Source organism: Urocitellus parryii, chromosome 3, assembly GCF_045843805.1.
Source record: "Urocitellus parryii isolate mUroPar1 chromosome 3, mUroPar1.hap1, whole genome shotgun sequence".
In the NCBI taxonomy this organism is placed as follows: Eukaryota; Metazoa; Chordata; class Mammalia; order Rodentia; family Sciuridae; genus Urocitellus; species Urocitellus parryii.
The window spans coordinates 214,177,874-214,466,231 of record NC_135533.1 but is presented as its reverse complement, the minus strand read 5'-3'; the positions used below and the strand labels follow the sequence as shown (position 1 = coordinate 214,466,231).

Genomic DNA, 288,358 nt, shown 5'->3' with positions numbered 1-288,358 from the left:
ACTGAGCCTAGGGCTGGCCACATAATAGCTGCTCAGAGAACTTTTGTCAAACCGGAAGAAGCTGGGGACGGGGGAGAGGGCGAGAACTCCTAGAAGCAGGTGACTATCAATAAAAGGCAGACAGTGGGCACAGACTCGCGGAGGCAGGAATAAGTTCCCGTGTTTGACGTTCTCCCTGCAAAGAAATGGTCAGTGTTGGAGGTGACGGGTCTGCGAGGTCCTCAGCTGCAGTCATCCCACGTCACATCCAGGTATCAGCGCTTCACAGGGTGCTCTACGATGTTGGATGTCCCCGAAGGGCCTGGGTTTCAAAGGCTTGGACTCCAGGGTGGTGCTCTGGGAGGGTGGTGTCACTTTAGGAGTTGGGGTCTACGGGAGGTCTTTAGGTCACTGGGGATGTGCCCTTGAAGAGGTTGTGGGACTCTGTCCACTTCCTCTTTCCTTTCTGGCCATGATGGGAGTCATTCTGCTCTTCTCCCATCTGCCCCTGACAGGCTGCACTGTCACAGGCCCAGACAACGGAGACAAGGACAAGCACCTCCAAACTGTCAGTCAAAATGAACCTTTTCTAAGCTGATTATCTCCGGTATTGTGTTATAGTGATGAAATCTGACTCACACAAACATCTCTGATTATCACGTATCAGTTAAAAATAACAATGTGGTGATAGAGGCCAGAGAAAGGTGGTGTCTCTGGTGGGGTGGGGGTGGGGGTGGGGGTGGGAGGGGAACCGCAGGTAATACCAGGAAGGCCGAAACCCAGGCTTTCCTGAGAGGCGGAGGCTGCTCTAAACTTGGCCTCCAGGTTTAGACTCTCACCTATTTTGATCCTATATATGATTGTGGAGGAAGGAAGGAAGGAAAATGTTGGTAAATATGCACAGGCCACCAGGAAACTGGATGCTCATGGTGTGGAGTGATAACCATCACAGATATTTCTTAAGCCCTGACGCTGCTCTGTGTGCTGTTAGATATTCTATCAGAAACAGCGGGTTCAACTTTCCTAACAAGCCCATGAAGAATGAGCTGCAGTTGTTCCTTCAGGAAGAAGAAAACTGAGTCTCAGAGAGGTCAACCAGTTCCTCCTAGGGCGGCACAGCTTGTGAGTGGCAGAGTTGGAGCTGGCGTTCAAATCAGTTCTGGTGTTGTACCTCCAGCCCTGAAATATTTTTGCATTTTGGTTCCTGTCTCGGTGGGTGGGATGACCCTGGGACCAAAGTCAACTGCGCTTCTTAAGAAAAGTTCTCTTGGAAAATCTCCATGGAATAGTCCTGGGAGAAGCTGGAGGAGGACCAGACGGGGTGGAAGAAAGACAGGTCATTGTGGGAACCAGGGGAGGAGAGGACTTCCCTGGAGGGACTGGGGGAAGGTAGTGGTCACTTCGTGGAAGAGTTTGAGGGACAGGGGAATCATGTGGCCAGGGAGGCCCTCGGGCCTGAGCTCTTTCTCACTGGAGTCCTGCCGTCCCTGCCTGTGGGGCCAAAGACGGGGAGCAAGCCTGAGCCCTGGGGTGGATCAGAAGACAGCGGGAGCTCTGCAGGTGTTCACGAGGGGACTGGAGCTCTTCCTGCCAGGGTGAGTGCCCAGAACCTTCCAGAAGCCCCCACCATCAGGTGCTCACTTTTTACTTCCAATTGACCCTATCTCACTTCCCTTGTGTCTTCCCGACGGGGAGACTGAGGCTCCCAGGGGCCGAACAAGAACTTGCCCAAGCTCACCAGGCCGTGATCCAGATGACGGTGCAGACGGAAGCTGCGCTCCAGCCTCGGGCCAGCTTCCCCGGGCTCCGACACGGGTGGAGCCCAGGTTCTCGGACACGGTCCTGCCCCCTGCACAGCTCTGCACAGGCAGCGCCCCCATGAGGAAGCCCTGGCCCCTGCAGGGTACAAGGCTGGAGCCGAGGGCTGGGTCTGGTCGTCTCTCTACCTGGGTACCTTTGCGAGTGCCGGGTGCCGCAGGTCCCCTTCCTGATCCCGCCCCCTGGATCTCCTGGGTGTGGATTCTGTCTTTACCGTGGGTCTCCTTGCAGCTTCTGTGCACTTGTGCATGGCTCCACAGTGGGGACCTGTTCTAGAAGTGTGTCATCGGGCGAGTCTGGTATTTGTGTGAACATAGTCGAGTGTTTGCACACATGGCTGGATGGTGTGGCTGCTGCCACACACCTGTGCTTCAGCTCTGACACCGTAGGCAACGTTAGCCCAAGTAACATTGGAGCCTGTGACAGTGAAAAGCTACAGCACCCACACCAAGGGACAGCAATGGTCCAGCTCCGTTACAACCCAGGGGACCCCTCCTCATGCAGTCCCCTGTTGGCTGAAAGGTCAGTAGGTGATGGCCACACACAGAGACCTCTGATGGTTTGATCCCTACACCCATCACGAGATCTCCACTCCGCGTGGTAAAGCCGGGTCCCACGGACTCCCTGACTGAGCCCCACCCTCACACATGGCTTGGGCAGAACGTGGACCGTCAGTCAGTATCAGTTGCTGATGGGGAGACGTGGGTCCAAGGGTACGGAACTTCAGATAATACTAGAGGACAAAGCTCAAGAGATCTACTGCCCATCATGGTGACTCTCATTACCAAAAACCACACGGCCTACTTGAAAATTGCTCCGAGAATAGATTTTAAGTGTTTTTACTATAAAAAAAATCCAAGTATGTGAGATAATGCCTGTGTTCATCAGCCAGTCCACAGAGCACACATATTTCCAAAATACCATGATGTGCAACATAAATATGTTCAACTTTATGTGTCATTTTAAATACATAAAGGAATAGGTGAATCTGGTTGCAGATATTTGCTGTGGGACACAAATGGCTGTCCTGTCCACCATTCAGCAGAAAAGATGCAAAGTACTTTCAGGGTCACTTAGTGCTAAAAACGGCTCCATGAAGCCAGGCCCTAGAGCGGTGCCGGCCATCAGCCCATGTGGCCGTGGAACACCTGAAATATGGGCTGGGGTAGCCGAAGTGACTGAACGCTAAATTAATTTAATCAACTTAAAAAAAAAAAACCAATACTCAGTCCATTATTAGAGAACTCTTAAGTTCGTTTGGGACAACTTGAGTGTGAAAGCTACTCTTTCACATTAAGATCAAATATTTACAAGTGAAATTCACAAGTAGAATTCAAGATGCAATGTATCTCGAGGTATGAAATACACACCTCAGTTTGAACTCTTAATATGGAAAAAAGAATGTGTATAAAGGGTCTCACCAACAACTTTTTTTATTTTGATGACAAGCTGAAGTGACAATATTTTAGAGATATTTAAATAAAATATATCATTAAAATTAATTTCACTTGGGCTGGGCACCATGGTGCACACCTGTAATCCCAGTGGCTCGGGAGGCTGAGGCAGGAGGATCATGAGTTCAAAGCCAGCCTCAGCAATTTAGCAAGGCCCTAAGCAACTCAGCGAGACCCTGTCTCTAAATAAAATATGAAAAAGGGCTAGGGATGTGGTCTAATCCCTAGTGCCAAATAATAATAATAATAATTTCACCTGTTTATTTATTTATTTATGGTATTGGGGATTAAACCCAGGGGCACCCTACCACTGAGCTGCATCCCCACTCCTTTTAATTAATTAATTTATTTTTTAAAATTTTTTGAGCCAAGATCTTGTTAATTTTCCCAGCCTGGTCTCAAACTCGGGATCTTCCTGACTCGGCTGCCCAAGTGGCTAGGGTTCAGGTGTGTCCAGTGCTACCCAGCTTCCCCTGTTTCTTTTTAATCTTTTCTTAAAATGTAGTAATAGGGCATTATGTAAAATTGTGGATGTGTAACCGACGTGATTCTGCAATCTGCATTTGGGGTAAGATTGGGAGTTCATAACCCACTTCAATCTAATGTATGAAATATGATATGTCAAGAGCTTTGTAATGTTGTGAACAACCAATAAAAAAAATTAAAAAAAATGTAGCTATTAGAAAAATTGCAATTAGACCTGTGGCTCCCGTGACATTTCCACCGGATGGTGCTATACTATGTTTTCCATCATTTTACAGAGGAGGAAACTGAGGCACAGAGAGGCCAAGTAAATTCACAGTGGAACACAGCTGGTAAGTGGAGCTGAGATTGGAATCCAGAAGACAGGGCTCCAGAGCCAGTCCCCTTCAACACCTGGCTACACTGTTGTGTCATGGCCCCTTCCATCCCTCACGGATCAGTGAGGGGAGTTTGTGTAGAGGTCGCTGAGGACCAGAGGCACAAACACAGCCCAGAAGGGCACCGGCACCTGAGCCGTCTGCTCTGGGTGAGAGTCAGCGACGTGTTCGGACCTGCCTGTGTGTCCTGAGCAGATTCCCATCCGGGGTGGATTCCTGGCTTCCTCATGTGCAGCCCCGTCACACGAGCAAGAGGGAAATATTTGTGAGCATCAAGTGAAAGAAAGAAAGAGAAAAAAAAAGCAAGGTGTGGAACAAAACATGATTGTGTTCTGGATGGTTGGGTTTCAAGTAAACGAAACTCATTCTCTCTCTCTCTGAGTGTAGCTCTAGGGACAAAAGCCAGGCCACCTCCCAGCTGCTGGGAACGCCTGCTGGTAGCTGCAGGGCTCTCGGCCAGTTCTGGTGACGGGACTCACGTCTGGCCATTTCTGGGGGACGCCAGGGGCCAGCCCCTGGGGGAGAAGATGGAAGGGCCCCACTCCTCTGTCAGTGAAGCCAGCTGACCCCTGGCCAGGCGGTCACACACAGGTCCCCGGAGAGGCAGCCACTCACAAGGCCTCCCCCTTGGTGCTCCCCAGAACCCAACCCAAACGGGATGGACGCACCAAGCACGGGTCACCCGAGCAGAAACACACCCCAGGCCTCGACCCAAGAATACACCACCCAAACCAGACTCCAATCTACCCCCGTCCCCCTCGTCCCCCACCATCTGTGACAGAATCAAGAAACCAACCACCAAATCCAGGACCCTTGTGTTCTAAGAATCAGAGAGGCCAACTGCAAGGAAGGCTCTGGGGACAGCCAGCAGCTGTGGGTGACATGGGGAGGTTTTGCTGGTTTTATGAAGGGTGACCATGGGTAGGTGATCTGGGCTCAGCAAGGTCTTGACCCTTCCTTGCACCAAGGAGTGGATCTATTTTCCCCTCTCCTTGAATCTGGGCCCAGCCCCAGGACTTCCACGGACCCATTTAGAACCTGGCAGAGTGGTTTTGTAGATACTGGAGGTTGTTTTGCTTAAAGTAATAAACGACGTCGCCCACATCGTTTCTGTTGGGTCAGGCGGTGAATTCAAGAGCGTCACGAGGGTGCCCACCCAACCACTGCCTGTGTGACCTTGGACGGATGCCTCCCCTTTCACTGGGATCATGGGCCCAAAATAACCTCTGTGGTCCTCCCCACTTTGCCTTGAAAAGCCTCCCCCGGCCTCGACCTCCCATATTTTTTATTGTTGTTTGGTACCTGGGACTGAACTCAGGGTCACTCAACCACTGAGCCAATCCCCACTGAGCCACCTCCCCAGCCCTATTTTGTATTTTACTTAGAGACAGGGTCTCGCTGAGTTGCTCAGGGCCTCACCATTGCTGAGGCTGGCTTTGAACTTGTGATCCTCCTATCTTAGCCTCCTGAGCTGCTGGGATGACAGGCATGAACCACTGCACCTGGCTTTGACCTTCATGGTGTCCCCTGCCGGGCATGGTCCCCGGGCACCGCTAAACTCCCGAGGAACATATTCATCTTTGCAGCATCTGAAATTTAGGTTTATGCTCTTGACCACATCTCACCCCACCTCAGGATGCTGTGGCTGCTGACCATCCCCAAAGAAACTCAGAGATCTCCCTGGGGCTCCCTGGACTTTCCTGCTTAACCACCAGAGCCCCCTGCGTCCCTGGGGCTTGGTGCCCCAACCCCTTTGCCCACCATCAGCAAACCCTTCGAGGTCCCTGGGACCTGGGGGCCAGTGGCCTACTTCTCACCATCTCCCTTCTTCGGTCACCATCACTGTCCACTGCCGCAGTCTGGCTGGGCACAATTCAGGAGCCACTTGTCAAAAGAAACTAACTTTATTTTTAGAACTACAAACGCCAAGCAAAACAGCTCCTCAGGAAAAACCCTCAGAGCCCAACTGCCACCACCAGCTTCCACAAGCCTCTCACCCCCACACCAGCCTCTCCACCTCCCACAATCCTCCTGCTCTTGAGGCTGATTGGCTGGGTCGCATGGGCGGAGCCAAAGAAGTCCCCCAATGAGCAGCTCCCTGGAGGAGCCAATCAGCTAGATGTTGCTGGGGCCGCTGTGAGCCAATCATCAGCTGGCAGTCTGAAGGGCAGGGAAACAGCCCAATGAACATCACCGCAGAGGAGCTAATCAGCTAGATGTTGCTGGGGCCGCTGTGAGCCAATCATCAGCCGGCAGCTGGAAGTTTGCTGGGGCCCCTTTGGCTGTGGCTCACAACAGTCCACCAGGGTTACCTTTTCACAGTGGCCCTGTCCTGGTCTCTGCTTCTCCCTCTGTCCCCCCAGAAGTCTGTTCTCCCGGCAGAAGTCAGAAAGAGGTTGAGAAAAATAAGAATCATCGCACAATGGACCAGAGCCTCAAGTCCTTCTGGGCCCCCGCATTCAGGACAGAGTCAAAGGTCGATTCTTCACTGGGACCTACCGGTGCCATGGCCTCCTTCCCAGCCTCCCGGGCCTCCCCAAGTCCTTCTCTCCCTCCCTCGCTCTGTCTCCCCCCACTCTGGTCTCTCATTCCTGCCTCGGGGCCCACGCACTTGCTGTTCCCACTGCCTGGAACACCCTTCCCCTAAATATCTGCACGCTCCAAGGACTGCCCCAGCCCACCCAGAACCTGCATCAGGCACTTCCTCTTTTGTCCTAGTAGGTGCTCCATCAATGCTCTTCTCTCTCCCCCTCTCCCCAGATCCACCCTGCCTCCAGGTGTCAGCTCCACTCCTCTCTCCTTCCACGGAAACCTCCCATCAGCCATCAGCCTTCAGCCATCAGCCATCAGCCTTCAGCCATCAGCCTTCAGCCATCAGCCATCAGCCATCAGCCTTCAGCCATCAGCCATCAGCCAGGCACGGTGGCGCACACCAGTTGTCCCTGTCCCAGGGACTTGAGAGGCTGAGGCAGGAGGTTGGCAAGTGCGAGGCCAGCCCGGGTGACTTGACGAGACCCCATCTCAAAATTTAAAAAGGGCCTGGGGGTGTGGCAGCCTGTTAGAGCACCCTGGGTTCGATGGCCACAGCCTGTCCCCCCAAGCCCCACCCTAACCTCCGCCAGTCACCTACTGGCTATGTTTTCCTGGGCCAGTTGCTTAATGCTTCTGGCCTCCTTGGTTTCCTCCACAAACAGACATAAATGGGAACACACACAAATAGAAACGCTGATCTCACAGGGATGTTGGAGGATTAAGAGGGATTATGCATGTACGACTCAGAGCCTTGTGAGGTCACAGAGCAAACACCTAGCGGCCCCGAATGAACCGTTGCCATGAGTCTTGTCTAAATATGACCATGAATTACCAGGCTTCCTACCATCATTAACCACCGTGGCCGGAGGGATCCTCTCGCGGGCCTCCGGGCCTCCGGGCCTCTCCTGACCACATGGTGATGAACAGACATTCTCTGAGTGAGTGAAAGGTCACTGGACCTCTGTGGGGGGAGATCTTGGAGGCTTCACAAGAACCAGAAAAACTCTACTTCCCTTTTCCTTAAAAATTGCAAACAAACGCACAAGATCACACATGCTTCAGACCTTGAGCTTCTTTTCATCATCTTCTCTTTACACAAAACCCTTTGCCCTGTACTTTTTTTTTGTCCCACCGTGAGAAGCTGATTCTACTTTCTTAACCACCACAGATTTTTTTTTTGTATCAGTGATTAAACACATGGGTGCTTCATCACGGACCTACACCCCCAGCCCTTCTTATTTATTTATTTTTATTTTTTTGAGTCTGGCCTCTAACTTGCGATCCTCCTGCCTCAGCCTCCTGAGTCCCTAGAGTTACAGTTTCGGGCCACCGTGCCCAGCACATCGCAGGGTATCTTAGGAACTCGGGCCCACGCTCCCTTCAAAGGCTTTATATCCCACCTTCTTTATAACACAAGATATTCTTGACTACTGTCTCCTTCCTCAGTCTTCTGAAGTCAGGGTTGGCTTCATTACTTCTCTGAGGACAGAAATCTTAATAGTCACAGTACGGTTGTCATCACCAGCAATGGTGACCCTTGTTAACTATGAGACAGCCAGGATCTAAGTACTTCCACACATACCCGAGTGAATTCCTAAGCTACCTCCCAGAATGTCTCTAAGTGAGAGGTTTGGGAGGCAGGGGAGGAAGAGACCACTCCACTCTGGGCTGTAATTGGACTTTGTGGTGTCACACATCTCTGGAAGCTTCAGAAATTCAAAGCACCTCCATGTCTGCTGAAGAATCTCCACAGGTGCATGTGGTAAAGGCTTGGTCTCTATCAGGAGGTGACCGGGCCTTTCAGAGCTGGGATCTATCAGGAGGTCTGTAAGTCACTGGAGGCATAAAGTCTCTCTCTCTCTCTCTCTCTCTCTCTCTCTCTCTCTCTCTCTCTCTCTCTCTCTCTCTTTTCTCAGTCATTAGGTGACTGCTTGGCCACATGCTCCTGCCATGATGTACCACCTCTGGCCCTAAGCAACAGTCCAACTGGTCCTAGACTGAAACCTCTAAAAAGGTGAGACTAAAAAAACCTTTCCTCTTTATAAATTGGTCATTGCAGGTATTTGTTATAGTGATGGAAAACGGACTCGCACAACATCCTTGTTTGGCAAATGTTTCTAGAGAAAACTGCTGTGGCCAATACCAAAATTTGCCACCAACATAAGATCTTCCCCTAAAAGTGTCTTCCTGGGTTAGTAGACTAAACAGTTCCCTGGCACCAAAATGCAAGTCCTGATTCTACCATTAACGAGCTAGCCGTGTGGGCTTCTCGGAGGCTCTGTTTCCTCCCATCTGTAAAATGGGAATAACAATAACAAAATCTCAAAAATTTCTCGTGGGGACCCCATGAGAAGAGCCACAGGCACAGGTCTCAGCAAATCATTTGTACTCCATAGATGAGGGCTGTTACTTTTACTACATGAGCTAAGGGACAAGCTATTGCAGAGCACATACCGCTTCCCCCTCTGATAATGGGCTTGAACGCGGGACACTCTATCACTGAGCTCTACCACTGAGCCCTTTTTATTTTATTTTGAGACGGGGTCTCACTAAGTTGCTCAGGATGGCCTCCAACTGATGATCCTCCTTTCCTGCCTCCCAAGTAGGGTGTCACAAGCTCTCCAGGGTACTCCACTGATCCTTAAATAAAGGACCAAATTCAAACTACCCTCAGGTGGTTTTTACAACATTTCTCCCTTCACATAGCCTGCATTCCAGCAAGTCTGGCCAGTGTATCACAGGCCAGACACACCCCATGAGGTCTGCCTTTGCTTATGCTTCTACCGCCAGAGAGCTCAGGACTGAGTGGACAGGGTATTAACAACCTTGGACCATGTTCCAGTTTCACTTCTTGAATGATATTGGCCTGTAACAAGTGACAAAACTGTGAGGTTCAGTTCCCCCCATGTAGTATGAATGGATGACGTGCATCTTACAGATACTGAATGAAGATGGAGGGGGAGGGAAGCTCCTCTGACCCAGGGAGGTAGGCTAATAACAATAACTACAAAGTTCCTCTTATTTGTAGTTTCACTTTCCGCAGCTTTGGTTACCCATGGTTGATTGTAACCATAAAACGCCAAGTGAAAACCCCCAGAAATAAATAATTCAAAAGTTTTAAATTAAGCGCTCTTCTGAGAAGCATGATAAAATCTCACACTGTCCCACTCCATCCCCAGGATGTGAATCATCTCTTTCTCCAGCGTATCCTTGTTGTATATGCTACCCACACATTAGTCTCTCAGTAACCATCCTATGGATGGACTTTCATGGTATTGCAGTGTGTGTGTTTAAATAACCTTATTTTACTTAATTATGAGCCCAAAGTGCAAGGATGGTCATTAAAAGGGGGCACCAGGACATCAAACCTGGAAGGACAGATTAGCTCTACTACTATACGGCAATGCGCAGAGCATATAGGAAAACATAGTTGCTGCAGGCTGCTCGGCCCGGGCACGCGGGCTCCTGCCACTGCTGGCTGCTGTCGCCGAGCACCGCCTGCTGCACTCCTGCTGGGCGCTTCCCTGCTGGGCTGTCAGTGCACGCTGGCTTGCAATCTTGCAACCCGGTTGGGCACAAAAACACAAGCCAGTCAAACTGAAACAAAGTTTTATTTTGTGAGAGGCCGTGTGCGTCCCCTAACAAGTGGGTCCACCCACGTGTGTCTCTACCGGCGCCGGGGGGGTTCCATTTCCCCCGGAACACCCTCCTACCATCCTTTCCCAACCAATGGGAACTCTCCCATTACAAGAGTGACATGAGTAACCTGAGTCCCGTAACGGGCCCAGGTAAACAGCAGGAGTCCAATTACCATATGAATGTAACTTAACATAATCATAATCTCAATGGCTGGCTGGCAGTCACTAAACCCAAAGGTGCCTGTATCAATATTTTTGCTGTGGCTCCTAGCACATAGTATTGTAGGTTCCATAGTATCTGTGGTTTCAGGCCTTCACGGAGGTCTTAGAAAATATCCCTTCAGATGAAGGGGAACTGGGTCTTATAGTAAAATAAATCACAATGTTAATGGTAGACGTTAATGCTATTATGTTAATAACATAATCGTATCAATAGGATTGCATTAATAATGCAATGTAAACAATAAAGTCATTATAATGCTGGACGTTAATGCTCTATGGTATTGTTGATGATACTATATTAATACATAATGGCCTTAATAATCCAAGACAACATTGAGGGCTAACTATCATGTCAATAAGCATTCCTCACGTGCCCGCCCCTGTTCCACATGCAGGACACATGCCTTGCAGGTATCGGTCACTGTCAGTCAGTACTGTTGACAAACCCATTTTGCAGCTGAAGTGAGGAGACATAGAACAACTGTCCAAGGTCATGCAGCTGTGACTGGCAGGGCAGGCTCATCAGCCTGGAGGTCTCTCTGTAGAGCCCCAGTGCCCAGTGCCCAGCGGATAACTGGACATTTCTGCTGCTAAGGACACGTTTCGTGCCATCCAACACCGTAGCCATCAGCCCCCCATCGGCTGAGCTTTGGAAGGTGACAAAAAACAGCTGCTGTCTTGGTGCCTAGGGTCACTGTGGCGGGGAACTGAATTTTATTTCATTCTTACTAATTTAAATGTGAACAGCCTGCCACCAGGCTAGTGTCTCTCGAGCAGCACAGTTTGGGATCCTTCTCGTAATTGCCACGCTTGGCCCTCTGACCTGCAGCGATGCCCACGATGCCCACGTGGGAGCAGGCTGCGAGGAAGACACGCGTTCTTCACAGAAGAGATGCAGAGGCAGAATCTTGATTCCACAAACAACACGCAACCGCCCCTCGGAAGCCAGGGGGCAGTGGCCCAGTACCACGGTCAACACCAAAACCCAGGGGTGTTCAAGTTCCTTATGAGAAATGGCCACAGTTCAGCCAGACGCGGTGGCACGTGCCACTAATCCTAGCTACTTGGGAGGTGGGGGCAGGAGGATGGCAAATTTGAGGCCAGCCTGGGCAACTATAAAATAATAATGATCTTTTTAAAACAATACTTTTATTATCATCTCATTAGTACATTTTTTTATGTTCTGTTATTATTTATTAGTATTATTTTATAGTTTTATTATCATATGATTAATTAGTATTATGATTTAATTATTAAATCATAATACCAATGTCAAAAGTAGCTGGGGGTGTACTTCAGTGGGCTCCATCCCCAGTACCTGGGGGGAGGCACAGGATTTGCAGAGACTACCCATGGCCTTAGGTGTACTTTAGCTCCCCTCTAGGTGACTTGGAAGACCCGATACAGTCTAGACATCAGGTAAATAGCTGTTCTGTTATTTGTGTTATTTTTATTGTCATAAAGTATTTTTTTAGACTATTTTTTTCTGCATGCGGTTGGATGTGCAGAGCCGAGGACACACTGTGCTTGTTCTGTGCTCTAGAGATGCCTCTTTCTTGTCTCTCCATCTGACATGGAGAATTGGAATATTTGACTTTCCCCTGTGTGTGAGGACAGGGGTGGTGGGTGCTCTGACCGCCTCGAGGCAGCAGGGCGCAGTGGAGACTGGGGCGGACAGGAGGGTCCAGGTGCAGGACCAGCAGTTGCTGCTTGGCCTCTGCTGGAGTGTGGGCAGAGGGCGGCCAGAGCTTCTAGGTCCTTATTAGAAGCTGGAAACCTGGATATTCATGAACAACAGGATTTTTAAATCCCACAAAGGATGCCCCGTACTTCTAAAAACCACCACAAAGCCACACATCTGTGGGCTTGCATGGCCCCTGGGGTTGGGAACTTTAGACTACAGTGAAGGGTTCTCAGGCCTGGCTTTCTAATCAAACACCGAGTCCTGGTGTAGTGTGTGGGGGGCTGGTTTGGAGCCCAGGCCTCCTGCACACAGTGAGCCCTCTGCACTGACCGTCTGCAGCCGGATGCTGCCAGGTCTTGAGAGGGCAGCCAGGCTGGGGAACCCTGGTAACCTGGGCTGCTGGTCAGTGAGCATTCATTTTGGGTCTGTTTTGTAAAAGGCATAAAGTGGGATGAAGATCCAGGACAACAGCCACCTCGCCGTGCCTCTCCCTGTCCCTGTTCACTTTTCCTCTCCTTTCTCTTCTGTCTTTGTCCTTCTAAGTCCTTTTCTGTCCTTTTCTGAATCTCTCTCTCCTCTTCCTGGTCCCCTTTTCCTTTCCTTCCCATTAAACCTCTTCATAGTGGCATCGGTCAGTGTTTTTATTCTCCCCGCCTCCGTCCTCCCTCTCTGCCCCCTTCTCTCTTCCTGGTCACTTCTCACGGCTGCCCTGGGAGCGGGAGCAGGGCGGCCAAGGTCCTGGGGCGGTGTTTGCTTTCCCTCCTTCTCGCTGACACTCGGCCTGGGGCGCTGGACGCTGCACGGACGGACAGCTGGCCCCGCCAATCCTGACCCAGCAGGGGTCGGTGGCGCGGCGGGTGGTGCCGGCAGCCTGCAGATCCCTTCCCGCCCGGGGAGGCGCCACCGCGGAGCCGGAGCTTTGGGGCGGCGGGCTGGTGGGGAGGGGGCTTTGCACTGCGTGGGAAACCCTCGCCCCCCAACTCAAGGGGAGCAAGACTGTGAGTGAGAGCCAACAGACAGCAGGTTTGGAGATGGCCGTGTTCTGGCTCCGAGCCCAGAGCTGTGCTCCCCCCAGGGGCGCTGCGCAGAGCTGAGTCACCTGGGGCCAGTGCAAACAGGGCTGTCAGGATTCCAGCTCCTCACAGAGGCGGGGCGCTGAGGAGCCTCTCTTCTCTCTGCTTCCTCTGACATTTGAGCTCTGAAGTCTGCAGACTTGGAAGCTGCGGGTAAAAATTTGGACACAGCAGACAGTTGTCTTCCGCAGCCAGGCTCCCTGGGTTTGACACAAACTGGGAGAGGGCTCTGGACCTCTCTGCTGAAAACGGAATGCCGCTGCCCACCCATCTAATAAATGTCCACTGAGTATCTAACCCAGGCCAAATTCTATGCTGGAAACCAAGAATTATAGTGATATTCTTGTTATTACTATTATTATCACCACAGTGGAAACAGCAAACGTATAACCCTGTTCTGGGCTGCTTGCTTATTCTAGGAGTTGTTTATTTTATTTTATTTTTTATAGAAATCCTTCTATTTCCCCTATCTCACAGAGGAGGAATAGAGGGTCAGAGTGGCCCTAAGTCATTCAGCTGAGTTAGGATTGGAACCTGTGCTGTCTGGCATCTCTCCACCCTCATGGAACATACAGCATAATGGGGGGACACGTAATAATTACTTAAACAAGGTCATTTCAGGTATTTAAATACTCCAAAGATTCTGAAACAGGGCATTTCCTGTATTATTTTTTTCTGAGGGGGGCTGGTCGCACCTGGAATGCCAAAAAAGAGACAGCTTTGGGGAGAGCTGCAGAGAGAACACGCAGCTAGAATCAAAGCAAGGGCAAAGGCCCCGTGGCATAAACCAGCTTGAAAAGATTCAGAAACGGCAAAGGCCGGGGAGCTAGAGAAGGGGTAAAAGGCAGCAGAGTGGAATGCAGAGGTCGTAGGTCATGCGGGGTGTTGGGATTTTATTCTGAGGACAGGAGCCTAAAAGCACCAATGGAAGAATGGGAAGCCGTAACGTAAGCAGGCTAGAATCTAGCTTCATGCTCCTACACTAAAGCATCGCAAAACTGTCCCCTCTGTTTGCTTCAGCTAAAAGCACTTGGAGAAACTTAAGAGGGACCTGCCGTGGTCACCCAGTCACTCTAGGCCACCTAGGGTAAAGCTAGCTCCTTCCAGTATTGAACTGAGCATGCTCAGATGCCTTCCTGTCCACCGTCTCTCTGTTTTGACCAGGTTCTTTACAACCTGGAACTGAGCCTGCTCAGAAATGTGCCGACCCCTGCATGCGCTTGCCTGTATAAGTGTGGACAGGTCCCCCAGTAAAATCCAGTCCTTCCTTTGTTCTGGGAGAGCTGCCTGCGGTGGATTCCAGGGCTCTCCTTACTATCATTGGGCAAAAATCTGTCTCTGCTCTTTTATCTTCGGGTTCTGCTCACTGGCTTTGCAAGAGGAGAGCCTACCGCATTCAGAGGCACCAGGGCCAAGCTCCTTCCTCCCCTTCCTCCTGCCAGAACCAACCCTGTGAATCCTTGCTGCCCCCAAAGACGACAAACAAAGCCAACCACCCACAGTCCCCCTCCCTGCTCCTATACTACTCTCTTCCCACTTTGGCTTTCCGTTGGGGAAATAAAATGTAGAGTCAGAGCCCAAGTTCCCTGTGCGTCCTGGTTTCTGAGGGAGGGCAAGAGCTGATTTCAGGGGCGGCCTTGGTCAAATTGCAAAACTACCTCCTGTCATAATGAAAAATTTGTTTTCCTCTGGATCAAGCCAGTTAGCTCACATGGTCCGTCCCTGGCCAGGCTGATCTGGGTGGACTTTGTGTGACAAATGGTGCCGTCAAGCCCTCTCACCGAGGGCTGGTGCCTGTTTATCTCAGCATGAATGCAAAGGGCCTTTGGCTTGGCTGTGGCCGGTGTGGGAGAGTTTCCTGTCTTTGAACCTCTCTGTGGCTGGCTCTGATGTGCTCCACATTCTTGTCTGATGCTTATTCGGTAACAAAATAGTCCTTCCCCTGTCTTCCTTTCATGGTGAGATTTCCTCCATTAGAAGATTTTTGTTTTAGAATATATTTCCTTAACCTCTACAGGTTCCTACTTCTCTCTGAATCTATACAGCCAGCCTGAGTTTTGGGAGACCCCATGGTCCAGTTTGTTATCATAATTTTAATAGGCTCTGTTGACAGTCCTGGGTTCAAATCCTGTGTGGCCCTAGATAAGTCACTCAATCTCTCTGTGCCTGAGTTTTCCTTTTGGAAAGGTAGGGTGACGAGTGTCAGCACCTATTTGGGAAACTCATTGACAGGACAAACGGAGGATAGGCTTAGCACAGATCCCAGCAGTGGGCTAATTTCTTTTACTTTTTATGAAATTTGTAGTAAAGTATGTGTAACATGAAATTTACCATTTAGCCATTGTTTCCATGCAACCGTGGCCACCACCCACCTCCATAGCTTTCATCTTCCCCAACTGAAACTCTGTCCCTACGGCATGCTGACTCCCACTCCTCCCACCCAGGCCCCCACCACGATCCTCTGTCTGTGAATCTGAGGCAGAGTTCCCACACTGAGTACGAGTGACTCATCCAAATGGAATCAGACCCTATTTGTGCTCTTGCAACTGGTTGATTTCACAGAGCACAACTCCTCTGGGTTTATCCCTGCACAGCAGGTCAGAATCTCTTTCCTTTTCAAGGCTGAATGATGTTTCACAGTATAGATGGAGCACATGGTGTTAACCATTCATCCATCAAAAGACACCTGTTCCAGCCCGCAGGGTGGCGAATGCCTGTCAAGAGAGCAACTTGGAGGCGGAGGCAGGAGGGTCTCAAGTTTGAGGCCAGCCTCAGCAACTTAGCAAGGCCCTGAGCCACTTAGTGAGGCCCTGTCTCAAAATTTAAAAAGGGCTGGGGACGGGGCTCAGGTGAGGTGAGGCTCACTCATCTTGCCTAGCGCCATTTTTTTTCCCCCCTGGGGAGCTGCTGGGTGGAACTATCAGTAAAAAAACCAAAACAAAACAAATCAAAAACTTCTTTTTCTCAGAATCCCTGAGGGATGCTTGCAAAGCGCTAAGAGGTGTGCGGGCCAGGCATCGCTCCCTCAGCCTTCCTGAGCCTCAGCTCACAGTTCCCAAGAAAGTCCTAGACCCCCCACATCACCCTGTGGGAAATGCACCGCACCCCTCCCCCTCGCTTGAATAAGGAACTAGAGGCTGGGCCAGCCTGTGTGTGTTAAAAAGCCCCCACCACCCCACTGTGTTCCCTACAGTGAGGGCCACTGTCTGGGTTAACCCTCATCCAACCCTGACCCTCTTCCACAAGCCCATTGTACTGGTGAGGAGACTGAGGCACAGAGAGAGGGCAGGGGACTGGACCAAGGTCAGTAAGTGGGACTCAGGGCTCTGACTGTCAACACCTCCAACCCCACTCCTGCCCCACCCCGCAGGGGACTCTCAGGCTGGGGGGACCGGGAAGCTGAAGGAGGGATCCTCTGGGCTTTCAGGCTGACCGGGACACAGGGGGGGATTCTTTTCATTTTCCATTTTTGGTTGCAGAGCTGAGGTCATTCTTGTTTATAAAGTGAAAAGAAATGGAAGCCATAAAACTGCTTTTCAAATGAGTGGGGTCCTCAGAACCCGCCGGATCAGCATCCCCCGGGAACCTGTTAGAAGGCAGACTGAAGCCCTTGGTGGCCCAAGCCTGTAATCCCGGCAGGAGGATTGCAAATTCAAGGCCACCCTCAGCAATTCAGTGAGGCCCTAAGCAATTTATTTGAGACTTTGTCAAAAAAAAAAAAAAAAAAAAAAAAGGCTGGGGATGTGGCTCAGTGGTTAGGTGCCCCTGGGTTCAATCCCCACTGCAACCAAGCAACCAACAAACATATGCAGATTTGTGACTGGGGACATAATTCAGTGGTAGAGCTCTTGCCAAGCATTGGTGAGGCCCTGGGTTCCATCCCTAGTAAGGCCAAAAATAAATAAATAAATAAATCCACAAATATGATTATTTCATATTTGAATAATTTAACAATTTTTTAATTTAAAGAAATAAAAAACTAAGAGGAAAGAAAAGCAAAGCATACAGGTTTCTAAATAAGTAAAATATGATAAAAAATTTAAAATTAAAAACCAATTTAAAAGTGCATATTTGTAAAAAAAAATAAATTTATTTAGAATTAAAAAACAATGCCAATTCCGGAACCCGCTCCGGATTTACTGTCTGTTATGGTTTGGATCTGCGGTGGCCCCCAGAAGCTCATGGGGGAAACGGTGCCAGAAAGTTCAGAACTGAAGTGATTAACTCGTGAGAGGTGGAGCCTAATCAGTGGCTGAATCCAGTGACAGGGATTAACTGGAGAGTCACCCAGGTCCCTGGGGCACGTTGTCGTGGGAGTTTACATTTTGTCCCTGGTGAGCAGAGCTCTCTCTGCTTCCTGGTGCTCCCCTCCGCCAAGCCTCACCTTGGGCCCCCGAGCTATGGAGATGGCCATCTGTGGTCCTCATGCTGTGACACAGCCCTTGCCGGCTCCTTTTTAAAAGGACAAGCTTTCCTTTCCTCTCCGCCCTCTCCTCCTCCCTGACCTGGGGCCAGGAACAGGGTCATCTTTTTCCCATCCTAGGCTGAGTTTTGTGCCCAGGAACGCTCGGCCACCACAGGGACCAAGTAATGACTTCAGGGAAGGCAGGATCTAAGCAATGGCTGACTCCCAAATTAATGCGAATCCCCTCCCCCTCCACCCCCCACAGGGAACACCTGGAAGGAATGGCTTCTTTAAGGACCCTCTTTTCTCCCTGATGGGCAGAACCGCAGCGCTTCTCCTTGGCTGGCCCAGCAATAAACCTTCTTTTTCCTTTTTTTGTCAAAACCACATCCTCATTACTGCATGGGCCTAGGGCTCAAGGACCGAGCTTTCAGTAACAAGACCGCTGAACCATGAGCCAAAATAAACTTTTCCTCCTCTAATTGTTCTTGTCAGGTCTTTTCGTCACAGTGATTTAAAAAAAGAAAAAAAAAAAACTAATTAAAACACTGGCCTCTGCACCAACTGGGTTTTAACCACTCAAACCAGCATTTGGGGTGGACGGTCTATCTCAGCGGTACTGAGACGGTTAAAGGCCACCTTGGAGACAAAGAGCAAATGCGCTCCCAGGCCTTAAATCATGGCCTGACAGCCATTAAAAGACGGTGCAGGTTTTTTCCTTAACTCCTAGTCAGCTAGGAAGCCTGGTACCTGCCTGGCCCAGCCCCTTCGCCAACCTGGTCAGCCTCAGACACCAGGTGCAACCTTAGGACCAGGCGGCTCTTGCCAGGACTCTCGGAGGACCAACCAGAGAAAGGACAGCAACTGCAGAGGAGCCATCAGGACAGCCAGTGCCCGGCCCTCCCCTTGTCACGGCCGTGCTTTGTGTTTCCTTCTGTTCCTGCCTGTGACTTCTTTGAACAGCTACAGCAGAGAGGCCCAGGGAGAGGCCACCAGAGCTGCGAGGCCACAGGGTGGAGCTGCACAAGCCCTTTGGAGAGGCTGACACGTGTCCCGTGTCCCGGATGCAGCTCATGGAATCTCGGGGCAGAGACCCTTCTCCTGGACGCAGCCTCCACATGCAGATCTAACTTTGGCTCCAGAATGACCTACTGACCTGGCCGGCCTCAGAGTTAAGGCACCCCCAGAGGAAAAGAAAAACACACCTCAGTTAGTAAAACTGACTAGTTGGTAAAATTAGCTCTCCCTTTTGTTCTGGGGGCCCGACACGCTCCCCAGCGCTGCCCCCCTTCTCAAGTGAAGCTCATGAAAGCTCATCTGCTCCCTGACCTGTGTTCACCCTGCCACCGCCAAGTCCAAGTTCCCAAGTTCAGCACAGCTACAGCGCGGTACTGAGCTCGCGCAGGCGTGGGTCTCCGTCAAACCCGAGGGATGAGCTCTGGAGGTCCGCTGTTCCACATCACACCCTCAATGGCCTCGGCCCTCAAAAAGAGCCAAGTGAAATCCACCGTCATGGGTGGTGCGGTCAGGAGTCTGTTCATAGGGTACATCTTGTAGAAAGTGTTCTTCCCAAAGTGAAATTGAAACAACAACAACAACAACAAAACAGTTCCAATAGACAGGGACACCTTCCCCTAGACAAAACTGAGGAACCAGCGGCCATGTTTCTGCAGGTCCTCTAGGACAGGCTGGTGTGTCCCGGCCCAGCCCTGTCCCTCCAGCAGCCTCCTTCCTGTCTCCCCTGAAGCTCCCGCTCCTGGGAAGGCCTTATCCTATCCACTTCTGGGCCGAATCCAGGCAGCCCCTGTGCTTCCCCTTCCCCTCTGTGAACCGGCATCTCCCCTCATCAGACTCAGGTGCCAAAGTCCCCCTCTCTAGCAGCTCTCAAGGGGACACCTTGTTTGGAAATGGCATCTGGACCATGGAACCGAGGCCTTTCTGAAGGGAGGGGGGCTAATCCCATTTTATTGGTATCTTATGAATAAAAGAGATTGCAACACAGATGTGTACACAGAGAGAACGCTTTGTGAAGGTTATGGTGGACAGCGAGAAGCCAGGGCATGCCACAGATGGCCAGCAAACCCATCTAAACCAACCTTGCCGCCGCCGACGCTGGATCTCTAGCCCTGAGCTCCAGAAGGACAGGCGACAGACTCCCATTGTTGAAGCCCTCAGTCTAGAGCAGGTTGTTACAGCAGGAAGTGAACACAAAATCTAATTCCTTCTCTTCTCCTGGAGTCCCTGTGTTCCCTTTAAGTTCTCAAAACCTGCAGAACTTCTCTGCCAGAGACTCCGTAAAACGTCTATTGTGCGACTGAGGAGCCCTCCCAAGGGTGTCTAGAAGAACGTTCCCCTGAATTAGGGGAATCCACCTTTCCTGCTGCATCACCCAAGGAAAAACCCTGAGACCCTGGAGCCTCGTTTGATTCCCCTGCAAAATGGGCCATCAGACCGGCCAATATTTCTAAGATCCCCATGGGGATCCTGCATCCTACATGACCCCTTCCTCTGAGTCTGCAAGGAAAACGAGGCTTCTTCTAGTGTCACGCAAAGAAGGTCCCTTCCTTGCCTCTCAAGGCTCCCGTGCCCTTCCCACCTCCTGCAAATTAATTACATTTGGCTTGAACCTGCTTCCAGCACAGAGTGAACTGCAACCAAGTTTGGTACCTGAAGGAACGCCACCTGACTTCAGTACAGCCCTGTAGCAAAGGGAGCCTCCACCCCAGGGGCCAAGCTTCAGCCAATCACAGGCTGCTGCCGGCTGATGCCTTCATTTGCATATTAGGCTAATACGGCGCTGTGGCCAATCAGGTTGTTTCTCTGCGGCGCCTCCCGTTGGCGGCTATAAATACTGCCTCTCCGCGTGCTGGGTTCTGAGCGCTGCCCTCGGTCCACCTTTGATTCCAGGGCACTCTGCCAGATTGGTCTCACTTTTTCCTTCTTTAGCAACCGCAAGGTTCCTTCTCCTTGAGCCTTTTAAAGTGCCGAGCATGATCCGCAGGGTCCCACGGACTCCACCCAACATGCTCTACCAGTGTATGACCGTCCTTTCCCTTTGACAGATGAGGAAAATTGAGGCTCATCAGATTGGCCACGTCCGTGGTTTAGGGGCTCACAGCCAATGAAGGGTGAAGATGAGATTCAGCCCCCCAAAGTCAGCCCTGGGCCTCCCGCTGCCCTCCCCAGCCAGCCGACTGGATGGAGTAGCCAGTGCGGGTTGAGAGTGATCCGAGCAAGCACTGCAGCCCCCGGAGTAAGCCAACCACGGCCAGGAGCTCACAGGGCAAAGGGAGGGACGGACAGACAGTCACTGTGGAACTGGTGAGGTTAAAGGGGAAGGAGTGGGAGAGTGGGACGCCTCGGGAGAGGTCTTTGGGGACATGGGAGAAGTGACAGCTGGAAAGAGCGACCCCGTGGGGTAGTCAGTTAAGCCAGCCAGAGATGAGCCTGGGCCCGGGTGCACCGGCGAGCCGCCCCCCCGCAGAGGACCAGGACCTGAAGGTGTCCCTTACCTGCCGGCAGCGCGCAGCTCAGCATCAGCAGCACCAGGAGCCTCTGCTGGCCTCCAGGGGGGCCCTGCCGTGGGCAGGCCATTCACGGCAGGCATCAGGAAGACACGGGCCACCCCTCACCCTCAGCCCAGCCCCCTGGCTGAGCCCACAGACGTGCCTGTCACCCCCTCCCTAGAGCCAGGCAGCCGAGTGGCTGAGATGGGGCAGGCGGGTATAGAGGGTATCGAATGTGCACCACCCGCCTAATCCCTGAGTCGGGCGGGCCGGGAAGGGTCCCCTTGCCGGTTCCCAGGCCCCGCTGGGCTCTTCCTTGAGGCAGTCTTCCTGGATTCCCAGGAAGGCAGGTATCCTGGGCACGGGGGTGGGCTGCCAGGCGCAGCGGCAGGACGCCTCCCCACCCGGTTTTCCAGGTGGCCTTGTGACTTGGGTAGGCCATAGTCACTTGCTTTTTTCCACGTTGCAACCGTACTGGTATACTAGTAAAGGAACTCAGGCCGAATTATGTTCCTTTCCCCCTGATTTGGAAAGAAATTAATACATTTTCACGAGGCCTTAAAAGTATTGTGGGCTGGACATAGTGACCAGTGGCACAGGCCTGTAATCCCAGCAGTTTGGGAGCCTGAGGCACGAGGGAGGATCGAGAGTTCAAAGCCAGCCTCAGCAAAAAGCGAGGAGCCAAGCAACTCAGTGAATTTACTCCCCAGTACCAAAAAAAAAAAAAAAAAAAAAGGAATGTGGGTAGATACTTGGACCTTCTTAACCCAGACCATGTTGCCTCAGAGGAAAGAAGGGGAGAAAATCTCTGGGGAAGCCTGGGAGCCTCCTCTTAGAGGGCTGGAATGTGGGCTAAAACTGCACAAATATCTGGGGTGGAGTTCAGAGGCAGAGCACTTCCCTGGTGTGTGGGAGACCCTGAGTTCCATCCTCAGTGTGAAGCAGGGGGAAAAGAAAGAAAGACATGTCTCCACAAATGAGTGAGCAAACCCAGTGAACTCTGCATTTCTGAAACCTGTTTGATCAATAGCTGGTTTTAAGAACAGAGAGGTTAAACTGGGCATGGTGGGACGTGCCTGTAGTCCCAGCTACCTAGGAGGATGAGGCAGGAGGATTTCTTGTTGCTCTGAATGGAACTGGGGAACTTGCTTATGCCAGGCAAGCACTTTCCTCTGAGCTCCACCCCCCATCCCTACATTAAGTTTCTAAAATTAGCGTTATTATTAATAGTACTGTTTATTTTAGTACTGAGGACTGAACTTAGGGATGTTCTACCACTGATCTACCTCAGAGATTTTCTTTTTATTATTTTATGTATTTATTTATTTTTGTGGTTGGGAATTGAATCACATCCTCAGCCCTTTTTATTGTGAGACCAGGTCTCACTTAATTGCTGAGGGCCTTGCTAAATTGCTGAGGCTGGCCTTGAACTTGCAATCTTTCTGCTTGAGCCTCTTCAGTTGCTGGGATTATTGGTGTGCAACACTGTCTCTGGCACATATTAATATTGTTTTTAATTGGCAAATCACAATGGTACACATTTATAGGGCACAGTGTGATGTCTTCATATCTGCAACGATTAAATCAGGGTCATTAACCTATGTATCACATCTCTTCCCTATCTTTTTTTTTTTTTTTATATTGAGGCATTTGAAGTGTTTTTTCCTCTGTTATTTTAAATTTCATCTCTGTTGACTGTGGTCACTTTGTCATGCAATAGATTTCAAAGCTCCCTCCTGTTGCACTGAGACTTTGATCCCTTCCGTGGGTCCCTCCCCACTCCCTCCCTCCCAGCCCCAGGTCCCCACGGTTTCCCTCTCTGCTTCTCTGAGTTCAACTCTTAGATTCCAAGTATCAGTGAGAGCACGTGGGTTTGGTCCTTCTGTGCCTGGTTGATTTCACTGAGCATCACCCACCAGGTTCGTCTTTGTCATGCAACAAAGGTTTACTGAGCAGCCACCATGTACAGGGTGGGGGGGGGCGGTGATGACACACATTGTTCTAGGTACAAAGGTCATAGGCACCGCAAGACAAAAACACACCAACATCCCTTTATAGCCAGGAGCCCCCCCCCCCCCCCCAGAAAACACCCGGGAGCTCAGTAACTTCAGACACCAAAAAATATCAGAAAGAGTTGCAATGACGGATCTGTTGCTCTGAGTGGCGAACACAGTTATAATAATGTATCATATATTTTTAACTGCTAAAAAAAGAATAAATATTAAATGTTTTCACCATTAAAAAAAAAGAAGTAGGTAAGGTGATAGGCATGTTCGTTAGCTTGACGTAATTGTTCCACAGTGTGTACATATGTCCACGAATCTCATTGAAATATAAACATGTGCAATTATTTGTCAGTTAGAACAATTTTAAAAAGAAAGTTTAAAAAATCTATTGCTTTGAGATGTAGTGTTAGATCATTTATTGGTTGACTTTTTATTCTTTTCATGAATGTACTCAGTGCAATAAACTTTCCTCTGGGTACTGCTTTCCTAGTGTCCCAGAGATTTTGATGTGTTGTATCAGTGTTCTCATTTACCTCTAAGAATTTTTTTTTAATTCATCCTTGATTTCTTCTAGGATCCATTCATCATCCAATTGTGTATTATTTAGTCTCCATTTGTTACAGTAGCTTCTATTTTTTATTTTATCATTGATTTCTAATTTCATTCCATTGTGGATGTTCCAGTTTTTAGAGGGAATTGCTTTTAACTTTTCTCCATTTAGAATGATGCTGGCCTTGGCTTTGGCATAGATAGCTTTTACAATGTCGAGGTATGTTCCTACTACCCTAGTTTTTCTAGAGCTTTGAACAGGAAGGTGTGCTGTATTTTGTCCAGTGCTTTTTCTGCATCGATTGAGATGATCCTATGATTCTTGTTTTTAAGTCTATTAATACGGTGAATTACATTTATTGATTTCCATATGTTGAACCAACCCTGCATCCCTGGGATGAATCCCACTTGATTGTGGTGCCCTATCTTTTAAATATGTTTTTGTGCACGATTTGCCAGAATTTATTGAGAAGTTTTGCATCTATGTTCATCAGGGATATTAGTCTGAAGTTTACTTTCCTTGATGTGTCTTTGTCTGGTTTTGGTATCACGGTGATATTAGCCTCATAAAATGAGTTTGGAAGGGTTCCTTCCTTTTCTTTTCATGGAATACTTTGAGGATTATTGGTGTTAATTCTTCTTTGAAAGTCTTGTAGAACTCGGCTGAGAATCCATCTGGTCCTGGGCTTTTGATGGTGTTTTCTATTTCATTACTTGAACATTGATCTGTTTAAATCATGTCTGACCTCCTCATTCAGTTTGGGTAGGTCATATATCTCAAGAAATTTGTCGAAGTCTCCCATATTTTCTATTTTATTAGAGTATCAATTTTTAAAATAGTTTCTAATTATCTTCTGTATTTCAGATATATCTGTTGTGATATTTCCTTCTTCATCTTGTATTTTAGTAGTTTGAGTTTTCTCTCTTTTTTTTCTTCATTAGCATGGCCATGGGTTTATCTATTTTATTTATTTTTTCAAAGAACCAATTTTTTGTTTTGTCAGTTTTTTCATTGGTTTATTTTATATTGATTTCATTAATTCAACTCTGATTTTAATTATTTCCTGTCTCCTACTGTTTTTGGTGTTGATTTGTTTTTCTTTTTCTAGGTCTTTGAGATGTAGTGTCACCACTTCTATTCAACACCACCCTCAGAGCAATTAGACAAGAGAAAGAAATTAAAGGGATACAAATAGGTAAAGGAGAACTCAAACTATCACTATTTGCTGATAACATGACTCTATATCTAGAAGATCCAAAAAAATTCCACCAGAAAACTTCTAGAACTAATAAATGAATTCAGCAAAGTAACAGGATATAAAATCAATGCCCATAAATCAAATGCATTCCTATACATTAGCAATGAATCCACTGAAAGAGAAATTAGGAAAACTACTCCATTCACAATAGCCTCAACAGAAACAAAAACAAAAACACCTGGGAATCAAACTAACAAAAGAAGTGAAAGACCTTTACAGTGAAAACTACAGAACAGAAAAGAAAGAAGTTGAAGAAAACCTCAGAAGATGGAAAGATCTCCCATGCTCCTGGATAGGTAGAATTAATATTGTCAAAAAGACCATACTACCAAAAGTGTTATACAGATTTAATAAAATTCCTATTAAAATCTCAATGACATTCTTCAGAGAAATAGAAAAAGCAATTATGAAATTTATTTGGAGAAATAAGAGACCCAGAATAGCTAAAGCAATCATTAGCAAGAAAAGTGAAGCAGGAGGCATCACAATGCCAGACCTTAAACTATACTACACAGCTATCGTAACAAAAAACAGCAGGGTATCGGCACCAAAATAGACTTGTAGACCAATGATACAGAATAGAGGACACAGAGACAAACCCACATAAATACGGTTATCTCCTACTAGACAAAGGTGCCAAAAACAATCACTGGAGAAAAGAAAGCCTCTTCAACAAAGGGTATGGCAACACTGGAAATCCATATGTAGCAAAATGAAATTAAACCTCTCTTTCTCTCTCACCCTGCACAAAAATCAACTGAAAGTGGGTCAAAGACTTAAGCACTATAACAGAGACCCTGCGTCTAATAGAAGAAAAAATAGGCCTGAATCTTCACCATGTTGGCCTAGGATCTGACTTCCTTAACAAGACTCCTAAAGAGAAAGAAGTAAAATCAAGGATCAATAAATGAGATGGATTCAAATTAAAAAGCTTCTTTTCAGCAAAGGAAACAATCAATAACGTGAGGAGAGAGCCTGCAGACTGGGAGAAAATCTTTACCACATGCAACTTCAATAAAGCATTAATCTCTAGGATATATAAAGAACTCAAAAAGTTAACACCGAAAACAAACAAATAAACAAACAAACAAACAAAAAATAACCCAATCAATAAATGGGCTAAGAAACTGAACAGACACTTCACAGAAGAAGAAATACAATTGATCAACAAATATATGAAAAAGTGTTCAACATCTCTAGCAATTAGAGAAATGCAAATCAAAACTACTCTAAGATTTCATCTCCTGTCAGAATGGCAATCATCAAGAATACAGGCAACAATAAGTGTTGGTGAGGATGTGGGGGAAAAGGCCCACTGATACATTGCTGGTGGGACTGCAAATTAGTGCAACCATTACAGAAAGCAGTATGAAGATTCCTCAGAAAATTGGGAATGGAACCACCATTTGATCCAGCTATCTCACTCCTTGGTTTATACCCAAAGGACTTAAAATCAGCACACTATAGTGATACAGCCACATCCATGTTTATAGCAGTTCAATTCACAATAGCTAGACTATGGAACCAACCTAGGTGTCCCTCAATAGATGAATGGATAAAGAAAGTGTGGTTTATATACTCAATGGAATATTACTCAGCTTTAAAGAAGTGAAATTATGGCATTTGCTGGTAAATGGTTGGAGTTGGAGAATGTCACGCTAAGCAAAATAAACCAACCGCACAAAACCAAAGGCTGAATGTTTTCTCTAATATGTGGATGTTAATTCACAATAAGGGGGGGGCTCTAGGGGAGAACAGTGTCACCTTAGATTAGGTAGAGGGAGGTGATGGGAGGGGAGGGGAGGGGATGTGGGGATAGGAGAGATAGTAGGATGAAACAGACATCATTACTGTAGGTATATATGTGGCTGCATGACCAATGTGATTCTGCAACATGTACACTCAGAAAAATGAAATTATATCCCATCCATGTATGATATACAAAGTGCAAAAATGCATTCTACTGTCATGTGTAACTAATTAAAACACATAAAAAATTATTGCTAAGATCCTCGTTTCACATCTAATACAGCAGGGCAGGGGTGACCTTGTCCTTTGGGCTTGGATGTGCTTTCTTTCATTTTCTTCTTTCTCTTGCGGGGTGGGAGGCTGGACTCGGGTCTTGGGTGGGCTAGGCCAGCCCTCTACCTGGGGCGGGCTCACCACATCCAGTGGAGAGGGTCTGGGGAAAACCAGAGCCAGAGTCCAGAAGATCAGAGCAGAGATCCTGGCTCGGGTCCGCCCTCTGGGATCTGGTAGCTGCCCTGCCCGGTGGGGAATGCAGGACCCAGCCAAGGGCTGGCCTTAGTAACTGAGCTGCCCCATTGTCCTTAAGCTGCGGGTCCATTGTCCTCCTGGGAGGGCAGTGAGGTGCCTAGTGAGGTCAGTGCTGGCTGGGGCTGTTCCATGGGTCCCCAGGGTTCCGGCCTATCCCCCTAAAAATGTGAGGTTTTTGCCACACAGATGGGCCCCCGGGTCAGCAGGTGGCTAAGGGTAGGATTTCCTGGAGCTCCTTATGTTCAGAGCAATAACCAGACGCAGGAAGACAAATGCCATGCTCACTCCTAGGTGGAAGCTAAAAAGTTTGTCCCATAGAACCTAGCGGGAGGGGGATCACTAGAGATGGGGAGGGGCAGGCAGGCGGGAGTGGGAGGAAAAGAGACTAGTTACAGAGGAAACAGGATACTATTGTCTTCAGCCACCTGTGGTTCATTTCAAAATAACTACCGAGCAGAGTGCGAATTTCACAATGTATAGAAATGATTAATGTTTTGTGAGATGGAAATGTTTATTACCCATTGCTCATATATTGAGCTATCATGCTGTACCTCATAAATATATACAAATACCATCACTCAATCCGCACAGGCACACACATTCTGGTTCCTGAAGTCAGATGCTAAGGTTCCGATCTAACTTGGATCTCTGCCAGCTGTGTGACATTGGACAAGTTACCCGACTTCTCTGAGCCTCGGTCTCCTTACCTGCCAACGAGGATAAGGCTGACTCTGCCTCACACAGTGGGATAGAGTGGTAGTGTGTGGAGACCTTTCCAGTTGCCATTGACTCAAGGAAGAAGTGTTATTGGCATCAAGTGGGCAGAGGGCAGGATGTTGCTCACCATCCTAAAATGCACAGGACAGTCCCACCACAGAGCTGGCCAGCCTTAAATGTCAAGAACACCAGGGTGAACAACACACTGTGGAGTTAGAGTGCAAGCGTCTGTGGCTAATATTGACAGTCCGTGCTCCTGGTAAATATTTGCTCTGGTGTGTGGTACATCTTATATGCCCACGAGTCTCCTCTGAACACTCCTTAGAAAACAGATCAGAAACATCTCACCCAGTGCTGTCCAATAGGCATAAAATTGGAGATAAATAAAATTGGAAACAGGTAAATTTAATTTTAATTATGTATCTTATTTAACTTAAGATATTGAAAAATACTATCATTTTGTCAGAAAAATCAGTGTAATAAATTATTGTATAGGATTTGTTTTATCCACGGCTTTACTCTCTGCAGTTTTAGTTACCCATGGTCAAGGTTGGTACAAAATATTTAAAGGAAAATGCTAGAAGTCAACAATTTGTATGTTTTAAGTTGTGTGTTATTCTGGAAAACATAACGAGATTTTACCACATCCCAATCCATTCCATCTGAGACCTCGGTCATCCCTTTTGTCCACTGTATCCACGTGGTATATGCTACCCTACTGTTAGTCACTTTCTAGTCATCTCAGTTATGACAGTGCTTGTGTTTAAGTATGACAGTGCTTGTGTTTAAGTAACCTTGAGAGAAAAGGGAGGAAGAAGAGAAGGAGGGGGAGAGAGAGAGAGAGAGAGAGAGAGAGAGAGAGAGAGAGCGAGCACGCACAAAGGAAAGGGGAGGGAGACCACATGTACATCTTTTATTTTTGTACTTTTTATTTCCTTGCAATATTGGGCATTGGAACTAAGGGCAGTCTACCACCAAACTACATTCCCATACTTTTTTAATTTTTTAGTTTTTGAGACAAGAGTTCACTAAGTTGCTAAGGCTGGCCTCAAACTTGTGATCCTGCTGAATTGCCGGGATTGCAGGCATGTGCCACCAAGCCCAGTCTGTCATAATTTTAATTATAGTATATTGCTATAATTGTTCTGTTTTATTGTTATTGTTGTTAATCTCTCACTGTGACTGACTTATGTAGGCTTCAGTGCCATGTTGATTCAGACACCCACTGGGGTCTTGGAGCATACATGCTCCAAAGACGAGGGTGTTAATTAGATATTTTACATTTTTTTAAACTCAGCCTTCAAAATCCAGTGGGTTTTTTTTTACATTTGCAGCACATCTTAATTCAGATGCTAAATTTTTTATCAGTATTATTTCATGTGTATTTAAATTTCATGAAATTTACAGTCTAAAAAGTAGGTCCAAATAGCCAATTTCTTTTATGCTGTTTGTAAACATTTTTTTTTTCAATACTGCGGATTGAACTCAGGGGTGCTCTACTACCCGTCTCCACACCTACCTTATTATTATTATTATTTGAGACAGAGTCTTGCTGAATTACCCAAGCTGGCCTCTAACTTGTAGTCCTCCTGCCTCAGCCTCCTGAGTCCCTGGGATTACAGGTAGGCACCACCTCGCCCACTTGTTACCTAAATATTTTTCTGACTGTAGGATTGAATATCCCTTTTCAAATTAAAATGAATTACCATTGAACTCACCCCAGGCTACAAGCCGGCCTTCCAGCTGCCCTGGGTGCAGAGGGCCCTAACTCTCTGTGCAGAGCCCACTGTAACAAGTGTCCTCACGGAGATCCACCTGACATCAGCAGAAGGGAAATCCAGGTTCTAACCCAGGATGGAACCATTAGAGTTTCGACTCTTCACAATCGCCCTTGCTGGGCACTGAAACAGGACCCAGACAGGACCCGGACAGGTCCACGGACCCCTAGAAAGCCCCCAGATGGGGCTCAGCGACTGCTGTTGGCTGCACACCCCCCCATGCCCTCCGCCTGCCCAGGGTGCCATCAGCCCGTCTCCGGGTGAGGGGGTGAGAGCGAGTGCGGACAGCATCAGGCCCGTGGCACAGAGAACTCGGAGGCCCAGGGAGCTGACCGTCTAGTCCAAGGTGAGCTAATTAGCCGGGGATACGGAATTTCTGCCCAAGCACCCTGAGCCTGTGCGGGTGGCCCCAGAGACAACCGAAATCACCGGTGTGTCCCCAAGTGTGTGCGTGTCTAGCAGAGCAGCTGGGGCTCCTGAGACGCGCAGTAGGGTTGGGGACCCCAGGCAGGCAGAGCAGGCTGCCTCGGCTTACTGCTGAGGAAGCCCTCTGCTCTCCTTTGCCCCCAAAGACCTGAGGGACCCAGAGACCATGGCTGCACTCTCCCCTAGAGGACAGCTCCTGTCCCCCTCCCTTGTTGGAGGACCTTGACGGATCTGTGGAAACCCCATTCTCTCCCAATAGCACCAGCATTTTCTGGGACTCCCTGGGGCCGGGCGCGGGGGAAACCACAGCACCTTCCCTGCTTCCAAGGCACAGGCTTGCTGGGCCCTGAGGACACGGCCGTGAGCAGGACAGATCTCTGGTCCCTTCCTGAAGGACTTTCAGACCAGCTGGGAACCGGATACTCCACAAGTCCTCACGTAATTCATGAATGACGTTTGAGACCCATGCTCTGCCGAGGGGCAGGGCACGGCATGGCACAGTCTGGAAAGAGGGTTTTAGAAAGCCTTCTGTTTTTTCTTTTGATTGACACATACACATACATACGGCGTATGTCATGATAGTTCTAGATTGTGTGTGTGTGTGTGTGTGTGTGTGTGTGTGTGTGTGTGTTTGGAGCCTTCAACCTCCTCTTAGTACTTCATGAAATATACAACAGGCAGGTGGTTGGGGACTGTCCTGGGCCTGCTGGGCTGTAGAACATGAGCACTTAGTCCTTCTATTTAACTGCATCTTGGTCCCTACCGTCCAGCCTCCCTCTGTCCCCCCCTCCCCCTCCCTTTCCTAGTCTCTAATAATGACTGTCCTACTCTCTTCTTGGAGATTGGCTTTTTACGCTTCCACATGTCAGTGACGACGTGTGGCATTTGTCTTTCTGGGTCTGGTTCATTTCACTTCATGTGATCTTGAAGCTCAGGCCTGAGCTGCAGGAAGAGGCAGAGGAAGGGGAGGGGGTGGGCAGGATTCCAGCTCCCCAGGGGGCCTCAGCTGTGGCCACTGCCTCCCAGCCTGGCCTGGCCACTGCTCCCCGGTGGCACCTCCTCCTGGCCACTCACCATTCCTATTTGCCGGACGACTCCCTGCCGTCTGCTCTGCACCCATTTGTTCACCCCGGGCTCCCCCTCCCTCCTGAGGCTCTGGACTTGGCAAGGGGGGTCTCAGCCATTGCTGGGGATCGTTCCTATTTCCTCACACTGGTCATGGCTGAGCTGGAATGGCCCCATCTGCCTGCTCAGAGGGAGTCCTCCACCCAGCCAGCCTGCCCTGTGCCCACCTTCGCCTTGACTCAGACATGGCCTTCCTGGCGAGGTGTCCCCTAACCCCTTGATTTAAAGCTACGATCTTATGAAGGGATAAAAAGAATGTGGTCTGCCTACACAGTGGCACATTCTCCAGCCACAAAATGGAACGAAGCTGTGTCCTTTGCTACAGCCCCCGTGGAGCTGGGGGACACCATGAGGCAAAAACGTCAGGCACAGATATAAATGCACACCTGAGGTGTATCAGCCTGAAGCTGAAAATTCTGTCTCAGAGAAGCAGAGAGTAGAGGAGCACCGGGCAGGGTTCTGGAGAGGGGAGGGAGGCCAGGAGGAGGGTGAGTGGGGTGCTGTTGCAAGGGAGCAATGGCTGGCAATGTCCCCGAGCGAGCGAGGAGAGAGATTGTGGCTGACAAAGGTGTATTTCCAAGCCGCCAGCAAGAGGCCTGGAATGTACTCAGCACACAGAGGGGAGGTGGTATCAGGTCATCCATAGGTAATGTCAGTTCCCCTCATCGGGTCATTACAGACCATAAACAAGAAATGAGACCTGGCCAGGAAGTACAGTGGACCAGGTGGACTGGATAGTAGAATGCTAGTCAGGGGAATGGGCCCAACTAGGTTTCCCCACCCCCCCAAATGCAAAGAACACTCTCCATGAAGTTAACCCTTGGAGACATTCCAAACACCCAGCCGACTCCTCTGTCCTGCCGAGGAGGGAAGATGCAGGTGGGGATAGACCCAGATGGAAATGGCAAGTTCAGGTTCAAGGGCTAAAGGTCACACGGTCCATCAGAAGGTCACGCGCCACGTCAACAGCCTTCCTCCGTTTTCTGATACCTGTTTAACATGGGTTCTGAGTGAAGGGAGAGCGAGGAACAGAGACGGGTAAGTGAGAAATGAACGACGGAGACCGGGCGGAGATCCACAGAGTTTATTTGTCAGAGCTGAGAAATGAAGGCCGACGGTCGATAGGAGAGAGAGGCAGCTCAGGCCTGGGTTCGGGGACTCTGATGGGGCAGGCTCAGGAATCCGAGCCGGGGAGGGGGTCCTTGTGTCGGTGGTGGTGAGGGGTGGGTTGGTGTGAGGGAGTGGAAGCCTTTCTCAGAAAGGCCCTTGGACAGGGAAACTGAAACTTTTTCTTTAACAGGGTGGCTGTCCAGATGCTAAGCCAACCTTACGTTGGCCAGTGCTCCTACATGGGAAATCTAGACGCCCCTAGGTCAGCACCCCCAAACGGCCCTTGCTCTCAGGTGCCCTCCCACACCGTGGAAGCTCCGTCTCTTCTCCCTCAAACAAACAACACTCCTCTCCCTCTGGCCTTCCAGTGTTGTCTGTGGATTTTGTTCTTTGAATTTGTGGGACAAGAAGCCAGAAAGAAATTGGCGGTGAGCTACTGGGGTCTGCTGGGGGTCCTGGCCCACCATGAAGGGCTGTGACACAGACCAGAGACCATCCAGCTTTGGGACCCTGGGAGCTGACGACCTGCTGTCACGGAAACAGGCTTTCTGGGCTTTGGGGGACGTAGAAGCAGAGGATCTGGTCTCATGTTATGGAAACTCTGGTTTCATAGTTACTAGGTGTCAAATAAAATATATTTAAAATTAAAAGTGAAAACAACACTGTAATCCCATCTGCATAAAACGCTTACATGAAAATGGGCATAGTGATCTTCTTTGTGACAGCCCCAAGTAAGTTGAGTGTTCCTCCAGGGGTGAATGGACTACCATGCAGTGGATATTATGTAGCCACCAAAAGGAACAGAACACTGAGATAAGAAGCTACAGTGTAGATGAACTTGGACACATTATTCTCAGCGAGAGAAGCCCAGGCACAAAAGATCTCACGGCATGTGATTCCACTGCCACAGACTATCCACAATCACCAAAAGACAGAAAGCAGGTTGGCAACTGCCTATGGCTGGAGGATGGAGAGTTGGAATAGAATGTGACGATTACCCACGGGCTCTGGGCTATTCTGGGATGAGATTGTGTATGTGTGTGTGTGTGTGCGTGCACACGTGCGCGTGTGCAGGGGTGGGGAGGGGGGATTGAAGCCATGATCTCCTACATACTCGGCAAGTACTTTACCACTGAACTACATCCCTATAAATATATATATATATATATATATATATATATATATATATTTTTTTTTATTTTGAGAAGAGATCCTGCTAAATTGCCAAGGCTGGCCTTGAACTTGTGATCCTCCTGCTGTTGTTACCAAAGCTCAGTCCTTATCCCCAATGCCTATCAATAACAAGAACATCTGGAATGAAGCCTTTGAATAGCTTCTTTAAAAACCCTCTGTTCTCCCAAGATGGGCAGAATCACAGCCTCTCACAGTTATGCACGGATTGGAGAACAGCACAGTGTGTACCGGGTTCAGCGTGTTGGAAATTCCTAGGTGTCGCAAGGAATCAAACACGTGCTCGGAAGTGGGTGGGCAAGGCAAACTCTACTTCTGCCAGAAGGGTGTGCTACAGAACCTGGCTAGCAAGCGCACCTGGGTGGCCAGTCACCTAATTTTTATCCCTAAGGCAGTGATCACGCTTGCCCTGAGCTCAGAGTTATAATTTATGCAATTAGCTAATTTAAAATGTGTGTGTGTGTGTGTGGGGGGGGAATGGCTACAATTGGATCTTACATCCCAATTAGAGAGAAATACTATCTTCTGAAAAGGCACCACTGGAGTTCCTAATTCTCACAAGCATTACCCACAAAAGCTGGCAGCCACTGGTGGTCTTGGAATGTACCCCTAAAGTAAGGGGGGGACTAATGTACTCTCAGCCCCGGGAACCTGTCCAGTACACAGATCGTAGGGGAATGTTGAGTGATCTGAATTCCCAATTGTCCTGCCCTGGTGTCCACCTCTTGGATGAATGGACTCTATGTCCCACCTTTTCCCCTGGATGCCCCAGCATGGCCTTGACTATTAATGTGGGTGGCTGCTGTCACTTTATTTTTAGTTGTGTGATCTCTTTCTCCTCCTCCCTCTCCTCCCTATGGAAGCAGGCCACAGAAATGAGTATTTCTTCTCCCCAAGATGGGTCATACAAACTCATCTTCCTTGACCTTCCTGTCTTGGATCTCATCAAAGGAATTCTCTGTTCTACCTAATCGGATCATCAGCGCATTCCAGAGGGGTCCCATCCTGCACAGTGGAAGATGAAAGGCCGCCCAGAGAGGCCAAGAAGAATCTGCGGAGATAGATCGACTTGGATGTCCCCCTTCCTACCTTCAGCTAGCCTGTTAGGGTTAGGTCACATTCAGAGGTCCATGCTTCCTAGAACCTAGGCATGGAAATGGATAGTCCACTCTGGGTCTTTGGGTCTTCAATCTGAAGTCTCTGGTGTCAGGTAAAACTAGGATCAAATAAATTTGATGCTTTGTTTTTTTGGTAACCTGTTTTTTTTTTTTTTTTTGGTTTGGGGATGATGGGTAGGAAAATCTGCCCCTAAGGCAGAAAGACAGAAGGAGATTCAAAGAAACAGTGGGCTGGTGGGGAGGGGAAATTGAGCTGGGAAATGCAGGACATGTAAGGTCACTTTCCAAGTCCCAAGTTGGGAAGTCCCTGGACTTGTGGCTCCTGGGAACTGAAAAGGGCCGAGTGGGGTGGGCCGAGGGCCGAATTAAGCAGAAGGCACCTGGAGCTCAGATACTCAACTTCCTTCCAGAGAACTTGAAGGGTGAGAGCCAGCAATCCATGCATTCCTGCTGCCCTCGTGCGGCTCGGTTTGGAACTACAGGAAGTCCAAGTCCAGTCCCAGAGGACCTTTGAGGATGCCCTCACTGTCCAGTGACTCTCCTAAAGAGGTCAGCCAGGGGAATGTTGGCATGATGGGCAGCCTCTAGGACTGGCTAAGATCCCAGAGACCCTCACTTGCTGACACGGGCTTCCAGTGCGATCCCTCCTGAGTGTGGAGGGGTTATAGATACAGAAAAAAGGATGGGACGTCACCTTTGTTATTAGACTGCAAGGGGCCTGACCTTGGTTTTGTCTGTTCTCCTCCTCCTCCTCTTCCTAATCTTCCCTTTCTGTCCTCTTCTTCTCCTACTTCCTCCCCCCTCCTCTTTTTCTTCTACTTCTTCCCCTTCTTCCTCCTCCTCTCCTCCTCCCCCTCTCCCCCTCCCCCTCTCCTCCTCCTCCTCCTCCTCCTCCTCCTCCTCCACACCCGTGACTCTGGGTTTCTCCCATCAGGAGATCATACCTTTTTGATTCAATCATATTTCTACATGGTTGCCTGTGCTTCATCAAACCTGTTGGTCCAGTCTCGATGGACATGTCCAGACCAATGCCAAGGTCCAGCTTTGAGCATGCCCTCAACCTTCCTCTTCCTCCTCTGCTCCTCCCCCTCCTCCCTTTCCTCTTCCTTCTCCTTCTCTCCCTCTCTCCACTCCTCCTTTCTGCCTCTGCCTATATGTCTGGGAATTGCTGTCCTCCATCAGGGAGGAACAGGTCTGCTCAGGGAGGTTGGCCGTAGGTCCTCTAGCCTGGTGAAGACAGGCTGGCCACAGCCCTAGCTGAGACCTGGGCTGCAGCCATGGGAGAGGCCCGGGTAGCTGAGCCACTTGCAGTCTCCTGACCTACAGAAGCTGCGGCAGGTTAACTGTTGGCTGTTTAAAATTGAGTTGTAAGTTGGGCTCATGGTGCTAAGTGTGTGTGTCCTGAAAATGTGTTTAAATGCTAACTTGTTCCTTGCGGTGCACGTGCAGGTCCCTCTCTCTGGCATGTTGTCCCACCTCCTTCACAGGACTGTGTCCTGCTTCCCAGGTTCAGGTCTCAGCTCAGGAGTCTCCTTACTGAGGGGCCTTCAGCAACCCCAGCTTGAAGACCTCTCTGTTTGTTTCTGTGACTTCACCTGGGTCATGCCTTGGAAGTCCTGCTCTACACAGATAGGCAGTTTGCAGTTTATTGTCATTTTCCCCAGAGGAACCAGGAATAGTGGTTTTATTTTCACTTTTTTATTGGTCCTTTTTAGTTACATGTGACAGTAGAATCCATTTTGACATAATTGTACTAGCATGGGATATATCATATTCTAATTAGGACCTCCCCCTCCCCTTCTTGTGGTTTTGTTTTGTGTGGTTTAGCACAGACAGGTCCTGACTTATGGCTCAATGGTCCTGAGACATAATGACAGTGTGAAAGTGACCACACTCAGCCACACCATTCAGAAACCAGACTTTGAATGCGGAAGTTTGGTCTTCTCCCAGCCTGATGGTGAAGCTCCCTTATGACGCTGGGCAGCAGTTTGAACCACAGCTCCCAGTCGGCCACATGATCAAGAGGGGGAACACTGAACCCCAGCATTTGCTGCATTTAATAAGTTGCAGCAAGGAGTCAACACTTTATTAAAAGTTGGCTTTGCAGGATATAAAAGCAACACCACAAATCAAAGGCATTTCTGAACATCAGTGACGAATCCTCTGAAAGAGAAACTAGGAAAACTACCCCATTTACAATAGCCTCAAAAAAAAAAATACTAGGGAATCAACAAAAGAGGTGAAAGACCTCCACCATGAAAACTACAGAATGCTAAAGAAAGAAATTAAAGAAGACCTTAGAAGATGGAAAGATCTACCTTGCTCATAGATAGGGAGAATTAATATTGTCAAAATGACCATACAGACTTAATGCACTTTCAATCAAAATCCCAGTGGCATTCCTCAGAGAAATAGAAAAAGCAGTCATGAAATTTATCTGGAAAAATAAGAGACCCAGAATAGCCAAAGCAATCCTTCACAAGAAGAGTGAAGCAGGTGGCATCACAATACCAGACCTTAGACTATACTATGAGCAATAGTAACAAAAACGGTACAGTATTGACACAAGACTTGTATACCAATGGTACAGAATACACAGAGACAAACCCACATAAATACAGTTATCTCATAGTAGACAATGGTGTCAAAAACACAGAAGAAAAAGTAGGCCCAAATCTCCATTATGTTGGATTAGGCCCCGACTTCCTTAACAAGACTCCTATAGTGCAAGAAATAAAATCAAGAATCAATAAATGGGATGGATTCAAACGGAAAAGCTTCTTCTCAGCAAAAGGAACAATCAGTGAGGTGAAGAGAGAGCCTACAGAATGGGAGCAAATTTTTACCACATGTACATCAGATAGAGCACTAGCCTCCAGGATATATAAAGAACTGGAAAAACCCAACACCAAAAAACCAAATAACCTAATCAATCATGTGCTAAGGAACAGACACTTCTCAGAAGCTGATATATGAAAAAAAATGTTCAACATCTCTAGCTTTAGAGAAATGCAAATCAAAACTACTGTAAGATTTCATCTCACTCTAGTCAGAATAGCAGTTATTAAGAATAAAAGCAACAATAAGCATTGGCAAGGATGTGGGGAAAAGGCACACTCATACATATTTCTGGTGAGTCCACAAATTGCTGCAACCAGTCTGGAAAGCAGTATGCAGATTCCTTGGAAAACTTGGAATGGAACCACCATTTGGCCCAGCTATCCCACTCTTCAGTCTATACCCTAAAGACTTAAAAGCAGCATACTATAGGGACACAGCCACATCAATGTTCATAGCAGCTTGGTTCACAATAGCTAAACTGTGGAGCCAACCTAGATGCCTTTCAGTAGATGAATGGATAAAGAAACTGTGAGATACACACACACACACACACACACACACACACACACAATGGAATGTTACTCAGCATTAAAAGAGAATAAAATCATGGCATTTGCAGGTAAATGGATGGAGTTGGAGAATACAATGCTAAGTGAAGTTAGCCAATCCCCCCCAAACCAAAGATCAAATGTTTTCTCTGATAAGTGGATGCTGATCCATAATGGGGGACTGGGGGGAGCATGGGAGGACTGGAGGAACTTTGGATAGGGCAAAAGGGAGGGAGGGCAAGGGAAGGGGCATGGGGGTAGGAAAGATGGTGGACTTAGATGGACATCATTATCCTAGATCACGTATGAACACACGAATGATGTGACGCTACTTTGTGTATAACCAGAGACATGAAAAGTTGTGCTCCGTATGTATACTATGAATTGAAATGCATTCTGCTGCCGTGTATAACAAATCAGAACAAATTTAAAAAGTTGGCTTAGTGTTAAATGATCTCGTCCCACTGTAGGCTGATGTATGTGTCCTGGAGTATTAGGTAGGCTGGGCTGAGCTAGGATGTTTGGTGGGTTAGGTATAGCCAATGCATTTTCAGCTTAGAATAGTTTCAACTTCTGATTAGGTGTATTAGGAGGTAGCTCCATCACCAGTTGAGAGGCCTCTGTAATTTTATTTTTGCATTGCCATGGTGTCAAAAACATAGAAGAAAACATCCATAATCAAAGGCATTTCTGTACATCAGTGACACATCCTCTGAAAGAGAAACTAGGAAAACTACCTCATTTACAATAGTAGTAAATAGTAAATAGTAAAAATGACTTTCTTTATATGAGTGTACAGGTCTTGGAATCTTATCCTACATAGACATTTGTGGAATCTTGTTAACAAGCACGCCATTTAAAAATTTAAATGTTGCTGCTCAGCAATTAGGATATAGAACAGTCCCATCACCCTGCAAATTGCCATTAGAGTCGTAAGAAAGTGGTTTTACTCTCTCCTGCTGACCCTTTGTATCCAACGCCTACATGATAGCTTGCCCTTGGTGAATATTTGTTGATTGAATGAGGGAAACACATCAATGCCAACAAGCGATGAGAGTGGATATTGTAAGGGCCACCATTGCAGATCTCTGGTGGAGTGGTGGTCTTTTTTCTCCTCCTCCCCACTTTATTTTCTCTTTCTTTGCCGTGCTAAGGGTTGAACCCGGGGCCACATGCATGCTAGGCAAGAACTCTACTATTGAGCTACACCCCGACCCCTTGGCCTTTATTGCTTAATATCGAATGATACAGAGATGAGATGACAGAGAGGATTTAGCTGACAAATCCAGAGCAGTTTTATTGGCATCTGCAGCATCTCCCATTCCACAGGAGAGGGAGGGGGCAAAGGGGAAAAGATGCTTCAGCTCAAGCGGGCTACAAAGAGACAGATCTTCACAGGTTTCTAGGAACCCCCAGGTTGTAGTGGTGTCCCAAGTCTCTGGCAATTCTAAGCCTCTCCCAGCCAGCACTGTTACCACTTGCATGCACATGGCTAGAGAACAGAGGGAACTCCCGTGGTCTTTGGTCACTCCAAAAATGCCTCACCCAGACTCAGGGACTTCCCTTGGGAAACGACAGTCTTCTCAAATTCTCTGTTTTATTAACCGGCACATCCTCAAGTTGATTTGCTTTGCCTTCCCAACCTCTGTTCTTATAGAGATGTGCAGCTGAGTCTGGGGGCTCCTGGTTCACCTGTGAAATCCCAATTTATTTCCTTGGAATAAAAGCAGCCAAAGCAAATGTGATGCCCGATTACTCCAAGCCATTCTGCTTAGGATGATGTCAGCTTCACAGCACCGTTTGAAAAGAATGGTCCTTCCCAAGTCACCGTTCATTCCCCTTTAGCTGCCATGTCCGGATGAGCATGAGGATTACCGACCATAGACCTACGTGCCATTTCAGCCTTCGTGGGGACTGGAGCGTGATGTAGTGAGGCAATTCAAGGAAACGTGCGAGGAGGCGTTCGGAGCTCCGTTGCTGGCTTCCCCTGGGCGGGCAGGATCTGTGTCCACCAGGCAGTGATTCCTTGTCCTTCCAGGGCAAGGTCCCTGTCCTTTTCTTCCTGGGCCTTCCTCAAGCTTTCCCTAGTGCAGCCCGCCCCGTGCCCTTAGCTCAGGCGAAAGGGGGATGCTTTGCACCACAGGCTTCCTGATTTGGGCCCTTGGATGTCAAGTTCTTAGGAGAAAAGTCAGACTCTCAGGTCGGTTTCCAAAATCCACCCTGACCTGGCATTCCTCAGCGGCTTTGGCTACGACTGGATTTTTCACTTCTCAAATGTGTCTTTTGCTAATATTTTCTCACATGGTTGACCTCGTCTGAGACACTCTTTCTCCTTGTTTGTACGTGGACAATATTTCTTTTTTGGATCTGGGATCACCTCTCCCAAGGAACCTTCTCTTCCAGACTCTTACCTTTCCCTCGAGGTTTGGATTCCGCTTACTGTCACCACCTGGGCTCTGTCCTCCCCCACGCTTAATGATAAACTCCACACTCCAAGGATCCTGTCTCACCTGCTTGCCACCCTGTGGCCAGCACCTAACATCAAGCCCTCAGTGAGTCAGTACTCAACAAACAGAGTCACATGGCCCTAATGACATTCAGTCAATGCAGACTGCATGTATGACAGTGGTCCCCATGAGATCCAGCAATGCACGACTCTGCGTACTGAGTACTATCTGGACTATGAACCAGGGCACTTCCAATCGGGAAGGGCTAGACTCACCCTTCTGGGAAGATGGTGTGAGATATACTCGGCAGGATGCTCACTGGTTCCAGCATTTGGGGGAAATAGTTACAAAGTCTTTTTAAGATTTGCTTTTGAACTTCTGCAACTCAAAATCCAAAGTGGCCACTCTTCCATCCCATGCGATTCCAGACTTTGTTCCAAGCTCACTCATGTTTCGTTTCTCCTCTCTGGATATTCCCCAGTGTCACGGTGGTCAGGAAGACGAGCTGACCTTTCTGTTGATGAGCTTCCCCAGGGCCCCCTTCAGGTCCCTGTTCCTCAGGCTGTAGATAAAGGGGTTCAGCATGGGGGTGACCACACTGTACATCACAGCGGAAGCCTTCTCCTTCACAGCTGTGCGCACAGAAGAGGGACACAGATACACCCCAATGGTGGTCCCATAGAAGAGGGCCACCACAGAGAGGTGGGAACTGCAGGTGGAAAAGGCTTTCTTTCTTCCGCCCGCAGAGGGGACCTTCAGGATGGCCACAATGATGCGGGCATAGGAGGCCAGGATGCAGACGAAGGGCGTGGCTATCACCATCCCGGCCACAATGAGGACGAAGATCCTGTTCACCCATGTGTCCGTGCAAGAAAGCCGGAGAAGAGGAGTGAGGTCACAGAAGTAGTGGGGCAGCTCATTGTTGCCACAGAAGACAAGGCGGGCCATCAGGAGGATGTGGGTGAGGGAGAGGAAGCAGGAAGTCACCCATGGACCCCCGGTGAGCAGTCCACAGAGGCGGGGGCTCATGATGGTGGTGTAGTGTAAGGGGTGACAGATGGCCACGAACCGGTCGTAGGCCATCACGGCGATTAAGACGCTATCCATGATACCAAAGAAATGGAAAAAGTACATTTGGGTCAGGCAGCAAGGATAAGAGATGGACTTGCTCCTGGTTTGGATGTTCACCAACATCTTGGGGACAGTGTTGGTGGCCAGGCAGAGATCGACCAAGGAAAGGTTGGCCAGAAAGAAGTACATAGGCGTGTGGAGGTGGGAGTCGGAGCCAATGGCCAGGATGATCAACAGGTTCCCGATGACGGTGACCACGTACATGCAGAGGAACAGGGAAAAGAGAAGAGTCTCATGTTCTGGCTTCTCTGAAAGTCCCAGGAGGATGAATTCAGAGGCACTGGTTTGGTTCCATGGTTCCATGGGGGTGGTGCCGCTGGAAGTATTGAAAGGGAAGTTAATGGAGGTCAGGGAGATAATTTTAGAAGGTCAGATAGGATCACACCCTGGTTCTCATCTGGGATCATTACAACACCTGGAACTTTTGTCAAAGTGCTTACATTAACTCATCTTTCAAGGCTTAGTTCCTCTTCTGAATATTACCACTTCATACAGAGATCGAGAGAGTGGATCATGCATGGACCCTTGCGGCAGAATTAACCAAAGGGTGTTCTTCAGCTTAAACAAATTGAATCAAGAAAGACATGATGTCCAAGGAGCAGTGGTCAGCCAAAAAGCGGGTATATAGGTAGGAAATCTATGACCCAAACACGGAGTTGTCAATAGTAATATTATTGAGAATATGTATGTTTAAAAAGTGGATTGAAACATGAGGCAACCAATAAATTTATGAAAAATGCACCAAATCAGCCAGGTGCAGTGGCGCGTGTCTGTAATCCCAGTGGCTCTAGAGGCTGAGGTAGGAGGATCGCAAGTTCAAAGCCAGCCTCAGCAAAAAGTGAGGTGCTAAGCAACTCAGTGAGATCCTGTCTCTAAATAAAATATAAAATAGGCTGGGGATGGGGCTCAATAGTACAGTGTCCCTGAGTTCAGTCTCTGGAACAACAACAACAACAACAACAAAACAGGCGCAAAATCACTAGCTATCAGAGAAATGCAAATCCAAACTACAACCAGATATCATCTGATTCCAGTTGAAAGATCTATTAACAAAACTGTAAAAAGTAAGAAATGCTGGTGAGGATGTGGAGAAAAAGAAACCTTAATACACTGTTGGTAGGTACATAAATTAGTACATCCACCATGGAGAACAGCATGGAGGGTTCTCAGAAAAAGTGAAACCCAATTACCGTAGAATCCAGCTCTCCCTTTCCTGGGTATGTAGCCGAAGGAAATGAAATCATCCTACCTAAGAGGCACCTGCATACCCATGTTTATTGCAGCATAATATCAAATCCATCTAGATGCTCACCAAAAGGTGAGTGGAGATAGAAAATAGAGTATGAACACAAGAATATCATTCGGTGAGAAAATATATAAGATAAAAAAGTAAAGTTAGAATAGAATTTTAAGTTTAAGGTTCTCACATTGTAAAGAATAGACCTATTGAGTATGTTGGACTTTCTCCATCAGGCAGACGTGATTAAAACGTAAGGAGGACCACTGAACTAATGGATACTGACTGGGCGACTTCTAAGGTGGCAGTCGGGGTATCGCAGAAAGGCGTGGGCCAAGCCAAGCAGGAAAGGCGAAGCCCCCCACAGCTGCTGGCCCCACACCCACAGGGTCAGCCAACTGCAGGTGCGATGTACTTTTAGAAGGTGCATCTGAAACAAGCCAGGCCCAGAAGGACAGGTACAGCATGAGCCTTCTCACCTGGGGAGGCTAAAAACATCTCTCTGAATATGGAATACTGGTTTCTAGAGGTTGGGAAGGTCGGGAGGGTGGATCAAGGGAGGCAGGAGGTGGATTTAACAGAAGTGCCCCATAGGCGTGACCCCTCAATGCATGCAACTTACGTGTTAATCAAATCCCGGTTCAGGGGCGGCGCAGGTTAGAGTCTGTCTCCAGTGCCTATGGATTGCCGTCTTGGGAACCGCTCACTTCTCAAACTCAAATGCTTTCCAAGATCCTGGATTTTGTTTTTTTTTTTTTTTGTGCCACGGTTGTCCCCTGATCCTTGAGGGAATCTGATAAAAGTCACAGGCTCTCCTGTCAAGAAAAAGAAACACGGGGGTGTAATTTTGCGTATCCTTTCAGGGTCGATGGTATGAATTCCAAGATACGAGTTGCTTTGAGAAGCTTCGCTCCTGCACCTTTTTTCCAAGACTTCTTCCCCAACCTACGACTCCAGGCTGAAACCCACACCTGTGTTGCTTCCACAAACTCAACATCCTCGTGGGGACAGTCTTCAGGCAGAGGGAACATTGGGAAGCAGACCTAAGTGGGTCAGATGGACCAGGACTTGGACCCTGGCTCTGTTACTTACTACTTAGCTCTCCCAGCGTCACCTTCCTATGTTGACAGTCGGGAAAAGCCCCTGAGGTTTCCTAGAGGACAAAATGGGGTGGCACAGGAAGGGCTATCTTAGGGCCAGGCAGTGTCACCTCAAGTCTAAAGAAAGAGGTGTGAAGCTGGGGAGCCGTGGTGCATGCCTCTGATCCCTGTGGCTTGGGAGGCTGAGGCAGGAGGATTGTGAGTTCAAAGCCAGCCACAGCAAAAGTGAGGCCCTAAGCAACTCAGTGAGCCCCTGTCTCCAAAATAAAATACAAAAAGGGCTGGGATGTGGCTCAGTGGTTAAGCACCTCTGGGTTCAACCCCTAGCACCAAAAACAAACAAACAAACAGATAAATAAATAAACAGATAAACAAATAAAAGAAATAGGTGTGAAAGAGACAGACCTGGCCACCAATGGATGTATGGATACAGAATTCACGTCCATATAGACAACAGAACATCATTTGATCTTGAGAAAGAATAAAATTCTATGATTAGTGGCAGCATGGGTGAGCTTAGGTGACATTATGGGAAGAGATATAAACAGTCACAGAAAAACACATACATCCTCTTCCTAGATGTGGAGGCTAAAAGGTAGATTCCACAGATGCAGAGAAGGAAACAGCAGTTGCCAGGCTAGAAAGGGTTTGGGGGAGGGGTCAGAATGACATTGTTGATTGAGAATAAAAAGAGCGCTGGGTGCGAGGAATAAGTTCTGTTTTTTTTTTTTTCTGCAGCACAGTTGGGTAACTGGACAAATAAGTCGTTGTATGTTTTTAAATGGCTAGAAAGGATTTGAAGGTGCCCAGTACAAAGATGATAATGTCCTAGGTGGTGTGGATGTGAATTACCCTGATCTGGTCATTATAAGCTGCATACTCCTACTGATACGTCACACTATAACCTACAAATAGGCACACTTCTTATGTGTCCATTAAACTTGATGAAAAATAGAGACACTCCTGGGTTTGGCTCAAGGAGTCACCGTTTATGAGTGTTCTTGAGAATTGCCTAGAATCTTACTTTGTCAAAGGGGATGATATCTGTATAATTTTTAGGGTTGTTTTGAGGACTAAACTTGTGGAGAATTCTCTGCATAGATTCTAACATTAAATAATATTGTTAGGATGAGCAGTCTCTTCCCTTTTTACTTTTTCCTGGCATGGCAAGCTCAATATGTAAAAAGTAAAGCCTACTTTCCTCTGGAGCCTCTTCTTTCCACAAATGGAATCCCCATCCTTCCGACACCCACACTGGAAACTGCAGCTTTTCTTCCCTCCTTACCTCCTCGGCCAAAGTCGATGAGTTGCTCTGTTCTCCACAAGTTGGACGATCTATATAGTTGTTCCCACCCACTCCTCTTCCATTTCTGAATTCACAGGTCTTTAGCAAGTGCTTACAGACCCTTTCTCTTTCCTCCACTAGTTTCATCTTCTTGAAGGATAGTTTGTAGCACATTGTTCTCATTCAGTGACTCATTAGCTCCTGTACACCATGAACACCTACTGATGACTACCCCAGAACAGGACCTGGGCTTAGTAGTGGGGACAATGATGTGAAAACATGCAGAGAATCGAAATCAGGGGTCATTTGTGTCTGCTCATGTTTGTGGCCAGTGTCTTATCTGGGATGTAATGACACACACAGTTTTTCAATGCATGCATGAAAAAACAATGGTTCTCTTTTTCCTACCTGCCTCCTCCAGTGCCAGACACTGTTCTTAATTCTTTGCTAACTTGCTACTCACAGTCACCCAATGAGGTTGGTGCTGCTTCACATGAGAAGACATGGAGGCACCATGAGATTCATAAAACCAAATGACACTTCCAATACGGTAGGTGACAAAATTCATCAAAGGAGTCCGAATCCAGAGCATGCATTCCTCACCTGTGTATTTCATGAATCATGAATGAATGAATCCATTTGTGGTCTAGGGAGGGAGATGAACTCTAAGGGTCATTTCTTTAATTATGCAGACATGGTCTTAATAAAGAATCACCCTGAGGATTACAGAATCACTCAGGAAACACAGTCAGGCACTGATTTTCAGAAATTCTGGGGTCTACATGATATCCTTGAGTTGTTCCCTATTTCCCCCTGATCAAGGTCCAAATATTGAACTTTATGTTCAAAAGTCTCCTGGATCTTTGGCAAGTCTATACTTGGCGACTACCCTTCCCCTCTCAGTGTTCCTCCAGCTGCTTGGGAGCAGATGCTGATCCTCCTCAGGGTCCATTCTTTTCTGCTATTTCCACCTTCCATGCTTCTTCACCTTCTATAATATTTAATAATGTCCTAACGTGTGCCAATCACTCCAGTTGGCACTTTACACATATGGCATATCATCCTAACAACAAATTGTGATCCCTGATTTGCAGATGAGGTGCCTGGGGCTTTAAGAGGAGACAGGGATGTGTCTGAGCTCCCACAGATTTTTCAGTGGTTGAGTGTGGATCCTAATGCACGTCTGCCTGGGTCGACAGCCCACAGCCTTTCCCCTGAAACATGCAGCCGCCTCGTGGTCTCTCTCCTGGAATTCCTGTCTCGGACCCCTCTCCCTCAAATCCTTCTACAGGTCCATGTCCAAGGGAGTTGCTTACTCTGTGTTCTGACGTCACATTAGAAGTTTATGTCATTCTATGGTAACCTGATGTGAAAACATCCTTTTGACCAAAAGAAAGTTTTAATATCCCAAGATGTTTTTAATAACCAAAGAAGAGCTAGTAAATACCCTTTTATTAAATTACTAACTGAACCAATCAGCTGATCTGACATCCTCCCTCCCTGACACTGAGTTTTTGCCCGCTCACTCTGTCCCTCCTCCTTCTTTCAGAGCTCTGAGGAAAAGCCGGGGAGCTGGAAGATGCAGGTGTTGCCTTAGTCTTCTCAGTGAGCCTGCACTCAAGGAAGCACCACTCCAATCCCACCTGGTGCCTTAGGCTCTAAGGGCACTCAGCCTGGAGAGGTCAGGAATCTCCAAGACTTTCAACCTCTGTCCCATCCCATCACTTAAAGAGAAAGTTGGGAAGAGCCCAACTTCGGTCTTGGGAGCTATGGTTGACAGAACCCTTCTGTTCTCTGCATGGAAAAGATGGCCCAGTTACTAAAAAGCACAATGTGACAAAGCATGTTTTTTGGAAAAGGTTTGGTAGCATCGCCGCTGGAGGAGGCCAGGCTGAATGGATGAGTGGCCCCTGGGATAGAATCTTGTGGCCTCTCTGAGATCAGGAGGCCTGCCCTTCGAAAATTCTGTGAACCCCTCTCCAGTCTCCCTCCCTGACTACTTACTGGGCTCTCTCCTTTCCTCCAGACACCACCACTCAGGCATTCGTTCAACTGCCTGGGTTTCCTCTCTTGTGAGGGATGGCAAAGAGGCTGACTCTTTGGGCCAGAAGGATGCCTCGTGGGTGCACGAATTGGTATCCTCCTGGCCCAAAGAAGAGAAGCAAAGGTGGGGAATAAATTGTAGGAACTGAGGGAATATTTACAATTTCTGAGCCAGCAAAAGTCAATTCCCGAGACGCCTTGTTAGACAAATTGTCCAATTTCACCTCCAGTCCCTGAGTAGTTGCTTCCTGAGGGGCTGAAACGGCAGCCAAAAGACTACATGGACCATCTTAGGACTTCAGGAGGTGACTTATGGACAAGTTGCCAACTTTCTCTGCACCCTCTCCTCGGGGAACAAAGTCTGCTCCATTCCTAAACTCCCTTTCTAAGGCTCAGTCCTGTCATCCGAAAAACTCCTTTCTTATTTGCAACCTCTGCCCCATCCCATCACTTAAAGATCCAGGAAGCAATCCGCACATCTCCCAGCGGCCTGTCACCTAGCAACCAGGCTGCCTCCATCCTCACTGGCCTCTGCAGTGGCCGCTCTGTGAAGGCATCAGGGCTTCCTTGCAGTTCTGCTGAAGCAGGAAGTAGGTTCTACCTGATGGGATCCCACAGAGGGGCCTGGGTGCCTGAGTGCAGCCGGATGCTCCCTGGGCATTGCTACCATGGGACGTTCTGGGCGTCTCTGCTTTTGCAGGTTTAGGAACTCAGATTTACGAAGTCACCCAGGAATCATAGGGTTGAGTGTGCTCACTCAATGAACACTCTTAGAAGTAGTCAACACATGAATCACCAGTTTTTAAAAGGCTTTAGTTACGTAAATACCCCAATATAGATAGAAAGAAAGCACAGTGCTAGTTTGAGCCCTATGAAATTGCCATATTCTACCAATTTTTGGCCAATAAAATTCACAATTTTTCACATACTCCACTTAATATAATGAAACTCCACATACTCCTCACTCAGTTTTAATGCACAGCGCTTATGGATTTCTCTGGAATTCTCTCACACTTTATATTCGCCCGTCACATTTGTCTGCGTGACTCTTTCTAGAACCTCCTGTTCTTAACATTCCAGTGCATCTCCTTCCAGATCCTCGCTTTCCCTGACAAGGCATCCACCCAGCCTGTAAGTCCACATTTATTCTCACCTAGGACACCTCATTTGTCACAGTCCCTGGCCCATCAGATGCATCATGCCTGTAATCGTGGAGAATGAGGATCTTTTTAATCCTATCTTTGTTTATTAGCTAGAATATTTCTACCCAAAGAAACTTCCTAATTTTCTTGTAGTGCTGGGGATTGAACCCAGGGCCCTCTGCATGCTGGAAAGGTAGTCTACCGCTGAGCCACACAACCAGCCCGTTCTGCCTGCTCTGAGGGACTGTTTATATGGGACAGCAGTGGTAAAGTAAAAAGTTATAAAATGCCATTTAAAAAGATTTTGAGGAAACTAAACTTACTTTAAAAGCTTGAGAAAGGAAGAAAGAAGAAAAAAGGTATTTGTACATGGCAGATTGAGACAAAGCGTCTTAATGGAGTAAAAAAGAGCCTTTGGTTGAAGGGCAGCCATGTAAACTAACATTAAAGCGATTTATACAGAATCTAAGCCTCGTTTAAAAGAGTGAAGCTGTAGGTGGTGAAAAAGTACATTTAAAAGTACAGTATAGATGATAATTGGAAGGCTTTAAAAGGTTAAATTGAAGGTGGTTGAGATACCTTCATGGCAGAAAAATGAAAAAAGAGATATAAAAAGATTCAAGATGTGGAAATATATTTTAATATGGAAGGTTAAAAGAAAAAGAAATGTTTCTAGATGAGATAATCTTTGTGTGGTAAAGTAAAAAGTTGTAAAATGTCTAAGTAAGTTGCAAAAGGCTTTAAAAGGTTAAATTGAAGGTGGTTAAGATGCCTTCATGATGGAGGAAAAAAAACCCATGAAAATGGGAAGATAATAGGATAAAAGATATTTAGATAAAGATGATTAAAAATTTGAAGTGAAAAACTTTAAAGACAGAAGTATAGAAAGTTAAAAACAAAAAAGATAAAGAAGAATGTAAGAAGATAAAAAAGATATAGGAAGACAAGAATTTTAAACCCACAAAATAGGAGGAAAAAAAAACTAGGAGGAAAAAAAAAGCAACTAAGGGTGATGTACAAACCTTTGAAAAAAACTAGAAGATAGAAATAAGATAAAAAATGATTAAAAATGTCAAATAAAGGTATTTCAGATAAAAAATACAAAAGCTAAGACAGCTATTAGATACAGACATTCAAGATAGAAAAAGGTAAAAGAGAGAAGTTTAAAGTCAAATATTGGATAAAATAAAAGAACAAGGAGATTATTAGTAATTTTTTTCAAAAGCCCATCAACTTTAATTTCTGATGGTGCAGAAATTAGAAGTCTTAGATGAGGGTGTTAAAATTTATAGACAAGAGCCAATTTAGAAAACACTAAAATAGAAGAAAATTGGTTTAAAACCACATCTAAAAATTAAAAGGACTAAAATAATTCTAAAAACTAAGGCAGAATGCTTTCGAAAGACTTAAATTTAAAAGAATCTTTAAGGGGTATATATCCCCCAAAGATAAACTTAAAATAACCCTTTTTACTCTAAACTTTTAAAATTTGGATTCATCAGGACTTAGTGCTGCGGAAAGGCATATGTATCCAAAAAATGTACATAAGCCTAAGGTACTTTGGAAAGATATTCTAACAGGACAATGGAAAGGTCCTGACCCAGTGATTGTCTGGAGTCGGGGTTCTGTTTGTGTTTTTCCACAGGGAGAACAGCAGCCGATTTGGATTCCAGCGAGATTAACTAAAGCAATTTCTACAGACCAAAAAGAAGATGATTTGACTCAAATCTATAACAGCTGATATCCAGAACTCCAGCTTAGCTATTCTTACATCTGCGACAGTGATTAACCAGGATGCTTTTTTCAATATCTATTTTATTATCACCTTTTCACACATCATAAAGTTCTATTTTATTTTGTGAGCTCATACAGACCTAGGTTAATGTTTTTCTAATCAGTTTTATTTTTTGACTGTGGAGTTTTTAAACATTGCAATGGAGATTTCACCTAGGTAAAGCTACAAGGCCTTTACTATTGTCTTATGTATTGTACGTTTGTGTGCACTCTTGTGTTTTGTGTTGTATGTCTGTGTGTGTGTATGTCCATATATCATGTATGAGGAGCGCTCATGAAAAAATGGATCTGAATTTTTTTTATTCACGTGATTTAAATGATTTAATTTAAATTAGGTAAACAGCTGTTAAGGATTGTTTTTAAAGGAGGTTAACAGATCTGTTTGTTTACTTTCACCTTTCCTTTTCATTATATTTAATAATTCTGTTCAGGATAATGTCTCTTTAGCATCATTGCCAGAATTCCCATCTCCATCCCAGTGCCAGTGAAGACTAAGATAAAACCAAACTACAGCTTCTATGATAGCCATCACAGTAAACTGTATAAACTGATGCATCAATGAAGATAACTCAACAAGTAATGCTCAATCAAGGACTCGATTTACTTTGGGTGGAAATGGACATATTGATAGACTCTTCCGCTTTGAACTGCTTGCAGAACTTGCCTGGACTATATATCACTTGTATGCATTGTGAACTATCGTTTGGTGCAGCGAATTGTGGTAGTGCTGGCATATCTTTGCTGATGTGTCACCAGTGATGCAATTTTTCCAAAGGAGCCGTCAATTGGCTTGGTGTCTTGGCATTTCTGTATCCTCCTCCCTTCTGCTAGTGTTGGTCTAAAATTTGGGGGCCAACAGAGGTGAGGCAAAGAACCTCACCCCTCCACTGGCACCAAGGCCAAATTTGGGGGCCAACAGAGGTGAGGCAAAGAACCTCACCCCCCACTGGTGCATAGGCCTATCCACAAGTATGCCTGTATGCTGGACCGGTAGTCAGTGACGGGTATGATCCAATTGCAGTGGTATCAACCTAAGACAGGAGGCTGACGCCTAGAGGTCAGTTTTTCCCATGACGGGTAAGAACCATATGTTGAATTGGACAACCTACCAGGCACGGTCCTTAAGCCACATTGCTTGTTGTTTAATCAGAAGGGGGGAGATGCTGAGGGCCATTGCCAAGTAGGACATTGCATGAGAGATGACCTTGCTCAAGGACCAGGGAGGATCCAGGTTTAGGGAGTATCCTGCTGGGATTAGGGAGTATCCCGCTCCTTGAGTTTAGGGCAGTTCCAGGTTTAAGGTGTACCCTGCTGGGAATAGGGCGTATCCTGTTGCCTCAGGCATGCCCGATCCTTGAGTTCCCCTTGAGTTCTCCTGGGATTCAGAGAGTATTTGGGATAAAAAGCCAGGCAGAGCCCAGTGGATTTGGCCCAGAACGTGATTTCCCCAGAATGTGATTGTAGAGTGCCGGTGTGAGTTCGGGAATAAAGAATTGCTGTTTGAATCTGGTGGCTCCAGATTCTTTCCCTTTGCTTGATGGCTCTCAAAACAATGATTTGGTTCCCCAGCCTCTCTCAAGCACGACCAATGAGTGAGCCTCCTTTTCTCTTTTTTAAGCTATTATTATAAACTCATGATCTTAGTCTGGGTCACTTGTCCTGCTGGTTCTCATATTGTCTTATCGTTTTTCAGTAAGAGTCTTTCAAGCTGGCCTCCTGGAATTCTCTAAAGAGCTCCAGATCTAAAAAAAAAAAAAATCATATTTCAAAACCACAATGTAGCTTCCAGTTATGTTTCTTGCTTCTTGGTCGGTCATTATTTCTAGGCTTTAAAATAGACAAAGTCAGGAAATAGATGTTTGAAGACAAAATATATCAAGTGTTCAGGAGATCATTTTAATTCAAATTAGGGGCTAGAGGGCCTTTTTTTTTTGAGACAAGATTTTTTTCCATGCTGTCCAGGCCAGCTTCAAACTCTTGGGCTCAAGTGATCTTGCTGCTTCATCCTGCTGAGTAGCTGGGACAGCTGTGCCCAGCGTAACTACTTGGCCATATATATGTATTTTTTGCAGTGCTGGGAATTGAACCCAGGGTCTGGAGCCTGCATAAACACCTGCCATGACCTGCATCTCCAGTCCCTGGGATTATTGGTTTTTAATTTAAAAATCGCTTTTTTTATTCAATCTGGAAATCCTTTGGATGTTCTGAAATTCTTAGTTCCCAAGACAACAAATTAGCAGCATTATTTTATAATTTCCCTACGTTGACTGGAGCAAAACAACATCAGCATTCTCACCAAAAATAGACTATTAAAAATAGATTTATTTGGGAGGATTAAAGACATTCTAAAAAGAATGTATCCCACTAAGAATGTTCAGTCAAGTTATGATAGTGTTAAAGTATCTAAAGAAATTTTCTATTGTAAAGCCTCCAATGAAACATACAGGTTACTTGTTCATTTTGACTTTTATGTTTAAATGAATTGAATCTAATGAATGTATAAAAACCTAGCAGGTTTCCCAAATTAAATTCACAAAAAGAAGAATTCAGAGATGTCCGGATTTTTTTCTCTTCCATTCTATTCTATCCTCCTCCTCTGTTCAGTTCTTCATAAGTAACAATTTTTATTTTTTTGGTTTCTTCCATGATTGTATTCTCAATAAAAGCAAATTTGTAATATTGTTTGGATCCTTGATCCATTTAAAAATTAAGTGATTTTCTTATTGTTGAGTTTTAAAAGCTCTTTATATATTTTGGATAGCAGTTCTTTCATCAGGCATATATTTTTTGAAGATATTTTCTCTCAATCTGTGGGTAGTTTTCTCATTCTATTGCATTGAAATAATGAAATTCTCTGTGCTCTTCCTATATAGCATATGCTGATTGTATCCACCCATCCTTTTCTACCCTCTCATTCCTTCCCTATCTCACCCTCCTCTAAGCCCCATACCTGGGGTCTGATAATCCCTCTTCTACTTTCAGGTTGTCAAATTTTAAAAGTTCTTCGGTCCTGACACACAAGAGAGAACAGGCTACACCGCCTTTCGGGGTCTGGCTTATTTCACTTAACACGATGTCCTCCAGTTCTACCCACATTGCTGCAAATGACAAAATTGTTTCTTTATAGCTGAATGCTATTCCATTGTGTATCGATGCTGCATTTTCTTTATCCATTCCTCTTTTGATTAGCGCCTGAGCTGATTCCATATCTTGGCTGTTGTGAATAGTTTTGCAATACACGTGAGTAAGCAGGTATCCCTTTCACATGCTGATTTCATTTCTTCATTTCCTTCAGCTTTATTCCCAGCACTGGGACATTTGGATCAGAGAGTGGCTCTGTCTTCAGTCTTTTGAGACCTCTGTGCTGTTTTACACAGTGCCTGTATAATCTACACTCCTACCAACAGTGTAACACGGTTCTTTCTACACTTTACCAGCATTTGTTGCTATTACTATTTTTTGATAGTAGGGATTCTAACTGGGTTGGGATGGTATTTCATTGTGATTTTGATTTGCATTTCTCTGATGACTACAGATATTGAGCATTTTTTCATATTTTCATCTTTTTTTTGGAAAATGTCTATGCAGATCATTTGCATATTTTAAAAGTTGTTTTATGTGTATTTTTGTTGTTGAGATTTTTTTGAGTACCTTATATATTATGGTTATTAATCCTTTGTTAGAAGGATAATTAACAAATATTTCTCCCATTATGTAGTTTGTCTCTTAAGATTTTTTTTATTAGTACATTATATTTATCCAGGATATTGGGTTTCATTTTGACACACCTTTACCAGCACAGGATATAATTTGCTAAAATTCTGTTCCCAGTACTTCCTCTTTCCCTCTCCCCCTCCCTCCCCCATTACTTTTCCTCTACTATTCTGATATCTTTTTTATAGTTTTTTAAAATAAGTGTATTATGGGTATACATAAAAGTGAAATTCAATGTGATATATTCATATAGAGAATAGTATAGTTGGATTCATCTCATCATTCCTACCTTTTCTTGTCTCTCCTCCCTCCCCCTCAAACCCTGTACTTTGCTCCATTGATTTCTATTTTTATTCCTTCCTCTGTTGCACAGAAGCTTTTCAGTTTGATATAACCCCATTTGTCTCCTTTTGCTTTTGTTCCCAGTTCCCTTGGGTATCACATCCCAAAACCATTGCCTATACTAAAGTCTTGAAGTATCTCCCCTAAGTTTTCTTCTAGTGATTTCATGGCAGGTTATATGATTCTGTATATCGAAAACCAAATGCTTCACCAGAATGTGTAAGTGAATCCCATAGAGTTGCAGAATACAAATCAGCACACAAAGTAAATGCACTTTTGTACACCAATCACAGGATTGCCAAGGAAGACCTCAGGAAAGCCCTCCCTTTCACATTGGCTACAAAATTAAAATACTGAATAATAAATTTAACCAAGGAAGTAAAAGATCTCTACAAAGAAAATGACACAACACTGATGAAAGAAATCAGAGCTGTCATATGAGCCACAGTAACCAAAGCAGCACAGGGCTTGCATGAAAACAAGACACCTGGATAGAACAGAATAGAGATCCCAGAAATAAACCCGCACATGCACACCATCTTATTCTTGATAAAGATGTCAGTGACTTAATCTGGAGCAAGAACAGAGCTTTCAATACAGGATTCTGGGCCAATGATATCCATAGGTCAAAGGCTAGAAACGAACACTTCTCTTTTGCTGTACAAAAATCGGCACAACATTGATCAAAGACCAAAATGTAAGGCACAAATATCTGGAACTACAAGACAAAAACTTAGGGGTGTAGACAATAATAGTGTGGATACCACCCCTGCCATAGTTAATATGAATTTTCAACTTGATTGGATTAAGACATGGAGAAGATTAAGAGGCTTCATGTGTGTCATTGAGGGTGTGTCTAGAATGATTGGCATGTGGGATAGCCAACCGAAGTGGAGACCCTCCCTAAGTGTGGGCGGCACCATCCAATAGGCTGGAGGCTTGGATGGACAAGTAGAAAAACAAGGAAGCAGCAGCAGATACCAGCTCAACTCTTCCTGAGGGTTCTTGATTGCTGTTGCTGTCACCTGGGGACATCAGACTCTTGCTCCTTCACTCTTCCAGAAGACTCTGCCAGTGAGATTCCAGAAGCTTTCAGTCTCGCACTGGGGTAGAATTATTGATCTTACTCTGAAGCTTCAGCCTGTTGGACTGCTCAGCCACTGGTTCCTCCAGCTGTCCAGCCTGTAGACGGCTACTGTGGACTAGCCAGCTTCTGGTTGTGTCAGCCAATCTAAGAAATCCCCTTGTTATAATCAGATCTCGCACTGGTTCTGTTCCTCTAGAGAACCCTAATACAACCCCCCAAAGCACAGGAAACAGAAGTAAAAACAGACAACGGGATTGCATCAAACTAAAAAGTTTCTGGACGATGCCTGTGTATATATATTTTGAAGTCAGCAGCATTAAAGGAGCAGATTAGGATGTTCTGGGCAAAATGTAGAGAACAATAATTAAGATTCAACAAACAATCAATGACAATTTGGAAGAGACACCTTGAATGTTTGCAGTGTTCCATCCTAGCCATCTCTATCATTGTATTATGTATTCTCAAGTGCCTGAGCCTTATTTTCACCCCTAAATCGAATCAGTTTTTCTAATATCATGACATAGGTAGAGATGCTTTTGTTTATAGCCAAAAGGGAACACTGTCATTTCTGAGTGTAGTGCCATGTGTTACGTGTGCAAGGTCTCAGAAATTATGAGCATGAACCACGGAGAGAGCTGGGGGAGGTACTGGACATCTGGGGTCAGGAAATCCGTCCCTTGGAATTTTTTACTTTTATAGTCTGGGTCTTTAAGGAGGTGTCCTCCTGGGAAGAGAATGGTAATGAAATAGCTGCTCTAATGAGGAGCTCTGGATGTTGAACCCCAGGGATTCAGAACTGCAGGAGTCCTCCTGGGAAGCCAGGAAGCAGCACCTGCACCACCTCCTCCCAGAGATGAGCCTTCCTGACCGGGAGCCTGCTGCCTCCGTAGACCTGTCGACCTGGGCTGAGAACAGACCTTCCATCTTCAGCAGCCAGGTGAGAGGCTGAGAGTTATCAGCACTAAACACAACGTGGGAAAAAGTGTTGCTGTCCAGTAAAGAGCATGGGAACGCGAGTAGATATGAGCACTGAGGACAGGAGAGAAATAGGATGCAGAGGTGAGCACTGAATGTTGTCTTGGCCTCAGAGTATACAGAAAGGATAATTTTTCTTTTTTGTTTAAAGAGCTGGATCTTCATCTTTAGAGATATGAAATTATACTGCAATGTTTGTTCAGACACGTCTTGCTGGTCCACAGCTTCAGATCTTATCATCAGGAAGGTCTGGGTCATTCCAAGATTTTTCATTTCTACCAAGTCACCATCTGATACTCTTTTTGGTTGTACAGACACCATTCATCTTATTTTATTTTTGCCCCATATTTTTCATAAGATTCACCAGCAACATGGAACCCACAAACCACACAGCTGTTTCAGAATTCCTGCTCCTGGGACTGACAGAGGACCCAGCCCTGCAGCCCCTCATCTTCAGCCTGTTCCTGTGCATGTACCTGGTCACCATCCTGGGGAACCTGCTCATCATCCTGGCCGTCAGCTCTGACCCCCACCTCCACACCCCCATGTACTTCTTCCTCTCCAACCTGTCCTTCAATGACATCTGTATGGGTACAACCACGATCCCCAAGCTGCTGGTGAACATCCAAACTCAGGATCAGAGCATCTCATACACAGGTTGCCTCTCCCAGACCTGCTTTGTCTTGATTTTTGGTAGTTTAGAAAATTTTCTTCTTGCAGTGATGGCCTATGATCGCTTTGTGGCCATTTGTCACCCCCTGAGGTACACAGTCATCATGAGCCCCTGCCTGTGTGTCCTGCTGTGTCTCCTCTGCCTGCTCCTTAGCATTGTGCATGGCCTCCTCCACACTCTGACATTGCTGCGACTGTCCTTCTGCACAGCCCTGGAGATCCCCCACTTCTTCTGTGAACTTTCTCAGGTCATCAAGCTGGCCTGTTCTGACACCCTCGTCAATAACCTCCTGGTGTATTTAGTGACTATCGTATTTTTTGGTGTCCCTCTCTCTGGGATTATTTTCTCTTATATCCAAATTGTCTCCTCTATTTTAAGGATCCCATCAGTGGGTGCAAGGTATAAAGCCTTTTCCACCTGTGGGTCTCACCTCTCAGTTGTGTCCTTATTCTATGGGACAGGTTTTGGAGTGTACATGAGTTCTGCAGTGACTGAATCTTCCATGAAGAACGTAGTGGCTTCAATGATGTACATGGTGGTCCCTCAAATGCTGAACCCCTTCATCTACAGCTTGAGGAACAGGGAAATGAAGGGAGCTCTGAGACATCTCATCAGTGGGAAGCCTTCTCTGGGGTTGTGTCATAGCTTTAGGTTTGGGTCTCTGGAATGAGCTAAAGTGACAGGATGCCTGGCTCTTGCATCATCAAGTTCCTCCAAAATGACAAGATAATATGGTGTCTAAGTACATGGCAACGTGGATTTCAAACCTGACATTGGCATTTGTCCAGATCTGTGATATCTGTCTGGCAAATGATTTCAATCTCATCTCTAAACTACATTGTGTTGTTCTGACTCCATAGAAGGAGAGCCCAAGTTGGGTGTTCAATTTTTAGCAATTATTGATGGATCAGTTTTGGAAGAAGGAACACTGGAGGAGGAGAGTAGGGCAGGGAAGAGGTCTCAGGAAGGCTGTGTTACTATCTGAAGAACAGCTTATGCCTGATCCCATGGTTAGGGCCAGGTGGGTTGCCCCCCGACAGATGGACCTAATGTGAAGCAAACGTACTAAAATTTCACAATCTACTAAGAGGTTACTGAGACTCATCCTGGACAATGGTATCCACACGATGGAGAGATTCACAGGGGGACATTCATGTATGTACATAGGAACGTTATTTCAGATCCCTTTCACTGTCTTTCCGATTCCTACCCCCCCTCTTCCCTTCATTCCCCTTTGTCTGATCCACAGAACTTCTAATCTTCCCCCTGCCTTGTTGTGTTTAACAAATGTGTGTGTTGAAACTACTATTGTGAACTTGGGAAAACTAGGACATTTCTAAAAAAGACAATGAAACTTTCTTACAGAACACGCTTAGTCTCCCCTCTCAGTTGCATCCTTATTCTATGGGACAGGTTTAGGAGTGTACATGAGTTGTGCAGTGACCGACTCTTCCAGGGGGACTGCAGTGGCTTCAATGCTGTACATGGTGGTCCCTCAAATGCTGAACCCCTTCATCTATTTTAGAAACGTCTTAGTATGACCTTGACCTATACATAGAATTGAGACTTTAGTATCAAAGTATAGATACATTTGGGGGGTACATTCTCTTTGTTATCAGTTGTATTTATACATGATATGGACAAATAGATATCTTTAGAATTAAGTTGTATTTTTGAGTGAAATTGGTGTCATTCTCCCCCAGAATTTTTTTTTTCCATGGGGCACTCAGCCTCTGAGCCCCATTCCCAGCCCTATTTTATATTTTATTTAGAGGCAGGGTCTCACTGAGTTGCTTAGCACCTCACCGTTGCTGAGGCTGGCTTTGAACTCGTGATCCTCCTGTCTCAGCCTCCTGAGTTGCTGGGATGACAGGCGTGCACCACCGCGCCCAGTCTCCACAATGTGTGTTAGGATAACGGGACTCGTAAAGAAAGCACGATCCAGTACAGAGGAGAGGCATCTCCATTTGTGATTAGCACTTGAGACAGGTGTGAGCAGGAAGGGGTGGAGGGAGGACAGTGGCACACTTCCGAGTCTCAGGGAGAGGACATCATCCAGTACTAGTTGAAGGGAGTAAGGGACTTGTCCAATTCAAGGCCTTTTCCTCAACTCTCTATCCTGATAATCTTTCATAACAGGGACATCACACCCGCCAAGTGTGAGTTTGCTGCTAAGCCCTTTGTATTGACTCAGTGTGTTAAGCCTCTCCTCCAGTGTGACTGACATATGCAGGTGGACTTTGCTCAACCTCCTGCTCCTCTCTGCCATCTTCTTCATCCTTGTACTGCAGCTGCACCCTGAACCCGGGTGTCAGGGGCTTGTGTCTTGCTCATCCTAAGACCCATTTTAGGATATGCACTAACAAACTGTCATTTTTCCTTTAGTTCCCCCCCAAAAAAAAAACCCTGCATATTTTATCTTCTCATTTTTCTGTTTTGGAAAAAAAAATATGTGCAACACATCACCTTAAAACATAACGGTTTGCAGAAGCTAGAGAGGAAAACGGAAAAACAAAAACCTCCTAAAAATCAAAGGGAAATCGTTAGAGGAAAGGGAACAGGGAGTGGGAGGTGGGGAAGGAGGGGGAAGTGATGGGGAGTGATATTGGCTAAACTGTGTTGTTACATTGCGTGCACGTACAAATATGTAATGCCAACTGTCATCGGTATGTGCAACTATAATGCACCAACGAAAAGATGGAAAACATACACATAATTTTCACCACCGTGAAATGTTGAAAGTCAAATAAAAATGTCTTTTGTGAAATAAAAAAAGATAATGATTTAATCTTCAAGCAATATTTGAAATATTCAAAATAGTAGTCACACAGCAGCTTTGGCTTCAGGAGGTGAGTTCTCAGATCAGGAGCGTGGGTCCTGCTTCCACACTCCACCTGGCTTCATCCTACCCACGTGGCCACAGAACTGGACACCTTGGATGTTAAAGGAGGCTTAAAGGTGTTTCTTTCCAGGTGGGAGTTTTCAGAAGGCTCTTGATGGAGTCCTGTTGACACCTGAGTATTCCTGATCTGGCACTAGCATAGCTTACTTCAGAAGGCCACCGTAAGGTGTGATATCGTCGCTTCAAATGTCCATGAATCTTTCCTAAATGCAAAGCCCTTTCTCCACCCCTCATCCTGCTCTAGCTATAGTCTCAGAGAGATCTCTGTATTTGTTCTACCCATTCTTCTACCATATTTTTCTGAGGTCATTCCAATCGGGCTTTGGTCTAATTACTTAGGTGGCACGTCCTGGGTTGTCCTCACCCATCAGCAGTCAGCTCTGTGCTCCTTAATTCAGCGTACTGACATCCGGTGCTTCATATTATGGAAAGCATCACAAACCCATCTACCAACCCAACAGTGATCTTGGTTAAATTGTTTCTTTGGGACTTTCTTGAAACATTGAGGTGCTGTAAGTCCACAGTCCTGGTCTTGGCAGTGCTCAACTCTTGAGTTCACTCATATTTTTCAAGTAAAAAGCACTGTGCAGAAGAATAAAACTAGATGCTTACAGGTGATTGGTTATAAATACCCACTCAAAATGCGTTAGCCACTTAAGTGTAAGTCTCAAAGCTTATCAAATTATTAGCAGGAAATGTAGTAGAAATCCTTTAGGACGTTGGAAATAAAACCCCTATGTGTCATTGGTTGAAATATTCACTCAAAATGGATTAGGCACTTAAGTGTAAGACCCAAAGCTCTCAAATTATTAGAAGGAAACAGAGTAGAAACTCTACAGGACATTGGCCTGGGCAATAATATTTTTTTTAAGTCCCCAAATGTACAGGTTACAGAACAAAAATTGACAAATTCGACAAAGTGAACCACAGAGTGGGAGAAAATATTTGACAACTACATGTCTGGCAAGGTGTTAATATCCAGAATGCCTATGGAGCTCAAACAACTTAACAGTAAAGACACCAATAGCCCAATTAAACAGTGGTCCTATGTATATATCTGGCAGTCCGCATCAATCACATGGATTAAAATCTTCCGTGGAAAATATAAAAAGCAATCTTAAGGGTCAGTCGACATCAATCTTACATGAAAAGGCTGAGCATTTGCCTTTTTGCCTTACATTAGCTACTATTAATTATAGTATTTATATCCACATATGACACATATTTTCACTCCTAAAATAGCTACAAGTCTTCCCGATATCAGTAGCTATGTGGAGATGATTTCATTTGAAGTTTAAAAGGACCACTTTAGCGGCTGGGGAAGTGGCTCAAGCGGGAGAGCGCTCTCCTGGCATGCCCAGGGCACTGGGTTCTATCCTCAGCACCACATAAAAATAAGATAAAGATGTTGTGTCCACCAAAAACTAAAAATAAATATTTAAAAAGGAGCACTTTACTTATTAGAGGAGTGACATGTGTTATGTAAGCAAGGGCCAAGAAATGGAGATGAGCAGACACCATGGTGACAGCTGGGTGGCTGGATGCCTGGCCTCAGGGGTCAGGAAATCAGCCTGAACTCCTCACTGTATATTCTTGGTCTTTAAGGATGTGCACATCTGGGATCTGGAAGATAGTAACATAGCTGGTCTAATGAGGAGCTCTGGATATTGGGCCCCAGGGAAAGAGAGGCTGCAGGAGTCACCTATGACCGCCTCCCTCAAAAAGCCCTGCCCAGCCAGGAAGCAGCCTCTGAGCTCCTCCCAGAGATGAGCCTTCCACACCAGGACCTGTCGAGTTGGTCATGTTGTCTGCATTTCCTGTGGGCACATCCTCCATCTTCAATATCCCAGGTGCAATACTGATCACTATTGCTTTTTAAAATGTCTTTATGATGTGTTACAATCATACATAATAGTGAGGTCCATTTTGACATCATCATACTGAATGTCCCTTATTTTTGTCACCAAAAGCTTATCCTTGTCCCCGATGCCAAACCAATAACAAGGACAAGATTTTGAGAAAAAGGAGGAAGTTTTATTGCTTTGCTAGCAAAGGAGAAACAGGGCACTCTTGTCCCAGAGACTGTGTTTCTGCATCAGGGGGGACAGAGGGTTTTTAAAGACGCTATTCAAAGGCTGCATTTCAGCTGTTTCCTGTCCGGGGGTTTTTTACTTGTTAATTTGGCAGATAGTCATTTCTTTTTTGAATTTAATTTTATTTGTTCTTTTTAGATGTACATGACCAGGGAGCTAGTCATTTCTTAGATCTTCTGGTGCCATTCCTAGCGTCTGAATTCCTTGGTTCCTGTGTGTGTGTGTGTATGGCAGGGTGTGCTCAAGGACAGAGAACGGGGCCTAGGATGGGAAAAGGTGATCCTGCTTCCTGCGAGGGTAGGGAGGGGAAGAGGGAGAAGAGGAATAGAAAACACAACATCCATTTAAATAAAGCCTCCGGGGCAGAGCAGACAGGCAGGCAGGATGCTGCCGTTGGTGTTACTCTGTCACAGTCAGTGCTGGTGTCATTGATGTTTCCTTCTGATTATTCTCCATGACCAGCGTTTCCAGAGGTAGTTCCAGTGCGTGACATGCTTCCTGATGTTTTCATTGGTCGTATTGGGGATGTGTTCTTTCTCTCCTCTTCCCTCAACCTCCCCAACATGTTACTTCTTTTTGAGGAATAAATAGACATGCCATCATTTGTGACAGTCAGTGTGAGGGTGGCGAGGATGCGGCGAGCACTGCTTTTGTTCAATTCATTTCTTATCATGAAAAATCTCCAGGTTTTTTCCAGCTTCACTGAAATATAATTAAACATGGTTTTATCTGTTTGAGGTGCACAGTGTGATGCTGTACCAACCTTGCAAAGTCAGAGTCAAGACAATTAACATGTCCTGTTGGGTCATCCAGGTTCCTAGCTCAGCTGGAGACTCTTCCCCATGCACAGACACGAGCTGGAGCTTGGATCACACTCTGTGTCACCTCTAATGGTAAGTGCTGCTGCAGCCAGACACTTCGGTCTCCCCTAAAGGCCACGACTCTAAGTGACCCTCCTATTAGGGCTCTGATGATCTTCTAAGTCTCTTATAAAGGTAGGTTATCTTATAATCTGTGTTTTGAATACCAGCAGATGGCTATTAGTTTTATCTGTTTTCTTAGAAAATTATGCTTATCACTTTTTATTATTTAACTGACCCCCCCCCTTTTAAAAATGATACGCTACCTATTACCTCATGGGAAGAACTCTCTTAGGATGCGACAGGGTCTCATAGATAGAGTTGCTCAGCTTCTCCTAGAATTAATTGCTAAAAGAGGTGGCTTACATTTCTGAGGGGAAGTCTTAAGAGCAACACATCTAGAGGCAACTTTTTCTAATCCTTGTTCAGTTCCATTGGGCTGGATGCTATCTATCTACCTTTGTGTTTTGAATATGACCCTTGCTGCTTGGTCACTGCAATTTATTTTTAGAAGGGCATGCTTCTTTCTCTTCTCTCCCTGCTCCTCCCTAATCTCTCCCTTTCCCGAATCTCAGGGAAACAGGATGACCTTTCTTACCCATCCTAGGCACAGCTATCTGCCCTTGAGCACATACCCAACAACAGGAACAAAGTAATCCAGACTTTGGGGATATACCAGAAGATCTCAGAAATGACTATCTCCCAAATTAACAAGTGAATTACAACTCCAGTGAGAACAAGAACCTCTTTAAAAGTCCCCTCTTCCTGCAGATGGACAGAATCACAGCCTTTGGGACAGGAGTCTCCCCAGTTTCAATAAACTTTCTTTTTCCTTTTGCTCAAAACCATGTCCTCATTATTGGATTGGCATTGTGGATCAAGGACCAATCTTTCAACAATAGTGGTGGTCACACCTTTGCAATCCAAGGAAAGACTTAGAGGCTTTGGTCAGAAAGGAAATATGAAAATTGCAAAGGTAAATTATGAGATCGGAGTGATCATTTTAGTAATGCTAATTCTGTGCTATCCAGGGCATGAACAGGTTGATCAAGAAAATCACTTCATGGGGCTGGGAATGTGGCTCAGTCGGTAGCGCGCTCGTCTGGCATGCGTGCGGCCCGGGTTCGATCCTCAGCACCACATACCAACAAAGATGTTGTGTCCACCGAGAACTAAAAATAAATAAATAAATATTAAAAATTCTCTCTCTCTCTCTCTCTCTCTCTCTCTCTCTCTCTCTCTCTCTCCTCTCTCACTCTCTCTTAAAAAAAAAAAAGAAAGAAAATCACTTCATCAGTGAAGACATCTGAGTTCAAATCCTGTGTTCGCCAAGTACTCACTGTTAATTTCACATTCATGATGAAGCCTCACCTTGAGTGCCCTTGTGGGCAAATGGGGGTGATAGTAAGAAGTAACACACCTGCTCTTTGTTTGACATGAGCTTCAGAGATTCCGAAGGCAAGGCAAAGTGTGGGAACCACTGCTTTAGAAGATAGATTTTGTGATTTTATTCTCATCTTTTCATTTAGGGCAAAGAATAATTCTAATTGAAAAGCTACGTCTTATGTTTTGTTTAATTCTCAGTTCTTAGCACAATACATGAGACAGTTGATGTCAATAAACCTGTGCTTCAAGGGAGTGGAGGAAGAGGAGTGAGGGAAGGAGCATGGAAGAAGAATTAGAAAATAAAAATATTTGAATATTCACTTGGCATCCTAAGAAGGTTCTGCACTGAATGTATATATTCTCAAAAGTCAGCATATATCAAAACTACCAGAGGGGCTTTTTAAAGTGTAGAAGCGGGTCCTTATCCTCAGAGTTCATGAGGAGTCAGTCTGATTGGGGAATAAAAAACCTGTACTTTTAACATGTTCCCAAATGCTGCTGCTGCTGGTTCATACATTTTAATCCACTCAATATTTCCCTCCATCAGATCCATCAACAACATGGGGGCTAGAAATGAAACAGATGCTTCCAACTTCCTCCTCCTGGGGCTGACAGATGACCCAGCCCTGCAGTCCCTCATCTTCAGCCTGTTCCTGTCCATCTACCTGGTCACCATCCTGGGGAACCTGCTCATCATCCTGGCCATCAGCTCTGACCCCCACCTCCACACCCCCATGTACTTCTTCCTCTCCAACCTGTCCTTGGCTGATATCTGTTTAAGCACAAGCACGATTCCAAAGATGCTGGTGAACATCCAAGCACAGCAGCACAGCATCACCTATGCAGGGTGTCTCTCCCAGGCCTGCTTTGTTTTGGATTTTGCAGGCTTGGAAAACTGTCTTCTTGCAGCAATGGCCTATGACCGCTATGTAGCCATTTGTCACCCTCTGAGGTATACCGTCATCATGAATGCCGGCCTCTGTGGTCTGCTGATTGTATTTTCCCTGGTCATTAGCCTTGTGAATGCCCTGCTGCTCAGTCTGACGGTCCTACGGCTGACCTTCTGCACAGCCCTGGAGATCCCCCACTTCTTCTGTGAACTCGCCCAGGTCATCAGGCTGGCCTGTTCTGACACCCTCATCAATAACCTCCTGGTATATGTTGCAGCTGTCCTATTTGGTGGAATTCCTCTCTCTGGAATAATTTTCTCTTATATTCAAATTGTGTCTTCTGTTTTGAAAATCCCACCAGTAAGAGGAAGGTCTAAAGCCTTTTCCACCTGTGGGTCTCACCTATTTGTTGTCTCCCTGTTCTATGGGACAGGTTTGGGGGTATACATTAGCTCTGAGGTGACTGACTCCCCCAGGAAGACTGCAGTGGCTTCAGTGATGTACTCTGTGGTCCCTCAGATGCTGAATCCCTTTATCTACAGCCTGAGGAACAGAGACATGAAGGACGCCTTGAGGAAACTCTTTGGTAGGATCGGTTCTTTGCTATGATGTGCCATTTTCTTTGGATTTGGGTTTTAGAGTAAGGTCAAGTGACAGGAATCCTGGTGAGCCAGAATGCCTGACTCTTTTCTTTTGTCAAATGGCCAGAGGAAATAAAAGCTAAATATATTCCATCTTAGGTTTGTTACCTAACCCTGATTTTCTTTCTAGATCAGGGTGTTTGACAAATGTCTTGACTCTTTAAACTCCATTTCTTTGTTCAGGTCATAGAGTCAGAGGCTGAGCTAGGTGTTCCAGCTTTAGTGATTTTAATAGATACAAAAATATTTACTAACATATAATTTTTCTTGACAAATAGCAAAGACACAACTTATGGGCTTCACTGTGATGTATAATCAGAACAAGTCAACTGGGATATCAACCACATTCCTTTTGTTGGGGACATTCAGAATCTTCTCATTTTGAAATATCTATCCATCATTGTCAACCACAGTTGTTCTACTTTGCTATGGAACAGTAAAGAAGTCATTTCTCCTGTCCCACTGTGCCTCTGTACCTGTGAACCCTCCCTTTCTCCCACATCTTCTGAAACTCTGGTCACCACCAAACTCTGGTCATGAACATTAGCGCCCACATGTAAGTGAGAATGTGTGGTATTTTTCTTTCTGGGCCTGACTTCTGTTCACCCAATATCTTCTGGTTTCATTCATGGTGCTGCAAATGATAGAATTCTACCTTTTAATGTCAAAATAATAGTTCCACTCTGCATTCCACTAACTTTGTCCATTCACCCATTGAAGGGTGCCTGGTTTGATTTCCTCTCCAGTCTACTGTGAAGAGTGCTGTCATACATGGGGAGTGAGATGTCTCTTGTATGTACAGATAAAATCACCGCTGAATACATACCCAGTAACGGGATTGCTGAATCCAATGGAAGTTGTTTATACATTTTTTTAAGGAAGTTGCACACTGTATGCTATAAGGGGTGTAGCAATTGACAGTCCAACCAAGAGTGCATAAGAGTTCCCCTTTCTCTGCATCCTCACCAGCGTTTGTTATTTTTTTTGTCTTTTTAATAATAGTCATTCTGAGGTGAGATGATATCGCCTTGTGTTTTGATTTGGATTTCTCTGATGATTAGTGAAATGGAACTTTTTTTCCTCTTCCAGTTGTTGTTCATTTATATATCTTCTTTGAGAGATGCCTTGTCAGGTCATTTGTACATTTTTTAAATGGGATTTTTTTTTTTTGATGAAGAGGAGCTGCGGAGTTCATTCTATATTCTGGAGAGTCTTAGGGATGCTTTTATGGGTCAGTCTCAGAGGCAGGAATGTAGTAGAGGGAGGATAGGTCAGAAGAAGGCCAAAGAGGCTGTTGTCATATCTGGAGGCTGGCTTCTGTCTTTATTGCACGTCTGTGGTCTCATTGAACCCCAGGAGGCACCCATGGTGCACAGAAAGAGCTACATTCTGAACCCTGTCTCATAAATATTGGGACCAGTCACTAGTTGACGATATTCTTCTGAGGGTAATATCAGCCTCTCACATACTCAGTTAGATAATTAGATTATCTCAGCATTTGAGATAATGTTAAGAATCTGAATATATCACTGAGGACACTAAAGTTTCCAATAAAAAGGAAGCCTGACTCAAACACTATAGAGAGCTCATACTAAAGAGAGCTGACTGGTGATTGTTGACCACCGCCGATGACTGGCCACATGAGAACCTCATTATGAGAACCTCAGAGTGGGCATGTACCTGAAGAGTCGTTCAGTCTACCATAATGTGGGTCTTCCTAGGACTTGCTCTTCCAGGGTCACCTGGTGGTTGCAGCAGATGCTGGTGTCACACCTAGATGTGGCTGCCAGAGACAGAAACCTGAGTGTCCTTCCCTGGGTCAGTTGATCATAACATTTCCATTGTGTCAACCAGGTGACATCTCTTTTATGAATTGTTTTACGTCGCTCAAAATGATATGTTAGGTTCTAATTCCCTCACTTGTGGCAGTAACTTAAATGAGGAGAAGGTGAATGTCGCATACATAGGAGAAGTGTCTTGGGGAGTGGTGGCTTGTCCTTGACTATCTGGGTGGGCCTGGAACTCATTCCATTACAACCCTGCTGGGATCATTAGGTGCTGTTTATAGTCATTGGGTGATTCTCTGTGCTTTGCTTGGGAACTTGGGCCTTGACAGGGAACTCATGGCTTAGAGAACTGTGGCACAAGGTATTTCTCTTCTTTATAAATGAAATTTCTCTGTGGTATTCTGTTATAGCAGCACAGAATAGACAAAAAACACTGTTTCAGGATTTTTTCTCTTCTGTGTTTAAATTTTGATTTGCAGATCTTATGTGAGTGAGAATGAAGTTCTGTTCTTATTTCTGTCTGTGAGCTCACATTTTTCTAATATATAAGTGGTTTCCACCAATCATCAATCACCTCTCTTGTCCTTCATTAAGTTTAATGATTCCTTTTCTTGTAATTTTTTTTTCTGATACCAGGGATTGAACTCAGGAGCACTAGGCCTGAGCTACATTCCCAGCCCTATTTTGTATTTTATTTAGAGACAGGGTCTCACTGAGTTGCTTAGTGCCTCACTTTGCTGAGGATGGCTTTGAACTTGTGATCCCCCTGCTTCAGCCTCCAAGCCACTGGGATTAGGTGTGAGCCACTGCGCCCAGCATGATTTTAATAATAAAAAATCCAGCCAAGAGGCCGCAAGGTGGCATGGCTCACTTGCTTCCTAGTAGATTTCCTGAAATCTTTAGCTATTCTATTATAATCCAGACATTTTAATAATTTCTGTTTAGCCACATTTCCCCAATATGGAAGTTCCACTTTTGCTCCAGGCTTCAACCACCTAATCTCTTTGAGAATGTTTTGCCCTATTGCATGGAGGCAGTAACATTTTTTCCATAATTTGTTGAGCCCTTTGGTCATCCCAATCATTTTTTTGGTATGCAGAAAAATTTATAAGTTGTTTTATGGGAACCAGCTATATCTTTTAAAAATTTATCGATTATTTCATGTGTTTGAAATTAATGGTGGTAGTAAGGGGTGGACTGACATAATAATGCCATCTTGTCTCATGTCATTTTGAAATAACATATCAAAGCACCACTGATTAAAAAATCAGTTCAAATAGAAAGGGTTAACATGCAATGAAATGTATGATAAACTGAGAAACTGATGTGACTCCATTTTTGAAAACCCAGCTTCTACCTTAAGGCCTGTCCAAAGGGAGGGGGCATGGCCCTTGTCCTTGGAAAAACCCACAGAGCACTCCTACACACATAGCCATCCTGCTGAGTTGTTTGTCTGTAAATTGCAGGAGAGATCTGTGGCACCAGGTGTCACTGACTCAGTTACGCTAGATGGGGACCCATAGCATCCCCCTAACAACCACCAATCAGTGTAGACAGGGAAAATACCTGAAATTCCAGGTGACTCCCCCTGCCCAGTAGTCTCGGTGATTGATAACATGTTAGGAAACCGTGTAGATTAGTGCATACAAACCAATCAGTTCAAATGTATCCACCTCTTGAACTCACCAATTACCCTTACCCAACTTGTTCCCGCCAGTGAATGTGCTAATCAATGTTAGGAGTTGTTGTTTGATTGAAATGATTTGCTGTGTGATGTTGTGATGCATAGAGTATCCCCCCAAAACCTATAAATCCTCACTGAACTAAGGGCCTGGACTCACTCCCTGGGACTGCTGCATTGGAAACAGTTGTGAGTCCAGGCTCGAGCTTGCAATAAAGACTCTTGTGGTATTGCATCGGATTTGGCTCCTGGAGGTCTATTGGGGTCTCATGAATCTGGCATTACAAAACACGTGAAAATATTGAACTCTTTAAAGTGAAAACTTGTAATTAAGTTTCAGAATGGAGAAGTGTCTTCACCTAACTATGGTTGAAATATGACTGTGTTTACTGGGAGGTTGGATAAACTGTCTTGCCTGTGATGTAATTTCCCAAAACTTTATAAAAATCAATCATGAGTTCATGGGTTGAACTAATTTATTTCCTCTGATGTGAAATAAAATGTAAACTAGCACTATTGTGATGAAAATTAAAAACGTGACGTTCCAAAAAGGATTTACCCACATATCCACATTGGAATCTGATGAAGTAAATGCTCAGAATATAGATTAAGTCTCAGGAAACATTCAATGATACTTAAGAAAAAATGAATGTTTGCATATTTACTATATATATATATATATATATATATATATATATATATATATAACTATGTCTTAGCTATATTTACAAATGTATTGCACATACCCACACAGAAGAGCTATGCTTCTGTACATAAAACTAGAATCAGGATTCAGAGAGACCGTTGCTTCTACTGAGAATGAAAAACGGAGACTGGGATACAGACTAGGGTGGCATGTCTGAGACAGGCAGGCGGTGAGAAGTGGATGAGTCACTTGTTTTTGCAGAGCGAGGGACTCAACCATATTAAATTCTGTTTGTAGAGTCTTGGCCTTTAAGGATTTCCAGTGCCATAGGATTCAAAAACTAATAACAGCCTTCGTGTAATAAGGAGCTTTGGATATTAGGTCCCCAGGGATACAGAAACTGCAAATTCCCTGTGACCAGTCAGGAGACACGAGCTGGGAATCCCCTCAGAATTCATCTATTTGGCTTGAGCTCAGAGTCTCACTCTGCCCCTCTGCCTTCCTGAGGACAGATCTTCTGTGTCCATCCACCATCCAGGGGAGATGACCATGATCATTGCACAATGATGCCAGCCAGGTAACCTGAAGTCCCTTAGGCAATGGGAAAGAAGCAGGAATTGAGTACAGTTTGATCCTGGTGATGCCGCTGTGAGGAAAATACCTGAGGATGATCCAGACCAAGTCTCCCAGGGCACTCTTGTGCCTGGCTGTCTTTCACCACTGTGATATGCTCTTTGTTACCTTTGTAAACTCATTCAACACAGCTCTCAATCTGGTGGTCTTCTCTATGTACATAATGACAAGAACCATTTTCTTCTTGAGCATAAACCCTCCTTTTTCAAAATGGATGAATGTGACCAAATTCTTCACCATTTTCTTTGCTCTTTGGGTGATGGAGGGGAGATGTGTCGGTCAGCTTTACCTTGTCTCTATCACCTGTCCTACATCTTTTTGTGGAGGAACTTGGGTGTTATCTCTGTTTTTTGGCTGTGAGGACATGGAGTGGGGATGCAGAAACCGACCTAGGCAGACTCAGTAAGCTACTGCTCTTATCTACTTGTTTGTCATTTTAAAACCATAGACTATTTTTAATTGTAACAGCAACACAGAGTTTGTAATAATAATTTAAAATATAGCACCATTCACCCTTTCCCATAACTCATGGATGCTGATGTTCTACTAGTATCAATTTGATCATTTTTAATTAAAAATTATATGTACTGGGGTTGGGGTTGTGGCTCAGTGGAGGAGCACCTGCCTAGTATGTGTGAGGCACTAGGTTTGACTCTCAGCAACACATGTAAATAAATAAAATAAAGGTCCATTGACAACTAAAAAACAATTTAGAAAAAATAATATGTGCTGAAGGGCTCATTACACATTTCACCGTATTCATCGTCTCTTCTCAGAACCAAGATCAATGCAACAAATTTCCTTGTGCATTTTTTAAGATTTTATATGGGTCCATCCTTATAGGTAGGGTAAAAGGAAAACTGTATAACATCAATGAGGCAGAAAATGGAGAAATGAATTTAGATGTGAAAATAGAGCAGAACACCATGTGGTAGTTAAAGTTAATAAAATTATGAACATCAATTTTTAAAAATCACATAAGGAAGTCAATTGTAAAATGACATGAACAATAAGATGCTTATAATATAGACCTTTGTAAAATAAAATACTATAAAATTGCTTGTGGAAGAATAGTATGAAATACAATAAAAATATGAGGAAAACACATGTATGTGTTTGTTAAGTTATAACTCTTTACCCTGTGAACAAAAGGAAATATAATTGTATGAACACATTCCTCCACATACATGTTTTATTTATTGCAATGATAAACCCTAAAATGAAAATGGAAAAAGGTTTGAATTTGGTAATTGACTGGTGGATACTCAGACCTGTGTGTTATTTTGTGTACTTTTTGTTATGGTAACATTTTCTACAATGGACCAAAAGAAAAAAAAATCTCTGTAGAGGTTTGTTAAATATTTAAATATTATTTTCATGAAGGACTCTGTGTATCATCCAAGTTTTACTCTCTTGTAACTTTTCAATGTTTATATTGATCTACACATCTAATTTGTTTTCATCATTTAAATCATTTTATTTGTATTATGTCCATGCCAAATTAATAGTGATGCTATTAATACTGATATCCTTTCCTCTGGACATGACCAAGACTCCCATGAGGAAGTTAACACATGAAATATGCTGCCCTTCAAATTTGCAGTTTTAATTCCAGGGATGTTCTGTTTCTCTGTCCTTTTTTCTCATTTGTCCCAGGGACAACTTCCTTCCTAGGCAGGAAACATGCCAGGTGCATGTGTCATGGAACACAAAATGTCCCAATAGGAAGTGTCACGGTGAGGGCCCCAGGTGCAGTGTGAGTGCTGGCCCACTTGGGTCTGTCCATTTCTCATCACTGTAACAACTCTGTGAGTTTTGTGACAGGCCCTGTGATAGCAGCGAGAATATTGGGGCTATTTAAACAGCTGAAGAATTTTCTTCTATTTACAAAGCAAATGGTGGAGTATGGATTTCATTTAGAGTGTGTGAGTCCAAGAATTAACTGGGCTGAATTAATGTGTCCAAGGAAGCAGGTGAGGGACAGAGAGGATGAAAGGAGAGATAAGGAGAGGGAAGGATTTCGATATTCATCTAGGTTAAAAATACAGAAGAGAGTTTTTCCAGAGCCCCATTCTCCAATGTGGCCATGTGTGGGAGGGAGAGCTTGTTAAATGGCGGATTGCTGGACTTTGTCCCTCGAGCTTGTTGTCATAGGTATGGAATGGGGTACAAATATTTCTAACAAGTACCCAGATGATGCTCCTAATTCTGTGACCCTGCACTAAGGATTTTATTGTCCTATCACCCATCTTTTACATCAGATTCATCAGTGGCACCAAACCCAGAAACCAAACAGCTGTTTCAGAATTCCTGCTCCTGGAACTGACAGATGATCCGACACTGCAGCCACTTCTCTTCAGCCTCTTGCTGTCCATGTACCTGGTCACGGTGCTTGGGAACCTGCTCATCATCTTGGCCATCAGCTCTGACTCCCACCTCCACACCCCCATGTACTTCTTCCTCTCCAACCTGTCCTTGACTGACATCTGTATAAGCACAAGCACCATCCCTAAGATGCTGGTGAATATCCAAGCACAGAGTCGGAGCGTCTCCTACACAGGCTGCCTCTCCCAGATATTCTTTCTCATGGCTCTTCTTGTCTTGGAAAATTGTCTCCTCACAGCAATGGCCTATGACCGCTATGTGGCCATTTGTCACCCCCTGATGTACACCATCATCATGAATCCTTCCCTCTGTGTGATGTTCCTTCTGATCTCCCTCTTTATCAGCACTGTGAATAGCCTCCTCCACACTCTGATGGTGCTGCGACTGTCCTTCTGCACAGACCTGGAGATCCCTGACTTCTTCTGTGAACTTTCTCAAGTCATTAAACCTGCCTGTTCTGATACCCTCATCAATCATATTTTGATTTATTTTTCCTCTGTCATATTGGGTGGTAGTGCTCTCTTTGGGATCATTTTTTCTTATGCTCAAATTGTCTCTTGTCTTTTGAGAATGCCATCAGCTGGGAGAAAATATAAAGCCTTTTCCACCTGTGGGTCTCATCTCTTTGTTGTTTTCTTGTTCTATGGGACAGCTTTTGGGGTGTACATTAGCTCTGCAGTGACTGAGTCATCCAGGAAGACAGCAGTGGCTTCAATGATGTACTCTGTGGTCCCTCAAATGCTGAACCCCTTTATATACAGCCTGAGGAACAGGGACATGAAGGAAGCATTGGAAAAAATATTTAGTAGAATAAAGTTTTTAAGGTAATATTCATCATATTTAAACCTGGTTTATGAATGCATGTAAATGATCATTTAGCACTCTCATGTAAAACTTTAATTCTTTCCCTATGAGTTAAACCATTTTCATATGGAGAAAGGTTTCCATTTTTTTTGAGCACTATTAGGTTTGAAAAATAAAGACTGAGCAAGAGAAAATCGAAACAGGAAAGATTAATGGCCATCATTTTCTAAGGTTAAATGTTGTCTGAAAGTCAGAATGATCTCTCCATGTATAGAGTGTAAACAATGAATTCTTTTTTTTTGATTCTCTGAGTATTTATTATGGAAAATTTCAAACAAAACAATGGATGGGGGAGTACTGTTGACCATATTATATTGTTTTATTGTGTACATGTATGAATATGTAACAACAAATCCCACTACTATGTATAGTTATAATACACTAATAAAAATATGGAAAAATAGTGTAGAACCCCAGTTTTTTTTTACTAAGAACTCAGTTTATTGTTTTTTTTTAATGTTGGTTGTTCAAAACATTACATAGTTCTTGATATATCATATTTCACATTTTGATTCAAGCGGGTTATGAACTCCCATTTTACCCCGTATACAGCTTGCAGAATCACATCAGTTACACTTCATTGCTTTACATATTGATAAACTCATGTCTGTTGTATTCTGCTGCCTTTCCTATCCTCTACTATCCCCCCTCCCCTCCCCTCCCCTCTTCTCTCTCTACCCCCACTACTGTAATTCATTCCTCCCCCTTGTATAATTTTTCCCTTTCCCCTCACTTCCTCTTGTATGTAATTTTGTATAATCCTGAGGGTCTCTTTCCATTTCCATGCAATTTCCCTTCTCTCTCCCTTTCCCTCCCACCTCTCATCCTTGTTTAATGTTGGTTTTCTTCTCGTGCTCTTCTTCCCTAGTCTGTTCTTAGTTACTCTCCTTATATCAAAGGAGACATTTGGCATTTGTTTTTTAGGGCTTGGCTAGCTTCGCTTAGCATAATCTGCTCTAATGCCATCCATTTCCCACCAAATTCTATGATTTTGTCATTTTTTACTGCAGAGTAATACTCCATTGTGTATAAATGCCACATTTTTTTCTTTATCTATTCCTGTATTGAAGGGCATCTAGGTTGATTCCACAGTCTTGCTATTGTGAATTGTGCTGCTATGAACATCGATGTAGCAGTGTCCCTGTAGCATGCTCTTTTTAGGTCTTTAGGGAATAGACCGAGAAGGGGAATGGCTGGGTCAAATGGTGGTTCCATTCCCAGTTTTCCAAGAAATCTCCATACTGCTTTCCAAATTGGCTGCACCAATTTGCAGTCCCACCAGCAATGTACAAGTGTACCCTTTTCCCCACAACCTCGCCAGCACTTATTGTTGTTTGACTTCATAATGGCTGCCAATCTTACTGGAGTGAGATGGTATCTTAGGGTGGTTTTGATTTGCATTTCTCTGACTGCTAGAGATGGTGAGCATTTTTTCATGTACTTATTGATTGATTGTATGTCCTCCTCTGAGAAGTGTCTATTCAAGTCCTTGGCCCATTTGTTGATTGGGTTATTTGTTATCTTATTGTCTAATTTTCTGAGTTCTTTATATATTCTGGATATTAGGGCTCTATCTGAAGTGTGAGGAGTAAAGATTTGTTCCCATGATGTAGGCTCCCAATTTACCTCTCTTATTGTTTCTTTTGCTGAGAAAAAACTTTTTAGTTTGAGTAAGTCCCATTTGTTGATTCTAAATGTTAACTCTTGTGCTATGGGTGTCCTATTGAGGAATTTGGAGCCCGACCCCACAGCATGTAGGTCGTAGCCAACTTTTTCTTCTATCAGATGCCGTGTCTCTGATTTGATATCAAGCTCCTTGATCCATTTTGAGTTAACTTTTGTGCTTGGCGAGAGAAAGGGATTCAGATTCATTTTGTTGCATATGGATTTCCAGTTTTCCCAGCACCATTTGTTGAAGATGCTATCCTTCCTCCATTGCATGCTTTTAGCCCCTTTATCAAATATAAGGAAGTTGTAGCTTTGTGGGTTGGTTTCTGTGTCCTCTATTCTGTACCATTGGTCCACCCGCCTGTTTTGGTACCAGTACCATGCTGTTTTTGTTACTATTGCTCTGTAGTATAGTTTGAGATCTGGAATCGCTATACCACCTGATTCACACTTCCTGCTTAGTATTGTTTTTGCTATTCTGTGTCTTTTATTCTTCCATATGAATTTCATGATTGCTTTCTCCATTTCTACAAGAAATGCCGTTGGGATTTTGATTGGCATTGCATTAAACCTATAGAGAACTTTTGGTAATATCGCCATTTTGATGATGTTAGTTCTGCCTATCCATGAACAGGGTATGTTTTTCCATCTTCTAAGGTCTTCTTCAATTTCTCTTTTTAGGGTTCTGTAGTTTTCATTGTATAAGTCTTTCACCTCTTTTGTTAGGTTGATTCCCAAGTATTTTATTCTTTTTGAGGATATTGTGAACGGCGTGGTTGTCCTCGTTTCCATTTCAGAGGATTTGTCGCTGATATACAGGAATGCCTTTGATTTATGCGTGTTGATTTTATAACCTGCCACTTTGCTGAATTCATTTATTATCTCTAATAGTTTCTTTGTAGACCCTTTTGGGTCTGTTAGGTATAGAATCATGTCATCTGCAAATAGTGATAATTTAAGTTCTTCTTTTCCTATTTTTATGCCTTTAATTTCTTTCGTCTGTCTAATTGCTCTGGCCAGTGTTTCGAGAACTATGTTGAACAGAAGTGGGAAAGAGGGCATCCCTGTCTTGTTCCAGATCTTAGAGGGAATGCCTTCAATTTTTCTCCATTCAGAATGATGCTAGCCTGAGGCTTAGCATAAATTGCTTTTACAATGTTGAGGTATGATCCTGTTATCCCTAGTTTTTCAAGAGTTTCGAACATAAAGGGATGCTGTACTTTGTCGAATGCTTTTTCCGCATCTATCGAGATGATCATATGGTTCTTATTTTTAAGTCTATTGATGTGGTGAATAACATTTATTGATTTCCGTATATTGAACCAACCTTGCATACCAGGGATGAATCCTACTTGATCATGGTGCACAATTTTTTTGATATGTTTTTGAATCCGATTCGCCAGAATTTTATTGAGGATTTTTGCATCTAGGTTCATTAGAGATATTGGTCTGTAGTTTTCTTTCTTTGAAGTGTCTTTGTCTGGTTTCGGAATCAGGGTGATGTTAGCCTCGTAGAATGAATTTGGTAGTTCTCCCTCTTTTTCTATTTCCTGAAATAGCTTGAAAAGTATTGGTATTAGTTCCTCTTTAAAGGTTTTGTAAAACTCTGCTGTATACCCGTCCGGTCCTGGGCTTTTCTTAGATGGTAATCTTTTGATGGTTTCTTCTATTTCCTCAATTGATATTGGTCTGTTTAGGTTGTCTATATCCTCCTGACTCAATATGGGCAGATTATATGACTTAAGAAATTTATCAATGCCTTCACTATCCTCTATTTTATTGGAGTATAAGGATTCAAAATAATTTCTGATTATCTTCTGTATTTCTGAAGTGTCTGTTGTGATATTGCCTCTTTCATCCCGTATGCTGGTAATTTGAGTTCTCTCTCTTCTTCTCTTCGTTAGCATGGCTAAGGGTCTGTCAATTTTATTTATTTTTTCAAAGAACCAACTTTTAGTTTTGTCAATTTTTTTCAATTGTTTCTTTTGTTTCGATTTCATTAATTTCAGCTCTGATTTTAACTATTTCTTGCCTTCTACTTCTTTTGCTATTGTTTTGCTCTTCTTTTTCTAGGATTTTGAGATGAAGTATGAGATCATTTATTTGTTGGTTTTTTCTTTTTTTAAGGAATGCACTCCAAGCAATGAATTTTCCTCTTAGAACTGCTTTCAATGGTAAACAATGAATTCTTACAGGAGAACCTGAGAGCCTGGGGCAGAGCTGGTGTTTGGGCAAAGGAAAAGTGTTCAGCACCACCATCCTTGGACAGCTCCAAGCCTGGATTCCATGATATCTTCAAGTGTAGAGGTTTTCAGTCTACAGAGCACCTGTGGGGGAGAGTCACCTGAGGAGTACATGCACACTGCAGGTTCATAGGCATCCCCCCCCCCGCCCCCCGGCCCAAAGTACTAAGTTTGAATCTTTGGGGGATTGTTGCAAGTATGTGCTTTGTAAGTAAGTTTTCTGTGATATTCTGATACTGTTTCAAGTCGGAGCATATAGAAATTAATATTTCAAGAACAGGACAATGTATTCATAATATGCAACATAAAAGACCCTGGTTTCAATTTGCTTGTTCATACATTATATATTTGGTATGTAAAACTTATCAGTAGCTTAAAAATTGTTGTAGTATAATAAAAACATACATGCAAATCAATGGATTAAGAGGAATCATGGAGTATTTTTGGAGAGTTCTCCACTCATATTTCTTTGTGGTCTCTAATATTAATAGTTTTGCTGAATTTTCTTTTCATTATTTAAAAAATATTCTTTAGGAGAATAGTGGAAAAGAAGAGAAGAAGTTGGGGTCAGGGAAAGGAAGGAACGTATCAAAAGGGTATATACTTGGAAACAAAACTGAGCAAATTATATTAAGTTCTTCTAAAATATACTACCATGAATCCCAATATTATATATAATTATAATGCACCAATCAAACTGAATAAAAAGAGAAGTAAAGCATTGTTAAATTACTCTGAGTCTTATGAAATTGCCCATAGTTCATTGTGCATCATCCCTATCATTTTTGTGGGAGTCATTTGCTTGTTTTAAAAAGGTTTTTGTTAGTGGATTGTAGTTATACACCATGATGACATTCACTGGGACATATTTGTACACGAATATAATAGTTCTGATTGTTTTTCTCTCTCTTTCATTCTTTCTTTCCTTTGCGTGGGGTGCTGTGGATTGAATCCCAGGCCTCATGAATGCTGGGTCAGTGCTCTACCACTGAGCTGCACCCCAGCCCTCAATTGCACATATTTTTCATGCTTGCATGTAACCTTTCAACATTTATGAGATAGTTTTACTAAAGAAATTGCCTCACTTTGAACTAAAGACTTTAATCTTTGTGTATGAATTCTGTTTATGATTGTTTTTGTATCATTGTGTTTTGAGATTCAAACTTGTTGTTCATTGAGACACGAGTTAATTTCTTTGAATGGAATATAGTTTTACATTGTATATGTTAAAACATGTTCATCCTAAGCTGGGGTTGTGGCTCAGTGGTAGAGCACTTGCCTACCATGTCTGAGTCATTGGATTCAATTCTCAGCACCACATAAAAATACATTAAAAAAGCAGTATTGTGTCCATCTATAACTAAAAATATTTTTTAAATACAGTTATCTTGTTTGCTGTTGATGCAAATTTCAGTGGCTAGTTTTCTTCTCTTTGTGGATTTTGAAAATATGGTGCTGTGGATCAGACCCAGGGCCTTGTACATGCTCTACAAATACTACTACTGAGCTATAGTCCAAATTTTTGACTATTATGAATTAACATATTTGAATAATCTTGCACGTGTCCCCTGCTGGAAATAAGCAAGAGTCTTACTCTTGGAGTGGCGTTGTTTTGTATTTTGGAGACTTTCCTCTCTTTTGGGTAGTTCCAAAGTGCTTTCCTAAGAAATAGAACCAATTTATATTCCTAATAGAATGTTTTTGTGATTCAGATAATTACAAGCACACAAAGTTGCTGGTGAACATTCAAGTACATGATCAGAGATGCTGGAGAACAAAACTGACAAAATTATACTCTGTTCCTATAAAATATATCTCAATGAAGGCTGAGGATATAGCTCAGCTGGTAGAGTGCTTGCCTTGCATGCACAAGGCTCTGGGTTTAATCCCAGCACCACATACACAGAAAAATCACAATGAACCTCAATATTATGTATAATTATAATGCTCTAATAAAACTCAATAAAAAAGAAAAATAAAACATCATTCAATTATTCTGAATCCAATGAAATTGCCCGAAGTTGATTGTGCAACATCTCCATCTCTTTTGTAAGACTCTCTTGCTTGTTTTCAAAATGTTTTTACTTGTGTGTGTGTGTGTGTGTGTGTGTGTGTGTGTGTGTGTGTGTGTTGTGGGGAATGCTTGGGACTGAATCTCAGGCATGTGCTGTACTACTGAGCTACACCCACAGCCCAGATCAAGCATCACCTACCCAGGATGTCCCTCCTAGACCTCCTTTGTTTTCAATTTTGCAGGCTCGGAAAACTGTCTTCTTGCAGCAATGGCCTATTACCACTACATGGCCATTTGTCACCCTCTGAGCTATACAGTCATCATGAATGCCGGCCTCTGTGGTCTGCTGATTTTATTTTTCCTGGTCATTAGCCTTGTGAATGCCCTGCTGCTCAGTCTGATGGTCCTACGGCTGTCCTTCTGCACAGCCTTGGAGATCCCCCACTTCTTCTGTGAACTCGCCCAGGTCATCAGGCTGGCCTGTTCTGACACCCTCGCCAATAACCTCCTGGTATATGTTGCAGCTGTCCTATTTGGTGGAATTCCTCTCCCTGGAATAATTTTCTCTTGTATTCAAATTGTCTCCTTTGTTTTGAAAATCCCACCAGTAAGAGGTAGGTATAAAGCCTTTTCCACCTGTGGGTCTCACCTTTCTGTTGTCTCCCTGTTCTATGGGACAGGTTTTGGGGTGTACATTAGCTCTGTAGTGACTGGCTCCCCCAGGAAGAGTGCAGTGGCTTCAGTGATGTACTCTGTGGTCCCTCAGATGCTGAACCCCTTTATCTACAGCCTGAGGAACAGGGACATGAAGGAGGCCTTGAGGAAGCTCTTTGATAGGATGGATTTTTATTTTATTTTATTTTTATTATTGGTTGTTCAAAACATTACGTAGTTCTTGACATATCATATTTCACACATTTGATTCAAGTGGGTTATGAACTCCCATTTTCACAGAACACATCAGACACTAGTATGGCAATATGTAAAAAAGTGGATGTATAACCGATGTGATTCTGCAATCTGTATACGGGGTAAAGATAGGACGGATTTTAGAGTAAGATAAAGTGACAGGAAAACTGATGAGCCAGAATGCCTGATTCTTTTTTGTCAAATGACCAGATGAAATAAAAATTATATATGCCATCTTGGGTTAATTGCCTAACTTTGCTTTTCTTTCTAGATCTGTGAGGTTTGACAAATGGTTTCAACTCTTTAAACTCTATTTCTTTGTTCAGGTCATAGAGTTAGATAGAGGCTGAGCTAGGTGTTCTAGTTTTAGTGACTTTAGTGATATAAAGTATTTGTATATAATTTTTTCTTGACACATAGCAATCACACATTTTTATAGACTTTAGTGTGATTATAAACAGATTAGGTGAAATGGTATATCAACCACCTCAAATATTTTGTTTTCAAATATTTATTATTTCTTTTTGTTGGGAAAATTCAGAATCTTTCATTTTGAAATATCTATCAGTTGTTGTCAACCATAGTTATTCTACGTCACCATAGAACATCAGAAGTCATTTCTCTCATCCCACTGTACTCTGTACCTGTTGACCTTCCCCTTCCTTCCACATCTTCTGAAGCTCTGGTAACCACTCTCTGCTCTCTCCTCCTGTGAGACTAGCATTAGCACACACATGTAAGTGAGAATGTGTGGCATTTTCCTTCTGTGCCTGACTTCTTTTCACCTAGAATCTTCTGGTTCCATTCATGCTGCTGCAAATGACAGAAACCACTTTTTAATGTCTGAATAATACTGCACTCTGTATTCCACTTCCTTTCTCCACTCACCCATGACTGGCACCTCATTTGATTTCTGTCTTGGCTACTGTGAAGAGTGTTGCAATATTCAGGGAATGTGATGTCTCTTGTATGTACCGATAAAATCACCTCTGGATGCACAGCCAGTAGTGAGATTGCCGAATTGTGTGGATTTTCTATTTACAGTTTTTTAAGGAAGTTGCACACTGTATTCTATAATCGTTGTGATGGTGACAGTTCCCCCAACAGTGTATAAGAGTTCCTTGTTTTCTGCGTCCTCACAAACACTCGTTATTTATTGTCTGTGAAATCATAATCATTCTGGGGTAAAAATAACATCTCTATATGGTTTTGATTTGGGTTTCCCTGATGACTAGTGAAAAAGAACACGTTTTTCATGCAGTTGTTGTTTATATGTATATATTCTTTGAGAAATATCTAGTCATGTCTTTTGTACATTTTAAAATTGGATTTTTTTTTTGAGGGGGAGGATTTGTTCTATATTCTGGTAAGTCTTAGGGATGTTTTTATGGATCAGTCTCAGAGGAGGGAATGTAGTAGAGGGTGGATAGGTCAGAAGAAGGCCAAAGAGGCTGTTGTCATATCTGGAGGCTGGCTTCTGTACTCATTGCAGGTCTTGGGTCTCATCCATTGAACCCCAGGATAGGCTCAAAGTGCAGAACGGGAGCCACATTTTGTACAAAATTTAATAATTATTGGGACCAGTCACTAGTTGATCACATTCTTCTGAGGGTAATATTAGCATCTATCATACTGAGCTAATTAAGATATTTGAACTTTGTCAATGAGGACACTTCAGGTTCCAATAAAAAGGAAGCCTGATTCTAATGTGCTCAAACACTATAGAGAGTTTATACTGAAGAGACTGGTGATTGGTGAAAACCAAGGAGAACTTGCCACATGATAACCTCATTATGAGAATCTCAGAGTTAGGGCAAGTACCTGAATTGGGAGCAGAGTGTCATTCAGTCTACCATGATGTGGGTCTTCCTAGGACTTGCTCTTCCAGGGACACCAGGTGGTTGCAGCAGATTCAGGTGTCACCCTAGATTTGATTCTCAGAGAGAGAAACCTGAGCGTCCTTCACTGGGTCAGTTGATAATAAGATTTCCATTTAGTCAATCAGATGACATCTCTTTCATGAATTGAATTATGTCACTCAAAATGGGATGTCTGAGTTCTAATTCTCTCACTTGTGCCCTTAGCTTAAATGACAGAAGGGTAACTGTTGCATAGGTAAATCATCTTTGAGGAGGGGTAGCTTATCCTTGACAATCTGGGTGAGCCTGTAAATCATTCCATTAGAATACTGATGGGATGATTAGGTACTAATTAGTCATTTGGTGATTCTCTGTGCGGTACTTTGAAAGTTTGTCCTTTCAAAGGTCACATTGAAATGCAATTGTCATTGTAGTAGTTTTGAGAACTGGGGACCTTAGAGGTGCTTAGGCCAAGAGAGGTCTGCCCTCATCAAAAGATCAATGATGCCATACAAAGGGCTTTCGGGGTGGGGGTTTGTCTTCATGTGCTGTGTTTCCATGTGAGAACACATTGGTGTCTTCTGCAGGATGCCGTATTCAAGGCACCAGCTTGTAAGCAGAGACAGGACCCTTAGCCAGACTCTAAACTTCCTGTAGCCTTGAATTTAAACTCATGTCACCCAGAACTGTGAGACAAGATATTCCTGTTCTTCTTAAAAATTACCTGGTCTGTGCTATTCTGTAATAGCAGCATGGAATAGATTAAGATACTATTTCAGAATTACTTTCTTCTCTGCTTAAATTTTGATTTGCAGATCTTACGTGAGTGGGAATGAGTTCCCCCTTATTTCTGTCTGTGACTTTACTTTTTTCTAATAACAAAGGTTCTCAGAGATTTTCACCAATTATCAATTACTTCTCTTGCCCTATGTTAACTTTAATGATTCCTCTGCTTGCCATTTTAAATGTACAAAAATGGCCAGCCATGAAGGCAGCAGGTAGCACAGTTCACTTGCTTCTCGGTAGATTTTCTGAAATCTTCAGCTGTCTTAAGTCATGTTTATAACCCAAGACAGTTCAACAATTTCAGTTTGCCCACATTTTCCAAATATTGAAGTCCCACTTGAAGCCCCAGGCTTCAAGCACCTAATCTCTTCTAGAATGTTTAGCCCTGTTACATGGAGGCAGTAACATTTTATCCATATGGCTATAAATTCTTTGAGCCCCTTGATAATCGCAACCACTCTTTGTGTTTGAATTCATTTTTGGGGGGTATGGAGAAAAACTTATATGTTGTGATATGAGAACGAGCTATTTTATTTAAACTTCACTGATTATTTCATGTGTTTGAAATTAATGGGGATAAGAAGGTATAGACTGACATAATAATGCCATCTTGTCTTGGGCCTTTATCAAATAGTATAGTCAAGCACCATTGATTTAAAAAGAAGCTCATATAGAAAGATTTAACAAGGAGTGAAATGTATGATAAACCTGTGAAAATATTGAACTATTTAAAGATGAAATTTTGTAATTTAGTTTTAACATGGAGACGGGTCTTCTCCTAACCATGGTTGAAATCTGTGTTTACTTGGGGGAAGGATAAACTGCATTGCCCTTGATGTAATGTCCTATAACTCTATAAAAAACCAAGAGTCCCAATTTCATGGGTTGTACTTATTTATTTATCTTTATGTGAAATAAAATGTAACCAGGCACTTGGATTGTGATGAAAATTTTGATGAAAATTAAAAACACAGTTATGAAGTTCTAGAAAGCATCAACCCATATGTCTGTATCAATAACAGTCAAAATGAGCTACAGATTGCAGATGGAATCTGATGAATCTAATGTCCAGAATGAAGATTAAGGCTCAGGAAACATTCAGTGATTCTTAGAGAAAGTTTGAGTGCTTGCATTTTTACATTATCTTAGCTGTATTTAGAAATATGTTGTGTACTCCCACATATAAAATACTTCCATAATAAAACTACAATCAGGATTTAGAGAGGCCACTGCTTCTACTGAGGCAAAAAAAAAAAACCAAGACTGGGATAAAGTTAGAGAAGGGTGGTATGCGCATGTGTGTGAGTATGTGAAACGTGGCTGAGAGAGGCAGGCGGTGAGAAGTGGATGAGTCATTTGGTTTTGCAGAGCGAGGGACTCAGCCATAATGAATTCTGTTTGTAGAGTCTTGGCCTTTAAGGATTTACAGTGCCATAGGATCCAAATAACAATAATGGCTTTTGTCTAATAAGGAGCTTTGGACACTGAGTCCTCAGGGATGCAGAAACTGCAAATTCCCTGTGACCAGTCAGGAAACAAGAGCTGGGAATCCCCTCAGAATTCATCTATTTGGCTTGAGCTCAGAGTCTCACTCTGCCCCTCTGCCTTCCTGAGGACAGATCTTCTGTGTCCATCCACCATCCAGGGGAGATGACCATGATCACTGCACAATGATGCCAGCCAGGTAACCTGAAGTCCCTTAGGCAATGGGAAGGAAGCAGGAGTTGAGTACAGTTTGATCCTGATGATGCCGCTGTGAGGAAAATAACTGAGGATGATCCAGACCAAGTCTCCCAGGGGGTTCTGAGCCTGGCTGTCTGACACCATTGTGACGTGATCCTTGGTACCTTGTAAACTGATTCAACACAGCTCTCAATCTGGTGGTTTTCTCTGTCTATATAATGACAAGTACCATTTTCCTCTTCAGAATAAACCTTCCATTTTCAAAAAGGATGGATGTAACCAATTCTCCGGCATTTTCTTGTGTCCTTTGGGTGGAGGAGGGGAGGTGTGTCAGTCAACTTTACCTTATCTTTCTATCACCTGTCCCACATTGTTTTGCAGAACAACTTGGGTGTCATCTCTGTTTACTGGCTGTGAGGACTTTGGGGAAGGATGCAGAGACCTAGGCAGACCCAGTAAGCGATTTCCCTTCTCTACTTGACTATTTTTAATTGTGACAGCAATAGACTATTTTTAATTGTGACAGCAACAGAGAGTGTATAATCATAGTTTAAAATATACTGCATTCACCCTTTCCCAGAACTCACAAATAATAACTCCATTATTATCAGTTTAATCATTTTTAATTAAAAATGATATGTACTGAAGGTATCATTACATATTTCACCATATTTTGTCATCTCTTCTCAGAAGCAAGACCAACACATTTTTCCTTGTGCATTTTTTATTTTATATGCATCCATCTGTATATGTAGGGTAAAAGGAAACTGTATAACATCAGGCGGGCAGAAAACAGAAATAAGTTGAGATGTAATAACAGAGCAGAACACTCTGTGGTAGTTAAAGTTAATGAAATTATCAACAGTAATTTTTTAAAGAGAGAGAGAGAGAGAGAGAGAGAGAGAGAGAGAGAGAGAGAGATTTTTAATATTTATTTTTTAGTTTTCGGCGGACACAACATCTTTGTTTGTATGTGGTGCTGAGGATCGAACCTGGACCGCACACATGCCAGGCGAGCTCGCTACCACTTGAGCCACATCCCCAGCCCCTCAACAGTAATTTTTAAAAATCACACAAGAAAGTCAGTTGTAAATGACATGAACAATATGATGCTTGTAATATAGACCTTTGTGTGTGTACAATTGCTGTGGAAAAGTAGTATACAATACAATAAAAACCATAAGGGCATCACATATATGCACTAGTTAACTTATAACTGGTTACCCTGGGGAATGAAAAGAATATGATTGTATGAGCACATGCCTTTACATACACGGTACACATGTTTTCTTTCGTGCAATGATAAGGCCTAAAGGGAAAGTGGAGAAGGGTGTGAATTTGATAATGTTGACTGGTGGCTACTCAGTTCTTTGTTGTTATTTTTAATACTTTTTGTTGTGCTAGAAAAATCTACAATAGACAAAACATCCCCAAACAGGTTTGATAAGTAAATATTTTTTTTCATGAATCGCCCTATGTATCATGAAATGTTTACTCTCTTGTAACTTTTCAATGCTTATACTGATTCATAATCTAATGTGTTTTCTTCATTCAAATCATTTTAATTGTACCATGTCCATGCAGAATGAATCGTGAAGCGATGACTATTGACTTCCTTTCCTCTGAACATGACCAAGACTCCCATGAGGAAATTAACATCAAATATGCTGCCCTTCAAATTTGCAGTTATAATTCCAGGGATGTTTTGTCTGTCCTCTTGTCTCAATTTGTCCCACTGACAACTTCCCTCCTAGTCAGGAAACATGCCAGATGCGTGTGTTGTAACACAGAAAATGTGCCAATAGGAAATGTCATGGTGAGGGCCCCAGGTGCTGTGTGAGTGCTGGCCCACTTGGGTCTGTCCATCTCTCCTCATTGTAACAACTCTGTGAGTTGTATGACAGGCCCGGTGATAGCAACGAGAATATTGGGGCTATTTAAAGAGATGAAGAATTCATTTCTATTTACAAAGCAAGTGTTGGAGTCTTAATTTCATTCAGAGTGTGTGAGCCTAAGAATTACCCCAAGTGACTGATGTGCTGAAGGCCACTCGGTCAGATTCTCCAGTGACATTCCTGTTAGAATGTCTCATGCTAATGCTATTCGGAATGTCCCTACTTTCTAAGCATCAGATTCTTGCTACTTTCTATTCCTTTTTAAGAGCTTATATTTTTTTCATTCCTTTTTTTTCCTATTTAGTTATTTCTGTTTCTTTTAATCATTGGCCACCTACAACCTTAGTGGAAAAACTTCCCTAAGAAAGCTGATATGGGGCATACTTCATGATTGTATTTATGTATTTCTGTTTGTTTGAAGGCGCAACATTGTTCTGAATGAAAAGAGCCATCTCTATGTCATAGCACAGTGTAAATGGGTTTGTGCTCACTTAAATTTGGGGTGAATTAGTGTGTCCAATGACAAAGGTGAGGGAAGCAGGGAAGGAGGGATAAGCAGAAGAAAGGATTTCAATATTCACCTTGCTCATTGGGGTCCCCCACCTGGAGCTTGTTGTCAGTAAGAATGGAGTGTGTGCAGGCAATCAGATTTCTAACAAGTTCCTAGGTGATGCTCCTAATGCTGTGACCCTGCACTAAGGATTGTGTTGTCCTGTCACCCATCTTTTACATCAGATTCATCAGTGACACCAAACCCAGAAACCAAACAGCTGTTTCAGAATTCCTGCTCCTGGAACTGACAGATGATCCGACACTGCAGCTGCTTCTCTTCAGCCTCTTGCTGTCCATGTACCTGGTCACAGTGCTTGGGAACCTGCTCATCATCCTGGCCATCAGCTCTGACTCCCACCTCCACACCCCCATGTACTTCTTCCTCTCCAACCTGTCCTTGACTGACATCTGCTTGAGCACAATCACCATCCCCAAGATGCTGGTGAACATCCAAGCCCAGAGTCGGAGCGTCTCCTACACAGGCTGCCTCTCCCAGGTCTTCTTTTTCTTGGTTTTTCTTGTCTTGGAAAATTGTCTCCTCACAGCAATGGCCTATGACCGCTATGTGGCCATTTGTCACCCCCTGATGTACACCATCATCATGAATCCTTCCCTCTGTGTGATGCTGCTTCTGATCTCCCTCTTCCTCAGCACTGTGGATGCCCTGCTGCACACTCTGATGGTGCTGCGACTGTCCTTCTGCACAGACCTGGAGATCCCTGACTTCTTCTGTGAACTTTCTCAAGTCATTAAACCTGCCTGTTCTGATACCCTCATCAATCATATTTTGATTTATTTTTTCTCTGTCATATTGGGTGGTAGTGCTCTCTTTGGGATTATTTTTTCTTATGCTCAAATTGTCTCTTGTCTGTTGAGAATGCCATCAGCTGGAAGAAAATATAAAGCCTTTTCCACCTGTGGGTCTCACCTCTTAGTGGTCTCCCTGTTCTATGGCACAGGTTTTGGTGTATACCTTAGCTCGGTGACTGAGTCATCCAGGAAGACAGCAGTGGCTTCAATGATGTACTCTGTGGTCCCTCCTATGCTGAACCCCTTTATCTACAGCCTGAGGAACAGGGACATGAAGGAGGTTTGGGGAAAAATATTTTGTAGGACAACATTTTTAAGGTGTTTTTCACCATAATCAAACCAAGTTTCCAGGATGTATCTAAATATCTATTTAGCACTCTTCTGTAAAACTTTTAAGTATTTCCTTATGAGATAAAGCACTTTTAAAAAAAGAATTTAACCTTTATTTATTTGAAGTTGATTTGTTTTTATGTGGTGCTGAGGCTCCAACCCAGGGCCTCATCCATCTTAGGCAGGCGCTCTACCACAGAGCCACAACCCCAGCTCCTAAAGCACTTTTATGTGGAGAAATTTCACATTCTTGCTTAGATTTATTCCCAAGGGTTTTATATTTTTGAGAATACTGTGAATGGGATAGGTTTCCTGATTTCTTTTTCAGCAGTTTTTTTTTCTGAATCTCTTGAGATAATCATCGGGTTTTTATTCCAGATTCTACTTATAAATATATTATATATATTGGGGCTGAGGATGTGGCTAAAGCAGAAGCGCACTCGCCTGGCATGCGTGCAACCTGGGTTCGATCCTCAGTACCACATACAAATAAAGATGTGTGTCTGCTGAAAACTAAAATAAATATTAAAAATTCTCTCTCTCTGTCTCTCTCTCTTTTTAAAAAATATATATTATATATATTGATTTGCATATTTGAAATCAATCTTACATCCTTGGAATGAAACAAAATTGAGCACAGTGTATGATCTTCTTAATTAACGTGAGGTTGAATTCAATTAGCAATCATTTTATTGAGGGCTTTTATATCTATGTTCATTAAGTATTTGGGGCCATTTTTTTCTTTGTTGTATACTTAATGAGATTTTGGTAGCAGGGTAACACTGGATTCTTAATATGAATTTGGAAGACTTCATTTTCTTTCTATTTTATGGAATAGTGAAGCATTGATATTAGTTCTTCCTTTAAAATCTGGAGAAATTCTATAGTGAGTCTGTTCGGTCCTGGGCTTTTTTTGGTGGGGAAACATTATATTACTGGTTCAAGATCATTATATGTTATTCCCCTATTTATGCTTTTCTGTCCTCTTTGTTCCATCTGGTAGGTCATACATGTCCAAAAATTAATCAATTTCTTCAAGATTTTTCATCATGTCCAGGATTTGGAAAATTTTCTATTTTCTCACTGAGTAGGTATTCTATGTCATTAGCATGTAACTCAAATCCCTCATTTAATCCTATGATTCAGGCATTTTGTCTTCTAACGTTTTCCCAGAGATCCCCATATCATTTTATCAAAGTTGCTTTTCTGTGTTCAATACTGTCCGAAGTCATAGATCATTTACCTTTTCTTTAATCCCTGATATTCTCTCTTTCAATTTATCTAGCCCACTGGGAATACATTCGATTGAGGTTTGTTTGTTTGTTTGTTTATACTGGGGATTGAACTCAGGGGCACTCGACCACTGAGTCACATCCCCAGCCCTATTTCATATTTTATTAAGAGACAGATCTCACTGAGTCACTAAGTATTCTCTTTAAAATCAGGACTAAGACAAGGATGGCCATTCTCACCACCTCTAATCAATATAATTCTCAATACCCAGTTAGAATGGCAATCATCAAGAATTTAAATAATAAAAAATGCTCGTGAGAATGTGGAGGGAAAAGTACACTCACATATTGTTGGTGTGACTGCAAATTAGTTCAACCAATTTGGAAAGCAATATGGGAATTCCTTGAAAGACTAGGAATGGAACCACCATATGACCCAGCTATTGTAACCCACAGTATTTATCCAAAAAAACTAAGATCAACATACTATCATGATATAGACACATCAGTGCTTATAGATGTGTGATTCACAATAGCCGAATTATGGAATCAGGCCAATTTTGTCTGTCCACAGATTAATAGAGAAGAAAATGTGGTATATACACACAATGGTGTTTAAGTCATAAAAAGGAAGTAATGGCATTTGCTGATAAATTAATAGGAGAACCACAGGGTAAATAAAATAAGTGAGACCCAGAAAGTCAAGGGTCAAATGTTTTCTCTCATACGTGAAAGCTACAGAAAAATAAGGAGAAAAGTGTGGTGGGCAGTTACATGAAAATATAAGAGAGATCAGTGGAGTAGATAAAGAGAATTCAGGAGGCAGGAGGCAGGAGGAGGGATGGGGAAAGGGAGGGAACTGCAGAATAAAATTGATCAAGTTATGCTCTGTACATATATAACTATACCACAGGGAGTTCCACATGTATGTATATCTTCAAAGAACTAATTTAAAAACAATCAATAAATGCAAGATGGACCAAAAGAGTAGAGGGGAAGGAGGAAAGGAGAGGAGGTGGAAGTACTGGGAACTTAAATGCTGCAAATCTTGATCCATATATGTGTGATATGTGTGATTATGTAAAAATAAACCCTAATATTATGTGTAAGCATCATATACTAATAAAAATATTTTAAAAGACATTAAGGAATTCAACAAGTTCAAAATGACACAACTTATTTAATGAATTTATTTAATAAATTTTGCTTGCTTACCTAATAAGGGTGACAAAAATCATGCAGTTGAATCCTGTGAAAAAGCCAGTATGTTGGCACACATGACCCATGACTGTCCATTTCAAAGGATTCAGGGAAATCAAATAACATTGAAAAGAATAAATATAAATTTCAGTGGAGCTGTTTCCTGGAAGAGGAGCGGGGAAGATGGAACTGCAGGATTCTTTACACATATTCTATCTTTATTTTTAACCTGATTTTCTGTATGGTTTTTTGTTTTGTTTTGTTTTTTGTTTGGGTGGTGCTGGGGATTGAAGCAGGGCCTTGTGTTTGCTAGGTAAGCACTCTACCAACGGAGCTATAACCCCAGCCCCTGTACGTTTTTTATTACATTACAACACAGTTAAGCCTGCAGGTAAGTTTTATACACTAAGTGTCTAATACTTGACGGTATGTTGATTGAGGCACATAGAAATGCGTTCTCTTTTGTTCTGGAAACATTAACACCGGTTTTCCCACACTTGAGAGCCTCAGAACCTCACAAAGGGCTGATTTATGAATCACTACTTTAGACATCTCCACAAAGATTCAAACTCAACAGTTCTTGAGTGAGATCAGTATGAACATGGTCCTCAGGCGACACCCCTGAAGGTGCTCTGTGGTCACCAGGGGAGGAAGCTCTGCTCTGGAGGAGACCATAGGGATGGCAGGGAGCTGTCCACCAATGGTGGTGCTGAACACTCTTCCTGTGCCTCACCTCTTGCACCAGTGACAGGCTCTCATATTCTCCTGTGAGATTTCATTTCCACACCTGGAGAGATGGCTCTAAGTAGCCTTTTTTGTTTGTTGGGAAGTAATGATCTTTAATCCTACCTGCTTGTTTTCTCTTTCACTGCTTTTTTTTTTTTTTTAAAAAAAACAACCACCTAATATCTCCTCTAAAACGAACATCTTTCTCCACAGGGAAAAAAAATACAAATGCAACATTAAAAAGTTTTGTATGAGAGTCCTAAGTGTTCACTGGATGCACTTTGGAAAGCTGACTTAAATCTCATGACCATCACCTGAAGAATGTTAGTCTACTTAATTTTTTCCTCAAAGCTTCCCTCATATCCCTGTTTCTCAGGCTGTAGATAAAGGGGTTCAGCATTTGAGGGACCACAGTGTACATCATGGAAGCCACTGCAGTCTTCCTGGATGACTCTGTCACTGCAGAGCTAAAATACACACCAATACCTGTGCCATAGAACAGGGAGACCACTAAGAGGTGAGACCCACAGGTGGAAAAGGCTTTATATTTTCTTCCAGCTGATGGCATTCTCAACAGAGAAGAGACAATTTGAGCATATGAGAAAATGATTCCAAACAGAGAACTACCAGCCAAAATAATAGAGAAAAAATAAACCAAAATGTTATTAATGAGGGTATCAGAACAGGCAGGCTTGATGACCTGAGCAAGTTCACAGAAGAAGTGGGGGATCTCCAAGTCTGTGCAAAAGGACAGCCGCAGGACCATCAGTGTGTGCAGCAGGGCATCCACAGTGCTGATGAAGAGAGAGATCAGAACCAGCATCACACAGAGAGAAGGGTTCATGATGATGGTGTACATCAGAGGGTGACAAATGGCCACATAGCGGTCATAGGCCATTGCTGTGAGGAGACAATTCTCTAAGACAAGAAAACACAAGACAAAAAAGACCTGGGAGAGGCAGCCTGTGTAGGAGATGCTCGGACTCTGTGCTTGGATGTTCACCAGCATCTTGGGGATGGTGCTTGTGCTCAAGCAGATGTCAGTGAAGGACAGGTTGGACAGAAGGAAGTACATGGGGGTGTGGAGGTGAAGATCAGAGTTCACAGTCAGGATGATGAGCAGGTTTCCCAGGATGGTGACCAGGTACATGGCCAGGAACAGGCTGAAGAGGAGGGGCTGCAGGGCTGGGTCCTCTGTCAGTCCCAGGAGGAGGAATTCTGAAACAGCTGTTTGGTTTCTTGGTTCCATGCTAACAATGAATCTAAAGCAAAAGATGGGTGACATGACAGGTAAAGTTCTGAATCCTGGGCCCATGCAGCAATAGCATGACCTAGAGACTTGTTAGAAATGCTGATATGTGGACCCCACAGCAGGACTACAGATAATGAACTCTGGGGATGAGGATCAGCAGTACATGATTTAACAGACTCCCTCACGTGCTAATGTTTGAGGATTGCTGCTCAGGCTTCTCTCTTTTAAAGGAAAACCCAAATGAATACAGAAATCCTTCCCTTTTCATCTTCCTTACCTTCCTCCCTGTACACATTTATTCACCCTAGTTTTTATTGAGAATTAACTTTCTCAAACCTGGTGAAGAATGCTGAGAATGTAATAAATAGAGATGACTCTTCTGTTTCAGAACTATTGTTTGCTTTCAAAATATATGTATATATATATACACACACAAAATTATGAAGTCTGTCACATCCTTAGTGAATTTATTTCTGTATGGCGGTAGGTGGCAAATGATTGAAAGAAACAAAAATAACAAGGGAAGAACCTAAATGTGTGGGCTTGTAAAAATGCACAAAAAGCAACAATTTGTGTTCAGAAGACAATAACATAAAAGAGCTTTAGCTTTGGGTTTTCTTCTTTGGGTTCTACTTCCTGTAGAACGTGGATCTTCTTTGAGAGAGGAGTAGCCATCAGAGTGTAGATAATTAGGGGGGATTATTAGATTCACACATGCTGAATTATTTTTGTCCTCTATCATTTGTTTTGTAAGAGAAACAAACTCTTTAATTGGGGGTAGTGGACCTACAGCCTATGATTCAACAAACCCCCTGAATGTCTTTGATGTATGATGATTTTTTTTAAAAAATTTTTTGGTACCCGGGGTTGAACCCAGGAAGCTTAGCCACAGAGCCACATCTGAAGCCGTTTTTATTTTTTATTTAGAGACAGAGTCTTACTAAGTTGCTTAGGGCCCCTCTAAGTTGTTGAGGCTGGCTTTAAACTTGCAATCCTCCTGCCTCAGCCTCCCAATCCATTGGAATCAGAGTCATGCACCATCCAGGCAAGGTATGATGCATTTTAAGAACCACTTCCTTAAAAAGTAAAATAAATAAATAAATAAGTAAATAAATAAATAAACCCAAATCGTGGGTACTGTGTACTCAAGTGAATTTTATGATATTTTCCTCTGCTGTTTTCTCCCTCCATCCCTTTTCAATCATTCCTCTTTTCCCTCCACTCTTTTTATTAAAATAAATTTGATTGTTTGCCAACCCTCTTTAATGTGCAAAATGCTGAGAATGAAACAAAAGACAAGGTATAACTTTTCAATCAAAATTATTCAAAGATATTTTTAAAAGGCCAGAATGAAATTTTGAATTTTTTTCTATAGCATTTGTTCCCTTTGGCTTGCTTCAGACCATCTTGTCAGATTATACATGTGTTAGTTGGTATCGTCCTCAGTAATCCATGAGGACACTAAGTCAGGTGAGTTTACAGCTTGAATGTGAGATCCACAGAGACCAAGACTGGCTTGGGGTCAGACTATCGCATTGATTCTTGACTAAGTCCTATTCCATGCCTCTGAAGAGTTCAGAACTTACACTCTTAAATGATGACTCAGACCTCATCGTTTTCCTGTGCAACTTTAATATTTCCTTCCTGAACAAAACCCCTAGTCTTTCTCTTGCCTTAAAAATACGCCAATCTCTACTCATGACATTAATGGTAGCAGGTACATGACATTCATCCATGCGAATCTGAGGAAAGATTAGAAAACGGTGCCCCCATAGTTGAAGCTCATAAAACTACCCCATAGTGTCATAAGCCATCTCCGTCAACAGTTAATTCTAAGGAATTCAGGGAACTCATTATGGGATTTTCTGTCTCATCTTAAGGGAGTTCTTCTCTTAAGTTGATAAGTGGCATATCATTTTTTTCAAAAATCTGGAAAAATACATAAAATAGACATCTAAGAAAACAGATGGAAGTGTGATATTCAGAAAAGAAAATGTTATAAGATAAACACATTTATAAGTTAATCAGGGTCCAACTATGAGCATGCCTGCAGGGCAATGGTGCCTGTCTTAAAGGGGAAGATGCTATACAGCATGTACCATTTGGTGTCACATTGGTCTCACACACTCTGAAGGTAATCAAGACTCCCTCACATGCTTGTGAAGCGGAAAATCAATAACTCTATGAGAAGCCTGGATGTTGTATTTGTGCAAGGCAAACTATGTGGTGGATGTGTTAATTAACTTGACCGTGGCCACTAACTAACTAACTAACTAACTAACTATATATATCTCCAAACATCACTTTGTATACCTTGAATATATGCAAATTTGATTCAATTATGCTTAAATGAAACTGGAAAAAACTTTGGGGGATGTTTCAAGGTGAGAAATGGATAGAACAAAGTGCCTGGAGCAGTGCTTCACTTATCAGACTCTCACACTGACATTTTCTGTTGGGTTCTTTATGGAAAGTCATCAACAGGGGGCACTATTCATTCATCAGAAATGGGCCATGTGTCAGGGAAGTTGAAGAAAGAGCAAAGAAAGGGACCATCCTGAGCCTCATGAATGCAAATATCAGGGAAGCATTGAAAGTACTAAAACTACCTCTGGGAATGATGGTCAGGTAGGAAAAAAAATCAAGGAAGCATGATTGATACCAATATTCATTTAGTATGAACATATGATGAAATACATATGAATTGAAATTTATCAGACAGGTCTGGGGTTGTGGCTCAGTGGTAGAACACTTGCCTTGCACATGTAGGGCATTAGGTTCCATCCTCAGCACCACATAAAAATAAATAAACAAAAAAAAGGTATTCTATCTACAACTAAAAAAAAAATTTTAAAAAATTTTAAAAAATGTCAGATAAGATAGATACATGAAAAACATTTTCAAAATATTAATTAAAGGACTTTAGTTACATGATTGGCTTCAAGAAGAATGTGGTTCAACATCTCACCTGGTTATTAAAGATGGAAGATGGATCCTCAGTAAACGCAGGCAGACTGAAGGAGTCAAGTTACTGGGAAGAGCTCAGCTGTTGCCTCCTGGCTGGGGCAGGGCTGTTGAGTGAGGTGGTCCCAGGCTGACTTCTATAGTCTCTGTATCCCTGGGGATCAATATCCAAAGTTCCTCATTAGACCACATATTTTACTAAGCATCCTGATCCCAAGAGTGAATGTCCTTAAAGACCAACTCTGTGGAAGTGAGGGATCCAGGATGGCTGACTCTTGACTCCCGAGGCCATGTTCACACCACTCAATCCTCTCCACTGTGTCTGCTCAACTCCATCTTGCAGACTGTGCCCACCTAACATGGGGCATTCCTCTAATGAATTCAAGGTCTCCTTTTAGGTCAAAATCAAAGTTATCTCTATTTAATTAATGCTTTTAGGAATCTTGGCTCCATTTTAGCTGTGACTATGGCATTTATATGTGTGTATAAATAACATTTATAAATATTTGCTAATTTTTTTTGGGGTCACATTTCTGTTGCTGTGGCAAAAACACGAGGTAGATCATTGAAACAAGGAAAGGTTTATGTTTGCTCATGGTTTTGTGTTTGTTTCATGGTTGTTTTGGCTATTGTTTTGTGCCCATAACAGCTCTGTATATCATAGAATGAGAGTATGGTAGAGGAGGTGTTTGGTTTGGATTTGGAATGTCCCCCTCTAAACCTCCTGTGTTGAAATCCTCCTGCCTCAGCAAGGTTCAGAGGTGGCACTTTTAGACAATGGTTGGTAAATGAGGACTTTGACCTCATTAGTGGATACTCCATTTGACAGATTAATTTATTAATAACTGGCTGGATTACTGGGAAGCAGGATATAGCTGGAGGAAGTGAGTCACTATTGGCATTCCCTGGGAGGGATTATTCTCTCTCTGCCCTCCCTGCTGCCTGGATGCCATAAAGTGAGCAGTTTTCCTCTTTCAGGCCCTTCCAGCATGAAATGTTTGCTTTGGAGCCAGCTGACTATGTACTGAACCCCCTGACACTGTGAGGCCAAATAAACCTTTACTTGTCAAACTAGTTCATGTCAGGTATTTTGTCTACAACAATAACAATCTGACTAACACGGTTATTGGGGTCATTGCTGTGACTATACCTGACCCTGTTGTACACAAGCTTTTGGAACTCGTGAAAAGAGTTTGTAAAATGTTGGAGGTGCAGGATAGAGAAGCTGTAGACTGTAGTGAGCAGAGTTTAAAAGGAAATTCTGTGGGAGCTCAGAAGATGAGAGTCTCATTAGAAATGTGAACAGTGAAGAATATGGTCACAATGCTTCAGACGGAAATGAGGATTCTAAAGGGAATTGGACTGAAGTCCATTTATGTTACATTCTGTCAAAGAACTTGTCTACATTTTATATATGTCCTAAGACTTGAGGATACATGAGACTAAATTTAATTAATTGAGCGGAAGGAGGAAATGACAAGACATCACAGGATTCAGGCAGTTGCATGAGTATTGTTGGATGCTTTAGTCAAGTTTAACATTAGAAGCAGGAGTTAAAGAGAACAAAAAGATTTGAAAATTGCGTTTGAACCCAAAAGCATGTATAAAATTGGGGCTCAGGAATGTGATGCTGCTGAAGACATTACTGCCACTACAGAGAAGTTAAGTACTTTGCATCGTGACAATAGGTAAGATGTTTTTAGAGAATCTCAGAATCGACCACACACTGCTCATCTCAGGCTCAAGAGTATAACAATAAAACTCACTTGAAATTTTTGCTGAAAGAGGAGTCTGGCAGCAGCCTGTTCACACAGGGTCACCTAACAAGTTTTCCTCTCAGGATTTATTTCCCCATGCACTTGAGCTGCCCAGGCACTCAAGTCCACTGCAGCTGTGATCCAAGGTGGCTACTCCTCAAGCTGATGACAGAAGCCACATGGTGTCTTGAAGGAGACTTTGGATTTGGACTTTTTTTTAAAGCAATGTTGGAACTCTGAAGTCTTTGGGGACTCTGGGAGACAGAGTGAATGCATTTTATATTGTGAATTGGTCATGAACATTTGGGGACAAGAGGTAGAATATAAGGTTTTGGATTTCAAATGTCTTGTCTACAACCCACTTGTGCCAGGTCAGTGGGGTAGATTGAAGAAAGGCCAAAGACAGTGCATGGAGGTGGCATGGGAGACACATGATCTAGAAGACACAGAAGCACCTACAGTGCCTTACAGTGCTTACCAAGCAGCACCTCCTCTCCCTCGTTGGGAGGTTTCTGAGGAAGCAGCGGCTGGACAAGTGACACATTTCATCTCCACAGTGGCCCAAGTTCCACCCAGGTCCCCACTGTTAGTACAGAAGCAGCAATATCACTAGCATTTAGTTGATTGTGTGACCAGCAATCTGAGGAGCAAATGTCCCAGTTTACATGCAAGAAAGCAGCTTCTCCAAATAATACTCACTTCCTCTTGTTCCCAGTGTGCCTAAGAGAAACCCAGTGTCCTTCAAGATACAATGTGACTGGACATTCAAGCCCACTCTTGCTCTCATTGTTTCTTTATCTTGTCTAGGTTTTGGGGAAGAAAAAGGGAGCATACAGGAACATGGGGTTTTGTTGAGCCCATTTCTTTAGATATTATGCATACACAAAACTCAGGCATTGAAAGGCTGGTCCCCAATGCAACCACGTATAGAGATGGGACTTTTAGATAATAATGGATCATATGGGCTCTGACCTCATCTGTGCATTGATTGGTCCAATAGCCAGAAGAATCATAGCTGAGGATTACTGGGAGGTGGGACTGAGTTGGAGGAAGCAACTCACTAACAATAAAAATTTTTAAAAAGGGCTGAGGATGTAATTCTGTGACAGAGCACCCTCAGTTTCAATTCCTAGTACCATAGAAGAAAAAGGCAAGGGTGATGAATTGATTCTGCATCTTGGTTGTTATTTCTATCATTGCATTTATGAGAGTCCATGTTTCAAGGTTCAGCACCTGTATTTTATTTCCAGTGCTCTCTGAGTTTACATGATATGTGCTTACCATCAAAAACAGTTTTTCTGATGTGGATAAAATTTGGGTAGCTGTTTCTGCTATTGTGAATGACACTGAGTATGTGCTTCCTTATGCCCTGGTGAAAATGATGATTAGTTGTATCTTTGAGAGTAACTGATTAGCCATGAGGGTCTAACTTTCCTCATCTGAGTTAGAGGGATATAGAATTTTTCAAATTCAAGTTCATCTCCTCCATCCCATAGTGTGATGACCTTACATTCACTTGGTGACATCACCCTTACCAAGTATGAGCTGCTACCTGAGCCTTTTGTACTGATTAAATGTTTTAATTCCTGCAAGTGCAACAGCTTTTGACCTATTTAGACATATTTGCCGAGTGTCCTTCTATCTGTCTTTGCAATATTCCTTTTCTGCTGACTCCCATAGGTGCACAAGCAGGCTGGACACTGGTGTTGGAAATTTGTTTTTTTTTTTATCCTAATAGTTGGTTTAAGACACAATAGCAAGTTGTTATTATTTTTGTCAGTTTTTTCCAAATGTTTGCTTATTTTATGTTTCCTTTAATTCCCCTGTTTGAGTTTAAAAATGTGCAACATATGCTCAATATCATTAGCTCTTGGGAAAATGTTAAAAAACCCCACAATAGGATGCTCCAGGGAGAATAAAAATTGTGAAAAAAAGAGAGAGAGAGAGTGTTGGTGAGGAATGAAGAAAGAAGACTTGTATCCTGTTGAAGAGAATGTGAACTAATACAGTCATTATGGGGACCAGCAGGAGGCTCCTCAAAAAGCTAGAGATACAGCCAACATGCACTGGTGTATTTCCCCTGTGTTTTCCTCTAGCAGTTGTAAAAGTTTCTGGTCTAATTGCTTTGATCTATTTTAAGTTGACTTTTGTGCAGATTGAGAGACAGGAGCTGGGTTTATTCTTCTACAATTATCCATTCTCCCCACCACCATTTGTTTAGAAAGCTGTCTTTCACCAATGTATGTTTTTGACACCTTTGTCAAGAATCAGATAACTGTATCTGTGTTGGTTTGTCTCCTTGTCTTCTATTGTTTTCCGTTGGTCTGCATGTCTGTTTCTGTGCCTGTACCACGCTGTTTGCATTTCTATGAATCTGTATTATAATTCAAGGTTGGGTATTACGGTACTTCAGTATTGGTCTCATTGGTCAGAATTTCTTTGGCTACTCTGGGTCTTTAATTCTTTTTATTAATTTTAGAATTGATTTCCTAAGAAGGCTCTTGGCATTTTGCTGGGGATTGCATTGAATCTGAAGTTTGTTTTTGGTAGTATGGCATTTTGACAATATTAATTTTGCCTACTGAAACATCTTCTTGTGACCTCTTTAATTTTTTTCTAGTGTTCTGTAATTTTTCTTGTAGAGGTCTTTACCCTCTTTGGCTAGTTTTATTCCTAGGTATTTTTTTAAGGTCACCATGAATGTAATTCTTTCCCTTGTTTCTTTCTAAATGGGTTTATTGATTTGGGGTAGGAAAACAATTAATTTCCAATATAAAATTGTGTCCTGCTCCTTTGCCAAATTTGTTTATCAGATATAGAATTTTTCTGCTGGATTCTTTAGTGTCTTCTAAGTATAGGATGACCGCTGTAAATAGGGGTAATTTGACACCTTTCTGTCCTATTTGTGTCCATTTTATGACTTTCTCTTGCCTGGATAAAATTTCAAGTACTGTATTGAGTAGGTGTAGTGAGATTGGACATTGGTCTTCTTCCCAATTTTACAGGAAATGTTTGTAGTTCTTCTGCATTTAATATGATGCTGGGTTTGGGTTTGTTATATCAGCCTTTGTTATGTTGAGGTGAATCCCTTCTTTTCCTAGTTTTTTTGGGGGGGTTTTATCAACAGGGTGTTGAATTTTTAAATTAAATTATTTATTTATTCTAATTTGTTACATATGATGGAAGAATGCAATTCATTTCATATTACACATATATAGCACAAGTTTTCAAGTCACTGATTGTATAAAAGTGTTTTCACACCATTTGTGTCTTCATACATGTAGTTAGGGTAATGATGTCTAATTCATCCCACCATCATTTCTACTCCTCTACCACCTTTTTTCCCCTCCCTCCCCTTTGTCCTATCTGAAGTTCCTCCATTCCTCCCATGTTCCACACCCATCGCCATTATGAGTCAGCATCCTCATATCAAAGAAAACATTCGGCCTTTGGTTTTTTGTGATTGGCTGCTTTACTTAGTATTATATTCTCCAATTCATCCATTTATCTGCAAATGCCATGATTTTATTCTGTTTTAATGCTGAGAATGTTCCATTGTGTATATATACCAAAGTTTCCCTACTCATTCATCTACTGAAGGGCATCTAAGTTGGTTCCATAATTTAATTATTGTGAATTGTGCTTCTGTAAACATCACTCTTCTGAGAAGTGTCTGTTCAGTTCCTTGACCCATTTATTGATTGGGATATTTGTTTTTTTGGTGTTAAGATTTGTGAGTGCCTTATATATCCTAGAGATTAGTGCTCTATCTGATGTGCTTGTGGTAAAGATTTTCTCTCATTCTGTAGGCTCTCTATTCACCTCACTGATGATTTCTTTTGTTGAGAAGAAGCTTTTTAGTTTGAATCCATTCCATTTATTGATTCTTGGTTTTAATTCTTGCACTATAGGAGTCTTGTTAAGAAAGTTGGGTCCTAATCCAACATGATGAAGATTTGGGTCTACTTTTTCTTCCATTAGGCACAAGGTCTCTGGTTTAATTCATACGTCTTTGATCCACTTTTGAGTTGAGTTTTTAAAAAATATTTATTTTTTTTAGGTATATATGGACACAACACAAAGCCTTTATTTTTTTTAAACTTTTTTTTTAAAGAGAAAGAGAGAAAGAGAGAATTTTTTAATATTTATTTTTTAGTTTTTGGCGGACACAACATCTTTGTTTGTATGTGGTGCTGAGGATTGAACCCAGGCCGCATGCATGCCAGGTGAGCGCGCTACCGCTTGAGCCACATCCCCAGCCCCCAAATGCCTCTATTTTTATGTGGTGCTGAGAATAGAACCGGGGTCCCACCTGTGCGAGGCGAATGCTCTACTGCTGAGCCAGAAACCCAGCCCTTGAGTTGAGTTTTTTGCATGGTGAGAGATAGAGATTTAATTTTATTTTTTTACATGTGGATTTTCAGTTTTCCCAGCACCATTTGTTGAAGAAGCTATCTTTTCTTCAAAGTATGTTTTTGGCACCTTTGTCTAATATAAGATAACTGTAGTTATGTGGGTTAGACTGTGTCCTCTATTCTGTACCATTGGTCTACAGGCCTAATTTGGTGCCAATACCATGCTGTTCTTATTACTATTGCTCTGTAGCATAATTTAAGGTCTGGAACAGTAATGACACCTGCTTCACTCTTCCTGCTAAGGATTGCTTTGGCTATTCTGGGTCTCTTATTTTTCCAGATGAATTTCATGACTGCCTTTTCTGTTTCTATGAGGAATAGAATCTGTATAGTGCTTTTGGTAGTATGTCATTTTGACAATATTAATTCTGCCTATCCAAGAACAAGGTAGATCTTTTCATCTTCTAAGGCCTTCTATAATTTCTTTCTTTAGCATGTTGTAGTTTTCATCGTAAAGGTCTTTCACCTCTTTTGTTAAGTTTATTCCTAAGTGTTTTGTATCTTTTTGAGGCTATTGTAAATGGGGTGATTTTTCTAGTTTCTCTTTCAATGGATTTGTCACTGATGTACAGAAATGCCTTTGCTTTATGGATGTTGATTTTTATATCCAGCTACTTTGCTGAATTCATTTATTAGTTCTAGGAGATTTCTGGTGAAACGTTTTGGGTCTTCTTGGTACAGACTCATATCATCTGCAAATAGTGATAATTTGAGGTCTTCTTTTCCTATCCATATCCCTTTAATTTCTTTCATCTGTCTGATTGCTCTGGCTAGAGTTTCAAGAACTATGTTAAATGGAAGTGGTGACAGAGGGCATCTCTGTCTTGTTCCAGTTTTTAGAGGGAATGCTTTCAATTTTTCTCCTTTTAGAATGATGTTGGCCTGGGGCTTAGCAGAGATAGCCTTTACAATATTGAGGTATGTTCCTGTTATACCTAGTTTTTCTAGCGTTTTGAACATGAAGGATGCTGTATTTTATCAAATGCTTTCTCAGCATCTATTAAGATGATCATATGATTTTTATCTTTGTGTCTACTGGGTTGATGAATTACATTTAATGATTTCCATATGTTAAAACAACCTTGCATTCCTGGGATGAACCCTACTTGATCATGATGCACTATCTTTTTGATATGTTTTTGTATTCTATTTGACAGAATTTTACTGAGAACTTTTGCATCTATATTCCTTAGAGATATTCCTCTGAAGTTTTCTTTCTTTGATGTGTCTGGTTTTGGAATCAGGGTGATATTGGCCTCATAGAATGTGTTTGGAAGTGTTCCCTCTTTTTCTATTTCATGAAATAGTGTGAGAAGTATTGGTGTTAGCTCTTTTTTAAAAAGTCTTGTAGAACTCAGTTGTGTATCCATCTGGTCCTGGGCTTTTCTTGGTTGGTAGGCTTCTGATGGCATCCTCTATTTCCTTGCCAGAAATTGATCTGTTCAAATTATTTATACAATCCTGATTTAATTTGGGCATATCATATACCTCTAGAAGTTTGTTGATGCCTTCAATATTATCCATTTTATTGGAGTACAAATTTTCAAAATAATTTCTAATTATCTTCTGTGTTTCTGAAGTGTCTGTCACAATATTTCCTTTTTCATCACAGATGGTTGTAATTTGAGTTTTTTCTCTCCTACTCTTGTTAGCCTGGCTAAGGGTTATCAATTTTATTTATTTTCTCAAAGAACCAAATTTTTGTCTTGTCAGTTTTTTCAATTATTTCTTTTGTTTCGATTTCATTGATTTGAGTTCTGATTTTAATTATTTCCTGTCTCCTACTGCTTTTGGGGTTGATTTTTCTTCTCTTTCTAGGGCTTTGAGATGTAATGTTAGGTCATTTATTTGTTGACTTTTTCTTCTTTGAAGGAATGAACTCCATGCAATGAACTTTCCTCTTAGAACTGCCTTTATAGTGTCCCAGAGATTTTTGATATGTTCTATCAGAGTTCTCATTTACCTCTAAGAATTTTTAAATCTCCTCCTTGATAGCTTTTGCAACCCATTGTTCATTCAATAGCATATTATTTAGTCTCCAGGTGTTGGAGTAGCCTTATTTTTTAATTTTAATATTGATTTCTAATCTCATTCCGTTGTGGTCTGATAGAATTCAGGATAGTATCTTTACTTTTTTTGTATTTACTAATATTTGCTTTGTGGCATAAGATATGGTCTATTTTAGAGAAAGATCCATGTGCTGCTGAGAAGAAAGTGTATTCCCTCGTTGATGGATAATATACACTATATATGTCAGTTGAGTCTACATTATTGATCGTATTATTGAATTCTATAGTTTCTTTGTTTATCTTTTGTTTGGAAGATCTATCCAGTGGTGAAAGAGGGTGTTGAATTTCATTAAAAGTTTCTCTGCACCTATTGAGATGATCACATATTTTTTTCCTGATATTATTCATGGGGTGTATTCCATTTATTGATTTCCAACTTCCCGCATCCCTGGATGGAAATTGTGTTGATCATGATGTATAATCTTATTGATGTGCTTCTGAATTTGATTTTCAGATATTTTGTTAAGGATTTTTGCATCTATGTTTGTTAGCAGTGGTCTACTTTATGCTATTCTGCCACTGAACTGATTTTTAAAATGGACATGTATGTTTCCTTCATGTTCATCAAGGACATTGTTTCATAGTTTCTTTCTTTGATGACTCCTTTTGGTTTAGATATCAGTATGATACTGGCTTTGTAGTGTTAATTTCTATGGAATAAATTCAGGAATGCTGGTGTTCATTTTTCTTTAAATGATCTCGTAAAATTCAGCTGTGAATCCATCCGGTCTTCAGCTCTTCTATGATGGAAGTTTATTTTAATTACTGCTTCAATCTAATTGCTTGTTATTGGGCTTTTCAGAACAATATTTCCTTGATTTAATTTGGTAGGTCATATATGTTTCGAAATTTATTCATTTTGGGCAGATTTTTCCAATATTTTGGTATATAAGTTTTCAAAATAGTTCCTACAGATCTTCTGGATTTCTGTGTTGTCTGTTGTAATATCCCCTTTTTCATCTCTAATTTTATTAATTTGAGACTTCCCTCTCTTTCTTTTGGTTGGTTTGCCTAAGAGTTTATCAATCTTGTCCATCTTTCAAAAAGCTAACTCTTTATTACATTGATCCTCTGTACTGTTTCCTTCTTTTCTATTTAAATTTGTCCCTTATCTTTATTGTTTTGATCTTGATTTATCTCAATTATTTATCACAGCAGCTACAAATTAACTCACGCAACATCTTATCTAATATTTACAAATACATTATACCCACATGCAAAGGGAATATCTTTATAACTAAAATTTAATAAAGCTTTCTGAAATCATTAATTTAAAAGAGATTCTTTTGTTTGTAACCTAAAAGGAAGACTGGAAAAGTGCCCAGTCTTGCATGATCAGGGCCCGTGCAATGCAGCTGAGCAGAGACAGGGCAGACAGCTGAGTGGTGCAATCATGGCCCCAAGGGTCAGGATCCAGCCACCCTGAATCCCTCACTCCTGCAGAGTTGGTCTTCAAGGACCTGCACTCTTGGGATCAGATTGTTTGTAAAATAGCTATTTTAATGAGGAGCTCTGGATATTGATCTCCAGAGACACAGAGAATCTAGGAGTGATTGTGGGACCACCTCACTCAGCATCCCTGCCCAGTCGGGAAGCAGCACCTGGACTTCCTCCCACAGATGAGCCTTCCTGACCAGGGTTCCACTGCCTCATTCAGTCTGTCCTCATTTCCTGGAGACCCATCTTTCATCTTCAATATCCAGGTGAAGTCCTGGACAACATTCTTCTTGAATACAGCAAGGTAATGGTAGCTCCTTTAGTTAATGCTTTGGAAATGTGATTCATATATTTAATTAATTCACTTTCATTTTTTAAAATTGTTGCATTATAATTATTTCACATTCATATATGCACACAGTAGCAATTTTAATTTATTTATGATTTAGTTCATTTTGTTGATGCATATCCATTATACAGAATGGTGGATTCCATTGTTGTTCATTCACACATACATGAAAACACTATTTGATCAGTTTTCTATCCCAACACCTCCCCACACTCTCTCCTCCTCCCTCCCTGCGACACCCTTTTTCTACCTTAACGGCCACCCTTCTACTTTCGTGATATCATTCCTTTCTTCTCTCTACTTTATCCACACGAGAGAAAACATGACACTTTTTCTCTGAGTGTGATATTAAATCTGAATTGTCACCTTGATTGGATTGAGAGATGTGGGAAACGTCGAGGATGAGGGACTTTTGGGAGTGCCAATGGCATTTGTAGTAACAACCGACCTGTGGGCGGGCAAACTGAGGGGGGACACCAGTCCTGGAAGAGGGCAGCACTGTCCAGTAGGCTGGAAGCCCAGATGGAACACAAGAGGAAGAAGGAGGAAGCTGCGTGAATACAAGTTCCATCATTTGGGGACCTCAGACTCCATTCCTTCACTCTTCCAGCACAGACTCCCACCCGAGTTTCTCCAGGAATCCTCAGAGCTTCAGCCTGTCCCTGTGTCATTGGTCCCTCTTAATCTGAGGCTCGTGCTTCCTGGAATGAGTAGCTACTTTTCCCTCTGGCTCTCCAGCATGCTGATGGCCACTGTGGGCCTATCTCGCTTCTGTGTAAGCCCATCTGATGAATCCCCCTTTATGATTAAACATGTCCATATCTGGTTGGTTCTGTTCCTGACTAGAACACCCTGACTAATACCCTGTCTGGTTGATTTTGCTCAAAGTCACTTGATTTTAAATTTGTATGTATTTTGTCATTTGCCCACGCCAAATAAATATCGTAATCACTCATGTTTCCCTCCTATTTTTCTAAATGACCATTATGCCCGAGGGAATTTTGCCCATTAAGCACCTCCCTGATATTTGTGTTTATCGCGCTAGTTTTGTTTCCTTGCTTTCTGCCTTTCTCAGCTTCCCAGACACATTGTTTCTCTCTGGGAAACGGATACTTCCAAGGTCAATAGTTTATGACAGTCAAGAGAAACCAATAGAAGATATCAGTATGAGAGTCCCATGGTGGAGATCACTGTGCTGGGTACTTTTGTTCTAGGTGTTTCTCATCATGAAATATTCCCAGTTTTTTCCCCCACCTTCATAGAGCGAAATTGAATAAAATTTGTGTGTGTTCATGGTGTACAATGAGATGATCAGGTGCACATTGTGTATTTTGCAAAATGCTGACCACCGTCAAGTTGATTAGCATTTCCAACGTGCAGTTCCTATCACACAAACAGAACCTCAGGCTTCTCATAGAGTTGATGACTTTGCCCTTCACAAAGCATGTGATGAAGTCTGGATGGCATTCAAAGTGAGTAGGACCAAGATTGCACCACACGGTAAATGCTGTCATAGCATCTTTTGTCTCCCTCGGAGGACAGAGACCATGGCTCTGTAGTAAGCTCCTAGTTGGACCCTGATGTTCTTATAATTATATTTATCTTATCAGGTTCTTTTCTCTGAGTATCATAAAATCATTATATTTTGATCTGTTTTCTTAGATGTCCATTCTCACTTTTCTGTCCTTTAGTGTGTGTGTGTATTATATATATATATATATATTAATTTATATGTCACCTATCAGTTTAAGGGAATTCCCTTGGGATGAGATAGAGAATTTAAGAGATTAAGGAGCCTCTCTGCCCTTAGAATTAATGGCCCAAAACAATGACATTCAGTGCTGTGGAATAGTTCATCGAGCTCAAGAATAGAGACTGAATTTTCTGTCTTCCTCAGGTAACAGGGCCGGGTGCCATCTACCCCAGAGATGGACATACTTTGAAGAAAGGGAAAGACTAGAGAATTTGATCAGGAAGAAAATGTTAAAATTGCAAAGAAAAATTATTAGACCTGACTGAGCATGCAGGAATGCTAGCATTCTGTACTGTCCAAAGGCATTTACAGAGATTGATTCAGAGTCTACCCAGCATTTGGACTATCTATCGGAGCTTGGCCCCAGTCTGAGCTAAGCACCCAGTGTGGGTCTTACATCCATGATATAACCTCACCTTGCCTAAGGGTCTTCAGGGGTAAGTGGAAAAGATATGAAGGAATGAGACATCTACAACAAAAAACTCCTGAGACAATTCTGAAGCAAGCCACAGTCATGGAACCATTTCTTTAGAAGACAGATTTCAAAATTCCATTCTTTTTTATATGGCTTAGAAAAATCCTGAATGGAAACTATATATTTTTCTTGGCTTCATTCTCTATACTCAGGATGATGCATGAAGTGGTGTTGGTGGTCAATAAAAGTTTATTTAAATAAAGGGCATGGAGGGAAAAGGAGGGATGAGTGAAGAAGAGGAGATGGAGAAGCGGTAACTATCAGAAAGGTTTTGTTTTTAAGGTACTCGTTCTCAAAATTCAGTATACATCAGAGGGCTTGTTGAAATATATACTACCATTCTCCTTGTCAGCATGTATTATTAGTAAATCTGGAGTGGGGACAAAGTAGGGACAAAGAAAGTGCCTTCATTCCTATAATCTTTCCAAATACTGTTCCTGCTCTGCACACATTTTTTTTTTGTGTGTGTGTGCCTGTGCAAGTGAAAGATCTTCATTTTTTTGGTTCTAATTAGTTATACATGACAGTAGAATGCACTTTGACACATGATAAATAAATGGAATATAACTTCTAATTCTCCTGGTGGTAAATTTGAAGAATCACACTGGTCGTGTAATTATGTATGTCCATAGGATAATGTCCAGTTAACTCTACTATCCTTCCTACCTCCTCCCTTCATTCCCTTCTGCCTAATCCAAAGTACTTCTGTTTTTACCTCACCCCTCCCTACTGTTAATTGGCATCCACATATCAGAAAAAACATTCGGCCTTTGTTTTGGGGGGATTGGTTTATTTCACTTAGCATGATATTCTCCAACTCCATCCATTTACTGGCAATTGCCATAATTTCATTCTTCTTTAAAGATGAGTAGTATTCCAGTGTGCACATATACCACAGTTTCTTTATCCATTCATCTGTTGAAGGACGCCTAGGTTGGTTCCACAGTTGAGCTATTGTGAATTGAGCTCTGCACACTTTTTTTATCCTTCTGCTTCATTCTTCAGGTTCACCAGTGACATGGGACCCAGAAACCACACAGCTGTTTCAGAATTCCTTCTCCTGGGACTGACAGATGACCCAGCCCTGCAGCCCCTCATCTTCAGCCTGTTCCTGTCCATGTACCTGGTCACCATCCTGGGAAACTTGCTCATCATCCTGGCTGTCAGCTCTGACCCCCGCCTCCACACCCCCATGTACTTCTTCCTCTGTAATCTTTCCTTGAATGACATCTGCTTAAGCACCACCACAGTCCCCAAAATGCTGCAAAATATCCACACATAGGACCAGAGCGTCACTTACACAGGCTGTCTCTCCCAAGCCTGCTTTGTCATAATTTTTGCACTCATGGAAAATTGTCTGCTTGCGGTGATGGCTTATGACCGCTATGTGGCCATTTGTCACCCCCTGAGGTAGACAGTCATCATGAACCCCTGCCTCTGTGTCCTGCTGGTCCTGGTCTCTCTGCCCCTGAGCATGGTGGACGGCCTCCTGCAGAGTCTGATGGTGCTGCGGCTGTCCTTCTGCACAGCCCTGGAGATCCCCCACTTCTTCTGTGAACTCGCTCAGGTCATCAAGCTGGCCTGTTCTGACACCCTAGTGGATAACATTCTGATCTATGTTGCAATATGCATCTTTGCTGGCGTTCCTCTCTCTGGGATTGTTTTCTCTTACGTTCACATTGTGTCCTCTGTCTTGAGGATGCCCTCAGCAGAAGGAAAGCACAAAGCCTTTTCCACCTGTGGGTCTCACCTGTGTGTGTTTCTTTGTACTATGGGACAGGTTTGGGGGTGTACATTAGTTCTGTAGTTAATGACTCCCCCAGGAAGACAGCAGTGGCTTCAGTGATGTATTCTGTGGTCCCTCAGATGCTGAATCCCTTTATCTACAGCCTGAGGAACAGGGACATGAAGGAAGCCTTGAAGAACCTCATAGGAAAACTGGCTTCTTTTCTATGATCTGTCGATCGCTTGAGACTCGTGTTTCTAGAGTCAGCCAAAGTGAGGGGATTTATGATGTGCCAACATGCCTGATGCTTCTGTCTCCACATCCTTCTAAAATGACAAGAAAATATAGCGACCAGCTGCTTTTCAACTTCTCTTTCAACTTTCCATTGCTTTTTGCCTTGCTCTCTGACGTTTGACTCAGGATTTCAATTCTCCAATCACGAATGCTTTGCATTGGTTTTAAAAAAGCAGACCCTGAAGGAGGGGTCTATTTTTAGCAAATCATAAATATTTTTTAGCGAATGTGGTGCCTTCTGAAAAGAAGGGAAGTTGGAGGAGGTGAATGGTGTCACATGGAGAGTGCAGCTTCCCCAGATCCTGTGGTTGGGAGGAAAAGATATTGAAGTGCATTTGTACCCAGAATTCAGATTTCTCATTGTTTATGATGTTTGCAAAATGATTTCAGTCTTCAATCTCTGTGTAATTGCTTAGAGTCCATCAAATGCAGCTTGGGTTGGGGGTTGAATATTAGTGATATTTTATGGATCAGTCTCAGAATAAGGAGAGTTGTTGAAGGCTGGTAGGGCAGGGGAAGATGTGTGCAAGGTCGAGGTCATGTCTAGAGACTATCTTCAGCCTGATCCCATGGTTAGGGCCATGTGTGTTGCACCTCTCACAATTAGACTGACCCTAAGGCAAATGATGTGGCTATTCATACTCAGGTAGGTAATCACTGAGACGTTCCCTGGAAAGCTGTGTCCTGAGAAGGTCACACCCCATCACCCTTCTCAGTTTCAATATTTATAAAATTCACATCAATTGAATATGTCAGTGTCTTGAAGTTGTTTTGTGGTACTTGGACACTGTGTGAAATGCCATCGCTTCTCATAGAAAAAGAAACCCTAACTCTGATACACTGAGACAAGGAGGAGAAATATTGTTCATGTAGAGAATTTCCGATGTAGGATTATGTAGCTCTGGAGATGACTGCTTCATTGAATCCCATGTGGGGTGGTCTCTGTGATGGGCTTTTTCTCCTCTGTTTTCCAAGTTGGTTGCAGCTTTGCAAAATTCCACAGAAGCCATCTATGACACCGAATGAGTAAGTGGGGACCCTCAAAATGATACCTTTCTGTCCCAAATCTCCTCACTTGTTCAATGTACATACGTGATAGGAGCATTTCATGTTGAAATGGATTTTATTTTTTGCAGAGAATCATCTTATTCCAGATAACGTAGATGGGCCTTAACTGTAATTTCATACATCATTATAAGATACACAGAAGTGGGAATAGAAACTGGATTAAGGCAGGCTGTTTTGATTGCTAATAATTTTTAAAAAATTTAATTTGTTTTAATTAGTTAGACATGACAGTAGAATGTATTTATGCACTTTGACAGATCACACATAGATGGGACATAATTTCTCATTTTTCTGAGTTTACATGTTGCAGAATCACATTGGTCATGCAGCCACATACATACATACAGTAATAATTTATGTTTCATTCTACTATCTTTCCTATCTCCACATCCCCTCCCCTCCCCTCCCTTCACTTCTCTCTACCTAATCTAAGGTAACACTATTCTTCCCTAGTGCCCTCCCCCTACCCTGGCCTTATCGTGAATTAGTATCTGCATATTAGAGAAAACATTCGGCCTTTGGTGTTTTGGAATTGGCTTATCTTATTTCACTTAGCATGTCAGTTCACTCCTTTTTGACCTTCAATGTTATAAATGGTCTCTGTATTTTGGTGGCACTTCTGAGGGTCCCTTATCTTACTGGGTTTAGCAGGTGTTCATTCCTTTTCAGTCCCATTCTTAAATGATGTGAGGTTACAACAAAAAATAATTTTGCATAGTCATTATTGCTAGTTTGAATAAAGCTGGTTGAACATTCTCCCGATGGAGAAATCCCGATGGAGTTTTGACATGGTATTTTTTTCCTGCTGGTGGAATTACTGTCTGTAAGGGTATAAATTACCGCTTTGTGCTGTTAGGTGGAATTTTCTTAAGTGGTTGAACTAACTTGCCTGGCCACTAGGTGACGCTGGTGTTCCACATAATCAGTGAACTTCCATCTCCCAGACCATCTGGTGGTGTGAAATATGGTTTTGCTAATTTACTTTTTTCCGCCGCTACTCATTTATTTTTGTTTTTCCATGTATTAAATAAGCCACTTTTGCCATTTTGGATGAAGATATTTCCTTCAGGTGTTTGTCTTTCCTGTTAATATACGGAAGGTCTTTATTTAACTAGAGTCAAGCCCTTTTAGTCATGTGACTGCCAAGTCTTAGTTCATCTGTTTGACTCATTGACACCAGCGTTACAGTGGACAGTGGAGGCCAGGTGTTCCCTTTACTAGGGTTGAATATGCCTGTATTTCCTCCAATGCCGTGGGCTTGTTATCTCGGTCCTTCTTCCTGATGCCAATCCAGTAGTGAGAACATGGTTTTGGGAAAAAGTTTTTGTGCTTTGACAGCAAAGAGAAATACAGACACCTCCTGTCCCAAAGGCTGTGATTCTCTCCATCAAAGGGAGAAGGGGACTTTTAAAGAGGCGATTCAAAGGCCACATTCCGTGCCTTCTCTGTCAGATTGTAATTCATTCATTAATTTGGGAGATGGTCTTTTTTGAGATCTTCTGGTGCCATCCCCAAACTCTGTATTATTTGGTTCATGTGGTGGGTTTGGGCTTAAGGACAGACAACTCTGCCTGAGGTGGGGAGGAAAGGGAATACTGTTTTTCTGAGATTAGGGAGTGGAGAGATTAGGAGGAGGAAGGAGAGGAAGAGAAAGAAACATGTCCTTTAAAAAATAAGTCGCAGTGGCAGAGCAGCAAGGGCTGTGTTCAAGGTATAAAATGGACCAGTGCTACAGGCTTAATAATCATAGGTAACAAAAGCTGCAATTCTACATTATAAAAGGTTTAGAGTTTCACACGTAGTTGAAAGGCATGGACTTTTCTAGTGTAGCAGGCGACCACTTCACCTTTAGGGTAGAGTCCTCCCTGCTCTCAGGTGATTTTAAAGGGGCTTGTTTTAATTTTCCTCTCCCCCCTCTCCCCCTCCCTAACCTGGGGGCAGGGAAGGAGATTACCATTTCCTTTCCTAGGCCTCCTTATCACCTCTTGAGCACACACCCACCACAGGAAGGAGAAGTCACTGGAAAATCTAGGACAGGACTGTCTCCCAAATTAACAGGTGAATTTCAAGGGACCATCAGGGCGCACCTGGAAGGTAGCCTTTGCACCGTTTCTTTGAAAGTCCTGTGTTTTCCCTGATGGGCAGAATCTCTGCCTCTGGGACAGGAGTCCCCTTGCTTCTCCTTTGCTAGCAAAGCAATAAACCTTCTTTTTTCTTTTTCTCAAAACTGTGTCCTCCTTATTAAATTGGCACTGGGGACAAAGACTGAGCTTTCAGTGACACTAGAATTTGTTTTGTTTGTTTGTTTGACATCTGGTAGAAATCCACAGATTTTTTTCCTCCAATTCATCAATAAATTAGTTGTTTATTTATGTGCCCATATTTTTCTGCATTCTCTTGTTGGAATAATATCTCTCTGTAAGGATGGTCTTAGCCTAACTGTTAGGATAGCCTTAGCCTAAGCAACTCCATTTTAAAATAAACCTGCAGTCCCACCAGGCATAAGCCTTCAGAGCCCTCCAATATGTCAATCAGGCATGGCCTGATAAAGACAAGTCACTTTCCTCAACCCAGATATGAGTCAGGGTGAAGTCACAGGTGATTTGCCTTTGCCCTGATAAGAGTCAGAGGTGCAAGTTCAGGGTGGAAATCACCAAGCCATATGTCCTGGTTCTAAAATATAAGATGCCACTAAGAACCCTGGTAACAGCTGATAGGGACCTAAAGGGTGAAAAGAAGCCCCCAAATTTATTATAAATGATGGAGCAAATGAACACACATTAGAGCCAACCGAGAGCCTGATGAGGACCTGGATTGACATCCAACTCTTATCATCATCTGCCTGATCCTCTGCATCATCCTCACGGCTCTCAAACTCTGCAGTAGCCTCCCGACCCTAGTGGTGAGAAGAGCGACTTCTCCTACAACCATCTCCTCAGCCAGCTGTCAACTCCACCCCAGGAGAAGCCTCCATGGGTGCCTGACCTGATAACTGTGGTCTGAGTGAGCGTGCATCTGCTGGATTGAAGACCTAAGACTTAAGACTTGAGCTTAGCACACAGAGGGAATGTCTGTAATGAGTCTGTCATGATTAAGTGTGTTTGCAGTGCTTAGAATTAGAATTGTGTGCTTTGAAATGATTCTATTGCAGTGCCCAGCCTTAAAGATTGTCATTTTTCTTGATAGAGAACCTATAGACTGATTGTATTGAGTGATTTTAGTGAATAAAACATTGAAAGGGCAGAAGCACATGGACATTCTGTATTTCTCCCCCTCGACTGTGTAAGTTGCACCTTTGCCTACTGCGACACTCTCCGTAACCTAATGTCTTACATCTATTTTATTATAGCATGCCAACCTCCTAAAATTAAGGTGACTGTGGTAACAATCCTTTGACATTCTTTTCCTTACAACCACAAATGTAGCTTGTACCACAGGTTAACAAATTTCCTGTTAGTATGCAATTTTATGCAACAATAGTGAACAATGATAATTTAAATCTGGGGTCTATAGTCTTTAGGAAACACGTATATTGAAGATAAGGCCATGAAACTGGGAACAATTGGTAGAGTCACTTTAAAAAGGCAATGGAGCATAGTTATATGGCCTACTTAGTTCAGATAATCACACAGAATATTTTAGAAATTGTTAAGTATAATAATAAAAATGGATCAATGTCCACCATTCCATACATACGATTGTCACTTTAAATTTCTGAGTTTGTTAGAAGGATTACATTCTCTATATTGTCACTTGCAATTATACAGGAAATAGGTAAATGATCCTTTTTTTAAATTGCTTTTATTTTTAAAATACATGACAGTGGAATGCATCCCAATTCTTATTACACATATAGAACAATTTTTCATATCCCTGTTTGTATATAAAGTATGTTCACACCAATTCATGTCTTCATATATGTACTTTGGATAACAATGATCATCACATTCCACCATCATTGCTAACTTCCTGCCCCCTCCCTTCCCCTCTCACCCATCTGCCCTATCTAGACTTTGTCTATTCCTCCCATGCTCCCCCTCCCTACCCCACTATGAGTCAGTCACCTTTCCTAGGTCTCTGGTCCATTTTGAGTTAAGTTTTGTGCATGGTGAGAGATAGGGGTTTAATTTCATTTTGTTGCATATGGATTTCCAGTTTTCCCAGCATCATTTGTTGAAGATGATATCTTTTCTTTAGTGCATGTTTTTGGCACTTTTGTCCAATATAATTTTAATTTTATGGGTTAATATCTGTGTCCTTTATTCTGTACCTTTGGTCTACCAGTCTGTTTTGGTGCCAATACCATGCTGTTTTTGTTACTATTACTCTGTAGTATAGTTTAAGGTGTGGTATAGTGATGCCACCTGCTTCACTCTTCCTGCTAAGGATTGCTTTAGCTATTTTCTGGGTATCTTATTTTTCCAGATGAATTTCATGATTGATTTTTCTATTTCTATGAGGAATGCCATTGGGATTTTGATCAGATTTGCATTAAATCTGTATAGTGCTTTTGGTAGTATGGTCATTTTGATAATATTAATTCTGCCTATCCAAGAGCAAGGTAGATCTTTCCATCTTCTAAGGTCTTCTTTGATTTCTTTCTTTAGCATGTTGTAGTTTTCATTGTAGAGGTCTTTCACCTCTTTTGTTAAGTTTATTCCCAAGTATTGTTTGAGACTATTATAAATGGGGTAGTTTTCCTCATTTCCCTCTCAGAGGATTTGTCACTTGATATACAGAAATGCCTTTGATTTGTGGGTGTTGATTTTATAACCTGCTACTTTGCTGAATTCATTTACTAGTTCTAGAAGTTTACAGGTGGAGCTTTTTGGGTCTTCTAGGTATAGAATCACATTGTCAGCAAATAGTGGTGATTTAAGTTTTTCTTTTCCTATACGTATCCCTTTAATTTCTTTCATCTGTCTAATTGCTCTGGCCAGTGTTTCAAGAACTATATTAAATAGAAGAGGTGACAGAGGGCATCCCTCTTTCAGCATTGAGATATGTTCCTGTTATCCTTAGGTTTTCTAGTGTTTTGAAGGGGTGCTGTATTTTGTCAAATGCCTTTTCTGCATCTATTGAGATAATCATATGACTCTTATTTTTGAGTCTTTTGATGTGATGAATTACATTTATTGATTTCCTTGTGTGGAACCAACCTTGCATCCCTGGGATGAATCCCACATGATCATGGTGCATGATCTTTTTGATATGTTTTTGTATTCAATTTGTCAGAATTTTATTGAGAAATTTTGCATCTATGTTCATTAGAGATATTGGTCTGAAGTTTTCTTTCTTTGATGTGTCTTTGGTTTTGGGATCAGGGTGATATTGGCCTCATGGAATGAGTTTGGAAGTGCTGCCTGTTTTTTTACTTCCTGAAATAAATTGAAGAGTATTGGTATTAGTTCTTTCTTAAAGACTTGTAGAACTCGGCTGTGCATCCACCTGGTCCTGAGCTTTTCTTGGTTGGTAGGCCCCTGATGGCGTCTTTTATTTCATCACTTGATATTGGTCTGTTTAAATTGTGTATATCTTCCTGATTCAGTCTGGGCAAGTCATATGACTTAAGAAATTTGTCGATGCCTTCAATATCTTCTATTTTATTGGAGTGTAAATTTTCAAAATAATTTCTAATTATCTTCTGTATTTCTGTAGTGTCTGTTTTGATACTTCCTTTTTCATCATGAATGCTGGTAATTTGAGTTCTCTCTCTTCTCTTCGTTAGGGTAGCTAAGGGTCTGTCAATTTTAATTTTTTTCAATGAACCAACTTTTTATTTTGTCAGTTTTTTCAATTGTTTCTTTTGTTTCGATTTCATGGATTTCAGCTTTAATTTTTAATTATTTCTTGCCTTCTACTGCTCTTGCTGTTGATTTGTTCTTCTGTTTCTAGGGCTTTGAGATGTAGTGTGAGGTCATTCATTTGTTGACTTTTTCTTCTTTTAAGGAACAAACTCCATACAATGAACTTTCCTTTTAGAACTGCTTTCATAGTATCCCAGAGTTTTGATGTGTTGATTCTATGTTCTCATTTACCTCTAGGAATTTTTTAATCTCCTCCTTGATGTCTTCGGTAACTCATTGTTCATTCAGTAACATATTGTTTAGTCTCCAGGTGATGGAGAAATTTTTATTTTTTATTTTGTCATTGATTTCCAATTTCATTCCATTATGATCTGATAAAATGCACGGTAGTATCTCTACTTTTTTTATTTGCTAAGAGTTGCTTAGTGGCGTAGTTTGTGGTCTATTTTAGAGAAGGATCCATGTGCTGCTGAAGAAAGTGTATCCGCTTGATGCAGGATACATATATATTCTATATATGTCAGTTAAGTCTAAGTTATTGATTGTGTTATTGAGTTCTATAGTTTCTTTATTTAAATTTTGTCCTGAAGATCTATCCAGTGGTGTAAGAGGTATATTACAGTCACTCAAGATTATTGTGTTGTGGTCAGTTTGGCTCTTGAACTTGAGAAGAGTTTGTTTGATAAACATAGCTGCACCATTGTTTGGGGCACATAAGTTTATGATTGTTCTGTCTTGTTGGTGTATGGTTCCTTTGAGAAGTATGTAATGTCCATCTTTATCTCTTTTGATTAACTTTGGCTTGAAGTCTACTTTATTTGATATGAGGATGGAAACCCCTGCTTGCTTCTGCAGTCCATGTGAGTGGTATGATTTTTCCCAAACTTTCACCTTCAGTCTGTGTATGTCTTTCCCTATCAGATGAGTCTCCTGAACGCAGCATATTGTTGGGTCTTTTTTTTAAAATTCAATCTGCTAGCCGGTATCTTTTGATTGGTGAGTTTAAGCCATTAACATTTAGGGTTACTATTGAGACATGGTTTGTATTTCCAGCCATATTTGTTTATGTTTGTTATTTAACTTGGCTTGATTTTCTTCTTTGATTAGTTTTTTCTTTAAGGTACTACCTTCCTCTGCTGATTTTCTTTTTCTTTTTCTTTTTTTTTTAAAGAGAGAGAGAGAGAGAGAGAGAGAGAGAGAGAAGTTTTAAATATTTATTTTTCAGTTTTCAGTGGACACAACATCTTTATTTTATTTTTATGTGGTGCTGAGGATCAAACCCAGCGCCCTGCACATGCCAGGTGAGCGCGTTACCGCTTGAGCCACATCCCCAGCCCCCTCTGCTGATTTTCATTGTTGTTTTTTGTTTCCTCTTCATGGAATATTTTTCCAAGGATATTTTGTAGTGTCAGTTTTCTCACTATAAATTCTTTTAACTTTTGTTATTCATGAAAGATTTTTATTTCATCTTCAAATATAAAGCTGGATTTTTCTGGATACAAGATTTTGGTTGGCACCCATTTTCTTTCAGAGCTTGAATATGTTGTTCCAGGATCTTCTAGCTTTCAGGGTCTGTGTTAAGAAATCTGCTGTTATCCTAATTGATTTTCCCCTATATGTAATCTGATTCCTTTCTGTTGTGGTTTTTAAAATTCTCTCCTTATTCTATATGTTTGGCATTTTTATTATAATGTGCCTTGGTGTGGATCTGTTGTGATTTTGTACATTCAGCACTCTGTAGACTTCTTGAATTTGAATTTCCAATTCATTCTTCATGTTTGGAAAGTTTTCTCACATTATCTCATTGAATAGATTGTTCATTCCTTTGATTTGGACCTCTATGCCTTCCTATATATCAAGAACTCTTAAATTTGGTCTTTTTATGCTATCCCATATTTCTTGAATGTTCTGCTCATGGTTTCTTACCTTTATCACTGTGTGATCTATCTTCTTCTCAAGATTATATATTTTGTCTTCATTGTCTGATGTCTTATCTTCCAAGTAGTCTACTCTGTTGGTGATACTTTCCTTTGAGCTTTTAATTTGGCTTATTGTTTATTTTATTTAAAGGATTTCCATTTTTTTAGAATATCTATCTTCCTGTTGAGGTGATCTTTTGCTTTCTGTAATTGTTTATGTATCTCCTTGATGAAGTGACCTTTCACTGCCTGTATTTGCTCTCTTATATCTTCCTTGAGTTCACAGAACATTTTAACCATGTACATCCTAAACTCCTTTCTGTAATATCTTCTGTTGTGGCTGCCAATGATTCTAATGAAGTGGTGTCTCATTTGTTTGGGGCACTTTCTTCCCTTGTCTTTTCATGTTGCTCATGTGTCTTCCTTTCCAGCTCTGTGGGTCTGGGGCTAGATTGTCATTGTTTTTACCCTATAGGTTTGTAGTGCTCTTGTAGGGTTCCAAGACCTCTCCTTTGTGGGGAAGGACAATTGTGACACATATATTTATGTTAACAGATCCCAATGTCAACAATATACCACCTATGAACAATTTGTTGTTATTAAGACGTTTACAATGTAGTCTCAATGTACAGAAATGTTGGATTCAATCATTCTCTAAAACATAATCAGTAGTTTTGTAAAAAGGTTTACAGATTCCGATGGTGGACAATGAACTGGGGGTGGGGCATAGGACGATGTGCGGAGGAGGTAGGATGTGAGGATACAGAGTTAATATATCTTAGGAAGTGTGGAAGGGAAATCTAGTGAAGAGGGTTAGTAGAAAGAAAATAGACTGGAAGTAATTTAGGGTAGACAAGTATGTGGGACGACAGTAGAGCACATAAAACAAGCACACGTATGTATTTAGAAAAATACAGGATGTTAAAACAGTAAAATTTTGGGGGGGAGGAAAAATGAAGGAAGAAAATGGAAAAGGAAAAAATGCATATACAACACCTCTATATTATATTATTCGGATGACTCAGTCCTCAAAGCTGTGTTTCATGCAAAGTTCTTGGCTTCACATATGTTGGGGTGTGAGGGCCGGAGGACAGAGGGGGAGAAGCCAGAGTTGTAGCTAGCTGTGGAGCTCCGTGTCTGCCCTGCTTCTCTTCTCCTCCAGTAGGTGGCGCCGTCTGCTGAAGCTGGTGTCTCTGCCCTCGGGATGGTGGAGGTAACCAGGTGGGAAGGCTGGTCCGGGGAGTGGCACCGTCAGCCCTGCAAGGAGACTGACCCCACGGGTCTCTTTCTGGGACCACTGGTATGACTTGAGTGCCCAGTCCTATCACCTCTCTTACCTGGAGATTTCCCAGCTCCTGGTCTCTCTGTTGGGCTCCAGACTTGAGCCCTGCCTCCCTCTCCCCTGGCAGTTCCCAGTTGAGGAACCCCTCACCCCAGGGCTCCCGTGGGTGGCTCCTTGGTTGCACTGCACACCTGTGTTGGGCAGCTACTGTGTTGGTTCACCGCTGCTGGGGAGGGCGGAAGGTTGGAAGCCTGGTACCTGGCTGCTGGAGAGCCCATCTGGGAACTGCCCCCAGCTAATATGGAGAAAAGATTGAGCCAAGATGGCAGTGGCCTGCTTTCAGCACGGTGTCTGGGGAGGTGGGGGAGCCTGGGGAGGTGGGGGCAGCTGGGTGATGGTGTTGTGCTGTGGGTAGGGAGCAGCCGAGTGACCTGTGTGGGAGTGGAGTGAGGTCTTGGCGATCTGCAAATGTGCTGATAGGTGGTTCTGCTCTGGCGCTCACTGAGCCTTGTGTGGGCTAGAACTTTGGGCTTTGGGCCCAGCTCCAATGCCAGGCGTCCTACTTGAACCCTGAGGCCCAGAGCCCTGCGCAGGGTCACAGCACTGGTGATTTCTGCGGAGAGCAGCTGGACAGGGGTCCTCTACCACTCTCAGAGATGCAGTATTTCAACTAGGTGAGATCTGGGTCATGGAGCCACACAGCATGCTGCCTCCCTCTGGCCCACCATCTTGAGAAAATAGCGTGACTTCAATTCTCTAACCACAATTTCTTAGCTGGGGTCCAGTGACACAGAGCCAGTAGCAGGGGTTATAGTGGCAGCACCTTTTTTCATGGTGTGGTCTCAGAGAATAGCAAGTTGAGATGGCAGTCAAAGGCAGGGATAATATTTAAACAGAGCAGAGAGAAAGGAAAAATGGAGAGTTCAATCAACAATTGCAAAGGTATTGTTTGATAGGAAGAATAAGTTCTTTTGTATTATGGCACAGCAAGGCAAATATAATTAACAGCAATTTATTATTTGTTGGGATAGAAAAACGTATAAATACCATTCTAAATCAGGAGTAATAGTCCTTCCTCTAATTTCTGCATTCAGCGGGTACCAAAGAGGATTGACTAGCTCTTCTATGCAAAATTGTAAAGAATGAAAGTTCTGAATACATAGCACATATACAATGAATTTTAAGATGCAGAACCATGAATGTTTGCATTGTTATAGCATGATTGCTATATATTTATGTTTCTGTTACTTATGTGAACATGTAGAATGTACACACTTGAATTGGAATCATCCTTTGTGAAGTCATGGCATGATATCACAAAAAAGAGATGCTTTTGTGTAAAGATGAAGTGGAAGTTGGGAATTCATTGGAAAAGTGCCATGTAAAATGTGTGCCAGTCCATCTAACAGCTATGAGAAGCAACAATGGAAAGAAGGGGATGTTGTGTGCTGGGCCTCAGGGGTCAGGAAACAAGCCACCCTCAATTCCCCATCTGTGAGGACGTATGGAGTTTGTCTTGAAGGATGTTCTCTCCTGGGATCAGAATGAGAGTATGACTGCTGGTCTAATGAGCAGCTTTGAATTTGAGCCTCAGGGACACAGAGATTGCAGAAGTCAGGCTAGGGCCACCTCACTCGACAGCCCTGCATCATTCAGGACACAACACTTGGCCTTCTTCCCAAAGATGATTCCTCTTGAACAGGAGCCTGTTGACTCAGTTGGCCTCTGTGCATTTCCTGAGGACAGACCATCCATCTTCTATATCCAGGTGAGAGGCTGAAGTCATTCCTTTCGAAGTCAACCAGGTAGCAGAGTCCTTTAGCAAATGCTTTGGACTTGAGGGCAAGAATGACATTCAAATTTCATCCTGGGAAACAGGAAGGGGAAATAAAAAACAAGGGAGAGAGAAAAGAGTCCCCTTTGCATCTTGTGCCAACTGTGTGTCATCCTCTTGCCACATTCTCATAGATACGTGCACGAAGTTCTGTTTCTGCTGGTCTGAAATTCAGCACAGTGAGGATGATGGTTATGGAATATTCTGAAATTTGCTGAATTCTTGTAGGGATATTAGAGAGGGGGTTTTATGGTGTTCTAGTTGCTAGGGCTGCCATAATCCAGTACCATAGACTAAGTGGCACAACACAAAATTATTTTCTCTCAGTTCTGAAGTCTAGAAGTCCAAAGTTCAAGGTATCTGCAGGTGTAGTTTGCTGACACATTACCAAGTTTTGCTGCTGCCATCTATACATTTTATTACCTTTATACCCTATTTTTGTCTTCAGATTTTTAAAAAACATGGCAACTACAAACCACACAGCTGTTTCAGATTTCCTTCTCCTGGGACTGACAGATGACCCAGCCCTGCAGCCCCTCATCTTCAGCCTGTTTCTGTCCATGTACCTGGTCACCATCCTGGGGAACCTGCTCATCATCCTGGCTGTCAGCAATGACTCCCACCTGCACACCCCTATGTACTTCTTCCTCTCCAACCTGTCCTTTAATGACATTTGCTTGATCACCAGCACAATCCCCAAGATGCTGGTGAACATCCTGAGACAGGATCAGAGCATCACCTAGCAGGCTGCCTCTCCCAGGTCTGCTTTGTCTTGATTTTTGGTGGTTTAGAAAATTGCCTCCTTGCAGTGATGGCCTATGATCGCTATGTGGCCATTTGTCACCCCCTGACATACACTGTCATCATGAATCCCCGCCTCCGTGTCCTGCTGGTTCTACTCTCCCTGCTCATTAGTGTTGTGCACGCCCTCCTCCACACTCTGATGGTGCTGTGGCTGTCCTTCTGCTCAGATGTGGAGATCCCCCACTTCTTCTGTGAACTTGCTCAGGTCATCAAGGTGGCCTGTTCTGACACCCTCATCAATAATGTCCTGGTATATCTGGTGGCTGGTCTATTTGCTGGTGTTCCTCTCTCTGGGATCATTTTCTCTTACATTCACATTGTATCCTCTGTCTTGAGGATGCCATCATCATAAGGAAAGCATAAAGCCTTTTCCACCTGTGGGTCTCACCTGTCTGTGGTCTCCCTGTTCTATGGCACAGGTTTGGGGGTGTACATTAGCTCTGTAGTGACTGGCTCCCCCAGGAAGAGTGCAGTGGCTTCAGTGATGTACTCTGTGGTCCCTCAGATGCTGAACCCCTTTATCTACAGCCTGAGGAACAGGGACATGAAGGAGGCCCTGAGGAGGCTCATAGGAAGGACAGCTTCTCTATGATGTGTTGTCACTTGTGTTTCTAGAATACATAAAAAGAAAACAAAACAAACAAACAAACAATAAGAACAACAGCAACAACAAAAAACAGGATTCTGGGAGAACCAGATTTTGTCCCTACATTTTTCTGAATGACTATATCATGTCATGACCAGGTACATTGAACTTGGATTGAATCTTGATATTGCTTCATGCTAAGTCTGTTAGGAGACATGATTTAAAGTCTCTTGACACAGTTCCTTTTCTGAGGTCTGCAGCAGTAGTGTCTGAAGTTGGGGTTCTGGTTTTAGAAAGTGTTTTGTGGTGCAGTAAATTGAAGAGGCAGACAGAGCAGGGATAGTATTTAAACCAAGCTCTAGTCATGGCTAGCTAACTGTTTCTGTGCCTGGAGTCATGTGAATTGCTGTCTGGAGTTAATCTTAATATTCATAGCCTGTCAATCAATTTCTGAGACTTGTTATTGATAGTCCATATCACTCAAGGCAATGATAGCATCTACCATATTAAGGTCATTATCTATAAATTTTCATAATTTAATGATATAAATAGGTTGAGATGATTATTTGATTTATGAACCTGATCCAGTTCATTTGATTGCTTTATTAAGATTCCTTTAATCCTCAGAATAAGATTACCTAATAGTCACACTCAGACATCGAGCCAGATGAGAACCCCAGTGCTTTTTCCTGTTCATACTGATACTTAACATCTCCATGGGTCATCCAGGCTATACTTCTGCAGTGGACTGGATGGTGGCCTTCAGCACAGGAGCAGTCCTGTACCTCTGAAAGGTAGTTATATAAGAAAATGGGCCAATGTTACTTGTTTGGAGAGGGGATTTGCAGAGGAGGAGTATTTCCTGGATTGTCTCTGTAAGCCAAAAATGTGACCATGTTTCCTTTTAAGGTAGACAAAAGAGTAGAAGACACTGAGACAAAAAGTAGGTAGGTTAATCATGGACACTGATTTTGGATTGATGTGGCTGGGATTTGATTGATGGCCAGTACTTGATCATTTTACTCTACAAAACTGACTTTTTCATAGAACATGAATGCATTCTTTTTATGACCCCTGGAGTTATCCCTATACAATTTTTTGCATAAAAGTACTTCTTTATGACCTCAATAAATTCAGACTTGATGAATGGATTGCGTGTCTCCCTGTTACCCCCATCACTGTCCTTCAGAACCAATCATGTTTCCAGCAGTTAGTCGTTTACTATCAACGCTCCGCAGTGTTCACTGTGCCTGGGGACATTAAGACTAAGCAGCATTCCTGAGGTTGGTGAATTTGGGTGTCTATTTTTTGCTATTGTGAATAAGGCTGATTGAAGGAGTATCCGTGTGTGGAAAGGCTTGTGATAAGCATGAGCAGAGGAGGTGGAGGGAAGAGGGTGACACTGTCTGGCAGGTCAGGATTGGGGATCAGCCAACACCAAGTTGGGAAAGGTCCAGAATTCCCCAGATTAATGCCTCCTTTCCTCAACCAGTTATGTCACTAGTGTTATGTGAGATCATGGGTAAAATGGGGCACACAGGCATACCTAACTCATATTTTCAGGTTCTAAATAACTTTAATTACAGTATTTTAATTCTTCTATGTTATTGTTAACATCTTAGCATGTCTAATTTATAAATTAAATTTTATCATAGGTATTCATGTCTAGGAAAAAATGTTTGTTTTAAATTATTATATTTTTTTTTGCAGAGATATCTGAAGTGCCATTTTCCACTGGGGTTTTGAAGTGCATTTACCCTGCATGACAGGGGACTAGTATATCTGTCATGTGAATTGAAAAGATGATCTCTACTAGGACAGTTTCCAGCAAGTGACTTTGTAAGCTGACTCCTGAGCTTTGCCTTCCCCTTTCCCCACACAGACATTCAAAGAGGAGGCTGGGCGTCCACTGCTGGTGCATGTGTAGGCGGAGCCCTCCCTCTGCAGCTGGCATAGTAGGGGGGTGCCATCCCCCTTCCTGTATTTGGAATTCCCTGGGAAAATGGCATCTTTTGTGTAGATTGCTCGAACTGTTTTCACTGGTCCCTGCTCGCACTGTGTTTTCACCAGTGTGCTCCTGAATGGCCGTCCAGGGCTGGATAAATCTCTTCTGTGAAATGACACAGCTCAGTGGGAAGAATCAGCCCCACATATGCATGGTCTGTTGTTGATCCCTGATGCAAAAAAAGAAAGAAAAAAAGACCACTAACTTCTCCAATTTTAAATCAAATTAAAGCAAGCTTGTATTTGTGTACACAAAGAGAGCTGACCAGTGGCTCTCTACTAACACAGGCTAGAGACGAGCAACCCCAGCTCTCCAGCAATGAGGTTTTATAGCACAAAACGTTGAAAAGGGAGGGTGTCTTGAGAACTTACAGATGACAGGATTTTGATAAGCATAATACAAAGACAGATGGTAGGTTAATGATCTATATAGCTTAACATTTCAAGGTAGGGAATAAATTTAGATCCCAACATCAGAATTCATGAGGCACCACTGAGGTTTCAGAGAAGGTTGTTATCTAGCCAGGGGGAGCCAGAATTTAAGAGGCACCACTAAGGTTTTAGAGGGGGTTATTATCTGGTCAGGGAAAGCCAGGCATTGGTGAGTTCAAGGCACAGGCAGGAATTCCAAACAAGTTTAGAAATCGCAGTAATATATAGTAAAACAGAAATTAACTTTTCATGACTTTGTGGCGAGATGACTTCCAATCTTAAGATGGAATTAAGCTGAGTGATCACACTATGGTCCCTCATGTCCCTTAGGAACAAGGATACGAGGGAAGCCTTGAGGATAATTTTGAGCAAAATAAAATTCTTCAGGTGATTGATTTAAGGCAGTTTCCCAGAGGGCATCAAGTCAGCATGTAAATTACTCATTTAAAAATTTTAAGTGTGTGCTTATGAGGAAAACCATGTTCTGTGGAGAAATGCTTCCATTCTTGGAGGAGATACTTGGTGAAAAAAAAAAGCCAAAGAGAATACAGAAGTCTGATGAATTTCCAAAAAACAGAAAAACAGTCCCCATAGTCAAGTTTCCAGGTGCAGTGTTGAAACCAATGAAATTCTCACAGAAGAATCTGAAAGGTTTTCTTTGGTGCAGGAGGTGGTGGTTGATCACCAGGAAAAGCATTCAGCACCATGATCAGTGGACAGCTCCCACCTCCACTGGTGCCCACAGAGCAAATGCAGGGGTGAGTCACCTGAGGATTTTGTTCACACTGCAGGTTCATTAATCTCACCTAAAACTGCTGAGTCTGAATCTTTGGGGCAATGTCTGAAGTAGTGATTCATAAGCATTTTGTGTGATTTTTCAGGCTGTCTTAAGTCTGGGAAGATAGGTAACAGCATTTCATGAAGAGAGAAGAACGCATTTCTGATATACAATATGCCTCAAATGTACCTAATCAAATAGCTTATGTTTAATGTATAAACTTATCTGTAGTCTTTAAATTGTAGTACCATAATGAGAACATACCTACAGACCACTGGTTTAAGAATAAACATAGAATATACTTGCAGCGTCCTCTGGCTGTGTTAGCATCTCTATCAAATTTTATATTGATCATTTGTTTATATTATTCAATTAGTTTGAATCCTTTGATTCTGTGTGTTGCTGATCATGTTTGTCCGACAACTCCATCATTTTATAGGATTCAACCACATGTTTTTATCACCCTGTTGGGGAATGCACCAATTCATTTTCTTTTAATGCTGTGTAAAACACATAATATGTGGTGAAAATTAACTTGTCATCCTTTCTGATGTTGATGCTAGTGGTCTGCTCTTGTGTGAATGTTTTCTTTATTTTTGTTTTTGCTGCTTGGTATCATACCCAGGGTCTTGTGTGTTTTAAGCTTCATCAGAATGGCAAGCTAAGTTTTCTGCCATTGTGAGCAAAGGTGTTTGAATGATCTTGTGCATGTTCCCTGGTAGAAATGAGTGAGTGTTTTCTACCTGGATGGAATTATTTGGTACATGGGAGCATACATTATTTTTGAGCGGTTTCAAAGCATTTTCTAAGTGGTTGAATAAATTTATAGGCTTTAAGAAATATCTTTTATTTCAAATAATTAGCATTTTGACTGCCTTACAATGTGGTGCATGTAAGATATTAGTTAAATTTTTGTTTTTCTTATGAATTTGAGCAATTTCTCATGTAATAGAGGATTTACTTTTCCTCTCTAAAATATCTACCTATGTTATTTCTGCTCAAATGCCTGTCATTCTTAGTAGTTCATTAGAGTTCTTTATTGAATTTGGATTAATTTTTTTAGTTATGTTATAGTTAAAGCTTCATCCTGGGGTTTCACAAACTGGCTTCCAGACCACTCACACCACTCACCAATAATCAAATCAAGCCTTTATTGAAGCACACCTGTGGCAACTGACCAGAACATAAAGCTGTTCCCCTGATCAGCCCCGAACAATTACAAGGGCGCTCCTTATAAGCCTGAAAACTGCAAAAGGGATGTTTGGGAGTCTAACCAACGCAAGCAAGCCAGGTTACAGAAGCAGGAGAGTGCAGTCAAATGGCGGGAAACTTAACCAATCAGAGTTAGCCCAATCACCCCAGTTACAAAAACAGAGTCCTGCTACCATAGTTACAGAAACAATGCCCCATTAGGTAGTTCTGTGTTCTTAAATTCTTAAAGGTTTCTATAGCAAAAGGAAAAGAACATCTTGCCCCAGTCATGACCCTTCTGCTTGGCATGATTGTTTTACAGAATGAAATCATAAAGCAAAATGGAGTCACATTTGCTTCTACTATCACAGTTATATGCACTGAAAATTTCATTTATTAGTTATATGGACTGAAAATTTCTTAATTAGGTATGTGATTGGCTTTACATATCATTTTTGTGATTTTTTAAAATGAACACAGTGCTTAAATTTAACAAATATATTTGTCAATATTTCCTTGAATGCTTTTATCTCAATTGTCAAATGTCAATTTCCCCTAAGTTGGCACATGGATTCAGTACAATTCCAAATAACATCTCAGCAGGCTTTTTGGTAAGAAGTTATAAGTTGAAAAGGAGATATAAGGGGCTAAGAAGTGCCAAAATGATTGTGAAAAAAGATGAGCCCAATTGGCTGGGTGTGGTGGTGCGCACCTGCAATCCTAGTTACTTGTGAGGCTGAGGCAGGAGGATCACAAATTTGAGGACAGCCTCCACAACTTAGCAAGACTCCAACTGGAAATAAAAAAGATTAGGAAGGTAAATCAATGGTAGAGAACTTGCCAATCATATAGGCTCTACTCCCATACTGGAATAAAAGAAGAGGAAGAGTCACGAAGTCCAAGAATGTACGGTACCTGCCTTCAACTCTTTTGCAAAACTGTGGTAAAGTAGTGTGGTATCAGTGTAGATACAGACAAGTAAATCAATGGTCTCACATACACATGGAGAAATAAATGTTGTAACAGGTAACAAGGAAATTCAAAATAGAAAGAATGGTCTTTTCAACAAATCATACTATATAGCTATTTATTTTTTAAATAAAAATTCCATAAAATGAATTCAGATATAGTTACATGTGAAAACTGAAAGTATAAGTCTAGAAGAAAACATAGGAGAAAACTTTTATAATCTTCCATTAGGTAAAGATTTCCAAGTCACAGCAGAAAACCTGTGATTCATAAAGGAACAAGTTGAAAATCTTGTCTTTACCAAATATAAAGTCTTCATTTCCAGAAGACATTTTAAGACAAGAGAAAAACAAGCCCCAGACTTGTACAAAATATTTCTAAATCATTGAATAATTGAGGCCTGTTCAAATGCAGAGACACACCAGGCAGCTGAGGGTAAAAATATTAATGGGTACCATGAAGCCCTATTTCAAGTGTAAAAACCCATGAGGCTCAACCATAGGATCACTTGTGGGGGGCAGTCTCACTGAATGACTGGCATTCTCCTTCCTGTGATTGGAAGAGTGGAAGAGGCTCTGTGGGTCATTTTCGTAATGACCTGAACATTTCCCCCATCCTCGAAGTAGCAGAATATGTCCTCAAATGTAGGCGTGCCTTCCTGCAGCCCCAGGGGTCAAATTACTCTCACCTGTCCTTGTAACCCTGGCCCTCCTGACCTTTTTTGAATGGAATTTTCTAAGAATGAGGGTCCCCCCCAATAAAAGCCCACTTCCGAATGTGCGCTCGCTCTCTCTCTCTCTCTCTCTCTCTCTCTCTCTCTCTCTCTCTCCAGCCTCTTGTGACTTTTCTTGCTCTCCCTTTTGGGGAGCTTGAGGCCAAGAGTGGAGGAGCCTTCCTGAAGCTTGATTTAAAGGTAAAGTGTGTGTCTGTGTTTTATTTGGTGTCCCAGGAAATTCACATGAGCGACCTTAAGTTCAGCTGCCCGCACTGGTGGTGGGTGGAAGGTGGCCCCCAGGACGAGGGACTGCTCAGAGGTGAATTTCCAGGTTGATTGAGAGAGTGTGCTATAGAAATTTATTGGACCATGAGTTTTTTGAAGGGTCACGGAGGAAGCAGACAGTTTTAGAGCCAAGGATGTTAAAGAATTATCATGGGCAGTTCCATGTCTTCAGAAAAAGAAGTGTATTCAACAATTTTGGAAATGATAATCAACCAGAGAGGAAAGCAAGTGAACAGGAGCCAGCTAGCCCAGTTCCTGAAGACAGTTAGTGAGGTGTGTCTGTGGTTTTGTCAGCAAGATTTACCGGATTTGCGTCCTTGGGAGAGATGAGGTAGAAAACTATATAAAGGGTGTCCTCTGCCAAACTGTCTAGAAGTACAATAGAGAGTGTTCAGAAGGTCTGGGCTGCATTAGAAATGTGTCTTGTCTTTTTGATGACTAGATAGAACCAATGGTCCCCCTGAGAACCTATTAAAAGGACTTCAGAAGGCAGTTAGGGAGCTTGGAGCAAGAGAAACGGCCGGAGGCTGCCTCTTGGAAAATGATTTCTCTTCGCCTACCGGGACTGAGGGTGGAAATCAAATTTCAGTCAGTCTGCAGCCCGGGATGGGGAAAGACCTAAAATCAAAAGCTCAGTCTCCGTGGAGCTGGGCAGACTTAGTAGCTCAGAGGAGCGCCAAGGGGCGTGTTCCAGAGAGGAGACTAGTCCCGACTGGATTTCTGTGAGGCAGATTCAAAATGGAGAGAAACAAAACAGACAAGAAACAGATGAAAAAGAGTCACAATCTGAGGGGACTCAGTCCAAAGGTGAGGAAGAAATAGAGGAGGGTTCTGCTAGATTATGTTTAGCTGGGCCAGCATCCGCCATCTGACTTCGGCCGCTCTCCTCTGGGAGAACGGGGTTCAGTCATTACCCTGAACTGGCGGCCTCCATGCTTACACCATTACAATGTGGCCTTAGAAGAGCGCAGGAAGTGGGGAAAACATTACAGGTTTTCAGCTTTTTCTAGTTTCTGAATAGATTAAGGAGCAGAACCGGCATGCCCGAGTGCATGCTGTAGTTCCCTTTAAAACTCTAGAAGAGATAAAAACTGCTTGCGGCACCTAGGGCCCTAACTCACCATTTGTACAAAGCTTGCTGCATTCGCTAAGTCAGGAGCGTCTCACCAAATGACTGGGTCTCCATGGCCGAGGCAAGTCTCTCTGGGGGTGACTGTCTCCCACTGGACCAATTTCTGTACCGAATAGGCTGAGAGAAACAGAAGACAAAAAATATTAAAGCTCCCCTAGAAATATTAATGGGAACTGGAGAATTTGCAGACTTAGAGAGACAACTAAACTATGATTTATCAGTTTATGATCAGATTACTCATGTGTCAAAAAAGCTTGGCTGCAAATTTCTTCTGGGAGATCAAAATAGTCTACTTTTCACTAAGATAAAACAGGGCCCAGAAGAATAATTCTCCGATTTTGTAGCGCGCCTGTACCAGGCAGCTAACAGATCAATTGGGGATTCAAACACTTCCGAATTCATAGTGAGAAACTGATGTGACTCCATTTTTGAGAAATCAGCCTCTGCCTCAGAACAAAGCCTGTCCAAGGAAGGGGGCGTGACCCTTGTCCTTGGAAAAACCCACAGAGCACTCCTAGGCACATATCCACTCTGCTGAGTTGTTTGTAAATAACAGGAGAGATCTGAGGCACCAGGTTTCCCTGACTCAGTTAAGTTAGGTGAGGACCCATAGCAACCCCCTAGCAACCACCAATGAGACAGGGAAAATACCTGGGATGCCAGATGACCCCCAAGTAGTTTATGGTGGTTGATAACATGTTGGGAGACCATGTAGTTTAGCACATACACCCCTTGTGGATTAAACCAATCAGTTCAAACAAACCCCCCTCTTGTACTAGCCAATCACCCCTACCCAACTTGTTCTCCCAGTGAATGTGCTAATCAATGTTAAGAGTTGTTGTTTGATTTTTCACGGTATGGAATGATTTGCTGTGTGATGTTGTGACACATAGAGTATCCCCCAAAACTTATAAAATCTCACTGAACAAAGGACCGAGACTCACTCCCTGGGACTGCTGTGTTGGGAACGTTTGTGAGTCCAGGCTTGAACTTGTAATAAAGACTCTTGTGTGATTGTATCGGATTAGGCTCCTGGAGGTCTATTGGGGTCCCACGAATCTGGCATTACAATAGTTAAACAGCTAGCATTTGAAAACACCAATAAAGTTTGCCCGGACATTCTCCAACCTCATGGAGGGGAAAAAAGGGACAGTCTCCGAATTCACACACCTTTGTGAGGATGTTGGCCCCACCCAATCACAAGGTTTTACTCTGGCCACGTCTTTATGGCAGGCACTTCAGCCCCAACCCCAGAGACGCCATTCTTGCCGGTGTGTTTTAATTGTGGGAGGACCGGATGTTAGGCGCTAAACTGCAAATCTCAGCGCAACAAGGCAGAAACCTTTCCTGGTTGGCACAGTGGCATGAAGGAACAAAACACCGCAGGGCGAGGGTGGGTGGGAAGAGATATGGCTGCGGCCGGCCTCCATTTTTGCCTTCACTTCCGCCTCCTTCAGCGCAAAACAACCGAAATTCAAGCCTTCCCCAGGCTCACCGAATAAATGGGGAGAAAGAGGAGTTAGAGTCGCAGGCTTTGACGTCATCACAGCCCATCATGGAGGATCATTCTTGTTACCAGTCGGCTCAACCCAGAGGGAACTCTTACGACCAGCCATGGTAATTGATTTAACACCTGGAATGGGACCACAGCGAGTGCCTACTGGAATCCATGGGCCCTCACCCCCAGGTACTATAGGCCTAATCTTGGGACAAAATAATTGGAGAAGGTTCAAAACCATTTGTTGGGAATTTGGCAAAATCATAACAACAGCTTGGATCTCTTGGAGCTCCAATTTCATATTCAAGATATACAAAAAAGTCAGATTGATTTTTAGGATCCTACTTCTTTAGCTGATCAAACAAAGAATTAAACAGCTTTAACCCTGGAAACATTCTTAAACATTCTACATGGTATATCCTTGTACTGTTCTCTTTGTTGTTAATTCTCTTTTGTATTGTAATTGTAGGATGGTGAGCCTTTGTTAGACCCCTGACTCCAATTAAAATCAAATTAAAGCAAGCTTCTTATTTCCACCAGCCGGGCTGCCTCTCCCAACAAAAACTGCGGGGACAAGACAGCACTGCAGCTTTCTTGAGCCAGCTTTATAGCCCAGAAAGTTACACAAAGAGTGGGTTATAGATAACAAAACTCTGACGAGCATAACACAAAGGCTAGTTTATATTTTTGCTGGCCCCAACGTCAGAATTTATGAAGGTCATTAGCGCCTCAGAGATGGTTGTTATCTGGTCAGGGAAAGCCAGGCATGGGTGAGTTCAAGGCAAGGGCAGGCATTCCAAGCAAGTTCAGAATTTGCAGTAATTTATAGCAAAGCCGCAATTAGCTTTTTATATCTTTGTGGCGAGATGGCTCCCAGTTTTAAGAGGGAATCAGACTGGGTTTATCACCTTCAAACAAAGATTTGGGGACTTGAAAAAGTGACCCATCACCTGCTTTTTCAAAGAAAAAAGGGGGGAATATGTGGGGGCGGTCTTGCTGAATGACTTTTCTCGCTCTCCCATTTGGGGAGCCTGAGGCCGAGAGCGGAGGAGCCATCCTGAACCTTGATTTAAAGGTAAAGTGTGTGTCTGTGTTTTATTTGGTATCCTAGGAAATTCACATGAGTGACCTTAAATTCAACTGCCCTCGAGGGTCGGATGGCAATCACTCCAGCCGCCTCCTGTCCCAGAGAGGTGGAAAAAACGGTAGGTGAGGGTGAGTTACAAGAAGGATTCAAGTTCAGGCTGAAGGACACATCTAGTGCTTTTAAAATGCTTGCGTTAACTTAGGTTTTGATCAATGCTATGATTCCTCGAAAATGTTTATGGTTGATTTTAAGTTCCTGTAGGGGGCGCTCCTGCTAGATTAATTGAGCCCAATACACTGGGTCTGGGGACCTGGAAGTTGAGGTTTTAAGAGGGCTGTCTGTGGAAGGACAGGGTAAAAGCACTAATTGAGCTAGCACATCTTTAGTAGAGAGCCAAATGGCATATTCTGATTTTACAGTGACTATTAGCTCATCTCTAAAATCAGGATCAACAACTCCTGGTATTACTTGAATTACCTCCCAAATCAGTTCAGGGAGTTTCTGTCTTCCAGAGTTTCCAAATGTTAGATGCAATCTGTTTGTCATTTGTTTCCTTTGTGTTTAGTGCTTTTTTTTGTGATCACTTTGAAATTGCTGGTTTCGCTAGCCCTTAAAGACTGTTGAGGTGACCAGCAAACTGCTGTTTTTTTTCTTTCATTCCTTTCCTGTGATACCCCAGCCTCATTTATCAATGAGTTTTAACTGGGAAAATAAATTTTCTTTATTTTTCTGGTTCTTTATTTTTTACACTATACATAATATTAGGGTTCATTTTGACATAATTATTAAAGCACAGAATATCAATACTCTGATTCGGTCTCCAGTAGGTCTCCCTACCCTCCAATATGCCTTCCCCCTGTTCCTTTCCTCTACTCAGCTGATCTTTCTGCTGCTTCCTTGGGTTAGTCTGTTTAGTTAGTGTCTGTTCAGGATGCTGAGGTTCACTGTGGTCTACTCATAGGTCTACATAGGAAAGCTTCCCTTCTCCCATCCCTTCTCCCTCCCCCTCAGACCCCTTCATCTAATCCACCCATCTTTCTTTTATTTGGATGGAATCCCCCACCTTCTCCCCCTTATTTTTCTTCCCCCTTATTTTGGGCTAACATCCATATATCAGAGGAAACATTCACCCTTTAGGGTGACTTTGAGGACATGGTCCCATGGTACCCTCTGCATCCCTGAGACTTCATCTCTCAGGTTCTTACAGGGCTCTGGTCATCTGGTTCTTTAGTGATCATGTCTCAGAGTACGCTGAGGTTCTGTCTAAGGCAAATACCTCCAGCTCCCTGGAGTTCAGACCCTAGATCCAAGATCCCTGGAAGAAAGAGGACACAAGAGAATGAGATGCACCTCGGGTCGGGGGACCAGGCATCCCAAGTAGTTCTCCTCTTCTGGATCTCTGTGCCTTGAGGGTATGATGTTCCCTGGGGAGTCAGTGACAATGCACCTCTGGCTAATGAGGAGCTTTGAGAGTTGTGCCCTCAGGACCACAAGACTGTGAACAGTCGACCTATAACCACTCTCTCAGCAGCGGTTCAGGCCAGGAAGCAGCCCAGCTGAGTCTCCATCCAGAGAGGATTCTTCCTGCGCAGGAGCCTCTTGCCTCAACTGTCCATTGGCCTCTCCTGGTGGTAAACCTTCCACCATCATTTTTCAATACCCAGGGAAAAAGTGGTACATTCCTCACTGAGGTCTTGAAGGTAAAATTAACAGAAATTATATGAGAGATTGAACTGCTTCTTTCTTCCTCTCTCCTTTTGTCTCTTTATGTTCTTACTTTTTCCTTCCTAGTGGTTGTCCCTACCTCTACCTCTCTTTCCCCCTTCTTTTACTCTTTTTCTATCTTGATAATATCCAGGAGAAAACAGAACCATTATAGGGACAAGGTAAAAGTGAGCTTCTGTTTTTATTGGTGCATATCAATCATGCAGAGAGCTGAGGTTCACTGTGGCATGTTTGAACAAACAGGAAGACACATTTGATCAGTGCCACTCCCCAAGCCCCTCATTGTCCCTGTCCCTCCCCCCAATCCCTCCTCTTGTCCTAAGGGTCAGACTTCTACCTTCTTGGTGTCTCTTTTTTCCTTCTAGTTTTCTCAGAGGAGGGAAAACCTATGCTCTTGTAGTTTGGCTGATTTCAAAGTATATTTTTTAACTGATCCATGCCCTCCTTATGGATATATTTACTGTACCCCTTTCATAGGCAATCAGCTCTTATATCCCCCTCTTACTCTGTTTTCCAAATTCCAGAGACTCCCTCCCTTCCTGGGCACTAATGGCTCCTTCAGAGAGGATTCAGTAGTTCCCTGAGGGTCCTCCATTCTTTTGGTGGCTGAGGAGGCTGGGGTGTGGTGAGTGTGGCTTTTCTATGTAACCACTTCTGTTTCCAGTTTACAGAACTCAAGTTGTCCGTATTTCTTTAAGGTTTATTGATGCATAATGATTGTGCTTATCTTTGGGACACAATGTGATGAGTGAGTACATATATTCATTATGCTTTAAACAAATCAGGAGAATTAACAGATCCATTGCCCCATGCATTTATCATTTACTGGTGGTGAGGATATTAAACTCAATATCAATATTAATCAATATTAATCTTCTCCTCCAGCTTTCTTGGAATAGAAAAAGCAAGTCTCTAGCTCTGGGAGAAAAGAGCTTGGGTTACATGGGCTCACTGCACCACCCAAAACACACCTGCTGTGATTCTGTGGTTCATCCAGGCTCCTGAGACATCATGACAGAAATTCCTTAACTCATGAGTTCCTAAGAACAGCTGGAGGATGCTTTGACATTGACAGCATATGACATTTCTTTCTTTCTTTTTTTAAATCCAGAACTCCATCCTTCCTTCCTTTCTTTCTTTCTTTCTTTCTTTCTTTCTTTTTCTTTCTTTCTTTCTTTCTTTCTTTCTTTCTTCATTTGTTTGTTTATTTATTTATTTGTGGTGCTGGGATTGAACCCAGGGCCCTGTGCACACAAGGCAAGCACTCTACCAACTGAGCTAGATCCCCAGCCCAGAACATCTTTATTTTTGTCTTCAAAGAACAAAGACTTTTTCAAGATAATTATGATGAACTTCCAAAAATGGGTATCTGTACAACTTCAGAACTTCTCCTTTTAACAGCCATCTTAGTTTTATACCATCTAAGTGAAAAAGAGTAAGTTAAAAAATCCTTCTTTGTCACCACTGTAGAACAAAACGGAGCCTAGCATAGTCAGGGAGATCTCTGCGCCCTTCAGGCCATTCTCTAGCATTGGTACACTATTTGCACTCAGTACAATCTGATCTAATTTAGTAATCCTCCTCCTTTCTGGGATGACTTCAAACTCAGGGGCAACTTCTAGAACCATATGGACAAACTCATCAAATGCTGGAAGTGTCACGGTCAGTCTTTGTCACAGTGTAAATTCTTGATCCATTTGTCCACAAACTCTAGTAGCAGGAGTTGTCAGGAGTTGGTAGCAGCATTAACCACCATGGCGACTCTGGATGTGTGGTAGGACCAATTCTTTGTTGCCTCTCTGGGGGCTCCAGGGTCCAGTCTTAGGAATCTGGCTACATCAGAGAGGCTCAGGAGTCCTGAGCTGGTCCTTCCAGGATTTCTCCAGGAATCAGTGCTGAGGCTCTGCGCCCACCTGGGCCAAGGACTGAGGTGGCCTGAGCAGAAATAATAGGAGGGAGGATCTGAGCAAAGGCTGATTCTTAACATTCTTTTTTTCTAACATTTATGTGATACAAGTAAAATGCATGTGCTCAGACAAATAAAAATGGGGGGAGGAACTTATGCTACTGGATAAATGGGTTAATATTTATTTTCACAAACTGCTATAAGGAAGGGAAAATGGTAGGTGAGAAGGACATCAGTGGGAAGCCTCTGGAAAGTAAAGGGTAAATGATGGATCTGAGCATTGATCTATCCATGGAGATGGACTGTAGTCAATGCTGTTGACATTGGAACAGTTTTGCAGTTAATTATTCACCTATCCACCTTTTTTTAAACCGCTATTCACATTATCGAATGTTAGCCTTTTGTAACTCAATGAATTACTGCATCTCAATGCATTAATAATTACTAGAAGACGAGCAGACAATATTTCATGCATATTTCTCACGAAAGTACTCGAGGATACTTGCCAAAACATTGAACCTAAATTCTAATCGACAGGTCACAGGTGGGCAAACGGTTTGAGTGAGACAGTAAATATCACGATTGTCTCTGTGATAAGGGCTCAGCTCTGCCTTGGTGCCACAAATGCAGCCACAGGAAATACACAAAGCTATGACCCAAGCAAACTGTACCAAGAAAAACAAGGAGCAGCCTGGACGTGGCCCAAAGACCATTTCCCAGACTGCGCTCTGGAATGTAGCCTTGTAAGTATGATTCCAGAGTCACTTGCCTAAAGCCATTCTAAGGGAGAGGACAATGTTCCTTTTCCATCTTATTCTCCCTAAGTATCCATACTTGAAATAGAGTAGTTGGAACATAAAAGCTTGGTGACTGGAGCCAACAGAATGAATCGTGTATTTCAAAAGAGCTAGGAGAGAAGAATCTGGAATGTTCAACCATATGGGATGGTGGACACACTGATTTCCCAATTAGCTGATTTGATCAATACAATTTAATCACCTGCACTGCACCTCGCACATAGGTATGATTATCATGTGCCAATTAAAACATTTAGAAAATAAAACAGAACAACACTTGGGATAGAGGAAGAAGTGTGGGGTAAAAAAAAAAAATCAAAGAAAGGAAAGGAGAGGGGAAAAACCCTGATTTGTTCTTAAATTATAGTGAGGATTCAGGGAGTTTCTCTAGAGTTTTATTTTCTTAAAACTCCTGTCTTTGCTATTAGACAAATCGATGACATGAAATCAGCGAATTTCTCAGGCACAGCAGAATTCCATCTCCTGGGCCTCTCAGAGGACCCAGACCTGCAGCCCCTCCTGTTTGGACTGTTCCTGTCCATGTACCTGGTCACGGTGCTTGGGAACCTGCTCATCATCCTGGCCGTCAGCTCTGACCCCCACCTCCACACCCCCATGTACTTCTTCCTCTCCAACCTGTCCTTGGCTGACATCTGTTTCACCTCCACCACGGTCCCTAAGATGCTGGTGAACCTCCAGGCACGGAGTATGTCCATCAGTTACTCGGGCTGCCTCACTCAGATCTGGTTTGTCCTGGTTTTTGCTGGGTTGGAAAATGGAATTCTGATAACGATGGCCTATGATCGATTTGTGGCCATCTCTCACCCACTGAGGTACAATGTCATCATGACCCCCAAACTCTGTGGGCTGCTGGTGCTGCTGTCCTTCCTCCTAAGCGCCCTGGATGCCCTGCTCCACACTCTGATGGCATTGCGGCTGTCCTTCTGTGCAGACCTGGATATCCCCCACTTCTTCTGTGAACTGGCTCACATTCTGAAGCTGGCCTGTTCTGACACCCTCATCAACGACATCCTGGTGTATCTGGTGACTGGCCTGCTGGGTGTCGTTCCCCTCTGTGGGATAATGTTCTCTTACACTCAAATCGTGTCCTCTGTCCTGAAAATTCCATCTGCCGGTGGGAAGTATAAAGCTTTCTCCATTTGTGGGTCACATTTAATCGTTGTTTGTTTGTTCTATGGGACGGGCTTTGGGGTGTACCTCAGTTCTACAGGTACTCCCTCCTCCAGGAGGAGTGCCATCGCCTCAGTGATGTACACTGTGGTCACCCCCATGATGAACCCCTTCATCTACAGCCTGAGGGACAGGGACATGATGGGGGCCATGAGGAGACTCACCTCTAGAGTGACATCTCTCCTTTGATGTGTGTGTGAGTACACAAGTCCTAGATCACATGGGATAGACGAGGGTGGCAGACCACCTGGGGTTCAATTCCGCCTGTGCAGTCCTGTACCCATGTGCTCTCTAATATTTTTTTTCGAACCCTCGAGCTCAGTTTGCTGGTCTCTAACATTGGCATGATCAGATCAGCTCCTACATGGACATGGGCTGGAATGGTGATGTCCTGGCCAATGATAAGCTGCATAAATGATGGCGATCCCTTAGGGTTATAATGCAGCTGAAGACTTCCTGTGCCCCGTGATGTCACTGCTGTGTCACATTGTAGTGCAATGCATTCCTCACGTGCTCATGCTGATGCCGCTGTCAACAAATCCACCCTGCTGACAGTTGGATAAAAGTTGTGCTCCACAGAGAAGCATGTACTCTGTGATGCTTGATCATGGTGGTAAGTGGCTCTGTTACTGGTTTATGTAATTATTATAATCTACTTTTTAATCAGTGCATATTAAGAATACAGAATAAGGGGTCTCACTGAAGCATAGCTGTTTGTGCCTAGGACTTCTTTTGAGCATTTCCACCCCATGTACTCCTCCCTCTGATTCCTTTTCTCTTCTGTCATAGTGTCCCTTCTACTTTTATGCCATCTTTGTGTGTGTGTGTGTGTGTGTGTGTGTGTGTTCCACATATGAGAGAAAAATGCAGTACTTGTCTTTCGGAGTCAGACTCACTTCGTATCATTATTTTATTTCTCCTTACAAAAATCATTCACTCTAAGACCATGTACCCTATTGTGCTGTCAGAAGCCTCGTTGACCTGAGCATACTGCATCTCTTGATTGCACACTTTCCTCCTGGGCTTGATTTTATCTCCCATTGTTTGTCCATCATGGCCATGGGAGAGACAGGCTAGGCCACGTGGCCTTGGTGCGTATAGGCTGTGTCATCTGGTCTTGCACAAGTGCACCCCATGATGTTCACACAATGAAATTATTGAATGATGCATTTCTCAGAATGTGTCCCCATCGTTAAGGGGCACATGACTACATTTGGGTAGATTTGAAAGACTCCCCACTATCATAGAGGATGCCCCCAGGTGCAATCAGACAAGAGTCTCGACTCTTGTCCAGTGATTGCCGCAGTGCTCATTTCTCCTGAGGAAGAGTTCAGAGACAGGGTGGTCCAGGGAGAGACTAGGGGGTGATGTCTCCCTCCCCAGTTGGCTTCTTCCTCACACTGTCCCTGAGGCCTGAAGGTCATCGATGGCTACATCAGTGCAGGACCAGGTTGCACACAATAAGGAAACAGGACTCACTGCCTCTCTCTTCATGAAGCACACATGATCTTTACAAGTTGTCATCCTAAAATCTTTTTTTGTAGCTTCATCATCCCCCTGGTCCTTCTTTCATTGGTGCATATGAATTACACAGAACAACGGGTTTCACTGTGGCATGTTCGTGCAAGTGTCTAACACACTTAAGAACACACAATATTTGTACAGATCTCTTCAGTACAGTGTGGTAATTCAATATATTGTACAACATATAGGGATCATATCAGGGTAATTAAAATGTTATCTTCTCAATCATTAGTCAATTCTATGTGGTGGGAACATCTGAACTCCTCTCTTGGTCTATATGTATTTTGAAGTATGTACTCATTGTTCTAGACTATGACTACCCTATTTTACTACAGATTGTTAGAACTTAATCCTCCGATCCAACTGTATTTTGGTATCCATGATACAACCTTCCTCCTTTCCCCTCCTTCCTACCCTTCTTGGCCTCTGTGTTCCACTAGCATACTTTGTACTTCCATCAGACCAACTTGGTTAAATTCTGCAACACATGAGTGACAATATGTGCGATTTGTCTTTCTATACCTGGATTATTTCATTTAGCGTGCTGTCCTCCAGTTCCACCCATGTAGCTGCAAATGGCAGGATTTTGTTATTTCTCTGGCTGAGAATATTCCATTTTATACATAGGTCACAATTTCTGTATCCATTAACCTGTCAGTGGACACCTTTTAAAAAATATTTTGTTTTAGTTATAGTTGGATGCAATACCTTTATTTTATTTTTATATGATGCTGAGGATCGAATCCAGTGCCTCATGCATGCTGGGCAAGCACTCTACCACTGAGCCAAGACCCCAGCTCCCAGTGATCACCATTTTTGAGTCTGTACCTTAGCTATTGTAAATAGTGGTAAAAACATGGGATTGCAGGTATCTCTTTGATATAATGATTTTATTTTCTATATATACATTATACTACTGTATATATCTCTATATATTTTTATGCACATGTATATACATGTGCATAAAAATATACGCACCTAGTATTATATATCATATAACATTAATAATAAAAATACAATTATGGGTTACATGTTATTATATGTATATATATAATTAAAATGAACTAGGTATGGGTATAATGTAATGAATATATAATTAAAATGAGTTAGGTTAATGGGTCATATGTAGGTTATATATTAATATACATAAAATTGTAGCTTATTTAAATTTTATATTATAACTGGTAGAATACACATAGTATTAAAATAATTTAAATATATTTAAATTTAAATTTAAAAATGATATTCTCATTCACCCCAGAAATGGATGGGAAAAGTCATTCCTCATGAAATGTTTCTTGTGACATTTCTGAGATGTTTTCTTGGGTTGGAATTGTAACTTACTAGTAGAATACTTGTCTAGCACATGTGAGGCCTTGGGTTCAATCCCCAGCATTGCATAAATAAATAATGAAAATTAAAGTATCTTCTTTCCGTTCATGTGTGTACCAGATTGAATAGAATCCCTTACCCTTTGTCCCCAAATTATGTTTTCCCCAACCCTCAGAAGCTGACCTTTTGGGAAACAGAATCTTTGTGGATATTTTATTTTTTTCTTTTGGATTAATAACAATTTTCACGCTGATTACTGAATTCTTTTCATGGAGTGCCACGTGGTCATCAATACACTGTCCGAAGCCTCTTCATATTGGTACTAGTATAAGGGAAATGCCAACTTCCTCTCCTGGTGCTAGCACACATCACAGGCACTGCTCCTCTCCACCACGTCTTGACATCTGGGAAGTCAGAAGGGAAGACCCAGAGCAGCCCAGCAACCCTGGCCAGGAGAGCCATGTGCAGGCACCTCAATGGCCGGTGTGTGACAAGGCAGTGATGACTTGGCAGGCAGTGACTTCCTGAATAGGACTGGATAGCCCAGGCAACAACAGCAAGAATGGACGATGAGGCTGCATCAGGTTAAAAAGCTCGACTTGTTTTGATCAAACTCTGTTATACGCATGTGCAAACAGGCAATTATGAAACCCAAACTGAATAATAGTTAATATGCACCTGTAAAAAGAAAATGTGGTTTATATACACAATGGAATTGTACATTACACTTAAAGAATGAAATCATGCCATTGGGTGGAAAATGGACGGAACTGTAGTTCATGGTGTTAAGCAAAATAATCCAAACTCAAAAAGGCTGGGATCACGAGTTTTATCTCAAACATGGCAACCACAAAAAAGATGATATGAAAATAGTAGGGAGATTATTAGAGATGATAAAGGGGGTTTGGGGAGGGGAAGGAGGGAAAGGTGAGGTAGAGATGATTAAAATAGGTTATGTTTACGTATGAACATGCCACAATGAAATCCAACATTCTGTAAATTCCATATAATTCCTGTGTACTAATAAAAACAAAAAAGCTAAAAAGGAAGATCCCAACATGGTTCCAAGATGATTCTCTTTCATCTGTCTCTGTTTGGAGGGAAACGTGTCCAGCCGTGCACGTACTCTGTCAAGACCACACCTCTACCTTGTGTAGAACACCTTCACTCCTTCCTAGCCAGGTCCCTGGCTCCAGAAAAAATCCCATCTCTTTTTTGCATGATTGATTTTCCTATTTGATGACTGCACTTATAGTACCATCTGCTGTCCACAAATTTCTCTTGAAATCAAACCCCAAATCCTCTCCAGACCCCTCATGCAGTGGTGCAAAGTTACAGTCGGGTATTCGTCCCCTAAAGGCCCTGTGTTAAGGCTTGGTCTTCATGACGTGGCACTACAGGGAGGCGTTGGGGCCTTTAGATGTGGGACATAGCGGAAGGAAGTTGGGTCTCAGGGCACTGCCCTTGAAGAGCATGTTGGGATGCCAGCCCCTCTTCTTGACCTCTTTTCACATCCTGGCTGCCATGAGTGGACAGGCCTCCTCCGCCCTGCTCTCCTCTATGATGTCCTGTGCTGTCACTGGCTGAGAGCAACAGGCCCAGTGACCTTGGAATGATATTCTCAAACCATGAGCCACAATGAACCTCACCTAGGTGTTCGTTACAGCAACAGAAAGCTGACTGTGAGAATGCCTTAGTGAGTATCTTAGAAAGTGTTATCTACACCCACACAGAGGAAATGTCTTCAAATGATCGAAGCACGACTCTTGAAATGATTAATTAAAAATGATGGCTTTGTAATTGAAAGGAGCCCTGGACATTTTTAGAGAGAGGCCAGGCCCAAGCAATGCAGCTGAGCAGACACAGTGCAGAGAGCTGAGAGGGGCAAACATGGCCTCGGGGGTCAGGAATCAGGCGCCCTGAGTCCTTCCCTCCTGCAGAGTTGGTCTTCAAGGACGTGCCCTCTTGGGATCAGAGCATTAGTAAAGTAGATGATCTAATGAGGACTTTTGGATAGTGAGCCTCCAGAGAATCAGAGACTATAGACGTCAGTATGGAACACCTCACTCGACAGGAAGCAGCACCTGAGCCTCCTCCTGAGATGAGCCTTCCTGTCCAGGACCCTCTGACTCCTAGGTCTGCCTGCATTTCCTGAAGACCCATCTTCCATCTTCAGTATCCAGGTGAGGCTTTTGGCAACATTCCTATTTAAACTAACCCAGCATCTAACATCCATATTTAATGTTTTGAAAGTGTAATCCATGCGTCTCGTTTGTTCATTGCTGAAGTCATTTGAGTTCCTATTCATGTCATCACATGTCTTCGCCTCATGTGTATGTGCCCGGCCCGGGTCTCTGCATCTCCACCCTCCTCCATCTCACAGTGCACGCTCCACGTTCCCTTCTTATTCCTCCACCCGACCATCAATTCCAGCATTTGTTTCATCACAGTAAACGCTTCCCTTATTTTTGCATGTATGCTGCCAACCATATTTTCTCTGTCCTCGCTCATCAGTTACTCTGACCCACTCTTCCTTGTAAGGAATGAAGAGGGTGCTGAGCCACAGTTCAGGACTGTAAACCCGGAAACACAAAGGAAATATCAGAATGGGGGACCCACGTGACGATAGTGTGCAGGGAGCTTTTGTTGGATGAATTTCATCATGAAACAGGACGGTGGTATTTTTACAGATTCCTTGGAGGATAATTCAGTAAGATTTGTATAAATGCAAGGTGTTCAATGTGAGGTTGGATCCATTGGTGCACTCACAGATGATTTCCACAAGCAAAGCAACTAACACATTCAACAGGCAGCTGGTTTCTTGTTCAGGTGGTGATTTCCCCCTCCACAGCTTTTCTAGAGCCTGGATCTCGTTCAGAGAGTGTGCTTTCCATACTGCACCTGATGGTAAATGCTGTCAGACCCAGTTCTGTCCCACTCTGCAGATGAAGGCCATTGCCCCACCGTGACACACCAGGTAGGTCCCAGGTTGTCCTGTGAGGGCGTGTGGACTTGTGCGTTACGAGAACCCAAAAATTGTTTCTATATGCATCACTTTTGTTAGGAGCATATACATTTACTTTTATCTCATTTTAATGTTTTTAAAAATTCTTATGTTGTCTATTAACTTAAGAAAGACCTCCTTTAGGATAAGGTAGAGAATCTCCTGGTTTCCCTTAGAATTAGTTGCTAACGGGGCTGACTTATGTTCCTGGTATCTTCTGAGTTTCGAGTGTAGAGGCAACATTTCCTAATCTTTGCTCAGGTCCACCAGGAAGGATGCCATCCACCTTCTGTAACTATTTTTGTGGGTAGAACTGGACATATATTGAAGGCAAGGGCACGATCAAAGGCTTTAGATAGGGGAAAGAATAAAATTACAAATGACATGGTGAGATCTGGGTGGCCAATTAGCAATGTTAGTCCTGTACTATCCAGAGGCATCGACAGATTGCTTGAGAATCAACTCGACAGTCAGAATATCTGAGCCCCAATCCAGGCTTGGCCCAACCTGCACTGTGGATCTGACATCCATGATATAAACTCACATTCCCTGATTGTCCTCCTGGGTCAATTAGGACGATAATAAAGCACATGAAATTGACAAGATGATTTTGAAGCAAGCCCAAGTTAGGGGGCCTTTGCTTTAGAAAACAGATTTCCAGATTTTCAATGACTTTTAGAATAAAGGCATGAAAAATCCGAATTCAAAAGTAATATCTCATACTTTATTTCATATGTAGCACTTAGCACAGTGCCTGAAACAGCACTGGTGTCCAGGAACCACTTATTTCAATGAAAGAAGTGGAAGGGGAGGGGGAGTGTGTAAAGAAATGGGAAAAAATAGTATCACAAAAAGATCGGAGTATTCACTTGGGTTCACGGTAACCATGAGGAAGCTTTTGTTTTTAAGTTTTGTTCTCAGACTACATCAAACATTCCCAAGGGCTTACTGAAGCACAGACTGCTTGTGCTTATCCTCAGGGTGATTCAGCAGATAACTGGGGCTGGGGACGAGGGATGTGCATTTCCGTCATCTTCCCAAGTGCTGCTGCTGTCCATACTGTTGAGATGTTTTCTCTCATATTTTCCATAAGATTCACCAGGAACATGGAAACCACAAACCACACAGCTGTTTCAGAATTCCTTCTCCTGGGACTGACAGAGGACCCAGCCCTGCAGCCCCTCATCTTCAGCCTGTTCCTGTGCATGTACCTGGTCACCATCCTGGGGAACCTGCTCATCATCCTGGCTGTCAGCTCTGACCCCCACCTCCACACCCCCATGTACTGCTTTCTGTGCAGTCTGTCCTTTAATGACATCTGTTTAAGCACAAGCACAGTCCCCAAGATGCTGGTGAACCTCCAGACACAGGATCAGAGCATCACCTACCCAGGATGTCTCTGCCAGATGTTTTTTGTCTTAGTGTTTGCATACTTGGAGAATTTTCTCCTTGCAGTGATGGCCTATGACCGCTATGTGGCCGTTTGTCACCCCCTGAGGTACACAGTCATCATGCTGCCCCACTTCTGTGTCCTGCTGGTTCTGGTCTCCATGTCCATCAGCACTGTGGATGCCCTCCTCCACACTCTGATGGTGCTGCGGCTGTCCTTCTGCACAGAAGCCCTGGAGATCCCCCACTTCTTCTGTGAACTCGCTCAGGTCATCAAGCTGGCCTGTTCTGACACCTCCGTTGATAATGTCCTGATCTATGTGGCAACTTGCCTATTTGGTGGCATTCCTCTCTCTGGGATCATTTTCTCTTACGTTCACATTGTGTCCTCTGTCTTGAGAATGCCATCAGCCGAAGGAAAGCACAAAGCCTTTTCCACCTGTGGGTCTCACCTGTGTGTTGTCTCCTTGTTCTATGGGACAGGTGCAGGGTTGTACATGAGTTCTGCATTTACTGACTCCCCCAGGAATTCTTCTGTGGCTTCGGTGATGTACACTGTGGTCCCTCAGATGCTGAACCCCTTCATCTACAGCCTGAGGAACAGGGACTTGAAGGAGGCTTTGAAGAGTCTCATCGGAAGGATAACTTCCCTTCTGTGACGTGATGACTTCTATTTCCACGCCTTCATGGTCTTTCTCTGTTGGTCTAGGGTCTAGAGTAAGTCAAGATGGCAGGATTCTCGTTGGGCCCAAATGTGTCAAAGTTGTCTTAATGCATATTTCTCAAGGGGTGAAGTCAATAATCACCATGCACATTATGACTTGTCTTGAACCCTCACTTTTTCCATTTTTGTCTAACTTTGTGAGATTTGACTCATGATTCCAATGAACAGAACACACTTCGTTTGCTAATGTTTCACAGAAATGATGCCTGAAACCCTGGGCTGCTTGTTTTTGACAATTTCACTGTGGTGCCCTCCAAGAAAAAGGCAAACTGTAGAAGGTGATCAGCCAGGAATCTAGTGAATCATACCTGTGGTCATATGTGGAGAGTTGGCTCCAGCAGTTCTTACGGTTGAGGTCACATGAGTTACCTACAGATTTAGTCTCATGTGAGGCAAAACGCTGCCCATTTGCAGTCTAAGAAGCAACTAGTGAGAGCTTTTAGGGATTCACTGCAACCTTGAGATAACAATAGCATCCTCAGCATTCAGTGCCTTCTTCTGTGAACTTGGCATAATTAGATGCTATCAGTGGTTTGAGATGATTTTGACATAGTCAAGACTCATCAGTGAAGAGACCCTCAGTCCTAATAGGAAAAGAGAAGGCTAATAGCAAAATGCTCCATCAATTGAATTACCTTTCCTCATAGGATGTCTGAAGCACAGAATGTTCTGGAAGTGTAGGGCTCTCCTCAGTCCTCCTTGAGGTGGCACCTTCCTAGGACTGGTTCCCTTCCAGGTCACCAGGTGGTAGCATCACCTGAACAAGAGGCTATGAGACAGAAAATGGAGTGTCCTTCCTTAGGTCCACACATAAGTCATTTCCCCAGGAATCAACTAGGCTGGTTGAAACTCTCCAGTGGACGGGATGATGGCCTCAAACTGGGTCCAGAGCCTGTCCCACTGATCTGTGATCGACTTATATGATGGTCAAGTGAATGTTGTGTGTTTGGGAGAAAGGGATTTGTTGGGGAGGAGTTTTTCTGTATTATTTGGGTGGGCTTTGAGTGTAATCACTCATCTCACTATGAGATAGAGCAAAGTAGAGAGGAAGTGGAGAGGAAGTGGAGAGGAAGAGGAGAACAGGGGGCACAATACACTGGAGATAGAAACAGATTGGTGCAGCCAGTAGCTGATCATTTTGCCCTACAAAAAATCCATTTTCATAAGATTACAGTGTGTTGCAATCACTGCTTTACAGATCCCTGTACTATTATTATATAAGTGCTTCCTTTTGACCTTGTTAAAGTTGAAATCTGATAAATGTATTCCATGCCTCATGGTTGCTAACACCCTGCTTTGCAGAATCAATCATGTTGGGCTTCGTGGTTATCCGTTCATTTTCAAATTCCATATTTATGTATTGTGACATTAAAAATCAGAGACACGGTGGTGTTGAAATATTACCATATATTTTTCTGCTCCTGTAAATCAGGTTGTTTGAATCTTCTCTACGGCTTATAAAGGAAATAAAAAATTTATAAACCTGGCGGGGGCGGTGAGCCTATTGGCTGTAACAGTAACTACTCACCTTTGGTTAGTTCCAAAGGTTTTTCCAAAGTGTTGAGCCATTTTACTTACCAAGCAGATATTCCTGCACTTCCACATCATTCCGCAAATATTTTTACTTAATCTGACAATCTAAATGGTGTAGAGAATCAGATGTGACTGCAAGCTTGAAAACGTAATGCTTACTGTCCTTGATGGGGCAAGCAGGAGGTCCCTTCAAGGTTTAGATAAGGTGACGGCAAGCATACTTGCACAGGAGATGTTTGTTGTCCTTGATGGGGCTGGCCTGCAAATGGGAGGTTCCTTCAAGGTTTAGATAAGGTAACAGCGGACCTGCTTGAAAACGAGGTGTCTGCTGTCCTTGGGAGGACTTGCTCGAAAACGGGATGTTCTGCTAAGTGGGCTACCAGGGTGCTGAGAAAATTTAAGAGCTGAGCTGAGCATGCTCCAAGCCAAGAGTAGATTAAGCCATGAGAAGCGGGTCCCTTCTGATTAGAAAGTAAGACTTCTGTATGCTACGTTTAATTAGCTGAAAGACCTGACTGATTGCTGTTGGAAGGCTGCCTTCTTTGTTCACAATACTATAAAAAGACTGCTGTATAAAATAAAGGAACTTTTTTCCTTCGGCTTCTTCAGCTTCTTCTTTCTTGCTCATGCTGACCTGCAAGTGAGTTATTTGCAACAAAATAGTGTACAGTATAATTCAATTAACTTAAGTTCCTCTTACAAAGGGAATCAGTGTTAGTTCACATAGAACTGGACTTGTTGTCTGTCTTGTGAAAACTGTGTACTATGTTTCCATTGAGCTTTTTATCTTTTTTAAGAATTAATTCCTGATAGTTCTTTAAGTAATCTGTAATAGCAGTCCTCTCCTTTTTTCTCTTCATACATCACAATTTATTCTTTAGACATATGTCTCCTTTATCATATGTGTTAGTGTAGTTAGTAGATACACTAAGTTGTTTTGATTTAATTTGTCAATTTTTTTGTTCATATATTTACTTTTTTTAAAAAAATATGTTTTAATTAGTTTTACATGACAGTAGAATGCATTTATGCACTTTGATGTATCATACATAGATGGGATATAATTTCTCATTTTTCTGAGTGTATATGTTGCAGAATCATATTGGTCATGCAGTCACATATATACAAACAGTAATAAGGTCTGTTTCATTCTACTATCTTTCCTATCCCCAATTTCCCTCCCCTCCCCTCCCATCACTTCCCTCTTTATTTTATTTTTCTGACAGCATTTTTCTGGACCACTGCTCAGTAGGTGTTGGTACTGAAACGCCTACTTTGAGAACACAGTAGTAGTCTTGCCTTTCCCACTGGAAGCTGAAGCCATGGAAATTTACTTTTCTCTTTGGTGTGAGAAGGGAATGACATTCATTTTCATTACTGAGCACCCTTCATCAGACAGCCCAGCCTTTACCGTAACTCCAGTTCAGCAATGAAGAAGCGCCGTGCTCAGGTGTTCATGTTTCCTGGACTCTCTTTCCTAAAGGGGCACTGCTGGATCTCTCCCTGCATAACCTCACATCCTTGACGACTGCAGCTAACAGTCAGCGAAGCTGAGTTTCCCATGGCAACAAACAATCCCTAGAGATGTTTAGTTACGATCACAGAGGTACCTGGTCCTCATATCAAAGTATTTTCTGTTAATTTGCATTTTTGGCAACAATATCGATAAGACTCTTAATTTACATCTATAACCTCTAATTGTTACTTGCAATGTGTTTATGTGCTATGACTCTGAAGTTGCAAAAGTGCAGTGGTAAAATTCTAAAAAGGAAGTGAAATGTCTGTTGTAGTCCATTCTGACTACAGACAATATATTAGAAGGTTTTGCGTATGGAATGCCAAAAAAGTTCAAATTTCACAGAGCCATACATAGGCTCAGCCTTAAAGAGTGGGTATTTTTATGGTTCTTTCAGTACCTAATCAGTTACTAGACAATTAAATATTAAGACAAATAGTGTCCTAAGTATCTCACCCATAGGTCCATTTGGCATCCTCGTATATATGCCTAATAGACATTTAAAAAATTAATAATTGGGCTGGAGATGTGGCTCAAGCAGTAGCACGCTCGCCTGGCATGCGTGCAGCCCGGGTTCGACCTCAGCACCACATACAAACAAAGATGTTGTGTCCACTGAAAACTAAAATATAAATATTAAAAATTCTCTCTCTCTCTCTCTCTCTCTCTCTCTCTCTCTCTCTCTCCCCTCTCTCACTCTCTCTTTAAAAAAAATTAATGATTTTAAGACATTTAGTCTTAAAATCAGCATTTATAATGGAATCATGGTGTTGACCTTCCCGTGTGCTGTGCCCACACAATTTCTGGTCCTCTTTGATGGCGACTCCGTTCTTCCAGGTGCTGAGCAGTTTCTCTCACTGAGCATCAGCCCTCATTCCTCTCTTTCCTGAACGCCCCAAGCGCCATCATTGGGAAACCCCATTGTCCACACTGTTGGAATGTACCCGGCATTCAGCGAAAGGCCTCATCTCCACAACTGCTGCTCTCTCTCCATCCCTCGGGTGCTCACCCTCAGGGTTTGTGCAGGAGACCAAAAGAGTTGGCTAATGAGGAGCTTTGGATATTGAAGTCCCAAGGGCCATGGAGATGACAGTCTGCCTGTGACCACCCACTCCACGCTGGCCCAGGTGAATATGTAGTCCCTGGCTCTGGGCTCAGCCGCATCCTTTCCTCACAGGAGGCAGGTGCTGCACTGTGTCCGTGTCCCTGAGAACAGAGCTTCCATCTTTCTCCTTCGCTGCAGGGAAGAGCCATGTCAGTGCTCACTGTTGGCACCAGGTAATCTGAAGCCTCCTGGTTTACGTTCCCTGTGGGCACAGGTCTTTGTCTGTCAGTCCATCTGGGGCAGTGGTGAGGTAAAGACCTGAGGAGGAGGAGCAGAACTAGGTCACCTGCAGGGTGTCCCTCTGACTGTGCCTCCTCTGCACAGGTTTGCCACCTCTTGTGCCCCAGCACCGAGCGGCGTTCCTCCCACTAACAACTCACTCTGCCCTGAGTCCAGCGCTGCCTTCCACACCCACAGCACTCTGCTCCTGCCATGGTTGTAATTTGTTCTAGAATTCTCTAACCTTTTCTTTTATTTACTTTACTAAGGACAAAGGTCTGTGGCCAGCTTCTAGTAACTTTTTCCTTCCTGGCTCATGATTCCCTTGGCAGAGCAGGTCTTGACCAGCACTGCCTCCTGTTCATGAAAATACTGTGGAAGAGCAGGTGGAGAGCAAGGGCCATCCCAAGGGTGATTCAGCTTTATCTTGGCATTAACCTTTGAAATGTTAAAAAATAGAGGAACACAGTATACCCTGAGAACTAAGCATGCATGTATGATTCAACAGTTGGACGTCTCGCCACCCATGATCTTTTCATAAAATAACAAAATAGCAGGCTTCAATGTGACAAAGAATCTGTGTTCCACTCCATTCTCTTTCCTTTTGCAGAGACAAAAACTGTTTTTGATTAAATTGTCCTTAATGTCTTCTTTTAAATTCATTTTTTCTTTGCACTTTTTATATGTGTGTATCTTTTATGGATGTGTGTGTATACAAATATAATGTTCTATAATTAAAATGACCATCAGTCAGAGAAAGGAAAATTAAATTGTGATTTAATGAAGCATTTGTAAGGTAGATAAGGTCTTGAACAAGAGAAAATTGTACCCATACTAAGAAGTGATTAAACATGTTATTTTTTTTCCAAACAAGAAAAGATCATGTAATGTACATGAAGTTTCTGTGTTTCTAAAGTGTTTTTGTTAGAGCCTTGTAGTTAAACATAAGAGTGAGATTCATTTTGACATAGTGTTACATGCATGGATTATGATTTGCTCCTTTTCAAGACCCAGTACTTCCTCTGTCCTGCAAGAACAGAGTATAGTGCATATCATCTTCACTATTCTGATTCTCTTGGGGAAGAGAAATGTACAGTCCTTCTATTATTAAGGATATGGAAAATGAATACGTGTTAATTATTTTTCAAGATTAATAATACAAACAAGGCCACATCTACTAATTAAATGTGTATGGTGCACACCCACTTCCTCATTCATAATAATCTGTATTTTAATATGTGAGATGTCTTCATAATTAAAGAACAGAGTCTCTGAGTTGGAATCTTTTTTTAATCCATTACAATTTATTTTATTTTATTCACCTTAATTATACCTGACAGTAGAATGTATTTTGACATCATATGTACATTGAGTTGAAATCTTGATTGAAAGTGTTGTTATGGATTTGGGTATAATGTTGTTTGTTCATTCATTTACTGTTCACTTAAAGGTTGGAGAATTTTCAAGGAAAAAGCTACTTTTTAGTTGTGTGTTTACTCCTATTAGTTGGACAGAGTAGGGATGGAGGTGGTATTTAAGGAGTAAACTTTGAACAGGCAGAAAGTTGGGAGAGTGGAAGTGAGAAAGACAGGAGACTGAGAGTGAAGGGAGCAGGTCACAGGAGGTGAGAAGACTGTCACCCTTACTTCACCTCACAACGCAGACTCTGCACTTTCCTAATACAGAGGCTCATGCATCCGTTATCTGCCCCATCACCTGTATTTTCCCCATCAGGCTCTCCAACAGCACGGAATCAGAAAAGCAAGCGGGCACGGTAGAATTCCTCCTCCTGGGTCTCTCAGAGGACTCAGACCTGCAGCCCACCCTCTTTGGACTGTTCCTGTTCATGTACCTGGTCACATTGGTTGGCAACCTGCTCATCATCCTGGTCATCATCTCGGACTCCCACCTTCACACCCCCATGTACTTCTTCCTCTCCAACCTGTCCTTCAGTGACATGTGTTTCATCTCCACCACGGTCCCTAAGATGCTGGTGAACATCCAGAGACAGAGCAAGAGCATCAGTTACGCAGGCTGCCTCACCCAGGTCTGCTTTGTCCTGGTTTTTGCTGGAATAGAAAACTCTCTCCTTGCAGTAATGGCTTATGACCGTTACGTGGCCATCTGCCAACCCCTCAGGTACACAGTCATCATGAATCCCCGCCTGTGTGTCCTGCTGATTCTCTTGTCCTTGACCATCAGCATTACGTATGCCCTGCTCCAAAGTTTGATGCTACTGAGGCTGTCTTTCTGCACAAACCTGGAGATCCCCCACTTCTTCTGTGAACTTGGTCAGGTGATCAAGCTGGCCTGTTCTGACAACCTCATCAATAACATCCTGGTATATGTGATGACTTGCCTGCTGGGTGGTCTTCCTCTCCTTGGGATTCTTTTCTCTTATTTTAAAATTGTGTCCTCGGTTCTGAAAATGCCATCATCTGGGAGAAAGTCTAAAGCCTTTTCCACCTGTGGGTCTCATCTCTTAGTGGTCTCCTTGTTCTATGGGACAGGTCTTGGGGTGTACATTAGCTCTGCAGTCACAGACTTACCCAAAAAGAGTGCAATAGCGTCTGTGATGTATTCTGTGGTTCCTCCAATGCTGAACCCCTTTATCTACAGCCTGAGGAACAGGGACATGAAGGAGGCCTTAAAGAAACTCATTCAAATGTCTTCCTTATGATGAGTTCTGTGCTTTCGTTTCAAAAGTGAGTCCATGTCCAAGAACACTGGATGAGCCACAGAGTTCTCTTCTACCACTAAAGTCGTAAGCTGCAATTCTTAGCCCCTCCTTTGCTCTGTGTATTTCTGCTAGTATTTGGAAACTGATTTGGGTCTTCAATAGTTTGGGATTTTGAAAACTCATGTAACTCTTTTGAGCTTAATTTCATGGTCAGCTTCTATAAAGGCAGAATATAAGCAAAGGGTTCTTACTATAGTGATTTGGGGGTATTTCTTAGGAGGATGTGAGTGACAGCAGGGGATTAGGACAAAGGATGGAGCTAAGTAAGCATCTCAGTACAGGAGGAGGACTAGCCTCTACCTCATCCCATGTACACGGCCATTTATGGCTTCCCCAAATGATTGCAATCTGAGTTCCTGTTTTATAACTCTTGATACTCTAAACTTTGTCTCCAAGGTTGATAATTACCCTGCCAGATTCTGTTAAGCTGTTAAGAGGTAACTGCAGAGAATACAGGAGTGATGCAGTGTCAGTCAACAGTGACAGCAGGTCAGCTCAGTGTTCTCAACATGCTATTTACAGAGCAAAACCAAACCCACGAACCTTGACGTCCTCTTTCATGCATTTGACCTAAATTCTATATTGCAGAATTTGACATAATTATGGGATGTTAGAATTTCATGAATGAGGATGGCTCTATTAGCTCACACCATGAAGCTGATCATCCCAAGTTATTTAAATTTCACAAGCTGAACCTCCACACTCAGTGCAACCCCTTTATTCTCTCCTCCTCCTGTTGGTTTCACCCTAATGCTGCCCCCGTGGTAGTTGAAAGCCTGGCTCAGTTCCAGGGGTCATATCCCTACATATTCCAGAAAACAGAATGCAGACTCTGTTTTCCTTAGGTTTTGTTGCAACAGAGAGCCAGCCATCTCATGGAGTTATTAAGAAAACATCCTTTCACGTATTATAGTCCAGAATCAGGACCTTTGCTCCTTTGTAAACTAATCAGTGTGAGGAGAATGGGGCGGTATTCTGGGGTCCCTACAATGACAATGACAAACTCACCCATTAATCTGCAGCCTGTAGAATAGGACATGAAGGAGGCCCAAACTCACCAAGGCATAAATCAATACATGAATAATAGTAATATTAGTAATAATAATTAATAATAATAAATAGAAGATCAGTAGGGTAGAAGGAGCAGATCAGGAGAAGGAAGAAAGGAAAGGGAAGCTACTAGGAAATGAACTGAATCATGTTGTACTTGGTGCATGTCTGAATATGGCATAATGAATATCACTACTATGTATTATTATAATGCACCAATAAAAATGGTGAAACACTCATCAGATCATCTTCTTCCTTGTTGTTCTTGTGTCACTTGATTTGTACGTAGGCTTCTTATTGATTGCTTTCTTCTGTACTCATGAATGAATGTCAGCCTCGGTCAACTGGGGGTGCAATTGCACAACACCGTAGCCTGGGAAGGTTCAATAGTGGACATTTATTTCTCTAAGGACTGGGTGTTGCACATTCCAAGATCCAGGTGACAGATGATCCAGACTCTGGTGATGACTCTTCATGTGGTTTGTACACTGCTACCTGTTTGTGGTGTCTTCTCTTAGCAAGGACAGGAATTTCTGCTCTCCTCTTCTTGTTACAAGGCAATGGATCTCAGGGTGAAGCTCCCTGACTTCAGAAAAAACTTATTAATTTAACAAGTGCCACCTCCTATGGCTATCAATGTGGGAATAAATTTAAATGATCAGAAAAGGTCTGACCTGTTGTAAAAGTCCATTTGTGGTTAAGAATAAAAAGGGTTTCAGAGCTTTATATTACCACGGCAAACTTAGTTTCAGCTGACTGATGTTCTACTGTGATGAAGGGTTGTGATTTTGGAGCACGACAAGGTATAACAGTACTATTGCTCAGAAAAGACACTCCAGAAAACATCAACCTCTAAGTGAAGTTTATTTCTGAATTGAAATTACAGTGGACAGATGGATTATGTGTTCAAAGGTGCTAAGAAACAAAAATGAATTTGATTCCTTTCTTGGGTCAAAGGCAAAAATAAATTTCCTGTGGTTTCAGCCTAAATTGGAAAAGGTAAAACTAAATATTCCTTATTGAGAAAAGCAGAAGTTTCAAAATTGAGACCTGCAGACCACAGAGCATGAGGGGAAGTATTCACTAATTAAACCATGGGAATGCTGCACACTGTGGCCAGCTAGTGAATACCACCAGGTACAAGCACAACACCACACTGTCCTAAGTAAGGAACTGCAATCTTCTATATTTATGTATGCGATACATATATAGAATGACTCTTCCAATTATATAAAGAATAATTTCAAATTGCCTTTTAAAGATAGATGAACAATTCAGTGGATATATCATAGATACATACTTCCCAAGAGAGAAAAATAAATGGACAATAATATGTGAATGCACTCTAAGCCTCTTTTGAGATAAACAAATCAATCAACTGTCATTTGCTTCCTTTAGATTACCAGGGTAATTTAACTATTAGAGAATAATATGGAAAATCGGGAATATTTATTGAGAAGGTAAATTGATTCAACTACTTAGCAGATCCTTTGGAACTATGCAAAAATGAAAATCCACTCCACTACAACCTACAAATCCACCTTTTTTTCCTCCATGTCAGACATGGAGAAGAGTATTGAAATGACTTTATTTACAAGAGAAGAAAATAGATAAAACATTTCATCACCATCAAAAATATTCCTCAGTTTTAATGTCACAATAACGGGCATAATCTTATGGAATATTTGGAATAAGAGAGTAACTGCCACACCCAAGAGCACAATAGATTCTGAGACAATGTGATGAGAGTAACAGGGAGACATGGAATCCATCCAGTAAGTTTGAATTGAGACACGTGAAATGGAAGCACTTTTATGTAATAAATTGCACAGTTCTATCTGCACTGGAGATGCAAAGGCATTAGAGGTCTCTGGGAATGATGTTGTGTAAGGGAAAAACAGTCAAGTACCGACCACATCAATTCCATCATGACCTGCATGATAACCACATGTTGTTTTCTGTGCTTTCTCCCTTCTGGAATCACTTGATTCCCTGAGAGCCCAGATCATCCACTAATGCTCCTCCTCCACAGATCCCCTGTTGCAAACAAGTGCCTTGCATCAATTTGTCATATAAGTTAGTCACAGTGACTGAGACGGCAGCTGGACACCTGAGAGCCACAACTCCATGCACCTCAGAGATGTGATCTGCTTCACCCATGGGAAGGTCACCCACCAGTGGACCCATGAAGGACACTCAGTTTCCTGTCTCTGAGATCATGTCCGGGTGTGACACCTGATGGCAGCATGTTCTGCAATAACTGGGGACCAAGAGAACCAGTCCCAGGACGTGGCCCCTTGGTGGATAGAATCACTCTCTGTTCCAGTGTGTTCCCTGTCTCTGAGTCATTGCAGGAAAACTCGTGTTATTGTTGGAGCTCTTTAACAATTAGGTTTTCTCTTCCTTATTAGGAATGAAGACATCTTCACTGATGAGCTTCATGACCTGTCACACCACTGACATCATCTAATTATGCAAATGTTATCACCATGAAGCTGAGGGTGGTGGATGCTAGTTCCACCTCAGGTGGGCATGGTTCGCCAGGACAGGTCTCAGTGTTTATTTCCCAGGTCATGAGGGTTTCCTACTTTGCCTCACATTAGCACTACAGTAGAATGTACTTCTATTGGCCCTAAACACATAAGCAGGCAGAAGTTATATATAAAATATAATAATAACTTTGTTTAAATTTTTCCTTGCCATCTCTGAACCTCACATTGCCTACAGCTGAGGATGCAAAAATAAATGTTTAAATTGGAGCCTCTTCCACAGGTTCTGCATCTACAGAAGCCAAGCAAGGAAAGATTCTTTGGAGAATCAAGACAGAGAGCAGGACAAGAGCAAAATTAGGTTTAAGCCAAATTAAAATGGACCTAGTCATTATTTGATCATTATAGAAAACTATGGTTTCACAGAAGGTTCACAAAGAAAATTGTGAAAGAGATTTTCTGTAGAAACCTAAATTCAATTCAAATAAAGCATAATAGAAAAGAAGATGTCCTACTAGTGAGCTTCCTCAAGGCCTCTTTCATGTCCCTGTTCCTCAGGCTGTAGATAAAAGGGTTCAGCATTTGAGGAACCACAGAGTACATCACTGAAGCCACTGCAGTCTTTCTGGGGGAGACAGTGACCTCAGAGCTAATGTACACCCCAAAAGCTGTGCCATAGAACAGGGAGACAACTGACAGGTGAGACCCACAGGTGGAAAAGGCTTTGTACTTTCCCCCAGATGATGGCATTCTCAAGACAGAAGATGCAATGTGAGTGTAAGAGAAAATGATCCCTGAGAGAGGAACACCACCAAATATGACAGCTGCGATATAGACAAGGATGTTGTCAATGGACGCATCCGAACAGGCCAGCTTAATCATCTGAGCGAGTTCACAGAAGAAGTGGGGGATCTCCAGGTCTGTGCAGAAGGACAGTCTCAGCACCATCAGAGTGTGCAGCAGGGCGTCCACAGTGCTGATGCACAAAGAGATCAGAGTCATAAGGACACAGAGGCGCAGATTCATGATGACTGTGTACCTGAGTGGATGGCAGATGGCCACGTAACGGTCAAAAGCCATTGCTGCCAGGAGAAAGTTTTCCATTCCAACAAAAACCAGAGCAAAGTAGACTTGGGTGAGGCAGCCTGCGTAACTGATGGTCTTGCTCTGTCTCTGGATGTTCACCAGCATCTTGGGGACCGTGATGGTGCTTAAGGAGATGTCAGTGAGGGACAGGTTGGAGAGGAAGAAGTACATGGGGGTGTGGAGGTGGGAGTCAGAGCTGATGGCCAGGATGATGAGCAGGTTTCCCAGGATGGTTACCAGGTACATGGACAGGAACAGGCTGAAGAGGAGGGGCTGCAGGGCTGGGTCATCTGTCAGTCCCAGGAGCAGGAATCCTGAAAGTGTTGACTGGTTTCTGGGCTCATGTTGTTGGTGAATCTCAAGGAAAAAATGGGGTGAAAAGATCATAAAACATATGGACAGGATTAGGAACATTATTTGGGAAGATGATAGCCTTGCAAATGCTCAGTCCCTCCATCCGACTCACTGCCAATAAACCCTGTGGATGAGGACTGTCAGTCTAAGTTTCAACAAGCCCTCTGGGCGACTTTGATATGTGCTGAATTCTGAGAACCATTTATTTTTTTAAAAGAAGCTTTATCATTAATACTGTGAACAGAAATGAATGTTCAAACATTCTCCTCTGCCACTCTCTACTCCCTTCCCCGTTCACTCACTTCTCCTTTTTCTTATCTCATGTATTGAAACAATTGTTTTACTGAACACCTACCATTGCACATACTGAGTTGAGTTCTGAGAATAAAGCAATGCATAAGGCGTGGCTTTCCCCTTAGAATTAGTCTGTGCCTTCAAGCAAACAGTAAGACAGGAATGGTGGTGTGATCTCCCTCCTCTTGATACAAAGTTCACGAACTTTGGATTCTCTCAGAGTTGTGTGATGATCTTGTCAAACTGCTGACGTGTTAGTCCTCACTGCCACTCCAGCTTAACTACCCATGAAGACCCTTGAGTCACGGGAGGTCATCTTGGGATGTGGGATGTGAAATGGGTGCTTGACTAAGACTAGGACTGAGCTCAGGTCGTCTGACTGAGGGGTTGACTCTCCACTAAGCTCTGCTAGTGCTCTGGATAGTACGGAACTTGTTTTCCTACATGGTCACTCAGATCTCATAATCTACCTTAGTAATTTTAATATTTCTTCCAATGCAAAGCCTTTAGACATTACCTGGCCCTCGGTGTTTGGCTACCTGTACCCGTGAAATTAGTTGTGGCAGGTGTATGGCATCCATCCAGGTGGGCATGAGCAAAGGCTAGAGAAGCCCGCCTCTATACCAGAAGCTCAGAAGACTCGCCCATGGAATTGCAAGTTCTCTCCTTTGCAAATAATTCTGTGAGATTTTGGGCAACTGTTCATGAGATTCTTGTTCTCATTCTAAGGGAGTTCTTCACCTTAAGGTAAAAAGCATGAAAATGAGAGAAATTTGGAGTCCACAGACTCCTAAGAAAAGAGGTGATTCTACATACAGCTGGTTCTTTGGAAAACAGAGACCAGATAACACAGACATATTTATTAGGTACTTTTAGGATATCAGGTTGCTCCTAGGATTGTGCTGGTAGGTAGACCTATTGTCTCTGTCTACATGGGGAGACAGCATGTCTGACTGAGATTCTCATTAGGTGACACATTGGTGTAATGTCACACACTCTGAATATGATCCAAGCTCCCAAACCTGCTTTTTGAATGGGAAAAAGCTTCAACAGCATGAGCATCCTGGAAGTCCCATTTGTACAATGGGGACTGTGATGGCTGTGTTCATTAGCTTGATTGTATTCATAGGTTATTAACCATCACCTTGAACATCGTAAATATTTGCCATTCAGTCATGTTTCAGTGAAGCTTGAGGAAAAAAAAAACTGGGGAAGAGAAGTGAATAGAAAGAAAGCACACAGCTCAGTGTACAGCACTCGGGAACTTCACACCCTCACTTTTCGGGGGCCCTTTATTGTTTTCTTTAATATTTATTTTTAGTTATAGTTGTACACAATACCTTTATTTTACCTATGTATTTTTATGTGGTGCTAAGGATCGAACCCAGGGTCTTGCAAATGTGAGGCGAGCCTCAACCGCTGAACCACAACCCTAGCCCCCTTTACTGTTTCTGACAGTAAAGGAACAGGGCACCTTTTTTTAAAAAAACATTTTATTTGTCAACGGAGCTTTATTTAAATCTTTTATTTATATGCAGTGCTGAGAATCAAACCCAGTACCTCACACTTGCAAGGCAAGTGTTCTACCACTGAGCCACAATACCAGCCCGAACATAGCACCTTTTACTGCTCAGATGGAAGCCATGTGTCAGGGCATGTGAGGATAGAAGAGAGAAGGAAACCATGCCTTACGCGGTAAATGCAAACCCAGCATAGGAGTATTGCTCTGGAAGGTTGGTCACGGAGGAGCAAGAAACCAATATTCATTGGCAGTGCACTTGGGATGAAATATATAATAAATTAAATGAACTAAACAATAAAGGATATGGGTACGTGAGCAACACCTAAATTCACTTCCAGTGCATGAACAAAGGATATCATGTTACCTGGTTGGCTTCAAGAGGAACCATGTTCAACGCCTCATCTGTGTATTGGTGGTGGGCGTTGCACACCCAGGAAGTGCAGACAGACTGACTGGGTCCACGGGTCCTGGTCAGGAAGGGTCATGTCTCTAGGAGGAGGCTCCAGTGTTGCTTCTCCACTGGGCAGGGCTGTGGAGTGGGGTGGCCACAAGCTGACTCTATGCAGTCTCCACACCCCTGGGGCTCAATATGCAAGCTCCTTGTTAGACTAGTAATTTCACTACCTTCTGATCCCTGGGGTGCATATCCTTGAAGACCAAGGAAACAGAAGGGAGGCTTTCAGGCTGGCTTGTCCCCTGGCCCCAGAAGCCAGGTGCAGATCACCCAGTTCTCTCCACTGTTTCTCCTCCCCTCCACTCATGGTGCCTTGCAAGTGAGACCCGTGGCAGTTTTCCAGTAAACCCCAAATATATACTTACCAGCAAAGAAAATGTACCTATTGCATATCATGTAGCCCATTTTTCTTTTAGATGTGAAAATATAGTTTGTGAATATGGGTATTACAACCCTGATCAAAAATACAACTAAGTGGTTATAATAAAAAAAATACTCAGAGGCATCTTTTTAATGTCATTAATGATTCCTGATCCTTAATTTTCATTTTTTATATGTTGATCAGAAGATTCTAACCTATGATTAATAATGATAAAAAATGATTTTTTAAATCATTATTAATTGTAGCAAGTATAGACAAGGATACTATTTCCTATGGGCATTTTACAAAATCCTTTTCTAATTGCATTACAAAGTATACTTTTATTCACATTAAAAGACTGTGAGATAAAATTACGGTCTTCAACTTAAAATAAGAGGTTAATTCAGTTACAGAATCTCTAAAAGGCAACAATAAGCAGATGTGTCCAGATGCTCAGTAGATTTGAATATATATGCACCATCATTTAGTAGGTGGGGACAGAGCACCACAGTAGTGTAGATTTTTAAACCATTTACACTTAAGGACCTCAATATTTTTATATGTTTACCAATTTATTTTGCTGCAGGTTTCTTGCTTCTGAATGAGTCTATAAAACCTTGCCCTGTGGTGTCTTTTTTTCACTCTCCTAATTCCTTTCCCTTAAAAATATAAAAAATAGATGAGATTTTCAAAGACATCAGTGACATTATTAAGAAAGGTGAATTTTTCCACGTATCACACAGAGAACAGTAATATGTAAAATTATACTGAAATTTCCAGGTCACAACAACAAAAAAATTTTTTCGTATTGTGGTGAACAGCCAAAACCAAAGGGTCCTATAGATTATGTCCTTTAGTGAGAACATTCTTCCTCCTTCCAGGCATTGAGGACACAGTGTCCTAGAGGACCTGAGTGGCCCGGGCACGGGCACAGCTGCTCTGTGGGAGCACTGCCAGACCCAGGCCCGCAGACTTGGATCCCATGACAGTTTCAGGACAACCTTCAAGGAGGGCCCTAACCCAGCCCAGTGCGGCTCGGTGGGTGGGGTCGTGACCTTCTCCACCAGCAGGAAGCAGAGTCAGCAAACCCAACTGAGGAGCAGAGACCTGAGTGGAGACCGGCTGTGGCCCTGTGAGAGGAGAGGCCAGGACAGAGCCTCTTTGGACAAATTCGAGAAAAATCTTGAAATCTAGGAGGAAAAATATACCATCTGCCCATACAAGTGCCCCTGTAGCTGGTGCAGCTGGTGAGGACACCCTTGAGGAAGAAGGGGAATGGACGGCTGGACACCTCAACACCTCTTAGAGTTGAGGAGGAGTTTTAAGTATTTGAACACAAGTTATATAGCAGGGGCTCACTCGTTGACAGTGAAGTCCTTGCACCGTAAGGCGGGAGCCAGGATTGACTCAGGAATTGAGACATTGGAGAACGTCGTTTTCTTTCCCAACCTGATGCTGGCTGATCCCTCATCCTGAGAAACCCTGGTTCCACGGTCTGTTTCCTCCCCCTCTTTCCGTTCATGTCTGTCATGAGGAACTCATGATACACCTTTTGTTTGTACACGATTCTTATCTTTTTTCCTTAGGTTGCTTTAGAGTCACAACGACCTTTACACACAATATCAGGAAGACGGACACACCCTTCAACTCAAAACTAAAATGTAGCTATAGAAGACAATTGCAGTGTATAGTTTTAGTTATACATAGTATATATAAATATTGTTACAACTAGTTTTTGCACAGTTATACATGAGTTACATGTATACCTGTGAGTTATACATATAGTTATAGGTAACTAGAACCTAATGCTATAATTGGTATTTATAAATAAATAATAAAAGTAGAAGAGGTGACACTGTGAGTATACAATAAAATGCAACCATAGTGGGTGATTCTAAGTATGGCTAAGTGAAAGGTGAACATTATTTTGGATATTAAAAAGAAGAGTTTCTAACATATTCCCTCTAACCAAATTGACTAAAAAAGCATACATTTCATCCCTTTTTAAAGAATTTTTGAATTTCACTATCAAGTATTCATTCGAAGTAATATAATTTTTACTTTTATACATATGTATACAAACACATTGAGACACACACACACACACACACACACACACACACACACACAAAGAAGGACCTTTGCTTCTGAGGATATGAATGTCCACCCCTTTGCTTGCATTAGATTGACACTGGAATGCAATTCTAATGGCCCCAGCTGTGATCAGTGGAGGAGATTCTCTTAATATGGCCAAGCGTTGCTTAAATACCACCCTTATCCTGCCATCCTTCACTAACTTGCCTTCTTCTGAGACTTCAATGCAAAGAAAATTCTCAGACTGGAATCCTTGCTTCAGGGCCTGCCTCTGTGGAATCAAAGCAGCAAAGTTGTCTTTGGGGAGAGAAATCATGTTGCAAATACCACAGAACTAGACAAAAAGCCACGCCAGGATTCAGGGTGATTTAAAATCCACTTGGCCATTATGTGAGTTCATTAATTTAGAAGAGTATAGTGACAGAAGAGTCAGGAATTATAGCTCATCACACATGTTTTCACTGTTAACTATTCTAGAAAGCCAGTTCAGAAAAAAAAAAAAGGGCAAACAACACATCATAGAACAGCTCTCCCACTGAGGAGTTTCCTCAAGGCCTCCTTCATGTCCTTGTTCCTCAAACCATAGACAAATGAATTCACCAACTGAGGGACCACTGTGTACATCACTGAAGCCACTGCAGTCTTCCTGGGGGAGTCAGAAACTGCAGAGCTAATGTACACCCCAAAAGCTGTCCCATAGAACAGGGAGACAACACACAGGTGAGACCCACAGGTGGAAAAGGCTTTGTGCTTTCCTTCTGCTGAGGGCATCCTCAAGACAGAGGACGCAATGTGCACGTAAGAGAAAATGATCCCAGAGACAGGAACGCCACCAAATAGGCAAGCTACAACATAGATCAGGATGTTATCAACGAAGATATCCGAACAGGCCAGCTTGATGATCTGAGCAAGTTCACAGAAGAAGTGGGGGATCTCCAGGGCTGTGCAGAAGGACAGATGCAGCAACATCAGAGTGTGCAGCAGGCCGTCCACAAGGCTAACCAACAAGGAAAACAGCATCAGCAGTCCACACAGCCAGGGGTTCATGATGACTGTGTACCTGAGTGGATGGCAGATGGCCACGTAGCGGTCATAGGCCATCACTGCAAGCAGACAATTTTCCAAGCCACCAAAGACTAAGACAAAGCAGACCTGGGTGAGGCAGGCCGGGTAGGTGATGCTCTTATTCTGTGTTAGGATGTTCACCAGCATCTTGGGGATGGTGCTTGAGCTTAAACAGATGTCAGTGAGGGAAAGATTGGCAAGAAAGAAGTACATGGGGGTGTGGAGGTGGGGGTCAGAGCTGACGGCCAGGATGATGAGCAGGTTCCCCAGGATGGTGACCAGGTACATGGACAGGAACAGGCTGAAGATGAGGGGCTGCAGGGCTGGGTCCTCTGTCAGTCCCAGGAGAAAGAATTCTGAAGCCGCTGTGTGGTTTGTGGGTTCCATGTTGGTGATAAATCTGAAGGGAAAGAAAGAGTCAAGGGCTGGGTTGTGGCTCAGTGGGAGAGCGCTGCCCAGCATGCGTGGGTTCCATCCTCAGCACCACATGAGAATAAAATAAATATTAAAAAAGAGTCAAGATATAATAAAACATAAAGACTCCAGTGAATGGAATCTGTTACTGCAGAGAGATTGAGGCAGGAACGATGAGAGCTGGGTGCGTCTTGGTGCTGACCCGTGAGAACGTGCCTGGGAAGAAGACGTTCCACAGGAGCCGAGTGGGCACTGCTTTCTCTTCATCTCACTTATGTCCTTTTCTTGTTGCTTCTGCAGGGTGAGATTTTCATAAAACAACTGCACTCACTTTCTGACCATTAATTAGGGGGCCCTGTGCTCCCTGATTGGCTCCAAGAGCAATGAGGTGGAGCATCCCAGCTGTACACTGAAGATGGAAGATGTGTCCTCCAAACGCGCAGACACACTCAGTGAGAGACTGGGATCTTGGTCTGAGGGTTCATCTCTGGGAGGAGGCTCCGGAGCTGCTTCCTGACTGGGGCAGGGTCGTCCAGTGACATCACAGGCCAGCTCCTATTATCTCCATATCCCTGGGGGCTCAAAATCCAAGGTCCTCATTAAACTAGCTATTTTACTGTCATTCTAATCCCAGGAGTGCATGTCCCCAGAGACCAGGACTTTGGAGGTGAGGCGTTCAGGACGGCTGATTTCCTGACCCCAAGGCCAGGTGTGTTCTTGTTTCTGCACACCTCACACACACCTCTTCTATGATACAGTCCTGTGTTCCTTGTGAGTTACAAACTAAGTCACATCTATCGATCACATTTTATCTCAAAATCTGTTGCCCTTTTTAGGTGTGAGAATGTCTTACAGATTCAGGTATAAATAGGGTCATTTTAAATGTTATCTAAATATTTAAAAATACAGCAACTCAGGCACATCTTTTCTTAACTACAATTGGTGTTGACTGAACCTTAATTTTTGTACTTTATATTTAGCACAGAGGATTATAATCTGTTTTCTATGATCACAGCTAATGGTCCAAAATACAGACAGACCATGACACCTTGTTCAGAATTTAACATTTTCACCGTGGTGGTTTCAACAGTCTTTTTCACAGAAAGAGACTGTGAGTTGAAATTATGATTCTTCATTTTTTAATGAAGAAATGTTACTTACTAAATTACCAAAAGAAAGAACTATGCAAATGTGTCCATAAACTCAGCACATTTGTTTAGATTTTGGACATCTTTTAATGGGTGAATGTGTTATTCATATTAGTGTTCACTTCAAAGACATTTTTAGTTAAGGGTTTTGATATTTTCATGTGTGATTAACACATTTTACACCATGTTAACTTATTCCATATAAATTTATAATTTTCAAGATGGTATTGTGATTTTATTTTATTTTATTTTTGGTACTAGGTGTTGAACCTAGGGGCATTCAATCACTGAGCCACATCCCCAGCCCTTTTTATTTTTTTAATTTGCAGACAGGTTCTCACTATATTGCTTAGGGCCTTACTAAATTGCTGAGGCTGGTCTGGAACTTGTGGTCCTCCTGCCTCAGCCTCCTGAGCCTTTGGGATTACAGGAGTGCGCCAGTGTATCCTGTGCATTGTGATATCTTTCTTTACCGTCTTAACCCCATCAATACTTACACCAATGAGTCATAGTTAAAATGAACAAAGGCATCAATGGAATTTAAAAAAGGTCATTTTTTTCTATGTACCACACAAAGAGAACAGCAAATATTAAAAGAGGATAATGTTTTACTGGTACCAATAAAGAACTTGACACAATTTGTCAAGAATAGAAGTAAAAGGGGCCGTGGATGTTTCCCCATAAACAAGAAATATTTCTTCTTTCTAGATATTGCAACCTCAGGGTTCCAGAGGACTAGTTGCTAAAGGCAGAGGTAGAGCTTGCTTTTCTCCAGAAGTATGGGCTAACCCAAGAGTCAAGCATTGCCTAAATCCATGGCTGTGGACGTAGACCACCTTATGGTTGCAGAAAACTCTCCAAGGAAGAACATAAACAAGCTCGCTATTGACTTGGTGGATGGATTTATGATATGGTGTTCTTCATATCTTCAAATATCCAAACTCAGTAAACTGAATTCAGGAGTAGAGACCCTATTGGTGATGGATGAGGCAACTATGACCCTGACAGATAAGAAATCAAGTCAAAGCCTTATTGTATTGATGGATGGATGGATTGAAGCAACATAGTTATACATAATGTTGGAGTTCATTTTGACATAATTATAAAAGCATGGACTATAATTTGCTCCACTTCAGGCCTCAGTTCTTTCTGTTTCCCTTCCCTCCTTCCTCCTCTCTTCCCCTTCCACTGCTCCACTGGTTTTCCTTCTACTTACTTATAGCTTTTAAATTCATGCTTTATAGATACACATTGAGGTGCAGTTCACTATGGTATATTCATACATGTACATAGTATAATTTGGTCCATTTCATTTCCCAGTTCTTTCCTTTCCCCGTCCCTCCTTCCTCCTCCTCCACCCCCTTCCTCAGCTCCACTGATATCTCTTCTTTTCATGGGTTTCCTTCTCCTTTACCCTTGGTTTGCTCAGGTGTCAACATATGAGAGAAACTTTTTTGCGTTTCTGAGACCAGCCTGTTTCACTCAGCATGATGCTCTCCAGCTCCATCCATTTACCAGAGAATGACATAATTCCATTCTTCTTTATGGCTGAGTAAGACTCCATTTCTTTATCTAATCATCTATTGAGGGACACCTAGGCTGGTTTCATAAACTGGCTACTGTGAATCATGTTGCTATAAACATTGGTATGCATATATCACCGTAGTATGCTGATTTTAATTCTTTAGGTTGAATACTAAGGAGTGGGATAGCTGAGTCATGGGGTGGTTCCATTCCTTGTCTTTTGAGGAATCTCCATACCACTTTTCAGAGTGGTTGTGGTGATTTTCAGTCCCACCAACAACATGTAAGAGAACCTTTCTCCCACATCTTCAGCACTTATTATTATTTGTATTTTCATACTTGCCACCAGAACTGGAGCGAGATGAAGTCCTGGTATAGTTTGGATTGGCATCTTCCTGATTGCCCTCAGGAGATGAACATTTCTTCATGTATTTGTTGGACATTTGCATTTCTTCTTGTGAGAAATGTCTCTGCTCATGTTCATCAAAGCACCACTGACATATGGGCACCCTTCCTTCTGTACTAGGTACCTTTCTTTCAAGGTATCTTTAGAGTCACAACTATACTCACAGATGAAATCAGGAAATATGACATTGCAATTCAACTCAAAATAAGACATGCATGAAGATATCAACATATAAACAGAAGTGGTAATGCACAGAGAGTCCCATAATAATGCAACCCTATAGGGTTCATTCTATTTATTGCTCAGTGAAATTTGAATTTGTTCTTGAACATTATAGGCAGACTTTTCTAATACATTCTCTGTAATCATAATGGACTAAGCATTTAATCAATATTTTGCTTCCTTTTTAGAATTTTACAGCCAAGTTTTCCAAATTTCATAGTATTGGTGCATGTATGTGCTGGTTCGTGTATACACACACACACACACACACACACACACACACAGTCACAGAGTAAAACTGTGTCTTGTTTATCCACAATTTTACAGAAAATTCCAAACTATCAGAAAAGAACTTAATTTGTGATACAAAGCCATTTTGTGATTGTATGTAAAAAACTTGAGGGCTTGTTTGTTACCACACTGAACTAGATATAATTGATTGATGTGTTGAGATCAGTAAGACAAGAGATATTGTTTCAAGAATACATAGTTATCTTATTATTCAAAAAAAGGGAGTCCAGGAAAACATTAACTCATGAATGAATGGCTTCTTTATTGCTGAATTGATATTACAGTGAATGGATGGACTATTTCATAAATCATGCTAAAATAAAAATGAATTTGGATATATTTCCTCTTATGAAAGACAAATAAATTTCAGGTGGTTTCAGCCTCAATTGCAAAAGGAAAGAGAATAATTTATTTGTTGAGGTGATTAGTCATTTCAATGTCAAGACTTGCTGTGTACAGACCAAGAGAGAAAATACTGACAAATTAAAACCTGCTAAAACCAAGCACTTTTGGACATCCATGATATAGTATAAAGCACATGGCAAAGGAGGCACACTCCCCCAAAATAAAATTTTACTATTACAAACTTCAAAGAATTGCTATTCCAAATGCATAAATAATTTGTCTATTTGGAAAAGAAAATGACAGGCAGGTCAATGGAAATACCATAAACATTTATTTAACAAGGGAAGAAAATAAATGGCTCATAATATGTGAGAAGACTCTCAGTGTCATAATAAGAAATGTAAATTAATTAATGTTTTACATCCATTAGATTGTCGAGGTAAATAAAGTATTCTGCAAGTGACGTAAAACACAAGGAATATCTAATTACAACTTAAATTCATTATACTATTTAGAAATATTCTTCATCCAACCCAAAAGTTACTATGCAATAGCTAGTAATTTCACTATGTATGTCAAAATATGTTTATTTCCTCCAGAAGACACAGAGGAGAATATTCACACAGCTTTGATCACAACATAAGAAAAATAGATACCCAAATGACATCCCCATCAAAAAGATGTCCCTGAACTTCAAGGTCTCAATACACAACTCAAGCACTGAAAATAGATGGATAACTGCTAAATGGACAACATCAGGATTGATGGGGAAGCCCAATGACGAGAAGAACGTGACATGTGATTAATCTATTCATTACCAGCGGTCGACATTGGCACATGATTTCTATCCACTAAACATATTCTCTCTGCCTGTGTTCCACAGAAGCAGATCCTAAGGCAGAGTTTCTAGTTTTAGCAATTTTTCTGTGGTTCATTCTCAGAAAAGGCAAGGTCAAAATGAAACAAATTTATGAGATGAAAAGTATAGGAATATCTGCAAGAGTGATAAAAATGCACTAGAGTGGAAATCACAATGATGCGGTTAAAAAAAAATGATCGAATACTGGAGGTCAGTACTGGCTGGCTCAATACAGATTCCATCTCCACAGATACAATGCCTCCCACTTTTCTCTGTGTCTTCTCCACTTTTATCTTGTAAAGAGACATCATTACACTGAAGGCCACCCAGGTGAACCAAGATACCCTTCTCTTCTGCAAATCCTCTTTCCCCCATTATCATATGAGTAACATTCACACATTTATCACATAAGAGAAGTACAAGTAATTGGGACAGGATCTGGGTGCATTTAGAGGACAACCATTCAGTCTACTACAGAGATGCAATTTGGTAGGTTCACAGAAAAAAGGACCAAGGGGAGGACCCTCAGCATTCCATCTCTGGCATCATGCCCACGTGCGACACCTCAGTTTGTTCCTATCTCCTGGGTTCCTGAGGGAGAACCAGCCCTGGGATGAGCTCACCTCAGGGAGGACTGAAGGAAGCCCTGCTCTCTGTCCCTGTAGATTCTCTGCTCACACATCCTTGATGTGAACAGTAACTCTCTTTGTTGTTTCAGTTTATTGTCACTGGACTTTATTTTCTTATTAGGAATGAAGGCATCTTCCTTGATGAGTTTCAAAGATGTCGCAATCATTTCAAAACAGTAATATGGAATTAAGCCATTTTAATGATAGAAATTAAAATGGAGTATGGTAGATGCTATTACTACCTGAGAAACATATTTGCTGCCAGTAACTTGCATCAGTAATTGCTTTATGTAATCCCTTTACCTCCCGTTAGTATTAAGTCTAAGGAGGAAATTCACTTCAGCCTAATTAAGTCATCAGGTGAAAACTATTTTAGGGGTTCTGTGTTTGGGATGTGGATCCCTGATGACTTCATGGCTGTGGCATGTTTACTGTGCCTGAGAAAGTTTCTGGGCAAAGGCATAGGTTACCTGGTTGCTACGGCAATGCTAGATAGAGTCTTATCAGCGTCAACCTTAACCTTAGGCACATAACTCCTGGGAATAGAGGAACTTGCTTGCTAGATAACTACAAGGTTTCCCCAAGCTCCGGTGCTCCTGGAGCTGCCCAACTAACAGTAACTTCAGACAGTGGACCTTCCTGAGAGCTGCACAAAGCTCCTGACACTGCACATTGTAACTATGAAATATAACTGCAGAATAAGCAGCCTTCCTAAATGTGGTTATGGTACTAAAGACCTAATGTAACCTATTGGTATAAATAAAGGTGGCCGCTTGGACAAAGTGCTACTCTGCCACCTTCCCTACCTCTGCACCTTGTCTCTGTCTCCTTATTATTATTCTTCTTTACAAATTATTCCCTAGGTATGACTACCATTGGGCTTATGGTCCCTGGCCTGTCCACTGTGTCTAACTTGCCTGTTATGAGGAAGCACCAAATTTGTTTCTTTCTGAAATTTTGAACTCTGACATAGGCTCTTCTTCCATGGAACCTGAGTAAATCAATGGTATTTAGAGAAATGAAGTCATGCATCCAGCATTACAGAGTTAGACAGAAAGCAAAGTGAGGTTATAAGCCAAGTCACAATGCACCCAGTCATGTGACCTCATTATTTTTGAAGAGGTCCTGTAAGAATATAAGTGACAGGGATTCAGGACCACCAGTAATGATGTCATCTTGACATAGTGGAGAAACCCTTGTGCAAAGCAAATGAATCATTACAGATGAGCCAATATCCTGCCAGAGAGTTTCCTCAAAGCCCCCGTCATGTCCCTGTTCCTCAGGCTGTAGATAAAGGGGTTCAGCATTGGAGGGACCACAGTGTACATCACTGAAGCCACTGCAGTCTTTCTGGGGGAGTCACTAAATACAGAGGTAATATACACCCCAAAAGATGTCCCATAAAACAAGAAAACAATAGACAGGTGAGACCCACAGGTGGAAAAGGCTTTGTGCTTTCCTCCTGATGATGGCATTTTTAACACAGAGGACACAATGTGAATGTAAGAAAAAATTATTCCAGAGAAAGGAATACCAACAAATACGCAAGCTGCCAAATATACCAGGATGTTGTGAATAAGGGTGTCAGAACAGGCCAGCTTGATGAGCTGAGCAAGTTCACAGAAGAAGTCGGGGATCCCCAGGTCTGTGCAGAAGGACAGCCGCAGCACCATCAGAGTGTGCAGCAGGCCATCCCCAGCGCTGATGATCAGAGAGACCTGGACAAGCACAACACAGAGGCAGGGGTTCATGATGACCATGTAGCTAAGGGGGTGGCAAATGGCCACATAGCGGTCATAGGCCATCACTGCAAGGAGAAAATTTTCTAAGACACTAAAAACCAAGACAAAGCAGAGCTGCGAGATGCATTCTGCGTAAGAGATGCTCTGATTCCGTGTCTGGATGTTCACCAGCATCTTTGGAATCATGCTTGTGCTTAAGCAGATGTCATTCAAGGAAAGATTACAGAGGAAGAAGTACATGGGGGTGTGGAGGTGGGGGTCAGAGCTGACGGCCAGGATGATGAGCAGGTTCCCCAGGATGGTGACCAGATACATGGACAGGAATAGACTGAAGATGAGGGGCTGCAGGGCTGGGTCCTCTGTCAGTCCCAGGAGAAGGAATTCTGAAATGGCTGTTTGGTTTCTGGGTTCCATGTTGTTGACAAATCTTATGAAATTGATGGGGTGAAAGCTAAAAATTAATGGACCAGCAGGTGCAGCATCACCTGGAAACAGGTTAGGACCACCTGGTAGACTCCTCAATCGTTAGATTTTTAGAACCATTAGTATGGAAATTTCTATTAAGACACCCAGTCCAAGGTAATTGGTTACGGTGCTCCTACCAACTAATATACTCACCACAATCCCTGCTCAACACGCACAAGAACACCAACACATTTCAGAATATTTAGTAGGTCATTGCATTGAAGAAGCAGCAGATTTCTGCTGTGTAGGAAAAGTGGCGTCTCTTTGAGGAGAGTAGGAGACTGCAACATAGAGAACTGGGTGGGTATCAGTTCACACGTCGGGGAATTTGTCCAGAAGATGACGGTTGACAGGAGTGGGCTAGGGAGACCGGCTTCTCATCATCAGGATGAAATAACCACAAAACATCAGCTCTGCTTTCCAAAGCTTGATTACGGCTGTGTGTTCCCTGTTTGGGTGGAAGAGGGGTGGTGTTGAACATCTTACTTCATGTTTTCTGTGGTGCTGGGGATCGAATCCAGGGCTCACAAGCGCTAGGTAAGTGCTCGACCACCGAGCCACATCCACAGCCCATCTTACCTGAATGTTGCAGATATAAGATGAGTCCTCAGGAAATACAGACTGATTAAAGGAGTGGATGAGACCCTGGTCAGGAAGGCTCATCTCTGGGAGGAGGCTCAGGTGCTGCTTCCCAGATTGGGAGGGACTTTTGAGGACACAGAGGCTCTAGTCTCTGTGTCCCTGGGGCTCAATATCCAAAGCACCTCATTAGACCAGTTACTCACTAGTATTCCAATCTCAGGAGTGCATGTCCTTAAAGACCAAGCATGGAGGTGAGGAGTTGGGAACAGGCCAGATGTTCCCATTCAGTTCACCCCATTTTCTCTGCCCATCTTCATTTCTGAGTCCTTGAACGTGTAACACACACCACTTCTCATACATCCCAGTGTTCCTTTTGACTTACAAACTAAGCCATCTCTATTTATTTTGTGAAATCAGGAAGCCTGGTTCTTATTTTAGGTATCGTAATATGTCTTATATTTGTGGATCTAAATGGTGTCATTCTAACTGTTATCTAAATATTATAAAATACAGACCCTCAGGGACGGCTCTTCTTAGCTATCACTGATGTTAATTTTTGCTTTCATATTGAGCACAGAGGATTATAATCTATTTTCTAGGATCACTGCTAATGGCCAAAATTATAGACAGGACCGTGACTCTTCATTTAGAATTTAATGAACACCTGCTTCAATTTTATCACAATAGTTTTCTTCACATACAGAGAGGATAGTTGAACTTATGGTTCTTCATCTTTACATGAAATTCTAATTCAAATTACAAAATCATCCCAAGGTAGTGTGTCCATATATTTAGCTCATCAGGTTGGATTTCAACCATCGCTTAATGGAGTTGGTGTTCCGCATTGGTGTTTATTTTAAAAAACTTTCATATTTGGGGATTTCTCTATGATCATATGTTTATCAAGTTACTTTACATTTAACCTCTTTTCATGTGAAGTTATAATTCACTGGATATATTTTTTGCAATTTGTGAAGAGATAGATTGGATGGTTTTCTTCAATGTCTCAACTCTATTAATTTTAAAAGGAGAAAGAGTGAAAAATCTGTAATAGATCTTCAATAAAGTTTGGTTTAATTTTTAAGAGAAACTCATATACATTGGATGCTACTATACATGATCTCATCAAATCAGAAAAATACGATGCAGAAGAGAGATAAAGGGATTTCTAGAACTATGTCTTAGAATGAGTGAGTTCAATGCAAGACGGGAGTATTGGATTTAATTAAGTGCACACATTTCTCTCAATAAAATACAGAAAGCAATTTGTCTTGGAAACAAAAAGTAAGTTAACATTTATCAATAATACAACTTTCTATGGAACATCACCAGCCTCACAAAATTTTATACAGAAGTTCTCCCCAATTTTCAGAAGAATTGATTTCAATTAAAGGGCAATTTCAGAAAATATGGGTAAGGAATATGCTCTATATTATCCTCAATTTGAATGTCAGATATAGACAAGTTTAATACACAAAAGGGAAACCCAAATGTACTCTGACTGCAGATTTTCTGCAGAATATTAGAAATAGGAGTCCAGCAAAGAATAGAGAGTGTGACCATTTTTTGTTTGTTTTTCTCTCAAGGAATGCAAGGTTGGTTCTATCTCTACATAACCACATCATGTGCTCTTGACTACACTAGGTCTTTTCTCAAATGTTATCCTTTCAATGTTGCATCTCATTATCATCCTGTTTAAAATTAGAATAACTTTCACATCATCGTATTCCTAACATATATAATCCATAGCATTTCTCAGCACTGAAAAGAATGTGATTTTCATATGAAAACAGGTTTGGCTACCAAGAATAAAACAGAAACAAAGTTTTATACTGACAGGTTATTAGGATATGTAACTGGGATGAGACCCTGTGGAAGAGAAGTGATTGAAAATTGATGAGGCTGAGGGATAAATTGTGCTGGGACAACCAGTATCTCCCAGTAAGTGTTCTCTGACCTGCCAGGGGTTAGGAAATGGAGACGAACCTTCAGATTTGTCCCAAATTAGGGCAAGTGAGTCAGGTCTTTAAACTGCACAGTATTACCATGGATGCAATTTGGGAAGGGGAAGTAATCTTGGGTTGCAGTCAATCTCTTTTATTTTTAAAAATTAATTGATTTATTTATTGATGCTAGGGATTTAACCTAGGGGCACTTAACAACTGAGCCACATCCCTAGCCCTTTTTTGTTTTAGCAACATAGGGCCTTTCTAAGTTGCTCAGGATCTCGTGATCCTCCAGCCTCAACCTGGGATTTCAGGTGGGTGCCATGGTGCCTGGCGCAGTCAATCTCTGCTATGGAGGCATTCCCAGAAGGGGTGCAAGAGGAAGGGCTGTCTGCTAGCAGCCCCCAGCTGCTGTGGTGATGAGTCCATCTCTCCTGACAGGACATGCAGATGGCTCATCTCATGACCGTCATGCTTGCGTTCCTTGTGCATTGCCTATTTCTCCTCTCATGGACGAATCAGGATGTTTGGATGAGGGCACTGGATAAATGGGCTTGATGATCCGATCCGGGTGAGTTTGCAGAAGAGGGCATCTCCAGGTCTGTTCAAAGGGCATTCACGGCCCCACCTGACTCATCAGGCTGTGTGCAATGCTGGCCAACAAAGGCCAGCACCAGCAGGACTCAGACAGGCAGGGGTTCATGGTAACTGTGTACCCAAGGGGTGATGATGGCTATGTAGTCATCACCATGTAGACATGACTGCAAGGAGAACATTTTCTAAGGCAGTCAAAACCAAGACAAAGCCCAACTGGGAGAGAAATCATGCTCAAGTGTTGCTTAGACCCTGAGCTTGGGTGTTCCCAGCATCTTCGGTATTGTGCGGGGACTTAAATGCATGTGTAACTGGTGGTCTTGCTCTGTCTCTGGATGTTCACCAGCATCTTGGGGGACCGTGGGAGATGAAGCAGATGTCAGTGAAGGACAGGTTGGAGAGGAAGAAGTACATGGGGGTGTGGAGGTGGGGGTCAGAGCTGTTGGCAGGTTCCCGAGCACCTTGACAAGGTACACAGACAGGAAGAGTCCAAAGAGAAGGGGCTGCAGTTCTTGGTCCTCTGAGAGTGCCAGGAGGAGGAACTCTACTGCACCTGTTTGGTCTTCTGGTTTCATATTGTTGAGGAGGAGGATGGGGAAAGTAAAGGTCATGAACCAGAATGAGTGTACAAGGGTCCTTTATTTTGAAAACCTTCCATAAATATTTTGGGAAGAGAATATTACTAGTCAGTCTCTCTCTCTCTCTCTCTCTCTCTCTCTCTCTCTCTCTCTCTCTCTCTCTCTCTCTCTCCTTCTTTTTCTCTCTCCCTCTCCCTCTTTCTCTCTCCCTCTCTTTTCTCTTTCTGTCCAAGTAGTGTCTACACTACTTGATTGCCCAAAACTTTTAATGGAATGCCCACTCTTTTTCACATTGTACAAATGACTAGAAGAGAATGCGACTGTAGATAGACCAGGAGGTGTAGTACACACAAGGTTTATTCTTTGCTTTTCTGAAGAGAAATTTCTGACTATTTGACATCATATCAGACTTTGGAGTTGACACTGTCTTCTTTCTGTGATACGTGAGAAGACTGACAATTTAAAATCACCTCAACGATATCTCTGCACATTTTATCTACGATTAATGTGTTATCAAATTTAATGAGTTTAAAACAGTGAAGAAAGATGCCATCTTGCCAAAAATCTCAAAGAACATACCTTGAAAATTAGAAATTCACACAGAATGAGTGAACATGGGTAAAATGATGTGATAACACAGGAAGGTATTGAATCCTGTAAAATGTTACCAAATGAACACACACGTGGAGCTTCACCTCTGACCACGTGTACTGAGTATGTGCAGATTGGCACAGTCTGCCTTTTGGGTTCTTTTTAGTTACACATAACATTGGCATTTATTTTGACATACTTATAAAGGCATGAAATATAATGTCCCCTTTCCCTCCCCTATTCTCCTACCCTGTTCCCTTTCATTTTTCTGGTATTTCTTTTTAGTTTTTTCTTCCAGTTTTTAATTATTTTGTATTTTTTTAGTTTAATTTTTATTTTTTAGTTAGTGTTTTGTGAATATACATGATGGTGAGATTCATTGTGGCATGCATATATGTATACATAGGAAAGTTAGGTCAGATTAATTCCCTGATTCTTAGTTCACATTTAAATGTCATAATTTATACCCGTATATATGTGGATATAAATATGTGTGTGTGTACACACACTCACACACACACATATATATGTATGTATGACATTTATATATGTGTGTGTGTTGTGTGTGTGTATATATATATATATATATATATATATATATATTCTCACATCTAAAATAGGGACCAGGTGTTAGGAGGTAATTAAATACACAGCTGTGCCTTAGTTTTTAACTTGGGCGGAACACTGGGATCTATTGTAGAGGAGGTAGGCATTGCAAGTTCAAGGTCTGGGAATTGGGGATGGGCAGGAACCATGGGGAGAACTGAATGATGAACAGTTTCCCTCAGGGGTCAGGAGATCAGCCATCCTGAACTCCCCACCTCCAGAGTCTTGGTCTTTAAGGACCTGCACTCCTGGGGTGAGAATGACTGTGAAATAGCTGGTCTAATGAGGAGCTTTGCATATTGAGAGCCCAGGGAAATAGCATCAGGAGCAGCATCTGACCTCACTCCCCAGCCCTGCCCTGCTCAGGAAGCAACACCCGAGCCTCCTCCCAGAGACGACCTTCCCTGACCAGGATCCATTATCCCCCTGGTCTGTCTGCACGTCCTGAAACAGATTTTCCATCTTCAGTATTCAGGTAAGATGTTCAGCTTCTTTCCTCTTGAAACCAGAAAGGGAACACAAAGTCCCCTAGTTAATGCTCTGGGAATGAGGGAAGACGTGTTTTGAGAATTTCATCCTGGGGAAGCAGGAGAAAGCATGTGCAGGAGACCATGAGAAACAAGATCCATGCCCAGCAAGTCAGTCTCCACCCCTTAACCCTTCCCATAGGCGCTCACCTGATGTCACTCAGCTCCTGTTCTTCACTCTGTGCACAAGCACACGGGCCATTTCCTTCAGACAGGAAATCTTCCCTTTCTCAAAGGTGATGACTCTTACAAAGCACTCTGACATTTACTCAAAGTCTTATTTGGTGTTGGGTGTATTAGCTGTCAGGAATGCCAAAACCAACTACCACAGGCTAGAGGCTTTGCAACAGAAGCTGATGTTCTCACGGTCCTAGATGCTGAAGTGCAGAGGTCAAAGTGTCTCAGGAGTGGTGTTCAAACACATTCCCACATTGGGCTGCTGCCACGGATCTATGTATATTCACCACTTTATTTGCAACAGATTGATCAACATCATGGAAGCTAGAAACCACACAGCTGTTTCAGAATTCCTTCTCCTGGGACTAACAGATGACCCAGCCCTGCAGCCCTTCATCTTCAGCCTGTTCCTGTCCATGTACCTGGTCACCATCCTGGGGAACCTGCTCATCATCCTGGCTGTCAGCTCTGACTCCCACCTCCACACCCCCATGTACTTCTTCCTCTGCAGCCTGTCTATTAATGACATCTCCTTAAGCACAACCATCATCCCCAAGATGTTGGTGAACATCCTGAGACAGGATCAGAGCATCTCCTACAAGGGATGCCTCTCTCAGGTCTGCTTTGTAATAGTTTTTGTCGGTATGGAGAATTGTCTCCTTGCAGTGATGGCCTATGACCGCTATGTGGCCATCTGCCATCCACTCAGGTACACAGTTCTGATGAACTCCTGCCTGTGTGTCCTGCTGGTTCTGGTCTCCTTTTCCATCAGCACTGTGGATGCCCTGATGCACAGTCTGATGGTGCTGCGGCTGTCCTTCTGCTCAGATCTGGAGATGCCCCACTTCTTCTGTGAACTCGCTCAGGTCATCAAGCTGGCCTGTTCTGATACCTTCATTGAGAACATCTTGATTTATATTACATTTTGCATCTTTGCTGGTATTCCTGTCTCTGGGATCATTTTCTCTTACATTTACATTGTGTCCTCTGTCTTGAGAATTCCATCATCAGAAGGAAAGCATAAAGCCTTTTCCACCTGTGGGTCTCACCTGTGTGTTGTCTCCTTGTTCTATGGGACAGCATTTGGGGTGTACGTTAGCTCTGCAGTGACTGACTCACCCAGGAATTCTGCAGTGGCTTCAGTGATGTACACTGTGGTCCCTCAGATGCTGAACCCCTTTATCTACAGCCTGAGGAACAGGGACATGAAGGAGGCCTTCAGAAAACTCCTTTGACAGCTTCTCATCTATGACAAGGGGTCTCCCGAGTAAGTCACAGTGACAGTGTTCCTGCTTAGCTAGAATACCTGACACTTTGTCACTATATCCTTCTAAGATGTTGAGATAACACAATGACCACTTGCATTTTAACTTGGTTGAAACCTTTACTTTTCAAGTGGTCTAGGTTGGTGATGTTTGACTTATGATTTCCATTCTCTAAACACATTTCCTTGTTCAGGTTTCACAGAAATGGAGTCTAAAACAGGGCTTCCAGTTGTAGTGAATTTCTCTGTGTTGCACCCTCAGTAGATGGCACATTAGTGAAGCAGAACAGGGAAATGATGGACACAGGAAAGCGTGGTCACATCTACAGGACAGCTTCTCCTGGAGCTCTTGTCCAGGGCCATCACTGCTGCCTTCCACCATCAATCCTACTGTGAGACAAAGGGTGCAAATTCGTAACCCAGGAAGCAATTCCTTGGACCTCTTACTGGTAACCCATATCTGTGTGAGGGAGAAAAGCATCAACACACACCTTGTCTATCTGTGAAACTGGTATAATTAAATGATGTCAGTGATTTGAGATGACTGTGACGTAGTAGAACATTTAAATGAAGATGATTTCTGTGCTAATACGAAAAGAATACCATGCATATGATAGCTCTACCAATGAAGAGAGTCACCTTCCATTCCTAGATCCTCAGAGTCTGGGAATGCACTGGGACAGATGGTGGAGCTTCATTCAGATCCCCATGAAGTGGCCTCATCTTAGCACTTGTTCTGTTCCTGTCTCCAGGCCACAACTGCATGGGCGGTGTCACATCTGGACGGGATGCCTGAGGTGACACTCTGAGAGTCTGCTCCTGGTGACTTAACTAGGAAGTCATGGGTTATGGGTCAGTCACAATGTATCCTTGAAGTGGACTGAATGGTGGTCCTCAGAATATCCTCAATCCTGTCTTGTTAACATGCAATATATGTGGTATAAAGGTGACTGTTACTTGCTTATAGAGCAGGAGCTTTTACCTGATTGCTGTAAATGCAATCCTCTGTTTCCCTATAGCAGAGCAGAGGACACGCAGCCCACAGGAGGCACTGTGACCAGAGGTGTGAGTTGGATGGATGGAGTCACTATTGATGCCAGTGTTTGATCACCTAGCCCCACAGAGCTGTCGATTACTTAGACTCTTATGGGTTTGTAAAAATCAATCCTTTAGGTATCCCTCTTATTAAATAAATTAACTACTATTGAAGTTCAGACTTAATACGTGAATCCCATGACTTCTTGTTAGTCCTGTGATTTTGCTTCAGAATCAGTCATGCTGTTGGGTGTGGCAGTGATTCATCTATGTTCAATGCTCTGTGGTTGCATATTATGTGTGATGAGATTAAAATATGGAGCATTTCTGGCATTGATGAAGTTTCAGTAACTTTTTTTTCTCTTACAAGAAAGCTACTTTAACATTGTCCTCTATGTCCTCTGAAGGAATGAAAACATAATTTTGTTCTTCGGGTAAAATTATTGGATACAAAAGAGGATCTTTTCACTTTGGGTTAGTTCCAAAAAGTTTTAAGAACTTAAATCTATTTATCCTACCCTCGGAAATTTCTGGTGGTCCATATGCTCCCTGAAGCATTCCTTTACCCTGACAATCTAATGGGTCTAAAATAGCATTCAGTTAATTTACGTTTTTCTTATTATGAGGCTGAGAATTCTTTTATACGTTAAGGTCTATTTATTTTCTTGTCTTGTGAGAAACATGTCTGTGATATTTCCAATGTTCTGCTTAATATCTTATTCAAAGGAGTTCTTTATGCAATATCATAAGGAATTATATATTATTACACATATTATACATATTATTATCACATATATAAGGTATATGTATATTGACATGTATGAATGGCAAGTGGATGGCTTAGTTGTGTGTTATAGTATTTGTAGATACCTACCCCTGTCTAGTTTTAACAGGGTTAAATTTGTCAGTATATGCCCTCATTATCTCTGCTCACTAGGTATTGGTCTTGAAAAGCGTACTTCCTTATCAACTTGAAACTTCTACCAAAAAATCCTGCTGAGATTTTCATTGCGATTTCACTGAATTTACTTATCAATCTAGGGGCAATTGACATTTTGACAAAGCTAAGTCTTCCAATCTGTGCATATATTATATGTGTCCATATTTTGAGACTTTCTTTAATTTTCTCCAACAGTTTTTATAGCTATCAGGGTACAAAACCTTTCACATGATTTTCAATATATCCTTAAGTATTTCATATTTACAAAAATATTTAAAAATTAATCCAACATCCATACCTGAAAAAAAACCAAAATCCCCAAACAAACACCCCTCAGTAAAGCAGAAATAGGAGAGATCTTCCTCAGTCTGATAAGCTCACCTATGAAATCCTTCGGCTACTGTCCCACTTACGGAAGTTCTCTGCTCGCCTCTGCTCAGCGGTGTTGCCTGGGCCCTGCTCACACAGCACATGGCACGTCTCTCGTGAATTCCAGGGCTCCTCTTCAGTACAAAGGCATCTCTAATAATGATTTCAGGAGGCATTATTCCATTTCAGATGTGAAACAATATTCTGAATACATGGGCGTGAATAATTTGCTAACAAATATTAGATAAGATATTGTGTCATCATCCTTTATGGCTTAAAGAATGCTTCAGAGAAATCAGTCTCAAAAGAGGAAAGGTTTATTTTGGCTCATTTCTGAGGTTTTATTTTATTGTCATTTCTCCTGTTGCTTTGGGCCTGGGATCATGAAGAACATCATGGAGGGAATGTCAGGCAGAGGACGCCACCAGGAGAGAGAGAGAGAGAGAGAGAGAGAGAGAGAGAGAGAGAGAGAGAGAGAGAGAGAAGGAGGAGGGGTTCTCACTCTCCCCTTCAAGTGCACAGTCCCCAGTGACCTATCTACCTTCTGCTACACTCCACCTCTGAATGGTTCCACCACCTCCCAAGAGCACCCCAGTGTGAGGAACAATCCTTTAACATACTGGCTTTTGTTGGGCCAATATCCAAACTATCACATGGTAAAGATGTAAATGCTCAGGGTGTTTCTTCTTGACCTTCAATGAATATTTGATGAACTGTAATTTTTCTACCCTATATTTTACAAATATTTCAATATATTCTCATTGATCATTGCGAATGGTGAAAAACATCAACAGGCTGTCTCTCCCTACGTACGGTTTTAAGAACAGCACTTGCAATTCCATCATGATAGTTTCATTATGCTTTTCTTCATATTAGGGGACTGTGAGATGAAATGATGGTTCTGTATGTCTGTTTGTCTTTTTTGACTCTCTGATATGTTTGTCTGTCTTTTCAAACTGCTGCATTATGACAAGACATACCAGTGGGATTCACTGTCACACATTTGACACACAGAGAACATGTGATCAGTTTCATTCCCCAGGACCTGCCCTTCCCCTTCCCTTCTCCCTCCTCCAATCCTCCTTCTCGATTCTGCGGGTCTCCCTTCTATTATCATGTAGTTTCTTTTTTTATTAATTTTTAATTTGTTTTAATTAGTTATACGTGACAGTAGAATGCATTTATGCACTGTGATATTTCATACATATTATATTCCAAGTATTGTGATTATGTCAAAATGTAGCCTGACGTTATTTTTAATTGATGCATTATTTTATATATAACCTTGGAATGCATCGTGGCTTATTCCTACATTCACCTAGTATAATTTGGTCAAATTCATTCTCTAGTTCTTGGTCCCCCACTTCTAGTCTATTGATTTCCCTTCTATTTTTGCGAGATCCTCCTTTTTAATTCCTTTTTTTCTTTTTCTCTTTAGATTCCACATGTAAGAGAAAGCATCTGATCCTCGACTTTCTGAGTGGCTGACTTCACTTAGTTGATGTTCTCTACTTCCAACCATTTATCAGCAAATAACAGAATCTCGTTCTTCTTAATGGCTGAGTAGAACTCCATTGTGTGTATACACCACCGTTTAAAAATCCATTCGCTATTGATTGGCATCTTGGCTGGTTCCACAGCTTGTCTATTGTGTATTGTGCCGCTATAAACATTGGTATGCACACATTAATGTAGCATGCTGATTTTAATTACTTTGGATGATTATTGAGGAGTGGGATAGCTGGGTCACATGGTGCCATTTCTAATCTCTTGAAGAATCCCCATACTGCTTCCAAAGTGGTTGTACTAACTTGCATTCCCTTAAAAAATGTATTAGTGTATCCTTTCCCCCACATCATCACAAGCATTTATTTATTATTATTTGTATATTGATTATTGCCAATCTGACAGGAGTGAGATGGGATGAGATCCCAATGTAGTTTTGATTAACATTTTCTTGATTGCTAGAGATTCTGAACATTTTTTTTCTTCTATGTGTTGCTATTTGTGTTTCTTCTTTTGAAAAATCTGTTTAGTTTGGTTGCCTGATTACTCATTGTGTTAATTTTTTCTTTTAGTGTCATGTTTTTTGAGTTGTTTATATGTTCCGGATATTAATCCCTTGCCAGAGAAGCAGATGGCAAAGACCTTCTCCCATTCTGCAGGCTCTCTCTTGGCATTCTCCATCATTTCCTTTGCTGTGAAGAGCTTTTAAATTTGAGGGCATCCCACTTACTCATTTGTGGTTTTATTTCTTGAACTTCAGGGGTTTTGTTAAGAAAGTCGATGTCTGTACCAGTAGGACGGAGTGTTGACCCTGTGAGAAATTGCTGTTTGTAAAATGAAAAATGAGTTTCAAGTTTTAACAAGATCGAGTTTGTCTACAAGACACCAATGAAAAAAAAAACTATAAATCACTTGCAGAAAAAATTAGTAGAGAAGAGGGAAGGGAGCAGAGGGGAAGGTGGGCAAAGGAGGAAATGTTGGGACCTGAATTAGAGAGAATTATACTCCATGTTTGTGTAATTATGTCAAAATGTATCCTAAAGTTAAATGTGACTGAAAAGTATCAATAAAAAATTTTCAGTGAGTTACACTGGAATTTTCCTTTATTAAAAAGTTGGATTTTAATGACATATTCAACAGAATTATCACTCATATTTTATTTCTTGCATTAATTATTTATATTAATAAAGATAAGTTATAGTTATAAATATGTGCATATATTAATATGTGTAAATAGACACTCTTTACTTGTACCTACAGCTGTCTATATTACCGTACATAACTACAGAAACTATCTTCTATAGTTTATTTTGGAGATGAAAGGCAATAGTTTTCCTGAGGTTGTGTGTTAGGTGGGACTGCAGCACTATCTGGGGACAGAGGACTAGGATCCATGCAGAAGGAAGCCATGTCCAGGTGTGAAAGGTCCTTGTGATGGACCTGGGGAGAAGGAGGTGAAGGAACGCCTGGACATAGCTGTAGCTCAGGATGTGGGATCAGCCAACACCACGCTGGGAAAGGTCAGGAATCCCTCCACCAAATACCACCTAGCGAGGGTCTCACAGGCAGCAAGTGACTACCCGGCTCAGCAGCTGGTGCTGATGAGATATTTCAAGTTCCCGGAGGTGAAGGTTGTTGAGGCCTGGACTCCTGTCCTGGGAGACTCTGTGTTTGTCCTCCTAAGAGTTGGTCTACGATGCAGTTACAAATATCATTATTTCTTCAGATTTTCAATTCTCTGCATATTTATCTTTCCTTATTGCTCTGTTTTGAAAAAAAAAATGTGCAACCTGTCACCTGAACTTATAGAAATTTGATCTTCAAGAAATTACTGAAAATAATGTCTCACCAAAATAGTAGTCATGAGTCCTAAGGTTTTGGAAGCAAGCCCTCTGACCCAGAGTGTGGGTGCTGTCTGGATGCTGCCCCTTGGTGGATAGGACCTATGAGGCCAGCAAACTGGAGACTTTGAGAGCCGAGTGTACCTGTGTCTCAATTAGGTGGAAGTTCTCAGTGACACTTCAGTTTTCCTAAGCTAGTACTTCTCAGAGGTCAGTGAAGCCTGACATCCTTACTCCAAATGCATATGAACTTCCCCTAAAAATAAAACAAAGAGATCTCACACTCTCATTCTGCTCCAGCTGCAGTCTCTCCTCTCTTTGTAACACAACTCCTAAAAGGAGATTTCTCTACTCACCATCCCTCCCTAAGTGGCTGAGGCTGTATTTGAACTTGCAATCCTCCTGCCTCAGCCTCCCAAGCCACTGGGATTAGAGGCATGCACCACCACAAATGGATTTTTATTCATTCTTTTTTAAGTGAATGGAATTAGAATGAAGAAAAATAATATTACAAGTCCATCTTGTCATAAACATCAAATATATATCTTTTTTTTTGTACTGGGAATTGAAACCAGGGGCACTTAATCACTGAGCCCCAGCCCTTTTAAAAAAATATTTTATTTAGAAACAGGGTCTCACTGAGTTGCCTAGGGTTCCACTCAATTGCTGAGGCTGGCATTGAACTCCAAATCCTCCTGCCTTAGTCTCTCAAACCTCTGGGATTACAGGTGTGTACCCTTGCACCCAACGCAAATAATGTATCTTCAAAATTTTAAATTCATGTAGAAACAGGAAACAAGTGATAAAACAAGTTGATAAGCATAGGGAAATATTGCTGTCCTGAAATATGAAAGGTTTTAAATGAACACTAACATGGAATTCCGTCTCTGCCTAGTAGAGCATGCTTGAGATCCAGCCAAGTCTACTGAGTGTATGGACGAATCTGCCTACTGCTGACTTTTGCTGAGTTTATTTTTGAATTAACACCTCATTTTAAATTGAAGAACCATAATCTCAGTTCACAGCTTCCTTATGTGAAGAAAAGTGAACCGTGATGACACAGCAATGATTAAAGAAAAAGATGAGAATGTGCTAGTGCCCTTCAACAGATCAACAGATAAAGAAAGTGTGGTACATATACACAGGGGAGTTGGACTACGCCATAAAGAAGAAGGAAATTATGGCACTTGCTGGTCAATGGATGGAACCTGAGAACATCATGCTAAGTGAGATCAGCCAGACTGAGAAGGTCAAGGGTGGAATGTTTACTCTAATGTGGGGGAGCTAGAGCAAAGTAAAGAAAAAGGTGGGGGAACCCCAAGAAAATAGAAGAGAGACCAGTGAAGGAGGGGAAGGAGGTAGAGATGGAGGAGGAGGGAGAGAGAAAGTAGGAGCTGCAGAATGACATGGACCAAATTATACTATGTACAATACGAATATATCACAGTGAACTTCACTTTATGTAATCTATAAAGCACAAATTAAAAATAACAGACTATAAATAAATAGAAGGAAAGATCATTAGAATGGAGGAAGTCGAGCAGGAGGAGAGAGGAGACAGGGGAAGAGAAGTACTGGAGAGTGAAGTGTTGCATGTGTGTATAATTATGTGAACGTGAACCCCAATATTATGTAACTAACTATAATGCAGCTGTAAAAATACAAAAAAGATCGTGAGAAAAAACATTAAGGCTCAAGTATCATCAATGACAATAAGAGAAGCCCTTTTTTTTGTATTTTAAAACCTCTGAGCTATATTTGTACCCGTGTTGTTCATACTCTCTGTATATTTTCACACCTAAAAGCAAATCAGGCTTCCAGATATCAGGAATAGATAGACACTTGTTTAAATCTAAAGCAGAAGTTTGCAATTTATTACAAAATGCTATGTGTTGTGTTCACAGGCTATAATAAACGGAGGGGAGGAGAAACAGTGGAGAGAACTGGGTGATTTGCACCTGGCTTCTGGGGTCAGGTCTGAAGCCAACCAGGTAACATGCAGTCCCTTGGTTAACACACTGGACATAAGATTTGGTGAGATTCATATATGTAATTCCTTAATATTACATAATTACATATATGTAATATATGTAATTCCATATATGTCAATTTCCTATGTTTAGGATATAACCCTGCCAAAAGAATTTTGGAATTATTGATGTTTCTTCATTCACTTTTCTCCATGACCAGCATTCCCAGAGGGGAGTTCCGCACATAAATGTTTCCCTGACCTGTGCATTTATCATATTAATCATGTCCTCTTACTTATTTCCTCATCTGTCCCTACACCTTGCTTTTTATGAGGAATGGGAGGTGTCAGGAATAAATATTTATGACAGAAAAAAATAGCCCAATAGGAAATGTATTAGGGTCCTACCTGCTGTACACTGAGCTGACAGCTTTTCTTATGTTCCTTTCTCATCATTCCCCAATTTTTTCAGCTTATTCAGGAATAATTTAATAAAAAACATAATTCAGATGTACAGTGTGGGGATCCCATATACATATATACTACAAAATGATTAGCACGATCCAGCTAATTAGCACGGCCATCATGCAGTTCCCATTGAACATGGAGAACACCGGGGCTTCTCATACAGTGAAGATGTTTCCCCTTCACAAAGTGTGTTCTGGAGCACAGATGAAAATGTATGAGCCCAATATTATGTCTAATTGTAACAATCTTGTTTCACCCTGTAGAGAGACCACTGGTCTACAGGGACACTCCTGGTAGCACCCCAATTATATGTATCTCATAGATATGTAATAATTCTGTGTTATGAGGTCTCTGTTTTCTGTAGAACATAGAATCAGAAATTTATTTTTCTGATTTATTTTCATCTGTTTTCTTTACTTGTTTTCATATTTTATTTAGAGACAGGCTCTCATTAAGGAGCATAGGGCCTCACTCACTAAGGTGCTTAGGGCCTCACTAAGGTGCTGAGGCTGACTTTGAACTCGTGGTCCTTCTGCCTCAGTCTCCTGAGATGCTGGGATTACAGGCATATGCCACTGTGCTCTTCTGTTTTCTTAGGAGTTTTGCACATTAGTCTTTCTCTCATTTGGTTGCTCTATTTTAAAAATCCTAAGTTCCTATTACCTTCAGGGAAGAATTCCCTTGGGATGACACAGAATCCCATGGATGGAGTTCCCCAGCTCCTCTTAGAATTAATGCTAAAGGAGAATGACTTGCCGCTCCATGGGTCAGTCTTCTGAGCTCCAGGCCTAGAGGCAACATTTCCTTGTGTCCACCTGGATCCATGCCACCCACTAATTTCACCTCATCGGGGAGAAGTCAAAAACACTTGAAGGCTGGGACTGTCTTTACGCTTTGCTCAGGAAGTTAAAAGGACAAAGGTAAATTGTGAGGTTGGAATGATCATCAGGAATGCTGCTTCCTGCCACCCAGAGTCATTGGCAGAGCCTGGTCAAGATCTAGCTCCTCAGGGAGACATTCTGAGTTTGTCCCAGTCCTTGCAAGCACTCATGGGTGTCAAACATCCAAGACACAGCCTCACCTCACCTAGGAGTATTCACGGGTAGATTTGGCAAGGTCTTCAGATGATTTTGAGAGACTCCAGACTTTGTGAACCACGGATCAAGTAGAGGGAGCTAATGAAGTCATTATCATCTTTTTGTTTATTTGAAGGCATGGGCAATTCTGTCTGAAAGCCTTATCCTTTTCTTTATTCTCAACACTGAGCACAATTCATGAGAAAGAATTGGTACTCATCCAGAGTGGCTTGTATAAAGGGGTTCCAGGGGAAAGGAAGGTTGAGCAGAAAGGAGCAAATGGGAAAGGAGAAGGGGGAACTATGATACAGGTGATGAAGTGTTTGTTTTTAATGAACTGGTTCTCAGTGTTCAGCTTATATCAAAACTACCTGGAGGGCTGGTCCTCATCCCCAGAATTTATCATCCATAACTCTGTAGGGGGGCTAAATCTTTACATTTTTAACATTTTTCCAACTGATGCTGCTGCCACCGTCCATTCATGTTATTATTTTTTAACTGTATTTTATCCGTCAGATTATTCAACAACATGAAAGCCAGAAACATGTCCGTTTCCTCAGAATTCCTTCTCCTGGGACTGAAAGATGACCCAGCCCTGCAGCCCCTCATCTTCAGCCTGTTCCTGTCCATGTACTTGGTCACTGTTCTTGGGACCTACTCATCATCCTGGCCATCAGCTCTGTCTCCCACACCCCCATGTACTTCTTCCTCTGCAGCCTCTCCTGCACTGACATTGGCTGTATAACATGCACCATCCCACAGATGCTGGTCAACATCCAAATGCAGGACCAGACCATCACCCACGCAGGCTGCCTCACCCAGGTTGGCTTTATCATAATTTTTTAAACTCGTGGAAAATTTTCTCCTTGCAGTAATGGCCTATGACCGCTATGTGGCCATTTGTCACCCCTTGAGATACACAGTCATCATGAACCCCTGCCTGTGTATCCTGCTGGTTCTAGTCTCCTTGTCCATCAGCACTGTGGACGCCCTGTTGCACAGTCTGATGGTGCTGCAGCTGTGCTTTTGCTCAGACCTGGACATGCCCCTCTGTAACATGCATATTAACCTCATTCATGAATATACCTGTGAACATTCTAAGGAAATATAATCAGGAAATACACTTAAAATTATAATGGGAACAATGATATTCCAAGCATGTAAGGAAATTTCAATGTGTTTCCTTGTATTAATACTTCAAAAAAGAAAATGATATGATGTTGATCACCTATGACTGACACTAACTTTAAAAATTCGTAGTAAAATAGACACAAACCTTGCTTATAGTCCCATATATGTCTTTGTAGAGCTTAACCATTATTTCTCTTTTTAAAAGTGAAGAAGGTTATCATGGTGAGGAAAATCACTATGATGCTATCTTCTCATAGATTTCAGATGATTCATGTTTGTAGGTTGTTCTCTTATCTGGCAAGCTTTCTATATTCTTTTATCAGTTCTAACAGATTGGGGGTTGATTCTGATTTTTCCTAGGTAAATGATTATGTAAGCTCAAATAATGACAAATTTAAGGTTTTATTTTCATAACTTCTAAACATGATGTATTAGACACTAGCTAGTCAGTCTCACCAGCAAAGCATTAAAAGAGATCCTACTGGTAGAATAAACAGACATGATTACCTCATGTACATATATGACTGCATGACGAATGTGATTCTATAACATTACAATAAAAAAATGAGAAATTATATACCATTTATGGAGGATGTATCAAAGTGCATAAATGCATTCCACTGTCAGGTACAACTAGGTAAAACAAAATATTTTTTTTTTTTTTTTAAAAAAGAGATCCTACTAAAATCAAGGGAAAAAAAAAAGCACATCCATTATCATTATTTAGTACTCTTCTGGAAGAACTACAACTGGACAATAAAAGCAATAAGAGCACAAAAGCTGGAAATAAAGAGGCAAACTATATCACTTATAGTGGATATGGATGTACACATAGATATTAGTCTCATGAAATCATTTTTTTTTTTTTTTACTTAAAAGAATTCTGGAAATCCTCCTGGTTCATTCCACTGATAGGATCTGAAAGTGGCCTAAGTAATCTGAACCCAATTCCTGGAAAGACCAGGAATTTTTCCATAAAAAGGAGACCAGCAGAGTAGAGGGAAAGCCCTAGAGAAGGGAGGTGGGGATAGACGGGGGCGGTAGTAGGGAATGACATTGACCAACTTAAGTCCTTACCTTGTGTGCATGTAGAAATATGGAACAACAACCCCTCTGTTACATATAATTATAATGCAGCAATGAAAATTTGAGAAAAATAAATTTAAAAAATAAATAGAAAAATTAAAAGGGTCTTTTCCCAAAATAAAGAATTTATACATTACAAATGAATCAGTCAACATATGCAATGCGAAAGCCTTTAAAGGTGAAAGAGTTTAAAATGAGCACTCACCTGGGATGTCACCCGCGCTGATTAAGTGATGGGTGAAATCTAGCCCAAGGTACTGAGTGACTGGAACATCTCTGTAGCACTCAGTCTCATTGATTTTGTCATTAAGTATCATTTTAAAAAAACAACACGATTTTACCTAAAGGTTACCTAATAAAAAGAAAAATGTATTGGAAATGTTATGATGGAATTGTAATGGTGCTAATTATACTCCATGCAGGAAGTAACAGCTCTCTGTCTACATTTTGATAGTCAGCAGTGATAAATGAGAGTCTATTAGAATCTTTGTAAAATATGAAAAAAAATAATTCGACAAATATTTCATAATGATTCACACGTGTGTTAAGTATACCCCCTTGTTACAGCAAGTAGCTTTAGACCTAAAACTGAATCAGGCATGCTGAAATCATTAATTAAAATGTGATGGTTTCCTTTGTAGTTTAAAGGAGGCCTGTAATTCTTTAGAGTGCGGCCACCTGCTGTGTGAGTAGGGGCAGGGCAATGAGCTGAGCAGAGACAGGGCTGAGAGCTGAGTGGTGCAAACAGGGCCTCAGGGGTCAGGAATCAGCCACCCTGAATCCCTCACTCCTGCAGAGTTGGTCTTCAAGGACCCGCACCCTTGGGATCAGAATGATCTTCAAGTAGCTGCTTTAATGAGGAGCTCGGGATATTGAGCCCCTGGGACACAGAGACTATAGGAGTCAGCGTGGGGCAGCTCACTCAGCAGCTCTGCCCCAGCCAGGAAGCAGCACCTGAGCCTCCTCCCGGAGATGAACCTTCCTGACCAGGTACCACTGAGTCATTCAGGTGGCCTCCCTTCCTGTGGACACATCTTCCATCTCTGATGGCCAGGTGAGATGCTGAACGACATTCATACATAAGCCAAACAGGTATGTGAAGTCTCTTAGTGCTTTGGGAGGGTAATCCATGTTTCAATTCACTTAGCATTTACTTCATCTTAATACCTGTGTATTTAAACACATTCCAATGCCAAATGAATATTGGTCTTATTGGTGTTTCCTTATGTTTTAATTTGACAATTCCCAGAGGGAGTTTTAGAATATTAAATAATTCCCTGATATTTTCATTTATCATTCGCCTTCTTTTCTGTTTTTTTTTTTTTTTTTTGTACTGGAGATTTAACCCAGGATCTCACTAAGTAGCTTAGGGCCTCGCTATGTTCCTGAGGCTAGCTTAGAACCTGTGATCCTCCTGCCTCAGCTTCCCAAGTCTCTGGGATGACAGGCATGCACCACCACCATCTGGCTCTTTCTGAGGAATGAATAAACACCACTTGTGATAGTTCACTACAGTATAAAAAGAAACCAAGAGGAAATGTCAGCATGAGGGTCCCATAAGACAAGCAGCGTGTTGGGTACTTTTCTTTTAGTCTTTCCTCATCATGAACTGTACCTCCTATTGTCCTTCTAGCTTCATTGTAGTAAAATTAAAAAAAAATTAATGTATATGTGAGGAGTACAAATAATGGTTAGATATATTTATGCACTGGAAATAATGAGCACAATCAAGTAATGAACACCTCCCTGATCCAGTTTCCAGCTTACAGGTACCTACAGGTAGAACATCGTCCACAAGGTTGATGACGGCTGCTCCTCACAAAGGACATTCTAGAGCCTCGGTAACATTTGGAGTGTGTGACTGTAATATTGCACCAAGTGGTAAGTGCTTGACATGCTCACGAACAAGTGTGTGTTATCTTGCCAGCTTCTGATTTCTGAATATCGGGGAATGTATTTTGTCTGTTTTCTTACATGTCTATGCATTTCACTTTTTCTCTAAAAATGATGTGACACCTATAGAATTAGGGCCACAACTCCCTTAATGAGACAGAGGATCTCAAAGGCAGAGTCCCCCAACTTCCCTTAGAACCAATTGCTCAAGGAGATGATGGGTGTTTCTGTGGGGAGTCTTCAGAGCTTCAAATGCGGAGGCAACATTTTCTGATTTTCACTCAGATTCCATCCACCTGCTCTAATTAATTTCACTGGTAGCAATCGATACTTTGAAAGCAAGGGAAAGACCAGAGGCTTTGGTAAGGAAGAAGTCATTAAAACGTCCAAGGAGAATCATGAGAACTGAGTGATCATGGAGCCATTGTAGCTATGAGGCTTTGCTGGCGATGACTCAAGAATCAACTAGGCAGTCAGAATATCTGAGTTCCAACCCAGTTTTGACCAGCATGCACTGGGGATCTCATATCCATGATATAACCTCACCTTACCTAAGTGTCCTCGTGGGTAAATGGAGATGATAGTAAGAATGAACACATCCTTGGTTTGAAAATATCTTTAGATGATTCTGAAGCAAGACAAAGCCAGAGAACCTTTGCTTTAGAAGGATTTCAAAATTTCATTCTCACTTTTTAATCTTTACTTTTGAAACCTGACACCTTCTACTTTGTTTCATTCTCTATACTTGGCACAGAAACAGTGTGTATTCAGTAAATTTTATTTTGATAGAGGGTGTGGAGAGAAAAAGAGGAATGAGTAAAGAGATGTGGAGGGAAACGTTTTCAGAGGGATTTATCTGAATAATCACTTGAATTCAAATTGCCCACAAGAAAGCTTTTTTTAATTGGTTTGCAAAATTCAACATGCATAAACCACCCAGAGAGCTTGCTGCTATTCCTCATCCCTGGAGGGTACCAGCAGTAAGTTTGGAGTGAACCAAGCATCTGCATTTCTATCATCTTCCCAAGTGCTGTCCATAAAATTTATTAACTTTTCACACATCTTTTCTATCAGATCCATTGAGTACATGGAACCCAGAAACCACACAGCTGTTTCTGAATTCCTTCTCCTGGGACTGACAGATGACCCAGCCCTGCAGCCCCTCATCTTCAGCCTGTTCCTGACCATGTACCTGGTCACCATCCTGGGGAACCTGCTCATCATCCTGGCTGTCAGCTCTGACCCCCGCCTCCACACCCCCATGTACTTCTTCCTCTCCGCTCTTTCCTTTAATGACATCTGTTTGAGCTCAAGCACAATCCCAAAGATGCTAGTGAACATCCAAAGACAGGATCAGAGCATCACCTACTCAGGCTGCCTGGCCCAGGCATGCTCTGTTATCGTTTTTGTAGTCTTGGAAAATTTCCTCCTTGCAATGATGGCCTATGACCACTATGTCGCCATCTGTTACCCCCTGAGGTACACAGCCATCATGAACCCTCGCCTCTGTGTCCTGACGGTTCTGGTCTCTGCCTTCATCAGTACCATGGATTCCCTCCTCCACACTCTGATGGTGCTGCGGCTGTCCTTCTGCTCAGACATCAAAATCCCCCAATTCTTCTGTGAGCTTGCTCAGGTCCTCAAGCTCTCCTGTACCAAAACCCTCATTGATAACATCCTGATCTATGTTGCATGTTTCCTATTTCTTGGAGTTCCCCTCTTTGGAATCATTTTCTCTTACGTTCACATTGTGTCCTCTGTCTTGAGGATGCCCTCATCAGGAGGAAAACACAAAGCCTTTTCCACCTGTGGGTCTCACCTGTGTGTGGTCTCCCTGTTCTATGGGACAGGTTTGGGGGTGTACATCAGCTCTGCAGTGAGTGACTCCCCCAGGAAGACTGCAGTGGCTTCAGTGATGTACTCTGTGGTCCCTCAGTTGATGAACCCCTTTATCTACAGTCTGAGGAACAAGGACATGAAAGTGGCCTTGAGGAAGCTCATGGGTAGGATGGTTTCCTTTCTGTGATGGGTCCTTGCTTTGGATATAGGTTTGTAGAGTAAATCAAAGTTTCAGATTTTTTGGTGACCCAGAATTCCTGTTTCCTCCATCAATACAGTTTTTCTAAAATAATGAGACAAAATCATGACCATATGTACTTTAAACTGCCTTGAAACCTGAATTTTCTTTTATGACAGAAGATTTCAATGATCTGAACACATTTCCCTTTCTTGGAGCTCTGGACTTTCCCGATTCTGTGTGGCACACACTTAGAAAAAGGCAAGCTGGAGGACACGAGTGTTTTGGGAAATAATGAAGCGCCCCGTGGTGGGATGCAGAGTCTGTTTCCCTCGATCATATGGTTGGGAGGATAGATGACAGCTAAGTGCATTTCTACTTGGACTTCAAACTTGTCACAGTTCTGCAGTGTTTCCAAAATAATTCAGTCTCTAACTTCAACATCATTTCTTTGATTCCATCTAGCAGAGCCTGAGTTGGGTAATTTTTTTACTTTTGTGGTATTTTATGGAGCAGTCTTGGAGGACAGAGAGTTGTAGAAGGTAGACAGGGCATGGAAAGGTTTGCACAAGGTCAAGATCATATCTGGAGACTGTCTTCAACCTGATCCTATGGGTCGGGAGGACTACATACACTGCATCTCACAGGTAGATCAAATGTGAGGCAAGAGAACTGTATTTTCATACTCAATTACATAATTACTGAGGCATTCCCTTAAAAGCATATTATTATAAGGTCATGCTTAGTTTCATTATTTATAAAATCCACATTATTTATAAAATCCACATAATAAGATTATCTCAGTGACTTGAGATGGTTTTGTAATTTGGGAAAGCTGTCATTTTACAAAGAAAACGAAACTCTGATAAACCTTGACAATGGAGGGAATTATTGTTCCTTACCAAGAATTCAGAAGTAGAAATGTGTAGTTTCAGGCATTTGGGCTTCACTGAGCCCTACATGAGGTGACCTCCTGCCATGACACGTGCTTCCCAGAGTCCCCAGGTGGTTGCAGCAGATGTGGATGCTGTGCCTGGCATGGGGCCAGAGCCAGAAAGATGAGAGCCCGTCCCTCTGTGTTTTGGTAACAGCTTTCTCTATGGAGCCACACAGAAGACATCTGTGTCCTCAGTTGCATGTCCGCCTCCAAAATGATGCTTCCATTTGCTAAAGCCTCTTATTCTCGCATATAGACCCATATGGCAAGTGGGTGAGTGTTACTTATGCTGGAAGTAAAGGTTTATAGAGAATGATCTTTTCTGGATTATGTGTTTGGGCCTTCATGTAATTTCGTGCATTCTTACAATACTGACACAAGTAGAGAGAAATTTCATTAGTGGAGCCAGAGTTTTTCTAAGTCCTGGGGGCTCCTTTTATATAGGCTGCATCTGTGGGTTTTGAACAGTTCTGCAGTGTTTCCAAAATAATTCAGTCTCTAACTTCAACCTCCTTTCTTTGATTCCATCTAGCAGAGCCTGAGTTGGGTAATTGGGAAATCAAAAAGCTGCTTTTGTATAAATCCAGTGCATTGTTTTCACCCATATTTATCTGCCTATAGAATTAGTTACTTCCATTTGCTTTTTGACTTTGCTATAGTTTCAAGGTCATGAATGATTTCTGGGTCTTTGCTGTCATTTTCATCATTGCATTTCTGAGAGTTCATCATATTTGGGGGTTTAGTCCATTCATTTTCATTATAAGGTCATGCTTAGTTTCATTGTTTATAAAATCCACATAATAAGATCATCTTAGTGACTGCAGATGGTTTTGTAATTTCATGTGATATGTAGTAACAATAAAAAGCAGATGTTCTTTCTGATAATGATGAAATTTAGACAGTCACTTTTCTGCTGTTGTGAATAGAGGTGATTCAATATTCTCTTTCATGTTTCCTGGTAGAAATATAAATGTTTTTATTTGCGGGTGGGTTTATTGAATACAATTGTGCAAACTTCCTCCTTCGAGTATTTCTAGTGAGTTTTCCACAACTGTGATAATAAATGTTTGTGGTTTAAGTCACCTAGTCCACGATATTTTGTGAGAGCAACTCCAGCTGATTGATAAATACACTCGCCCATGAATACAGAAAAATCAATCCCAGAGAGATATGTGTGGAGAGGACACTGTGATGTGCTGATTGAATTCCAGAAGTAATGACAATAATTACTTTCCTAGAAGTTGTTTTTATTATTCATTCATTTATCCACAAAATAACACAATACAGCCAGGTCCTTGGACACTGAGGATATAACAAAACTTGGTACAAATCCTTGTTCTCAGGGAGAGTTCATTCATCTGTGAAGGCAAGAGCTGGCGGGTGGCATGGACACTGATGTACACCAGGATCTGCTCTCAGGGGGAGGGAATTACTGCCCCACCCTGGGAGTGCACCTGGCAGACAGCTGTTCATTGGCAGCTCAGTTCTTGGACTGCCTCAGCAGAAGGGAGAGATTGCACCCAAGGTCTGCAACCAATGACTAATCAATGAAGCATTAAAGGCTTGGCCCATTTGCCACAAGATGGGAAAATTCAGAAGGTACCTCTCATCTCCATAATTCCCGTGGGCACTGACACTGAGAGAATGTCACAGTTCAGTTTCTCCCTTTCGTTGTTATTATTATAGAATTTTTATTGTATAGATTTTATAAAATTTCCATTGGTTCATAATAGCTATACATAACATTAGGATTTATTTTGACATAATTATAAATGCACATAGTAGAGTTTTCTGCAATTAAGTCCCCTGTACTTTCCCTTACCCTTCCACTCCTCCTCCCCCCTGTTTACTTTCCTCTACTTTGATCTATTTATTTATTTTTGGAAAAAAATAGTACCTTGTGGATATACATAATGGTGAAATTCACTATCATATATTCATACATGTAGATTGGAAAGTTAGGTCAGAATCATCCTACTGTTTTCCCGTTATCCTATCCCTTCTTCCTCCCCTCAATTCTCTTCTATTCCCTTGATCATTCTTTCATTTTGATGTCATTCTTCCCTGCATTTCTTCCCTCGCTTGCTCTCTCTATCCCCACCCATCAAAGTTTAGACTAGCTTCTTCATGTTGGAGAAAACATTTGACCCTTGACTTTGTGAGTCTGGCTTACTTAGCATTATAGTCTCCAGTTCTATCCATTTACCAGCAAATGTAAATTCATTGGTTTATCCCTTTCCTAATCATTCTGTTACTTCCATAGGAATAGAACTCATGTACACACCCTAATATATTTCCCCAATAGCCCAAGAAAATTATAGTCTGTTAGATGCTGACTAATGCATCAGGAAGTAGGGTAAGAACATATTAAAGTATTGTACTTTTTGTAGAGTGATAGCATAGGGGAAGCTTCATTGATACGCTGGCGTTTGAGCAGAACTGAAAAGGGTTCAGGGATGACTGATGTGATTCTGTAGAGAATGAACCAACCTTGCATTCCTGGAGCAAAACCAAACTTGAAAGAATCCATTATACCTTTGCATTCCTTGCTGGATTTTATTTTCTGAAGTCATTTTAATAATTTTTAGGAGGCAGGGTACTTTGGTTTATTACCTCGGTGTATTAATCTTGTCTGAATTGGGCATCCATCTTATGGTGATCTAATAAAACAATTTGCATGCAACTTGGCTTTGTAGTGATATTATGAATGAATTCACACCTGAATTAAATGCATAGAAACATACTTTCAGCTAACAGTCCCCTAAGGTGAAGAAAAGTATCTGTTGAAAATATTGGGATTGAATTGGAAAAGTATTCATAAATGATAATTAGGAAACAATAGTCCTTTTTAATGCAGCCAGAAGTATCAAACAAAAACAGATGAGAATCTTCTGTACAAAATAAGTAGAACAAAAATTAAGGTTTAAGAAGCATTAATACACTTAAGAAGAAATATCTTTGTGTGCAATTTTGCAACATCTTAGATCTATTTACAATTCTCTTGTATGTGCCTATGTATATGCAAGTTCCATTTTTCACACCTAAAATTCAATTAGGCTTTCTAATGAGATGAAATCGATGGGGATATGTAAAATGGGAGGTGGATATTCATTGGGAAATTCAATGTGTTTGGTATTCAAGGTATGTGAAATGGAGGTGAGCAGAATCATTGGAGAAAACTGGATGACGTATGCCTGGCCTCGTGGGTCAGAAAATCAGCCACCCTGATTTCCTGTCTTCAACAGACTTGGTCTTTAAGGACATTCACTCCTGGGATCAGAATAACAGTAACATTTCTGGTATAATGAGGAGCTGTGGATATTGAGTCCCGAGGGACACAGAGACTGCAGGTGTCAGCTGGTGAGAACCTCACTCAGAAGCCCTGGGAATCAGGAGGCAGCAGCTGTGCCTTCTCCCAGCATTGGTCCTCCCTGATCTGGAGCCCACAGGCTCAGAGTGTATCTTCCAACCTGAGGACACGTTTCTGTCTCCACCTGCAGGTGAGGTGCTGGGTCCTTCTCAGGGAAGTCACCTAGGAGCTCACTGTCCCTGAAGGCTTTGGACACTAAGGCAGGTGTTTTGCTCCACTTTTTTCCTAGGGAAGCCATGAGGTGCTACGGGCAGAGGATGAGGAGAAGCAGGTCCCTGTGGTGGGGGGCTGCTACCTGAATCCACCTTCCTGACACATTCCCTTCACCATTCTGCTGGGCACTTGCTCTCTCTGGACAGCTTCAGGGACATTTTCCTCCAAAGCAAAATCTGTCCCTTCTTGGTGATGGTTCTGTCAAAATATTTTCACTTTTTTATTTTTTATTCTTGTGTGGTAGGTGGGTTTTTGTCAGTTTGTGAGGGCTGCCCTAAGAAGATGCCCCAGACTGGGTGGATGAACGAGAGAGATTTATCTTCTCACAGTCTAGAGACTAGAAGTATGAAGATCAGGTGTCAGCACGGTTGGCTCCTCCCGAGGCCTCTCTCCTCACCTGGTAGCTGACTATCTTCCCCCTGTGTCTTCACGTGGACTTCTCTGTGTCTGTGTCCTAATCTCTTGGGAGGACACCAGTCATATTGGATTAGGGACACCCTGTGACTTTGTGTGAACTGATCGTTTCAATGCATTATCTCCAAATACAGTCACATCTTCTCTAAATGGGAACTAAGACTTCAAAATTTGAGTTTTAAGGATGGAGAGTTCAGCTCATACTAATTATTCCCTTTGCTGGTCCTTGGTGCTTCAATGTACAGAGAGCTTTTGTTCTAGCCCTCTAGCAGGGGTAACAGGGCTCTGGACTCTGAGGTGTAGACACAGAGGGGCTCACCAAGAAGCTTTCTAGTCCTTATGGTTTGCTTTCCAGATCTGCCAAATATTTTGAATTGGAATAGCAGAGAGAGTTCAATTAACAGCACCGAAAACATGGCCACTCATCTCCCTTTTTTTCACAAAAATCCAATGTTAAAATTATGTTTTAATCCTTTCAAGTCTTTTTAAAAATGAAGTAATAAAATAAGAAGCATACTAAATTGACCACCTTGGTCCCCCCACCCCCATTTCATCTTCTTCCCTTCTCAGGAGTGCCATCTTGAATGTGTCCACTACACATGGCTTTATATTATATATGTAGTCATGAATAACAGGCAGTAACCAGGACACCTGTCAGTTAAAGAATATAAAAGTAAATTAAGTTGTAAAAATATAGTGGAATATATAACAAGTCTGTTGTGTTGTAAGTCTCTGTCTTTTGAAGGGCAAATGTTTTTACTTCTGTCTGTCTTCGTAGGCACCTCTGAATTTCATTTGTCATTTAACTATTGTTGCTTGCTCTCTTGTATTAGATAGTGATACATTACCCAGCTCCTTCAGGGAAGAAGTTCCCTTGGGATGAGAAAGAGAAGGTCATCCACATGCACCTGCTTCTCTTAGAATTTATTGCTAGAATACACTGTGTGTGTTTCCAATGGAGAATCTCATGAGCTGCACATTTGAAGGGGACATTGTCTCATCTTTGCTCCTGTCCACCTGGTTGGACATTCTCCACCTGCTAAAATTTACCCTGTGTACAACCGGACACACCTTGAAAGGAAAGGATGCTTGGACTTTTTTCAACAAGAAACAGCTATGATTCTAAACAAAAATTGTGAGACCCGAGGGAACAGTTTGGAGCTAATCTTGTACTGTCCAGGGGAACTAGATAGACTAGTTAAGTGAGTCACTTTTGCAGACAACTGGAGCGTGACCCTGTCCCTCTCCCTGTCAAATATGCTATGTACTTTGTACATGTCCTCACCGGCCCCTGAGGCTGAAGCATGAACTAACTCATCTGTAATTTGGTGAGTGTTTGAATGATTCTGAGGCATGCCCAAGTTAGGGACTGTGGCTCTAGAAGATAGATTCCATGTTTGTCCTCATCTTTCTTTTTGATTCAATGCATGGACTAATTCTGAAGGAACAACAACGTCTTATGGTTCTTACAGTCTAAGCACTTGGCACATGTGTGAAAAAGGTTACTTATGAATGCAGGTATTAGAGGGGAAGATGGAAGAGAAATGGAGGCAGAAAGAGGCCAGAGGAAAGATCGGAATATGCATGAAGGTTCACAATGTAAATCACATTTTTTTCTTTACTTTTAAGGATCTGTGTGTTTAAAAAAATTAAAAAAAAACTTAGAAATATCAAATTCATCTATACTGTGTGATAAAACATAGACCACTGCTCCTCATCCTCAGATCTTTTCAAACATTCTCTCCAGAGTGGCATCGAGAGTGTTCCTTTCTAGAATTTCTATCAGTTCTACCATTCACCAGGTGATACCATTCTGCTTCTCCAGGAGATATTTCTTTTATTCTCACTCATCTTTTCTGTAAGATTCATAATCAACATGGAACCCACAAACCACACAGCTGTTTCAGAATTCCTTCTCCTGGGACTGACAGATGACCCAGCCCTGCAGCCCCTCATCTTCAGCCTGTTCCTGTCCATGTACCTGGTCACCATCCTGGGGAACCTGCTCATCATCCTGGCCGTCAGCTCTGACCACCACCTCCACACCCCCATGTACTTCTTCCTCTCCAACCTGTCCCTCACTGACATCTGTATGGGTACAACCTCCATCCCCAAGATGCTGGTGAACATCCAAACACAGGATCAGAGCATCTCCTACACAGGTTGCCTCTCCCAACTGTGCTTTGTCTTGATTTTCAGTGGTTTAGAAAACTGTGTCCTTGCCGTGATGGCCTATGACCGCTATGTGGCCATTTGTTACCCGCTGAGGTACATGGTCATCATGAACCCTTGCCTCTGTGTCCTGCTGGTTCTGGTCTCCCTGCTCATCAGCATTTTGCATGGTCTCCTTCACACCCTCATGGTGCTGCGGCTGTCCTTCTGCACAGACCTGGAGATCCCCCACTTCTTCTGTGAACTCGTTCAGGTCATTGGACTCTCCTGCTCTGATACTCTGGTCAATAGCCTCCTGAAATATTCAGTGGGTATTATATTTTTTGGTGTCCCTCTCTCAGGGATTATTTTTTCTTATATTCAAATTGTCTCCTCTATCTTGAGAATGCCATCAGGTAGTGGAAGATCTAAAGCTTTTTCCACCTGCGGGTCTCACCTCTCGGTTGTGTCCTTATTCTATGGGACAGGTTTTGGAGTTTATTGCAGCTCTGCAGTAAGTGACTCTTCCACTAAGAATGCAGTGGCTTCATTGATGTACAATGTAGTCCCTCAAATGCTGAACCCCTTCATCTACAGCTTGAGGAACAAGGAAATGAAGGGAGCCCTGGGTCACCTCTTCACTGGGATACCTTTGCTGTGACTTTGGGCTTAGGATTAGAGAATGTGTTAAAGGGACAGGAATACTGGTGAGCCAGAATGCCTGATGCTTCTGTTACTGCGTTCTTCCACCATGACTAGATAATGTGATGTGTAAGTTCATTCCACTTGTACTTTAAACCTGACTGATTTTGTTCACATGTGATTTTGTCAAATGATTTCCATCTCAAGGTTCCATTTTGTTGCTGTGACATTATGGAAGCAGAGTCCGAGTCTGTGGTTCAATGTTAGTAATTACTGAGGATCAGTTTCAGAAGAAAGAGTGCTGGAGCAGTGGGTGGGTCAAGGGTGGGTTACAGAAGGCTGTGTGAGCGTCTGCAGACTAGCTTCCCGACCTGAGCTCATGGTCGGGGGCCAGGTGGGCGTCATGCCACATGTAAACCTACAGTGAGGCCAAGAACTGACATTTCATACTCCATTAAATAACAAGTAAGGTTTGTCCTGGAAAACTGTGTCCTTCTGATGTAGTGTGAACAGACTCCCTACTCAGTTTCATTATTTACACAAATTACACAGTTTTGAGATATTTGAGATTTTGGACTTTATCTGTGAGTTGACCTTCTGTTGTCATAAGATTCTGTTGTCATAAGAAAATGAGACCCTCACCCTAATAAGGTCAGACCATGAAGAGAACTACTGTTCATTGCAACGAGTCGAGATAGAAGGAATGCATGGTGTCAGGGATCAGGGCTTCATTGAGTTCTACACGAGGTAGACATTTCCTAGGACCGATCTCCTGAGTGTCCCCGGCTGCTATAATTTGGGTCTGAAATGTGCTCAATGGCCAATGTATTAAAGGCTTGGTCCCCAGACTCTGCTGCTTTGTTGGCGTCATGACTTTAAGAGGTGGAACCTAGTTGGAAGAAGTTGGGTCACTTTGCTGTGCTCTTGAAGGGGAGAGAGTGATGCCACACCTTCTTCCTCTTTAGCCTCCTGCTGTTTGCTTTACCACCTGCTCCCAATGTGATGTGCAGCCTCACCACAGGTCTGCTTTGTCTTAGTTTTCATTGACATGGAAAATTGTCTCCCTGCAGTGGTGGCCTATGACTGCTCCATGGCCATTTGTCCTCCCCTTAGGTACAGTCATCATGAACCCCTGGCTGTGTGTCCTGCTGTTTCTGGTCTCACTACCCATCAGCACTGTGGACGCCCTGCTGCACAGCCCTGGAGATCCCCCACTTCTGTGAACTCGCTCAGGTCATCAAGCTGGCCTGTTCTGACACCCTCATTCATAATACCTGGAAACATGCTCCATCTTGTATATTTATTGGTATTCCTCTCTCTGGGATCATTTTCTCTTACGTTCACATTGTGTCCTCTGTCTTGAGAATGCCCTCATCAGAAGGAAAGCATAAAGCCTTTTCCACCTGTGGGTCTCATCTGTCAGTGGTCTCCCTGTTCTATGGGACAGGTTTGGGGGTGCACATTAGCTCTGCAGTGACTGACTCCCCCAGGAAGACTGCAGTGGCTTCTGTGATATACTCTGTGGTCCCTCAGATGCTGAACCCCTTTATCTACAGCCTGAGGAACAGGGACATGAAGAAGGCCTTGAGGAAGCTCATCAGAAGGACTGTTTCTCTTCTCTGACATGTCATTTGTTGGTTTGTAAAAGAAGTCACAATGACAAGGTTCCTGATTTCCAGAATATCTGACTTTTCCCACTACATTCTTTTAACATGATAAGGTAACTTAATAACCAGGTACATTTTAACTTGACTTGAGCCCTGGCTTTTCTCTCTGTCTCATTTTGTGAAGTTAGATGCAGAATTTTAATTATCTGAACATAACTTGTTTCACAGAAGAAATTGGTCAGCTCTCATAGAAAGAGTACCTGCAGAAGGGGTTCTAGTTTTAGTGAATATATTATATTGTTGCCTCTAAGAAAAAAGCAAGTTTGAGGAGAAGGGCCAGGTAAATGCTAAAGCAGAGCTGTGGTCATATCTAGAGAAGAGACCCCACGTGGTCATGTGCTTGGGGTTGTGTGCATTAACTCCTAATTTTAGTCCTACTGTGAAGCAAAGCGGTGGCTATTCCCAGCCGACAAAACAATTCTGAGACCTCTTCAGAGGCAAAAATAGAAATGTTGATTATCATCTTCTACAAACTCAACAGAATTAGATGATCTCAGTGGTTTGAGATCACTGTGAAATGGTTGAAACCCACCAATGAAGTTTTCTTCAGTCCTAATTTTTTTAAAAAAGGAAGTCTAAGATGAGTATGCTCTGATAGTAAAGAGAATTATCCTTCCTTACAGAAACTTCTGAGGTATGGAATGTACCCAAAGAATGTATGACTTTCATCACTCCTCCATGAAGTGGTCTTTTCCTAGGCTTCATTCTCTTTCAGGTCAACAACTGATAACAGGAAATTCAGGTGTTGCACCTGGACCTGATTGTTCTTCCTTGGATCAGTGGATGGGTAACATTTCCATGGACCAACCATACTGCATCTCTGCAGTGAACTGAATGCTGCTTCCCAAATATGTTCAGATTCTTTCCCAATAAATTAACTATAACTTATATGGTAATTGGGTGAACATTACTTGTTTGAGGAAAGAGTATTTGCTGAAAAGGAGTTTCTCCTGGATCACATTAAGTGTAATCCCGTGTTTTCTTCTAAGACAAGTGGAGAAGACATGAGAAAAGGAGGAGGCATGGTCACCATGGGATAGCATCGATGCAGCCAGGACTCGATGGCCAGTATTTAGTCACTATTGCTCTATACACCAACATTTTCACAGGACTCTACTGCATTTTGTCACCCTGATAGATCTCCTAGTACAATGTATTACATAAATGTACTCCTCTTTGATCCTGCTAAACTTCAAATTTAGTACATGAATTCCATGTCTATAGTTTCTCTCATCCTGTTTTTCAGAATCAATCAAATTATGTTTAGCAAATATTTATTCATTTTCAAGCACCATTTCTTAAGTCTTTTATTGTGACATTGAAAATAAGAAGTACCTCCTGGGTTGTAGAAGTTTTGAATTTTTTTTTTTGCTATTGTAAATCAAGCTAGTTAAATATTCTTTCTCTGTCTTCTTTTTTTATTTTATTTTTTTTATTGGTTGTTCAAAACATTACAAAGCTCTTGACATATCATATTTCATATATTAGATTCAAGTGGGTTATGAACTCCCATATACAAATTGCAGAATCACATCAGTTATACATCCACGTTTTTACATAATGCCCTATTAGTAACTGTTGTATTCTGCTACCTTTCCTATCCTCTACTATCCCCCCTCCCCTCTCCTCCCATCTTCTCTCTCTACCCCATCTACTGTAATTCATTTCTCTCCTTGTTTTTTTTCCCACTCCCCTCACAACCTCTTTCTCCGTCTTCTGAAGGAAAAAAAAGTCAGTTATATACTGATTGTGTGGAATTATTAATGATAGGAGAATTGATGATAGTATTAAACTATTCACTATCAGGCAGGTCCAAAGTGGTTGAACTGTTTTACCTCACCAGTAGATATTTTGGGTGTTTCACATCATCACCACAACTTTGTCACTTTTCCTGACAATCTAATGTGTATGAAACTACAATTAGTTTCCATTTCTCTTTTGATGAAGTTCAGAGTTGTTTTATATAGAATGGGTCATGTTTCTTGCTTATTAAAAATATGTATTTATTCTTTTTTTCATTGAGCTTCTTATCCATCTTAAAACTAATTGCTAATGTTTCCTTTATAATTGTAATTATAGTCATTTTTATTCATGTATCTTACAAACTTATTCTTCATGTGCATGTTTCCTTTGCATGTGTATAGTAGATGCCTACAAATGCTTAGATTTAATTCAGATTCCCAGTTATATTCCCCAGATATATTCGTTATTCAGTTGACACTCCTGAATTAATTTTATTGAATTCTGTTTGTGATATTAATAATACCATGAATACCATCAATCCAGCCAGAAGTCTGTTGCTTCTGAGTGGCTTTTCTGAAATCTTCAGCTCTTCTAAGTCCACATACGTGAGTTCAGGCTGTGTCGAACACCTCTGTTCACACTTCCCTAACCTTGAAGCAACACTTTGCCTTTGCCTTTAAGCACCTAAGCTCTTCTTGTGCATTTAGACTTTATTGTCTAGACATGGTAACTTCTTCCTTCTGGACATAAATCTGTTGAGCCCCTTGGCTTCAACCCAAGCACCCTTTATGTCATAGTGAATTTTGTGGCACACAGGAGATTTTGTCTTGCTTTAAGAAATAAACTATCTCTCTTTACAATGGTCCTTTCATGCATTTGGGGTAAATGGGGGAAAGATGGTGTAGTCTGACATAACAATGCCATTTTTTAAAAAAATTGATGTTAAACTTTAATAAGTTAACATGGTTACTCTGCAAAAGGTACTTTTAAGAAAATGAAAAGAAGCCATCCGAGATACAATATTTGTAAAACACATATTTTACAAAGGATTCATGTTCAAATACACAAATGAGTCTCTAATTATAACAAGGCAAAAACTAAAATAGGTAAGTGGTTTGGACTGACATTTCACAAAAGAAGCTTTATGGGTGACGAATGAGCATATGTAAAGATGCTAAACATTATTACCAATATGGAAATAAATACTGAAATCACAATGAGACAGTACTATATACCTATAAAAAATTGATGTCAATATCAGCTTCTGGCAAGGATATAAGACATCAGGAATTATGATACATTTCAGATGAGAATGAAAACATGTATCATTACTTTTGTAAACAAGTAGTTCTTTACAAAATGATGCATACAACTATCATAAAACCAAACAATACTGCTCTGAAGTATTTGCCTAAGAAAATGAAAGCAAATGTCCATTTAAAGATCAAAATACAAAAGTAACAGTAGCTGTAATCACCATCACCACAAAAGGAATAATGCAGTGTCCTTCAACTGATAAATAAAAATCTATGGTGCTACTGTATAAGGGAAATGCCACTTAAAAATCAAAACCATAAAAAGCAACAAACTATCAATTCCTGCAATAACATAGACAAATCTCAAATGCATTATTTAAAAGAAATAAGCTAGACTTAAAAAGATATATAGTATATAATTGTATTTAGGTGACATTCTGGAAAAGGACAGATAAAATGTTGCCAGTGTCTGAGTTTGGGCAATAGGGTGAGAGACATATTCTCTATCTCAACAATACTGATGGAAAATTCATGCAACTATACATCTAAAAAGGTCTATTTCACTGTATGTAAATTATACCTGCATAAATCTGATTTGAAACAAACTTATTAGAAAAGAATAAGGAGAAAACCCTGAGGGTTGAGAAAAAAGGTGTTTTGTTTTTGTTGTTGTCATTGTTTTGCTTTTTGAATATGGTATATTGTTTAAAAAATTTCATCTGTTGAAATTTTGAAATAGTAAAACTGGGGCTTCACATAATAATTCTAAAACACATCCTCTCTCTCTCTCTCTCTCTCTCTCTCTCATTTTTAGAGAATTCTAGTGATCATGTTGAAACACAGGTTTCATTTTCAAAGTTCAAATTCAGTAATAATGCTATTTTGACACAATTGGTGATATATATATATATATATATATATATGGCATTTTTATAATCTTAGCTATATCATGTGCAAATATATTTGTATACCCATGTGTAAGATTAGGTTGCTACACCTCAAGACAGCATCAGGCTTCATATATGCCATTGATTGTGTCATATATATATATTTATATATATATGATATTTTATATATGAAATTTTAAAAGTTCTTATAGAAAGATTTATCATGCTGCAAAAGATATCTATAAATGCAAGATAATATTGAATTCATTTAATATAAAATTTTTAAGTATTAGCACACAGTACTGTCTTCTCGTGTTAATTATGATTGAAATCTCATTGTGTGATCTGGGAGGATGGATAAACAGCCAGCAGACAACTGCTTGGTCATTGTTGTCATAAAGTCTCATAACTACATTAAAAATCAAGTCCTAAGGTACACCCATGATCACCTGATATGAAGAAAAGTTTTTCCAAAACTATTGTGTTGAAATTTGAAAAGGTGGTTATGAAACTAAACAGAGATTACACACATATCTCTCTTAGTCACGGTCAGAACTGACTACAGAGAGTAGATTAGAATCTGCTGCACCAAATACACAGAATGGAGATTCATTCTCAGAAAACATTCAGTAGCTTTGAGGAAGAAATTCCTCTGAGTGTTGGCCTTTTTACAATCTGAGCTATATATGTAATATATTTGTGTACCCACATGTAATATTAGGCTGCTACACCCCAAGGTAGCATCAGGCTTCAGATATGGCATTGATTTTGTCAAAAAAGGATCTCTGAAATTGAGTTAGAGAAGGGTGGGACATGCATGGGACATGAAGTGGAAGTCAACAGACAGGGGACAAGAGGTGGAGGAGTCCCTTGGCTTGGCAAAGCAAGGGATCAGCCATCCTGAATTTCCTTTCTGGATTATTGGTCTTGAAGGAATTGCATTTGCTTAGGATCCAAATCACAGTATCAACATTTCCCTGCTGAGGAGCTTTGGGATTTGAGGCCCCTGAGACTCAGGAACTACAGATACCCTGGGTGTGACCAGTCAGGAAACAACAGCTGGGGAGCCCTCAGAGATTATGTCTGCGGCACCGAGATCAGCGCTGCACTGTCCCTCTGCCCTTGAGAGGACATATCCTCTGTGACCACCCAACATCCAGGGGAGAGGACAAACATCTTCCATCAATAATACCAGCAAAGTCCCAAGGTCTCTTAGACTGTACTTTGGAAATCAGGCAGGAGTCACTACAGTTCGCTCCTGGTGAAGCTGGGAGGGAAATACACACAGAGGATGGTCAAAACCAAGTCCTCCTTAGGACCCTTTACTAGCTGTCATCATTGAGAAGCTTCTTTGGCTCCATCACAAAATTCCTCAGTGCAGCTGTAATTCTGTTAGTGTCCTTGGTCTGTACAAGGGCAGCAATCTTTTTGTCCTTGAGCATGAATTCTGCCTCTCAAATAGAATTACAGAATTGTGGTGGTGGAGGAGAGGTGTTGGTCAGCTTCCCTTATCTTTCCTCCCCAAACCCCTCCCTGCAGGACTGTGATGTGCTGGAGATGAGGAATCTGGGAAGGAAGCACTGGCCCAGGCTGACCCAGGAGCTACCTTCCTTGTCTTAACAGTTCCTCTTTATGAAAACAGAAAATTTTTAATGAAACTAGAGCACAGAGAGTGTAAAAATAACTTTTAAGATTTTTAAGATATGGTCACTTACCCTTTTCCAGTTAAACCAACATGGAGGTTCTACTACCTGAGCTGCAAGTATTTTCATGTTATATATTTATATTTATTGAAAGCACAATTATATATTTCCCTTTACTCCTTTCCATCACTTCCTTGATGCAAGAGCAACCTGATAAATTTCCCTGTACAAGGTTTCTTCTTGTGTATGTATCTATCTATGTATAAAGAGAAATGACAAACACCATAATATCAATCAGACAGAAAGTGGATAGATTAATGGTGAAGTAACAGCACTCTGTAACTGTTTTTGGTAGTTAATATTAATGAAGCAAAGAAAACATTAAAAATAAAATACATATTAAATAAAAAATCTATAATAAAATGAAGTGAACAGGATGATACTGTTTCTTTGCAGATTTTTGACATGAAATATGCAATTACTTCTGGATGAATAATACCAAAACTCACAAAAGTCCTGGGGGAATCATGTACACCAACGTAGTGCCCTGGTTCTGCTGTGGATGTCAAGAAGCAAAATGGTTAACAAAAAGGCTTCAGGTCTACATCTGCTATTGATTGCAATGGTGATACTTAAAGTGAGGATGATGAAGCTGTAAGTTTAATAATTTGGTAGGTACCTTGCCAGTCAATATTATTTTCTGTTCTTTTCTATGGTTCAACAATCCATAAGAGACATAGATTACTTGAGCAGGTTTGCTAAATATTTAAAAGAGTCTCAAAAATCATAACTTTTATAATACACTTCTCTTCTTCTGTAGATTTTCACCACTTGCAGAGATGCCTTTGCTTATTTTTCTTCACAAAAAATCCACTGCTCCCATAATCTGCAGCTATAATTTTATAGTTGTTTCTCTCTTTCTCTCCTGGTTTTTGTTTGCTCCAGTGACCACTGCTTCCCTAGGCAGGACACACAGATTCCCAACAGGAAATGTCACGATGTCATCCCCAGGTGTGGAGCACTGTGCTGGCTGACTTGGGCCTGTCCATTTCTCATTGCGACAACCCCAGCATGTGTTATGATAGCTATGAGGACGCTGTGGCCATGGAAACAGTGGAAGGAAGCTGGGTCCTCGGGAGCCTGCCCTTAAAGGGGGCATTTGGATTCCATTCCTTCCCTTTCCCTGATTTTGTGTTCCCTGAACCTGGCCATGCTCTGCCTCCATGAGGTACCCTTGTCACTGGCTGAAAGGAACAGGCCAAATAAGCATGAAACAACACCTCTGAAGCCAGCTGCCAAAATAAACCTCTCAGGTATGTGCTAAGGCAACAGAGAGCTGATCACCACACACCTCAGATAATATTTTAAAATGTGCTGTTTATGTCCTCCTGCATAGGACACGCCTTCATGTTTACCACTGAAGCAGTCTCCTAACGACTTTAGTTAAAAAGTGATGACTGTGTTTATACCTTAAAAAGAGCATTGGAATTTACAGAGTGTCATAGATTAGTGAGCCAGGTCCAGGCAAGGAAGCTGAGCAGAAAAAGTGGTGTAAACATGACCTCAGGGTCGCGGATCAGCCACCCTGAATCCCTCATTCCTGTAGTTGGTCTTCAAGGACATGCTCCCTTGGGGTCAGATTGTTAGAGCTATCACTGGTCTAATGAGAAGCTTTGGGTATTGATCCCCAGGGACACAGAGACTGCAGGAAATATCCTGGGACCACCTCCCACAGCCGCCCTGCCCCAGCCAGGAAGCAGCACCTGGGCCTCCTCCACAGATGAGCTTTCTTGACCATGGTCTACTCCTCATTAGGTCAGCCTGCATTTCCTGAAGCCACACCTTCTACCCTCGATATCCAGCTGAGATGTTGAATAACAGTCCTCTTCAATCCAGCCAGGTAAGTAAAGTCCCAAATTTAATACTTTGCATGTGTCATGTATCTATTATTGAGTTCAATTTAATTATATTTTAAAATATGCCTCAAACAAAACAAAATGTACTTATTGAAGTTTCTTTCTTATTTTTCTTCATCGTCCCCAGTGGTCATTTCAGCACATTAAACACTTGCCTGATATTTGCATTTATCACGGGAGGGAAGTTCTCTTTCTTTTTTCTTTCCTCAATTGCCCCGACAAATCCTTTCTTATCAAAGAATAAATCGTGCTACCTGTGATAGTCCATGAGAGTGAACTATCCCATTTTTGGCCAGCACTGTACTGGTGACAGGTGGCACTCTTGATTTAAAAAGAAAAAAACAATCAGCTCAAGAATATCTAGACATCTAAGAAAACATGAAAATATGAATACTTCCCTAAAATGTAGACTTATAAGTGAAATATATGTGCTAGGTGTCTTTGTTTTATACATTTTGTACATTTCTCAACATGAAACGTCCCTCAAGTTCTTTCCAGGTTCACTGAAGTGTATCTGAGTATTCTCCACATAGATTCAACGTGTTCCATGGGATGGTTGTGTATATGTATATATCACCAAATGAAAACCCCGATCAAGTGAGTTAAGGCATCCATCATGCAGTTCCAGTGGTAGAAATAGAACATCCAGATTCTCTGGAGTTGACTGTTCCATTCTCAGTACATGTGGAGGAGTCTGGATGAAGTTGAGAGTGCTTGACACCAACACCCCACTGAAAGGTAAATGGTGTCTCAGCTTCTTCTGCCTCTCCCTGTGGACAAAGACCATTGTACCATGGGGACACTCCTAGCAGGACCCTGACTGTCTTGTAAGTGTGTTTATTATAAGTGTGCATTTTAGGGAAGTGTTTCTATTTTCGTATGTTCTTGGATGTCTCTATATTTCACTTAGTCCTCTTGTTGAGTTGATTGTCTTTTCTTTAAAAATCAATAAGGCCACCTGTCATCTTAAGGGGAGAACTCCTTGAGATTGAAAGAATATCACATATAGAGTTGCCCAGCTTCCCTTAGAATCCATCCCTATACAGGAGGACTTGCATTTCCATGGGGAGCTCTTATAACTTTCAAGCATGGAGGCAGCACTTTGAGGTTTTTTCTCAGGTCCACATTAATGAATGCAGCTCATCAGCTACAAGAAATGTCATGAGTAGAGAAGAAGGCATTTTGTTATAGATTTAAGAGACATAGGGCTGGGGATGTGGCTCAAGTGGTAACGCGCTCACCTGGCATCCATGGGACGCTGGGTTAGATCCTTAGCACCACATAAAAATAAAATAAAGATGTTGTGTCCAATGAAAATTGAAAAATAAATATTTAAAAATTCTCTCTCTCTCTCTTTAAAAAAAAAAGAGAGACATTAATTTTTGAGACTGGATTCCACTGTGCTGGCCAGGCTGGCCTCTGAGCTATAATCCTCCTGCCCTAGCCTGTCCAGTAGCTGGGATCACCTGCATGTAGCATGGCAGCTGGCTGAGGTGGACACACTGTGAAGGCAAGGAAAAGACAAGAAGCTTTGGTCAGGAAGAAAATATTACAATTATAAAGGAAATTTTGAGATCTGAGTGATCATTTCACAGTGCTGGTTCTGTACTGTCCAGAGGTATTGAGAGAGCTTGTTCTAGAATGAACTCAGCATTTAATTGGAGGTCAGAACCAGTCTGCACTAAGCACTCCCTGTGAATCCCACATCCTTGACATAACCTCACCTTACTTAGGTGCCCTCATGAGTCCACAGTAAGAACTAACCCATCTGCAACTGGAAAAGACTTCCAGGTGATTCTGAACCAAGCCAAGGTTAGGGAGCCCTCGCTCTGGAAGACAGATTTCTAAGTCGCATTCACGACTTGGTAAAGGCAGAGGGTGATGCTGACTGAATAGCATGTCTTTTGACCTTTTTCCATCTGAACACTTAGCACAGCACATGAAACAGAGTTGGTGTTCACTAAAAATGTTTTACATAAAGGGAGTGGAGACAGAGGAGGAGTGAGTGGAGGACTGGGGAAGAGAGAAAAAGAGGAAAACATCAGAATATTCACTGGATTCCACAACCAGCCACAAGAAAGGTTTTGTGTATAATGAACGGGTTCTCAACACTCTGCATACATCAGAGCCATCCAGCGGGCTTGCTGAAGCACAGACCGCTGGTCCTCTAGCCCAGAGTTTCTCTCCTTCTATCTTTAAGTCAAATGAGACTGCAGCTATCCCAACATTTTATGATCTTTTCACCTCATTCTTTGCATCAGAATCTTCAGCAACATGGAATCCAGAAACCAAACAGTGGTTTCAGAATTCCTTCTCCTGGGACTGACAGATGACCCAGCACTACAGCCCCTCATCTTCAGCCTGTTCCTGTCCATGTACCTGGTCACCATCCTGGGAAACCTGCTCATCATCCTGGCTGTCAGCTCTGACCCCCACCTCCACACCCCCATGTACTTCTTCCTCTGCAGCCTGTCTTTTAATGACATCTGTTTAAGTACAAGCACCATCCCCAAGATGCTGTCAAATATCCACACCCAGGACCAGAGCATCACGTACCCAGGCTGCCTCTCCCAGGTCTGCTTTGTCATCGTTTTTGCTGTCTTGGAAAATTTTCTCCTTGCAGTGATGGCCTATGACCGCTATGTGGCCATTTGCCACCCCCTGGCTTATACAACCATAATGAACCACACCCTCTGTGCCCTGCTGCTGCTGATATCTCTGTCCATTAGCACTGTGGATGCCTTGTTCAACACACTGATGATTCTACGGCTGTCCTTCTGCACAGACCTGGAGATCCCCAACTTCTTCTGTGAACTTCCTCAGATCATCAGCCTGGCCTGTTCTGACACTCTCATTGACGACAACCTGATATATGTTGAAACTTGCCTATTTGGTGGCTTTCCTCTCTGCGGGATCATTTTCTCTTATGTTCACATTGTGTCCTCTGTCTTGAGGATTCCATCATCAGATGGAAAACATAAAGCCTTTTCCACCTGTGGGTCTCACCTGTCAGTAGTCTCCTTGTTCTATGGGACAGCTTTTGGGGTGTACATTAGCTCTGAGGTGACTGACTCCCCCAGGAAGACTGCAGTGGCTTCTGTGATGTACACTGTGGTCCCTCAGATGCTGAACCCTTTTATCTACAGTCTGAGGAACAGGGACATGAAAGAGGCCTTGAGGAAGCTCATCAGTAGAGTAGCTTCTCTTTTGTGATTAGGTTTTTGCCTTATAGTTAGGTTTCTAAAGTGGCAGGATTCCTAGGGAGCCATCAATGCCTGATTTTCTGGCCCAACATTTGTCTAAGATCATGAAATAATGTAACGTCCAGGTACATTTTAACCTGACCTGAAACCTGATTTTACTTTTTGTCTAGCTTTTTGGGTTGAACCCATGATTTCCATTGCTGAAACACAACTTCTTTCCTGGGTTTCACAGAATAGAGACTGAGGAGGGGTACTAGTTTTAGCAGATTTTGTCCTGGTTCACTCTTAGAAATCCAGGTGAAGTTAAATGGGACAGGAAGATATTTAAGCAAATTCATGGTGAGAAAACCTAATAGTTTCCAAGTAATTGTTTGATTGAAGCCATGAGAATTTCCTCTGCGTATTACCCCTGCTGTCTTTCTGAGTGATGGGCTTTCATAACCTCCAAAGGATGAGAGGGGGGAGGGAAAGGGAGAGAGAAGGGAAAGGCCAGTTCTTTACAAACCATATTCTTCTGAGATTAAAACAGTGCCCACCACACTCGTATTCATTGTCTGCAAACATTTTTTGAAATGATGGTGAGATAGTTGAGTCTCATCTTTGAAGCTGTGTTCAGTGTTACTAAGACAAAGGAAGTCTATCACTAACATGCTGTAACAATAAAGAGAGTTGGTTACTTTTCTTTCAAGGACTTCCAAAGTAGGAAATGTACAGAGCAGAATAGGGCTTGCATCTGTCCTCCATGGGTGGCCTCCTCCTGGGACTAATTGCCTTCCAAGACACCAGGTGGTAGCAACAAATGCAGGTGTTGTTCCTGGACTTCATTCTTGCTCCTTGAGAAACCATTTATTTCATCCAATTCTCACTCTATCTTTCCATACTATCCACCAGCAACATGGAACCCACCAACCACACAGCTGTTTCAGAATTCCTTCTCCTGGGACTGACAGATGGCCCAGCACTGCAACTCTTCATCTTCAGCCTGTTCCTGTCCATGTACCTGGTCACCATCCTGGGAAACCTGCTCATCATCCTGGCCATTTACTATGACCCCCACCTCCACACCCCATGTACTTCTTCCTCTCCAACCTGTCCTTCAGTGTCCTTCAATGACATCTGTGTAAGCACAACCACCATCCCCAAGACGCTGGTGAACATGCTGAGACAGGATCCAAGCATCTCCTACTCAGGCTGCCTCTCCCAGGTTGTCTTTGTCATTCTTTCTGCATAACTGGGAAATTTTCTTCTTGCAGTGATGGCCTATGAACGCTATGTGGCCATTTGTACCTTGAGGTACACAGTCATTGTGAAGCCCTGCTGCTGTGTCCTGCCAGTTCTGCTCTCCCTGTTTTTTGGTAGTGTGGATGCCCTCCTCCACACTCTGCTGTTGCTGTGGCTGTCCTGTAGAGAACCAGAAGTCCCCCACTTGTTCTATGAATTGGCTCAGATCATTGAGTTCTCCAGTTCTGACATCTTCACTGATAACCTCATAATACTTATTGCAGAGTGTGTATTTGCTGGTGTTCCTCTCTCTGGGATCATTTCTCCTATGTTCATATGGTGTCCTCTGTCTAGAGAATATCATCATCAGAAGGAAAGCATAAAGCCTGTGGGTCTCACCTGCCAGTTGTCCCCTTCTTCTATGGGACGGGTGGGGTGTGCACATTAGCTCTGCAGTGACTGACTCACCCAGGAAGACTGCAGTGGCCTCAGTGATGGACTCTGGTCCCTCCAATGCTGAACCCCTTCATTTGCAGCCTGAGGGACAGGGACATTAAGGAAGCCTTGAGGAATCTCATGGGTAGGACAGCTTCTCTCCAGTGATGTGTCATTTGCTTTGGATTTAAGTTTCTAGAATATGAAAAAGTGTCAAGATCCCTTCTGAGCCAGAAAGCCTCCCGGATCCATCACAATTTTTTTCTAAAAGGTTGAGACAAAATAATGTCCGTATGTACAACTTGTCTTGAAACCTGACTTTTCTTTTTATCTTGCTCTGTGACAGTGACACTTGATTTCAATTCTTTCAACACAGTTTCTTTCCTTGAGTTTCACAGAAGCAGAGAGCTTGTGAGCCTGGTTCCTGCTTTAGGAAATTGAGTTCTGGTGCACTCTTAGAAAAAGGCAAGTTGGAGAAGGTGAATGGGGAAACCATTCCATCAACATTGTGTTCACAGATAGGGTGCAGCTTTCCCCTGGTCCTGTGGTGCTGAGGGTATGCTAGATAAGAGCGTTTCCCCTGGGACTCCACTTTGATTCTGCACAGTCCTGTGATGTTAGATAAATGATGAAATCTCTAACCTCCAGCTCATTGCTTTGGTTTGGGGTTCTATTTTAGTGATCATTTATGAATAATCTCAGAAAAGGAGCATTGTATAAGTTGGACAGAACAGGGAAAGGTTTGTGTAAGTTCAAGTTCAGACGTGGAGACTATATTTAGCCTAAATCCATGGTTAGAGCTGTGTGTCTTGCATCTCAGAGGTAGACAAACTGTGAACACTGTGTCAAATGAGCTGAAATGTCCTGTGTGACTAAGATATAAGTGAATAATTCCCTGGGAAGCCATATCCCAGATTATATGAGGTCACGTTAGCATTCACTCTTCTCTATTATTGATAAAATTCACATAACTAGTTACCTGAGTAGCTTGAAGTGGTTCTGTGATTTTGGAACCATCTCAAGACATTATGAAACACAGTTTTCAAGGAAAAGGATCTCTAATTCTTACTGACAGAAGGAAGAGAACCAATGTCCATTACAAGGATTCAAAAGTGGGGTGCATATTTCTGGGGATTAGGGAGTCACCAATTCTTACATGAGGTGGCCTCTTCCAAGGACCTGTTCTCCTAAGAGTTCTCAGGTGGTTGCAGCAGATGCAGGTGTTTTGCCTCAACATATGATGCCAGAGACAGTCAACGGAGTATCCTCTGCTTGTTCTAGCTATGGTCCACCTCTCCATGGAGACACACAGCAGACGTGGTGTCATGAGTTGCATCAAGGGGCTGGGATGATATTCTATATCCGAATCACCCTCCCTTTTGAATATGAGCAAATATGATAAGATGGTGAATATTGTTCAATTTCCAAGAGGATTTTGCCTAGGATGATCTTATTCCCAACTACCTGGGTGGGCTGAACTGTAATTGCATAACATCTTAGAATACACACAGAAGTAAAGACAGAAAGTTTATTAATGATTGCCAATATTTACATATTTTTCTTTTAGGATAGTATTTTGGAGGACCCCAATGAATATTTACCACCACTTAATAAATGCCTGTCCAATTTATTATATGAATTTGCTTATTGTTGACCTTGACATGGTTTTAAGGACATGACTGAGTTCTGGGTCCTCATGGTTATTTCATCACTGAGCATCTGAGAGTCGGCCCTATTGTTGGTTTAGTCGATGCTGGCTCAATTTTAGTCCTATTTCCTATGATGTAAGGTAACAACAAAACACAGGGTGTCTTTCTGATATTGATAAATGTTGTGTAGTTATTTTCTGTTATTGTGAATAAAGATGATGGTATTTTCTGCTTCATGATTCCTGGAGGAAATGTAAGGTTGTTTCAATCTTGTGGTGGGTGCCTTGGCTACGAGGGTATCGATGTCCTCTTTGGTGCAGTTCCATTGAACTGACCTGCTCACTAGATGATTTTCTGATGTTCCAAATCATCACAATTCATTTTCATTTACATAACTTGATGGTGGGAAATAATGTTTTGCTAATTGATATTTCTTTTTTAAAGAAGTGGTGACCTTCCCACATATTATATAAGTCACTTCCTTTTCTTCTTTTTGGAAATGGGTGTTGGCAATATTGAGGTGTTTGTCTTCTTTTAAATGTATAACAGCTCTTTATTTATTAGGAAATTCAATTCTTTATCATAATTTCCAAGTCATTAAAGAGCATGTTAATACAAGAAACCATATTAAACCTGAATACCTGCGCATTTACTAAACACTATAAAGTTCTTAAAAAATAAGCCAAACACACCAAAAGTGAATTGTCATAAATACAAGCTGTTATTTTTATTTCAGTGGCATCAAATCTACTGTGTTTAATTAGAATTTGAATTGACATAGAAATCCACATTTCTTTTTACCTCCAATTCAACAAAAAATAATGGCTCCTTCATGGGTCACTAGTTTTCTGGACTGTCTCATCTGACCAAGTTTTTGAACTAGTAACTTACGTCTTCATTAATGAAACAAACTGACAGCTAAAATCAAGTTGCTTGTGTTACCAGTCTTCAAACCCTCCTTTCATGAACCTTATGCATATTACATTCTTATTCCATGTTGGTTGCATGGAATATTTTAGAAACAGCTAAATTTTAAAAAAATGATGAACTTTAGCTAAATCATACCTAGAATTATCTCTTTCTTTGGGGAGGGTAGTCTCTGTATTATCACGTTTTTATACAGGAAATAGGGAGATTTCATTAAAATGAAGTTTATATGACTTTTTTCCTCACATGGTTTGTTTCTAATATTGCTTCTTAGGATAAGACAACCTTCAAAGGCAGCTAGCCTGAGATACGGTGAATTCAGTAGACAGGAAGGGTGTTTCCCTGTGGGATAGGCTGTAAAGTAAGAGATGGGAAGAAAAGGGAGAAGGAAAAGGTAGCATAATCATGTTATCTCAGCTCAGAGCAAAGCCAGTGCCAGACTGAGAAAGGAGAGGAGTCTGTCAGAGTAGTCATCTCCTCTGTTGTCATTGTCCTGATTAAGAGCAAATGACTCACCGCATGTGAGTTCCTGCTGAAGTAGTCATGTTGATGGGATGCTAGAGATGCCCTCCACTGTGACCTTCAGCCAGGCACCCAGGGGACTGGTCTCAGTGTCCTCCGCCTTCCCTTGCAATGCTCCTCCTCCTCTTCCTCATCCGGCAGCTGCACAAGCAATCTGGAAACTTGGGATGGGGCACTGTGTGTCTCTTACCCTAAGATGCAGCCTGAAACAATCTGCACCTTTTTTCTTCTCTTTTTTCAAGTCGCTGCATGTATCATCTTTCCTCTAATTCCTGTGTTTTGGGGAAAAAACCACATGCAACACTGCACATTAATGACAGTGATTTAATCATAGAGCTAAAACTTGAGACCACCTTATTAAAATATGTGTCGATACCTGAGATTTCAGGAAGCAACTCTGTTCCTGAATGTGGCTCCTATTTTGATGCTGCCTCTAGCTACACTCCACCTCGGTGGATGGGAAATTGAAGACCTTGATGACCAGGGGAGTCTCTGTGGCTGTCCTCAGGTGGACATTTTCAGAAGGCTCATAACAGAATCCAACTGGCACTTCAGTGTCCTATCACAGTACTGATGCTGAGAGGTCACCTCATGTGATGGTAGATGGCACATATTCCAAATTCTGACATCCTGGGTTCAAATGTTCCAGGATGTCTTTGTATAGATCCCTGAGAGGCGCAGTGGTGATGCACACTGTTAGACCTGGAGTGGGTTCAATACCAACATTTCTGATAAATGCCCAGGTGATGCCACTACGGCTGTGGGCCAAGGAGTGGTCTGTATTATTGTGGTGTCACCCAGGCTTTACCCAGGATTCCTTAGCACCATGAAACCCAGAAACCAAAGAACCATTTCAGAATTCCTTCTCCTTTGACTGACAGAGGACCCAGCCCTGCAGCTCCTCCTCCTCTTCAGCCTGTTCCTTTCCATGTACCTGGTCACCATCCTGGGAAACCTGCTCATCATCCTGGCTGTCAACTCTGACTCCCACCCCCACGGCTCCATATATTTTTTTCACTGACATCAGCTTAATCGTGGCATGTTTCCAAAGATCATTGTAAAAATTGAAATACAGGATGAGAATATCACATATGCAAAAACTGTCTCCCAGGCCTGCTTAGTCTTGATCATGGATGGTTTAGGAAATTGTCTCTTTGCAGTGATGACCTGGGACCACTATGTGGCCATTTGTCAGCCAGGAGATAGAGGATCCTCATGAACCCTGCCCGTGTGCCCCGCTGGTTCTGCTCTCTCTGTCCCTTGGCACTGTGGGTGCCCTCCTCCACACTCTGGTGGTGCTGTGGCTGTCCTGCCTAGACCTGGAGATCCCCTGCTTCCACTGTGAACTTGCTCAGGTGATTAAACTCATCTGTTCCGAGATACTTCTCTCTTTGCCCCTGGGATCATTTCTCAAAAACTTGAATTGTCTGCTCTTTTTTGAGAATGCCATCAGCTGTCAGAAAGTGCAAATCCCTTTCCCCTGTGGGTCTCACCTGTCTGTTGTCTCCTTGTTCTATTGGGACAGGTTTATGAGACCTGAGGAACTGGGACATGAAGGAAGCCCTGAAGAAAGTAATTAGTAAGATGATTTTTTTTTTGGTGATTGTCATAATATATAAAGCAAGTGTCTAGAATGTATCCAAATGTCCATTTAGGGCTGTCCTTTTTAATGTGTTTTTATGAGAAAACATACTTCTGGAAATATAATTTACTTTTGGAGCAGGAGTTTGGTGTAAAAGAAAGAGGGCAGTACGATCAAGGGGAAACCGGCAGTATTAAGGATCATCAGCTTCCCACAATCAATACATGGGCACACTAACCAAAAAAAAAATTCTCAAAGAAGAAATACAAATGGCCAACAAATGTGTGAAAAAAAAGTCCAGCCCCTTAGCAGTAAGAAAATGCAAATGAACACTGAACTGAAATTTCAGCTCACTCCAGTTCAACTGGCAATGATCTAGAATACAAATAATTAAAAATGCTCATGAGGATTTATAATGAGAGGAGCACAGATACATTTTGGGTGGGACTTTACATTAGTACAATCAAGATGCAAAGAAAGGACTGGGTTTGTGGCTCAGTGGCACAGTGCTCACATAGCACATGTGAGGCGCTGGGTTCAATCCTCAGCACCACATAGGAATAAATAAGTAAAATAAAGGTATTTTGTCCAACTACATCTAAAAAATATTTTTTAAAAAGATGGAAAGAGGGATTCCACCTCTTGGGTCCCCTTCTTCCTCCGGGAGAAGTCTTTCCTGCTGTCCTTTAATAAACTTCTAATTTCTACTCTGGAAAAAAAAAGATGGAAAGAAATATGAAAATTCCTCAAAACACCAGAAATCTATTATTAGTTAAAAATAAGAATCTCAATGGAAATATTACAGACAATTTCTTTCACAAAAAGGGAAAATAAATGACCCATAATATTTGAAACCACTATAAATCTCATAAGAGAAATGGGAATTAGATAAATGTCATTATACACCCATTAGATTGTCAGGCCAAAGGCTATGTTCAGGGGATGATGTGGAACCCAGGAATGTCTAATATAAGGTATATTGATTTCACCACTTAGAAAAACTCTTTGGAAGTTCCCCAAACTGAAAAGCTACTTTGTGATATCCAATAATTATACTCAAAGTATAAAACTGTTTTGAATTCCTTCAGAGCACATGGAGGAGAACACTAAAACATGTTTATTACAATAGCAGAAAAATAGCTACCAGATGACACCAATGTCAGAAAGTCTCCTTATTGTTAAGCCCATCACACATCATGTAAAATTACAGAGATTGGTCCTAACAAATAACTGCTAAATGAAATGATTGATTTTTGATCAAGGATGAAAATGACAAGATGTGGAATTTATCCACTAAGTCTGACTTTTAATAAGGCCGAATGGAAGAACATTTCTGGCATAAATACTGTCATTGGTGAATTTCTGAAATGTCACCACCAACGTCAAACCAGCAATGTCATCTAATTGCTCCAATTTTACAGATATTGATACTGAGTGTGGCAGATGGCTGGGAAGGATGTGGCTTGGCCGTGAGGGTTCAGTATTTATTCACAGGACATAAGTGCCCACAATGTGCCTCCATCTAGAATGCAATTCTAGTGGCTCTACTCACATGATCTGGTAGAAGTTTTTGTCTAAATATGACCACAACTCTTTAAATACTTTCTTTGTGTTCTTTCTATAATTTTCCTTCTTAGAGATTACCACAGAAGAATTGCTAAAACAGAGTCTCTGCTCTAGGATTAGATTGTGTGGCACCCGACCAAAGAAATTATGCTTGGAGAATTGAAGTTTTATCAGCAGGACAAAGCATAGATACGAGTCAAGTAAAATGCAGCTGGTCATTGTGTTCGTCATTGTGTTTATTTTATATTTTATTTTTGCATTGCTGGGCTCCAACCAAGGGTCTCACACAGGTTCAGCAACTGCTCCAACACTGGGCCACATACCCACCCTGTTTAGGCATTTACAAAAAGGAAGGGGTAGGAAAGTCAGGTGTGCTGCTCACCAGGAATCTGGTAGCTCTGGTTTACTCCAGTGCAAAACAAATGATCCATCACCGAAGAGAAGTGACCCCACCCAGGAGCTTCCTCAAGGCCCCCTTCATGTCCCTGTTCCTCAGGCTGTAGATGAAGGGGTTCAGCATCTGAGGGACCACAGAGTACATCACTGAGGCCACTGCAGCTTTTCTCTGTGAGTCAGTCACTGCAGAGCTGATGTACACCCCAAAAATTGTCCCGTAGAACAAGCAGACCACAGACAGGTGAGAGCCACAGGTGGAAAAGGCTTTGTACACTCCTCCTGGCGATGGCATCCTCAAGACAGAGGACACGATGTGAAGGTAAGAGAAAATGATCCCAGAGAGGGGAAGCCCAGCAAATATCCCAGCTGTGACATATATCAGGAGGTTATTGATGAGGGTGTCAGAACAGGCCAGTGTGATGACCTGGGCGAGTTCACAGAAGAAGTGGGGGATGTCCAGGGCTGTGCAGAAGGACAGCCTCAGCAGCATCAGAGTGTGCAGCAGGGCGTCCACAGTGCTGATGGACAAGGAGACCAGAACCAGCAGGACACACAGGCGGGGGTTCATGATGGCCGTGTACCTGAGGGGGTGGCAGATGGCTGCGTAACGGTCATAAGCCATTGCTGCCAGGAGAAAGTTCTCCGATCCAGCAAAAATCAGGACCAAGCAGACCTGGCTGAGGCAGCCTGCGTAACTGATGGTCTTTCTCTTTCTCTGGATGTTCACCAGCATCTGGGGGATCGTGGTGGTGCTGATGCAGATGTCGGCCAAGGACAGGTTGGAGAGGAAGAAGTACATGGGGGTGTGGAGGTGGGGGTCAGAGCTGACGGCCAGGATGATGACCAGGTTCCCCAGGATGGTGACCAGGTACATGGACAGGAACAGGCTGAAGATGAGGGGCTGCAGGGCTGGGTCATCTGTCAGTCCCAGGAGAAGGAATTCTGAGGAAATGGACATGTTCCTGGCTTTCATGTTGTTGAATAATCTGACGGATAAGATACAGTTAAAAAATAGTAACATGAATGGACGGTGGCAGCAGCATCAGTTGGGAAGGAGTTAAAAATGTAAAGATTAAGCCCCCCTCCAGAGTTATGGGTGATAAATTCTGGGGATGAGGCCAGCAGTCTATGCTTCAACCAGCCCTCCAGGTAGTTTTGATATAAGCTGAACACTGAGAACCAGTTCATTAAAAACAAACACTTCATCACCTGTACCATGAGCTCTCACGAGTATCCAAATAGTTCCCCCTTCTCCTTTCCCATTTGCTCCTTTCTGCTCAGCCTTCCTTTCCCCTGGAATCCCTTTATACAAGCCACTCTGGATGAGTACCAATTCTTTCTCATGAATTGTGCTCAGTGTTGAGAATAAAGAAAAGGACAAGGCTTTCAGACAGAATTGCCCATGCCTTCAAATAAACAAAAAGATGATAATGACTTCATTAGCTCCGTCTACTTGATCCGTGGTTCACAAAGTCTGGAGTTTCTCAAAATCATCTGAAGACCTTGCCAAATCTACCCATGAATACTCCTAGGTGAGGTGAGGCTGTGTCTTGGATGTGAGACACCCATGAGTGCTTGCAAGGACTGGGACAAACTCAGAATGTCTCCCTGAGGAGCTAGATCTTGACCAGGCTCTGCCAATGACTCTGGGTGGCAAGAAGCAGCATTCCTGATGATCATTCCAACCTCACAATTTACCTTTGTCCTTTTAACATCTACTTCCTGAGCAAAGCGTAAAGACAGTCTCTGGCCTTCAAGGGATTTTGAATTCTCCCCCATGAGATGAAATTAGTGGGTGGCATGGATCCAGGTGGACACAAGGAAATGTTGCCTCTAGGCCTGGAGCTCAGAAGACTGACCCATGGAGCGGCAAGTCATCTCCTTTAGCATTAATTCTAAGAGGAGCTGGGGAACTCCATCCATGGGATTCTGTGTCATCCCAAGGGAATTCTTCCCTGAAGGTAATAGGAACTTAGGATTTTTAAAATATATTCTTAAAATGAGTAAAAGACTGATGTGCACAAACTACTGTCAATGGAAACAAAAAATGATACTCTGTTCTTCAGAAAACAGAGACCTCATAACACAGAATTATCACGTTTATGAGATACATATAATTAGGGTGCTACCGGGAGTGTCCCTCTTGACTAGTGGTCTCTCTACAGGGTGAAACAAAGTTGTCAATGACAGAGATTTTGATTAGACATAATATGGGCTCATACATTCTAATCTGTGCTCCAGAACACACTTTGTGAAGGGGAAACATCTTCACTGTATGAGAAGCCCCGGTGTTCTCCATGTTCAATGGGAACTGCATGATGGCCGTGCTAATTAGCTGGATCATGCTAATCATTTTTCAGTACAGGTGTATATGGGATCCCCACATTGTATATTTGAATATGTGTTTTTTCTTAAATTATGCTTCAATAAGCTGAAAAAATTGGGGAATGATGAGAAATGAACATAACAAAAGCTGTCAGCAGGGTGTACAGTGTGTGGGACCCTAATACGGTTGTTTCCTATTGGGCTATTTTTTTCTGTCATGAATATTTATACCTGGCACCTCTCACTCCTCATAAAAAGCAGTGAGTAGGGACAGGTGAGGAAAAAAGTAAGAGAACATAATTAATATGATAAATGCACATGTCAGGGAAGCATTTATTTGAGGAACTGCCCTCTGGGAATGCTGGTCATGGAGAAAAGTGAGTAAAGAAACATCAATAATTCACATATACTTTTGGCAGGGTTATATCCTGAAACATGAAATTGAGTTAACTAATAAATGAATTACATATACGAATCTCACCAAATCTTATGTCCAGTGTGTTCACCAAGGGACTGCATGTTACCTGGTTGGCCTCAAGAGGAACCATGTTCAACACCTCATCTGTGTATTGGTGGGGGAAGGTACATACCAAAGAAGTGCAGACAGACTTGACTGAGTCCACGGGTCCTGTTCAGGAATGGGGTTCTAGGAGGAGGCTCCAGTGTTGCTTCTCCATGGGGCAGGGCTGTGGAGTGGGGTGGCCACAAGCTGACTCTATGCAGTCTCCACACCCCTGGGGCTCAATATGCAAGCTCCTTGTTAGACTAGCAATTTCACTACCTTCTGATCCCTGGGGTGCAAATCCTTGAAGACCAAGGAAACAGAAGGGAGGCTTTCCGGCTGGCTTGTCCCCTGGCCCCAGAAGCCAGGTGCAGATCACCCAGTTCTCTCCACTGTTTCTCCTCCCTCCATTTATTGTAGCCTGTGAACACAACACACAGCATTTTCTAATAAATTGCAAACTTCTGCTTTAGCTTTAAAGAAGTGTCTCTATCTATTCATGAAATCAAGGAACCTGGTTTACTTTTAGTGTGAAATATACCTCATACAGAGGGCATAAATAACACGACTACAAATATAGCTAAGAGGTTTTAAAATATAAATCAAAGTTTCTCTTCTTGTCATTGATGATACCTGAGTCTTAATTTCTTTTCCTCAGGCCTTTTTTGTGTTGTCAATGGTGTGTTATAGTTAGTTGCACAACATACAGGGGTTATGTTGACCCAGTCCCGCACACATGGCTTATGATTTGCTCCACTTTGGTCCCTGGTACTTCTTTCCCTCCCTCCTCTCTGCTCCTCTTCTACTTCCTCTACTTTACTCATCTTTCCCTCTCTTTATTTATAGTTTTTGAGCTTTATAGATAGACATAAATTATACAACCAGAGACATGAAAAGTCGTGCTGTGTATGCTTAACAGGAATTGTAATGCATTCCGCTGGCATTCATTTTTTGAAAAATCAATTTTAAAAGATATCCATAAAGCGAAGCTCACTGTGATATATTCGTATTATACATAGTATAATTTGGTCCATGTCATTCTGCAGCTCCTACTTTCTCTTTCCCTCCTCCTCCATCTCTATCTCCTTCCTCTCCTTCACTGGTCTCTCTTCTATTTTCTTGGGGTTCCCCCACCTTTTTCTTTACTTTGCTCTAGCTCCCCCACATTAGAGTAAACATTCCACCCTTGACCTTCTCAGTCTGGCTGATCTCACTTAGCATGATGTTCTCCAGTTCCATCCATTGACCAGCAAGTGCCATAATTTCCTTCTTCTTTATGGCATAGTCCAACTCCCCTGTGTATATGTACCATACTTTCTTTATCTGTTGATCTGTTGAAGGGCACTAGCCCATTCTCATCTTTTTCTTTAATCATTGCTGTGTCATCACGGTTCACTTTTCTTCACATAAGGAAGCTGTGAACTGAGATTATGGTTCTTCAATTTAAAATGAGGTGTTAATTCAAAAATAAACTCAGCAAAAGTCAGCAGTAGGCAGATGCGTCCATACACTCAGTAGAATTGGCTGGATCTCAAGCATGCTCTACTAGGCAGAGGCGGAATTCCATGTTAGTGTTCATTTAAAACCTTTCGTATTTCAGGACAGCAATATTTCCCTATGCTTATCAACTTGTTTTATCACTTGTTTCCTGTTTCTACATGAATTTAACATTTTAAAAATGCATTATTTGAGTCGGGTGCAGTGGCGCACACCTGTAATCCCGGGAGACTGAGGCAGGAGGATTGCAAGTTCAAATCCAGTCTCAGCCACTTAGCAAGGGATGGTGAGTAGGGAAATCTTCTTTGAGGAGTTGTGATACAAAGAGAGGAGAGACTGCAGATAGAGCAGGATGAGAATGTAACATCGCTTCCTCTTAATTTTTAGGAGAAGTTCATATGCATTTGGAGTAAGGATGTCAGGCTTCACTGATCTCTGAGAAGTACTAGCTTAGGAAAACTGAAACATCACTGAGAACTTCCACCTGAGTTGAGACACAGATACACTCGGCTCTCAAGGGCTCCAGTTCACTGACCTCTAGGTCCTATCCACCAAGGGGCAGCATCCAGACAGCACCCACACTCTGGGTCAGAGGGCTTGCTTCCAAAACCTTAGGACTCATGAACACTATTTTATTGAGACATTATTTTCAGTAATTTCTTGAAGATCAAATCTCTATGAGTTCAGGTGACAGGTTGCACAATATTTTTTCCAAAACAGAGGAATAAGAGGAAAGATAAATATGCAGAGAACTGAAAATCTGAAGAAATAGCCATATTTGTAAATGCATCATAGACCAACTCTTAGGAGTCCAGGCAGCTGATGCAGCTGGGAGAGGACAAGGGGAGGAAGACTGCCCAGCACTTAGACCTCGACACAAAACAGGCCTCTAGCAGGACGTGCCTCGACATCTCCACAACCTTCACCTCCGGGAACTTGAAATATCTCATCAGCACCAGCTGCTGAGCCGGGTAGTCACTTGCTGCCTGTGAGACCCTCGCTAGGTGGTATTTGGTGGAGGGATTCCTGACCTTTCCCAGTGTGGTGCTGGCTGATCCCACATCCTGAGCTACAGCTATGTCCAGGCGTCCCTTCACCTCCTTCTCCCCAGGTCCATCACAAGGACCTTTCACACATGGACATGGCTTCCTTCTGCATGCATCCTAGTCCTCTGTCCCCAGATAGTGCTGCAGTCCCACCTAACACACAACCTCAGGAAAACTATTGCCTTTCATCTCCAAAATAAACTATAGAAGATAGTTTCTATAGTTATGTACGGTAATATAGACAGCTGTAGGTACAAGTAAAGAGTGTCTATTTACACATATTAATATATGCACATATTTATAACTATAACTTATCTTTATTAATATAAATAATTAATGCAAGAAATAAATATGAGTGATAATTCTGTTGAATATGTGATTAAAATCCAACTTTTTAATAAAGGAAAATTCCAGTGTAACTCACTGAAAATTTTTTTATTAATACTTTTCAGTCACATTTAACTTTAGGATACATTTTGACATAATTCCATAAACATGCAGCATAATTTTATCTAATTCAGTTCCCAACATTTCCCCCCTTCCCCCACCTTCCCCTCTACTCCCCTTCCTCTTCTCCACTGATTTTTTGCAAGTTATTTCCAGTTCTTTTTAAAATTAATGTCTTGTGGATAAACTTGAACTTGCTGAAACTTGAAACTGAGTTTTCATATTACAAGAAGCAGTTTCCCAAAGGTTCACCCCTCCTTCCTGGAGCAGGAACCAACTTCCTTAACAAGACCCTTAAAGCTCAAGAAATAAAACTAAGAATCAATCAGTGGAAGGCCATCAAGTTAAAAAGCTTATTCACAGCAAAGGAAGTGATTAAGAATGCAAAGAGGGGGCCTACAGAATGGGCGAAGATCATTGCTAGCTGCTTCTCTGACAGGAGCTTAATATCCAGAATGCATAAGAACTCAAAAAATAACACTAAGAAAAACAAATAACCCCATGAGTAGATGGGCAAACAAACTAATCAGACATTTTTCAGAAGAACAAATGCAAATAGCCAACAAACATATAAAAAATGTTTTAAATTTCTAACAATCAGGGAAATGTAAATCAAAACTACATTGAGAGATTTCATTTCATCTCACAGTTCATCAAATATTCAACAAAAGTCAAGAAGAAACACCCTGAGCATTTACATCTTTACCATGTGATAGTTTGGATATTGGCCCAACAAAAGCCAGTATGATAAAGGATTGTTCCTCACACTGGGGTGCTCTTGGGAGGTGGTGGGACCTTTCAGAGGTGGGGTGTAGCAGAAGGTAGATAGGTCACTGGGGACTGTGCACTTGAAGGAGAGAGTGAGAACCCCTCCTCTCTCTCTCTCTCTCTCTCTCTCTCTCTCTCTCTCTCTCTCTCTCTCCTGGTGGCGTCCTCTGCCTGACATTCCCTCCATGATGTTCTTCATGATCCCAGGCCCAAAGCAACAGGAGAAATGACAATAAAAGAAAACCTCAGAAATGAGCCAAAACAAACCTTTCCTCTTTTGAGACTGATTTCTCTGAAGTATTCTTTAAGCCATAAAGGATGATGACACAATATCTTATCTAATATTTGTTAGCAAATTATTCACGCCCATATAGACAGAATATTGTTTCACATCTGAAATGGAATAATGCCTCCTGAAATCATTATTAGAGATGCCTTTGTACTGAAGAGGAGCCCAGGAATTCATTAGAGACATGCCATGTGCTGTGTGAGCAGGGCCCAGGCAACACCGCTGAGCAGAGGCGAGCAGAGAACTTCCATAAGTGGACAGTAGCCGAAGGATTTCATAGGTGAGCTTATCAGACTGAGGAAGATCTCTCCTATTTCTGCTTTACTGAGGGGTGTTGTTTGGGGATTTTGTTTATTTTAGGTATGGATGTTGGATTAATTTTTAAATATTTTTGTAAATATGAAATACTTAAGGATATATTTGAAAATCATGTGAAAGGTTTGTAACCTGATAGCTATAAAAAATTGTTGGAGAAAATTAAAGAAAGTCTCAAAATATGGACACATATAATATATACACAGATTAGAAGACTCCACATTGTCAAATGTCAATTGCCCCTGAATTGATAAGTACACTCAGTGAAAATCCCAGCAGGCTATTTGAGAGGAGTTTCAAGTTGAAAGGGAATGTGGAAGACTGAGAAGAGCCAAAACAATTGTGAAAAAGAAGAGTAAAGTCAGAGGACTCATGCCACCTGAATGATAAAGCTACAATAATTAAAGCAGCTTGAGGTTGGTGTCGATGCAGACAAACAGATCCACAGTGTCCCCCACAAATGGACAGCTGAGCTTGATAGGAGATGCACCGTCAGACGTGTCTCCAGGTGCACCAGATGGACCAGGTGTTAATCTTTGCTTTCACCAGTCTTTGGTTGCCACCTTGAGAAGGGTCATGAGCAGTAGCTCCCTCTCACAGATGCAGTCCCAGGAAGGGCTGACAGCCAATGCTGGGTGCCACCAGCACTCCTGCAAGCTGGGTAGAATTTAGGTCCTGGGGGCACACCACAGTGTCCACCACACACACCTCTGTTGGACTGCCCATGTCGTTCCTCCTGGAGGGATGGCCCCTGGAATAAGGGTCTACTTCAGTGTGGGTACAGTTGTCTCAGCATCTAGACTAGAGCAGGGCTCCACTCACGTTCATTAAGATTTGGTGGAATGATGAATGTTTAAACAATAAGTAAGTAGCTGTTAAGGAAGTGGATCTTCCCATTGCCACTGGAAATCCAACCCCACCTTGGATGGCCTCCAGACTTACATTTTGCTGTTGTCTCTATACGTAGACAAATGGGATTCTCAGTCAATGGGGGCTGCTATAACGAAACGGCAGAGAGTGGGTGGGTTCAACCACAGACGTTCATCTCTCAGACTGCTGCATGTTGCAAAGTCCAAAACTGAAGTGCTACAAATTCCCTGGCAATGGTGGGTCATCTTTATGTTTTTCACATGGCTCTCTTCTCTTGGCAGAGAAGGAAGTTCTGGTGTCTTTTATTCTCCTTACAAGGATATGAATCCCATCATGTAGCTCTATACATAAGACCTTATATAAATCTAAGTACCTCCACATTACCACCTCCTAAATCACCACATTTACAGAAATTTGTAAAATATAATAAAAGCTGTTGAACTGGCAAAAGTTACCTTCACAACTGTAAATAAAAAAAAAAAAACTTAACACCGAAAAAAACCCAAATAACCCAATCAATAAATGGGTAAGAAAATGAACAGACACTTCACAGAAGAAGAAATACAATTGATCGACAAATACATGAAAAAGTGTTCAGCATCTCTAGCAATTAGAGAAATGCAAATCAAAACTACTCTAAGATTTCATCTCACTCCTGTCAGAATGGCAATCATCAAGAATACAGGCAACAATAAATGTTGGTGAGGATGGGGGAAAAAGGTACACTCATATATTGCTGGTAGGACTGCAAATTAGTGCAACCACTATAGAAAGCAATTTTCTGAGGAGATTCCTCAGAAAATTGGGAATGGAACCACCATTTGACTCCTTGGTTTATACCCAAAAGACTTGAAATCAGCATACTGTAGTGACACAGCCACTTCAATGTTTATAGCAGCTCAATTCACAATAGCTAGACTATGGAACCAACCTAGGTGTCCCTCAAAGATTAACGGATAAAGAAAATGTGGTTTATATACTCAATGGAATATTACTAAGCTTTAAAGAAGAGTAAAATTGTGGCATTTGCCAGTAAATGGTTGGAGTCGGAGAATATCACACTAAGTGAAATAAGCCAATCCTATAAAACCAAAGGCAGAATGAATGTTTTCTCTAATATGCAGATTTTAATTCACAATAAGATGGGAGGGCACTAGGGAAGAATAGAGTTACCTAAGATTAGGTAGAGGGAAGTGGTGGTGGGGGGGGATGCGGGGATAGGGAAGATAGTGGCATGAAATAGATATTATTACTGTATGTATATATGTGGCTGCATGACCAGTGTGATTCTGCAACATGGACACTCAGAAAAATGAAATTATATCCCATCTACGTATGATATATCAAAGTACATAAATGCATTCTATTGTCATGTATAACTAATTAAAACAAATATAAAAATTTTAAAAATCAAGGTATACTAAATTTGGGGGAAAAAAGCCGTATGGCTTATTACTACATCAAAATTAGTGTCAGCCAACTGCTATTCTGTAATCATAGAGATGTGATATTAGAGCAGGATATGACAATCACACTGTTCAGGAAAGAGGGTTCAGAAAAGCATCAACACATAAATGAAGAGTTTCTTCATTGGCGATTTGGCTTTACAGTGATGGACTACGGAATATAAGGTGTGCTGAGAAATAAAACTGAGTTTAGATTCCTGCCTGAAATCAAAGGCAAAAATAAATTTTGATAGCTTCATCTTTGGTGGCAAAAGGTAACAACAACAAATGCTTTCTGAGCGCAAGTAGGCCTTTCAGATCACTACGTTGTGAGCAGAGACAATCAGGGCATATACTGACAAATTAAACCCTGTTAAAACCAAGCAGGGGTAGGTATCTACAAATACACAACTGAGCAATCCATTCCATTCAGACATAGGCAATATATACTTCTATATGGGATAATAATATGTACAATTAATATATAATTCATTGTGAAATTACATATTGAACTACTTTGAATAAGATTCAGAGAACAATGGAAACATCATAGATATGTATCTCTTAAGAAAGGAAGATAATTACATCATAATGCATAAAAGAATTCTCAGCTTCAATATAAGAAAAATGTAAATTAATTGCATGCTATTTTAGGCCCGTTAGATTGTCAGGGTAAAGGAATACTTCAGGGAGGATGTAGACCACCAAGAATTTCCGAGGGTGGGGTAAATAGATTTAAGCACTTGAAACTTCTTGGAACTAAACCAAAGTGAAAAGATCCTCTTTTGATTCCAATAATTTTACCCCAAGAACAAAATTATCTTTTTGTTCCTTCAGAGGACATAGAGGACAATGTTAAAGTAGCTTTCTTGTAAGAGGAAAAAAAAGTTACCGAAACTTCATCAATGCCAGAAATGCTCCATATTTTAATCTCATCACACATAATATGCAACTACAGAGCATTGAAAATAGATGAATCACTGCCACACCCAACAGCATGACTGATTCTGAAGCAAAATCACAGGACTAATAAGAAGTCATGGAATTCACATATTAAATCTGAACTTCCATAGTAGTTAATTTATTTAATAAGAGGGATACCTAAAGGATTGATTTTTACAAATCCATAAGAGTCTAAGTAATCTACAGCTCTGTGGGGCTAAGTGATCAAACACTGGCATCAATAGCAACTCCATCCATCCAACTCCCACCTCTGGTCACAGTGCCTCCTGTGGGCTGCGTGTCCTCTGCTCTGCTATAGGGAAACACAGGATTGCATTTAAAGCCTGTCCACAGAATCAGGTAAAAGCTCCTGCTCTACACATCCCCTTCTTACAAGCAAGCAACAGTCACCTTTATACCACATATATTGCATGTTAACAGGACAGGATTGAGGATATTTTGATGGCCAACATTTAGTCCACATCAAGGATACAATGTGGCTGACCCAAGATCCATGACTTCCTATTTAAGTCACCAGGAGCAGACTCTCAGAGTGTCACCTCAGGCATCCTGTCCAGATGTGACACTGCCCATGAAGTTGTGGCCTGGAGACAGGAACAGAACAAGTGCTAAGATGAGGCCACTTCATGGGGATCTCAATGAAGCTCCACCATCTGTCCCAGTGCATTCCCAGACTCTGAGGATCTAGGAATGGAAGGTGACTCTCTTCATTGGTAGAGCTATCATATGCATGGTATTCTTTTCTTATTAGCACAGAAGTCATCTTCATTTAAATGTTCTACTACGTCACAGTCATCTCAAACCACGGACATCATTTAATTATACCAGTTTCACAGATAGACAATGCGTGTGTTGATGCTTTTCTGCCTCACACAGATATGGGTTACCAGTAAGAGGTCCAAGGAATTGCTTCCTGGGTTACGAATTTGCATCCCTTTGTCTCACAGTAGGATTGATAGTGGAAGGCAGCAGTGATGTCCCTGGACAAGAGCTCCAGGAGAAGCTGTCCTGTAGGTGTGACCACGCTTTCCTGTGTCCATCTTTTCCCTGTTCTGCTTCACTAATGTGCCATCTACTGAGGGTGCAACACAGAGAAATTCACTACAACTGGAAGCCCTGTTTTAGACTCCACTTCTATGAAACCTGAACAAGGAAATGTGTTTAGAGAATGGAAATCATAAGTCAAACATCACCAACCTAGCCCACCTTAAAAGTAAGGTTTCAGCCAAGATAAAATGCAAGTGGTCATTGTGTTATCTCAACATCTTAGAAGGATGTAGTGACAAAGCATCAGGTATTCTAGCTAAGCAGGAACACTGTCATTGTGACTTACTCTGGAGACCCCATGTCATAGATGAGAAACTGTCTGTCAAAGGAGTTTTCTGAAGGCCTCCTTCATGTCCCTGTTCCTCAGGCTGTAGATAAAGGGGTTCAGCATCTGAGGGACCAGAGTGTACATCACTGAAGCCACTGCAGAATTCCTGGGTGAATCAGTTAATGAAGAGCTAACGTACACCCCAAATCCTGTCCCATAGAACAAGGAGACAACACACAGGTGAGACCCACAGGTGGAAAAGGCTTTATGCTTTCCTTCTGATGATGGAATTCTCAAGACAGAGGACACAATGTAAATGTAAGAGAAAATGATCCCAGAGAGAGGAACACCAGCAAAGATGCAAAATGAAATATAAATCAAGATGTTCTCAGTGAAGGTATCAGAACAGGCCAGCTTGATGATAGGAGCAAGTTCACAGAAGAAGTGGGGGATCTTTAAGTCTGTGCAGAAGGACAGCCGTAGGATCATCAGACTGTGCAGCAGGGCGTCCACAGTGCTGAGGAATAAGGAAAACAACAAAAGCAGGACACACAGGCAGGGGTTCATGATGACTGTGTACCTCAGGGGATTGCAGATGGCCACATAGCGGTCATAGGCCATCACTGCAAGGAGACAATTCTCCATACCGACAAACACTAATACAAAGCAGACCTGGGAGAGGCAGCCTGTGTAGGAGATGCTCTGATCCTGTCTCAGGATGTTCACCAACATCTTGGGGGTGATGGTTGTGCTTAAGGAGATGTCATTAATAGACAGGTTGGAGAGGAAGAAGTACATGGGGGTGTGGAGGTGGGAGTCAGAGCTGACCACCAGGATGATGAGCAGGTTCCCCAGGATGGTGACCAGGTACATGGACAGGAACAGGCTGAAGAGAAGGGGCTGCAGGGCTGGGTCCTCTGTCAGTCCCAGGAGAAGGAATTCTGAAACAGCTGTGTGGTTTCTAGCTTCCATGATGTTGATCAATCTGTTGCAAATAAAGAGGTGAATATACATAGATCCGTGGCAGCAGCCCAACGTGGGAATGTGTTTGAACACCACTCCTGAGACACTTTGACCTCTGCACTTCAGCATCTAGGACCGTGAGAACATCAGCTTCTGTTGCAAAGCCACTAGTCTGTGGTAGGTGGTTTTGGCATTCCTGACAGCTAATACACCCAACACCAAATAAGACTTTGAGTAAATGTCAGAGTGCTTTGTAAGAGTCATCACCTTTGAGAAAGGGAAGATTTCCTGTCTGAAGGAAGGGGCCCGTGTGCTTGTGCACAGAGTGAAGAACAGGAGCTGCGTGACATCAGGTGAGGGCCTATGCGAAGGGTTAAGGGGTGGAGACTGACTTGCTGGGCATGGATCTTGTTTCTCATGGTCTCCTGCACATGCTTTCTCCTGCTTCCCCAGGATGAAATTCTCAAAACACGTCTTCCCTCATTCCCAGAGCATTAACTAGGGGACTTTGTGTTCCCTTTCTGGTTTCAAGAGGAAAGAAGCTGAACATCTTACCTGAATACTGAAGATGGAAAATCTGTTTCAGGACGTGCAGACAGACCAGGGGGATAAGGGATCCTGGTCAGGGAAGGTCGTCTCTGGGAGGAGGCTCGGGTGTTGCTTCCTGAGCAGGGCAGGGCTGGGGAGTCAGGTCAGATGCTGCTCCTGATGCTATTTCCCTGGAGTCTCAAGATGCAAAGCTCCTCATTAGACCAGCTATTTCATAGTCATTCTCACCCCAGGAGTGCAGGTCCTTAAAGACCAAGACTCTGGAGGTGGGGAGTTGAGGATGGCTGATCTCCTGATCCCTGAGGTAAACTGTTCATCATTCAGTTCTCCCCATGGTTCCTTCCCATCCCCAATTCCCAGACCTTGAACTTGCAATGCCTACCTCCTCTACAATAGATCCCAGTGTTCCGCCCAAGTTAAAAACTAAGGCACAGCTATCTATTTAATTACCTCCTAACTCCTGGTCCCTATTTTAGATGTGAGAATATGTCATATATACATATGTACCTTCATATATATGTAGGTATAAATTATGACTTTTTAAATGTGATCTAAGAACCATGGAATTAATCTAACCTAACTTTCTTAACTACATATGTAAATATGCAGCAGTCATTATGTATATTCACAAAACACTAACTAAAAACTAAAAAATGACCTAAAAATAAATACCAGTAACCTAGGTAACAAGAGGAAAGGGAAGAAGGTAGGAGAACAGGGGAGGGAAAGGGGAAATACTGGCGAAATTATATTTCATGCCTTTTTAATTATGTCAGAGGAATCCCAATGTTATGTATAACTAAAAAGAACCAATAAAAAGGAAAAGATGTCAGCTAATCACCAAGAGTCAGACTGTGCCAATGTCCATACTCTCAGTACATGTGGTCAGAACTTAACCTTTGGCTTAAAAAGCAGAGGTGGAGCTCCACATGAGTGTACATTTAAAACATTTTACTTAAGGTTTCTAGATCTTCATGTGTATTCAAAACATTTTACCCCATGTTCACTCATTCTGTGTGAATTTGTAATTTTCAAGGTATGTTATTTGAGATTTTTGGCAGGATGGCATCTTTATTCACCACTTTAACCTACTTAAGTTTTATAACACGTTAATCATAGATAAAATATGCAAAGATATCATTGAGATAATAAAAGAAGACCAATCTCCCATGTATTGCACAAAGAGAACAGTTAATCTAAATAAAAGTAAGTTCAAGTTTTCCACACACTTACAAAGGAACTCTGAGAAAGCATGTTTAATGGGTAGAAGCCAAGGATCTCTGGATTTATCCCTATAAGCTGTAAAGGAGTTTCCCTTTGCTGGTATGAGGACTAAACGCCCCAGGAGAAGATGTATTGCCAGTGGCTGAGCTAGAGCGTCTTTATCTGAGAAATGTGGATGAACTGCAGAGTGAAGCCCAGCCTAGACCCAGGGATTGGGCTTGGAGCCCCTCAAAATGTCAGAAAATCCTCCAAGAGTCTAACCAAGCTCACTGTCCACCAGGTGGACAGATCTGTGACAGGGTCCACATCATCAAGCAGCAGAAGTCAGTGATGTGAGTCAGGTGGATGGACCTGACTGGCGACTGGTGAGGGCAACTGTGACCTGAAGATGACAAATGTGGCTACGACCTCATTGGATGGACCTCAGAAAAATATGAGTGGAGAAGAGCTGGAGAGAGCTTCTTGAGGAGTTTTGCTATTAACAAAGAAGAGAATGAGACTGTAGCTAGACCAGGACTGTAGTACACAGGACTGTAGACCGGACCCGGCGAAACAACAGAGGAAAAGACCACCAAGAGACCGACTCATGCAACAGCAAAAGGGGGTTTATTGAGAATCCAGCGTGCTGGGGCTCCGTGCCCACTCGAGAAGGGAGAGCGGCCCAGAGCCCTGAGCAGGGGTTGAGCAGAGCTTAAGTACACTTTTGGGGGAGGGCGGGGGCTTTGCATACATCAGAGCAAATCATCATGAGGTGCGGGGAAAATCAAACAACAACTCTCAAACATGATTAGCACATTCATTGGCGGAACAGGTCGGGCAGGAGTGATAGGTCAATCCTAAGGAGGGGGATACATTCAAACTGATTGGTTTGGACCCTGAGGTGCCTACGTGCGGAGCTGCACAGGGTCCAGGTTGTTAAACAACTAAGTGGTCTAATGGGCCGTTCCTGGAATTGTCTTAACTGCCACAGGAATTTCAGGTTCTGAGTGCAGTTTAGAAACTTTACAATACCTAGTCCTTTACATTTTAACTTCAGTTTCTTTTATCCTTTCACACATAAGGTTTATTGTTGTGTTATAATTTTCCAAACCGTTTTTGTTGTGTTATAATTAAACCTCATGGGATTTGTCTGGACACACAACATGGTTAGATTGGTCTTAATTCCTTTCTCTCCATCCTCACTCTCTCTGATCCACTTGCTCTTCTCTAGTGACATCACTCCTATTTTGTTGTTGTTGTTATTTTCATTAATGTATTCAAATCATATGTAAAACGGGGTTTGTTGTGCATATTGGTACATGGACAGATCATAATTATTTGGTCTCATTCCCCAGTTTATCCCCACGCTGTCCACTCCTCCTTCTCTCTCCGTCCCTCTTCTACTCTATTGGTCTCTCATCAGTTTTCATGTAATCGTTCTATTTCCCCTTTCTTGTTCTTACTTCCATCTATGAGAGAAAACATTAGACCACTGATTTTTCTGAGTTTGACTTATTTCACTCAGTATGATACTTCCTAGTTCCATGCATTTGCCAGCAAATAATGTGATTTCATTATCCTTTGCTTTTCTAAAGAGAAATTCCCGACCATTTGACATCATGATATCAGACTCTGGAGTTCATTCTTTGCCATCATGTAAGGTGACCTATTATGCTACTGGATGAACGAATCTGAAGTCACTAAGAATCCATCACCCGCCTCCTGATATCCACCTGAGCAGAGCATCAGAGATGTCCCTCAGCTCTCAAGGTCTCCAGCCCTCTGCACACACAGTTGTATTGAGCATGTGGCAGCATCAAAACAGGCCCAGAGCAACTTCCCCAAACTTCCAGGTGTCATGGCTACTGTTTACGTGAGCCAAGGCTTTTAATTATCCCTTTAGAATGAAACATTATTTCTTGTGATGTGTTGCACACAATTTCTTTCCAAACCAGAGGAGAGAAAGAATATAATATGCAGGGATTTGAAAAAGCTGGAGAAAAGAAGTAAACATTTGTTGTTGCAGCCTGAGTTTGTGCTACCTGTCCCTAGGCTGCTTTTGAAGTTGGAAGAGCAAAAAAGAGAGGATTTCAAAGAAAGAAGAAACCATTGAGCCAAGTATGCATGGGCACGTCAGAAGGTGTAATGGTTGAGGGACGTCCAATACTGAATCCAGTGTCTTATCGGGGAACTCACTGACAGTGAAATCATTGCAATGTAAGATTATTGAGACAGTAGTTTGAGACATGAGACACATCAACTCCTTTCTTAACACATCTTTCCTAACTTGGTGTTGGCCAAATCCTCATCCTGAGATACCATGAGTATGTCATTATGTCCCTCCCATCTTTCTGCTTATGTCCATCACCAGCACCATTCACATGTGGACATGGGTCCTTCTGTACTAGGTTCTGCCTCCCTTCAGTAGGTGTCTTTAGAGTCACACATGAAATCAGGAAGTCTGACACCATGGCTCACATAAAAAATAAGATAGATAGGCACACATATGGATATGTATTTATAAATACATGTATATATACATATTAATACAAGTGGCAATACATACAATATATAATAAAATGCAACCATGGAGGTTTAATGGTATTTAGGATTCAGTGAAATTTGAGTCTGTACATTTTAAACATAACTTTCTAATATAGTCCCCGTAATCAAATGCACTAATCATTTTGCTGAGATTTTATTTTATTTTTAGAATTTCACTGTGAAGTTTTCCAAACATCAGAGTTTGTTCCTTTCTCTCTCTCTTTCTCTCCCTCAACACACACACACACACACACACACACACACACACACACAAGTTTATAGATTGAAATTTTATATTTTGGTTCAATATTTTTACAGAAAAAGTGTAAATTAACAGCAAAGCAGCTGTTCCTGTTATACAAGGAACCTTAGTGCCATCTACAATGATGATGAAAATGTACAATAGTCCATTGAAAATGTGAGTGTTGCAGGAAAATGATCAGACACTGACAGTTCGTACAATCTGCATCTCCAGGGTTACAGTGCCTCCCACGTTTCTCTGGGTCTTTTCCCCTCTGTCTATCTTATAAGGAAACGTGAGTTTATATTTAGGGTCCACTAAGACACTCCAGGAAAAACTCCTATCCTGAAAATCACTTTCCCCCTTCATCCTAGAGGTGACATTTGCCCATTTGTCATATTAGATAAGTGTAAGTGAGTGCAATCAGATCTGGTCTTAATTGAAGGGCCACCATCCCCTCCACCACAGAAATGCAGTCTGGTTGATGCATGGAAATATTAAATATCAGCACATGAAGTGGGAGGAATCTTGATTTTTTTTGCCTCTGGCATCATGTCCAAAATGACACCTGAATTTGTTCCTATCACTGTGGGAACTTAAGGAGAACCAGTCCTGGGTGAGCTCAGGAGGGGTAAAACCCTTCCCCCTTCATCACTCATCCCCCTACAGTGTTCGCTCCATTGGCTCACAATAGCATGCAATCTAGGGTGAGATTCCCTGAGACCTAACTACATGATCTGGTGAAAACCCCTTTCTAGATATGACTACAGTTTGTGCTACCTGTCCCAAAATCAGTGTGTCAAAAACATTGCTAAAACTAGAAACCCTGCTTTAACCTCTTCTTCCTGTGAACCCAAGCAATGAAATTGTATTTAAGGACAGAAAAAAATGACTTTTAAAAATCACAAAGCTTGATACAAAGTAAACTCAGGTTTCAACCAAGTTAAAATGTACCTACTCATTGTGTCATTACTTTAGAAGAATGTAGCAATAGAAACAATAGACATTCTGGATCACCAGGAATCCTGTCACTACAACTTTCTCTAAAAGTGAAGTCCAAAGCAGATGACACATCTTGGAGGAAATGCTATCCTACCAATGAGCTTCCCCAAGGCTTCCTTCATGTCTCTGTTCCTCAGGCTGTAAATAAAGGGGTTCAGCATCTGAGGGACCACAGTGTACATCACTGAAGCCACTGCAGTCTTCCTGGGGGAATCAGCCACTGCAGAGCTAATGTACACCCCAAATCCTGTCCCATAGAACAGGGAGACCACAGACAGGTGAGACCCACAGGTGGAAAAGGCTTTATGCTTTCCTTCTGATGATGGCATCCTCAAGACAGAGGATACAATGTGAATGTATGAAAAAATGATCCCCAAGAGAGGAACACCAGAAAACACACAGGCTGCAACAAACACCAGGATGTTGTTAATAAGGGTGTCAGAACAGGCCAGCTGGAGGACCTCAGCTAGTTCACAGAAGAAATGGGGGATCTCCAGGTCTGTGCAGAAGGACAGTCGCAGCAACATCAGAGTGTGGAGGAGGGCATCCACAGTGCTGATGAGCAGAGAGAATTGAAGAAGAAAGATATAGAGGTGGGGGTTCATGATGGCTGTGTACCTCAGGGGGTGACAAATGGCCACATACCGGTCAAAGGCCATCACTGCAAGGAGAAAATTTTCCAAGATAGTAAAAATCAGGACAAAGCAGACCTGGGAGAGGCAGCCTGTGTAAGATATGCTTTGATCTCGTGCTTGGATGTTCACCAGCATCTTGGGGACTGTGGTGGTGCTGAAACAGATGTCAGTGAGGGACAGGTTGGAGAGGAAGAAGTACATGGGGGTGTGGAGGTGGGGGTCAGAGCTGACGGCCAGGATGATGAGCAAGTTCCCCAGGATGGTGACCAGGTACATGGACAGGAACAGGCTGAAGATGAGGGGCTGCAGGGCTGGGTCCTCTGTCAGTCCCAGGAGAAGGAATTCTGAAACAGCTGTGTGGTTTCTGTATTTCATGATATTGACGAATTTGATGGAAAAGAAGTGGTGAAAAGATGAGAAAAATATTAGAACACCAGCATCTGTGTAACATGGAGATGTGTTAGGGAAACCACAGTAGACACCCCAGTCTCTGAAAATCACCTCCCCATACATTGAGAAAAGAAATTCTTTTTAATATGTATCCAGCTGGGGTACTTGATTATGATAGCCTTTGCAACTATCCCACTCAAAGACTTCCTGCCCAATAAAGCCTGACAATACAAGTAAATATCCAAATCCTTTGTAATAGTCATTATGTTTGATGAGGGGTAGCCTTCTGCTCTGGAAGAATAGGACCTGTGTAAGTATTAGTTTGAATGTATGTGGCAGGGGGTCATGGGGAAAAAAAGACAGGTGACAAGAATGGCCCAGGGCACTGGTTCCTCAAAATCTTATGCATACCCTGTCCTCACTGCTTCCATAGAATAAAATTTTCATGAAATCTTGGTCCTCATTTCCAAGGTACTTTCTGAGAGGCCTTCTGTTCCCTAATTGTCTTCAAGAAGGATAATGTTAAGCATCCTACCTGAGTACAGAACACAGAAAGTATGTCCTCAAGAAATGGGGGCAGACTGAATGAGCCAATGGAACCCTGGTCAGGGAGGCTCATCTCTGGGTAGAGTCTCCGGTGCTGCTTCCTGGATGGGCAGAACTGTTGACTGAGGTCACAGGTTGACTTTTCCGTCTCTGTGTCCCTGGGGCTCAATATCCAAAGCTCCTCATTAGACCAGCTATTTAATCCCAGGAGTATGAGTCTTCAAAGAACAAGACCTCTCTGTCTTCTGAGAATCAACAAAGTGTTGATATTCTCAATTTTATAAGCCCATGCTTTTCAGTTTTTCTCCCACTAGGTTATTTTTTCTTTTTTTTTTTTTTTTTTGATGAGTACAAAAGCTATTTATTGGTGAGTCCAAAATTTTTTTATATAATTTACTCCACATTTTGAAATCTCCTGTAGTTAAAAAAGAACAATATATATATATATATATATATATATATATATATATATATATATATTTGGATGTTTTTTTGGATATAAGGAAAGAGAACCATGTAATGGTTTGTATTAGCATTGCTGCTTCTGTGATGGCATTTATCCAGCAAAATTCATAGAAAAAAGTCAGTTAAAGTGGGTGTGTCCCAGCGTTTTACTTTTGCTGATCTCATACAAACTGCTCTTCTTTCAAACCATCAATTTTCTTTTATTGTAATATTTCATTTTTATTCTTTTTTGTACTATTTTGAAAAAACTAACACAGATTTTCCTCCTTCATCAGAGCAATTAATGCCTATCTTCTTCACCCATAATTCCTGAATTTATAAATGTATACTAACAACCATTGAATTTTATCTGAACTTTACACTGGCCTTATGAAAATGTGATTTTATTTTCAAGGAGTCATATTAATGATACATTGCTTGAAATAATTCTTAGCATAGTTAAAAAACATCATAATTTCCATATTCCTATCTAAATCTCCCCCCAAATATGAAAGAAGCAAGACAAAAAAGGGTCTGAGGTTTTCATGACCAATCTCTTTGTCTCCTAACAACTGGGAAAGAAGAAACCATGGGTAAGGCCAACTATGGGTGCTCTAGGGCTGAGTTTGCTAGAAGTTATAGGGAAGAATCAGTTTTCACAAAGAGACCTACATACTAATAAGAATTTAGGATCCATTCACAATAGGATGATTAAGATATTTGGTACAAAATGTACCACATTTTGGCATCTACTGAGGGCACAGAACTTCCAGTACTCAGTTCCCAAGGCAAAAGAGAGAACATATACTGTGATTTTTTCTTTTAATTGTATGCACCTTCAACCTCAGGGAACATGCCTTCCTAATGATGAGACCCGGTTAAGTGATTTTATTGTTGCATTTATTCCTGCTTGCTTGAAAGTGTAAAATAATTATGAAAAAATAAAGACATGCCTTTTAATTAACTTCTCAAAATTTGGTACAACATATAAGGGTGTTAATATTGAACAAAAAAATACTGAGCTGAATAGGTTTGTACTGAGAAAGAAGTGAGGGAGAAAAAGGATGAAAAGAGAGAAGCAGAGGGAAGGATTTAAAGGTTCACTTGAATTCACAATAGAGATGAGATAGTGTTTGTAAACCAGCAATTCTCCAACTTTAGCATGTGGGAGAGAGGTAAAGTCACCGATTGTTGATCTCATCTCTGGAAATTACCATCAGTAGATTGAGTGGGTTACAATGATCAGCACCCATTACAAGTCCCCAGGTGATGCTGCTAGTGTTAGGTATCACTGAGTATATTTTAATTTTGCCCACCTATGCTTTTGATTCATCAGTAGCATAGAACCCAGATACCAAAAAGCTGTTTCAGAATTCCTTCTCATGGAACTGAAAGAATATCCAGAAATGTAGCTGCTCTTCTTCATTCATTCCTGTTCATGGACCTTCCTGCCCTGGGAAGCCTGATCATCATCCTGGTTCTAAGTTCTGACTCTCATCTGCAACCCCCCCCCCATACTACCTCTTCTTTACTGGCATCTGCTTAAGCACATGCATCATCTCAAAGATGCTGGTGAACAAGCAAGCAGACTCAGACAATTACCTACCCAGGGTGTCTCAATCAGATCTTCCTTGTTTGGGTTTCGTGTCTTGGTAAATTGTCTCCTCATAGCAATGGCCCATGACTACTATAGGGGCCTTCTGTTGCTCACTAATGTGCATGTTCATTATGAGCTTCTCACTCTGTATACAAATGCCTAGTCTCTCTGACTACTAGTTCCTCGGATTCCATGCTGCTCAGTCTGATGATGTTGTGGCTGTCCTTCTGTACAGATATGGATATCCCCCACTTCTTCTTAGGCCTGAATGTTCTGATACCCTCATCAGTAACATTTTGTTCTGTTTTTTAAAATTTTTTATTTTTAATTATTTATTATTTATTTATTTTTGCCTTTCATATCAATTGGTAGTTCCGGGATCATTTTCTTATGTACTCAAAGTGTCTGTTCTCTTTTAACAATGTCATCATCTTGCAAAACATACAAATATTTTTTCCACCTACATGTCTCCTCTCTTAGTTTTGTTTTGTTTTTCTTACTCCATGGAAAACTTTTGGGATTTACTTTTGCTTTTTACATACTTATTCAGCCAGGAGAGCTGCAGTGGCTTCAGTGCTGTATTCTATGGTCCCTCATCTCATTATCTACAGCCTGAGAAACAGAGACACAAATGAAGCCTGAAGGAGAATATTTAGTAGAGTAACATTTTTAGGTATTAGATTTCTAGAATGTATCTTAGTGATCACTGGAGCTTTCATGTAAACCTTTTTAATTTGTCTTTTTGAGGAAGACCAATTTCTGTAAAGAAAAACTTTACTTTTTGGAGTAAGTGTTCAGTATGGAAAAACATGGAAGAAAATGAAAGCTGGAAGGATTAAGGATCATGAGTTTTTTACAAGCAAAAGAAGACCATCCATAAGTCGAACACATCTCTGTAGGTGTGGAAATGAAAATAATGGAATTGTGACGTCTCACAGGAGAATCAGGAGAGTACCCAGATAGACCATCATTGGAGCAGGTGCAGGGAGAGCAAAGGGAAAAGTGTTCAGCACCACAATTGGTGGACAGCTCCATGCTTAGCTCTCATTCTGTCTTACAGAACTTCTTCACTGGTGTCCCCAGAGCTCCTGCGCAGGTGGATCATCTGAGGACTACATTCAGATTCCTTGATCTCACCCCAAAACTATTGAATTTGGATCTTTGCTGAGACTTCTTAAGTATGTCCTTTATAAAGAAGTACTTCTCAAATCTGAAGAGATAGATGTTAATTAATATTTAAAGAACAAATAGTATAAGAACAGGAAAGAATAGTTAGTGATAAATATTTAGCTCCTTCCAAATCAGTTAAACATATCTCTATCTCATGACTCATTCATTTCACTCCTCAGTATTTACCTAGGAGAAATGAAAACACATGTCTTCAAAAAGATCTGTACACGAATGTTCATAGCAGTGCTGTTTGTAATCATCCCAATCATTTATGAACAGCAGGTGAATGAATAAGCAAAGCATGCAACATCCAAACAATGGAATACTGCTCAGGAAAATAAGTAACAAACTAGAGACATAAGAAAGGTGTTGTGTCCAAAAACAAGTATGATGTACAAAAAACAGAAATGAGTTTTACAAAGGAATATGAGAACTGGAGATGTAACTCAGTGATACAATACTTATCTAGGATGTGAGAGCCATGGGATCAATTTTTAGCATGGAAAAAATGGACAAAGAGACAGAAGGAAATTTTTGCTGTAGATTGATGCATCATTGTTGATTTTGGTGATCCATCAAATCTATTTTTATCTATCTATCTATCTATCTATCTATCTATGCATATATATAGAGACATGTATCTACATGTCTATATCTATATATACTAAATTCTGTTTACATGCATATAAATAAAAGTACATACTTTAAATATATGTACCTTATTATATATCAATCACACTTCAATAAAGTTGTGAATAAGAACAAAAATGCCTTTTTGCATTTGATTGCATGTAATATATTAGTAACTGTTTGATGTAAAATGCAAAATAATAAGCATAATCAATGTTCCATGGGCCATAGTATTGCTTCTCAGAGTTTGAATTTTTATCATACATTCATTATTTTATCACATAAATTTATAGAAGTAATGTATATGTCTACCCATGTAAATGAGCTATATTTACCAACTTGAATGTTGCATTTTTCTAGTATTGTTATTAGGTCAGTGTTTCCTTGAATATACAAAAATAAGAAGAATAGAATACAACAAAAGAAGGGAGGTGTGTTGAGTGGTGCAAGGTTCTTGAAGTGGAGGTGAGCCTGAACAGATAGAGGGAAGAAGGCATCTGGTTGGCCTCTCCATGTGGGAGAATCAGCCAAAGCAAAGCTCTCCATCACTCAGGTTTGCTCATTAAAGATTTCTGCTGCCCTATGATTGCATAAGACTAAACAGAGTTTGACTAATTAGGAGCTTTGGATATTGAAGCCCCAAGTGTCACAGAAATGGCTAACATTTTGCCCATGACCACCCACTCAACACTTTGCCCAGGGGAGAAACAGCTCACCTGGCTCTGGTCTCAGGACCATCATATCTGCACAGGAGGCAGGTACTGCACTATCTCTCTGTGTTCCCTGAGAACAGAGTGCTCATCTTTCTCCTTCATATCCCAGGAGGAACAGAATGTCATTCCTTAGTGTTGTCACCCAGGTAATAAGAAGTCTACTGGCTTGTGCTTCCCCATAATGGCAGGTTTTTGACTGTCAACTAATATCAGAACTGGGTCATTTGTGGGGTGTCTTCCTGGTTCTCTGTCATCTCCATGTTTCCTTCTACTCATGCACCTTTATCTGAGTAAGTTTCATTCTACTAATGCCCTCCTCTGACCTTAAAGTCCAGCCACTCTTGCTCAGTTTTGAAGGATGTTTTAGAATTTCCCAATCTTTCTTTTAAGTTATCTGACAAGTGTCAAAAGTACATGGCCAGTTTCTTTTTACTTTTTCCTTCCTGGATCATAATACCCCTGTTGTAGAGCAAATACCTGGCTGACACTACTTTCTGTTTGATGATACTCTAATAGACAGCCACAGAGAAGAATGAATTTATGGCATTGGCTAGAAAATGGGTGAAACTGGAGAACTTTATGATAAGTCAAATAAGCCAGGCTCATAAGATCAAGGACGGAATGTTTTCTCTAATACATCAAAGCTAGAGAGAATAAAAAGGAATAAAACAAGGAAACTCAAAAAATATAAAGACCAGTGGAGTAGAGAAAAGGTATGTAGAGACAGGGTGAAGGAAAGGAGAATGGAAAGTACTGGGGAATGAAATGTGCCAAATTACGCTATGTCCATGTATGAAAATACCACAATTAATTCCACATCTTTAGTTGATAATTGCAAATTTCTGGGAAGAGTGAGTTTATGAAATCTCCCCCTGAGAATCTCACACATATGCACAAGCAGGAAAAGCAAACCACTCAATGAACACGAATGATATTTAATGATTATATCTCATATCTCATGTATATATAACAATAAGTCTAGATAAAAAATAAACAAACCTGGATATAGCAACACAAATAGAAAATGAATAAGAGAGAAAATTTTCCTAAAAGACACATGTACCATAACAAAATTCAAGTAAGTTAAAAAATAGCGATGATAATAACTTTTTGATTTTTTATAAAATATATTTTATATCTATATCTATATCTATATATCTCTCTCTGTATATATCATCCTGTCACCTTATACATTTGTCCCAACCATCACTTCTCATCTACTATGACTGGTGCCGGCAGTCTGGTCATGTCCACAGCAGAAGCAAGTAACAATACCAAGATCAAGAGGGTCTCATGTCCAGCCCTGTCCCTGAAGCTTTCCTCAGTGCACATCCTCACAATATTCCCACCAAGCTTCATCATGGCTCCCATTATACAGATGAGGACCTGTATAATCACACAGTGGAAAACTTATTGTTGGTTGTGAACCCAGCACTAAAACCAGAATCTAACTCAGGTGTGTGAAATCCTGACAGACATGGTTTGGGTTACCTAGAGTTTGTTATTGATTTTCCTGCTGGTTTGAGGCTTGGGATATTTTCAGGGTTTAAGGCCAATAATGACTGTCTGTTTTGTTTCTAGTCATTGCTACAATGTGGAAAAGAATGGGCAATTAAAATTTTTGAACAATCAACTAGTGTGGTAGAGAGTAGGTCAGAAAAATAGAGGGGGAGGGAGGGAGAGAAGGAGGGAGGGGGGTAATACTCCCTTCACAAAGTATATGTGAAAGCCTTTCAAAATAAGGGATCCTTGTACACCCATTTGGTTTCATGACCTTTACTTTCCCCATCCTCCTCCTCAGAACATGAAACCAGAAAATCAATCAGGTGTCTCAGGATTCCTCCTCCTGGGACTCTCAGAGGACCCAGACCTGCAGCCCCTTCTCTTTGGACTGTTCCTGTCCATGTACCTGGTCACAGTGCTTGGGAACCTGCTCATCATCCTGGCCGTCAGCTCTGACTCCCACCTCCACACCCCCATGTACTTCTTCCTCTCCAACCTGTCCCTCACTGACATCAGTTTCAGCACCAGCACAGTCCCTAGGATGCTGGTGAACATCCAGAGACAGAGCAAGATCATCAGTTATGCAGGGTGCCTCACCCAGGTCTGCTTTGTCCTGATCTTTGCTGGAATGGAAAACTTTCTCCTGGCAGCAATGGCTTATGACCGTTACGTGGCCATCTGCCATCCACTCAGGTACACGGCCATCATGAACCCCTGCCTGTGTGTCCTGCTGATTCTCTTGTCCTTGACTATCAGCATGGCAGATGGCCTGCTGCACAGTCTGATGGTGCTGCGACTGTCCTTCTGCACAGACCTGGAGATCCCCCACTTCTTCTGTGAACTTGATCAGGTCATCAAGCTGGCCTGTTCTGACACCCTCATCAATAACATCCTGGTATATGTAGTGACTAGCGTTTTAGGTGGTGTTCCTCTCCTTGGGATTATTTACTCTTACATCAAAATAGTCTCCTCTATTCTGAGGATGCCATCATCTGGGGGAAAGCATAAAGCCTTTTCCACCTGTGGGTCTTACCTGTCTGTTGTCTCCTTGTTCTATGGGACAGCTTTTGGGGTCTACATTAGCTCTGCAGTGACAGATTCAACCAGAAAGAGTGCAGTAGCTTCACTGATGTACACTGTGGTCCCTCAGATGCTGAACCCCTTTATCTACAGCCTGAGGAACAGAGACATGAAGGAGGCCTTGAGGAAGCTCATTGGAACATCTCCTTTCTTGAGACAGTAGAAGGAGTCAAATGAAAGAATACTGGGTAAGACTAATGGAGAGTTCTTCCAACATCACATCCTTATGCTACCATAATTAAACTCCCTTATGCTGTGGATATTTCATCTTCAATCTGAAAACTGACTTTGTCTTTTCTTGAAAACACCTGTGATCTTTGTGACCTTGATCCACTGATCCTCTTTCTCAGTAGCAGAACATAAGCAAAGGATTCTTCCTGTAGTGATTGGGGGATATTTCTCAGGTGAAGGTTTGAGGGAGCAGGTCCAAGGGAGGAGTGAAGGAAAGATCTTGGTGTTACTGAAGGACTAGATTTCATCTCAGCCCATGTAGAGCTCTATGTCTGTGGCTTCCTGACATTATTACCAGTTTAATAGCCCAATTACATTTTGATCTTTCTCACTGGGGCTCTGAAAACTGATTATCCAGACAGAATTCTGTTGAGTTGTCCACAGAACAGAGCAGCTGTGCATTGCTGCCTGTCAACCCTCTCTGAGGCCACAGCTCAGAGGCTGATAAGTATTCTGCCTGCACAGCACCAAGAATACATACTGCACTCAGCTTCTCATCCAGGAAATTGGGCTGAGTTGTCTACTCACAGATTCGAGGTCGCTATAAAAATTTAGAATTCTATCCAGGAGGATGGCTCTCTCAAATAAGAAAAAAAAATGCCACTCAACTTTGATCAAACAAGATAATCATCTTGAATAAATTAGAGTTAATTATGGATCTCCATGCCCAGCACCCTGGAGTCCCTCTATCTCTGTGTGAGCCAGTTTCATCCGCCTGCTGGCTCCCCGCATGGTCACTGGATGTCTGGACTGCTTGCAGGTGCCATATTCTGACATGATACCTCTCCCTGAGTGTCTGTCCACTCTTAAAATTCAATTGTGTATTAGCTGCTGTGTATTGCAGCATTTCATGTGTTTGACCTATGATATGATTCACAATTCTACCTGCATTTTAGCTTGTTACAAGTTTAATTCTGCCAGGCACAGTGGTACACAGTCTGTAATGACTACAACTCAGGAGGCTGAGGCAGAAGCATTGCAAATGTTCTAGGTCAGCCTGGGCCACTTGATGAGAGACCCTGTCTTAAAATTAAAAAAAATAAAATAAAATGGCCAGGGGTGTAGCTCAGTGGAAGAGCACACCCTGAGTTCAATCCTCTTAGTACCAAAAATTGAATTATATCTTATGTACTGTGCCTTCTATTACTCATCCTGATGTATTGGAGATTTACTGACATTATGGTGTGTCAAGAGTTCATTTTCAGTGCTGTACATATTTGTAAGACACATGATGATTTCACAATGTAATTATCTCTTAAGTATGTGAGTAGCCCTTTCACTTACTTTTGTTGTATATATTTAAAGTATGCAATGTGAAATTATTATTATAGTCATCAAGTGAATTATCATGTCTGCCATTTCATATATGATAAAAACACAGTAGTCCAGAGCTCTTTATCTGTGGTTTCTCTACAGTTACCCATAGACAAATGCAATCTGAAAAGTTTACATGGAGGATATTTTTAAAAAATATTCTTAACACATTTAAATTATGCTGCATTTTCAAATTCAATGCACATGATGTATAGTGACTGAACTTTTATTTTGATCTGTGAAAATGAAAAGCTGTGAGATGAATTTAAACACAGTTATAAATATGGTAATACATGTTCTCTGCTTTCAAAGACCCTACTATGAAATATAGCATGTAATATTATTGACCACAGTCACCATACTTCAATAAGACACCAGAACTTGTTCCTCCTCTCCACCTGAAACCTTGCACCTGTTGACTGACACTTCCTCACCTTTCCCTCCTCCCTGCCATCCCCAGAGTCTGGCAAGTACTATTCCACTCTCTATTTCTATGAGATCAATGTTTTAGATTTCCCCATGAATGATTTGATCATTATACAATGTACACATGAAATAAATTATCAGACTGCACCTGTAAAGATGTACAATTGTGTCCTTTAAAATAAAACTTACAAATCAAAGACTTTGACAATGCCCCAGGAAGAAATTATTTTTTTAACTAATAATAGACAGTGCTTTGCTCAATTCACATGGACACAGGAACTTTTATACATAAGCAAATTTTGTGTAAATTCCAGGAAGCCTGAATTAGGGGTCCAAAAGAAAGTAAAACAAGAATAAATATGTTTCCTTTTTGTAACATATTTGAGATGGTTTCATGCTACATCAGACTTTAATGAAAGATAATTATGAAAATTGTTAAATGGTCACTTATAGGGAGCAATGTTCAGCATCTTCTTGGGGAGTTCTTCCTGCTGAGGAGGGTGGAAGCCACCTGAGAACTTAAAGTCTAAAATAATTAGTGAAGAACAAAAGACAAAGAGTCAGAAATATATTTTCAAAAGTGGAGCCCCTGATAGATCCAGTCCACACAAGAGTTGGAGCTAGACAAAAGAAGATGGCTCTAGTGGTTTATTTAAGGGGATGCATCACAGGCAGGGATAAAGTTTCAATATGAGTCTTGCTTCCTGATATTTTGCTGTCAGCAGTTGATCGACATCTTGGCAGGTTACACCTATCTCAGGTGCTGTGTGGGACATGGCAGAGTGGGATAGGAATTCATAATGTGACAGGGCAGTTAACCAGAGGAAATGTCCACTGGTCATTCCCAGACACCAGATGATCCTATCCACTAGGCTCCATGTGCGGTGGTCCACACACAGCCCCTGGATGGTTCATGATAGTTAGTCACGGAATGAAGTGAAAATTATTTTAACAATGCCTGTAAAAGACTGTCCTCCTCATACCCAGCTGTGCTTCATCTTAACTGGCATCTGTTTAAACACAAGCATAATGCCAGAGAGGCTGGGAACATCCGAGCACAGGACCTGAGCATCACTTAAGCATGATGTCTCTTCCAGTCATGGTCTGTCTTCATTTTCACTGCCTTAGAAAAGTTTCCTTGAAGTCATGTCCTGTGATGACTACATGGCTGTCAGTCACCCCTTGGGTATGCGGTTACTATGAACCCCTGCCTCTCTGAGTCCTGCTGATTCTGGCCTCTCTGTTCACCAGCATTGAAGATGGCCTGAGGTATCATATGGTGCTGTGACTGCCCTTCTGCACAGTCCCAGGGAGCCTCACTTCTGCAGACTCACTCAGATCAACAACCCCATCTACCCAGTGCCCTCATCCACGAGGTCCTGATTCTTCCATGAGAGGAGAAATAGGCAATGCACATGGGAAACCAACAAGACAGGCATGTGATGAGCCACCTGGATCTCCTGCCAGGAGAGATGGGCTTATCAGCACAGCAGCTGAGTGCTGCTAGCAGACAGCCCTTCACTCTCAGACCCCTTGGGGGAATGCCTCATACTCTCCTCAAGGAGACGCCACTTTTCCTACACAGCAGAAATCTGCTGCTTCTTCAATGCAATGACCTAAAAAATATTCTGAAATGTGTTGGTGTTCTTGTGCGTGTTGAGCAGGGATGGTGGTGAGCATATTAGTTGGTAGGAGCATCATAACCAATTACCTTGGACTGGGTGTCTTAATAGAAATGTCTATACTCATACTTCTGGAGGCTTGAAATCTAAAGATGGAGGAGTTTACCAGGTGATTCTAATCTGTTCCTAGGTGAAGCTGCACCTGCTGGTCCATTAATTTTTACCTTTCATCCCATCAATTTCATAAGATTCATCTACAACATGGAACCCACAAACCAAACAGCTGTTTCAGAATTCCTTCTCCTGGACCTGACAGAGGACCAGCACTGCAGCCCCTCCTCTTCAGCCTGTTCCTGTCCATGTACCTGGTCACCATCCTGGGGAACCTGCTCATCATCCTGGCCATCAGTTCTGACTCCCACCTCTGCACCCTCATGTACTTCTTTCTCTCCAACCTCTCATTTAATGACATCTGCTTAAGCACAAGCATGATTCCAAAGTTGCTGGTAGACATCCAAGCACAGAATAAGACCATCACTTACACACAATGCATCTCCCAGATCTGTTTTGTCTTGGTTTTTACTGTCTTAGAAAATTTTCTCCTTGCAGTGATGGTCTTGACTGCTATGTGGCCATTTGCCAACCCCTGAGCTACATGGCCATCATGAACCCCTGCCTCTGTATGTGCTTGTCCGGGACTCTCAGTCTACAAGATATAAAAGAGCTACATTTTCTTTCTTGGTAGGTATATATTTGGGGTTTACTAGAAAACTGCCATGGGTCTCACTTGCAAGGCACCATGATGGAGGGAGGAGAAACAGTGGAGAGAACTGGATGATCTGCACCTGGCTTCTGGGGCCAGGGGACAAGCCAGCCTGCAAGCCTCCCTTCTGGTTCCTTGGTCTTCAAGGATTTGCACCCCAGGGATCAGAAGGCAGTGAAACTGCTAGTCTAACAAGGAGCTTGCATATTGAGCCCCAGGGGTGTGGAGACTGTGTAGAGTCAGCTTGTGGCCACCCCACTCCACAGCCCTGCCCAGTGGAGAAGCAACACTGGAGCCTTCTCCTAGAACCCGCTTCCTGACCAGGACCTGTGGGCCCAGTCCGTCTGTCTGCACTTCCTGGGTGTGCGCCTTCCACCACCAATTTAAACTTTTTTTTTTTTTTTTTTTTTTGCATGCTCAGAAGAAGGGAATATGAGGCTCAGAAATGACAGGAAATATTTGAATAAAGTTATTGTTGTATTTTACATATAACTTCTGCCTGGTTATGTGTTTAGGGCCAACAGAAGTACATTCTAGTGTAGTGCTAATGTGAGGCAAAGTAGTAAACCTTCATGACCTGGGAAATAAACACTGAGACCTGTCCAGGCGAACCATGCCCACCTGAGGTGGAACTAGCATCCACCACCCTCAGCTTCATGGTGATAACATTTGCATAATTAGATGATGTCAGTGGTGATAGGTCATGAAGCTCATCAGTGAAGATGTCTTCATTCCTAATAAGGAAGAGAAAACCTAATGTTAAAGAGCTCAAACAATAACACGAGTTTTCCTGCAATGACTCAGAGACAGGGAACACACTGGAACAGAGAGTGATTCTCTCCATGAAGGGGCCACGTCCTGGGACTGGTTCTCTTGGTCCCCAGGTTATTGCAGAACGTGCTGCCATCAGGTGTCACACCCGGACATGATCTCAGAGACAGGAAACTGAGTGTCCTTCCATGGGTCCACTGGTGGGTGACCTTCCCATGGGTGAAGCAGATCACATCTCTGAGGTGCATAGGGTTGTGGCCCTCAGTGTCCAGCTGCCGTCTCAGTCACTGTGACTAACTTATATGACAAATTGATGCAAGGCACTTGTTTGCAACAGGGGATCTGTGGAGGAGGAGCATTAGTGGATGATCTGGGCTCTCAGGGAATCAAGTGATTCCAGAAGGGAGAAAGCACAGAAAACAACATGTGGTTATCACACAGGTCATGATGGAATTGATGTGGTCGGTACTTGACTGTTTTTCCCTTACACAAGTGTCATTCCCATAGACCTCTAATGCCTTTGCATCTCCGGTGCAGATAGAACTGTGCAATTTATTACATATAAGTGCTTCCTTTTCATGTGTCTCAATTCAAACCTAGTGGATGGATTCCATGTCTCCCTGTTACTCTCATCACTTTGCCTCAGAATCTCTTGCACTCTTGGGTTTGGCAGTTACTCTCTTATTTCAAATATTCCCATTACGGTGCCAGTAGAACTGAGGAATATTTTTGATGGTAATAAAATGTTTTATCTATTTTATTCTCTTATAAGTAAAGTCATTTCCATATCTCCTCTATGTCTAATGTAGGAAATAAAAGGTGGTTTTATAGAGGGGTGGATCTGTGGGTTGTAGTGGAGTGGATTTTCATTTTTGCATAGTTCCAAAGGATCTGCTAAGTAGTTGAATCAATTTACCTTCTCAATAAATATTCCTGATTTTCCAAATTATCTCTGATATTTAAATCACTCTGATAATATAAAGGATGCAAAATGGCAGTTGATTAATTTGTTTATCTCATTAAGAGGTTTAGAGTGCATTCACATATTATTGTCCATTTATTTTTCTGTCTTGTTGAAGCCAGATTTAAAATTAGGTAGTCAGTGTAGTTAGGTAAATCCGGGTCTAATATCGAATGAAATCTAAAATGGAGGCCATGCTGGGAATGACTCAGGGAAAACACAGGACAATTCATGGAATGTTAATGAAGTCCCGAAAAGGCCCTAGGCCAAAGTCCACCTCAAAGAAGTATTAATGAACAGCCCCCAACAGATTTGGAGATAGCCCATCCCAGAGAAGTGATAAGCCCATCCCAAAAGTCCTTCCTGCCCTTTTGGCCCACCTGTGTCCTACCCCTTGGGCCTTCCAACCTGCATTCCATCACCAAAACTATAAAAAGGGGAGACAACCGCACTTCCACGGATTCCACCTCTTGGGTCCCCTTCTTCCTCCTGGAGAAGTCTTTTCTGCTGTCCTTTAATAAACTTCTAATTTCTACTCTGACCTTGCCTTGGCATGCTTCTTTGGTGTTATTCTTCAACATTGGGGAAGCAAGAACTCGTCACCGGTCAACAGCGGTATCATTGTGAAGTATATATCTGTGACACATCTACTGAATTCTTCATATATCCTTAAAAAAGGCAATTTATAATTGTTCTTTATATAATTGGTATAGCCATCCTATATATGTATAGCATACATACATATTTAATATTGTCTCATTTTGCTTGTGCCTCATGGTATTCACTAGTTGGCCACAGTGTGCAGAATTCTTATGGTTTAATTGGTAAGTACCTACCCTCATGGTCTGTGCTCAGGAGGTCTCTATATTGAAACTTGTACTTTTCTCAATAAAGGATTTTTAGTTTTACCTTTTCCAATTTATGTTGAAACCACATGAAATTTATTTTTTCCTTGACACAAGATATATATCAAATTCATTTTCTTTTTCTTAGTGCCTTTGACTAAATAATCCATCTGTTTCCTGTAAGGTCAATTCAGAAATAAACTGTTCATTTACAGGTGAATGTTTCCTGGAATTTCTTTTCTAAACAATACTATTGTTGTATCTTTCCTGCTCTAATATCATACCTTTTAACGTCTGTAGACCATCAGTCAGCCAAAACTAAATTTGCTGTGGTAATAAAAAGCTCTAAACCCTTTTTTTATTCTTACTTACAAGTGTAACTTTTACAACAGGTAAATGCTTTTCTGATTATTTAAATTTGTGCCCATATTTAATAGTATAGTGATAGGAGGTGGAACTTGTTAAATTAATTAGGTTTTTCTAAAGTCATGGAGCTTCATCCTAAGATCCATGCCCTTGTAACAAGAAGATGAGAGCAGAAATTCCTGTCCTTGCTAAGAGAAATCACCACAAACAGGTAGCAGTGTGCAAACCACAAGAAGAGTCATCACCAGGGTCTGGATCATCTGTCACCTGGATCTTGGAATGTGCAACACCCAGTCCTTAGAGAAATAAATGTCCACTATTGAACCTTCCCAGGCTACGGTGTTGTGCAATAGCAGCCCCCATTGACCGAGGCTGACATCCATTCATGAGCAGAGACAAAAACAATCAATAAGAAGCCAAGAACAAATCAGATGATACAATAGCAACAGGGTAGAAGACATTCTGATGAGTGTTTCACCATTTTTATTGGTGCATTATAATAATACATAGTAGTGAGATTCATTATGCCATATTCAGACATGCACATAATATAACATGATTCAGTTCATTTCCTAGTAGTTTCCCTTTCCTTTCTTCCTTCTCCTGATCTGCTCATTCTATTCTACTGATCATCTATTTATTATTATTATTATTATTATTATTACTATTATTCATGTATTGATTTATGCCTTGGTGCGTTTGGGCCTCCTCCATGTCCTATTTCACAGGCTGTAGATAAATGGGTGAGTTTTTCATCATAGGGACCCTAGAATACCACCCCTTCATATCACAGTGATTAGTTTACAAAGGAGCAAAGGTCCTGATTCTGGACTATGATATGTGAAAGGATATTTTCTTAATAACTCCATGAGATGACTGGCTCTCTGTTGCAACAAAACCTAAGGAAAACAGAGTCTGCATTCTGTAGGAATATGACCCCTGGAACTGAACCAGGCTTTCAATGACCAGCAGGGCAGCGTTAGGGTGAAACTAACAGCAGGAGGAGTGAATAAGGGGCTTGTACTGTGTGTGGAGGTTCAGCTTGTAAAATTTAATTAACTTGGGATGATCAGCTTCATGGTGTGGGCTAACTTAGTTAATAGTGTTTTCCGTGTTTTGAGCTAGACCCATTCTCATTCATGAAATTCAAACATTCCATAATTATATCAAATTCTGCAATATATAATTTAGGCCAAATGCCTGAAAGAGGAAGCCAAGGTTAATGGGTGTGGTTTTGCTATGTAAATGACTTATTGATAACCCCTGAGCTGACCGCCATCTACTGTCATGGTTGACTGACACTGCATAGCTCCTATAATCTCTGCGGAATTACTTCAGCTCAACAGAAAATGGCAGGGTAATTATCAGCCTTGGAGACAAAGTTTAGAATATCATGAGTTATGAAACAGGAACTAAGATTGCAATCATTTGGGGAAGCCATAAATGGTCATGTACATGGGTTGAGTAGAGGCTAGTCCTCCTCCTGTACTGAGATGCTTACTTATCTCCATCCTTTGTCCTAATTCCCTGCTGTCACTCACATTCCTCTGAGAAATACCCCCAAATCTCTATAGCTAGAACCTTTGTTTATGTTTTACCTCTATGGAATCTGATCACAGAATTAAACTCAAAAAGGTTGCATGAGTTTTCAAAATTCCAAACAATTGAAGACCCCAGTCAGTTTCCAAGTCTAAGTGGAAATACCCAGGCAGAAAAGGGCCTAAGCATTGCACCCTAAGACCTTAATGGTAGAAGAGAACTCTTTGCTCAGTATCCAACTCTTTAGACACTGATTCATTTTAGAAGTAAAAGCACAAAGCACAGAGCTCATCATAAGGAAGACTTTTGAATGAGTTTCTTTAAGGCCCCCTTCATGTCCCTGTTCCTCAGGCTGTAGATAAAGGGGTTCAGCATTGGAGGGACCACAGAATACATCACAGACGCTATTGCACTCTTTCTGGATAAGTCTGTGACTGCAGAGCTAATGTACACCCCAAATCCTGTCCCATAGAACAAGGAGACCACTGAGAGATGAGATCCACACGTGGAAAAGGCTTTAGACTTTCTCCCAGATGATGGCATCTTCAGAACCGAGGACACAATTTTAACATAAGAAAAAATAATCCCCCAAAGAGGAAGACCACCCAGCAGGCTAGTCATCACATATACCAGGATGTTATTGATGAGGGTGTCAGAACAGGCCAGCTTGATCACCTGAACAAGTTCACAGAAGAAGTGGGGGATCTCCAGGTCTGTGCAGAAAGACAGCCTCAGTAGCATCAAACTTTGGAGCAGGGCATACGTAATGCTGATGGTCAAGGACAAGAGAATCAGCAGGACACACAGGCGGGGGTTCATGATGACTGTGTACCTGAGTGGATGACAGATGGCCACGTAACGGTCATAAGCCATTGCTGCCAGGAGAAAGTTTTCCAATCCAGCAAAACCTGCACCAAAGCAGACCTGGGTAAGGCAGCCTGCGTAACTGATGCTCTTGCTCTGTCTCTGGATGTTCACCAGCATCTTGGGGACCGTGGTGGAGGTGAAACAGATGTCCACAAAGGACAGGTTGGAGAGGAAGAAGTACATGGGGGTGTGGAGGTGGGGGTCAGAGCTGACAGCCAGGATGATGAGCAGGTTCCCAAGCACTGTGACCAGGTACATGGACAGGAACAGTCCAAAGATGGTGGGCTGCAGGTCTGGATCCTCTGAGAGACCCAGGAGGAGGAATTCTACTGTGCCTGCTTGGTTTTCTGAATCCGTGCTGTTGGAGAGCCTGATGGGGAAGATACAGGTGATGGGATAGATAATGGATGCACAAACCTCCTTATTAGGAAAGTTCAGTGTCTGCATCATGAGGTGCAGTAAAGGTGACAGTCTTCTCACCTCCTGCTCATAGCTCCTGTCCTTCTCACTTCCACTCTCCCAACTATCTGACTGTTCCAAGTTTATTTCGTTACTACCACCCCCATTCCTCTCTGTCCTACTAATAGGAACAAACAAGCAACTAATGTGTGGCTTTTTGCTTGACAATTCTCCAATCCTTAAATGAACAGTAGACGAATAAAGAAACAATATTACACCTAAATCAATAATAGCTTTAATCAACATTTCAACTCCATGTATGTATGATATGCCAAAATATGATCTACTGTCATGTATAATTAAAAAGGTCAAATAAAATAAATTGTAGTAGATTAAAAATAAAGATTTCAACTCATAGACACGTGGCTTTCATTCTGGCTTCAGCACTTGGTTGGTAAACAAGGAAAGTTCATGAGTTGTGCAAGAAGCATCAGACTCCTTATTTGTGTTTTAGAGAACGATTATAAAACCAAATTGGAGTATTACCAGGATGAGTAATGGGAAGTGAAGTCTTCAACAATAGTGGCTGAGATCCAGGACACTATTAGTATTTCTGTTGTGATTTGCTCTTGGCACAGACATAATTAGAACACTAGGCACAGTTCATTATAGGAGGGAAGAGAGGGGTGGAACAAATGTGGGGAGATGAAAGATAAACAGAATATCCTTATTTGATAAATGAAAACATCAGGGAAGCATCATTGAGATGCTCACCAGCAACCTGCAAGCTTGCATAGAGAGTCAGGAAGAGTGAACACCTGAACAACGCTCATGACGTTCCTGTGTGTTTCTCATGGACATGCAGTAAAGTGTCTTGAAATGAAAACAAACACAACAGCAGTGCAAGTGTTAACTGAAATAATTTAAAAACTAAAAGAGAAAACTGACTTTTCCTAACAATGCATCCAAAGAATGATAAAAATTTGAAGTCTTGAATTATCACAGATATGAAAATTTTAATTATATAAACATCTCAGGTACTCAAAAGTCAGATCAAAAAGAATAAAGAACTGGGTGTGGACCATTCAACACTTAATTAAAAGTTATTGCCATTTTTGCATTATTAGTGTTGAAAACAATAAGTAATACATATTCATTTTCCATATCCTTAATACTATGAGGATTGTACATTTGTCTTCCTCAACAGAATCACTATAGTGAAGTTGATATACATTATTCCTCTGTGCTTGAGAATAGAAGAAGTCCTGGGGAAGGAAACGGAGCAAACCATAATCCATGCATTATGTGAAAATGGACCCCACTGTTATGTATAACCACAAGGCACTAACAAGACATTTTAAAACACAAAACTTCATGTACATAACATGGACTTTTCTTATTTTGAAAAAAAAATAACATGTTTAATCACCTCTTAATTTGGGTACAATTTTCTTTAGTTCATTAACCTTAACTACTTTACTTTGTCCCAATGTCTTATTATATCACAATTTACTTTTCCCTTCTCTAACTGCTCATCATGTTTAATTATTGAAAAAAATATATATTTATACATCTCCACACAAACACACACACACATAAAATGAGCAAACTCTAAGTGAACTTAAAATAACACATTAAGAATAATGTAATTTGGGCTGGGGATGTGGCTTAAGCAGTAACGCGCTCTCCTGGCATGCACGGGGCGCTGGGTTCTATCCTCAGCACCACATAAAAATAAAAAATAAAGATGTTGTGTCCACTGAAAACTGAAAAATAAATAAATTCTCTCTCTCTCTCTCTCTCTCTCTCTCTCTCTCTCTAAAAGAAGAATAATTTAATTAAAACCTGGTTTTGCATCTGCAAAAAGAAGGAGAATGGAGTGGAACACAAAGTCTTTGTTATATTCGTGCCTCCGAGGTTACGCTGTGCTGTTCTGGTTTTTTTGTTTGTTTGTTTCTCTCTCTCTCTCTCTCTCTCTCTCTCTCTCTATATATATATATATATATATATATATATATATATATATATATATATATATTTATTGGTTGTTCAAAGCATTACAAAGCTCTTGACATATCATATTTCATACATTTGATTCAAGTGGGTTATGAACTCCCATTTTTACCCGGTATACAGATTGCAGAACCACATCAGTTACACATCCGTGTTTTTACATATTGCCATACTAGTGACTGTTGTATTCGCACCAAGATAAAGCTGAATCAATGGGATTCAGCCTTGGGATGGCCCTTGTTCTCCACCTGCTCTTCCACAGTATTTTCATGAACAGGAGGCAGCGCTGGACAAGACCTGCTCTGCCAAGGGAATTATGAGCCAGGAAGGAAAAAGTTACCAGAAGCTGGCCATAGACCTTTGTCCTTAGTAAAGTAAATGAAAGAAAAGGTTAGAGAATTCCAGAACAAATCACAACCATGGCAGGAGCAGAGTGCTGTGGGTGTGGAAGGCAGCGCTGGACCCAGGGCAGAGTGAGGTGTTAGTGGGAGGAAAGCTGCTGGGTGCTGGGGCACAAGAGGTGGCAAACCTGTGCAGAGGAGGCACAGTCAGGCGGACACCCTGCAGGTGACCTAGTTCTGCTCCTCCTCCTCAGGTCTTTACCTCACCACTGCCCCAGATGGACTGACAAAGACCTGGCCCCACAGGGACACATAAACCAGGAGGCTTCAGATTACCTGGTGCCAACAGTGAGCACTGACATGGCTCTTCCCTGCAGCAAAGGAGAAAGATGGAAGCTCTGTTCTCAGGGACACGGACACAGTGCAGCACCTGCCTCCTGTGCGGAAAGGATGCGGCTGAGCCCAGGGCCAGGGGACTACATATTCACCTGGGCCAGTGTGGAGTGGGTGGTCACAGGCAGACTGTCATCTCCCTGGCCCTTGGGACTTCAATATCCAAAGCTCCTCATTAGCCAACTCTTTTGGTCTCCTGCACAAACCCTGAGGGTGCACACCCGAGGGACGGAGAGAGAGCAGCAGTTGTGGAGATGAGGCCTTTCGCTGAATGCCGGGTACATTCCAACAGTGTGGACAATGGGGTTTCCCAATGATGGTGCTTGGGACGTTCAGGAAAGAGAGGAATGAGGGCTGATGCTCAGTGAGAGAAACTGCTCAGCACCTGGGAGAACGGAGTCGCCATCAAAGAGGACCAGAAATTGTGTGGGCACAGCACACGGGAAGGTCAACACCATGAGTCCCATATAAATGCTGATTCTAAGACGTCTATTAGGCATTCACACGAGGATGCCAAATGGACATTTGGATGTACTTTGGGAATTCTAGAGAGACACTTAGGAGACTATTTGTCTTAATATTTAATTGTCTAGTAACTGATTAGGTACTGAAAGAACCATAAAAATACCCACCTTTTAAGGCTGAGCCTATATATGGCTCTGTGAAATTTGAACTTCTTTTGCATTCCATAAGCAAAAGCTTCTAATATATTGTCCGTAATCAGAATGGACTACAACAGACATTTCACTTCCTTTTTAGAATTTTACCACTGCACTTCTGCAAGTTCAGACTAGTAGCACACATAAACACATTGCAAGTAACAATTAGAGGTCATAGATGTAAATTAAGAGTCTTAATTATCAATATTGTTACAAATTAACAGAAAATACTTTGATATGAGGACCAGGTACCTCTGTGATCGTAACTAAAAATCTCTAGGGATTGTTTGTTGCCGTAGGAAACTCAGCTTTGCTGACTGTTAGCTGCAGTCGTCAAGGATGTGAGGTTATGCAGGGAGAGATCCAGCAGTGCCCCTTTAGGAAAGAGAGTCCAGGAAACATGAACACCTGAGCACGGCGCTTCTTCATTGCTGAACTGGAGTTACGGTAAAGGCTGGGCTGTCTGATGAAGGGTGCTCAGTAATGAAAATGAATGTGATTCCCTTCTCACACCAAAGGGAAAAGTAAATTTCCATGGCTTCAGCTTCCAGTGGGAAAGGCAAGACTGCTACTGTGTTCTCAAAGTAGGCGTTTCAGTACCAACACCTCCTGAGCAGTGAGGTCCAGAAAAATGCTGTCAGAAAAATAAAATAAAGAGGGAAGTGATGGGAGGGGAGGGGAGGGAAATTGGGGATAGGAAAGATAGTAGATTGAAACAGACATTGTTACTGTATGTATATATGTGACTGCATGACCAATATGATTCTGCAACATGTACACAGAAAAAATGAGAAATTATATCCCATCTGTGTATGATATATAACAGTGCAAAAATGCATTCTACTGTCATGTATAACTAATTAAAACGCATAATTTTTTTAAAAAGTGAGTATATGAACAAAAAAATTGACAAATTAAATCAAAGCACCTTAGTATATCTACTAAATACACTAACACATATGATAAAGGAGATATATGTCTAAAGAATAAATTGTGGTGTATAAAGAAAAAATATAGAGGACTGCTATTGCAGATTACTTAAAGAATTATCAGGATAGTTCTTTAATTTTTAAAAAGATAAAAAGCTCAATGGAAACATAATACATAGTTTTCACAAGACAGAAAATAAGTTCACTTCTATGTGATGAGACGTTGATTCCCTTTGTAAGAGAAATTTAAATTAATTAAATTATACTGAACACCCTTTAGATTGTCAGACTAAGTAAAAACATTTGCAGAATGGTGTGGAAGGCCAGGAATATCTGCTTTGTAAGTAAAATGGCTCAACACTTTGAAAAAACCTTTAGAACTAACCAAAGGTGAATAGTTACTATTACAGCCAAAATAGGTTCACCCCAAGTTTATAAATCTTTTTTTTCTTCACACACTAGAGGAGATTCAAACAACTTGATTCACAGTAGCAGAAAAATATATGCTAATATTTCAACACCACAGTGTCTCTGATTTTTAATGTCAGGATACATAAATAGGGAGTTTGAAAATGAATGGATAACCACGAAACCCAACATGATTGATTCTGCAAAGCAGGGTGGTGGCAACCATGAGGCATGGATTTCATTTATCAGATTTCAGCTTTAACAAGGTCAAAAGGAAGCACTTATATAATAATAGTACAAGAATCTCTAAAGCAGTGATTACAATGCACCATAATCTTATGAAAATGAATTTTTTTGTAGGACAAAATGATCAGCTACTGGCTGCACCTCTACCCCAACTTCAAACACCCAGGGTTTCCCCCAGGTCAGACAGCTCTTTGCTGGACCATAATTATTTTATTCTTAAAATTTTCAAAGAAGCTTCTAATATATTCTCTTTCATCACTGCTGATGGCCAAAAATACAGACTTAGCTGTTACTCCCTGCTCACTATTTCATCATTGCCGCTTTCAATTCCATCCAAATAGTTTCAGTTTTTTTTTTTCCTTCACCTTAGATGAATTTAAGGAACGATTACGGCTTGTTGATTCTAATAGAGAAACAATTAGAAAATCCATACGAGGCAGGACCATGCAGCTGCGCCCAGACACTCTGCCCACTGGATGGGATTTCATCAGTCATTGGACAGGTGGAGGTGGAGCTCCGTGTTAGTTTTCTTTTTAAAACAGCTTCCCTTAGAATCCATTGCTCTACAGGAGGACTTGCGTTTCCATAAGAGTCCATGCTGCTTATTCAGCTGCTAGAGGAGGAAGGAGAGAAGCCCAGCAGAGAGGAGGAGCAGGGAGCCAAGGAGTCCTGGCGCAGCCCTGCCCAGCCAGGAGGCAGCACCTGAGCCTCCTCCCTCAGATGAGCCATCCTCACCAGGGTTCCACTGCCTCATTGGGCCAGCCTACATTTCCTGAAAGGACACCTTCTGTCATCAATATCCAGCTGAGACGTTGAACAACCAGCCTCTTGAATCCAGCCAGGGAAATAAAGTCAAATATTTAATATTTTGCATAGATTATGTATCTATTGAATATGTTATGTAATTCAATTTAATTCTGATGTTTTAAAATATGCCTCAGCCAAAAAAAAATGGTGGTACTCATTAAAGTTTTCTTCTTATTTTTCTACATGACCATCATTCCCAGTAGACATTTCAGCACATTGATATTTGCATTTATCACACTAGGAAGGTTCTCTTTCTTTTGTCTTTCCTCAAGTGCCCTGACACATCCTTTCCTATCAAGGAATATAGAGTGCTACCATTGATACTCCATAAGAATAAAAAAAAGAGACAAATATTAGGGTCCTATAGGCCAACATGGTGCTGGTTGCCTTTGAATTATATGTTTCTCAATATGAAACATCCCCCAAGTTCTTTCCAGGTTCATTGAAGTATAATTGAATAAAATCCATATAGATTCAAATGTTCAAAGTGACGATTGGAGGTAGGTATACATTACCAAATGAAAACCCCAATCTGGTGAGTTAAAATATCAATCACACAGTTCCGGTGGTAGAAATAGAACATCCAGCTTCTCTTGAATTGAGTCTCTGTTCCATTCACCAAGCATGTGGTGGAGGCTGGATAAAGTTAAGAGTCTTGATGTCAACATCCTACCAAAAGGCAAATGCTGTCTCAGCATCTTCTGCCTCTCCCTGTGGACAAAGGCCATTGTACCACAGGGACACTCCTGAAAGGACCCTGACTGTCTTGTAAGTGTGAGTTTCTTATAAGTGTGCATTTTAGGGAAGTGTTTCTATTTTCATGTGTTCTTGGATGTCTCTGTATTTCACTTAGTCCTCCTATTGAGCTGATGGTCTTTTCTTTAAAATCAATAATGCCACCTGTCATCTTAAGGGAAGAACTCCCTGAAAATGAGAGAGAAGGTCACACTTGGAGTTGCCCGGCTTCCCTTAGAATCCATCGCTCTACAGGAGGACTTGCATTTCCATGGGGAGGCCTTATAACCTTCAATGGAGGCAGCACTTTGAGGTTTTCTCAGGTCCACCGTAATGGATGCAGCCCATCAGCTACAAGAAATGTCATGTATAGAGATGAAGGTTTTTTAGAATATATTTAAGAAACATGAGTTCTTGAGACTGGGTTCTGCTGTGCTGGCCAGGCTGGCCTCCAAGCTGCCATCCTCCTGCCCTAGCCTGTCCAGTAGCTGGGATCACCTGCATGTAGCATGGCAGCTGGCTGAGGTGGACACACTGTGAAGGCAAGGAAAAGACAAGAAGCTTTGGTCAGGAAGAAAATATCACAATGATAAAGGAAAGTTATGAGATCTGAGTGATCATTGTACAGTGCTGGTTCTGTACTGTCCAGAGGTATTGAGAGAGCTTGGTCCAGAATGAACTCAGCCTCGAGAATATCAGAGCTCAAACCCAGCCTGGGCCAAGCACTCACTGTGAATCCCACATCCATGACATAACCTCACCTTACCTAGCTGTCCTCGTGAGTACACAGGGATGCCCATAAGAACTAACCCATCTGCAGTTGGAAAAGACTTCTGGGTGATTCTAAAGTAAGCCAAGTTAGGGAAGCATCACTTTAGGAGACGGATTTCAAAACTGCATTCATGACATTTCTAAGGCAGGGGTGATTCTGACTGAATAGCATGTATTTGAGCTTGTTTTCCATCTAAGCATTTAGCACAGCACATGAAACAGAGTTGGTGTTCAGTTAAAAATATGTTTTATAAAGGGAGTGGAGGCAAAGGAGGAGCAAGTGAAGAAGGACTGAGAGAGGACAGGGGAAAACATCAGAATATTCACTGGATTCCACAACCAGCCACAAGAAAGGTTTTGTGTATAATGAACGGGTTCTCAACACTCAGCACACATCCCAGCCATCAGAGGCCTGGCTGAAGCACAGACCGCTGGTCCTCTAGCCCAGAGTGGCTCTGCATTTCTATCATCAACTCAATGAAGCTGCAGTTATACAAACATTTTCTCATCTTTTCACCCCCAACTTTTCCATCAGAATCTTCAACTACATGGAACCCAGAAACCACACAGCTGTTTCAGAATTCCTTCTCCTGGGACTGACAGATGACCCAGCCCTGCAGCCCCTCCTCTTCAGTCTATTCCTGTCCACGTACCTAGTCACCATCCTGGGGAACCTGCTCATCATCCTGGCTGTCAGCTCTGACCCTTCCCTCCACACCCCCATGTACTTCTTCCTTTGCAGTCTCTCCTTTAATGACATTGGCTTCAGTACAAGCACCATCCCAAAGGTGCTGTCAAATATCCACACCCAGGACCAGAGCATCACCTACGCAGCCTGCCTCTCCCAGGTCTGCTTTGTCATAGTTTTTGCTGTCTTGGAAAAGTTTCTCCTTGCAGTGATGGCCTATGACCGCTATGTGGCCATTTGCCACCCCCTGAGTTATATAACCATAATGAACCACACCCTCTGTGTCTTCCTGGTCCTGATATCTCTGTCCATCAGCATCTTTCTCTGAGTTAGTATCTTACGTCTTCAATAAACTAACAAACCCACTCCTAAAATTAATTCACAATCTCCAAGCCCTCCTTTCATGAACTGTAAGCATATTACATACTATTCCATGTCGGTTGCAAAGAATATTTTAGAGAGAGGTGATGTTTTAAAAAAGATCAACTTTTACTGAGTCATAGCTAGAACAATTCCTTTTGTGGGGTAGGTATTCATTTTCTGTATTATCACTTTTTATGCAGGAAGAGGTAGATATCCTTAAAATAAAATTTATTTTAGTGGGTTTTTTTTCCTCACATGGTTTTTATTTAATATTGCCTCTTAGGAGAAGATTGTAAATGCAGTAGAGAGGAAGGGTGTGTCTCCGTGAGATGGGCTGTAAGGTTAGGTATGAGAAGGAAGAGGTGGCAGCCCGTGGTATCTCAGCTCAGAGAAAACCCAGAGGAACTTGTCAACCATCATTTCCTCAGTCATCGTCCTGACCAAGAGGACATGACTCTCACCGCAGGTGAATCCCTGCTGAGCTAGCTGTATTGATGGGATGCTAGAGATGACCTCCACTGTGACCTTCACCCAGGCACTCCAGTGACTTGGCTCAGTGTCCCCCGCCTTCCCTTGCAGTGCTCCTCCTCTTCCTCATCCGGCCGCTGCACAAGCATCTGGAAACTGTAGGTTAGGACCCACTAACAAACTCCAGCTGTTTTCTCCTCTTTTCTCAAATCCCTGCATATTTCATCTTTCCTCTAATTCCTGTGTTTTGGAAAAAAACACACGTGCTACATTAATGACAGTGATGTAATCATAGTTAAAATGTTGAGACCACCTTATCAAAATACGTGTCACCACTGAGATTTCAGGGAGCACATTCTCTGCTCCTGAACGTGGCTCCTATTTTGACCACCTCTGTGGACGGGGAATTGAAGACCTTGATGACCAGGGGGGTCTCTGTGGCTGTTCTCAGGTGGACGTTTTCAGAAGGCTCATAACAGAATCCAACTGGCACTTCAGTGGTCCTATCACAGCACTGGTGCTCAGAGGTCCCCTCATGTGATGGTAGTTGGCACATTCCAACATCCCGAGAGTTTCTTTATACAAACCCCCTGTGGGGCAGTGGGAAAGCCCAGTGTTAGAGTGCGTGCATGTGTAGGCCTGGGTCAGTCTCAGCACTCAAAGGGAGGTGGGGATGGGGATCTCTCTCCCTGGTCCTCTCGAGTGTCCACCTTTTGTCACCTGCTAGGTCCCATCCATTGAAACCTTGGTCACCAGCCTTCAACACTACAGGCAGTGGTGGCACCATTCAGAGGTGGGTGCAGTGGAAGGCAGGTAGGCTACTGGAGAGTGGAACCCCAGACCCTCCTCTCTGTCTTCATTTCCTGGCCGCCTCCTCTGCTACATACTCCCTCCATCATGTAGGGCCTTGTTCAGGTCCCAGAGTGACAGAGGAGGAGACAATGAAGGGAAACATCCAAAGTCTTAACAAAACCAAACCTTTCCACCTTTTATGTTGATTCATCTAAAAATGTTCATTCAGCAAGAGAAATCTGAATAACACAAGATCTTATCTATATATAGTTATTTGAGGTAGTCTCACGTCTAAAGGACCGGTCATTTAAAAAAATTAGTTGTAGATGGACACAATACTTCTATTTATCTTCATGTGGTGCTGAGGATCAAACCCAGGGCCTCACACATGCTAGGCAAATGCTCTACCACTGAGCCCCAACCCCAGCCCTACAGGACAGATCTTTACACAAAAAAATTAGAATGAGGCTCCCTGAAACAGTCAGTTAAATAGGCATCCCTTTGTTTGAGACTGAAAAGGAGCCCTGGGATTCTTTAGAGAGATGTCACATGTTATGTGATCAGGGCCCTTGCCACACAGCTGTGCAGAGAATTGAGTGGGGCAAACATGGCCTCAGGGGTCAGGAATCAGCCACCCTGAACCCCTCAGTTCTGCAGAGTTGGTTTTCACGGATGTGCCCTCTTGGGATCAGAATGTCAGTAAAATATCTAGTCTAATGAGGAGCTCCGGGTAGAGAGCCCCAGGGACACAGAGACTGCAGGAGTCCTCCTGGGACCACTCCTTCAGCAGCCCTGCCCCAGCCAGGAAGCAGCACCTGGGCCTCCTCCCAGAGTCGAGCCTTCCTCAGGATCCTCCGACTCACTACGTCTGCTGCCTTTCCTGAGGACACGTCCTCCACCTGCAGTCTCCAGGTGAGGTGTGGAACGACATTCCTCATGAAGCCAACTAGACCTCAAATGACCCTCAGTTAGGGCTTTGGAAGAGCAATTCAGGTTCACCTAATTCATGGATGACTGCATTCATTTTATCTCCTGTTTCAGCAGAGGCCAGGTGGAATGAACCCTGGTCTCACTGAGGTCTCCTTATTTTCCTACTTGACTCTCTTAGCCAGAGGGAGTTTCAGCACATTAACCCTCCCTGATGTTTGCATTGATCATGCTAGAGATGATCTCTTATGGTTCTCTTTTTTCATTTGTCATTACACTGCTTCTTTCTGAAAACTGAACAGCATTTCATGTGATGGTTCATGACAGTGATAAAAGAAACCAACAGGAATTGTGAGTATCACGGTAACTATTTGGAAAGTTACTGTACTGGGTACTTTTGATTTATTAATTCCTCATTGTGAAACATTCCCACATATTTTTACAACTTTATTATGATTGGATAAAAATCATATGCATACTATGTGCACACTGGGATGTTGGGAAATACCATGTACTACAAAATAGTGACCATAATCAAGTTAATAAACCATGTGGTTCCCAGATGGGGTGGGTCAGGGTCACAATCAGATTCTGTTAGTCCACTATTACAACAGGTCTAAATGGTGTCATGGAAACCTCTGTCTCCCCTTGGAGACAAGGTCTTGGTGTACGGGGACACTCCTAATAGGACTCAAATTATCTGATAGCTTTGAGTACCTTGTACTTTCTGACTATCAGGGATTTTAAATTTTTTATATCTTTTTTATATGCCTGCACATTTCAATTTCTCTCTTTTATTCAATTTTTCTCAATTAAACTCACATTTTAAAAAAATCATCAAAATTTGTCAAGGCCAGGGTTGAACTCCTTTGACATGAGATAGAGAATCTCCTAGACAGAGTCGCTCAGTACCCTTCAGATGTAATTGCTAAGGGGGTGACCTATGTTTCCAAGGGGGATCTCCTAAGCTTCAAGTATAGAAGCAACTTGTTTAATCTTTGCTCAGGTCCATCTGGATGGATACAATTACTATGATTAATTTCCTGGGTAAGATGGACATACACTTTTTAATAGATTAAAGAAAAAAGTTTTTAGATAGTATCTTGGAGTGTTGCCCAGGATGACCTCAAATTCATGATTTCTGCTGCCTCCTGAGTAGCAGGGATTCCAGACATGCATCATTTCACACCTGACTCCAATAGATACATTTTCAAGGCAAGGACAAGACTAAGAGGCTTTGATCGGGAGGAAGATATTAGAATTGCAAAGCCCAGTGATGAGATCGGAGTGATTGCTGAGGAATGCCAGCTCTGTGCCATGCAGAGGCATTTGCAGAGACTGGTAAGGAGTCAACCCAGCAGTCAGAATATGGAGCCCCAACCCCGTTCTGACCAGCAAGCACCGTGGATCCCACACCCATGATGGAAGCTCACCTCACCTGCGTGTCCTCATATGTAAATGGGGTCGTAGTCAACTGCACACCTGCAGGTCTGTAAGTCTCTCAGAGGATTCTGAAGGAAGCCAAAGGTACAAAGCTTCCTTCTCATCTTGAGTGTGAAGGCCTGGGATACCTGACTGCAAAGCACCCTGTGCTTCTTGCTCAGCACTTAGCACAAGACAGGACACCCGATGGTGCTCCATAAAAATGATGGCAATCAAGGAAGTTGAGGGGAAAGGACGATGAGTGTGCAGCACCAGGGAGGAAGGAGAGGGGAAAACTTCTGAGGATTGGCTTGAGCTCAAAGTGCCCATGAAGACTCCCTGTTCTAACTTACCCTCAAAACTGAGCACGCATGAAAGCCATGCAGAGGGTCTGTTGGAACACAGGCTCCTGGTCCTCATTATCAGAGGGTATCGGCAGCAAGACTAGTGTGGGGGCCAAGACTTTGTGTTTCTATCATCTTCCCTAAAGCTGCTGTTGGCCATTCATTCATGGTGTGTCACCCCATCTTTTCCATCAGAGCCATCAACACCATGGAACCCATAAACCACACAGCGGCTTCAGAATTCCTTCTCCTGGGACTGACAGAGGATCCAGCCCTGCAGCCCTTCATCTTCAGCCTGTTCCTGTCCATGTACCTGGTCACCATCCTGGGGAACCTGCTCATCATCCTGGCCATCAGCTCTGACCCCCGCCTCCACACCCCCATGTACTTCTTCCTCTGCAGCCTCTCCTGCACGGACATTGGCTATACAACATGCACCATCCCACAGATGCTGGTCAACATCCAAATGCAGGACCAGACCATCACCCACGCACGCTGCCTCACCCAGGTTGGTTTTGTCATAATTTTTGCACTTGTGGAAAGTTTTCTGCTTGCGGTGATGGCCTATGACCGCTATGTGGCCATTTGTCACCCCTTGAGGTACGCAGTCATCATGAACCCCCGCCTGTGTGTCCTGCTGGTCCTGGTCTCCCTGCTCGTTAGTGTGGCTGACGCCCTCCTCCACACACTGCTCTTGCTGCGGCTGTCCTTCTGCACACGCCTGGAGATGCCCCACTTCTTCTGTGAACTTGCTCATGTCATTGAGCTCTCCTGTTCTGACACCCTCACTGATAACATCACAGTATTTGTTGCAGCATGTATCTTTGCTGGTGTTCCTCTCTGCGGGATCATTTTCTCTTACGTTCACATTGTGTCCTCTGTCTTGAGAATGCCTTCATCAGAAGGAAAGCATAAAGCCTTTTCCACCTGTGGGTCTCACCTGTGTGTTGTCTCTTTGTTCTATGGGACATCTTTTGGGGTGTACATTAGCTCTGCAGTGACTGACTCCCCCAAGAATTCTGCAGTAGCTTCAGTGATGTATGCTATTGTCCCTCAAATGCTGAACCCCTTTATCTACAGTCTCAGGAATAGGGACATGAAGCAGGCCTTGAGGAAACTCTTGGGTAGGACCGTTTCTCTGCTATGATGCATCATTGGCATGGACCTGGCTTTCTAGAGTAAGATAAAGGGAACTTTGGAACCAGAATCCCTGACTCTTCTGTCACGATATTTTTTTCTAAACTGATGAGACCATCTAATGTCCATGTGCATTATAACTTGGTTTAAAACCTGATTTTTCTTTTTATCTCATTTGTAATATTTGACACATGATTTCCATTCTTCAAGCACAATTTCTTTCCTTGAGTTTCATACAAGAGGAGGCTGAAGGAGGGATTCTGGCTTCAGACACTTTGCTCTGGCACACTTAGAAAAAGTCCCTCAAAATGTCACATCCATACCCTAGCCCTCCTCACTTGTTAATAGAACCTATGTGATAAGAGGTTGAATGAATTCATATAATTTTTTTTTTGCAGAGAATGATGTCATCACAGATTATTTTCCTGGGGCCTTAAGTGTAATTTTACATAATCTTATAAGGAAAGCAAGTACACATTTGTTTAGAAAGCTTATTTTGTGTGACTCTAATGAATAGTTATCATTCATGTATACACACCTGCCCCATTTATTACATCAATTTGTTCCTTTTGACCTTGACATGGTTTCAAGGTCAGGACTGATTTCTGGGTCCTGGTTGTCATTCACCACTGAACATCTGAAAGTCTGTCATGTTGTTGGGTTTAGCAGGTGCACATTCATTTTCTGCCCTATTTTTGCATGATGTAGGGTAGCAATAAAACAGAGAGTCTCTCTGATATTGAGAAAAGTCAGTCATTTTTTATTCTTGTGCACAAAGCCGATGGCACATTCTCTTTCACATTTCTTGGAGGAAATGTAAGATAGCTCTACTCTTGTGGCGGGTTGAGTGGCTGCGAGGGTGTAACTCCATCCAGGTTGCTTACATGGTGAAATTAACTTGCCTGCCCATCAGATGACCCTGGTGTTCCACATCATCAGGAAATACTTTCCTTTATCTAAAGGATCTGGTGACATGGAATAATGTTTTCCTAATTTGCATTCCTCCTTTTATAAGGTGGAGTATCTTTTCAAACATTATTTGAGTGACTCCCTTTTCCCCTTTTCTGAAAGTATGTATTTGAGATATTTCTATTGAGGTGTTTGTCTTTGTGCTAACATGCAAAAGTGGTTTATTACCTGGAAAGCCAATCCTTTTTAGTTATTACATTTGCCAATTTACTATTTTAAGGTTACAGTGAATACACACAAGTGGTTAATTGTAATATATATTAACATGTGCATATATTCCCCAATAACTTGAGCTCAATATATGTTGATGTTAGATGCTGTTCTTAATTGAGTCCAAAGGATTTAAGTGTTTTGTCTTTTAGTACAGAGGCATGAAACCCCCTGAAATTTATTTTTGCATTGGAGACGTCACAGAAATCCCTATTCCTTTTTAACTATAATTTGGTAATAAATAACCTTTTATTCCTGAGCTGTTATTTCTCTGGACTCTCTTGTCTAAACAATTGATTCTCTGCACCTCTCCCAGAAATAGCTTATGTCTTCTGTTGACATTATTGTAGCTCCATAAATTATGTGGCTGCAGATAGCAATCCCCAACCCTGTTTATTACAACCACAAAGGTTCCTTTTCCATAAGTTACATCTTTTATGCTCATTTGGAATTTCCTACAAAATACTGATAAGAAACATGCATTCCTGAAATCTGCGACATGTAGTACTTGGAAAGTATACATATTGAAGCTAAGACCATGAAATTGAAAAGGCTGGGAGGAAACCTCTACAAAGATAATGAGCCACGATTTCAGAGTTAGTCTATGCGGGGAGCCTTTTAATTTATGAACTGTGCATAAATTAAAATGATGAGGGATACATTATACAAGACAGTCTAGTATAAGGAACTCCCAGCAGTTTGAGAATGCCTGGTTTGAGAACGCCTGGTCCACGTGACTTCCTACCCAGCTCCATCACAAGTTCAACACAGCACAAAGGGGATATTATAAAATAATAATAAGATCTTCATAAAGTATGTGAGAAATTATCACATTTGGGCAAACACCCCATGATGACTAACTAGGAACACACTGAGCATTTTTACAAGATCACAGCTTTTTTATTTGCCCCTAATGTCCATGCATTAAAGGCCTCATGGCTAGCCTGTAGGGCTTCAGGGAAGTAGTGGAACCTTCCTAGCCAAAGTTAAAGGGAATTGGGTTACTGGGGAAGGCCATAGAGATGGTTTTTCCTATCTCTTTTTATTTTCTGGTGGTCCCCAAGGCCACATACTACAATGGTGGACTACACTATCACAGGCCCAAGGCAATAGGTCAAGTGACTATGAATCAACCCCTAAATTATGAGCCAGAAGACCCCTCCCATTAATTAAGCTGAATTAATTAAGACCCCTCCCATTAATTAAGGTGTTTGTTACAGCAATTGAAAACTGACAATCACTGTATCTTAGCTAAATCTATAAACATTATTTAAACTGACCCATGCAGGACTTATCCTCACATCTAAAATGGAATGGTACTTCCTGAAGTCATTAATTAAATAGGGATGGCTTTGTTCATGACTGAAAAGGAGCCCTGGAATTCATTAGAGAGTTGAACTGTGTTCCATGAGCAGGGCCCCTGCAAAGAAGCTCAGCAGAGACCGTGCAGAGAGCTGAGTGGTGCAAACATGGCCTCAGGGGTCAGGAATCAGCCGCCCCAAGTCCCTCTCTTCTGCAGAGTTGGTCTTCAAGGACAAGGGCTCTTGGGATTAGAAGGTTAGTACAATAGAAGGTCTAATGAGGAGCTTTGAATATTGATCGCCAAGTTTACAAGCACTATAGGAGTCAGCATGGACCCACCTCTCTCAGGAGCCCTGCTTCAGACAGGAAGCAGCACCTGGACTTCCTCCCAGAGATGAGCCTTCCTCGGGATCTTCTGGAACATTAAGTCTGATGCATTTCCTGAGGACACATCTTGCTTCTTCAATATCAGGGTGAGAAATTGAACCAGATTCTAATTGAAGCCAACCAGGTAATTAAAGTTCCTTAATTAGTGCTCCATACTATCTCGTTCAGTAATTCCCAAATTAATTTTAATTACTGTATATTTTCTCATATCCTTTGCCAAACAAATATTGATGTAATAATGGGTGGTCCCTTCTTGATGTTTTAATTATCTATCCCAGAGGTCATTTCAGCCCATTAAACACTTCCCAGATCTTTGCATTTTCTATGCTGGGGATGCTTCCCCTTGTTCCTCAATTGCCCTGACACATTCTTCTTTCTGTGGAGTAAAGAGGGCTTTATGCAGGGCACATGGCAGTAAAGAAGAAACCAGTAGGGGAGGTCAGCTTGAGGCCCCTATCTCAAACCCACACTGGGTGCTTTTGTTCTACTTATTTCTCATCGTGAAATGCACAGCAGTCTTTTCTTTGTTCATTGGGAATAACTTAATAAAATCCGTATATGTTCAGGTGTGCAGTGTGATGGTGGGATGTGAGTATACCTTGCAATCTGGCGGCCACGATGGCATGACTTGACACATCTCCTGCAGTTCTCTTTGTACAAATGGGGCATCCAGAGTTGAGGGCTTCTCCTGAACACAGGATATTCTAGAGCCTCTGTGACCTTCAGTGTGTGTGAGTTCAACATCATCCAAGTGGTGAAAGCTATCATAGGCACTTCTGCCTCCCTCTGACTAGAAAGACCATGGCTCCAACAGACATGCCTGGCAGACCCTGCCTATCTCATCATTGGGTTATCTTGTGCTTGTTTTCTAAATATCAGGAAATCATTTTAGTTTTCATCATTTTGAGATTTTTCTACGAACTTCACTGACATTTCTCTCATTAATCCAATTTTTTTTTCAAAAATGCTATTCCAATTATCAAATAAATAGAAGAGCTACCTGAAGGGGAGACACAGAATTTCATGTGCAAAGTTGATGTTTAATTATTTGCTGAGGGAGATGACTGATGTTTCCTTGGGGGTTCTCCCTGAGCTTCAAGGGTAGAGGCAACATTTTCTAGTCTTTGCTCAGGTCTGCCTGGATGGATGCCATCCAGCTGCTATTGTTAATTTCATGGATAAAGATGGACATACTTTGAAGCCAGGGACAAGGCTAGAGGCTTTGGTCAGAAAGAAAATGTTGAATGTACACACACACACAAAAAAAAAATCATGAGATCCTAATGATCACCTAGGAATGTTAGTTCTGTGCTATGCAGAGACATTAAGAGAGATTGTTCATGAGTCAATTCAGCTGTCAGAATATCTGAGCTGTAACCCCGTCTTGTCCAAGCCCTCACTATAGATCTTACATCCATGATATAACCTCCCCTTACTTAAGTATCCTCAGGCATAAATGTGGATGTTGGTGAGAAATATGCTTGTTGACAAGTCTTTCAGGTGATTCTGAACCAAGCCAAAATCAGGGAATTGTTGCTTTACAGGAAACATTTCAAAAATTCATTCTTCTCTCTTATATAATGTCTTGTGACATATCTGATTCAAAATATGTGCCTTAGGCTTTGTTTCTTCTCATATTTAGCACGATAAGTGGAACACCATCAGCATTCAGTAAAAACTGATTTTTGTAGAGGGATTGGAGGGGAAAAAGGAATGAGTGAAGAGGATCCAAAGAGAAAAAGAGCAGAAAACATTGTCTGGATGTTCACTGAAGTTCACAGTGCCCAAGGGAAAGATATTTGCTTTATGAACTTTTCAAAATTCAGCACACACTGAAGTCATCCAGAGCCCTTGAAGCAGACTTGGGGTCCTCCCCAGAGTGCATCGGGAGTCTGTCTGGAATGGGGACCAAAGTTTTACATTTCTGACACCTTCCCGATGCTGCAGCTGCTGTCCACACATTTTATGGTCTCCTCACCCTGCCTTTCCCACCAGAATCTTCACCAACATGGAACCCCACAACCACACAGCTGTTTCACAATTCCTACTCCTGGGATTTTCAGACGACCCAGACTTGCAGCCAGTGATCTTCAGCCTGTTCCTGTCCATGTACCTGGTCACCATCCTGGGAAACCTGCTCATCATCGTGACGGTCAGCTCTGACTCCCACCTCCACACCCCCATGTACTTCTTCCTCTCCAATCTCTCCTTTAATGATATCTGTTTAAGCACTTGCACCATTCCAAGGATGCTGGTGAACCTCCAAACACAGAATCAGAGCATCACTTACACAGGATGTCTCTCCCAGGTCTGCTTTGTTATAGTTTTTGCATCTTTGGAAAATTTTCTGCTTGCAGTGATGGCCTGTGACCGCTATGTGGCCATTTGTCACCCACTGAGGTACACAGTCCTCATGCATCCCCGCCTCTGTGTCCTGCTGGTTTTGTTCTGTCTTCTCATTAGCGTGGTGATTGCCCTCCTCCACACACTGATGTTGCTGCGCCTGTCCTTCTGCACAGACCTGGGGATCCCCCACTTCTTCTGTGAACTTGCTCAGGTCATCAAGCTGGCCTGTTCTGATTCCTTCATTGATAACATCCTGATCTACGTTTCATCTTGCGTATTTGCTGGTGTTCCTCTCTCCGGGATCATTTTCTCTTACGTTCACATTGTGTCCTCTGTCTTGAGAATGCCCTCATCAGAAGGAAAGCACAAAGCCTTTTCCACCTGTGGGTCTCACCTGTGTGTGGTCTCCCTGTTCTATGGGACAGGACTTGGGGTGTACATTAGCTCTGCGATCTCTGACTCTTTAAGGAAGTCTGCTGTGGCTTCAGTGATGTACACTGTGGTTCCTCAGATGCTGAACCCCTTTATCTACAGTCTGAGAAATGGGAACATGAAGGAGGCCTTGAGGAAACTTGTCAGTAGGTTAGCATCGACTTTATAATGGGTCAGTTGCTTTGGATTTTGGTTTCTAGAGTATGTCACAGTGACAGGGCCCTTGATACCTGGATCTTCTGCCCATACATTCTGCCCCCAAATGATGATATACTGTAATGACCAGGTGCATTTTACCTCTGAGTGAATTATTATATCGCTTTTGCCTATCCCTGTGATGTTGGACACATAATTTCAATAATCTAAACATAATTTTTTTATGTGCTCTCACAGGAGCTGTGCCTGGAGTAAAGGACTCTAATTTTAGAGATATTTGTTGTGACGCATTCTTACAAAAAGGCAAGTTTGAGTCTGGTGCTGTGGTGCCTGCCTGTAGTCCCAGTGGTTTAGGAGGTTGAGGAGGGAGGACCACAAGTTCAAAGCCAGCCTCAGCATCTCAGTGAGGCCTTGTCTCAAAATAAAATATAAAAAGGGCTGGGGAGATTGCTCAGTTGTTGAGCACCCCTGATTCAAACTCTAGTACCAAAACAAAAAATCAAAAGAAAAAAAAGAAGGAGGAGGAACTGGGGTGTGAAGAAAGAAAAAGAAAATGAAAAAAGGAAAAGGCAAGTTCTAGAGGGTGAATAGACTGGGAATATTTTGAAACAGAGCTGCCTTTATGTCTTCAAAGTTGACTCCAGGTGATTATATGGCTGGGGCCATGTGAGTTGCATCCTAGAGGTACTTTCACTGCGAGGCAAAGAGGTACCATTTATATCTTGTGAACAAATATGGAACCATTTTAGAGGCCAAGTATAACTTTCTAAGATCACAATGGCGTCCACATGTCCTGTGCCATGTTGTTTAAAATTGGCATGATTAGGTGATATCAGTGGTCTGAGATGGTCATGAGGACATTCAAACTCATCAGTAAAGATGCCTTTTGTCCTAATAAGAAAAAGCAAAGTCTAACATTAATATGTTGCTCTAACAATAAAGAGACATCACTTGCATTGCTAGCACTTCTGAGGTGGGGAGTGGACCAGAGTGGAGTAGGACTTCCATTGGTTCTCCATGAGCTGGCCTCTTCCTAGGGCTGGTTTCCTCCCAAGTCACCAGGTGAGAGCAACAAATTCAGGTGTAGTGCTTATACATGATGCTAGAGAAAGAAAACTGAGTGCTATTCCTGGGTCAGCTGATAGGTGACTTGACCGTGGATCAGTCAGACTGCATCTCTTAGAGAATTTAATGGTGGCCCTAAGCATAGGCCCAGAACTTTCCCAAATAATTTTTTATTTATTTATACAATAACTGGCTAATATTGCTTGTTTGAGGAAAGAGGACTTGAAAAGGCTTTCTTGGGTGGGTCTCAAGTGTAATCCCATGTTTCAGTGTAAAAGAGTCTGACTTGTAGTAGAAATAGAGAAGGAGGCTTGGCAACCACAAAGACAGAAATTGGATTGATACAGCCAATGTTTGATCATTTGTTCCATATAAAACTGTCATTTTCATAAGGTTTCAATGAGTTTTTATCACCTCTGTAGATATCCCTATAAAATTTATTTCATAAATTTGCTTCTTTTTGAACTTGCCAAAGTTCAAGTTTAATAAATTTATCCCAAGTTTTATCATTAGTACTTCCTGCTTTTCAGGATCATTCATGTTGAGTAAAGCAGTTACTCATTTTTGGTTTTTCAATAAAAATATTTTGCTTAATTATAGTCAAAACATTGAGAACAAAACAAAAAAACATTGAAAATTTCACCATAAAGATTCATTTTTTGAAAATTCAAGGTTAGACACAGTTCCAATCTTGCAGATATTCTGAGCAAGAGATGTATTCTCCTAGTTATCCAATTATTAATAAAAATGTGGTAACCAACAGCAACAAAAATTGTAAAAGTCTTCTTGTTTTATTAGTGAAATCTATTAGTGAACTGTCAATGTCCATATTTTAAGCTCTGTATTGTGACATTAAAACTAAGAAGCACACCTGGTGTTGATGAAATACGACTTCTATTCCCAGAAAAGTGTCTGGTTTTCGATTGCTGTAAGCAAACCTGTTCCAGGATTCTCCTCCATGTCTTCTAAAGGAAATAAAAGAATCATCTACTTGGGAAGATGACTGGTTATAGCAGAGTGACTGTTCACCTTTTGGGGTTCCCACAGAGCTTTCCTGAGTAGGTGCATCATCTGACCATCCCTCACCCTCCCCACAACACTGTCTCTTCTTCAGACAATGCAGTGGATATACAATAAAATTTCATCAATTTATTTTACTTTTGTGATGAGGTTCAGAGTCATTATAATACTAGGCAACACTTTTTTCTCTTGTGAAATGTGTTTCCTTTATTTCCACTTAGATTTTTATTCTATTGAAAAGTTAATTCCTAACATTTCTTTATGTAATTGTGATAGTGATCCTTTATCCTTATTTATATTGTGAATTTATTTTAGACAGGCGTCTCCTTTGCTTATCTGTCACAGTATGTACCAAGGGCCCTCTAGTCCTTGGTTTTAATGTGGTTTGTTTGACAGCATTTTCCCTCAGGGCCTGTGCTCAGTAATTCTTGATCTTGAAACTCCTACTTTGGCTGAAAAGATATTTGTAGTCTTGCCCTGTTTCTCCCAAGGATGAAGCCATGTGAAATTTGTTTTTGCCGTGGATGTGCTAAAGAGATGAAAATCGCTTTTATTACTGAGCACCTTTTATTAAAGAGTCCATCCTTTGACCATAATGCCAATCCAGCAATAAACAAGCCGTGGATTTAAGTGATCATGTTTTCTGGGCTGTCTCTCCTGGGCAGTAGGATTGCTGTATCTACCCCTGCACTATTACCTCCTGTCTGCAGACTTGGGGCTCACTAGTCGGCCAGACTGACTCTCTTGTAACACAGACACCCTAGAAAATTTTTAGTTACAATCACAAATGATTATCTGTTTTCTGTTAATTTGCATTTTTTTGGCAGTAACATTGACAACTAGGACCCTTGTTTTAAAACTCTGACCTCCACTTATTGCCTATGATGTGTGTATGTGACAACACTGTGATATTCAGAAAATGTGGCTGTGAAATTCTAAAAGAAAGTAAGATAAATGTTAAAGAGTCCATTTTGATTGGAATAAAATATTAGAAATGGTTGTTTGTGATATGCATAAGGTAAAATTTAACCATAGATAGATATAATTACATAGATCAATAGATGCATAGATAGATATAGATGATTAGACAGATAGGACAATAAATAGTTATACAGTAGGTAGATAGATAGGATTCCCAAATTTATGAATTCTGAGAGAATGTCACCTCTAAATTCCAAAAGTGCATATCCAACTTCCTGCTTACACTCCCGTGTGGATGTCTAGTAGACATCACAAATTTAACATTTCCTTAATATTATGATATGAATCCTCCTATATTTTATACATATTCACTTTCCTGTCATAGCTGATGGCAACTCCATATTTCCAGGTACTGACCATTTTCTCTCGTTAAGATAATCTGATTCCTCTTTTTCTTTTATAACCTGTGCACAATCATTCATAAAATGCCCCGCCATTACCAGCGTGATCCAAGCCATCATCCATACAGGTTGATTTAAATGCCATCCTGCCTGGACTGTCCTGAGTCTGCTTGTCATTGGCAGCCTTCATGCTAACTGCCAGACATTCCCTCTTCTCCCTGTGATTTATTCCCTTTCTCCCCTTCTGAACTCCTTATGCTGTGGATTTTCATGTTGTGACTCTCTGGATTGTGGTTTGAAAGTTGCTCCTCTGCAAAACTTACATTGAAATGTAGTGCCCACTGTAAATGTATGAAGATGTGGGACATTTAAGATGCTATTTGGCCACAAAGCTTCTTCCCTCATGAGTGGTTTAATGATGGCATAGAAATGACTAAGATGTGAGTTGGCTCATCTGATCTTCTTCCACGTGAGAAGCAGCATTCATCCCATCTGCAGGATGAAACACTCAGGGTGCCATCTTGGTTTGGAGACCAGACCCTTAACCAAACACCATGTAGGTTGTGACCATGACTGTGGACTTCCAAGCCTCTAGAACTGTGTACCAATAAATCTCTCTTTTTGACAAATTTCCTGTCTGTTGTAGTAATTTATAGCAGCAACAATAGGCTAAGATGATGTTTTTTTCAGGATTATTTTCCTTCTTTTAAAAAATCTTTATTAGTAGAATTTATGTAAATGGGTTTTTCCTCATTATTTTCATCTTTGGACTGTTTTTTTTTATCTAGTAGATTACCAGTTATATTCACTAATCACTATTCCGTCTGCCCATCCTAAATTAATTTTAATGGATATTATGCTTCTGATTTTAACACCACCACCAATGAAGTTCTGAAGCCATCAGGATGCTTGTTTCAGTTGCTCTTTGGTGGAATATTCTGAAACTTACAACTGTTCTAGGGCCATATGCATGAGCCCGGACCATATCTCCAATCTCTTTGTCCACATTTCCTAAATATTGAAGCTCCATGCTTGCCTTTGATGCTGATTTCTCATACTACTATCAAAAATTAATGATAATTTCCACTAATGATCACCTAATGGAAAGAAAGCAGATCCTGAAACCACAACTAGACAATATGATTATGAAACATGAAAGATTAACCCACACATCTGTGTTGAACACAGAACTGGTGACAGGTTATTGCCATAGAGCAGGAAGGCACAGCATTCAGCATGTGAGCAAAGCTGTGAATGTAGATGAGACAAGGAAGTGGAGAAGAGAAGCATGGACAACCTGGATTCCCAGGCAAGGGGACCAGCCACCCTGGTCCTGACCTTCTGTATTGTTGGTCTTGAAGGATTTACACAGTCCCAGGACCCAAATAATGAGGTTCTGTCTAATGAGGATCTTAGGGTATTGCGTCCCCGGGGACACAGAATCTACAAACACTCTGTGACCGCCTCACTTAAGAATCTTTTGTAGTCAGAAAGAAACACCAGAGGATCCTGAAGAGACTATGTCTTTGGCACAGAATTCATTGCCCATGCAGTCCTTCTGGCTTTCCTGTGACAGATCCGTGTCCCTCCAACATCCAGAAGAAATGACGGGCGTCCCTCCACAATGATGCAAGCCAGGTGATGCAGTCTCCTAGGCAACGCTTTGTAAACCAGGCGGGTGTTTACTGTAGCTTCATCCTGGAGAACCTGGGAGGGAAATTCATGCAGGAGATCATCATTAATAACACTAGACCCCTGCTTAACACAGTCATCACTGTGACGGGTTTTTTGGGACCTTTTGAAAACTCCTCAGTTCTCATTCTGCTAGTGTTCTGCTCTGTCTATATAATGGAACTACTTTCCTCTTGAGCTCAAACAATCCCATTTCTAAATAAGATGACTGTATTAAGATGCTCTGGCACTTCCTGGCACCCTTGTGCAGGGCAGGGGAAGAATGGGTCACCTCCACCTTACCTTGTCATCACCTCCACATGCACCTTGGTGCAAAGAGCTCTGGTGCAATTTCTGTTTCCAAGAGGTGAGGACTCTATGGAAGGACTACAGACCTAAGCAGATGCAGTAGGTCACCTCCCTTGTGTATTATTTCTACTTTATAAAACTACAGAATATTTAGTGTAGTGACAACAGCCGAGATATTGTAATAATTTTTAAATTCTGTCATTTGCCCATTTCCAGAGTTAACAAATGCTGATTTTCTGACATACCTCTTCAAAACTAACTTGGCATAATAAGTGTGTACTGGAAATAAGTTCAAGGTGAGAAAGTACTGAAGGAGAAATAAACACAAAGAGTTCAATATTCACTTGGGTTCAACATACAGAAGCATTTCATACAGCAGCGGTTCTCAGATTTTAGCATCTCTGAGAGATCCTGTTGAATCATATACTATTCATCTTTATCACAGAAGTTCAGAAATCTGGAGTGGGGTCTGATTATCACTATTGCTAAGATCTTACAAGGATGTGTGTGTCCAGAGCAGGAATAGCGTCACCTGGGAACATATTAGAAATGCTGGTGTTCTCCTTATATTGTGGTGTTACCCACCTTTTATACTAGATTCATCAACAGCATGGAACCCACAAACCACACAGCTGTTCCAGAATTCCTTCTCCTGGGACTGACAGAAGACCCAGCCCTGCAGCCCCTCATCTTCAGCCTGTTTCTGTGCATATATCTCGTCACTGTGCTTGGGAACCTGCTCATCATCCTGGCCATCTCCTCTGACTCCCAGTTCCACACCCCCATGTACTTCTTCCTCTCCAACCTGTCCCTCACTGACATGTGTTTCAGCACCATCACGGTCCCCAAGATGCTGGTGAACATCCAGAGACAGAGCAAGACCATCAGTTACGCGGGCTGCCTCAGCCAGATGGGCTTTGTCCTGATTTTTGCTGGATTAGAAAACAGTCTCCTTGCTGCAATGGCTTATGACCGCTATGTGGCTGTCTGCCATCCACTCAGGTATATGGTCATCATGAAGCCCCACTTCTGTCTCCTGCTGATTGTGTTGTCCTTGTCCATCAGCACTGTGGACGCCCTGCTGCACAGTCTGATGGTGCTGAGGCTGTCCTTCTGCACAGACCTGGAGATCCCCCACTTTTTTTGTGAACTTGCTCAGGTGTTAAAGGTGGCCTGTTCCGACACCTTCATCAATAATGTCCTGATATATCTTGCAGCTTGCATATTTGGTGGTGTTCCTCTGTCTGGAGTCATTTTCTCTTATACTCATATTGTAATCTCTGTCTTAAAACTTCCATCATCAGAAGGGAAGTATAAAGCCTTTTCCACCTGTGGGTCTCACCTGTCTGTGGTCTCCTTGTTCTATGGAACATTGTTGGGTGTGTATATTAGCTCTTTAGTTACTGACTCCCCCAGGAAGACTGCAGTGGCTTCTGTGATGTACTCTGTGGTCCCTCCAATGCTGAACCCCTTTATCTACAGCCTGAGAAACAGGGACATGAAGGAGGCCTTGAGGAAACTCATTGATAGAAAAGCTCCCCTTCATTGATATGTCATTTGATTTCAATTATGCTCTCTAAAATAAATCAACGTGACGGGATCCATGGTGAGTGAGAGAATCTGATCTTTAATTTACCACATTTTTCTAAAATGTGTTTTAAAAGTTGATTTTTCTTTTTTCATCTCTGTAAAATTTGACAAGTGATTTCAGTTCTCTAAACATAAACTTTCTACGCTGGTGCCCCGAAATCTGAGACTGAAGCAGAGATTCTGTCTTAGCAATTATTCCCTTGAAATCTGTCTGAAGAAGGTAAATTAGAGAAGGTGAATAACAAAAAGAAAACATTCAGACAACACTCTCTCATATAGAGACAACGACTTCTACCTGATCATGTTGTTAGAACCACTGGAATTGTATTCTAGACTAACACTGAGAGGCAAAGGAGTGGCACTCATGCCCCATAAAGTAAATAGTAAATACTGAGCCCTGTTACTGAAAAGCCACATCCTTTCCATGCCACAGTGCCATGCACTACACTCAGTTTCAATATCTACAAAATTGGCATGATTAGATGATATCAGTGTTCTGACATCATTGGGATATTTTAGAAAATCATCAGTGCATGTGTCCTCAGTCCTAAAAAGAAAAAGAAACTCTAGTATTAATTCACTCAAACCAGAAGAGCCACCTTTCATTTCAATGGCTTCAGAGGCCTGGGCTGAGCTGGAAGAGAGAATTCTTTCTACTGTCTCCATGTGTTGCCAAAAGCTTGGTCCTTGTCCCCAATGCCAATCCATTAACAAGGACACACTTTTGAGAACAAGGAAAAAGAAGGTTTATTGCTTTGGTAGCAAAGGAGAAACACGGGAAACCCCTGTCCCAAAGGCTATGATTCTGCTCATCAGCAGTAACAGGGAACTTTTATAGAGCTGTTCAGAGAAAATGAGATTAGGAAGGCGAGATCAGGAAGGAGAAGATCAGGGAAAAGATTGAGGAGGAGAAGTTTAGGGAAAAGAAGTTTGGGAAAAAGAAAAAAAAACATGTCAGTTTCAAAGCCACAAAGTGAACCCCTGTTACAATTCCCTGCTGTCAATTTCTACATTCCATTTCTATGGAAAGTGGGTGATGATATCTACAAGCTACTTCCTGCTGAAAGGGGGTAAAGTTGAGGGAAGTAACCCAAAGTCCTTGTTCTCTATTAGGTGGGTTTTGGACAGTTAAGGGCATTCAGCATCAGAGAAGTCCAGAGGTCCACAGTGGCAGATGGCAGGTGACTGGACAAGGCCTACACATAGGACAGGGATCATGCTAAGACATCAATAAAGACAGCAAAGCTGTTTTTGTATAAACAATTAGAACAAAAACAATTAGCATTTCAGCCAGTCTCTGAAAACCATGGGGACAGTAACTCACAATCTTATCAGTGAAAAA

General features: G+C 42.2%; 23 protein-coding genes and 6 pseudogenes across 23 annotated transcripts; 20 read left to right on the top strand and 9 right to left on the bottom strand.

The window, feature by feature from the left end:
- Positions 1-41,055: 41,055 nt before the first annotated feature.
- Positions 41,056-41,997, bottom strand: LOC113198958 (olfactory receptor 1M1). The gene has a single exon (XM_026411842.2). It carries the CDS (start codon positions 41,995-41,997, stop codon positions 41,056-41,058), a length of 942 nt encoding a protein of 313 aa, XP_026267627.2.
- Positions 41,998-56,763: 14,766 nt separating this feature from the next.
- Positions 56,764-57,756, top strand: LOC113198976 (olfactory receptor 7G2-like). Its single transcript, XM_026411859.2, has one exon. The coding sequence runs from the start codon at positions 56,785-56,787 to the stop codon at positions 57,754-57,756; it is 972 nt and encodes a 323-aa protein (XP_026267644.2). The 5' UTR covers positions 56,764-56,784.
- Positions 57,757-64,887: 7,131 nt separating this feature from the next.
- LOC113198978 (olfactory receptor 7G2-like) lies at positions 64,888-65,826 on the top strand. The gene has a single exon (XM_026411860.2). It carries the CDS (start codon positions 64,888-64,890, stop codon positions 65,824-65,826), a length of 939 nt encoding a protein of 312 aa, XP_026267645.2.
- Positions 65,827-72,691: 6,865 nt separating this feature from the next.
- On the top strand, positions 72,692-73,818 carry LOC144253934 (olfactory receptor 7G2-like). Its single transcript, XM_077796585.1, has 2 exons — positions 72,692-72,759; positions 72,867-73,818. The coding sequence occupies exons 1-2, from the start codon at positions 72,692-72,694 to the stop codon at positions 73,816-73,818; spliced, it is 1,020 nt and encodes a 339-aa protein (XP_077652711.1).
- Positions 73,819-77,963: 4,145 nt separating this feature from the next.
- On the top strand, positions 77,964-80,671 carry LOC113198979 (olfactory receptor 7G2-like; annotated as a pseudogene).
- Positions 80,672-85,080: 4,409 nt separating this feature from the next.
- On the top strand, positions 85,081-88,607 carry LOC113198980 (olfactory receptor 7G1-like). The gene is made up of 2 exons (XM_077796584.1): positions 85,081-85,088; positions 87,647-88,607. The coding sequence occupies exons 1-2, from the start codon at positions 85,081-85,083 to the stop codon at positions 88,605-88,607; spliced, it is 969 nt and encodes a 322-aa protein (XP_077652710.1).
- A 3,464-nt stretch (positions 88,608-92,071) lies between these two features.
- On the bottom strand, positions 92,072-93,013 carry LOC113198981 (olfactory receptor 7G2-like). The gene has a single exon (XM_026411863.2). It carries the CDS (start codon positions 93,008-93,010, stop codon positions 92,072-92,074), a length of 939 nt encoding a protein of 312 aa, XP_026267648.2. The 5' UTR covers positions 93,011-93,013.
- Positions 93,014-109,250: 16,237 nt separating this feature from the next.
- LOC113198951 (olfactory receptor 7G2-like) lies at positions 109,251-110,188 on the top strand (annotated as a pseudogene).
- Positions 110,189-122,623: 12,435 nt separating this feature from the next.
- Positions 122,624-123,558, top strand: LOC144253586 (olfactory receptor 7G2-like; annotated as a pseudogene).
- Positions 123,559-138,512: 14,954 nt separating this feature from the next.
- Positions 138,513-139,451, top strand: LOC113198942 (olfactory receptor 7G3-like). The gene has a single exon (XM_026411819.2). The coding sequence runs from the start codon at positions 138,513-138,515 to the stop codon at positions 139,449-139,451; it is 939 nt and encodes a 312-aa protein (XP_026267604.2).
- A 6,756-nt stretch (positions 139,452-146,207) lies between these two features.
- LOC113198939 (olfactory receptor 7G2-like) lies at positions 146,208-147,170 on the top strand. The gene has a single exon (XM_026411816.2). The coding sequence runs from the start codon at positions 146,229-146,231 to the stop codon at positions 147,168-147,170; it is 942 nt and encodes a 313-aa protein (XP_026267601.2). The 5' UTR covers positions 146,208-146,228.
- Positions 147,171-148,378: 1,208 nt separating this feature from the next.
- LOC144253933 (olfactory receptor 7G2-like) lies at positions 148,379-159,338 on the bottom strand (annotated as a pseudogene).
- Positions 151,537-154,288, top strand: LOC144253610 (olfactory receptor 7G2-like). Its single transcript, XM_077795877.1, has 2 exons — positions 151,537-151,562; positions 153,343-154,288. Exons 1-2 carry the CDS (start codon positions 151,537-151,539, stop codon positions 154,286-154,288), a joined length of 972 nt encoding a protein of 323 aa, XP_077652003.1.
- A 5,230-nt stretch (positions 159,339-164,568) lies between the features above and the next one.
- Positions 164,569-165,504, bottom strand: LOC113198937 (olfactory receptor 7G2-like). Its single transcript, XM_026411814.2, has one exon. It carries the CDS (start codon positions 165,502-165,504, stop codon positions 164,569-164,571), a length of 936 nt encoding a protein of 311 aa, XP_026267599.2.
- A 6,668-nt stretch (positions 165,505-172,172) lies between these two features.
- Positions 172,173-173,132, bottom strand: LOC113198944 (olfactory receptor 7G2-like). Its single transcript, XM_026411821.2, has one exon. The coding sequence runs from the start codon at positions 173,109-173,111 to the stop codon at positions 172,173-172,175; it is 939 nt and encodes a 312-aa protein (XP_026267606.2). The 5' UTR covers positions 173,112-173,132.
- A 5,948-nt stretch (positions 173,133-179,080) lies between these two features.
- Positions 179,081-179,998, top strand: LOC113198984 (olfactory receptor 7G2-like). The gene has a single exon (XM_026411865.2). The coding sequence runs from the start codon at positions 179,081-179,083 to the stop codon at positions 179,996-179,998; it is 918 nt and encodes a 305-aa protein (XP_026267650.2).
- A 9,762-nt stretch (positions 179,999-189,760) lies between these two features.
- On the top strand, positions 189,761-190,342 carry LOC144253932 (olfactory receptor 7G2-like; annotated as a pseudogene).
- Positions 190,343-194,428: 4,086 nt separating this feature from the next.
- LOC113198943 (olfactory receptor 7G2-like) lies at positions 194,429-195,367 on the top strand. Its single transcript, XM_026411820.2, has one exon. It carries the CDS (start codon positions 194,429-194,431, stop codon positions 195,365-195,367), a length of 939 nt encoding a protein of 312 aa, XP_026267605.2.
- A 6,801-nt stretch (positions 195,368-202,168) lies between these two features.
- LOC113198938 (olfactory receptor 7G2-like) lies at positions 202,169-204,708 on the top strand. Its single transcript, XM_077795819.1, has 2 exons — positions 202,169-202,862; positions 204,464-204,708. Exons 1-2 carry the CDS (start codon positions 202,169-202,171, stop codon positions 204,706-204,708), a joined length of 939 nt encoding a protein of 312 aa, XP_077651945.1.
- Positions 204,709-214,468: 9,760 nt separating this feature from the next.
- Positions 214,469-215,410, top strand: LOC113198940 (olfactory receptor 7G2-like). The gene has a single exon (XM_026411817.2). The coding sequence runs from the start codon at positions 214,472-214,474 to the stop codon at positions 215,408-215,410; it is 939 nt and encodes a 312-aa protein (XP_026267602.2). The 5' UTR covers positions 214,469-214,471.
- Positions 215,411-215,566: 156 nt separating this feature from the next.
- Positions 215,567-224,692, bottom strand: LOC113198985 (olfactory receptor 7G2-like). The gene is made up of 2 exons (XM_026411866.2): positions 223,756-224,692; positions 215,567-215,619 (listed from the first exon to the last, which is right to left on the bottom strand). The coding sequence occupies exons 1-2, from the start codon at positions 224,669-224,671 to the stop codon at positions 215,567-215,569; spliced, it is 969 nt and encodes a 322-aa protein (XP_026267651.2). The 5' UTR covers positions 224,672-224,692.
- Positions 216,296-217,224, top strand: LOC144253609 (olfactory receptor 7G2-like; annotated as a pseudogene).
- Positions 224,693-235,534: 10,842 nt separating the features above from the next.
- LOC113198941 (olfactory receptor 7G2-like) lies at positions 235,535-236,455 on the bottom strand. The gene has a single exon (XM_026411818.2). It carries the CDS (start codon positions 236,450-236,452, stop codon positions 235,535-235,537), a length of 918 nt encoding a protein of 305 aa, XP_026267603.2. The 5' UTR covers positions 236,453-236,455.
- A 5,568-nt stretch (positions 236,456-242,023) lies between these two features.
- Positions 242,024-243,010, bottom strand: LOC113198986 (olfactory receptor 7G2-like). The gene has a single exon (XM_026411867.2). The coding sequence runs from the start codon at positions 242,990-242,992 to the stop codon at positions 242,024-242,026; it is 969 nt and encodes a 322-aa protein (XP_026267652.2). The 5' UTR covers positions 242,993-243,010.
- Positions 243,011-249,911: 6,901 nt separating this feature from the next.
- Positions 249,912-252,838, top strand: LOC113198987 (olfactory receptor 7G3-like). The gene is made up of 2 exons (XM_077796583.1): positions 249,912-250,825; positions 252,709-252,838. Exons 1-2 carry the CDS (start codon positions 249,912-249,914, stop codon positions 252,836-252,838), a joined length of 1,044 nt encoding a protein of 347 aa, XP_077652709.1.
- Positions 252,839-259,819: 6,981 nt separating this feature from the next.
- On the bottom strand, positions 259,820-260,842 carry LOC113198988 (olfactory receptor 7G3-like). Its single transcript, XM_026411870.2, has one exon. It carries the CDS (start codon positions 260,840-260,842, stop codon positions 259,820-259,822), a length of 1,023 nt encoding a protein of 340 aa, XP_026267655.2.
- A 7,802-nt stretch (positions 260,843-268,644) lies between these two features.
- Positions 268,645-274,247, top strand: LOC113198959 (olfactory receptor 7G2-like). Its single transcript, XM_026411844.2, has 2 exons — positions 268,645-268,979; positions 273,644-274,247. Exons 1-2 carry the CDS (start codon positions 268,645-268,647, stop codon positions 274,245-274,247), a joined length of 939 nt encoding a protein of 312 aa, XP_026267629.2.
- Positions 274,248-279,113: 4,866 nt separating this feature from the next.
- Positions 279,114-280,052, top strand: LOC113198949 (olfactory receptor 7G2-like). Its single transcript, XM_077795818.1, has one exon. It carries the CDS (start codon positions 279,114-279,116, stop codon positions 280,050-280,052), a length of 939 nt encoding a protein of 312 aa, XP_077651944.1.
- A 5,981-nt stretch (positions 280,053-286,033) lies between these two features.
- LOC113198989 (olfactory receptor 7G2-like) lies at positions 286,034-286,975 on the top strand. The gene has a single exon (XM_026411871.2). It carries the CDS (start codon positions 286,037-286,039, stop codon positions 286,973-286,975), a length of 939 nt encoding a protein of 312 aa, XP_026267656.2. The 5' UTR covers positions 286,034-286,036.
- Positions 286,976-288,358: the final 1,383 nt, after the last annotated feature.

Coding starts and splice junctions, on each gene's coding strand:
- LOC113198958 (XM_026411842.2), bottom strand. CDS start 41,997: ATGGAACCATGGAACCAAACCAGTGCCTCTGAATTCATCCTCCTGGGA.
- LOC113198976 (XM_026411859.2), top strand. CDS start 56,785: ATGGAACCCACAAACCACACAGCTGTTTCAGAATTCCTGCTCCTGGGA.
- LOC113198978 (XM_026411860.2), top strand. CDS start 64,888: ATGGGGGCTAGAAATGAAACAGATGCTTCCAACTTCCTCCTCCTGGGG.
- LOC144253934 (XM_077796585.1), top strand. CDS start 72,692: ATGTGTGGGAGGGAGAGCTTGTTAAATGGCGGATTGCTGGACTTTGTC. Junction 72,760..72,866: donor CCTCGAGCTTGTTGTCATAG/GTATGGAATGGG, acceptor CTTTTACATCAG/ATTCATCAGTGGCACCAAAC.
- LOC113198981 (XM_026411863.2), bottom strand. CDS start 93,010: ATGGAACCAAGAAACCAAACAGCTGTTTCAGAATTCCTCCTCCTGGGA.
- LOC113198942 (XM_026411819.2), top strand. CDS start 138,513: ATGAAATCAGCGAATTTCTCAGGCACAGCAGAATTCCATCTCCTGGGC.
- LOC113198939 (XM_026411816.2), top strand. CDS start 146,229: ATGGAAACCACAAACCACACAGCTGTTTCAGAATTCCTTCTCCTGGGA.
- LOC144253610 (XM_077795877.1), top strand. CDS start 151,537: ATGTCAGTGCTCACTGTTGGCACCAG. Junction 151,563..153,342: donor GTGCTCACTGTTGGCACCAG/GTAATCTGAAGC, acceptor TTTCCCCATCAG/GCTCTCCAACAGCACGGAAT.
- LOC113198937 (XM_026411814.2), bottom strand. CDS start 165,504: ATGGAACCCACAAACCACACAGCGGCTTCAGAATTCTTTCTCCTGGGA.
- LOC113198944 (XM_026411821.2), bottom strand. CDS start 173,111: ATGGAACCCAGAAACCAAACAGCCATTTCAGAATTCCTTCTCCTGGGA.
- LOC113198984 (XM_026411865.2), top strand. CDS start 179,081: ATGGAAGCTAGAAACCACACAGCTGTTTCAGAATTCCTTCTCCTGGGA.
- LOC113198943 (XM_026411820.2), top strand. CDS start 194,429: ATGGAACCCAGAAACCACACAGCTGTTTCTGAATTCCTTCTCCTGGGA.
- LOC113198938 (XM_077795819.1), top strand. CDS start 202,169: ATGGAACCCACAAACCACACAGCTGTTTCAGAATTCCTTCTCCTGGGA. Junction 202,863..204,463: donor CTTGAGAATGCCATCAGGTA/GTGGAAGATCTA, acceptor TGCCCTCATCAG/AAGGAAAGCATAAAGCCTTT.
- LOC113198940 (XM_026411817.2), top strand. CDS start 214,472: ATGGAATCCAGAAACCAAACAGTGGTTTCAGAATTCCTTCTCCTGGGA.
- LOC113198985 (XM_026411866.2), bottom strand. CDS start 224,671: ATGAAAGCCAGGAACATGTCCATTTCCTCAGAATTCCTTCTCCTGGGA. Junction 215,620..223,755: donor GGCCTTGAGGAAGCTCCTGG/GTGGGGTCACTT, acceptor TGTGAAACCCAG/GAAAGAAGTTGTGTTTCAGC.
- LOC113198941 (XM_026411818.2), bottom strand. CDS start 236,452: ATGGAAGCTAGAAACCACACAGCTGTTTCAGAATTCCTTCTCCTGGGA.
- LOC113198986 (XM_026411867.2), bottom strand. CDS start 242,992: ATGAAATACAGAAACCACACAGCTGTTTCAGAATTCCTTCTCCTGGGA.
- LOC113198987 (XM_077796583.1), top strand. CDS start 249,912: ATGAAACCAGAAAATCAATCAGGTGTCTCAGGATTCCTCCTCCTGGGA. Junction 250,826..252,708: donor GAGGCCTTGAGGAAGCTCAT/TGGAACATCTCC, acceptor GTCTGGCAAGTA/CTATTCCACTCTCTATTTCT.
- LOC113198988 (XM_026411870.2), bottom strand. CDS start 260,842: ATGCAGACACTGAACTTTCCTAATAAGGAGGTTTGTGCATCCATTATC.
- LOC113198959 (XM_026411844.2), top strand. CDS start 268,645: ATGGAACCCAGAAACCACACAGCTGTTTCAGAATTCCTTCTCCTGGGA. Junction 268,980..273,643: donor GTTTTTGCTGTCTTGGAAAA/GTTTCTCCTTGC, acceptor ACTTGTGGAAAG/TTTTCTGCTTGCGGTGATGG.
- LOC113198949 (XM_077795818.1), top strand. CDS start 279,114: ATGGAACCCCACAACCACACAGCTGTTTCACAATTCCTACTCCTGGGA.
- LOC113198989 (XM_026411871.2), top strand. CDS start 286,037: ATGGAACCCACAAACCACACAGCTGTTCCAGAATTCCTTCTCCTGGGA.